The 288,358-nt window shown below is 40.4% G+C and overlaps 14 protein-coding genes and 4 long non-coding RNA genes across 23 annotated transcripts in view; 10 read left to right on the forward strand and 8 right to left on the reverse strand.

Annotated features, from left to right (window-relative positions):
• Positions 1-2,350: 2,350 nt before the first annotated feature.
• LOC145438748 (uncharacterized) lies at positions 2,351-6,662 on the forward strand. The gene is made up of 6 exons (XM_080316101.1): positions 2,351-2,575; positions 4,690-4,893; positions 5,673-5,788; positions 6,038-6,180; positions 6,254-6,479; positions 6,548-6,662. Exons 1-6 carry the CDS (start codon positions 2,480-2,482, stop codon positions 6,600-6,602), a joined length of 840 nt encoding a protein of 279 aa, XP_080172227.1. The 5' UTR covers positions 2,351-2,479; the 3' UTR covers positions 6,603-6,662.
• A 148-nt stretch (positions 6,663-6,810) lies between these two features.
• On the forward strand, positions 6,811-10,313 carry LOC145438749 (uncharacterized). Its single transcript, XM_080316102.1, has 4 exons — positions 6,811-8,529; positions 8,587-8,706; positions 9,858-9,973; positions 10,034-10,313. Exons 1-4 carry the CDS (start codon positions 8,407-8,409, stop codon positions 10,182-10,184), a joined length of 510 nt encoding a protein of 169 aa, XP_080172228.1. The 5' UTR covers positions 6,811-8,406; the 3' UTR covers positions 10,185-10,313.
• A 480-nt stretch (positions 10,314-10,793) lies between these two features.
• LOC145438750 (uncharacterized) lies at positions 10,794-11,163 on the forward strand. The gene is made up of 2 exons (XR_013915013.1): positions 10,794-10,992; positions 11,049-11,163. It is a non-coding gene; the product is annotated as an uncharacterized LOC145438750 (long non-coding RNA).
• Positions 11,164-13,376: 2,213 nt separating this feature from the next.
• On the forward strand, positions 13,377-19,442 carry LOC145439665 (uncharacterized). Its single transcript, XM_080317194.1, has 4 exons — positions 13,377-13,608; positions 14,438-14,743; positions 17,508-17,667; positions 18,072-19,442. Exons 1-4 carry the CDS (start codon positions 13,545-13,547, stop codon positions 18,157-18,159), a joined length of 618 nt encoding a protein of 205 aa, XP_080173320.1. The 5' UTR covers positions 13,377-13,544; the 3' UTR covers positions 18,160-19,442.
• A 5-nt stretch (positions 19,443-19,447) lies between these two features.
• Positions 19,448-191,199, reverse strand: LOC145439649 (meprin A subunit beta-like). Its single transcript, XM_080317170.1, has 18 exons — positions 191,180-191,199; positions 36,623-36,711; positions 34,845-34,896; positions 34,573-34,623; positions 34,362-34,501; positions 28,946-29,055; positions 28,328-28,503; positions 27,605-27,707; positions 26,668-26,783; positions 26,366-26,548; positions 25,145-25,292; positions 24,709-24,875; positions 24,425-24,603; positions 24,112-24,360; positions 23,908-24,013; positions 22,830-22,945; positions 21,887-22,116; positions 19,448-19,665 (listed from the first exon to the last, which is right to left on the reverse strand). The coding sequence occupies exons 2-18, from the start codon at positions 36,665-36,667 to the stop codon at positions 19,602-19,604; spliced, it is 2,235 nt and encodes a 744-aa protein (XP_080173296.1). The 5' UTR covers positions 36,668-36,711; positions 191,180-191,199; the 3' UTR covers positions 19,448-19,601.
• Positions 39,200-57,771, forward strand: LOC145438752 (meprin A subunit beta-like). Its single transcript, XM_080316103.1, has 17 exons — positions 39,200-39,347; positions 39,414-39,492; positions 42,228-42,299; positions 42,960-43,090; positions 43,986-44,095; positions 44,960-45,135; positions 45,668-45,770; positions 46,624-46,739; positions 47,369-47,551; positions 47,775-47,922; positions 50,408-50,574; positions 50,666-50,844; positions 53,201-53,440; positions 53,988-54,093; positions 54,474-54,594; positions 55,460-55,672; positions 57,542-57,771. Exons 1-17 carry the CDS (start codon positions 39,306-39,308, stop codon positions 57,591-57,593), a joined length of 2,238 nt encoding a protein of 745 aa, XP_080172229.1. The 5' UTR covers positions 39,200-39,305; the 3' UTR covers positions 57,594-57,771.
• LOC145438753 (TNF receptor-associated factor 3-like) lies at positions 65,327-73,541 on the reverse strand. Its single transcript, XM_080316104.1, has 8 exons — positions 73,349-73,541; positions 71,996-72,094; positions 71,192-71,350; positions 70,699-70,897; positions 70,516-70,601; positions 68,481-68,655; positions 66,871-66,953; positions 65,327-65,829 (listed from the first exon to the last, which is right to left on the reverse strand). The coding sequence occupies exons 1-8, from the start codon at positions 73,349-73,351 to the stop codon at positions 65,608-65,610; spliced, it is 1,026 nt and encodes a 341-aa protein (XP_080172230.1). The 5' UTR covers positions 73,352-73,541; the 3' UTR covers positions 65,327-65,607.
• On the forward strand, positions 81,478-100,027 carry LOC145438754 (alkaline phosphatase-like). 3 transcript variants are annotated; one of them, XM_080316108.1, is made up of 12 exons: positions 81,479-81,680; positions 84,402-84,515; positions 85,258-85,379; positions 85,809-85,983; positions 86,511-86,686; positions 87,341-87,548; positions 88,410-88,562; positions 88,645-88,824; positions 96,474-96,647; positions 97,820-97,964; positions 98,906-98,984; positions 99,712-99,829. In XM_080316108.1, the coding sequence occupies exons 1-11, from the start codon at positions 81,608-81,610 to the stop codon at positions 98,907-98,909; spliced, it is 1,524 nt and encodes a 507-aa protein (XP_080172234.1). In that variant the 5' UTR covers positions 81,479-81,607; the 3' UTR covers positions 98,910-98,984; positions 99,712-99,829. The 3 variants fall into 3 exon arrangements, with proteins under 3 accessions (XP_080172232.1, XP_080172234.1, XP_080172231.1); XM_080316106.1 differs by lacking the exon at positions 98,906-98,984 and having other exon boundaries at positions 81,478-81,680; positions 88,410-88,550; positions 99,712-100,027; XM_080316105.1 differs by lacking the exon at positions 98,906-98,984 and having other exon boundaries at positions 81,480-81,680; positions 99,712-100,027.
• Positions 91,331-91,948, forward strand: LOC145438755 (uncharacterized). Its single transcript, XR_013915014.1, has 2 exons — positions 91,331-91,688; positions 91,720-91,948. It is a non-coding gene; the product is annotated as an uncharacterized LOC145438755 (long non-coding RNA).
• On the forward strand, positions 102,446-103,938 carry LOC145438756 (uncharacterized). Its single transcript, XM_080316109.1, has one exon. It carries the CDS (start codon positions 102,650-102,652, stop codon positions 103,850-103,852), a length of 1,203 nt encoding a protein of 400 aa, XP_080172235.1. The 5' UTR covers positions 102,446-102,649; the 3' UTR covers positions 103,853-103,938.
• LOC145438757 (gamma-aminobutyric acid receptor subunit rho-2-like) lies at positions 113,513-142,378 on the forward strand. 2 transcript variants are annotated; one of them, XM_080316111.1, is made up of 14 exons: positions 113,513-113,757; positions 113,826-113,983; positions 118,878-118,985; positions 120,741-120,808; positions 121,643-121,760; positions 124,013-124,115; positions 124,476-124,558; positions 124,628-124,780; positions 125,246-125,398; positions 134,727-134,788; positions 135,121-135,288; positions 137,214-137,287; positions 138,630-138,735; positions 142,030-142,378. In XM_080316111.1, the coding sequence occupies exons 2-14, from the start codon at positions 113,851-113,853 to the stop codon at positions 142,210-142,212; spliced, it is 1,512 nt and encodes a 503-aa protein (XP_080172237.1). In that variant the 5' UTR covers positions 113,513-113,757; positions 113,826-113,850; the 3' UTR covers positions 142,213-142,378. The 2 variants fall into 2 exon arrangements, with proteins under 2 accessions (XP_080172237.1, XP_080172236.1); XM_080316110.1 differs by having other exon boundaries at positions 113,514-113,761.
• On the reverse strand, positions 142,476-144,905 carry LOC145438758 (uncharacterized). The gene is made up of 3 exons (XR_013915015.1): positions 144,546-144,905; positions 144,338-144,473; positions 142,476-143,512 (listed from the first exon to the last, which is right to left on the reverse strand). It is a non-coding gene; the product is annotated as an uncharacterized LOC145438758 (long non-coding RNA).
• LOC145439974 (receptor-type tyrosine-protein phosphatase T-like) lies at positions 148,154-157,364 on the forward strand (the record flags this gene model as incomplete). The annotated part of the gene is made up of 12 exons (XM_080317641.1): positions 148,154-148,321; positions 150,621-150,717; positions 150,785-150,849; positions 151,559-151,693; positions 154,656-154,778; positions 154,842-154,999; positions 155,680-155,815; positions 155,950-156,053; positions 156,502-156,626; positions 156,852-156,928; positions 157,093-157,221; positions 157,305-157,364. Coding segments are annotated over exons 2-12 (1,206 nt in total), but the record flags the coding sequence as incomplete, so codon positions are not given.
• LOC145438759 (receptor-type tyrosine-protein phosphatase alpha-like) lies at positions 161,828-163,991 on the reverse strand. Its single transcript, XM_080316112.1, has 3 exons — positions 163,931-163,991; positions 162,060-162,196; positions 161,828-161,996 (listed from the first exon to the last, which is right to left on the reverse strand). Exons 2-3 carry the CDS (start codon positions 162,182-162,184, stop codon positions 161,855-161,857), a joined length of 267 nt encoding a protein of 88 aa, XP_080172238.1. The 5' UTR covers positions 162,185-162,196; positions 163,931-163,991; the 3' UTR covers positions 161,828-161,854.
• LOC145438760 (uncharacterized) lies at positions 165,890-168,719 on the reverse strand. The gene is made up of 4 exons (XR_013915016.1): positions 168,580-168,719; positions 167,867-167,997; positions 166,097-166,179; positions 165,890-166,041 (listed from the first exon to the last, which is right to left on the reverse strand). It is a non-coding gene; the product is annotated as an uncharacterized LOC145438760 (long non-coding RNA).
• Positions 191,200-204,270: 13,071 nt separating the features above from the next.
• Positions 204,271-218,611, reverse strand: LOC145438763 (uncharacterized). Of its 2 annotated transcripts, none has more exons than XM_080316115.1 (10): positions 218,470-218,611; positions 214,875-214,980; positions 214,707-214,781; positions 214,538-214,635; positions 212,614-212,759; positions 208,441-208,544; positions 207,898-207,980; positions 206,019-206,101; positions 205,877-205,966; positions 204,271-204,349 (listed from the first exon to the last, which is right to left on the reverse strand). In XM_080316115.1, exons 2-10 carry the CDS (start codon positions 214,901-214,903, stop codon positions 204,278-204,280), a joined length of 780 nt encoding a protein of 259 aa, XP_080172241.1. In that variant the 5' UTR covers positions 214,904-214,980; positions 218,470-218,611; the 3' UTR covers positions 204,271-204,277. The 2 variants fall into 2 exon arrangements, with proteins under 2 accessions (XP_080172241.1, XP_080172240.1); XM_080316114.1 differs by having other exon boundaries at positions 205,847-205,966.
• Positions 218,612-220,081: 1,470 nt separating this feature from the next.
• Positions 220,082-227,569, reverse strand: LOC145438762 (uncharacterized). The gene is made up of 8 exons (XM_080316113.1): positions 227,367-227,569; positions 224,987-225,164; positions 224,825-224,923; positions 224,673-224,770; positions 223,627-223,896; positions 223,458-223,560; positions 223,271-223,379; positions 220,082-220,495 (listed from the first exon to the last, which is right to left on the reverse strand). Exons 1-8 carry the CDS (start codon positions 227,428-227,430, stop codon positions 220,295-220,297), a joined length of 1,122 nt encoding a protein of 373 aa, XP_080172239.1. The 5' UTR covers positions 227,431-227,569; the 3' UTR covers positions 220,082-220,294.
• Positions 227,570-283,621: 56,052 nt separating this feature from the next.
• Positions 283,622-288,358, reverse strand: part of LOC145439652 (uncharacterized) — an 8,911-nt gene continuing 4,174 nt past the window's right edge. Inside the window, exons 10-14 of one of the 2 annotated variants that reach the window (XM_080317174.1) lie at positions 287,843-287,942; positions 287,250-287,396; positions 285,969-286,130; positions 284,858-284,955; positions 283,622-283,745 (exon numbers count right to left, since the gene is read on the reverse strand). In XM_080317174.1, coding sequence (XP_080173300.1) covers positions 283,639-283,745; positions 284,858-284,955; positions 285,969-286,130; positions 287,250-287,396; positions 287,843-287,942 — 614 coding nt within the window. In that variant the 3' untranslated portion in view covers positions 283,622-283,638. The remainder of the gene's footprint in view (positions 283,746-284,857; positions 284,956-285,968; positions 286,131-287,249; positions 287,397-287,842; positions 287,943-288,358) is intronic. The other variant, XM_080317175.1, reaches the window with a different exon arrangement.

A 288,358-nucleotide genomic window follows, 5' to 3' on the forward strand; every position in this document is an offset into this window, starting at 1 on the left:
AATACATATAGGTTTAATTGTCCATAGGCGCCTAAATGACTGGCGCCGAATGTTCCTGTCTTTGCAATCTGAACCTCACAAGACAAATACCATCCCGCTGGGAAAAATTTTATGCCAGTGAAGAAACACCAATTCGAAATCGGAGGTTTATCTGGGCTCCTCATCGCCGATCTCGCTGTTAACGCAGCGTCTTGAAAAAGCCCAGAGAAAGAGTGAGCCGAGCTCCGAAGTCGGCAGCAGAGACCAGCAAGAGGACGCACGAAAGCGAGAGCGAATGGAAGAGTGGATGTGCGCGAGCATGAAAGTCGTCCTGAGTATACAAAAGCAAAGAAACTGAACTTTCCGAATGCATTGTCGTGGCGCACAAGGCCTAAACAGGCGATAAGCGCCACTGTCGTTGTTGTGTGATTATATAATAATAATAATCCCGCTGGGAAAAATTTTATGCCGGTGAAGAAATACCAATTCGAAATCGTGTGCTTCTCTTAGTTTAGAAGCCTACGTTTGGGCGGTTCTATATTTTTTGATATAGCAGACTGGAAGTCACGAAATAACATCATGTAACGAAGTCATATCGAAATAACATCATGTAACGAAGTCATATCAACGGTTCCGCCGCCCGAAGATGTTTAATCATTATTTAGGGCCCTCCCGTTTTCAAGACACTTCACTCAGCTTTACCGGTAAATCTAATTACGTGAGTAGAGAGGACAATATATTGATAGCATATTATATATGCAGTCACCGATCTGATTGACCGATTTTATCATAAATTATCGAAAATTTTCGCGCTTGGCGCTGGCTCACAATACAGTACGGGTAATTTCGTGACAAACGCGAACAACGTGATGGGGGGGGGGTCGTTTTATCACCCTATGGGAGCCCAAGACCCACGTTTTTGGGGGCCTGACGAGGTGCTGTTTTGTTCCTGCCAACGGGTATACGCCCGAAGATGTTTAATTATTATTGAGTGGTCCTACCTTTTCAAACACACCTCACTCAGCTCTACCGGCAAATCTGATTACGTGAGCAGAGAGAAGATAAAAATTGATAACAATGTATGCAATTCCCGATCATACTGACCGATGAAATCATGAATACTAGAAATTTTGCGCGCTTCGCGCGCTTAGGCGAATAAAGCTGATCTACTAAAGAAACTCCCAATGAAAATGATCAATAGTGGTAAACAGTGTATCGCCGGAGGGGGGTGTGGGTGGCGAAGCCCCCCAGACGTTCGGTCTATAACACTATGGGGGGCCCAAGACCAAAGTTTTTTTGGGGGGGCTGACGAAGTGCTGTTACGGCCCTGACTATCCCCAGTAACGTTTGCACTTTGTACTATATGTTTCGTATGCTACGACACGGTCAATCAAGGTTTCAAGGCTTCAACAGTGAAAATTAGTATCGAAACTATAATTCTCGTTGATAAATTAACTTCCAGTGACGAGGAGCGTATACTTCCATTACTCGAAATAATCGTCTTTTACTATTCGACTCGAATCATTAAAATTAATACTCGATTCAGATTCGAGTACTCGAATCATTGTGCCCAGCCCTAGATATGAGAAGCGAGCCTGCAGTGTCGAAATGTACATGGCTATGCGTGCACGGGGATTCTGTGTGAAGTAAACCCAGATGTGCAACGCCATTTCGAAGTCAAGCATGGATTTAGGGACTGATTCACGCTTCTATCAGAGACTGACCTTATTGAGGTCAATCACACCAACCTTCTTTCTTCTCTCAGGCATCATAAAAACAATATCGACCTGGTCTGAAAACACTGTCACTACGATTACCAATATAACAACAAAAACGGATGTACCATCACCGTGACACTGCCCACCTCCAATCAATCAACCGCCCACTCACATCATGATACGGATGCAAATGCAGGCACCAGGCATTACATGTAATCCAGAAGATACCTTAGACTAGGGGCCCACTTTAGGAACAGCGCGATGTATCCAGAACTCGTTCCGCGTCATGTGGTCCACATCTGGTAATGACTAATTTTTTGTCATGATTCTCATGAAAATTATAAATTTTCGGAAATTCCATGTGTGAATCCAAATCTAGTTTCGGAAAATCGTAAATGGATACGTAGTATCCTAATCCGGTGAAAATCCTCAACTAACGTTTGAACAATCAAGATCCACATTGACGCACATCTCGTGGATTAGCGCTTTCTATTATGCATTCGTTCCCGAGCCGAGCCCTTTTCACTATAGATTATGGCATACTGTCCATCTGCCGAAGTTCCGCTATTCATGCGGTGTCATGTGACCGGCTTATTTTCCTTTATACCTATCAACCGTTTCCTATGCTTCCTGTATATCACTCATAGTTAAGGCGAGGATCATATAGACACCGGGGGCGGGTAGAGTGCGCTTTTGAAGAACCAGTGACACGTAGTGGAAGTTACTGTCGCAATATATCTATCAGTTTTGTAGAGAGATTGATAGATAAAATCGTCCAGGAGATGCGTCTGTACGCCCTGGTCGTGTTTTTCGTGGGGTCTGCGGTAGTAAGAAGCGAATGGGAAGACAATGATTACAATGGAGGCATCGAAGAACAGGTGATTTAGCTAATTTGATTCGATACGGTGGATCACGGTGATTGATGCGTTTAATCCGTGTACTGTCAGATTGACGAGCTGTGCAGTTAGCATTCAGACACGAATGGGGTCAGTTTCTCGTTCAGCGTAAGATTTTTAGCGTTGTGGGTGTTTTATTTATACTACCTTCTTACCCAGCGATTTACAAATTTCTACATAAGACCCATACATTCTTGCAGCTTATATATCGTAACGTTTAGTAGGTTTGTATCGGTCCTAACATGACACAAAATTGCAATTTTCGCGTAATACACTATTACTAGAGTTATTGTTTGATATTCATGGTGTTTCGACTACTATGGTCATTTTACACTAGGCTGATATTCTTTATCTTTGAATCCGTATTTACCGACTCGTAGCACACCCATTTCTAGGCTTTTACAAGACACCGCTTACGCGGATCACGTGGCGAGGAGGAGCCTACATAAACCTCCAACACTTAGGTAGGAATTCTGGAGTCGACCTCGGTCGGACTCGAACCCACAACCCATTGGTGTTGTAGCTGTGGATTATAGTACCACGCTATCTCGCCACCCTACTACAGTTATATGGCAAGCCTGATTAAATTCAACCACCAGTCATAATTTTCCCTCGATCCAAACCTTGCGAACGGAAGACCTAGCATATATTCACAATTTAGTAAACGTTGCACATTGCATAGCTATATTTATATTAACATGCAGAATAGTATCCGCCAGATATTGCATCTGCATACAACACACCCTGCACACGCCGATTTGCGTGTTGGTATACTTTACTCAGCTGTAGTGAATTGCCATCGGCATAATTTGATTTCGTGCGAGCGAATATATCAATATTTTTTGTTGCTTCCGATACATATTATGGATAGAAAATGCATGGATAACTTCATGCTTTACCTGTATTCCGTGACTCCAATTCGCCGAAAATAAATAATATGATAGGTTGCACTAGGAATCACGTAACATTAAGTAGGGTTGCATTCAAAACAAATGGTTGCCTTAAAACACTTCGTTTAATACATATTTTAAACACTGTTTTAAACAAAAGCAATGAATTTTTTCTTATTGTATAATTATGAGATAATTGAATAAATACTTTCCAAAAACATGTTGTATGAGCCTACGGACGACGATTAACACCCGATGTAGTCGACGTATACAATATGGGATAGTTGAAACCCTCAAAGTAGTCGATTCAACAGCTGTAGTACGTAGACATAGATCATTGGTACGAAATGAATGTTCTGATTATGCTGACCGTAAAAACCGTAAAAATGCCGACCGTAAAAATGCGGCATGAAGATGTAGGTTATAAAGATATTTTCGGTCCGTATGTGACAGAAGCTGGAAGCCTATTTCGTCAAAGGAGCTATATTTACCCTAAATAAAATTAAAAAAAACATAAAAACATGTTTTAAACAAGGGCTTTGTTACATGTTTGTTTCAAATTGATTTTTGATTTAAGCGCAACCCCCCATATACGTATAAATACCTATTTAATTTGATAATTTTGATAATTGCGAACATTACTTCAACATTTCGTAGCACTTGAACAACATGCCACATTAATAAATACACGTGGGTAGGTTAAAGTTTCTCGCGAGCCACTTGAGCGACTCTGACATATCGTGGTACGCTTACCAGTGTAGAAACACTGTTCACGCCCGTGTATATCTGGTGGTATATGTTGCCGACTTGCTGGTTTATATGCATTAGCGATCGACTAGTCACTGTCGAAAATAGTATATATCCAAGCTAGGCAACAATAGGCATAGTGGGCACCATTGTAGAAAGAGTAGCTCATGGGCAATAAATCCCACAGGCGGGTTTCTGTGTGTAACGGTGTAATGCTTAAAAACGTTATGCTATTTTACATACGAGAACACGTGACGCAAGAAAATTCAGACATCATATAGCACTTCGCCTCACTATGCATTGAATTTTACACAGAAAAAATGACTCCTTATTGTGTGGACGTCACTCATTAATAAAATGTGTATTTCTGGGTTAGAATTTAGGGTGACGAGTAGAGCATAACGGGTCTCGCGTTGGACACGTTTGACTGAATCGGTATATTTTGTCCAATGCCATTAGGATGAAGAATATCCACTGTTCGACTATGCTGAGGACTACGAGTTGGAACAATTGAGGCAGAGGTTTGCCAGCGAAGGGATAGAGTTTCCTACTGACGCTGCAAAGTCGTTCAACATATTCAGCGCGATTGGGGAGATATTTAAAACGGGAGACGGCCGGCGATACTCTATCCTGAATCTATCGTATCAGCTATCATGTTACCAAGTACGTTTATTCGTCATCTTTTGTCAGTTAATACTACATCATGCAAATACTCTTCAGTACAAGCGTACTGTTTCGTTTTTTTTTTGTATCATGGCTCCGTAATATTATACACAAATTTAGCCGGATATGTATCGTGGGACAACAGCTGCCGATTGATTCCATCGTACTTTTGACGTAACTGTACGTTTTCCAAACATAGGTCAGCTCAGTAATAATTCTCTCGTTTCATAACATCACAAGATCGTGATAAAAGTATGGACCTGAAATGACTTTGACTAGTCTTTCAATCGAACACTCCATGACCTCTAGAGCTAGAGAATGTTCGGAAGAGGCTTGCACACCAAATTCAAATTAACATACGACATCATAAAAAGGACATGCGAAAATGAAGTGGGATGAACCACTGATGAATGGCGACATATTACCAGTAATTACTTCAATGTTTGACGATGAATTTCCAATTATCCGATCGAAAAACAACGGCGGCTTATATCCTCACACTGTGGCTTGATTGGTATCCACTGCGCTTCTACTTGCCGTCTATTTTCATCATATGTCGAACGGTTTCGTATGGCGTCGGCCATATTTAGGACCTGAGTATATTGTATTCCTCAATATCAGTGATTATGGGGAGCATACACTAGCGTCCAATGCTTACCCCGGTATTTGTAGTCGACTTCAGACGAAATTCACATATCAGGGAGACACATGTGAAATGTTATTATAAAGTCGCATCATTATGTTTTCAAGTTATACATGTACGTCTGTTACGTTCGCAGGGCCGAGGTGGCAGCATGGTTCGTGAAGCGCTTTGGGCATTTTCAAGGTACTACGGGTACGGATGCTATTGCGGGGATGCAAAATATACCGGAAAATACCTTGACGAAACCGATCGGTAAATCATGTTAATACAATGTAGTTTTGCGTATAACACAGATACGTATCGCATTCAAAGGCGAGTATAGTATTGATGAACAGGAAATAGGCAATTGAACGGGTAAGGGATAGGGTTTGGATGATCTAACATTGGTCGTTTGATTTGCAGCGGTGGTCACTGTCACTAACGAATTACTTAATGATTAATTTGAACACCTCTGTTGATCACCTATTACATCTCGAAATAATTTATGTTCTATAAATACAGCTGCTGCAAACAACACAACCGATGTTACAACCAGGCGAAACGCAAGTACAATTTGGGAAACACATGCCAAGTATTCACCACTCAATACACCGTGTCGTGCTGCAAAAAGAAGAGGTACACAAAATGCACGGACAGCGGACCAAGTATGTCGATAACGTAGATTGGCATGTCATCATACGCAGGACAACTTTGCAATCACGCATATTCTTGTTTCAGGCGCAGCCCGAGCGCTTTGCGTGTGCGACCAAGCCATGGCAAAGTGTGTGTCTTCTAAACTGGCAGAAAGTTCTTACTCCAAATCCAAAGCGCAGTGTCGTTCCACTACCACACGCACCACTACCACTAGCACAGGCCTACACCTAACTACTGGCCTTGTATCAACGATTCTGAAGCAATGCAACTCGCCATCACCGCCGATCAAGAGATATACAATAAAATATGGGTAAATATTAGCAATCCATCGCGTTATCATTAGGGAGATTTGCTGTTTATCAATATCGTCTTCAACAGATCGCAAGGAAAATGTCCGGCAAAAAAGAGTCACGGATGGTGGATATTTGGATAACCTCATTGAATCTATAGAAATCGAAAATGTATATTAATACAGATCTCCGGAGATATCAGATTACCGTAGTGTACACATATTTACGGCGTGACAAAGAATATTAAATTGTGATGAAAAGTGATTAGTATTATACCAGGGTTGTAATGACTCGAGTCACGATTTTCTGATAACTCAACTTGGCTCGAGTCATTTTCTTTAAATACGGAAATGAATCGACTCGACTCGAGTCAATCTGTGTATTGACTCGACTTGGACTCGAGTCATCGCGCATGACTCGAATCAAGTCATATGACTCGAGACTATAAGACGCCCAAGACCGACATTTCATTGACATTTCGAAGAATTGTAAAGTAACCACACTATTGGATTTTGTTTATTTGGTACTGGTACTTGAAAATGCGATCAGAAATAGCTAAAAGCGAGGAAAATTTGTTAAATATAAAGGCGAACCATTCGATATCACCATACAGAGATATAAAAGTGGATTTAACAAGACTTCAACTGGAAACCGAGCAGTCAGCACAATGACTTGGACTCGGACTCGAATCATAATACCATGACTCGGACTCGACCATCTGCTACATGACTTGGAATGGGATATAAATGCTTCTCCACATGCAGAGAACGAATCTACCTAACACATGAGCGAATCGGTCTTTCCTAGTACATCACTAAAAGTAATAAACTTTGTGGAGTGGCCCATGTAAAATTACACTCGTGATCCGAAAGTCATTCCCGTTTTGACTTTCTGTGGGATACTGTTCCACACGTTAGGTCCGGCATATTTGATAGAGCGATGATCTTTTTAGTCGACCACGTAAACGCGTGTCTGTCGTACTTGTGCGCTTTTGATTTCGAGGCAAAAGAAGCCATTGAAATATTCGGGGCAATGACCGCAGTGGAACTGATACATAAACTTGGCGATTTCTAGTTTCCAAATATCTTTTAGGTTTAGCACACGGAATCTCTTCAGCAGCGACTTGTTGGATGACGACAACCAGGTCACTTTGGGACCCTAGCTATGATACGGAGTACTTTATGTTGTGGTTTTTGCAGTGGCTCGAGTGCGGCCTCACTGGCAGCCCCCCAACAGAGGAGGGCAGTTGAAACTTTTAAAATGCGTGGGCCTTGACGTCGGGCAATCGCTCCAGCAATGAAATAAAAATACACTATAGTTAGAATAACATATAATTATTGTGGTTACCGGAATAAAAAAAAGTTTTATCGAGTCAATGCAGTAATTACATTTTTCTTGAACCTTTTCGCGGGCGCACAAAACGGTGTTGCGGGTCGCATGCGGCCAGGGGGCCGTGGTTTGCCCCCTGCACGAGAGGAAATTCATTGGAATAGTGATACATAGAGGATGCGCTGGACATCAGGCCGTCATATAGTCAACTCGGCCATTCAGCCGGGATGAATTCAGATCCTAATGGTAAACTGCCGTAAGACCGGATTTGTAGGCTAATACGCGTCATATGTTTCCATCGTACTCGACAATACCGATTTCCAGAAATTAACAATGATTAAGATTGCACTGGCCTCTCCTATTGTTGTTTCGCACACGACACACTGCGAGGTTTAGAAACAGCCTCAATTACTGTGCGCTGTGAAATCCATAACACTTGGCACAAGCATACGAGGTCATAGGCCTACGTGTTTAAACAGACTCATAGAGCAAGAAAGAAAGGTTTTAGAGGTATTTCCTAATTCAGAAATACACTACACCTATCGGCAGACGAGTCCCAGATATTTGGAAAAGAAATATCATCTATTACGAAGGGTTCAGCTATATACTATACGTACTATGGGCGCATTCATACTTTTGCTTTCGGTTTCACTGCGCTACATGGTCTTGGCATCTGCTAAACAACTGGAACGGGCAGCCGACGAACCGGAGTGGACGTCTGAACAAGAATCATGGGACGAAGTATATACGGCACCAGAAATATCGGCTGCCAACAGAACTTAATTTAGTAACTTTCAGATGACGGGAGAGCCCGTTGAGATTCGTGAACTTGTATCCAGCTTTTCCAATTGCTTTGAAAACGGAGATGCCAGACGCTTCACAACCCTGAACTTCGTCTATCAGCTTGCATGTTATTCGGTAAATTTCCTTATTCATAAAATTATACTCGGTGTGATACGTTGCCATGAAAGGTGCTAGGCCATGGGTGGGCAGTTATTTTTGTCCGCGCGCCAAATGAGAAGCAGAAAATATATTGGCGGTGAATTACACTAAATAGTTCTAAGTGGGTGTGTTGATATTGGGAAAGGAGAAAGTGACGGTTAATTACCAAAAAAATATTTATTTGCAGTCATACTTCGAAACAATGTTAAACATTTTACATTTTGAACTCTCTTTAAACCCCTTCCGCGTTTTTCCATTAATACATTAAAATGTATTTGCGATGGCCGAAACAGCACTTCGTCAGCTCCCAAAAACGTTGTTCTTGGTCCCCATAGAGTTATAAACCAAGCTTCTGGGGGACAAAGCCAGAATCACATCGGGATATACGTTTTTAACACTACTTCTAAGCGGGATTTCTTGCCTATACTAATTGACAGGGTTGTAACCAAGTCACAATACCCCGCGTCACAAGTCAATTTCACTTTTATAATTTAGACTCGAGTCAGGTCGAGTCATTTTCAATTCTCCACCGAGTCCAAGTCATCGAGCAGAGGGTCGAGTCCGAGTCATGGTATTATGACTCGAGTCCCAGTCCAAGTCACTGTGTTGAAAGCTCAGTTTCCAGTCAAAGTCTTGTTAAACCCACTTTGTATAACTCTGTTTTGTGATTTCGAATAGTTCGCATTTATAACATACTAATTTTCATCACTTTAGCTGTTTGTGGTCGCGTTTTCATGTACCAGTACCAATATACGGAACCTCAGTAGTGTGATTACTTTACTATTCTTCGAAGTTACAATGAAATGTTGGTCTTGGCCGTCTGAGACTCGAGTCATATGACTTGGTTCGAGTCATGCGCAATGACTCGAGTCCAAGTCGAGTCAATACACAGATTGACTTGAGTCGAGTCGAGTCATTTCCCTATTTTGAGCAACATTAAAAAGTCGGTTTTATATTTTGAATTTCAAGCAACCTTTCGCGGGCCGCACAGAATAGCTCCGCGGACCGAATTTGGCCCGTGGGCTGCACTTTGCCCAGGCCTGCACTAGGCCCACGGGGTGTAATGTTTGTGTTTATAGTCTCGATTAGGTGTCATCAGTGCAAATCTGGTGTATTTTCAATTCCAGGGCGTGTCAGGATTTTTAGTTGAGAAGATATTGTGGGTAAAGTTACGGTTTGATGGATATGGTTGTTACTGCGGCCCGGGTAACTACACCGGGGTATATCTGGACGCGACAGATCGGTTAGAAAGTCATTATGACATGGTTGAATGACTTTAACCACGTACCCATGGTGTTTGCAGTTGCTGCAAGGTCCACGACGACTGCTACTATCGAACAAGAAATAAGTATGGTTTGAAGCGTGGATGCCACACGTATGTGGTATCCTATACCGCTTTGTGTTGTCAAGATGAAAAATATACAAAGTGCAATGACAGCGGACCAAGCAAGTGATATCAATTTTGCAACAATTCTTACGTAACCACGACTGATAGTGTTAAAGTCACGTGTTGATCGCATTGTTTCATCACTGACATAATGACGCAATGATCGTAATTACGCATGGCCATTATGTCCATTGGCAATTATGACTAAACTAGGCTTACTTAAACTTACTTAAACTAGTCCTCTTTTTTGACTTTTTTGAAAGTGTCCTCGGAGGACGCCCTTTTGTCCTCTTTTTTGAGATTTTGACCTCTTTTTTGAAAATTTAGGTCAGATTTAGAGCAAATTGCGAGTGATATGCCGCAAATTAGCACAGAAGTGACGCTCCGGCGGATATTTCGGAGTGAAAAAACGGTGAATTTAGCTCTGAGCGAAAAGATGACCTTTTTTTTTAGTCAACCGATCACAAAGTGGGAAAAATTCACCGGTTTTTGAGAATTCTACTCCGGTTTTGCATCTTGCAAATTTCTGAAAAAGTGTCCTCTTTTTACATTTTCAAAATATGGTAAGCATAGACTAAACAAGGATCCCAGCTGGATATTCCACTGGCTGTCTGTGTGTAATAATATAATATAATAACAATTTGATCGCGTAATACTGTTAATACTGCATCAGGTGCGGAAAGGGAGTTGTGCGAATGCGACCAGGAAATGGCTCGATGTGTCGCCGAAGCATCGTCCACCTACAGCGTCGAAAATCGCAAGGGACAGTCCAAATGCAAAGGCTACGAGTCTGACGAACATCTGAGCATGTTTCAAATACTAAAGAGCTGTAAGAGCCTATTCAAACCGATCGCACAGTTTAAGCAGACTTACAGGTAACATGACAAACTACTCTTACTGATCTCCTAGACTGTGAATGTCTATCATGTAGATCACAAGGGACCTGCCCTTCTGCTATATGGAAGAAAATCAAGAGCGTCCTTCATTTGGGGAAATGATTTTGGTGGATGAAATATTACAGTGTATAATAAAAATTCATTACACAATACGTTTTGGATATATTAAAGCTTAATGCGTTAGTTCAGATAATATCTTTGGGGTGTCTACTGTTTACACTCGCACTTGTAGCAATGTTGGGATGACTAGAGTCAACTTTTTTGTATGACTTGACTTCACTCGAGTCACACTGCAAAAAGGACTTGACTTGACTCGGCGCTTCAGAAATGTGGATTAACTCGTAACTCGGAGCAAAATTTACGAGTCAATTTAGAGTCATGGGTGTCGGATTGTTCTCAATACGCCGGTGTGCCTTCAATATTCGTCAGATTATATTTTGATCTGAACAAGACACAATATACAATGCGATAAGACACAATGCGATATAATGAACAGATAGGAGGGTGCCGAACGACCAGTCGCGGTTGCAGTAGCGGTTTCTCAAACTGGCATCTAACTCGGCCCAGTGCTCGACATCACAGTTCGTTTTTTCGATGTTAGTCTATATTCCGGGGCTCTTTCCTGCTCTTTCCATTATTTGTGGGTGCGCTCTTTCATCTAGTGTTTTTCTGGGCTTTATTTGTCGCCGTAAGAACAGCGACGCGGGGGAAGAGGAGCCTAGAATAACCTTCGACGCGGAATCGAACCCGGGCCGCCTGGGCGGTGGACGCTTATCGTCACCACTAGGATATTTCCCCTGCCCTGTGAGAGCAACCGGTCATTCACTGATTGAACCTTTCAGTAATCCTTCATTATTACATCACAGATAAATTGACTGAAAACGAAATGATCACAGCTTACGTCTGTGCACTAGCAGTACAATAATACCAATAGCAACGTATCTGTTTCTTAGACGGCTCAGTGCTTACATCTCGCAGTGCCCACCTTAACCAACCCCCCTGTATTATTTGAACCGAACGAATATCGTTTATGCGTTCATATTCTAAGGATGTGTCGATAGGTAGTGTATTGTACCACACCAATTAGTTTTAACTTCTCGGTTCTTCGTATTCGATCCTCTATTTTGGCTCACGTATTTTATTAGCAACTCCACGTGTGCGTGAGCGATACGGCGCCTTTTTGAACGTATATTCAACTTTATACTCGTTATTTGATTCAGGATACATGACAAATCAATTTATTTCACACACCTAGCAAAATATAATGACTTTGAATCATCACTCATACTTTGAAAATTCAATTTGACTTGTATTGTGACTTGACTCGTCACTTGACTTGACTCTACTTGACTCGAGTCAACTCCAAAAGTGAGTGACTTGACTTGACTCGAGTCCCCTTCGGAAATCGATTGATTTGACTTGACTCGAGTGAAAATGTGCAATGAATCGAGATGACTCGTGACTCGAAGGTATAGTGACTTGATCACGACACTGAATTGCAGTCGTATACACACGAGTATATAGCTTATATACGTTAGGATGCCGTAGGATGAAACAATGAGTCGGTACATTGGAAGAGACAACGTAACAAAGAACATTACAGTTATCCTGAAGAATATTGGCATACGGCTTACCTATAGTAGTTAATTTGTTAAATAAGCAGCTCCACCAATACAATAGAGTTTCGAGTGTGCGTCTTCATACGTAACATGGTGTAATCAATATGGTGCGAGAAAAGGAAGTGTTTTACATACCTCCAGATATGACTCCGTGGTAAAATGCATCAGAAAACAATGTTATCAGATCATTATATACACTTTCACTGACTTTGTCATCACTGCTCTTCCGCCTTTTAAATCCCCCTTTGTACGTCTACTAACGTTATGAAAAAATTATTCAGGTGTTAAGGTCTGCTGAATAGAAGTTTTAGATTCAGATTGCTTGAATATTACTAAACTATTCGTCCGCTCACTAAGTGCGAAATCGTATAAGTTGCCAGTGAGCCTATATAATGTCAACGTAGATCTATACGAGAAGGAGCAAATTCATGTCACAGAAAATTGTGAATTACAAAAGATTCACTATGGTCATTGATTGAGGGATATTTGCTTGAAAAAAAGCCGATGGTAGTGCCATTACACTATTTTGACAGTTGGGAAACTGCAGCGCACTTTTGGGGGGATCACCATTTGTAAATTGTAGAACAGTAACACCTGATGCAATGGCTTCCTATCTGACACACGAACCTTATCCGTCAACCGTTACCCATAGTTGGAGAGAGGGCTAAGTATCAGTAATGACACAAGTTCAGGAGCCTAAAAGTGCTAGGAAGTAGTAGTAACGATACTTCTCGCATATAGACGCAATCAGAATTACTCACTCAACAGAAATGATATTCGGTGTTGGTTGCACAATTACACACTAATTTGCGGTATCAAGAACTTCAGGGAAGCGACGTCTGGTGGACGGCGTCGAAGGGAAAATAAAACTATTTTCAGATTCACAGAGGAATAAGTTAAACATAGCGGATTATGCCTTGCACATACGAAACGTTCACTCTTCTGTTGATATGCTCTTCGGTGCGGTTATGCACAGGTCTGTATATTTAAGCTACCGTTGAAGCGCACACTGCTGAACGTGATACATTTTAGATGCCTGTTGAACCTCCGTTTGAATCGCGTTCCGGTTAAAAATCCACATTCCACATTGTTAAGCCAGCTCGATCAGATATTGGTCAAATTTTCATTTAAGTTCAAGATCGAATGGCACGTGTGTACGTCACCGAGACTTCGGATCATCTGTTTTATTTCTTGTCACAGTATTTAATTTACTCCTAATAAGCAGGATGGGCTCTCACGATAGCAGTGCAGAAAACGAGACAATATATATGATAGTTCGAAGTCGAACCCTAATGAAACTAGCCAAATTAGAGATGTTAACATTTTATTCGATTTCCAAAATGTGGGGGCATCCGAATTTCCGGTTAAACACCATTTTGTTATTGATTTGAGGGAATTTCATATAGTCGCTTTATGTGCAAAGATTTGGAAAATTTGCGAATTACAACTAAGAAATTTGGTCATCACGCAGCTTGCTCCGTTGCTTACAAAATATTTCTGTATAGGGATCATTGAGACACCTTTTTTAAAAATGAATTTGCACGGAGTCCACGATTCCTTCCAACATTGATGTGTTGTAATTTGAAGTTTCATAACACTTTCTAACAGAACTTCTATACGGGTCAACTTGTTATACGGGTCTATTATTAAAGAAGTACTTCTCGAACTTCAGTAGATATTTTCGTCGCTACTTCTACTTCTACTTAATTAGCTTTCTTGACTACGTTGACCACCTCTGGTATTGTTGGTATATTGCACGTTAGTTAATTCAATCGTGTTATAATTATACGCCATCCATGTTCCAGGACAAAATGCAACTACAGCTACAAGCGACGGAGCTTCCACTACAGAGATAGTAACAAAACCTACTTCGACGTACTTCTCCACTATTGGAAATACATCTGCTGTAACTGCACATAATTCTACCTCAGCCCAACCCACTTCACTCAAAAATACGATTACGCCTACACTCGATACGATCGATCCGACAGTAACGGTCACTGCAGAGCGCCACATGTCGAGCGCCACATGGACCTTCAGCATATCAAATTCCACCGCATCTAGTCCCGAATATAGCGGAGATGCCTCGACGACTACCTCCAGCACCACGGGTAAGTGTATACCTGTACAGTACGCTTTACGGAAGGTTTCTTTTAAAACAAAATACGTTTTAAAATACTTCGTCTAAAACAGGGGTACCCAAACTATGGGTCGCGAACCCAATGGGGTCGTTTGCCTACTCTCCGGGGTCGTGGAGACGAAAATTAAATACCAATGACTATAACAGGAATGCCAATTAAACGTATGCAATCGGCGGCTCATTTCTGAATATTTTAGTTGATTTTTAAAAATAGAAGAAAAGACGACATCGGAGGAATGAGTCATTTTAAAGCGTTAACTACTTTAATTTGAAGTTGGTGTCTGGCCATCTCTATGAATTAAGATTCAAATGTCGCGATCGTAATAAAAATTAATAAGACGGTAATTTTTCGATCCGTCTATTTAACTAAAACCATTCTCGACCAAGCAAATTGTCGGGTTTTGTACAATAACGTCTTCTAGTACTTGGATTGCCAGGTCTTAAAATCTGTTCAGCACTCGCATCCAAAATACAGCGTAAATACAGCGCGAGTGAATGCTTGCTGGTAGAAATCGTTTTTGAGAGATGACACAAAGGTCCCGGAGGCTCCAGTTTGTCGAAATGAATGAGTCTCATAGGCCTGAAATCGTTCGTTGCTCACCCCTACACTAGTTTATCCCAACGGTCTTCGACCATGTTTTCCAGAAAAAACAGTCGGACAAATCTTATCATGAATTCCTATGACAAAGTCATGTTTTCTGCGTGTCTCGCTTATTGGCTACAGTACCCATCACAGTGACCTCGGATATGTAAAAACTATAGCAGGATATTTTGCAATAAATTCAACAAATATTATATACATATTAACCAATAGCTCTGGCACCTTGTCGACCCAAAATTATACCCTTGTCGGTCCATACTATAATAAACCTTTATTGGGTAAAATTTGCGTTACAGTAACTTGCAAATGTGAGTCTGTAATGATGGTATTTACTACTATCCTCGTACCTCGCTCTAATTGAACAGTTATTACGAAATATGATGATTGTTTAGCGAAAGAAAGCAGAAAGTCACTTTGACGTCCTTTTCCCAGCCTGTCGCAGGCTCAGACGGGCTGATATAGTGTATGTCTGCCACGACACCAGCTTCCAAACTTTTGGTTACGTAATAATTATAGTGCAAAAATATTAATTCACTACGGCTTGTGAGATCTGCGATTAGTGGTGCGTCATGAGTTAAACAACTTTTTACAATTGCGTCTCAACTACAAAAGTTACACTGCCCGTGAATTTCCTATTGGGTTTATTTGAATTATTCCACGTCAAGAAAATTAACAATTATTCACGATTTTCATTCACACTCCGCACTGCAACTTTTTTTATTCGCACAAGTGCGAACCGTCACAGAGATTGAAAAGCACTAATATACTAACAACTTTTAACTTTTAAGACTCTCATCTGTATTTCGCAAGACGCAGCATTTGACTAAATTACAATCCTTCAATTGAATATTGATAGAAATCGTTTTAAAAGACCTACGTTGCTATAGTCTTCAGTGAATTTCTTAATCCAAGGACGGAGATTGACAAGTTCAGAATTTCTATTACTGCACACATAGTCGCCAGCTTCACACATAGGCCGTGAGTAAGCTTGGCCGAATGGGCTGACCATATTTTTAGTAACCAGCTCGCCTAATTGAGAGGTGCGGCGGCATAAGATTTGCAAGTCGAAATTTGGGGTTGCGGCCATAAAAACTTTGGGAACCCCTCGTCTAAAATATTGTTTAAATAGTGGTTTAAAGAAATGCCATTTCAAAAGTATAATTTTGTCATAATTGTGTAAATACTTTCGAAAAACCATAGAATGAGACATCGGACGACTTGGAACTAGATACAGTCGACGTATACGATATGGAGTGGTTGAAGCCTTCGAAGGCATCGTCGGTTCAACAGTTATGAGACTTTGTTGTATTTGACTGGTGAAATGGATGTTCCGATGATGACGACCGCCGACTGTATAAATGCTGCATGACGATGTAGTCGTGAGCAAAGATTTGTTCCGACTAAGACGGATCGGAAACCTTTCTCGTGAAATTAAGCATATTGACCCTGTATATTTAATTGGAGTTTATATGGATCCATAGGACAATGTCAATCCATATAAAATAAGACACAATCAATACATGTTGCAATCAAAGACATTGTTTTAATAATGTTTGTTTTAAATTGTACGAGTGTACAAGTACACTGCCTCCCTGAACAATGACGGCACACTCAATTCGATATGTGATTCGATTTGTGTCGTCATTAATGTGACAGAACTCGTATCTCTGCCGTTCTGAAGGTTAATGGCTCCGCTTTGTATCCAATTCGGTATATATGGGTGTAATCGCATTCATAGATGATTTGATACAACAGGCTGTAGATGTCGGCAGTTTCTTACTAATACGGGAAATCCTGAGGTAGTACCGGTATAATAATGTGTTGTGGTAGTGGAATGTTTCCGCTCCTACAAACAACATGGACAAATGATGGTCGGCTTGTAGAATCACGTAGAACTGGGAATTTTACTGTTGCTCATGTGGTAGCAAATCTGGTACGTATCGAGTGGTGATCGGTTCAGTTGTATAACGCTGGTCAACTTATAGCTGATAGAAAATATACGGCATACCGACTTTACTGTGAATATGGACGGACATAATCATTAATCAATAACCATGCTTGGTTTCAAAGCCATATCTGAGACATATCTGATAAGTAGCGACAAACACACTCAGAGTGATTCAAACATTTCCAGGTCAATCTACGACCATTGTGACGGTAATACCGACATCTGATACTTCGAGTTTCGTATTCGACGTTCATTCCTTTCTTATTGGCATCGCAGCTTCGGTATGCGTCGTTGTACTCGTTTCGTTGTATATGGTAATGCGGAAGAAAAAGATGCAAGTGACAAAGTTAGTAATGAAGTGCAGGTATCGACTACCGCCATCATATATCCCTTGATTGAATACTTAAAAACCGGATTTTGTCGCTTCAAGAATTCACTAATGCCATTTCCGCCACGCCGTGCACATCTGGACACCTCATTACGATTTGTCCACCTTATCCAAACGAAGTACATCGTCAAGTCGAAGGAATATTTATATCTTGATGTTCATTTGTATAATATTTATTTGACTACAGTATTCATATACATAAATATACGGTCTTTTTGTATCTTCTCCCTACAAAATTTCGGTTGACGGGACTTTTAACCTATTCCTCACTCATTGACGACCCCCGTAGATCAGTGACATAGTAGATATTGCCGCTGAACCGAATTTAATGCACTGTTATATGAAGATATTTTCTGGTTTAGGCAATCAGCTTCACAAGCAAGTTACAAGATCACGCACGCTGACTTCGTACCATCGGCAATTGACGATGTTCCTATGTCAGAAGTGTAGAGCGACAACTCGCTTTAAATGCGGAAATCCATATCACCCACTCTCTCTCTATGACTACTTTGATATACTGCATGAACGTTGGGCAATCGCGATATTTATGATATATGATGCTTCAACTAAAAGGATATACAAATATGCACACATGGTTAAACACGGGGCTGTAATGACTCGAGTCGCGATTTTTGGTGACTGCTTGACTCGAGTCATTTATTCAAATGCGTGAAATGAGTCGACTCGAGTCTGTTTTTGTATTGAGTCGACTTGTACTCGATTCATTGTGCATGACTCGAACCAAGTCATATGAGTCGAGACTATAGAACGGCCAAGACAGACATTTCATTGTAATTCCGAAGAATAGTAAAGTACATGCACTTTTGATATTTCGTTTATTTGTACTGGTAGTTGAAAATGCGATCAGAAACTGTTAAAATTGAGGAAAATTAGTATAGCCTAATATAAACGCGAATAATTCGATATCACCAAACAGTGCTACAAAAAGTGGGTTAACAAAACTGTAACTCGAAACTGAGCAGTCAACGCAATGTCACAAGGTCACAAGGTTCCGAGTCACAAGTAAATTTCACTTTCATCGTGTTGACTCGAGTCATTTTCGATTCACCACCGAGTAAAGTCCTAGTCAAAGTTAGCGAGCAACGGGTTGAGTCCGAGTCATGGCATTATGACTCTAGTCCGAGTCCAAGTCATTGTGGTGACAGCTCAGTTTCCCGGTAAAGTCTTGTTAAACCCACTTTGTATAACTCTGTTTTATGATTTCGAAAGGTTCGCATTTATAATATATTAATTTTCACAACTGTAGCTGTTTGTGGTCGCAGTTTCAAGTGTGGTTACTTTACTATTCTTCAAAATTACAATGAAATGTCTGTCTTCGCCGTCCGAGTCTCGGATCATATGACTTGGTTCGAGTCATGCGCAATGAATCGAGTCTAAGTCGAGTAATTACACAGATTGACTCCAGTCGAGTCGAGTCATTCGATATTTTGCGAAAATGACTCAAGTCAAGTCACCACTCCAGTCATGACAAACCTGATAGCGTAGCTGGACGACGTGAATTTCATAACATATAGATAGTAGGTGCCTGATTCCAAAGACTGTTCTCAGTCTTAGACACCTTCATATATATTGATTGTATCGCCATCTTGTCGGATTTTGATCTGATAAAATTGTTAATAAACTGAATTGAGATAATATATTTTCTTTTTGCTGCTGTGAACCATGATGCCCTGGCTTTTCGTTATTGCTGAATAAAATTCCAATGACGGTCACGGTGTATTTTTTCCATGCTGAAAGTATATTTCCCCTAAAATTACTATACTACTTACAGTCATTATGCATGACACCTTTTACTATATCATGAAGATTATTGCACGCAAAGAAGTCATTCGAACGACGCATATCAGGTACACTTAGTTAGAAGAATGAAATCAAAGAATATCCTTTCGATCTGAATATTTTGCATGGTGTTCTTTGGATAAACCCGGTCCGTATCTGCAAAAAGTAAAACAGAATATGATCATATCACTCAACTTAGGACTAAATTTCTAATCATTGCAGTGATTGTAAAGCATGGCATAAGTTAAATCAGTATATATTGAATCCAGAGGTGGTCAGTAATGAAGTACTTCTACTTTTTCGAAGTACTCAAGTAGTTTTCCTCTACTTCTGGTACTTACTCAAGTAGATCTGATTTTCGCTACTTCTACTTCGTAATATTTTGTGATCTACTTACTTACTTTTCGCTATTTCCAGTCTGTCAAGTAGAAGTAGTGCAATGTTCCAATCAGGAAGTTAGCCTGAGGAATTTTGGGGCTGTTTTCACGGAGTATCAACTTTAAATTTTCATAAAAGTTTAGTAAAGTCCACAATTTTCGTCGCGCTTCGCGCGCAGTGCCGGATGCTGAGTTGCCAGTATGATGTCACGGAAGTATCGGTGAATATAATTTATGTAGAGGGTTGGCGTGGTTCCGTTCACACCACATTGTCGCCCTTCGTTCATATCAAATAATTCATCACAGTATATATGACTCATCATAACGTTTGAAACTGATGTTTCGCAATCTAGCATTTACTTGACATATCGTAATCTAGCATGTCCATGGCGTGTCCAAATCTGGAAAAGTGAACTCATACTTTTTTTTAGCTTTGAAGCTGTTTTAGCATACCACCTTTGAAACTTTCTGGACTAAAAACATGAAATACATGCTCTGATTTTAGAATTAGTATTTATATTTCACTTTCAATTCCCAGTATCATATACTTTGAGTTTTAAATATTATCAGTTCTTTTGTCTGGATAACATACATGTTGAAGTATAAAAGCAAGTGCAGTAATGCCTCGAATTTCTGGAAATAATGCTACACAATATGGCATTTTTACGGTCCACCATATTTTTTATTAACGTTTACTAATCGCGCAAAGTGTTTACACCGTATCCTATAAAACTTCTCCGCATTGCTCTTCGACTAAACTACGGGCCTTATAATATGGGGAATGGCGCCATACCATGCTATTTTCTAAAACTTGCTGTTCGAGAAAACAGAGGATTAGCATCACATTTCCAATCAATACTATCATTTCCATCCTATGTTGTGGACGAATACTTATGTTATCGAAAATTGGATACCTGCTGGTATGCATCAATAGGAATCAAGCTCGTCACCTATCGCATAGCTCAATTTGCACCTTTTTACAATCCATGTGAACGAATTAGGATCGTTTTCATAACTACTTACTTACTTGAGTACTTTTAAAGTCAGTCAATTCTACTTCTACTTCAAGTAGTTTTAGGTTGCTCATGGAAGAAGTACTTCTACTCGTACTTGAGTAGATGTTTTCGTCACTACTTCTACTTCGACTTGAGTAGATTTCTTGACTACTTAGACCACCTCTGATTGAATCAGAATATTGGAAATCCGTGCGTGTGTTGTCGCCTGGTATAAACCATACTTGTATTACAAATAAATAATTTATAAGGATAAAAGTCTTCTGGTAACGAGAGATAATTATAATTGCATTGCGAAATGTTTTGATATTACGTCTGCCAGGGTGATGGATCATTGTCGTTTTTATATGTACTTGGGTAAATAATGCGATGAGACCGTGCAACAATCGTAACATAAATGTAAGTTCAGATAGAACGCCTATACTGTTCAAGCTCATAAGATAGAGTTACCATACGCCCTCATGTTCACAAAAATTGAATGGGCTTCTTGGAGGTACAGAACTTCAATATACAATTGAATAGTATATTCATATTGAAATGAACCCGAATATTTTCGGCTGACATTCGTCAGGGGTAATCGTCAGCAACTAGTAGAGAACTGGAAGGAACATTGTATATCAACAATCGTATCACAAAATATGACGTAGCCAGCATGAAATGTCGAATTGGAGAGCGTTCTGTGTACTATTTTTAGGTGGTACCCGAACTCCTTTTGTTGACAGAGTTTTGGTTGGTGTATTTTGATAAAAGTCGACTCAAAGGCACGCAAATGGAAGTGTAAACGGCCCCTCCCGACGAAGCGAAATCGGCTGTCTCGATAAGTATTCGCACAAATCGGAATATCCAACAGATGTTTGCCGATGGCAGAATTCATTGCATTTGATCGCTCAGTATTAAGCTTGGGCTGATGAGGTGAACTACGGACTCACAATTTTCTGATCTCAAAATGCGGTATCACTACGTAATAGTCACTGAATAACCACAAACCTGACGTCAGTCATGACAGCCGGTGCGGTCTTCTGCTTCACCCGGAACGATTTAGCGACAACGCACGTCAAAAGCGCCATGACTACAAATACTATTGCTGAGGTAATAACGACGACAAGCAATCCCGTTTTTACGGTGATCATTCCTGGTGGAACATCATCTCTTTCCTCGTCTTCTTTCTCGCGCTCTTCATCATAATTATATTCGAAATCTTCTTTAGCCATCAAAGGCTGAAGTAAATGAAAATATTGAATCAAGCATTACTATTGGAGGCATGTGGTTAGTGAAGAAGGATACTTCTACTTTTCGAAGAATTTAGATAAGTTTTTACTACTTAAACCGCTTACTTAAGTGGTTATGTTTTAGACTACTAGCTATGCTATACTTGATAACTTTTAAGAAAAAACAATACTGCAATTTGAAGACTAAAATGCAGTCCTGGGATTATTTTCATCACTTTCATGAGTGGAATAGTAATAAAAATCGCATGAATTAGCTCCTGCATCGCGGTTACTGAATATCTATTTGAAGATAGCATGTATTAGTAGCGTAATATTAGAAGGTATCCGTTAGTCGAGAAAATACACATTGCTATTTCAGAAGTAGCCACCTTTGATTTACTGCTAAATGAACGCGATCCGTCTACTAAGACTACTTTTTTAAACTACTTACTTCAGACCTTTCTTGTTCTACTTGCACTTTAATTAGTTTTCATATGTCCTTAAAACAGCTACTTCCACTTGTAATTGAGTACACATTTACGCCACGTTACTCCACCTCTACTTGAATAGAAACTTTCGACCTACTCTTGTATTGGGAGTGTCATCTGTGAGATGTTCCAATATTGTTTACACATCTGACTCTGGCACCAATGTACCAACTCACTGCAGCTTATTGGTTGAAACTATGAACGAGTTTACTAAAGTCATAGACATTTATGTACCTGCGGCTTCCCCTCCGGCCAATCGACTGGTTCTCCAACCATCGATTCTTGTGAGTTACGTAATACCGGATTTCTCAAACTAGACGAAGATTCGCTTTCGTTGTAGTTTCTCATATCTAAAAACAATTAGGAGTTCCAGTGATATTCAATTTGTTGTATGGACAGGGTTGTATTTAAAGCAAATGGTTGTTTAAAAAACTTTATTTAAAACATGTTTTAAACTGTTTTAAACAAAAGCCTTTAAAAATATTCTGTTTTTTTAAGTTGTAAAATCCTGCCATATTTGCTTAAATACTTGACAAAAACATGTTGTATGAGCCATTAGACAATTACAGCCCGATATAGCCGACGTATACGATATGGGATGGTTGGAAACCTCAATATAGTCGGTTCAACAGCTATAGTACGTAGATATTTTGTCAAAGGAGGTATATTTACCCTATATATTTTCCATTGTCAATGTCAATTATCTATGACGTCACAATTGAATATTCGTGACGGCATGCCTTAAAAACACATAAAAAGACAACAATAATAAAAAACATGTTTTGAACAAGCACCTTATTTTGAACATGTTTGTTTTAAATGTTACCATATGTATATAGAAATCACCTTTTCAGGCATCTCCAAAAGTATTACGGCCAAAATATTTTCACTTATAGGAAAGTTTCGTCGAAGAGTGCTAGAAAGTTGTCTATAGGCCCTATACCTATTGTTACAGAATTGATTACTCATTTTCCGCAACGTATTTTTATTGTCTGTTATAGTAGCCTATCACAATAGCGGCGTTTAGCGTGAAGATGTGGCGAGTCATAGAAACAGCTGCATTTTTCTTTATCTCACGAGTTGAATATGATATTCATGAATCATTTTGCTATGTTATTGCAGTGAGTTGTATATTCAGTTCACTGTACCGAACCTACTGTCATCACTCCAATTATCGTCCGTCGTTGCTAAGTTCACAATTCGTTTTAAACAGTTCATTTGATTGAAGGCAACCGGGGTACACAAGATCATAGTAATAGTTTTAGCTTGTTGCGTCTCATCTTAGTGTGACTGCAATGAGGTGAGAGTATACCTGTCACTTGTACAGAAAAGTACGCAACATCGTTTTTGAGGTAACTCCTAGTACTGAATCTATCGTTGAAGAAGAAGGTCCTGTATCCCACTGCGGTGTTCGTAGACTGGAAAAGAATGCCATGATTAGAGGGAAAGTACAGCGCAGCAAGCTATGCGACAGTGCATTATCATATATACAGGTCATGTTTGCTGTTATCCTCACCCCTAAACCCGCAGGTTTTTGCCATGCGGCGCCTAGTGTGATAGAGGAGGCGTCTGTAAGGAAGTTATAAAAATAGTTCAGTCTCTCCGTTGGGTTTGGTCCTTGATCCGTGATAACAAGTCTGATAAACTGTTGATCAAAAGGCCACACCAACTCATCGTCGTAAGATCCACCAATGAGTCTGAAGTACATTGACATGTACCCTGGAAAGCCCGCGTCGATAGAGGATTGCCAACCGTTGGGATATATCTTTAAAACAATTGTTGAGCAATACGTGTATGTTGATTTTACTATATAATCACATCATCCATACCAGAAGTTGAAACGCGTATCCTGGATTTCCGGTGTACATGACAGGGCTTTGGTAAAACTGGTCCGGCTCGTATGTGGACATGAGATTTGAATATTCAGGTATTGTTAGGTATCCCGTGTCGCACTCCTTGTCGACAACGCTGATATCATCAATCGCAATGACATCGTCGTAGTATTGACCTTATAACATAATAAGTTATAGTGTGGGTAATGCCTTGTCACACGAGTTAGGTGAATACTACATAAGGGTTTTCAAATTATAAGTTATGCTAATGAGCGACGCACCTGTGATTCCGTAGAATACCAGTCGGTATGCACTTGGAGCAGATATTGTCATTCGCTTAACCTTCCAATATTCAGGCCCACCAATTGTTGATGTAGTTTGCGACCATAACGGAGAGTTGAAGTCAATAATTTCGCCGTCAAGAGGATCGATTTCGGCCAGATAAATGCTGTTTTTATAAACGATAAAACTAAACGCTGGAAATAGGCTATCTACACTGGCTATAAGCGAATATAAATTGGAATTGTAGTATTATTCAAGCTACGCCAGGCACATTGTGCATGGAGATGACTTACCAGGAGCTACATAGCTGCATCATGACGGATAAAATCATGAAACAAATTTCCGCCCTCACCAACATGAGACTCATTATACGTAAGATGACTATTGACGATTAAATGGTGAGGTAATAGTAATAATTAGTATTATTGTTCGTACTATAGCTTGAATGTGCTTCCGACATTGATGCGAAGAAAATATGAAAATTCCAAACACTGATGCGCCACGTTGGTGGTGTATCGCATGCTCTTTATGAAAGCACTTTGCCCAGGAAATCCTTTCGAGGTATCCATGTAGAGGAAGCTACCTGTAAAGAAATGATCTCTGGGGTTTCAGTTTAAATAAATAAAATTATCAGGTAACCGTAATTTCTACATGTACATTGTACAATGTATCCGCAACGCATGTATCACTTTGTGACTGGGCATTCAATAATTCGACTACGATATAGCATTTGACTGCAAAGGCGGTATTGGTAGCCCCCCCCCCCCCATCCATCTAATATTTTATGACCGATGTAGGCTACTGTTATACTATTATTCTTGCACAATTGGAAGTGTGCCCGGATTCAGTTCAGTCTGGTCACACAATGAGTATGCTTGGTTGCATGTACGGTTGCATTTAAAACAAAAGTCAATCAAAAACAAACATGTTTAAAACAAGGCCCTAATTTAAACCATGTTTTTTTTCCAAGTCATGACATCACGAATATTCAATTGTAACGTCATTGTGTATTGACATTGACAATTGGAAATACAGGGTAAATATAGGTCCTTTCACCTATTATAACTCTTTTGAGGTTTCCAACCATCCCATATCGTATACGTCGGCTAGGCTCATACAACGTATGTTTTTGAAAGTATTTACACAATTATGGCATGATTTTACAACTTGAAAAAAAAACATTTGTAAAAAAAGGCCTTTGTAAAAAAAGTGTTTGATACACCGTTTGTTATAAATGCAACCCTTGGTACATGGATAGTAATGACGAGATTACAGTACTCAGTTAGTTGTGTAGTATCAGTAGTAGTTGTATAGTTGTGTAGATCATGTTGTTCTGATCATTTTATAGGTAAGTCTGAGGATGGAAAATCTCAATTGCTCAATATGCAATAACCAGAATTGATATATGGAATTCATCGACCAGCATATGCCAGTTCATTTTCATTGGTAGTCCAAGTTATGTGCTGTTTTGTTATTATTTATGTTCATTCATTGTGCATGCCACATACTTTCCTATTTTCTTATTTTTATAGTCAAGACCAGGTGGGTGTTTGATTGCTTGACTATTTTATGACTTCTTCTGATCTTTACATTGCTTTGAAAGACTCAAGTGGCTTATGGGCGCGAATAACGCGAAAATCGGTAAGGATTGGATACCTCGGCCTTCAACACCGTGCGTAGCATCGTATGCAGGAAGGTCTTTTGTCGTTGGCCCAAGTGTAGACGATTCTCCGAGCACATGCCTCAGCCATTTCACATTTGTATTCAATCCAACGTGACTGTAACCTCCAATCAACACGGTTTCGAAATCTTCGTGGTTAGTGACTCTAAGCGGCTGAGCTGCAAATTGGACAGATTGAGAATTAATATATCAAAGGCATAATAATCTCAATTCGAAACACGATTCATCTGGTCCAGTATGTCCGACGAGTATGAGTTATAGCAAAGATGTAACTTACGACAATCGTACATCCTGGCGATCTTTGTGACGTCCCCCGCGCTGAATCCGCTTCTTTGACCAATCACGTCTTGGAATGCGGGATCGCGGGTCACAATTGAGTTGTTTCCGTCGATGCTGCGTGCATGTGAACGATGGCATTCCAGATAGATTACCAAAATTAATTTAAAACCTCCAAAATCTAATATAGACGTTCTATTCACAGATCGTACATCTACAATCAAATAGTATGTTCATATTGAAATGAACCCGAATATTTTCGGCTGACACTCGTCAGGGGTAGTCGTCAGCAAATTGTAGGGAATTGAAAAAAACATTGTATATCAACATTTACCAATCGTATCAGGAAAATTTCGAATAAGAGAAGCCGAAGAGAGCGCCTAAGCTCAATGTTCTATTTTAGATTGTACGCAATCTCCTTTTGTTGGAACATACTTAGTTGGCGTATTTTGACAAATGTCAACTCCAAAGCAAGTCGTATATATGTAAACAATAACGTGACGTCATGGTTGTAAGAAAAAAAAGATCCGAATTTTAAACCAGGCGATAAGAAATCATTATAATTGCCGACTAAATGTAAGAAAAAAGATCCTAATTGGAACGGCAATTAAATTATCGCACTATTAATAAAATATAGGGCAGTGGGATAAAGATTTCTTAAATAATCTCTTGATAGAGACGGATTTACAGATATCCGATATTCGGGTTTATTTCAATATAACTATATGATGTTCAATTGTAAAGCTGTAATAAAAGTATAATTTCTCGGTAGATTCACAGGAATTGTGAAATTAGAGTTAGGAGTCGGAGTGATAGTGTTTTAAGTTTCCGATATTGGAGTCAGTATATTTATAATGCCAGAGTTGAACTTGGTTGTAGAGTGAAACGTCTCTGCAGCATTCGTTTCTACAGAATTATTTACCACCCCAAAATCCCACCTGAACGCAGTTTTGCCGTAGTGCATCACCGAATCGAAGTCGTACGCTACCCGTCGGTCGTCGGTTTCAGAGAAGTCGTAATTGTCGAAGTTGTATGCCAGATCTGTAACATATTACATCTGCAAATTCAATTTGCCCATACGATTCATGGTACAGATCGGCATGATTGGTCAAAGTAGTCAGCGTTGCTAGTTGCTACTCAAATAGACATAGAAGTAATGCCGTATATTTCTATTCAATTTATTTACTCAATTACAAGTAGAAATAGTAATTACCAGGACATGTTAAAATTACTTCTTCAATGCAACTGCTCAAGTATGCATACGTTTCGAAATGTCGATTTAGTTGTGGGGTCGCAAACCTTTAGCAGTTATTCGAGGATGACATCTCGCGACTAACGCAAAATGTCCAATAATACTACAAGAAAGTACAGTCTTTGAAAGTATATTGAGGTACCAGCATGTTAGAATGTTACGGAGTCTATTTCACGTGATTCTTATGACAATATACTACATCAGTCGTACAAGCGATGAAAACTTATCCGAAAACTACTACTTTCCAAGATTCAACTCGTGAAAAGTATGTAGTTTTACCCGAAAGTTGTCAAATAGAAGTTCAAGTTGTACAAAATCCACTTGAGTATATAGCGCAAGCGGGAAAAACCTACTCGAGTACTCCGAAAACGTAGTACTTCGTTGTTAACCACATTAGCGGATAGCATACCTGGGTCAATGGCGTCGTAATTGATAACGATGTAGTCGTCGCGATCAGCCCGCGACTGTTCATGCCAGACTCCGATCGCGTGCATGAACTCGTGCACTACGGTGGACATCTGCTCGCACCCGTTTCCGATAGACAGGATTTGAAGGCCGCCCTGCATGCCCACGCTCGAAAAGCATCTGAAAGAGCAGGGATGCTATCGTGACGAGCACCGGTATGAAAGGGCTTTACGGATCGAATCCATATACACTGGAAATCCATGGGTGGAAAATACGAATAGTTATCAAATTTTCCCCGAGACACTGAAGGTAAATCAGGTAAACAACACTTCAGGTAGCAAATTGTGCTTTCACATCTATCGCAATTGGTGAACATCAGTAAAATACACCAATCCTTATAAAGACAGTCTATATCTCAGGGCTGGAGTGGGCTCCAGTGTTTACCACCGTTTTGTCGTTTCTTGAGCTGGTGCACGAAACAGAGCCGACTATTCTCGTTCACATTGCAGTTCCTTACGAAGGGTGATATTGCATTTGCAATGTGCAGTGTTACAAACGAATTCGGGGACAATGGAACTTCATAGAGCAAGTGAACTCTTTCGACTTTTGAGGTCTATCCTACCCTCCAAGCACGCGAATGGAAACGTAATTTTCTTCATTGGTTCTGATTGGCAGAGAGAGGCAAGTGCGTAATTCGTATTCCCTCCTCGCCTCGTCAACTGCGGCTTTCGTCTGCAATGAAGGATACAGAAGTTGTGAAATTACTCTTGAGTCATTTCAGCACTGCTATATGATATATGCAAGCTTAGTGTCCTATATGGTGTGGACACAAGCAAATCTCACGGTTCAGTGAAATAGGTCTACGTCATACTTTCCATTTGGCTAAAGGCAATTTGACGGTAATTTTTGACCGACTTGCCGAGCGTTTAATTTGATAAAATAGATATAAATTGAAAGTCACGCCATATCGGACACTATGGTGTAAGCCTTTTGATACTTTCATGGTACTGCTTGAATTGTATTGTTTCTTTGGTCATATTATTTCTCAGACTTTTCCTTCAATAGCATAGACTATTTTGATAGAAATGGCTGCGGATTCAAATACTTGGCAATATCTCTTAATTCCACACAGGTAATTATAAAGATCTCGATGTATAAATAAATATTATTTCAGATCACACACACTAAGCAACAATCTTTCAACCTAGTTAAATGACAGAATTATTTCGCACTACAAATACCGGTACAGCTGACTTTGCCTAGTCTTCATTTTTTATTATCGTATTATTACGTCATACTTGCCAATTTGGTTTTCGTTTGAATCTATATTTCTGTATGCCTGTTATTGTGCCGTTAACTCTCGATAAGGGGCACACGAAAAGTCTTCGAGTTAATAAATTCTTTACTCCAATGAATGTAGTGTGAAGGCAATACTCAAGTTCAGTACCGCCAACCATATTTTCAAATAATATTTTCTTCAAATCCAAATTTTTGGCTATAATAACTTCGCCCTGCCATACTGCTAACCGAGGCAGAGGAGCTTGATTAGATAGGGGACATCTGACCAAATCCATGTCCAAAATGGTCTCCTAAAGGCTGCTAGCCTGCTACACACTGGCTCTCGCGAGACAACAAAACGAGAGAATCGCACCTGTATGTGACAAAACCATGCACAGTAGGGCTCTTCAAAAATGACTTTTTTTCTCAAATCAAACTGGCTACTTGATGAAATTGTTAGGTTACGTAATTTAAGCCTACACACAAAATTTGAGTCAATTCCAGCCAGTAACCGCTTTGCTACAGGAGAAGAAAGTTTCTATTTATCATATAAAAATAAACAACGAAAAATTTGAAAATTTTCTGTTCACCCCATGAAAGTGTTAGGCTGTCTATAGAAACGATCCTCACCAAATTTGGTTCAATTCCAACCAGTGGAAGCGGAGTTATTGCCGTCGAAAAATTTGGATTTGAATAAAATAGTATTTACGGTGACTGATTCTTTGTTTATTTATTATAGTTGTGCTCACCGTAAATATTATTTTATTAAAATCAACATTTTTCGAAGGCAATAACTCCGCTTCCACTGGTTGGAATTGAACCAAATTTGGTGAGGATCGTTTCTATAGACAGCCTAACACTTTCATGGGGTGAACAGAAAATTTTTAAATTTTTTATTATTTATTATTTTATGATAAATTGAAACTTTCTACTCCTGTAGCAAAGCGGTTACTGGCTGGAATTGAACCAAATTTTGTGTGTAGGCCTAAATTAGGTAACCTAACAATTCTATCAAGTAGCCAGTACGATTTGAGAAAAAAAGTCATTTTTGAAGAGCCCTAATGCACAGTGCACACCGCGTCGTCGGACTACGCAACAGAGCGTCGCCGAGTTGCGGTCTCAGTCGAAGTAGCAAATAAGCAAGCGCTCTTATTTCGACGGTGCTATTGCGATCTTTTCTAATCGTTCAACTTCCTAATGAAACATTCTCGTGTACCAGATGCGTAATTTGTCTTGGGGTACACTGTGAAGGCTCTGCGGGATTGAGGCAGTCCGCTGTATGGTATCCAAGAATGCCAGAAATAGAATGATTCAACCTCAAGTTGATAACTTGAAGTTGAAAGAATGAAATGAAGATATATTTGATAATTAGATTACCATATGTTCACAATACAAGATGAACAGCAGAGAACATGACCGCTAGCCCGCCAATGCCACTGATATGCTTTACATTACGAAAGTACTGGTAGGCCAAGAAGAGTAGGCCTATATATTGTAGAGATATCTGATTGATGGACTTTGTCAGGGCGTTTCAACTATTAGCCACCTTCTTGTTTATATTCTTTGTATCTTGGGTACTGTATATTATGCATCTGCGTCTTGAGTAGAAATAATAAACTGAGTTTTCAAATTTGAAACTATCTTACTACCGTTACGGTATAGTACTTACCAAAATTCCGCAAAATGCTGTCAGTACACAAACTACATAGTAAACATATATATAAGAAGTATCTTGATGTGTATAACCAAGAACCTACACTGTTACGGAATTATCAAGTTGGTACAAACGGATACGTTACGACCAGGGCTTTGGAGCCGGATCCGGAGCCCGGATCCGGAGCCCCGGAGCCGTGCATTTTTACCGGAGCTGGAGCCGGAGCCGGAGCTCTACATAAAATTCAGCCGGAGCCGGAGCCGGAGCTGGAGCCAGTTATTTGAGGGGTAGCTCCGGCTCCGACGTATTTCATAAGATGCTATTATATATGCAACAACCATATCTGCCGAGTTCACATGATTCAACAGCAGGCCTTCGCGAAATTAAGAATCTTTTCCGCTTTGGCGCTACCTTTTCCGACTAACCATGTTCCTGGGGATTTAACAGCAGAGCAGTCGTATGTTCAATGTTCAATTTTCATACATTAGTGCCGAACCTCGGTATGCGAAATATGCCTGTGAATATTGTGGGTACTCGGCATACCCGCAATTTCATCATCAGCACAACCTTGTTGGCCAATTGTATACGGTTAGAAAATAATGATCACTATGTATTACGCGAAATGGAAGAGAGGATAAAAACGTGATTTCGTTGCACATGTCGATATGACGAGCACGAGCCGAGAAATTCCATCTCATCGTTGTTATGAATCGGATGAGCAAATACTCGTTCTTTCGTGATAGTGCTATAATCGGGCTGCGAAATTGGACAGTGTTATTGAGTATGCAATTATGCATGCTAATTGGAATTCATAACTGCGCATCATCGTCATTCACTCCAGTAAGGATTTTCGAGCGTAAATAGGGGATGGCAGAAGAGTAGCCCAAAACCCCATGGTATTTTATGTTGGAGACAAATTACTTATTTGATACGCGATTTCCAATTTGTAATCATCTGTTTCGTAAACTTGTAAATGTGCAATGCGCATACTGCATAGTTTAATTCGTTATCGCCGGCATGGCGCAATGTGCATGGCACAGTGTTTAATTCGATTATTCGATTCATTTCGACGGGAAAATATTATATTCCGATAAACTTGATCGACACCGGATGGACTGGTAACGAGTGCAGCAATATCGAACGTCAAACCATTGGCCATTTGGTACAAATCGAATTTCTATTGATTACGTCGTTATATCCGCCCATATTTTAATATTCGCACATTTAAAGATTGAATTGAGCTGTATGGCCGTTAACGAGTACAGTGCCAGTGTTAAAACGCCGCATCAGAATTTTAATGCTGTACACAGCAAGGGCACGGAGTATAGTGCGTTCTAGTGCAACTATGATGTTATCGACAATTGACAAGTAATCATTATGTCGTCACAAGCCGGTACGGCGGCACCTATGTCTTCGTTGCTGCATCAGATGTTACTGACGGCTGACAGACTCTAGATTACCATAGATAGCTAACCTACGGGTAAATTAGGAATCTATATAGACCAGAGGTGGACAACCTTTTCGGATAAAGGGCCACATGAAATGGACGAACGAGTGCGATGCCCACTAGCCGCGCCAGGCGCGTAAAATTTTCAAAGTTTATATTATTATTATTTGGGTATATTGCGGGTCGACTGTATAGTATACCGCCCGCTGGGCTCAGCTTGCAAGGATAGGACTATTCGGCATCTGGACATATCGATATCGAAGATTTCCGCTGATATACGACAATCATTTTGTGCCTACGTTTCATCGTCGACGATCATTCTGCGAGCGCAAACGCGAACATACTATCTCTCGTAATTGCTAATATAGTTAGACTCAATCGGCTACATCAGGCGTTTTTTTCATTTTCAGGTGGGGGTAGGCTACAGATAAAGAAATCGCGTGACAATTAAACATGATAAGCGTGAAGAAAAATTTTACCACTTTTTTAGTTTATTGTAATGTACGACGATTTACTAAAAATGTGACTGCTGGACCCTGGATCTGCCAATGCGTCGGAACTGACATTTTAGTCATCAACATCTCAAGTGTGCCGTACTAATTATAATTTTGGTTGGCCTTGCAAGTTCACAATCTGAGCAATTCAATTTCGATAATATAACAGAATTTCGATAATATAATGGGAAATTAGCTTGCGGGCAACTCAAAACCTTCTCGCGGGCCACATATGACCCGCAGGCCGCGGGTTGCCCACCCCTGATATAGACAGACACCTTCGATAGTTTTCAGGGCCGGAGCCGGAGCTGGAGCCGGAGCAGTGGTAATAATGCGGCTCCGGAGCTGGAGCCGGAGCTAATGTATGAGAGAAGAAAGCTCCGGAGCCGGAGCTGGAGCTAATGTATGAGAGAAGAAAGCTCCGGAGCCGGAGCTGGAGCAATGCAAATTTACGGCTGCTCCAAAGCCCTGGTTACGACTCGATGTCCCAGTGTGCAGCAGAACGCAACTACCCACCGCCGGCACCGCGACATGATCGGGGAATTACCTGTTTTAGTCGTGTCGCAAAGCCAGTGTGCATTAGCCTCAAGTCAAGCCATAACATGTGTTGCACGTTCAGCAGGGGCGTTCAAAAATTACTTTTTTTCTTAAATTCTACTGGCTACTTGAGAGAATTGTTAGGCCACCTAATTGAAGGCTGCACACCAAATTTGGTTCAATTCCAACCAGTAGCCAGAAGAAAATAGTATTTACGGTTGGCACAACTATAATAAATAATTGAAGAATTGGTCACCGTAAATACTATTTTATTGAAATCCAAAATTTTTCGACGGCAATAACTCCGCTTCCACTGGTTTGATTTGAGCCAAATTTTGTGAGCATTGATTCTATAGACAACCTAACAATTTCATGGGGTGAACAGAAAATTTTTTAAAAAATTATTCATTTTGTTATAACAAATAAAAAGAATTCTTATCCTGTAGCAATTCGGCTACTGGTTCGAACTGAACCAAATTTGGTATGCAGGCTTCAATTAGGTAACCTAACAAGTTTATCAAGTAGCCAGTAGAATTTGAGAAAAAAAGTCATTTTTGAACACCCCTAATGTTCAGTGCGTATTTGCATTCCTTGAGTCATTATACTTTACTAGTACAACGTTTCTCACTAGCGCCGTTGTCTCCATCCCGTACACAATCGGGATTTTTTTGTCTGGCCATATATATTCTGGGAACTGATTGGTTTCGATAGTGTTGCGGGTGTTCTCGTTCTTCTGTTGTATGTCCCCTTCTTTTAAACCTTTGATATCTAAAAATCGAGCATGTAACATTCCGTGTGTATTGGGGAACTATATCAAACTGCCAATATATATTCCGTACCTTTGTTGGCTTCTGGAATTGTGGGCATCTCGTCTATATCTATTACTTGCGCTGTGAAAATGATTTACATCAATGATGTTCCAATATAAATGTGGAATATGAAATCTTGGTAGCAATTTCAGAGTGAATTAGGCTGTTATGTCTGTTAAACAATGATGTGTTATGTCATATAATTTTCCGTATAGTTCCGTCCGATGAGACTATGCATTATGCACCACATTGTTTGGTTATTTATGTCAATCATCCAGAATTCCACATCTACATATACATACCTGCTGTCTGGATTCGAGCAGCTTCCACCCGGGGCACATGCCTTACTGCTCCCTGTAAAAGCAGCATGATGTATATCAATATTTAATGGATTGTTCAAAATCTCGTTTTTTGCACTTTGGATTTTGTAAAGTCATATAGCTTGGTGAAATCGCCGAGTATATCAGGGTAACAGTTACTGAATGTCTGAGTTATAGTTAGATTCGTCGATTTCCTGCTCCGTAAGAAAGCCCCGTACCGAATCGCAGTTATCAGCAGAATTATACTGTTATACTATATTAGCAGCATTACTTTCTGCCTATACTCGGTTATAGTGGAGAGTTCGCTAGCCGCTTATACTTTATTACAAAGGTATTGGGCGTAAAAGGGTTTCGGGATTGCAGCTTTTCGTCATGCTTTGCTACATGATCACTTTCAATTGCAACAAGTGTTACACGGAAATTTGAATAAATACGAATATTGGCATGCCTTATAATTGACAACTTATTCGGCGCTATTTTGTAAATATCTTGTCCTGGAACATACAGTTGATGTAGTGTTAGGCCAGGGGTGGGCAAACTTTTGAGCTCGCGGGCCGCATTCAACATATGAATTCATTCGCGGGCCGCACTATATAAAATTGGAATTATAAACCAAAACGCAATATTGATATTTGATTATATAGTTAGGACATGGAGACAATATATGTGCTTATTTAAATCAAGCCAAATATTGCTTTGATTATATCGTACACGCGTCAGAAACATATATTGGCGAGATTTCATAGGCAGGCGGACCTCAATAACCAATTTGTAAAAACTATAGAGATGAAGGTCGGTTAGCCCGATTCTTAGAACAGGATTGAAATATAAATCTGTGAGCAGTGATCTGTTCATAGATTTAGTAATTCCACTTTTGGCTCAGTTCCAGGACACACGATGCTGACAGCATCATAACCATGTTAGCTTCAAACATGCTTCTACCAGTTATAGATAAAATATAAATACCCCCATTCTACGCATACAGACAGCGAATGTACCCAAGACACGCCAGAATCGTTTTTTATAAGCACATCACTGAAATAATTAAAAATGAAGTGGACAATCTGAAATCCCACTGGTGATTCAAATTATGTCAATCTCGTCGCAGCTATTCCGCTGTGATATCAAGTATTTACTTTAGATCAGAGGTTCTCAAGTTTTTTAAGACACGCCCCGCCTCCTTATGATGGTCAAAGATTTCGCGCCCCCTTATCGTCATATCACAAAACGCAACCAGGATGCTAGCAAACCTAACGGGTAGTTTGATGGCGTGGAAGGTTACGACTGTGAGTTACATATTTAAAAAACTCTCATCCAGACTAAATACATGGCAATAACTATGGATTGGATTAAAATCGCGCGGAGCGCGAAAGTTTTTTTTCAGTCGAGCTCAGCTTCGCGCCCCCTTCAGATGCTTTCACGCCCTTAAGGGGGCGCGCCCCCCCAGTTTGAAAACCACTGTCTTAGAATTCTCATGGTGAAATATACTAAGAAAAAGTTAATCAAGTCCCTGCATTAATTCGATTTTTAGTACGCATTTTATCAGAATTTTTTAAAAGTTTCTCTAGACTCTCGCGGGCCGCACAGAACGGCGTGGCGGGCCGCATGCGGCCCGCGGGCCGTAGTTTGCCCACCCCTGTGTTAGGCTATACCCCCAACTGTTTTTGGTCGATAAAAAGGATAGTCATTGTACCGGTTATGCAGGTTACACAATAGTATACATGCAATCATATTTCAAGCATATGTGAAAAGCAACCTACCTGCGTAATCAGGACTACTGCAAGGAAGATGGACCCCTTCATCATTTATATGCCCGAAAATACTGGGGGCGACAGAAAACTTACGATTCTATGAAATAAATCGGTAAATAACCATCAAACGCTGCACACAATATGCATGTAATAAAGTAAAGATATTTGAAATTCTAAGTTTGAGGATGATTTGCAATATAGACTCAACCCTTTTGCCATAATTCTTTTAATCTCTCTCTCTATCTCTCTCTCTTCGCTGCGCTTTCTCTCACAGATGGTTTAAATGAATTCTGAACAGACCTAACCCTTAGTAATATTACTTTGTCATATATGTATACTGCCGTGGTTGAGTTAGCTGTATATATAACCCACGTTTACGGTTATCTGGAAATCTCCAGGAGTTTAGGTCCACAACGTATAAGCCTATAGCTAATAGCAATGTCTTCGAGTTTTGATCAATTATTTTAACTGGAGCCCGAGCGATCATCGGTTCACCGATAATATCGAGTCGATATCACACTTTGAAAGCAATATCGTTATCGGTCATTGGAGGTAAAAATATTAGCAATTTTCGTGTCTTTTCAGGATGGCAGTAAGAAATCAGAGAACTATAATCTGCGTCTGCTAAGCTGGGATTATTGGTCTTTATTATAGCCAACAGATGTCCTGATGCAGCTGCAGTCTATCTAGTTTATGTATGTCCAAGTGCAGCAATAGATGTAAAGCTGTTCAGATAAATTAAATGCTCTGAAGGTTTGTAGATGTGGCTTGAGCTAAATGCCAGATCCTTTGAATATCTGCTGAATAATTGTACTGTTAAAAGTTCTAGTTATCGTTTATATCGGTATAGGTCCGAGATATTTCAACTCTATTTATTACTGTTCCGCAAATCCAGCACCTATACTACTGATCAACTTGTTATTTCCAACGTATTGCTGTAACTACTGTAGTAATGCAAATGGCATCGATGAAAACTTTGCTAAATCACGGAAATTATACCACTGCCTGTAAGCTAGACTATACAGCTCATTGCTAATATCCTATCACGATATTTATTAGCGCCCTGTAAAAATATTAACATTAGTGAAATCCATACGCTCGTGATTTAGGCGAGTAAACGCACAGTAATTAGCCTAGGAATGTAGATCAGATGTTGGTAATGTCAAAAAGCAAATAAAGATACTATTTGGCGAATCGTTGTACTTTGCACCGAGCGTTAAATAACTGTTTTCTGAAGAAAAACAAACAAAAATGATTCCGTTACATGTAACGCCTTAAAGTGTGACGCGATTGACGCATGAAAATTCGGAAGTTTACTTAACGTCGTTAAGTTGTGTAAAAATAAATGTAACGAAGATGAATGTGCTCATGATGGTAACGAATACAAAACGAATACCGAATACGATCCCTCTTTTAGTGCATAAGTCATACGAGGTTTTGGATTGGCAATTTTCACGAGGGTAGACGTCCCGCCATCCTCTAGAGACCAGAACAAAGATCTTGTATATTTTGCGAAGTTACTTTTATGATAATCCGTCAATGAATAGACGAATATCTAGTAAACAAAAGAAGAGATCAAAATGAAAAATGCTGGAGGAATATTGAAAAAGTCCCAAAAATTGTGAATAAGTAAAGTTCTATTGTTTGACATTAAGTTTGATTTCGAAGTGCTTGTCACGGGGCGCGGGCAACTCGCTCGAAGTTTAAGCGAACCACGCCGTGGGAGCATTGTACGAGGCGGGTATACCAGCAAAAAAGGATTCACACCACAATAAATCTGTATTACTTCGAATCAGATATTTGTCAAATAAATTTGCTTTTTGCGTATACTTCTCAAAACTGCTGCTTCATTTACAGAAAAGGTTCCGTCGGGTATATAGATTTGGAGATAAACACTGAAATTGCAAAGGAGATTCAAATCACAAACGAAGAGTGGAAGATGTCGATTGGATTGACGCGTGCTCGCATCAAAATCATCTGGTGATGACACTGATGCCATTGAAGCATATCAGAATCACTAAAAAGAGTAGTAACATCGGTAAGGGCGAATTGACCATTTTAAATTCTAATCACAATATTCGATTAGAACATCATATCTAGATAAACGAACTTTGACCCAAGCATCGCATACCGATATTTTGATTGGGCCAGGTTAGACAACACTCGACTTGTATATTATTGGCGATAATGTCACCTGCCCATAGAATCGAGTGCATTATACTGTTCAATCAGGCGTGATGCAACGCTGTGATTTACTGATTCACATTGTTTACCAAATTTGAGTCTATTGGTTCTGCGTTCGGTGGTGCTGAATGTTCTATCCAGCAGTTTCACGTATGGTAGAGCATAGTGAGATGGGGAAAATTTACAAAGATAGCAATAATTTGCTACTAGTTAATTAGAGAGGGTTTACTCCGAATCCTGAGCTCTACTGAGCATGAATTCGTTCCTAGACCGTTATGTACAGCTGGTACTCTTTTATTAGAATTGGAATTTATGCAATCTGTTATGCGGACGACATCGTCACCGTTGTGTATGTTCATATATTACATAAAACGTGATGAAGAGACAGCGATTGTGATCTTGATAGGGTTTATAATGATAACCAATGCAAAGCGTAGGCCTATATAACATCAAACCACTCTTACTCCCATTTACAGATTGTCGATTGCTGCATATTTGATATTCTATTATGAAAATATTACTTTTATTTTTAATATGTGTAGCTGCGAAGGTATGTACAAAGCAACACTCAATGTATTTCAATTGAACATATGGACATGTACTTTCCGTATTACAGAGTGGGTCGTCGCTCCGACATCGAGGTGGATTTCACCCTCTTGATAGGAGAGGTCCAGTTGCCCGGCAGCAATTAGGAAGTAGGTGGTGCATGCGATGAGACGCATTCAATTTGCAGTCTTATTAACACTATACATACACTTCAGTTATGTGTATATCTTGTACGACTCGTTGGTGATCTAGTCTCTTGGCGGCGGATGTTTATCTAAAAGACGATCTCTACCCAATCCGCATATGTAGCCGCTTAACATCGCCTAGCTAGAACGTGGATTCTTAACGAGGCGTCCCTGAAGCTGGGGTTAACCAAATCCGGGGTTCCCATGCAAATCCTCGTCGAAATTGTTGGCAAAGCGACGGAAGAGATTGATTTTATGGGATTAATATAACATTTGACTGCCCCAGTTGATACATTTGGCAACGTTTAAAACGTCAACATTTACTTCAGCATTGTAGCATTATGGAGCCCGAGTCGTCGCTAGGTATCGTGAAGGTTATTATAGGCTATCACTTCTCTGAAATGTAGGGTTGGAATCAGCAATATGACGTCACGTGACGTCATGAGGTTCACGTTCGCGTTCACACAGAACCTTTCAAAAAGGTTCGCGTTCACACGAACCTGAGCCTTTCAGAGGTTCACACCATCCCTAAAATAAATATGTATATATTTGGCACGTATGAACCTAAATGAATGATATCGCGTTAATAAATCCTACATTTCTATGTGCAATGTGCATCCGGCATATCTTCCTACGTACTAGAGATGGTGTGACGTCATCTTGCTAATTCCAACCCTACAATTCAGTGAAGGGGTGCCTATATTATTGTACACCAAGGGTCGGCAACCTACGGCCCGCGGGCCGGATCCGTCCCGCCAAGCGAAATCGTCCGACCCGCGACATGATAATTAGTTATCAAGAGAATGCGACCCGCCGTTTCCCGTGGAGTTCCAAACTGCAGTGTTGGTACTGTTTGGAAATAGTGTGGTATTTCTACTATATGAAAACACCCTAATAGACCATTGTTACGCCATAAAACTGTCTCGAAAACGGTAGATTATAGTATCTCGTACCAAGTAATTACGAGATTGTCTGCAGAGTAAACTCGTAGAGTAGACCAGTTCTCTTCATCCAGATGTATCGTAAACCCGAAAGTGGGACTTAATTTTTAAAGGGCGTACCAGCATACGATACACCGCATTACATTAGACCGGGGGTCACGAACACGCTGCCAGGTGTGTTTTTGCGGCCCACGACCTTGTTTCAGATTTCGGAAAATGTATATCAATATTGTATTTCTAAATGCTTGAAATACTACTTGTAAAAATCTTGATCGTTTCCGCAAAGATTTATTCTCTCGCTTTCAACATCACCATTTTTCGCTAAAAATGACTTTGACATTACATATGGCGTACTCGCAAAAGACGACAGGCCGATGAAACTGAATTCACCCCGCCCACCATGCCCTTACTAGCAACTAGATAGCCATGGTCAACACAATGCAGTGGTTATCAACCGGGGGTCCGCGAAGCACTTTCACGGGGCCGGAGAAACCTCTAAATAGCATGATGTATATTCTGTAGTATGCCCCGCACTCTATAGCTGGTCGCGCTTTTGCTGCGACTGGATGCTGATATGTCGTTGATTTGCTGGTTTCAAGACCACTTGGAGATGTTCTGGCAGTCTCGAGCGTAAGGTAGATCCATTATGTCGGTTATTCCCAACCTTTTTGTCTTCACAGAACCCTTTTGAACGATCACGCACCCCGTGGACCCCCCAAGTTCAAATTCAGCTCAATTGTCGTGCCACGGTCTTATGCAAATATTAACTTAAACAGAATATACATCATGCTATGATAAATACCGTCAAGATAGCGTAAAGGTGAAGCGTCCGGCTTCTTGATCGGTAGATCACGGGTTTGGTTCCTGGCCGGGTCAGATCAAGGACCTGATTAGTAACGCTGGATGCAAGACTTGGAAATCCACCTTCCTTGTTCAGCGGCATACGCACATCCACGTACTGATGGTATGCGTATGCAGTATGCACGGATCGCGTGTATGTAGGCCTATATCATGAATGGGTGTATATGCCGCAAAAAAAAAACAATGACAAAAATGGACTGCGTCCTTTCCTTTCAATTCGTATAATTAATAGTGCTGTATTAAGGTAAAGCAGCGATTCTTTTTAACAATATTTTTACCACACGTGAAGACAACAACTCATTACATTGATATAATACCTTTTCACCTTAGCTAAAAGCTTATCAGATGCCAAATATTAGGTGTTGACAATAAAATCGTGCGGCCCGCGACGTCTATCAAGTCGGAAAAGTGATCCTAAGACTACTTTAAGTTGGCGACCCCCTAAACTGAGTGTGAATTAGAGTAAAAATGAAAATTCCGGCCCGCCAAAGAGTTGTACAATCGATGTCTGGCCCGTGACTAGCAAAAGGTTGCCGACCCCTGATCTACATTCTACTTGATAGTCGTTGATTAGATAAATACATGGATTGACCGTAATTCCAGGATACTCGTAGTTTTTGCGTTTAGCCTAACATTTATGGTCCAAAGTGTTCACATCACCCAGTTCAAGAATACATGGTTTAGTGTGACAAGTTTGTGATGTAACCTTGAATATACGTTTACGCACATGTGCACCTCATGCGTATTTTGGTGAATCCCAAGGGCATACACCGGTTTAAGAGTAATGGTATATCGGAAGTAGTTTAGAATGAAGATTATTGGCGTGTGTGCAATCTGCATTTATAAATTATTCGATTGTCATCTCACGTCAGTCATTTACATGTAAATAATTTTCAGCGATCTCCTCAGAGAAACCGTTCAACAAACATGAACTGCCACAGCCGATAGATATACCCGAAGTAAACGAAGGTGGGTAGTCATTGCAGTCTTCGTGAGTTAAGATGTGTATCGTCTTTACTATAATGTTTTGGAGTTTCTGAAATCCAAAACGTCCCGTCATATAAGTACTTATAGATACTTACTCATAACATATCGCTCATGCTAAGCTCAATGGACTATCACTGACTAGCATTCGGATTTCCGTCACTACACGGTCTTGTCCCGTAGTATTTTCCGCTACAATAACGTAATACGGCCTACAGGCACAGGTGGACCATAACGAAGTACTTCTACTATTTGAAGTACTTGAAGTAGATGTTTCCTGCTCGCACTACTTATTAAGTAGTTATGATTTTAGACTACCTCCCTCCACTTCTTCTTGGCAGTTTTCAGTTTCTCAGGCAAACATAAGCATGGGATACCTTACTTACTTACTTACGTGTGAAGCGCCACTTCTACTTCTACTTGAGTAGAAATTCCAGCGTTACTTCTACTTCTACTTGAGTGAAGACGGTGGCTACTTTGACCGCCTCTGCCTTCAGGCCAGTTCAACGAAAATGTCATATCCTATTTCAATAGGCCTCGATTTTGGCTCACTTTGGACGAATAGCGATGTTTATATTGCATGGAATCACTGATGCTGACTCTTGTCGACTAGGTTTACATTTGATTCTACATATTTCGGGACAGGCCTTCATTTGAAGGAAGCGGACTTGATGGAAAATGCAAAGTCGCGAAGTACTATCGAGTCCGAGAAGTACGGCGACTTGTTATGGCCGAAAGAGATTCCGATCGTGTATACCAGCGATATCACCCCGCTTGTAAGTAGGCAATGCATTGATTTGTCGGCCTACTGCTCTAGGTGTTACAAGCGGTGTAAATAACGAAATGATGCCACGAGGGATTGAAACTCTTTCTCATTTTGTGTATAACTATGGGGATTTTGGTGGAGTGGGCCTCGATTCGATGGAATAATGCGACGTCTTTCGCAGATTGTAGTTGGAAAACGTATACGGTAATGTCGTCGACAAATCATTGCGCATACCACACATAATGTTATGGTCCCAATTCGTCACGTTGATAGCACTATAAATCCACAGTCGCTATATCGAAGCACTGTGTTCAACCGTTCATTCATTCCTCACTGCATTGCATTCTTCACAGCGTATACGACGCAGTCCACTGCCATAACTCGGAACAGCTAGGGTGTTTGCTGAATAATCATCACCCATTGAACAACTCATCTGTGGTGTCATGTGTAGCATTGTTAGCTTCGCGCAAACACATAAGATGTACTCCATATTACTGTGCTTGTGCATAACGTCGGTTGTTTGCCATTATGGACTAGTGCAGGCTGTAATAGTCGACGATTACGCTATGTGGGGTGCCACGAATTAGTATGCGACTTTACAAAACTGAACATTATTCCAATTTTCATACGTGTGGCGCCATATTTTGCGATACGACTGTTTAAATCCAATGCTATTTTTACACCTCTACTAGTTGCTGACGATTACCCCTGACGAGTATCACCTGAACAGATTCGACTTGATTTCAATATGAATATATTACTCAGTTGTGCGTTAAAGATTCTATTGTACAGTAACTCAAGCAAGTAGCTGATTTCATCATCCAATATCTATTGCAGCCTTCCGAGGCTATATATAAATCATGCAGCATGTTTTGGCGTGTAAAGTAGCGTTCATGGTGTTGCAGAAACGGGCTGTGATTGACATTGCGAGGGAGGAATACGAATTACGTACTTGCCTTTCGTTGCCGGAAAGAACGGACGAGGAAAACTACATTACTTTTCGATCCCTGGGAGGGTGAGTCGAGTGAGATATCATATCCTACCGGGCCTGATGAAAACAGCCCCATGAGACTCACATAGATTCATACCTGCCTACATTACTACATAAATACATACATTTACATAATGCAGCGAGTTAGAAATAATGGAACATGCCACAGCTGCAGCACATACCTGCTGCGAGTTCGAGTCAAAACAGAGTCTATTCAAGAATTCCTGTAGCTGAATGTTAGAGGTTAACCTATAGGCTTCTCCCCCTAAGTGAGGACTTACGAAAGCATAAAAGGCAACGCGGTCCGGACCTAAAGTCAGCAGATCATGAACCAGTATTTGGTCTGATGTAAAATGGCCAATGTCTTTTAAACTAGGCTTACCATATTTTGGAAGTCTAAAAAGAGGACACTTTTTGAGAAATTTGAGACTTGCAAAACCGGAGAAGAATTGTCAAAAATCGGTGAATTTTTCCCACTTTGTGATCGGTTGACTAAAAAAAGGTCAAATGTCCGCCCAGAGCTCAAAATAACGTTTTTCTCTCCACCTTGTTAGGTGGATGACTAAAAAAAGATCAGCTTTTCGCTCAGAGCTCAAATCACCTGTTTTTCACCCCAAAATACCCACCGGAGCATCACTTCTGTGCTAATTTACGGCATATCACTCGCATTTTGCTTTAAATGTGACCTAAATTTTCAAAAAAGAGGACAAAATCTCAAAAAAGAGGACAAAAGGGCGTCATCCGAGTACACTTTCAAAAAAGTCAAAAAAGAGGACGTATGGTAACCCTATTTTTAACACCATGAATATTACAACAACAACATAATGCATGGATACTATTTCCAATAGACTGATGTTCACTCAGGGCTATATTTCCATTCATTTTCAGATGCTGGTCTTACATTGGACTGGTGGGAGGTCCTCAGAACATCTCCATAGGAGACGGATGCGAAAGAATCGGCACGATAGAGCATGAGGTTATGCACGCTCTCGGGGTCTTCCACGAACAGTCCCGAACCGACAGGGACGATTACGTTGAAATTGTTTTCGAGAAGATTCGCCCAGGTAACTCGATACGATTTGAGAGGAGGTCTAATGATGTCTTTTCATTGCCAGGGGTGATCAATGGAGTCGTTGAGGATGCCCAATTACAAGTAGAAGTGATGGTAATGTAGTGAGCTATCACTGAATTATAAGTGAAATTAGCGATTCTCAAGGCAGGAAAAACTACTCGAAAATAACTAAAAAGTGCAATGTGATTGGTTTCAGAAATAGCCTAAAAATGCAATCACGGGAATGCGTAGCGCAAGTAGCCAAAACTTACTTGAGTACTCTAAAAAGTAGAACTATACTTGGATAAGGATCAATTAATTCCCAATGCTCATAACAACCATTTTACAACTTAATCCACGATATGTTTAATAAATATAAATATAAACATATATATACATACAAAAATTTCGATTCAACCTACTTGAATCATAAATCATCGTACATCTACATACGTGAATGTCTGCCCCATCAACTATATCGTACGATGTGACGTCAATCCGCTTGCGACAGCTATTTAAAACTCGGTAAAACGCTCATCTTCCAGGAACCGAAGGCAACTTCGCAAATTACAACTACGAAGATATCGACGACAGAAGAGTTACTTATGACTACACTTCGATAATGCACTACAGCAAATCAGGATTCACGTATGTAAAGCCGGTTTCGTTTGCATTTATTCACTTTATGGCATCGCAGTATGAGGAAATGAAGGGTAAACATTTTTGTGCAGAATACGAACCCTACAAAATCGTGCGATACGGTTGATCTCATCTATACCTCTATACGCACCAGATTATCACCTTACTATCATAAACATCGAATTCTGCGAGTTGACGAACTATATCCCTTCGAAGTACCAAAAGTTATACACACATTTTTTCCCAATAGTTTGCGTCATGTGTTTGATGAGTTTTCATACCTGCCAAAAATGTACACTCCAATAGCACAATATCTAGTTACCCCCACCCAATAGCATCCTAGACAAGAGATCTATCGCCTACTCGAGACCTATCATCTGGAATGCATAACCACAACATATCCGTGAATTGCCTAGATTTGAAAAAGAGCTACTTAACTACCTCTTGCCGTCGTACTAACACTGTTGTCCTACCTCGCTCAGACATTGCTTCATTGCTTTGCTACCATCTTTTAATTTTTGTTGTTTTAATTACCTTTTTAACTAATATTTGTTACAGCTAGACTGCGAAGAGACTGTGCCATATTGTACCTGTTTGATGTGTGTTCGATCAGACTAGTTGACCTCCAATGTTGTGTCAATCATTCCTATCTAATACCGAATACTGTACATGCCTATTTGCTGTACCCCCATCAATGCTATCTGTTTGTCATGTATTGCGGTTGAATAAAAATAAAGTCCCTTTCTCTCTCTCTCTCTCTCTCTTTCCCTCTCCCTCTCTCTCTCTCTCTTTCTCTCTCTCTCTCTCTCTCTTTCTCTCTCTCTCTCTCTCTCTGACTATTAATCTCATGCCCGCCTTTCAGAACGGACGGAAACATAACGATTCGAACGCGGGATCCTGCCTTCCAAGACACAATCGGCCAAAGGGGAACATTCAGCGAGGGCGATGTGACAAAGCTGTCAAGAATGTACGATTGTAGTAAGTGCCGCATCATAGTGTATTCCGAGGTTGTCAGTAGAGCGAAGAATTACTACCTTTTGGGTGTACTCAAGTAGGGTTTGTCTGCTTTCAATACTTGCTTACTCAAGCGGTTGTGTTGTCAGACTATACTTCCACTGCCATTGTAACAGTTGTTGACGTAAGACTACTTAATTTTAGCGCTTTAGCTATTGTGAGGTGGAGAGTATCTTTGGATTCGTTTGCATCACTTTTATGAGAGAAATTATGACAAAATAGCATATGTATCATGGTAACAGCACAAATTTTCGAAACTTTCTCTATATTAGTAGCGCCATCAATCGTTCTGTGTTGTCGCGATGATTCACATTGCAAATTCGAAAATAATCAACCTCCCATTTATTATTATACTCCTCCAATTCACTACACTTCGACCAAATCTACTCTTCTGTACCACTTGCTTGGGTATACTTCTCAGTCCTTTTAATTTCTAATTGCACTTGAAGTAGTTTTGACAGTCTTGAACTTAACTACTTCTTCTTCTATCGGGTGGCAATGCTGACTACTTTGACCTCCTCTAGGTAGGCCAATATTGATAGAGAGTTTGAAACGCTGTCTAAAGGAAAAGCTACGATTATTTCAATGTTCAGGTGAGAGTATCAGGAAAACCTATGTCGCGAATTTCGAAGACGAATCAGAGGGAGGGTACACGAGTCATCTGACTAACACCGATGTCAACTGGATCCAACACAAAGTGGGAATGTCGAGCGTTACTGGACCGACCTCACAATACCTTCCTAATTTCGACTCCACACTTGGAAGCAACAGTTTGGGTGAATAGATATATTTTATTTCTCTGCATGAAAACGAAAGTTTCCTTGCCTAGTGCGGCTTGATTTATGGAAAGCGATCTCCGGTAATAACTGGTCGAGGCTCATATCGTCAGAAATGAAGTAGTAGGATAGTATTCTTCCTGTGATTAGCATGGGCTTTGAAGAGTCCACCAACAGCTGCATAGGTGTCGCTGGCATAATTGATTTTATCTCGCATTTTCAGGAAGTTTTATGTATCTGGATACGACAGACAGATTTCCGGGTCTGTCCGGCGTCCTCAAGTCCATGAGGTACACCAGCACAGTGGCGCGTCAATGTTTGGAATTCTCTTATTTTATGAAATTCGAAGCCGGATCGTCCGCGGCTCTGTCGTGAGTGCGATAATATTTTAATTTACTTTACTATAGCATGAAGCATCTGTTTTGATTGCGGTCAATTAATTCAAAAAAAAATATTGTAGGAAACGTAGCGTTGACAGTATATACAAGACTATAAATGTGATTTTACAGTTGTTGAGTTCACTACGTTGTTTGTAGTAATAACCCGCACGGAATTATAAACTTCATTAGGTAAGTATGCACAATATAGTTTTGGTTTGATTTTCTTACGTATTAGGTATTACGTGGTACTGAAATACTTGGCATATATATCCCATTTCTTCGACTGATCTCTGATATATCGTATACGGGCTTGTTTTGGTGCTTTACCACGAACACCCAATAGCGACACTTATTTCGGAAGTTCATAATGATATTCATGATACTTTCAGAGAGGTCCTCATTCACATTTTCGTTCGTTCATTGATTTCTTCATACTCCACATTTTGCGTACCCGCTTTTCATTTTGACCCGTATTGCTCTTATCATAGGTGTATGGGAGCAAAAACTTTTAGGGATGCGAAAATAATTTTATCGCGCAAATAGACAATGAATCACAAAAGCAGTTATAATGCATTTGTTTGTTTCGATGTCGCACTGGGAACAACTTTTCACATGTCGCTATCACTACGACATCACTTAGGGTACTACCCACAATGCATCTGTATGTAGCGATGACGTCAATTTACATTGCCGGAGATCGCAGTAGCAAAGCCTTTAGCTATGGCAGTAGTTCGGAGCTTGGTGATATTAGATTGCTTTTTCGATGTGCGAGAGATGATTTTAAAATGTGCCTTATATTTTATTCTGTGCCGGGATTACCTCGTGGTATCGTCTATCAGCCGTGTAGTCTTTCTACTTTCCATGCAGTGTGCAATCTGCACATCCTTATCTTTACATCGCCAAGGCCAAGGTGAGTGTCTGATTTCAAATACTATCCAAGTTGTTTCGATACCTTTCTATCTTTTCATTGTATCGCAATTTTTGTGGTGTATTGCACTGATAAAAGTTGCTGATAAACCGAACCTATGTTAACCTATGACCTCAATGTTTTGTTTCAACCCAGTTACCATGACAAGTTTACTGCGTCTAGCTGCGGACCTGCGGTAGCGTCTAGCACTCTAGCTAGTAGCTAGGGATATACTAGGTAATCCTAGTAGCTTGTGTCGTTCTTGGCGATGGCATATAAAAGTTGATAAGTTATTTATTTAGTCAATGATTTGAATTACTTTGGATTTTTCAAGTTATTGCTTTGCAAGAAAATGTAGGATAATTAACGTAATCTACTGACATACGTTCAGCAGGATAACAAGCTGGGCAAATTCTGAGTGGTTTGATTCCGAATGAGTAAGGTATTAGGTTTCAATTTCAAGCACAGTATAAATCATTAGAATTTCATAACAGTTCAAATGAGTATTTTATGCTATAGAAAAAGAAGAGGCGGAAAATTGGGCAAATGATCTTTTATGTTGGATAGCAACTCTGAAACGTGGAAGAAGCCGAAAATATGGACTTTGCCGCATCGAGAAGATGGCGTATTTGATTCAGATAACGAAATCTGGGATCGAAACAAGATGAAAATATTTCTAAGAGCGGAAAGTCAACCATCCAACTTGGATGACATTACGACATAGCGTTCAGCGAAACGGTCATAATATGCTGAAACCAGGATCTACTATCTACATATATGGAAAATGTTTCTAAAGAGCGCCAGAGCGGAAAAGCCAGCCATGGGTGTTCCAGGCTAATCTGGAGGAAGATTGCCCAATGCCGATTGATGACACAGTGGACACGGACAGCCAATATGGAATCGGTGTCTCGTGCACACCAAAGATTCTACTGAATGCACACAGGTGTGACGCCGAGAACCGCCTTGGCACACCAAAGATATTGCGCTAAGCGTACCGGAATTCCAACCTGGGTGGACAGTAATGTAGTCATAATATACAGAAACCAGGATATAGTTGAGGGGAAAACATTTCCCAGGAACAGAAATGCAAACCATGCATGTCCCAGGCTAATCTGGAGGAAGATGCCAATCAATGACATAATGGACATTTGATAATAATAATATTATGCTAAAACTGGAATTCAAATTAAGACTTCGATTCTCTGTTCGTGCGCTTGTCATGGTGCCGTTAACTCCGTAAGAATCAAACGTCATTGATCTGATAACTCAATACTGCAATGAATGTAGTTTTGACAGAAATATGCCCGTTACGTTAAATATATGCTCCTTGTATATTGTTAAACAAGTTTCTGTCACTGATTTTGTAATATAGTAAGGAAACTAAAAAAGTCAATTCGTGACAATCTCAGATATTTGGATAGGGGATGCGCCCGCATCCGTCGCATACTACTCCCATACACCTATGGCTCTTATATGCGCAGATATCGAATCTCGACAATTTTTTCAGTGTTTGGTGAACATTAAAAATACCAAATACATTGACCAAAACTGGCACTTTTCTTATTCCAGTTTGTACATAGCTTCAATCGATGATTTGACCGGTGAAGTAACGGATTATGGAGATCCGTTGATCACATTCGACTCATCCTCGAATATCCAATCGACGGAGTGGGGTGTGCACAGAATGACAGTCTCCGCACCTCAATTATTCAGGCTCGCATTCTACGCGAAAACAGGTAGGTCTCTGAATACTCCCTTTGGGATACACAACGAGATCAGGCTTATAACCGATTCCTTGAAAAATGCAATACACGACATTACCAACAGATACGTTCGCAAGTGACGTGATAGCAATCGATGACGTCAGCATAACGGACAAGGAATGCGACACGTCGTATTTCATGATTGAAAATTACGCGGAGCAGGCCGAGGGCATGGTGGTGGACGATTTCATTACAAGTCCGTTGATGTACACGGGACACCCGGGCTACGCGTACAAAGTCTTGGTGAGATGAACGTTTTTTTTCGATTTCTATCCCTTCATTCATAGTTGTATATTAGGGTTGTCCATAATTTGGAAAATCTTACAAATCCTCGGTTGTAATGTCTTATTCGATAGATTATTGATAAAAAACGACACTGAGCCTGAAAGAAGCTCACAGAAAGGCCGTTAAGATTTCGTGCGAAGCGTTTGAAAGTAGCTGCCGAAGAATGGGCGTGCCACCGACCATAGAACGGCGAGAAGACTAGTAATCAAGAAACCACGGCTCTTGATTGGATAATCGGCTATGCTTCAATGACCACGTCAGCAGCAGCTTGCTGATTAGGTGAACAAGGAGTCTGCTACTGGCGGCGATTCTGAAAGCGCATTGTATGTAGGTTGACAGATAATGATTTAGGATTGATTAAGGGTATGTTGAGGTACGAAATACATGATGAACAAACAACAGCTGCTTCACAAAAACGTCTAAAGCATGACTGCTTTATTGTGAAAGAAACCGCCGTAGCCTAGATGCCTTGTTTTCAACGAGGGAAAGCATAGGCGCTTATGCAAGTGGCGACGGATTCCTAGTTTCAGAAATAATATATCATTATTGAATACAAAGATAAAGCTTAACAATGACACTATAGTTTGTGTGATCTCATTGGGCTCAGGTTGTAGTGCATAGTTGAAGTTTTGAAAGCTCTAAGGGTCGGCTGAATCAGCGGGTTATGCTTGGCACTTGTCAGATGCTTGCATCAAACTGTATTCACTTGCAAGTGTTGTCAGAGTCCTTGATGATGACGCAGAAAAGAGGCTTAAAAGTAAGCACATAATATGCTGGATATGATATGTCAAATTCCTTGATAATCACGCAGAAAAGGGGTGTAAAGGTAAACACAGACAATGCTGCATAGTGCATAGTATCCAACATAGTTTGCATATCATATCAAGCAGGGCCTGTGCTTGCATATAAACCTCGTTTCTGCGACATCATTAGGGACTTTGAAAACATTTACAAGTGAATTCAATTTGCTGCAAACATCTGATGAGTGCTAAGCCTAACAGTCTGATTCAGCCGATCACTAGAGCATTCAAAACTTCAACTATGTACTGCAACCTGAGCCCAATAAGATCACCCAACTTATAGTGTCATTGTTAAGCTTTATCTTTGTATTCAATAATGATATATTATTTCTGAAACTAGGAATCCGTCGCCACTTGCATAAGCGCCTATGCTTTCCCTCGTTGAAAACAAGGCATATAGGCTACAGCGGTTTCCTTCACAATGAAGCGGTCATGCTTTAGACGTTTTTGTGAAGCAGCTGTTGTTTGTACATCATGTATTTCGTACCTCCAGATACCTTGAATCAATCTCAAATCATTATCTGTCAACCTACATACAATGCGCTTTCAGAATCGTCGCCAGTAGCAGACTCCTTGTTCACCTAATCAGCAAGCTGCTGCTGACGTGGTCATTGAAGCATAGCCGATTATCCAATCAAGAGCCGTGGTTTCTTGATTACTAGTCTTCTCGTCGTTCTATGGTCGGTGGCACGCCCATTCTTCGGCAGCTACTTTCAAACGCTTTGCACGAAATCTTAACGGCCTTTCTTTGAGATTCTTTCAGGCTCAGTGTCGTTTTTTATCAATAATCTATCGAATAAGACATTACAACCGAGGATTTGTAAGATTTTCCAAATTATGGACAACCCTATTGTATATCTATACTAATTGGCAGTGGTGGTCAGTAACGAATAACTTCTACTTTTTCGGAATACTTGGTACGTTTTGCCTACTTGCGCTATCATTTGTCAACTGATTATCTTTCAAGACTATTTCACTTCTACTTAGCTGTCCGTATGCAAACCAACAGACTTTTCACGGTTTGGATTAGTAAAATGTATTTTTGGGTTACATTTGCATCTCTTTTAAGAGTCAAATCGTTACTGTGACTGGGAAAATTATCCCTTGCAACACGGCGACCCGTTTGTAATGCCGTTGAAGGAGTTTTGACTTGTCTTGGAAATCGCTACTTTTATGTCTAACTGAGTAGAAATTTACGGTGTTTCACTAATATACTTGGATACCAAAACTGACTAATTTACCTACCTCTGCTAATTAGGACAGTTATATAGGATGCGTGTGAAGTGCAGAATCTCAGATCTGAACAACATGAGCGTTTCGTATATAGGCTTATACACCCTGAACGAAAAATCAACGAATAATTCATAATCTGAATTAACTGGGAGATCTTTTTTTTTAATTCTGAACATTGATTTCACCAATCAAATAATATGCACAAAACAGCATCCTTCTGCCCCGCACACAGTATAGTTGAGGTCTCCCGTTTCCTAAGTCTGCATCACTATTTCTGCCAGGTCTATCCGAAGGGAACTCAAACTGCCATCGACGACGGTTACGACGACTACATGGGATTGTACTTTCAACTGTGTCCAGGCGATTACGACGACCAGCTGGAATGGCCTTTTGACAAACAGTTTGTGCGTCTATCCATCACCGATCAAGGGCCGAATCCGAATACGAGACTCAATATTTTGTCAAATTTCATCACTTCGAAGGAGTCACTCCGTAATGCTTCCTACGAAAGGCCGACTACGGTAATAATATTTTTTTATTTGATTTTGTAGGCCACTGCATCTGCCTTTAAGACGCCCAAGCAACGAAGGCATAATTGTACTACAATCTAATTGATGATTGTTTCAAGGGACTCTAAGATGTTCACAATATTGAGCTAATTGTCAATTGTAGACTTGATTCAATAACAAAATCGATTGCATGTTAATAAATAATGGTGTTAGTAAATAGGTTATCCAAGCTAAATGAGACATTCTTCCGCTGTACAAGGGTTCTCAATATCTGGCGCTGCTGTTCCGAAGCCGGACAACTCATCATTGGGCGTGTTTACCTCGTGCGATGCTGATTGCATAGTAAAAGTATTTACTGAAAGCGTTTGCAGCTCTGATCGTATCTCGAATCCATACCTAAGTGTTAGAGATTTCTAAGCTCCGACGAAAACCAACTTGGGCCATGTTATGCGTATCCGGTTAAGAAATCATGAAAAAAAACATCGGCCTGGTGTAAAAGGACCACAGATGTCGAAAAACCCCCCATACTAAAACAAGAATATCATCAATCTATTCACAGGACTGCAACGACCCGGTCGGATATTCACGTTTCACGCAGCAAGCGAAGTTAAATAGCAGAATGTATCTAAAGCATGATGTGGCTTACGTCTCCGTCATGGTCAGAGGTAAGGATTCTGTGATCATCTTTCAAATGTGACCAAGTGTTTGTTGCGTTGAGTTTTTCGCCTTGAAAACTGAAGGGAAGCAGATCATCACGACACTGTATCATGCACAACTACAGCTGAATACTCTTGTCATATGCCTGTAGAAAAAACTGTATACCCAACTTATGGATGACGTATACGTAACACAAGCTCTAACTCGAAAATAGGAATTCGTTGTGGACAGAAGTAAACGAAAGTACAGTATTAAATATTCTGAATATTTCTTTGGCTAGTGTAAACACACGGTACGATTGTGTGTATCATATACTATCATTATGTTAGTGATACTTAGTGATAAAATACAGGTACTGTGTACTGTGTGAACATTGCATTGCATTTAGACATGCGGCCGTTCGAAGGTGTAACAGAAGCGCCCTTACCGAATCCATCCCTCCGTGCGCATTTGGAACCTAAATTGTCGTCGGCGGAATTGAATAAAAAGTCAATGGGGTATATGGCAGTGTAAGTGAATTTTCTAGATCAGTCTCGAGTGGGGATTCTAATAGATGTACCCTAACAGTATTGAAAAACTATTGGTACATGGCAGTGGCTTACAAACTTTTCGAGTAATCGACCCTTATCAAGCTCGACACCTATTTTCGCCACCCCCCTACATTTTTCGGACCCGAAAAAGACATATAAGGACATATAAACGGGAACTTCAGTCACCTAACTATGATCGCTGATGAATTCAATAAAAATAGGTCATTTCCCGAGTAGGTGCTCGGAAAACCGGTTTCCACGTTTACTTATCATTAACTTGACCTTCGTCGTCGCATGATATGCAGATTAAACCGTTTTCAGGTGCATTTCTGACCGTGTAAATTAAATATATCTCACTGGAGGTTCTATCATTATCGCCCTCTGTCGCCCTTTTTGGTATTTTCGCCCCCTCGTTTCTCAACATCGTCCACAGGGGGGGGGGGGGTGAGATCGCCAATGTTGGAATCCACTGGTATAGAGGGACTAATTAGGTTGTATATAAGCCTACCTAGATGGTCACTAAAGATTTACCTCTATTTTTATCGATCTAAATATGTCGGTTTTTCCTCCTTGCACTTATTGCTTAGGTGGTTAGGATACTTTTACTTCCGCGTCACATTTTTCAGAATGTTAGCAAAACCAGTCCCAGAATACTCACTTTTTTACCTTCTTGGAAATCGAGACTTTTAAACCTGCATTTGAGTGTAAATTTAAGTAGTTACTTTACTTCTACTAAAGTACCAACGATGACTAGTTTGACCACCTCTGCATGTAGCCTATATATCTTTATTGGAATCCTCCAACCGAAATGAAATATGTTTACAATAACTATTTGTGATTTCAGTGATGATAACAACAAAGAACCGGAGGGAATTGATTATGACGTAATAGAACCGACTGCTACAGAGGGAAACTACATTTCCATCACAACAGCAGCTATGATCCTGCTCGCTACGTCGTTGGGCGTGTTCATGATAATGTCCGTGGTTATATGCTGCGTGGCTTCGAGTTATAAGAAAAAATTGCAGTACCGAATCATGCTTAGTAGAGGAGTAAAGTAAGTATGGCCTTGATTCTACAGAAGGTGGCAAGAGAAATTTAAGTTCCCGATACGTTAATAGTGTAACATATGGCTATGATACGTCCTCTCTTAGGAGGATTTGTCCTTCGTTTTGAAGAAATGTTCTCCCTTCGTCCAAATGTCCTACTTTTTAACAATTTGTCCTATTTTGTAGCCTAAAATACCCCAAAATACGTTAAATTTCGACTTAACCCTTTTGAAATCTGGGGCCTCTGGTGGCTTCAGCCAACTTCATCTGGTCATATCTTGGCTCGTATACGTCCTAGAGGCCTCATATTGGTCTGTACGAAAAGCTAGCAATCTTCTGATTAATATGATACCTAATTCGAAGGTATAAGACATGTCAATTTTCGCGTACCGACGATCTTACATGAGGTGTTCGGCCGAAAATACGCATGCATAAAAAAGTGGTTATCACGCAAAATTTCCAGATATTTTCCGAGTGGAGAATATAGTCAGCAATTCTGCCAGAACATCGGAAGTGGACTTGTAAGGTATTCTGTGTAATTTTTCACCGTTTCAAACATCAAACCTTGTTGTGGGATGTTTTCTGAGGGGGTTTGGTAATTGTGGTCACGCTTCGGTGATTTTCAAGAACATATTCAAGTTCAAGTCCAAGTTTGTGACGGAATATGAGTCATAAACTGGTTTACTATGGATGCAAGTGGTTGGGTATGACAAGAGAAAGTATTCTGCGTTGTTTCAGGCAATAAACTGGACGTTAAGGGTCCGATTTGGTATTTATCTTGAACTTGACCATTATGACCACTCACTGACCACGCCCATATGTAAATTTTTCATGTATTTTGGATTTTCCGATATCTGGAGAGCCGCGCGGTTAACGGCCATGGTTGACGGCTTGTTCGAAACCTGGCAACGGCGGCTACGCACTGAAGCATCATTTTTAACTCTCTGACGCCATCCTGGGGGAATGCATTGGAAAATGAAATAGAGAGAGAGATTTTTTAGAGAAAAGTTTTGTTTATTTAGTCCTATCAAAAAAACTAGACATGTCATGGGGTGCCGATCGATGGCGGAAACGGTAGAGGGCTATACTCCGCCCACTTTTAAACTGGAACAGACCAGATTCGAGTCTCGGTGAGGTCACGGTATGAATTTGAAAAGTGATGGTCAGTTTCGCGAAAACTGACCCGATTTCAAAAGGGTTAAAAGATGGACGGCGGTTACGCCGGAGGCGGGAGTAAAATCTAAAATATGACTTTTTTCAGTCAATGTTTTTAGTAAAAAGTAGGTAGCCTAATTCGAGAGTCGAGCCAAAGTGATGATATTTTTTTAATTAAATATAACAATATCAGCTGTTTTCAATTTCGGTAAACTAACTTTCATGGTTTGATAAAAGTTTCCTACTTTCCCGATTCCAACATATGGTAACCCAAGTGTAGCATAAGTAGAGGTTTTGCAATCTATGATATGAAACACTGTCAAACTGATGAGAATATGTTCACTCCGCACTTCCAGAGGCAGATAGTGACAAAGTAGCATACATCACCTACATCTTTATTCTTTTTCGTAGTACTCAATTTGACTGCACTCGAGAGATTGATTGGTTGAATTGTGAGAATACTTTTAAAAGTAAACACGCCATGTTTCCGTAACGACATTGTTCGTTTGTTGCCTTGTTCAAATCCATGCTCATGTCATCGATATGTGGCTCGGTTAGCAAAGTATTACAACGTCTAGTTCATTACTAAGTTTCGAAAACCATTTTGCAAACCGACTTAAGAAACCGCATCGATTCTACCACACAAAATACTCGTGTGTGGATTATTCTCTTTGTACCAGATCCGCAAGAAATATTCTAATCAATCTCTACTAATTTTTCAGTCCACTCCTTGTCGACTCGCTAAAGTACTCGTCTCTGAAAGGAAAAGTTTGAGAGGAAATGGCATACCTTGGTTGCCTCGGACGTTTACGATTCGTTATTGTTACAATCAACTTGATTTTCATTTTTTTATTTACAGCAGCGCATGTGCAATGTTATTTCGTATGCACTTCGGGTAATTCGTAATAAATTTGGTTCGGAGCAAAATTCCGGTGCCGCAAGTGATGTAAAATGATGTCATTCTTAATCGGAGTGTTGAAAAAGAGAATACGGCAGATATATATTGTGTATGCTGCATAGAAAACAATGCGTACTTTTAATGTCCACATTTTACAAGCAACTGCAACTGTTCTTCACATCATGCATGAGTCTTGTTGCATGTTGTTGACGGCTCGTCGAGTCGTACAAGACACATTTCCTTAGTAAATATAAACGGATTGTTGAATTTGAACAGCCAACGCCAGTTCGAATTTAACGGTTAAATGCTCGGGAAGTTTGGCAATTACATAAAGATTATGGTCTGGGTATTATATACATCGAGTCGGTGCCCGCTACTCCCCTTAAGTCGCTAGGTTAAATCGCTCGTATCTACGACGCATTTTATAAAAATTGTGTCCCGCTGCAAGTAAGTGGAGTTCAGCAAGGTATCGTGCGCGGCGAACATGTGGGAGCCGTGTCCCATATTCCTATCCGTTTGTGGTCTTCTAAATGCGGCAGACGAGGGGACCGGACGGAATGAATGCGTTATATGACGCCGCCCGGGACCTTGATCCAACAACATGAATGTGACCCAAATAGCAATCGTCATTGTTCAAGCCATGACGGAAATTTGCACACTTCTTATGACGTGGATTGGAGCGCTTTCGTATTTGATACAGGTAATCACAGCTTCCGTTACTACGATATGCGGTTAAAACTCCTTCATTGGAAATTCACGCCATGATAATAAACTGAATCTAGAAATTTGTGGAATGCGCAATTATACATTGATAGGTTGCTATATGAGACGTCTCGTTAAATCTGAAGTACATGTTGTAGTGGTGATTTCGAAGTCCAGTAAAACCGCTACTGCGTTTGGCTATATCAAGTCCACCTTTTAATTTATATTCTTCTATGAACAACAAGGTATGGCAATGTCAGTAAATGTTCAAGTATATATAGCCTACCTTTTGTCGTAAAGGAAACTGTAACAGCGTGTCGTATTCTCCTCTCATTAGCACAAAGAATAGTGAGATATGCGTACTTCTTCCTAAAAAAACATCAATGTAAAATTCGATTTCTTGTTTTATGAAACATCTCTAAGACATCAACGTAAAACTCGATTACTTGTTTTGTGAAACCACGGTGTGATCCCCTAGTGCAGCGTTATGGCTCTCTAGCAACACCAACAAAAACAAGTTGGAGTTGAGCAAAGGGGGAAGATTTCCGTTTTGAAAATTTGTTTTCGGATTCTCCAAAAGTTGGGCCCCTCACGTACGAGTTAGTAAGATCGATTCACTGCAATATCATTGTACACATGCTTTTTCGCTTTGGGCCTTTACTCTTACGCACCGCAGGTTTACAACGCTTCGTGTGGGACCGCCTTAGCACGCTTCAAATCAAAGCAACCCATTTGAGTATCTCACATGGCTAATAGTTGATACATTTTCCGGGTACCGCTTCATCCTTCTCCAAAAAAGCTCCAAGAATATTAAAATGCCGAATCGTAATAACCGACCACATATTTTCCAATGTGGTATTGCATTTCATCGATAGGATCAATGTCTCCTTCGGTGTTGGATTACATATCCACATCAGGAGCTCGCCGGTTTGCGAAGAGGCAAAAATCCTAATTGTCAAAGAGAAGGCAAACCTCTCTACGACAGTTCACCTGAATCAATTAGAACCGATGCAACTGCTGGTGATGGTAGCGGAAGTCGTCCAGGTTACGATTTCAGCCTGCCAAACTGGCAACGGAAACGTATTTAACATCATCGACTCGACATTGTTGCAGAAAATGTCGAAAAACGCAAACAATCAAAATTCGGCGGTACGAAATGAAGCCACCGTCCCACAAAATCGCGATGGACAATAAACCGCTAACCATATTGCAATGGAATGGCCGTAGTATATATAAAAAAAATTGCCGGAGTTCAAGCATTTTCTATTGACCCTAGATCACAAACCAGATGTTATTCTTTTGCAAGAGACTCACCTAATCGAGAAATATACTCCGAAATTACGGGGTTATCGGCTTTTCCGAAGGGTGGTCTAGCAGCTTTTGTTGCAGAATCTCTGAGTTGTCGCGAGGACGTTTCCGTGGGATCGAATTGCTTCGAGTTGATGTGCCTGAGACTTGCCAACATAACTATATGCAACGTCTATATACCTCCCGATTGCACTTTGAGCCAAGAAAACCTCTCTGTCTTGTCATCTTTAGAGTCGCGGTCACTCATTTGTGGTGACTTTAATGCTCACCATTGGGCATGAAGCCATCGCTCAAACCGACGGGGTAACCGACTTTATGAGTATATTGACAGGCATAACTTTGTTTTGCTCATGTATGGATTAATATGAAAATTTTACATCCAGAATAAAGTTTCAATTACAATTCCAGGATAAGACAAGATGTTAGCTACCATCATTATTATCCAACGTTTTATGGTGGTTCTGAACTGACAAACTTAACAGTTACGAACAGATACAATGAAGGAAATAGTATACTCGGATAAATTGGCACTTTCCTTCCCTTTGACTTTCGATATTTTACTATTTTTCTGAAAGCAGAAGTGCCAACAGTTTACATAATACTTTGTTGTTTACCTTCAAGCTCTCGGAAGCTCTCGGAGCCCTTATTTTGATGTTTTCTATAGTCCTCCCAACATGCAGTCAACTACATGGCGTCGTTCGCTATCATATATCAAATGTGTCTACTACCTATATGAAATATCCTAAAACACAACAAAATACATAGGGTGAATTTTGCACCGTCTACCACCAATTTCAACTCTATAACGGAAAACAACATTTAAAATGATTTCCAATGACACGTGATCACACCAAAAAAGAATTACCCCTGCTATGAAAATAGCATCTACTAATGAATTAAACCTCCGAATACAGAAATATACCTTGTAGACTTTTGCGATGCTAGTCAAAACTCGCGATTTCGACGCAGATTGCAACATCATTACAGCATTTATGAGTTGACTGAACTTCAGACTTCCTTCACTTCGCATCGTTTAACCTCGAATAGAAGTTGCGGACGATCGCGCACGAATCAGCTTTGGTTTGTCGACGCCCACGTTGTCGGATATTTCGCCATCTATTGTCTTTATAAATACGCGTATACACAATGGCTCACAATGCTAAACTAAACCCAACTTGTAATTCATATATCCGTGCCAGAATGTTCTTGATAAGCGTGCTCTGAATTTTTACAACAATGTTAAACTACACATAAAGTTTTTCGCGTTTCAATTATGAAAATGCATTGGTATACTGTATAGTCGATAGCGTTCGCCCTGTCTTCGCTGCCATTCGCAGGATCCAATACTCACTAGAAAGCCATTGTAAATCGTATCATTCGATATTCAAGTAATCTCTAACGATAGGCACTCTGGTATCGTGTTTGAGCAATGCTTTAGGCTGTATATGATATCACTATCTTTGTCGAATGACTATAGTCACTATAGTCAAATATATCAAGTTAAGCGATCCGTAGACGGCCTTGTTGGTATTGGAGATTGTAGTACGGTGTTGGCTTTATTTACGCTTTAACTATCCTGTCGCTGTAACTGCAGCATGTTATTTCCATCGCCAAAATGACAGCTTTCGGAAAGATAATATACTGTATGTGGTGACGTTTCGAGGAAAGCATAGACAAACCTGCTTGATAGCTTTCTAGGTTTATAATAACTAAAATCCGACTACAAGCAACTTGAAGGAAATAAGTCATGCACTTCCAAGCACAGGCATGAGCAATTGACCTACGAACAGAATCCCCAGAACGGAGTAAACTAATGACAGTAATCAGAGCCATATGAGCAACAATCGTCACACAGTATTTATCTCACATTATTGTCCAGCCCAGGGACTAGCAACTCCGAAAATTTAGAAAAATCTTTTTTTTTCTGGTTGGAAATATTAATATTATATCTCTACTGTCACCTCATGGCCATATTTCAACCAAACAATAACTAAAAACTGCAAAATTTCAATTTTATTTTCATTTGATAGTGGCTGGGATGGGGGGTTCAAGTTCCAACCAAAAGATTGCATGTTTCGTCGGATAACTATATGGTTGGACCTTTAGAATATATACATATATATATGTATATATATATTATCTCCTGGTACAAATTTCTTAGATTGTTGTCAGCTGTCATTCAAGCATTCTGGCACTCATTGTTATCATTACATCCGTAACACTTGTTCATTGACTTTTTACTTTGCTTCTTAATTGTTTTCTCAGTTATAAAATTTTGTTACGTCGCATCACGGTTAACCAAAAATTTGTATGAAATATTTGTCCCAAATGATTCACTCAAGGTTTTTTGGAAAGGTGACATTCAGACCTGTGCTATGCTAAATGTTTTGTGACATAGGTCTACCATGCTCAAAGTTACAGAACTTCAAAGCAAACTTACAGCAAACTTAGAGCAAATTTATGACAAAAATTTGAATTTTTAATTTTGAAATGAATTTTCTCCGAAATGGCTATCACATAATCCTTCATATTTTAGCATGGCAGCACAGTCCTAGTACTTCCTAAAGAAGGTGTTGAATCGGAAAAAAGGGCTTCACAATATCGAGATTTTGTATTCCCCGTGTCGGTGCATGTCCTTCGAATCCACAATATGGCGCAATATACAGAGTAGAACCAAATTTATTGTTTTTTGTATGTAGCATAGCGACATCTAGCGACGGTGAATATTTATTGGTGATTGGAGTGGCCATCCGCGAGTTCGGATTTTGAGTTGCTAGTCCTCTTAACACTGTTGTGCTACCTCGCCCTGACATTGCTTCATTGATCATTTGATCTTTTGCTATCATCGTTTAATTTTTCTTTTTTTCTTTTCCTTTTTTAACTAACATTTTTACAGTCAGACTGTATCGAGACAAGTGTAGGGGAGACTGGGGACAAATGAAACTATAGGAAGGAAAGGAAGGAAAGGACGAATGTCCAAATAGACCTCACCGCTAGTAGAGTGGATAAATGCTCTGATATTTTGTGTGCGCATGTGGTAGTTATCTCTCTTAACATATCTGAAGTTACGTTGAGATACGACGCGAAACCCCGAAATAATTTGAAATAAACGAAATTTTGGACACTGGAGTAAATATTTTCTGATCTGGAATAATTTGTTTAGACGAATAATACCTCAAGTGGTTACAACGTGATATATGTAGCTGGAACAATGTTACCACTAGGACTCGCGTCGCCGTGAAGGTACCGTACTGAGACACTAATCAGGGTCGAGCGTGTCAGGGGCAATTTTAACACTCTGTTACTTTTGCCCCGTTACAATATCTTTTAATGCTGAGTATCTTTGTTCATATGTTGGTATAACCATTTATCTACTGCAGATGAATCTAGCAACAGTCAGAAGTTGAATACCAAAACAGATAATACCTTGCCATACCAATTCTAACATGATCCTCTGTCGGAACGGCCATACAGCAGTGGTGATGTGAATCTTAGGGTCCGATATTTCCGTGATTCTACCGCCCTTTCTCATGTTAATCGGTGTGTCGACCTTCAATGGTCATTTAAGAACTTGTCCATGACTGAATCCTCATCCCCCGACTTTGAGCATGGCCCACTTAGATTTTGTCATTTGTTGTTAAACAATTTATTTTAATTTTGCACAGAACAGAAGAATGCCATTAGCATTGATGCAACAGAATGTTGTGTCCTCGTTTACTACACTATCATCGACCCATTAAACCAAAATATTCTAGCCATGTCGGTTTCACACCTTCGCATGTCACCCAATACCCAACCCATTGTGCATGCGCAACAACAGCACCTTGGTAGAATATGCCTAATATGTGTAGGAAGATGATGGAATGAATGTGGTTCTTGTACACTTTGAGCTCATAAAGAAGGCACGAAGGGTGATATTGTATTCAACTGCCAAAATGCTATGGGGCGTAGCCTGGAAGCGTTCAAACTTCTATTTCTCTAGTTTAATGCAATAATACAAGTTGTGCTCCCGTTTTCGTTGTTCAATTTGTTTGTTTTTACTTATAAATAACACTGTTATAATTACCCCTATGGGTGGTACAATTGCCCATGGGTATTGGGTACGTGGCGATTGTAACATTTGAGCGGCGATTTTCGCCACCAAAAATTTCCCTGATTGAGTGTTGATTGAGTTTCATTTTAGTTTTTATATAAACTATCGAGTTGTTGGCTTCTTGATATTAAACTTCGGAAATGAAAAGTAGGGGAGATAGTGTAGTGGTTACGATAAACGCCCAGCACGCAGGCGAACCGCGTTCGATTCCCGCCGGAGGTTTATCTGGGCTCCTCTTCCCCTGCCGTTGCCGTTCTTACGGCGACAAAAAAGCCCAGAAAAAGACCCGACGAAAGAAAGCACTCACAATGAATGGAAAAAGAACTAGTAGAAAGGGCCGCGGCTTCAAAGAGATCAACATCGAAAAAGAACTGTGACATCGGGCACTCTAGGCCGAGGTGGATGTTAGAGTAAAGGATCGCTACTGATGCGTGTCGTTCTACATCCTCCTATCTGTTCATGACATCGCATTGTGACTTATCGCATTGTACATTGTGTGTGACTTGTTCAGATAAAAATATAACCCAACCATGTTATGTTATGTTATGTTAATGAAATTTCCATGAGAAAAACACGTAATGTTAGAAAATCCAAAAAGTGTTACAATTGTCCCCGGTCCCCCCTACCCCTGTTTGACGCGGGTGTGACCAGACTAGTAGACCATCCCGGTCGTATCGATCATTCCTATCTGATACCAAATACTGTGCATGCATATTTTCTGTAACTACCATCATTGCTGTCTGTTTGTTATGTTTGTTGGTTGGGTGAAAATAAAGACTCTCTCTCTCTCTCTCTTTGTGATGATTGTTCATTGCTATTGTGGTAGTGCTGCTGTTGGTGGACACATGACAGAGAATGCTTCTTCTCGTCTAAGCTGACAGAGAGAGAGAGAGCGAGATAATTCTTTCAAGCTGGGTAGACGTATAATAAAGCTCTCTGAAATCGATTCTTACATCTCAAACATCGAAATTATCAGGAGGTCTTCCAAATTATAACTCAACCTTGCACGGACAACAGACATCATGGAACTCCCCTCGTTTAGTGAACTCGATACCTCAACTCACCATGGGTGCCATTGTTTTGATAATCATGATCGTTTGACTCCAGACTGATATTTCTAATGATTTCTGGTGAGCTGCTGACATTTGGCATCACCCACTGTCGGTCGATTCAGGCGCTTGCAAGACCCCATTATTTGGATCTGATGGCGCCGTGGTACCATCGTTCGTTTCTGATGTATTGCTACGACCAGGGAGTGCACGGTAACGTAGGCCTATTTCTAAAATAGCGACATTCGGAAACTGATCTTAACTTTTCATCGCGTTTGTTTAGAGACGCGAGTGGGGTACTTATATTATAACTTTATGCTGTAATTAGGAGATCATTTGGCCACGAGTGGTTCCTTGAATAATGTAGGAGATAAAACGTACCCTTTCAACATAGACAGCAACACCGCTGCCTCCATGTATAGTGCTGCAATACCTATGCAACGTTTATCAGCGGAAATAATCAGTACATCAATACATTACTAGAATATACGATTATCACGATATATTAGGAAAGTCGCCCGTTAATGTTTCGTGGAGTTTTCCTCCTTCTCTCAAATACATGCTTTCTATGTAAAATATATCTTATTGCTAATACTATAATTACGTATAGCCATGAAATAGAAAGGAGACCGAAATTAGACGTGTATATCCGTAATTCGTAAGTGAGGGCCTTGGTCCGTTTCCGCGTGTATTCTGCACCGAGACGCACACGCCTATTTCCGTCTCGACGCGACATTGCTAGTTTAAATCGCTCGTATCTATTACGCATTTTATAAAAATTGTGTCTTCTTTAGAGTATGGGCTATTTAGAACTGCATCGTGGGGGACGAACATCGGGCAACCGCTGGCGATATTCATATCGGTTTGAGGTCGCCTGAACGAAGAGGACGATGGATCCGGACGGAACACGTCCGTAAGGTGGCGTCGATCGCTACTTTGATCCAACAGCATGAGCGTGACCTGCGCAATAATGGTGAGATCTGACACAAGTAACGAAAAAATCAAGAAAAGGAGAAGCAGATGTGGTCAGTAACGAAGAACTGTAACTGTATATCTTTGCTCATTTACATGACTGATTCTATCACCTCGGTTATGATCCTTGTAGTCTCTATGAAGACTTGGGTAGAGCCTTTTTCGTCGCTGTGGAATCAAGATAGCCTTTGTCCATTTTTCAAATTTTGAGAAAATCAATTCTTTGTAAAATTGTCAATATTTTTCGGCCCTCGCCATGATTATGTTTCTCATATTGTTTCAAATTTAAAGACGGCTTAGATACGACAGAAAGACAATTAGAACTTTACAAAAACTTAATTATCTCAAAATATGTTAGGTAGGCTTAGGCATAAGATACTCTGATACCACAGCGAACTGTGTGCGCGTTCAAAGACTACTTATACTGCTACATTACGGTTTATGATGCGAATTTATTTACTTATAAAGTAGCTCTCAGACACGCTTACATCACGTTTACGAGTGCATTTATCATAATAACCGTGGAAACCACCCAAGTATCCCCGTGGTTCTTGTAATCGGACACTATTTTCGAAAGGTATTCCTACTTTTAGTATCCTTAGTCATTCTGTGTAGGTTGGGAAGATTCATCGGGCAGTTTCGAAAGTAGCCAACATCCACCTGACTGCTAAGAGTATGAGAGGCATCGAGCGATTATAGTTTTGTAATCACGTACTTGAGTATATAGATGAGTGTCTCAGCATTTCATTTACTACTTCTACTGGGAGTAGTTTTAACCTACCTCAAAACTCGCCACATCTACCATGGCCTACTTGATTCTACTTATATTTGAGTTGAAGATTTACCAATGCTTGAGTAGCTACGTTGACAACTTTGACGTCCTCAACCTAACAAAAATTCCATTAACAGACAGTTCTTTGGCTTGTAAATACGAAATACACATAAGCGTTCCATTTAAGAATTAATTCTTCGTTACCGATCACCTTAATCTATGATGATTGCTGATATCGCAAAATATCGTAAAATTACCTTTTGCCGGAAAGGAAATTGTAAAAGAGCATCATATTCTCCCCGCATTAGGACGAAAAATAAGGAGATATGGGTATTTTTTCCTGAAAACATGGATGCAAACTCTTATCGATTAGGCCGCAAAAGTGTGCCGTAACATTCATCAGATGCCGTAGGTGAATTTCAGTGGTGGCACACATCAGATATTCCAGAGGTTGCAATTGTGTCTGTCGATATTGCCAATTATAAACATCATATGATATTTTAAAGAGAAATCGAACACCGAGACGACAATTGATTGAAGATAATATTCGACGGAAAGCTCTACCAGGTAAAGACTGGGAGTTGATCTTTCGTTTCACAGTGATGATTGGTGAGGTCGCCAACAAACTGGTGTGCTAGTAGCTTTTTCCGAAAAGGAAATTGTAAAATGGGGTGTATTCTCCCCGCATTAGGACGAAAAGTAAGGAGATATGAGCAAAAGCATGCCGGAAAATTCATCACAGCCCACAGTCGAATTGCAATCGTGGTACGCCACAAATTGCCGCGGTTGCAATTGCGACTGTCAAAATTGTCATACTCAGGCCGATTTCTTGTTTGTTCTTAATTGTGGCGTCAAGTCATACACTTGTCAAAAGTCTTTCCAAAAATCCACTATTAATTATATATAAACATCATATGATAATGCAAAGAGAAATCGAAATCAAAGACGACTTGGAGTTGATCTCTCGTTGCGCAGTGCTGATTGGTGATTTCGCCAACCTCCCAAACGACCTCTCGCGGGGTGCAAATATATCTCATAGATCAGTGGTTTTTAACCGCCGGTCCGAGGAAAGTTTCCTGCGGGCCCGCCAGATATATATTAGGATTTTATATCTCAATTCCAGAATGCAAGAAGCTGGGCTCTTGTCCATTAACTATAGAGAAATAAAACATCAAATTTTAAACGTATTTAGGAGTTTGGTACGTTTGTCTGTGTTATTCATTCTATCGACTACAATCGACATTTACATCAGGCCGATTGTCTTTTATCTTTATTCACCATCTGTCGATTTGTAGCACGGACCACTTCTAAACTAAAGACACCGCTGGCGCGGATGAGGTGACGAGGAGGAGCCTAGATAAACTCCCAACACTTAGGTAGGAGTTCTTGAACGTATTTGTTGTATGGTGTCTTAAATGAGCGTTCATATTCTACTTTGTGCGTGCGTCACAATGGTGTTAGTGCTACAAGAATTTTTTTAAACTAGCCTACAACTCGTTTCGCTCAAGTTATATGCGAAAGCTACGGAGAATTTTAAACAAACTTCGGTAAATTCTGACAATGCAATTAAGCAACGCCCGGCAGTATAATAGAGGCGATAGTAAATAGCTAAGTCGCATTTCTTTCAAGAATGCCGACCAATCACAATCAGCGAGCTACGCCTTGCCGAAACTTCATGAGAACTACATATAAATATATAGTATCAAAAAGTAAGCATTACCGGTCCGCGAGGTCAAAAAGGTTGAGCGCCACTGCCAGATACACCATTCCACACCATCGGACACGAAATTAGATAAAAAAAGGATACAAAACGATTTGACCATATTCGCAGAGCCCGAATTTACCCAGAATACGTAAGATTACATACCCATTCCATCTCCATTAAGGTACACCCTCAAACACATTTTGTAACCGTATCTGGAAGTGTAGAATGGTTGGCTATAAATGGAAAGTGTCTTTCCGTTTCGCGCGTCGTCTTTCCGCCTAAGGAAATCCGTGATCTTCCAGATCAGAACCCCATTGTAGCTTGTTGATTCTATCACCTTCGTAAATAAGCTCATTTCTACCAAAGGTCTGCGAGTTAGTAATAGCGCATCGTATACCACTCAGGTCTAGATATATCTTCTCAATTGGATTGTTAAATCAAGCAACGCCTGCTCAGACATGATTTGTAGACACTTGGCCGATAATATTAGTCGTCAGTGGTAATGAGTAATGAGTAAGGTGATTGTTTTTGACATGCCAAAAGAAGTCAAAATTGTCAAAATTGCTTACAAAGTGTCAACAAAAAGAGTGCGTGTATCATCTAAAAATAGTACATTGAACGCTCTCGTATTCGACATTTCATGCTGGTGACGTCATATTTTGTGCTACGATTGTTGATATACCCTGTTCTTTTGAATTATCTACTAGTTGCTGACGATTACCCCGGACGAGTGTCAGCCGAAAATATTCGGGTTCATTTCAATATGAATATACTATTCAATTGTATATTGAAGTTCTATACCTCCAAGAAGCTGTTCGTTCAAAGTCAAAAAATGTTGAACTCTGCATTTCGTTTGTATCGTAGGTTTTGCACTATCGGGAACTTATCATTTGATATTTTACAACTTGTAGCGTACTTTATAGGCCTACCCTTGTAAGCGTCCCATTGTCTGCTCATTGTGAATAATAAACGGTCAAATGAAACAAATGCTGTGAAATTGTATTATGGCCAACGTACCGCAATATCCTAACTGAAGCAAGACTGCTTGAGAATTGCATGGTTCTTATATCAAGAAGCGCATGACGAAAAATTGTGATGTAGACAACATTGTCAGAATGAAGCAACACGGTGTGTCACCAGCAGTGTACGCATAACTTCAACTTAATAAGGACATAAACTTTCTACCCGAGAATGTTGGAAAGTATATTTCGTTGTACATCAATAAATTTTAAATATTTCTATGCTATAATAAGTAATGTAACTACTGCAATTCTTCATAGAGCCACATTTCGTTAAAATACACGTTTTTTCAAGTAAAGATTAGTCAGTTTGTAGGTCAAAAACGTTTTTTCAGGTCAAACTACTTCATAAGGTTCCGAGCAGAAATGAAGAGTAGTGATACAATTTTAACATTATGTGCGAAAACACCTAATTCGCATACATGAGGTCAAAATTTGGTCACAATTAAGTTTTTTTTTAGGTCAAAATCTTCCGTTTTTAGGCAATTTTCTACCAAATTCTCCATAATCATTTCTTCCCAGGGGCTGAAATGATTTTATATTCGAATCTTGAACATGATGCCAATAATTTATTATTTTCCTATAACCTTGTTGTATGTTTGGTGGTAAATTGGTACTGATGTCATTGTCGTTTATTACCTTTTTGTATTAATGATGATTCGTCGCAATGTACTGGCGTGAATTGTAAGGTTAGAAACTGCTGTCTACCAGTCTACCTGTTTCTGGTACTGAGGACCGTTCCGTATATTTATGTTGCTGTTGTCTTAACTGTTAGTGTTGCGAGCATCGTATTCGAGGTATTAGTTCATTTAAATCGAATTATTGAACTGCTTACGAGTATGGTTTCGCGCTAACGACAACCCTCAACGACCTCAACCCCTCGTTTACTTGTTTGATGTTTTGTAAAATCGATGGTATTACATCTTCATGAATACTTCTGTATATAAAAGTTGATTTAAACGCGGCAGCAACTCCATTCTTGATGTGGAAATAGATATTGACTTGAAATTCAGCTGCTAATGTCAATAAGGATTTGGAAATAATTTTTGTACGCGGCGATCCCGGCGTATATGCACAAATATATAACACTGTACGTAATTTTCTACGTCTGCATAACACTTGAATAATTCGCTACAGATCCATAATTTGATTCCACACCAGCTAATACGAATTCTCACCTGAAAGCGCACATCCATTTCGGCGAGCCTGGTATCATACACCCCCAGCTGCCGATCCACCGCGTCAAATAACTGCATTACGTTGTCTACAAACAAGGTTCGTCGTGATATCATAAACTAGCGTAATCGACGTAACTCCTCCGATTAGACACAAGATTTTATCCCAATTTCTATTATACTAACCCGGCAAAGAGGTGGCCGCCGCAGCTCCGCCCCTGACGGTCGCAAGCTCTTGTATTGACCTATTCATCGTTTCAATTTGACCTCTCAACTGACCGAGTTCAAGTTCTATCGCTGTGGCGACGGTTTTCGATTCGTTATAATTGTCGGCTACTTGTTTTTTGGTTACGTTTGCGCTGTCCGACTGCGCCGCTACAAATTTCTGTGAATAGTGTTTTAAGACTCGTTCATCACCGCCCACCACGTCTAACAATAGTAGTTATGTTTGTTTCTTCTAATTCTAATCAAATTTGTGATATATTTCTATGCTTTAATTTTAATTCGAATCCAATTTCTGGGTTTCAAAATAACTATGATTTATGCTAATTTACGAAAACATTTTGGCCCCACTTTGAGCCCGGCCACCTCCAATTGGGGTGTTTGGGGTGCGGCGGTTACGGTCCTGCCCTTAATCAAATTCCGCCCTAACATCATAGATATACATATTCGATTTTACCTGTAAATTAGTAAGTCTGAACTCTGTCGATTTCATTGTTTCTTTTGAAGCAGTCATTTGTCGAAATAACTCTTCATATCTCATTCGGTCTTGAGTTGTAGAGTTCTTCAATTCTGCTACCATGCGTTGCAGATGCCGGAGCTGAGATTGCATCTGTGTCTGATAACATAAATCGCTGCGACTAAGAATAAGTCGCCCCGACTAAGAATAAGTCGCTGCTTGCATATAAATTGGAGACGTGGATAGTTAGCAACACTATTTTCGGTACATCCAACTCATGTAAGTCAGTGGTTCAAGCGTGGCTGGAATCGCTCCCCACCCCCACCCCCACCCACGCCAGTGGGCGGCTTTGGAAAACAGGAGCGCGAAAATACCGAAGGGGCAAGTGGGGCGGAAGCGATAAGGGGAAGAATATGTTAGAACGTCCAATGAGATATATTTAATAAACACGGATAAAAATGCACGTGAAGACGGCTTATGCTGCATATGACGCGAAAAATAGGTCAACTCAACGGAAAGAAGTCGCGGAATCCGGTTTTCCAGGCATCGAATGTTTCAAGGCTTCAAGGTTCAATAGGTAAATAAAGATTAAGAAACATAAGCAAGAACGGTTACACAATTGACCGATAGTGGGCCAGAGAATGCAGACTGCGTGCGACGAAGAAATCGACGCATCCAGATATAGTCGGATCATCACCCAAATCTACGTCACAGACCCGATAAAAATCTATCTATAATCTCCATACGTCTATATATTCAATTGTACAGCTGTTGACGAACGAATCATTTCCATAAGGATCATACTTTAATTTCACCCAAGTCCGACATCGATACGGAAGTCTCTGTTGACCATAAATTGCCGGATACGAGAGATTGTCTTTGACTTTCTGGACCTCCTGGATCCTATAAATAGATTCCCCCGTGAATAAAACTCAGATGCTATGAAGCAATGGTTCTCAACCCTTTTTCAGACACGCTCCCCTTTATGATAGTGAAAAATTCTGCTCCCCCCTTATCGTCATTTCACAAGATCCAACCGGGATGCTAGCAACCGCAACAGATTCTTTGATGGCATGGAAGGTTATGACTGTTGATGAGAGAATTCAAAAATATGAAATTCTCTTTATATATGGGGAAACACGCATGAATATTAGAGGTAAATCGCGAATTTTTTTTCAGGTGACCGCCTCTTCACCCCCCTGTCAGATGCTTTCACGCCCCCCCCCCCCCGCAGCCCCAGGTTGAGGGCCACTAAAGGCAGCTCGATGACATGATATACTCGTGGGTGTATACCGACAATAATGTGCTTGTATTTGGCAGGGATATTGCGAAGCGTTGGAGCTAAGATTCTACAGCAGTGATAAGAAAATGTAGTTGATTGAATCGAAACTTGATTGCATGCGAGTCATTGGAGTAACAGTATTTTTTTGAGATCACGGAAGATCATCTTAACTTTATCTTTTGAACATGCCATTGTCAATTAGTGGACGATAAATAAATCCCATTATTAACCGTAACATAGCTGACCGACGCAATATCAGTAGCCTTGCCATTAACTGAGAGACAATCATTCGAGAAGTGTATTATCCGAACCAATACTCTCAAAGAAATAGTGCGACTGTCCCAGCGCACCAGCGTCCGCCGCTGAATGACAAACAATTGCAACCTTCACGTTAAATTTTACATTGTTATGGCGTGTGTTAATCAAGGACGGAGTAGCTCGTAGGCTGCATTTGTTTCAAAATTTCCGGACCGACTTAGTTGCTAATCCGCCACCTTAATAATCCTATATACATTTGGATGAAAATTGAAATTTTCAACAGTTAGTTGGTACGCAATAAAATCATAGAACCTCGAGGTGGTGCGTGGTAACAAAGTTTGAAAACCGCTGGCTGTAAGCAAATAAGTGAGTTGGGCGCGAGGCGCCGTATACGGTTCCTTCGTCCTTACGGAGATGGTGACGCAATATATATTAACGATAACATTTATTTTATCGATGTTACCCGATGGCAGTATGCATCACGACGTAGCCCCTTTATGGCTTAACTCCATAGTCAATCCGAGGATATTAGGACGGATGCCAGAGTTCCTCCGATCAGACGCATTTCTCTTATATCCCTAACAGCGTTCGCAATAGCCGACATGAAATTAACTCACCATGAGTCTGCCAGGAGTTCGATATTACCCATTGGTATGAGATGTATCTAGGTCTTTCACACACGTTTGAGAACTGCTCCCAAACGCTGATATATTAGCAGTGAGCAGTCTTGAAACACTAGCAGCTATATCTACTCGCGGGTAAGTTGCTACCTATTAGGTTACGGGAGGATTAAAAAGGGGAATGTGTGTATATATAGCACGTGGGGAACTGAAACACTGCAATTTGTTCACATTTGTATTTCATTCTCGGTGACTGAAATACCAGCACTTACGAAATCGTCACATGTTTTCGGTGTGAGACATACACACACAGAGATAACAGTATCTGAAATGCGGCGATAACAAAGGTTAAAGATCAAAGTAACTGATTGCACAACACATATATTCTAGATTTGCGAAAGTGACCTACACGAGTGACTTACCAGCGTTCAGTAAGTAAGTCTAAGTATTGTTGTTACTAAATCTGATGTAATAATATTCACCAAGAGGACGCATTCCTTTCGGACAATCTTATTAATAATACACACCTCATAACTCCAAAGAGTACGGAAATCATTTTACACTGATTGATTAAAGCTGACCGAGTCCATAGTTCAAACTATTTACTTGTCAAGCAATCCGTCTGGGTCACCAAGACGATTAATTAAATCAGAATGTTTGCGAAACATTCAACTAAAGAGCTTATGAACTTATGGTATAATGCACGTTTAAGATATCGATTAAATCGAAGTCACATACTGCTAGTTTATGCCATTACGAGGTGTTAACATGGTTAGTACTCGGCGAAGTTGTTGCATTTCCGTGACCGCCACTCTGTTATATAGTTACTATGCCAGTGCAATATCGATCCCGCGAATCGAGTCGCGAACCGGTGTTATGGTATACGAATAGTGAAATCCTGCATCCAATCCAACATGATCGTCGGTATTGTTGACAAATTTTGCAGTTAACGCTAATCTGCCATATTGCTCCTGCAGACCCTGACTAAAACCTGCCTCGTGACGATGCGATTGCATCATAGTGATATCATAGAAGCGCGGTATCGTTGACATTCCTCACGCGTCACACCCCGGGGATTCCCCGTGTGTATTCTCGCTGAAAAAAACCGTCGAGAACACCGGGTAAATGTTGTATCGTATATATATAAGCAAAGAGCTCATTAGAGGTACAGAACTTCGATTCTATATGAAAGTTTGTTCGTTCACTAATTGCATTATGTACAAGCGCAATGCGCATTGCGAATAGTATACTACTTGCTTATACATTATAATGTTCTTGCACACAAATACCCCTGACGAGTGTCAGCCAACGGTAGTCAGGTTTATTTCAATATATTACTTATTACAATTTAAAATATTTCAATATGAATATCTTATTAAATTGTATAAAGTGCTGTTGTACCACCAAGTGGCTCTACGAATACGTTAATGCATCAGACGGGGCAACGTTTTCTCATCTCTAAGCAACGAAGGCGTGTTCTATCGTTACTAACGTGCTAATAATAATACTGCATAATACGTGGTTTAGTGGCCGCGTTTGAAACAAAATACAGTGATTTAATATAAATTCATATATTATCACATAGGTGGACAGTCCTGCTTCATGTGTGATCCGCATATCTGAAATTTGCGGCAAGCGTGTAAATTTGTTCATATTCATGAGTGAATGTCGTCATTCATATTATTGTAGTTTCACATATCACCATCCTTTGGGTGGGTCAATTGTTATAAGTCCCTTCGTTGCATGCTGTTATTTCTTGATATCCCATCAGAATTTTCGGTATTAAGGAAAGATATTATTGGCTTCGCCCAAACGTATAGGCCTACCAGAAACAAATTTACTTCGTAATAAGGGAGCACGGTTACAAAGTGGTATCTCTTTGTTATAGGGCGCATCATTTTCCTCTTTTCCTCTTTTTGCATATGTACTGTGGGGCTCGGATTACAAAGGACGCTACTATAATAAAACCCAAAATCAAGTCGCATAGAACCGCGCGTAGTGCGAAGAAAATTTCAAGAATAATTCAAACTCATTAATTAGGGAGTCTATTCGTAAATTCAATTTGCACATTGACGGCCGTCCACTCATCCTAATCGAATTAAGCGTTGTCGGCCGCATAATTTTGCTGCTATTGCCGTGGATTGACCATCCCTGTATCCTGTCCTGGACCAAAGAATCGATAGTGGGGTTAGCTGGACTAGGTACTTTCTGTAAAACTATATCTCTTCGTAATGACTGGTATTTCGGGGAGCCCGAAGTCGCTTTCTAAGCGTCTCGGTTCTGGCAGTGGTGAACCATTGCAAGTCATGGGAATATGTCCCTGCCCATTCATATCAGCATATTTGTCCTCGCTGGAATGATATTACCATCGCCGAAGCCGTATCTGCTAGTGAGGAATAGCGATATAGGGCACAGGATAATAGCTTACTTTGAACAACAACAACCAAATCTTTAAACTGAAATCAATTTCGGAATTTCAAAATGCTTTACTAACCGTTCTTCTGAAATTTTGAAATCAGGTCGCAGGTCGCCAAATGTGACCTCGCGGGCGGCGTGTTGGTGACCCCTGCTTTACAATATATAACGGAAGAGCCGTATTCCCCATTGTTAGTCCGGAAATGATCGTGCCTCGCGCTACCGCTAATAATTTTTCAAGTGCATATATGCACTCGGTGATATATAATTGATTGATAACCATCCACCGTGATTGCGGGTAAAAAGTTTTATATGAACTTGATTCGAGAGTTCAATGATTCGAGAGTTCAATTGCAAAGTTCTAACCCCGTAGTGCCGCCTTCCTCTAAACCAGTGGTTCCAAACGTGGGCGATATCGCCCCCCAGGGGGCGATTTGGCGGTCTAGGGGGGCAAAAATAACGAAAGGGGTGATAGGGGGGCGAAATAGGATGAAGGGGGCGATAGGGGGCGAAAACAACGAAGGGGGCGATCGGGGGCGATGGCGCATTAAAACGGCTATTTTGGAGTCGGGACTGTAACTGCTGTACCCCAAACCCCTAATTGGGGGTGGGGGTGGGGCCGAACTTGAAGGGGCCAATATTATTTCGTGAATTAACATAAATTATGTAGTAATTTTTTAGAAATTCGTGTAACTTTTTCAAAACTTTTTCGCGCTGCGCGCGATTTAACAATTTCATATATCTTGGTCTTGGGGTACCCGTCACCAAACAAAAATACGCATGATTAATGGAAATGGGAGACTTCGGTGTCGGCCATTACTGCGCCACGGCGCACCAAGACATATGAAGTTAGAGACAATGTAACATGCGACTCCTAGAAGTGTGCCAGAACGATCAGCAGCGAGAAGACCTTGGCCGAAAAGGAATGCCCTTGTGCTGACCGAAAACTTCGATGTATACATATATGTTTAATTGTCCATAGGCACCTCAATGGCTGGCGTAGAATGTTCCTGTCCTGGTGACCTTAACCCTACAGGACAAATGCCATCCCGAAAGGAAAAAATTATTTGCCAGTGAAGAAATACCAATTTGAAATCATTTGCGTCTTTTAGTAATTAGCATCCTAACCTATACCTACGGTTTCGAAGGCACCACCTCCTTCGGCTCTATCGGTAATTTTGATCACTTGGGCTGAGAGAGGATGGTAGCAAATATACATAAAAATATATATAATAAAATAAATAGATATATGCAAATATAAATATTGTAGGGACATGATAAAATTTGAAATTTGAAATTTTTTCGCCCTTGTCGCGACTATACACAATAAATACACACCGACTCTCCATAACACCACATTCTGTGAACAGCAGCGGTGGGTTTGGTGCAAATGGGGTCGGGTTTGATTTATCATGAAATGGGAGCCCAAGACCAGGGCTTTGGGGCGGGCCTCGCGAAGTGCTGTTTCGGCCCTCACCTCGCCTCTCCTTTCGCGCTTTATTTTCTATCAATAAACATGGAAATTGCGTGATTTTGGGAATAAAAATGTTAACAACGAGATTTTACAGAGAGAATATGACGCAAACGACGAATCCCATGTAGTGATTTCGATTTAGTGCTACCATGACGTCACGAATTTTCAACTTTGTCGTAATAATTTATTGAATTGTATGGCTGCTTGGGAGTTACAATGAAAATTATCGGGCCAATATGTCTATTTGGACGAAAAAGGTTCCCGAACCCTGCTCTAAATTATTAAAACGCAAACTACATGGAAAAAAACAACACGAAAACAAAACTCTTATTTTTGATACGTGATAGAATGCATCAATTTATAATCAGGTTAAGCCTCTCTACCAAAATGACCATCATGAAAAAGTCGCAATCAAAGACTCAAAGAGCCGTATGGTTGGCCCACCCCTGGAACATCAAATGTTGACTATGAAACATGTCTTTTGTCTTATGACTATTATTCCAATCACAATTCACTAATTTCTATTGACCAACAGTAATTTGAATCAGCCTTAAGATAATTTGAGATCACGAGTGAACACAAACGCCATCCTTTGCCACTAGCAACCACAAACGTTGTGATGCTGTCATTGCAGAACACGTGGACTTTTATCATAGGAAATGCCAGACCTGGAACCATTTCCTGAATGTCCTTGTTTGATATCCAGTTACCGGCCGCTATATAGAAGTGATTCAGAAGAAAGTCACATTGAAACTCGTTCCAGGTTGCAAACGGCATCTCTCATTTCACATCATTTTCACTCATTTGCGCAAAAGTTACTCAGGGTCGCAGCGATAATATTATTGTAAATATCGCGTTGGAATCGGCAACAATGTAGGCCCTTACTCCGAAATCTGCCCGTTGGCTTCTGATCAGATTCAGGCCTGTCGTAGTTAGGGCTGGGCACAATGATTCGGTTACGCGAATCTGAATCGACTATTAATTTTAATGATTCGAGTCTAGTAGTAAAAGACAGTTTTTTTGAGTACTGAAATTATACGCTCCTCGCAACTGAAAGTTGAATTACTGACGAGTATTATAGTTTTGATACTATTTTCCCCAGAGGAAGCCTTGAAAACTTGATTGGTCGATGTTGCAGCATACGAGACATAGTACAAAGCTACGAACGTTGCTGGAAGTAACACATTTCCGAAATTATGATCATCTCACAACATTGTCAAGAACTGCAATGAAATCGGTATGGTCGAAAAAATACCGGAGTATCTTTTATGTGATGAATAACAGGCATAATGTTCTTTGTGGTGGCAAAAAAAAGGTACGTATTTGAACTTTGACATAGTACATTCTATTGTGACGTCATAATGAGTGATAGTCAAATACTCGACTCGACTCGAAGCGCGATACGTGATTCAGAACCAAATCAATCAGGTACTCGATTTTGCCCAGCCCTAATCGTAGTCAAATCCACCGAGCCCAGGCAGGTTGAAATATTTTTACGTAAGAACACGTTCACGCCGAAGGCCTCACACCGACATTTCAGCAACGTGCAGATGAGCAATTCGGTTTTTAGTCGAGCAGCGTCTGTCAAGTTTAACTGTTCTATTGGGGTACGCATCAGACATATTGACTTACGTAAAACATAGTCTCAGTCTTAAATTATAGGCCAGTATCCCACTGTGTTTGGCAGATCGTTGTTAACTTTAACAGCTGACCAGTCATAGCGATGTTGATCTATGTCGCGTTACCCACTTTCCTACAATAACTGATATTAGAAGTGATCGATTCTGTCCACGACGACCTTGTGGATGTCCTGCCCAGTGGTTCTCTGCTGATTCAGGTAATCACTAGTCTGATATGTGAATAATAACATGCACTTGTGTTGTTACTCACACCACAGTGTTTTCTGCCTAATTTGTTGAAGGAGTGCTGACCGGAAACGGCATTTAAGGTTGTCCTTACGGCCTACTGGTAAACCGTTATGCCGGTGTAGCAAAGCCGATATCTGTTGATATTCGTAGCTAAACCATGATCTACTAAGCTCACTGTCGGTTAACTCACGCTCGACTAAAACAAAGTGTAGTGAAATCCGCGATCGATGTCACACACACAATTAAGTTAAGTTTCAATTCAAACGGCGCTTGGTTAATTGCTTTGTCCGGCTCAAAGGTCTAGCTTGTTGTTACTGGCTATGTATTTTGATGAAATTATAAAAACCTACAATATCAATAGTGCCTTCATTAACTTTCACAAGCAATATGATTACTCGATTAGTACCGGTACCTCACGAAATTACTAACGGGGCACCGCGCTATTAATATGATATGGCAGTCATTTCCCCCAGAAAGTCATCTTCTTATTCGAACAGCACCTAAAATATATTATTGCATGAGTTGTTATATCACACGCATTTCTTCGCCGTTTAAAGTTGCCAACTCAAATAGTCAGTCACCAAGATATAGCTGTCAGCCAATGTTATGAAGGAATTTTAATAAGAGGTCAGTCGATATTATCCAGAATTTGCGCAAGGGGTTGAGAAAGGATGATGCCTAACCTCGATACCACCGAGTTTTCTAAGGCTCTAAAGCTCGTTAAAATCTTTTAGCTGCTGCAGTTCGAATACGGTGGTGCGCCCCATTTTAGCCCGTATGCCTGTTATTTATATTTGTATGTCAGGGTTTGATTTATTTATCGATCAGATCTACTTTTGATGGTCCCCTTGATTTGTAACAACGTTTAATTGTATCGTACTCTTTAGGTCAGTGGTTCTCAACCGGGGGTCCGCGGACCCCTGGGGGTCCGTGAAGCATTTTCAGGGGGTCCGCGAAGCCTCTAAATTTTTAAAATGATCGTCAACCTACTTTTTATTTATTTTAATCAGGAAAGGCATAAGCCAGCTTCGCTTCATAATTGCTCAGAATTTAGGACTCGCATCATCGAAATGGTCGTCTGAGATAAAATAACCGAATGTGCAAATTCATTTTAATTGTCAATTTGTCAATAGCCTGCGGATGCAAACCTATTGCTGTTTAGAGATTTTTGCTGGGGTTTGTGAAAAATGAAATCTTGGAGATAGCAAGGTCAAGCAGGGTGACTTCTAAAAGTTTGCAAAACATTTTGGATTTGGGGTTATCAGTCTCAGCAAATTGGTAATCAGTCGTCTGAAATTTAAATTCCTGATTTTTTTTCCTAATCTGCCCCAATGCAGGAATTGAAACCTCGCCACGAAATCCATTTTCTCCTGTGATATAACCACTAAATAATATATATAAGATGCTAGATAGAAATGACTAGGCTGGACATGATATGTTAACTAAAAACTCACAACAAATGCTGTCGTCGGAGGCGTTACGCGGTAATATTACATTCGCCACCAATATATCTTTGTGGAACTGGAAATGGATTTTGGCACTCATTCATATCAAATCGAAGACGAGGATTTCCAATACAAAAAATACAGCTGGAAAAATTCCTTTCGAAATAATAAAAGCCATGCCAATTTTCACATATAGTATGGAGTTGTTTTCAAGAAAAGTCATTTTGTGGCTATTTCTCACTAGCCTACAATTAATATTTGCACAAGACCGATGACGGTTGCACGATAATTGAGCTAATTTTGAACGAGAACTTGAGGGGGTCCGCGGGATCTGTGACGGTCCAAAAGGGGTCCGCGAACACAAAAAGGTTGAGAACCACTGCTTTAGGTGCTTTGAACTGATAATATTGATAAACGGAATTTCACGACTTGATATAATAACCATTCATTTCGTGTATCAACAAATATTCTACGACATTTTAAAACCTGGAAGTTGATTGCATACTTGTACAAGTGTACAACTAGATAATTAGAGCGAAATGCCGGTAACCTAATTCTAATTTAATTTGTAGAATGTAGCCTTGCTACAATTCTAATGCTAACCTAACATGTGAAATGCTCTAATTTTAATTCTAATCTGATTTCTGGCTATTCAAATTCTTATGTGAATGCGCTCTGATTCGATATGAAGTCTAATAAAGAAAAAAAATGTTCAATTATAATTCTAATTCTCACCTAAATTGGAAGAGTGAAAATTTTTCTAGTAGTCCAAATCTGGTTGGTAGATTATTTGCCAAGACACAAGCAGTAGCAGATTTGCAGTTGCTATGATCTGAACGAATCCAACGCCGATTGTAACGAAATAGCGAGAGAATGTGTCACTATTTCTTCTCTCGAATGTTAGTTGTATAGATGTGAGTTAGCAGGCCACGGATAAATATACCCAGTACCCACTGCTGCTACCGCGCTATGTTGTCGGAGTAAGGATTTCAGCGGCCTAATCGAAACCTCGGTCAGTTCTACAGATAGTACTGCGACTAAAATATAATTCGTGATGACAGGACTAATCATCTGGATACTTCGTATTGCTTTGTTGATCCAAACGAGCAAAGGTCTTCGCGATATTGGTAAGTAAATACCGTTAATGACTAATTACAGATATATCCCTATGGGTAATCCTTTGCGCGTATGACACGGATACATACAGTGCACTCCTATACATCACCTCGTTAGCCGCGCATTGACAAATATATAAATCTCGATTGGTTTTGATCAATAGGCCAGCTCTGATACTGGACTTGATTCGATAAACAGGCTCCTGGCAACATCTCTCTTCACTGGTTTCTCGTATAGATTTAACTAAAACCTACGCAATGTTGTTACGGTCTACTAGGTCTTGTTGTATTATCCGTAATTTGCGTAGCAACTATTGGTTTACTAATGTGAAGTTATATCTATTACATCAATTTTGCAATCATTCTTCGCATCAGACTAAACGACCCGTTTCGTTTTTTTTTCTGTCCGGGCTTCACTATGGTCATCTGTATCGTATTATATCATTCGCTTACAAAATAATATGTTCCTCTATCCTTACCGTCGCAATTGTACCGTAATTGTACTCCGTTGAGGATTGATATGCTATGTGCATTGTGTAGTGTACAGAGACATATACACGTGATGTTTGATCGCTGTTCCCGCAGTCCACGATCCATCTAACTGTTCTCGTTTCATGTCACATGCTTGCTATTCATGAAGTGTCTGATTATATTCTTAGCGTATTTCACTTCATACGACTTCAAAGTACAAGTCGACTGATATTTTCAGCAAATAGCGAGTCTTATGCAGTATTTGGTGAAATAATATCCATGATATTAATGACTTGAATCCCATTGAGCGTTTGGGATCAGTGAATTTTCGTAATGCAAATTCTCCGTTTAGCTCCATCAGTGTATATGTAAACATAACGTCGATTGTTAATCACCGGACGCGCCCGTTCAAACGTTCAGCTAAGTACGACGATTTACTAGAAGATAGTCATAACACCGAGCTAATTACTTGTAGGTGTGAATTTGTGATTTTACATTTTCTGTGAAGCAGTTGCTATTTAAATAGTTATTAGTTTGCTTTGACAATACCAATAGAGTAGCTTGCTCTTGGTTGAATGGAGGTTAAAATCCTTTATGTTGATGATAATCACACCATAGTACTTGTTCGTTTAAGGCGGTGCCAATGTTGTAAATACAGATCAATTTGTTAGCGTCAGTAACTTTATCTCTGATCAATTTGATGCATTTACCACGCACTAACACCAGGTGGTGAAAGTCTCGTCATAAATAATCGTATTCAAACGGAAATCATCGCATTTCCGGTAAATTTCCAAACACCACTTTTGTATGCCTTATGCGCGCATTATGCATACAATTCGATCACATTTCATTTCCGCCATACCTAAGTCAATTACCCCTTGTCATTGACTTATACAAATGTGGATGTCTGCAATACTTATGCTAACTTACATTCACCGATGTGTTGCATACTGTAGTAAAACGTCTTTTTGTCTCTAATGCAAGCCAGACTTTTCTCTCTCTTGCAAAGGTGGGTAAAGCTAAGATAAAAAATGAGATGAACTTCTCATGGTTTTATGTGTAACACGCTAGCTTTTGCTACATATCCTCTATATGAAATACACCAGAATATAGTAACGCTCTAATTGGGATCGGCTCTCGTGATTATGTATGTGCTCTACGCTGAGGGAATGACATCACGTGTATAGAGGCCAGTGTATACTCGGATTCCGACTGATATTTATCGGGCTGTCCAACGGCGCCATCAACCACTGGGGGTTTTCATCATTACGCTTGACTTTGCTACTATATAAAATTTGAATTTCATCTGCATTCTGCTTCGAATCATTATGCGACTGTACTGTCATACCTGTATGTGCACTGTGTAGTGTGCACGTCTGACTAATTCTGGAGGCTAATAAGAGGCTACTCGCTAGGTAACTCCCGTTAAACATAAACATTGCCTTGTTCAAATACATTATAGAATATAGATCAACGAACCTAAGGCTAGCTACTCAGGTAGTTAGTTGCGGTTAGCCAGTCCATGGGTTAGTTATCGATACGCACATATACAGCTGTACTGTAGTGGTAGTGCTTTCGAACGGAGATTAAAGGGGTGGCAGTTATTCTCTGTTTTGAGCTCGGTAGCACTGGTATCTGAATATCACATGAATCCACTTATTGGTGAAAAGGCGGGAAGTGTTTCAGTATGTCGTATATCACAAGCTGTTTGAAACGAGAATGTTATTTTTCAATCTAAATGAAGTTCAAATAAATGAAGTTTATACCGGGTGTATGTGTCAAAATTTTATCACTAATTAGAAAAGCTACCTGAAATAGGACAGATTTTGATAACAGCATAAAATATAGGTGATATCGATATCGGTCTAAAATTCTGATATCGTTCGAGCTCTGCTCGTATGTGTAGTTGTGTACGAAGCACAGCTTCCAATCGTTTGATGTTGTAATTTAGACATTCGCAGCTAATTTGCATTTGCAGAATCGCACGAAACTGACATATTAGTTGCGATAAGTTGAATTCCCTAAACATAGCAATCCGTATGTGCCGGATCACAGGACATTTCGATAGTCAACACGTAGGGAATATGCTAACTTCCTTTTCGAAGTGAATAGTATTTATCTACTAGATATTCTCAAAATGTCAACATATTCGATTCAAAACATGGCGCAGTTAGCCCATAAAGTCATTTCGAAAAGGCACGTTTTCCCACTGAGTCCACAGTGCAATATTCTAACCATTGTCTCCGTTCGATTCCTTCTTAGAAGCCGAAAAGAATGCCGAATTCTGGAATGAAATATCCAGGCAGGAACTGGAAGAGGCTCTGCGGTCACAAAAACTAAACATGAACGTCGCGAAAAATATCATCTTGTTTCTTGGTGAGTGGAAGATATGCTCTATTGCAGAGATACATCCCAAGTCGCTTGCTCAAGACAGCTTTCTTTGCAGCCTATCACCCGAAATAAATAGTTGGGCGATGTATCGGTGTTTCATATAACCGCTGCAGTCTGCACATTCGCATATCATTAGCACGAATCATAGGTAGTTGTAAGGATTTAAAGATAGGAGACCTTTAAAAACTGAATTATTAGTTCCTGTTGTGGGGAAGTAATGATACTGATGGCTATTCAAGCAATTTACAAATGTCGTCTCATCGAATTGGTATGGGGAGACTTCGTTTCGTATCAGCGCTGCAGCAGCTCATTCGGGTATCATGATCAACTGAAAGTCACTACAGGGGTTTTACGGCCGTAGATATTACCCGACCTGTAATTGCACTGACAAGTATATCAACCAAACAATCAACGTAGCTAAAGCACCAGCTGATACCACAATCTGGCTGCTGATGGAACTCTTTCTTGTGGAAAGGCGTCTTGTGGTAGCGGTAGACCAACCGAAACGTAATTTAATAGCTTTAAAGCATGAGTTGAGAGCTTTATAGATCTCATCTTTCATATGATGCTAATTAAACCAAGCAAAAGGCAAGCCTACGAAGCAACAACGAAACATATCCCATTGTAATCACGTGGGAGCGCATCAGAATTGTACTATAACGAGATTGTGGAAAGTAAGCAATGACAAATTCCGCCACAGATAAAATGAAACATATCCCGTCAACAGGCGACGGAATGGGCATACCAACAATAACGGCCGGAAGAATTTACAAAGCTCAAAAACGGGGTACCGGCGCCGAAGAGACCAAACTGGCGATGGATAAGTTCCAGCACACAGCACTCAGCAAAGTACGCACTCCTGGCAAATTACTATACTGTTGAAACACATGATAAAACATTCGACGGGCCCGTTATTTCACTTTACCACGTCAATCCGCACTCATGCAGCTACAGGCTATATATTTTTACGCATTGTTATGTAAATCGATGTCTGCGGGTCTAAACAAACGCCGTTTCTGTCTGTTAACTACGTCACACAGCTACCTTAACGAGCAAGGTTCAACAACCTACGGTTTTATATTATATTGAAAAATTATGCACGATTCACTAATGCGATCTGTAATATTGGATGAAGAAGATGGATACTGGATAGCTTCACATGATGGCCATTTAGGCTCTAATGGGCTAATATAGGCTTATAGTCGTCTTTCCGTTCTAGACACCGTACTTCACTGCTTTGCAGTAGTATATCTTCTCTAAAATATGGGTTCCTTACAGACCTATTCCACCGATTACCAAGTCCCCGATTCGGCCGCCACTGCCTCGGCTTTTTTGTGCGGCGTGAAGACCAACAGTGGTAATCTAGGCGTGACCGCGGCAGTGGCCACCGGAATTTGCCAAAATTCCAGTTCGCACCATGTGCAATCGGTGCTTATCGACGCTGCCAAGGCAGGTGAGACAGACATGCGACTGAATCATAAATTGTGTAGAATTATGTCAATCACCATTGTTTTTAGCAGCATCCTAACTTGTACTTTCACAATTATCGCTAACACTGCTGTTTCGGTATTGTTGTAGGGGGCCATAGAACCATTTCAACTAATTCGAAATTGAATGAATAGAATTAAGTCAATGGTAACTTGGCTATTGCAAATACTATTTAGCGGTAACTTGAACTTGGGATCAGAGAGTAAAAACATAGTATTTCAAACTCACAAGAAGTTACGTTATATATAGACCTAAGGCTAAATACCTGCGAAGCTATATGTCGCCTATGAGAGCTGAGAATCCTACGTAGTTGTCTTATGCGCGCTCATAGAGTTCCAGTAATACCATGAACGCTTTAGAATTGAAATGTCGGCAGATGGTTCCGTAGTGTTCATATTAGTATCTATCTAAATTTTCATAGTTAGTATATGAACCATCAACGATGACCGCATTGCCAAAATAATACCTTATTGCGACTTGCCATTTTTCAAGGAAAGTCGACAGGAATTGTCACAACCACACGAATACAACACGCCACGCCCGCCGCTTCCTACGCACATAGCCCGAGCAGGGAATGGTACGGCGACACGGACCTCCCTGTAGAAGCGGAAATTAACGGATGTAAAGATATCGCGATGCAGTTTTATGACTCATCCGAAATGATCACGGTGAGTTAAGCATTACGGCGTTACACTGAACAGGGTTTCCGCTCCTTATGTAGACAAGGTAACTCTTCCAGCGACTCACGCCAGCGTATCTGAGTTCAGTTACATTGCAGAACTGGGCGCCGGAACGCCAATGCCTGCCTCGAGGCTAGGGTATTTAACTAGATTACCTTCGAACTCCGCGGGGGCGAATACGAGCAACATCCCTGATCGAAAATTGCGTTAGCATGTTCCCAAAGGGTCGACTGACCCGTGTTCAACTGCTTTACACATGTATTCCGTCTCCACGTCGACCTATTTTAGTTTAGTAGGTTTTTAAACATCGTTAGTTCTAATTCTAATTCTAGTTGCAACTTTTGAACATCCAGTATTTTGTGCAAGTCTGCCAAACACAACCTATTGGTAATTGTGTTCCATAGAATTGACTGGATATGATCGTGAAATGGACATTGTTGAAACACCATACGAAGTGACACATGCGATCAAATCTCTTATCATGGGTATATTTATAGTAGCTATCGCCCTATTTACAAGTTGTTCAAGAGACACTGTGACATCTACAAAGCGAATTGTCGACATCAGCGACATGCGTCCACTGTCCATTGATTGCAATTCGCGACTGCCAGAATCCTTATAAGTTATACATGCAATTCACAGGTAGCCTTGGGAGGCGGCCGAGCATACATGATGCCGAATACGACGTCAGACCCTGAATATCAGGAGAGGAACAATTCGCGTCTAGACGGAAATGATCTCATCGATATGTGGAAGAATAAAATCGGCTCGCTCGGAAAATCTCCGCGTTACGTCTGGAACAAGAAACAGTTCGACGACATAGACCCGCAGAACACCGACCACTTACTGGGTATACTGGATTTGCTTGACGTAAAGACACTGTTTCTCTCGTAATATAATCGTCAGTAGAATGAAATCACAACCAAATTTTTGCTGTTGGATATTTTAATGAGTACTCAGATATTACGCCAGTCGTCACGCGATATTTACCTCGTTGCACTAGTGTCGAATTACGTATGTAACCCTAACCCTAATCCTATAGCAATATATCATCTTCTGCACATGCGGAGAAGTGGCTTACCATGCTTATTCATGGCCTATTTGTAGGTGGTGAATTGTGAAGTATTTAGGTACATTTCCGTACCCCAACAGCCAGTTCGATAACGACTCGAAATTCCTGCCAGTCGTGTTGATGTACACCAGTGTACACATCAGGAGCGAGCGTCAATACATTCCAAGCATAGAAATAATTTCGTACTTGTGACGTAATAATAACAAGTTTACAGACTTCATTCTCATAAGCACGATGATGGCAAATGTCGCTACGCCAAGCTTGGCTCGTTTCGCACCATACAATTAATTCTCCTGTAGCATTTTCAGGAAAATCAGAAATTAGAATAGCAATAAAATTAGTGCATAGCAACATTTTACAAATGGAATTACCGGCATTTCGCTCTAAATAGTCTAATTAGTCGATTGGAATTATCTATAGTTGTCCAAATGTGCCACACAAGTGACCGTGTATTTAGGCCTACTGCTAGCCGACCTTCGGTGATTTTCAATTTTAGTGTTGCTATATTGCCTCATGGTGATAATGCATCTACTCACTCGAGTACATTCAAATAAGTTTATAAAACATAGGGCAATTAATTACAGGAAAAGGTATTTCTGCTTATTGCACATTGCACAACCTTCATCCATCACTCAATAGGTCTCTTCGAGCCTAAAGACATGAACTACGAAACCCTGAAATTTCAAGATGGAGCCGGAGAACCGACGTTGGCGGAAATGACCAAGAAAGCCATTGAGATATTAAGCAAGAACAGCGATGGATATTTTCTTCTAGTCGAAGGTGGTCGTATCGGTACGTTACAATATCCTGGAAATGTATCAAGACCGTGGCATGTCGCCTCGGAAAGTCGGTTAGTCATCTCATTTTACATCAGATCACGGACATCACGCAACCAGTGCCTTGTTCGCGTTGAACGAATTCATCGCGTTTGATGACGCAATCGAAGCCGCTGTCGATATGACATCAGACGATGACACGCTTATTATCACGACGGCGGATCACAGCCACGTCATGGCGATGGGTGGTTACTCTGAACGGGGAAACGATATACTTGGTCAGCGATAAGCATTGATTGCTCTACTGTTCTCTCGTTACAGAAGGTTCATTCTGTATATGCAGAAAGGTTGTAGGCGTAGTCATATATCACCAGGACTGACCTATCTTATTTACCTTTGGAATCAGACCTCCAATGACACCATCTCGAACAGTAATGCTATATATTATTGCAAACTCCCTGCAGGAGTTATTTATTTCCCGCAATCCATACGCCGGTGTATATAAGGCTGGCATGTTAAACTGAATTTTGGTCGCTGTCAGATCTGTTGAGGACCGAATCCGTCAAATGATGGCAGAATGTAATCAATATCTCCATATCAATAACTTGGTTTTTCAACTTGGTCTGTAGCCTACTTAATATGTTATATCACGGATTATTAGGGCTTTATTCGAGCAACATTTTTTGTGCACTATGGAATAGGTAGAAGTATAATGCTTGACTGATTGAATACATATTAATACCTTAAACAGTGGCTTCTCCTAACATGGGGGTCACGACTCACGAGGATGTAAGTTTGACATATTGCCATGCTTCCTGTTTTTGGTGAACCGATGTTGGCCCAACGTATGTGTTTTGAGGAATACAAAAGGTCGCACGCTTTCGGATTTAGCTCCTTCTTAATAAATACAATTCGGGTGATTTCCGCGCATACAATTCTGCGTGACCGCAATAAAGATTCACGGAACTACCGCACTGAACCAACTCACCAGTCACCACATTAAAGAGATTGGGAGATGCGGAGTGGTTATATTTACCGCAACTAACAATACTTTGAAATGAACATTGTGAGACCGCAAACCCTTTGAAAGAGCATTTGGTGACATAACGGCATGGTAAGTTTGGGATCTAATGAACAAGAAGTTATGTATCAGTTCGACTACATATGTTTGGATTATATTGTTTGGGCTCTGAAACCTGAAACTGTTCACTGTTCAGACACGCCCTTGGTGTTGTGCCTCGGTGGATAACTGGCCTGCAATTTTGCATTTCGCATGAAGTTTATTCAGTCTCAAAATTTGGTTTAGTATCACCGACCTATTACGGTGTAACTATTCGTGATTATAGTGACAACTCAACATTGATTACCTCAAGTTAATCACGGACCCCAGGTTGGGAACCACTGGCCTAAATCAATCAGGTCTATGAACCAGTCAATCCATCGCCCTGAGTCCAGTTCGCCGATGAATATAATTGAATTAATTTGTCAAATTGGATTGTTACGTCATACTTTGCCGCATTTGTTCTGGTTTGAATATCTCTTCACATACATCAGGGGCGGGCAACTTCTCCAGTCGGCGTGCCGGATATAGGAAAATTAGGAACTCGGCGGGCCGGATTGCTGAATCGATACATTATTCGCCCATTTATCCACATATACAAGGAATAAATCGTATTTAATGAATGTATGTAATGAATGTGTAAATTAAAAGCCATTTCTCGCCAATAATGTCGAAGAAAATGTGGATTTGAGAACAGCATTGTCATACAGGCACCACTATATCTGCTTCTCTCTGATCAATCAAAACACGGTGCAATTCTTAATTGAGGGCCGTATGCACCAACATTGAACACGTTCAAGTCTGATCGTCTGTTCGCTCGAACATAACTCAAACGAAACATCTGTTCAAAATATCTCGCGAAGCACCATCAATATTTAAACGCCGTTCAGACGATCTGATGATCATTGAGACGAGCTAGCGTTCAGTAAATAGATGCTCAATTTGCACCCTGAAAAGCTACTCAAGGCCGACCGAATAGTAAACAAAACAAGTTTTTTGTGGAACTCATCGGTCGCTAGCGCGATGTCTATTTCAATGATGAGCAGCTGAGCACATTCACAAAACCCCGGCCATATTTCTGTAACCATTTTCGAATCAAATACCATTGCTAGCTTTGCCATCATGCTATTCAAGTTCCAAAAGTTAGTCATGGCTTTACTGGCGATGCCCTGCCAGGAGGTAAATTGAAGGACAGAGAGAAAATTTACAATATCCCGGCTTATGAATATATATTTGACGCCCCACTGTCTGTAAAAATCGAGGGCCAATGGCGCTTTTCACCCACTGTCTCTTCACCCCGCACAACTTGTTCTGTGTGTTTACAGTGTTGAATATAACCTTCGTTGTTTTACCCACATTCGAATCCAACCCAAACGGAATGAGTGTCCTGTGCTCCCTTAATTCCTTGGGAGTACCTTACTGTCACCTTGAGAATCATCAGTGCTCCCCAAATCAATCGCACAAAATTTGCCGAGATTCCAATATTACTGTGTTCCCTCCATAGCCCGACAATCCAATCCAACTACCATTTCTGCACAGCATATATTCAACATTCTCAAATGATAAAGTAACACAAATTGACAGACTTATTTCATTGTTCATGATCATGTTGTATACTTGAACAGTTAGTGAAAAGAACTGAAATCCTTCAATTTGCATTTTTGTCGAGTAAATAGGAATCTCCAAGGTATGGTCTTCATCATCACACAATAAATTATCATGATAGCCAAAAACATGAAATGAAAATAGTCTATAAAGACAAACTCATCCAAGTGAAAACGTTTTCATTCAATCATGCACACCTAACATTTTTTGCTAGACATGATAAAATACCATGCTATACATACCGAATTCTTTCAAGCATTATTATAAGCATCTTGCTAGAGATTTGTTATAGAATATGTAAGATTTGCACATCCCTTATCATAGTGCCAACCGAAGCATTTTCAGAGTGGATCTAATCATTCCCTATGTTTCGATTGATGGTATATTCATATTTTTGGCGAGTTGACTCAAGCATCAAACTTCGGAATGACGGTCAGTCAAAATCTAAAGCAATTGACTTTCGGACCAAGGTAGTTAGTCCCATCATCGTACAGTACATCAATATCAGAATGGACAACCTTCAGTTGCATGTTGATGCTATTGTAGAAATTGAGATGAATGTGGTCCATGTTAATGTAGGCTACATTCCCCCAACATGGTGCAATTCCAAATCGGTCATATTTGCACATTTCCACGACTGGTTTCTTGATTTCTTGGTCCTATCACTCGAGTATTCTGGCAGTCATTGACTTTTTTGGAAATTTGACACAGACAGCAAACTTTGTAATGATATTCAGCCCAAATCTCTAGCAATTGACGTTCGACCCAGGGCAGTTAGTCACCTCTTTGAGCAGTTCATCAATATCAGAATGGATGACTTTCAGTTGCATGTTGATGATAGCGTAGAAATCGAGATGAATGTGGTCAATGTCGATGTAGGCTACCTTCCCCCAACATGATTCAATCCCAAATCAGTCATATTATGCACATTTCCATGACTGGCTTCTTGATTTCTCGGTCCTGCCACTAGAGTATTCTTGCAGTCATTGACTTTTTGGGGAATTTGACTCAAGACAGATAACTGTGTAATGATATTCAGCCCCAATCTCTAGCGATTGACATTTGACCCAGGATAGTTAGTCCCCTCTTCTTTGCGAAGTACATCAACATCGGAATCGATAACCTTCAGTTTCATGGTGATTCTTTTGTATATGTAAATGTGTCTTCCTCCAACATAATATTATTGCAAATCATTCATATTATGCACATTTTTGAGGATGGTCTCTTGGCCGACATCACTTGATAATGCCGGTACTCATTGACTGTTACCTAATCCGAGAATCTCCAGATTAGTGAAACGCTTCATCGTTGTTAGAACGTGTATATATTTCACTCATGTAACCTAAAACCTGTAAAATTACTATAATATAGAGATTTGCAAGACATGCAGCTCTAAAACAGCCGACCACGAGAGCAAATCACAGGACCACGATTCCTGACGTCTAGTACAAATCCCTACAACTTCTGCTTCCACTACTCAATTGACAACCTACATCATTAGCAAGCAAATCAACTTTCAGTTTTGTCTTAGGTCCATTTTACTAAATTCCGTACTCATACTTCATACTAAACTTAAAACAGTTACACAAAAGAGGATTCGGCAATTCGCAGAGGATTCGCAGCCATTCCGCCAATGTCATGGAATCGGTGTCTCGTGCACATCAAAGATTCCACTAATACACACAGGTGTGACGCTGAAAACCGTCGTGACACTACGCTAAACGTACCGGGATTCCAACCCAGTCATTTGGGCTATGATGACAATCTACTGTAATATTGGCTGTACTGGCATAGCTTCAATGATGGTGAAATATATCAAACTTTATAGGGAAAACACCTCATCAATTGCACCCCGCAGGGTACTTAAAAAACTGGGCACTTCTTCGATAGTAGGTAGACATCGAAAAGTGTTCACCATGATCACCGATGAATGTTTTCCATGAACACGAAAAAAAATTTATAAACGTCAAAATGTATCGTTTTTGCGTTTGGAGTGGGTTAGGGTCAAAGTTGGGTTTAGGGTATCCCAAGATTAGGGTTGGAGTATTAGGGTGGGAGGGGGAATATTAGGGTTGGAGTTAGGGGGATATTAGGGTTGTGGGAGGGGGGGATATTAGGGTTGGGGTTAGGGGGATATTAGGGTTGCGGGAGGGGGATATTAGGGTTGGGGTTAGGGGTATATTAGGGTTGTGGGAGGGGGGATATTAGGGTTGTGGGAGGGGGATATTAGGGTTGGGGTTAGGGGGATATTAGGGTTGGGTTAGGGGGATATTAGGGTTGTGGGAGGGGGGATATTAGGGTTTGGGTTAGGGGATATTAGGGTTGTGGGAGGGGGATATTAGGGTTGGGGGTATATTAGGGTTGTGGGAGGGGGAATATTAGGGTTGCGGGAGGGGGTATATTAGGGTTGTGGGAGGGGGGATATTAGGGTTTGGGTTAGGGGGATATTAGGGTTGGGGTTAGGGGATATTAGGGTTGCGGGAGGGGGAATATTAGGGTTGCGGGAGGGGGTATATTAGGGTTGTGGGAGGGGGGATATTAGGGTTTGGGTTAGGGGGATATTAGGGTTGGGGTTAGGGGATATTAGGGTTGTGGGAGGGGGAATATTAGGGTTGCGGGAGGGGAGATATTAGGGTTGCGGGAGGGGGTATATTAGGGTTGTGGGAGGGGGGATATTAGGGTTTGGGTTAGGGGGATATTAGGGTTGGGGTTAGGGGATATTAGGGTTGTGGGAGGGGGAATATTAGGGTTGCGGGAGGGGAGATATTAGGGTTGCGGGAGGGGGGATATTAGGGTTGTGGGAGGGGGGATATTAGGGTTGGGTGAAACTGAGATTGGAGGTGGGTTAAACACCGGTTAGGGGTAATCTAACCCCAACGTTGAACCTAACCCACCTCCAACACTAATATCCCCCCTCCCACAACCGTAATATCCCCCCTCCCACTACCCTAATATACCCCTAACCCCAACCCTAATATCTCCCTCCCGCAACCCTAATATCCCCCTAATCCCAATATCCCCCCTCCCACAACCCTAATATCCCCCTCCCACAATCCTAATATCCCCCCTCCCACAACCCTAATATCCCCCTAACCCCAACCCTAATATCCCCCCTCCCACAACCCTATTATCACCCTCCCACAACCCTAATATACCCCTAACCCCAACCCTAATATCCCCCTCCCGCAACCCTAAAATCCCCCTAACCCCAACCCTAATATCCCCCCTCCCACAACCCTAATATTCCCCTAACCCCAATATCTCCCTCCCGCAACCCTAATATCCCCTAACCCCAACCCTAATATCCCCCCTCCCACAACCCTAATATCCCCATCCCGCAACCCTAATATCCCCCTTCCTAATCTTGGGATACCTAACCTCAACTTTGACCCTAACCCACCTCCAATCCCCCTTTTCTCAAACCTTAATATCCCTCTTTCCCAAACCCTAATATCGCCCTTCCCATAACCCTAATTTCCCCCAAGCCTAACATCCCCTCCCAAGCCCTAATATCTCTCTTTCCCCAATCCTAATACCCCCCCCCAACCAGACCCCAATATCGGTCTCTCCAAAGACACAAAGAACAAGAATTCATTTTGACGTTTATAAATTTTTATTCGTGGTCTTGGGAAACACTTATTGGTGATCATCGTAAACACTTTTCGATGTCTACCTACTATCGAAGAAGTGCCAAAAACTGTACACTGTATACAGACGTCAGACTGGGTCATAATTTTCATTCATTTTTGACCCGAAGGTCTTTCATTCAAACCTACAAGGCGCAGTCAAGAATATCGCATCTTCATTACCGGTACCTTGAGGCAGTCATATGGATTTCCTGGTTCACCACTACACTCGCAAATACCGGTATACCGATCAAGGATCAACTAGCCATTAGGCCTCCCATTGGTGAAACTCTAGTTCTGGGTTCGGAAACATATAAAATCTATTCCTACAGCTTAGAAAGTCTGCTAATATACGGAAAGATAGAAAATAGTGCACCTACGTCTTCAACATGAACCTATTTACAGTCAACCAGCCGCGAGAAACAGGAGACCACGATCAGCGACAACCAAGCCAAAGCACTGAACTACATTTTAAACAACCTCCCGCGGTTGTTTACTTTTCGATCAAATTCGGCGCGAGTGAACGCTAGATCATTGACGTTTCGGTGATGGTGCTTTGGAAATATCTCCTGAACCCCTGTTTGAGCTCCAGTTTGGGTTCAAAACATGTTGGTGCATACGGCCCTAAGACTTCAAGCCCGATAAGCCCGGTATACCCCAAGTTTACCAAGATATCAAGTCCTTAGTCATTAGATAGCGTGGTTGTTCACTGTTCAGCTATGCGGCCTATTTTATCTCGATATTGAATTCTTGCGGCCCGCGGCTTCCACGAAATTTAAAAGTGGCCCCCGACCCGTTTTGAGTTGGCGACTCCTGGCATAAGCGGTGTTTTACAGAAGCCTAGAAGTGTGCCGTGCTACAAGTCGACGGTTAGGGAATCAAAAATAAGAAATATCGGCCTCGTGTAAATGACCATTTTAGTCGACAAACACCATCATGATTACCACAAATGACATTAGGGCTGAGTACATCGTAAATGCTGATAATGCAACAAGTCTTCTCGCTTCGACGGATTTACGCATAAGCTCCACCCTCGCTCGCTGCGCAAGTGCGCATACATGTGTATAATGACATACAGTCACTAAAATTTGACGTATGTAAGCAATTAGTGGGGAATCTCGGATGATGACTTGGGCCGCGGGCCACACCATCATGTAAGACGGAAAACTGTCCGCGGGCCGGACAAAATCCCTTCGCGGGCCGGATCCGGCCCGCGGGCCGTATGTTGCCCACCCCTGACATACATGCTTGTTAACGCTCCGTTAAGTCTTGATAAGGGACACTCGAAAGCCTTCAATTTCATTCAATTATTCCGCAATGGATGTAGAACTGAAAGCAATACATGAGTTGAGGACAAAGGTGTTGAAAGTGCGATTTTAGAGCGCTAGACACGTCAAACTGATTAAAATAATCATGACTCGAAGGTAGGTTAATTTTGAACAACCTTAAAGAACGTGGTCGAAATTTGGTGTCTTAAAGGAATATTTCCCTGCATGTTTGTCATACTTTTGATAAAAATGTGTTGAATAACAGAAGCGTTTTTTCAGCTACTGACCATTGCATCGGGAATGCGCCCATGGAAGGTCTATTTAGGATTCCTATTTAGGATTCACTTTATCTTGAAATCACCTTTTAGGATTAGCACCGAGCAATGACAATCCATTGGCGGCGTTAGACGGTAAATACTATACAACCCTATCGTACGGAAACGGCGCTGGATACCAAGGATATTATACGATGCTGGACAACGGATATTTGGCGCCTATGTTGAATTTCACCTCAAGAAAGAACATCACGAAGGAAGACACAAGTACGGCAGTATAGAAGCTACATTCTCAAATCTGTTATTTCGTGTTTTGATGTTAGGTATCGAATAGCGGTACCGCATCGATAGCTGATGGAAAAAAATAGGGCGGTGTTGAAAAAGAAGGCCGTTGGTGGCCATTAGGCATAATGAATGAAGCGGTGCGGTTTGGGAATTGGAGAATGCAAACTATGTGACTTAATTTCATATCATGTTTACGAAACAATGGCATCATATTACCGCCAATAAATCGGTCTAATTGACCCGTTTCTATACAATACAACATGTCAGCGAGTGGCGCAGTGTGCTAACCGGCACCGACACGACACCAATGGTTGCTGGACGCTGGTCCGAGTCTCGGTTCAACTTCATAAAAATGCATTGTCGCAGCGCACAAGGCCTTTACAGGCGATAACCGCCACTGTCGTTGTTACGCTATAATAACAGCATGTCCGCTTTTGCAATGCATAGTACATTATTATCGGAGCAAACCAGTTGTTACCAGCCTTTTTGGATGTCGGAGCCGCATTTCAAACTTCAGAGTACGCATGGAGCCGCATGACAACAATCGTGTAGTCTATACTTATAACGAAAATTTAAGGATATCTAGCCTACCACTGGATCTCGCCACCCAGTTAATTCGAAAGCACACACAATACATAAATTTCTATAGATTCTATATAGGTTATTTTAGCATTGATAGACGCAGATTGGCGAGTGCTTTACATTGAAATAAACTGAAAATGCATATCATTCTTTCGACATGCTATTATATCGTTATGTGATAGCTCTGCATACACTTAATCAACAAGTTTCCGGGAGATTATACGCTGAGTATTATATACTTGATTATGAGCCCTTATTTTGATGTTAGTAAAATTGTGTCGACACAGAGACGATCTATAAAGGTCTATGACCTGCAGAAATCAAGATATATCCCGTGTCTGGCGGGTATTCATCCATGCGTTTGACGCCAGTCTATGTACGAAGCGACCGTCGACGGCTTTAGCCATAACTGATGTCCCTCATTTTAGCTTGCATATACAGAAACTATTCATAGAAACAAACAACAACTGTCGTCTATTTTATTTTGTGGTATAATTAGTGGTAAGTCAGAGCCGCGAGAATGTTACTTTGGAGCCGCGGGTGGAAATCACTGGTGTATTCTCATGTTTTAGGACAAATGACATACCTACAACAGACTGCCGTTCCGCTATCGTCCGAGACGCACGGCGGTGAGGACGTAGCGATCTTCGCGAAAGGGCCTATGGCGCATCTGTTCCACGGTGTTCACGAGCAAAATTACATCGCCTACGCGATGAGGTAACAGCATCGGTCAGAAATATAATTTGATTCACGTCTGGATAAGTCAATGTTTGCGCAGGTGGACTCGAGTATGCTTGTAAGAATTAGGTCAAGAGAACTATCTAGCTATCACACATGATGGAACAAATTGTCAATCTATTCCTTCTTAAAATAGGGTCAAATATTCGGTATGGGAGGAGCGCATGGCACGTAATCAAATTGATGAGCTTGGTGTCCGGGGCAGTAGTGATGTGTTGTATTTTACCGAAGATACCCATTAACACAGGGACGGGCAAGTTCTCCGGTCGGCAGGCCGGATATGGAAAAATGAAGTACTTGGCGGGCCGGATTACAGAATATATACATTAATCCCGCACTTATCCACCTATATACCAGGAATCAGTGGTAATTAATGTAAAGTTGAAGTGTAACGCATATAGAGACCAAAAACAGTATTCAATGAATTTATAAACAACAGCTGTTGAAGTCAATCTGACATCTGTGGTGAGATATAGATACGCTAAAATTGACCTATGCACGACACAAAACATGGTCAAAGGCAGACATGACAGTTTATTGTCATTATTAGTAATGTGGCTTACACTATTGCGTGTGCACTGTGCAGTGTACATGTACATTAGGCGTTCATTAAAGGGACTGTGTTAATATCACTGATAGTGAGTATGATGTGGCTATTGGTATCTGATGGAGTAAATCAAAGAGGAAACTGGTATCCAGTATTGCAGTTATAAGTTTCCGAGAACGATCGTTTCATGGAATGTCATGAAAATAAATATGAGTGTGTGGCGAAAGGGGACTTTATGTGATGCCGCAGATCCATAAGCCTATTTAAGCACGGTTTTGTACTGTACAATGGACATCTCGTATGATATTGTATAATCCATCTCTTCTAAAGCCTGTTTCAATTCCTTAACGCAACGTCATGCTTACTTTTCTAGGTAGTTCAAACGATTATTGGCGTCAGAAACTTTATATCATCGCTACGTCATTTCACACCTCCATTCTACAATCATCGAGGTTAAGATAGGAAGCAATATTCTTTCCGATCAACTTATATATAACCTATTCGACATTCAATGATGTAAAGACGGGCCGGCTCCTGATATCTGGGAGAAAAGTGCCATGTGGTAACTGCTATAGCAACAACAGCGATGCAAATGTAGGATGACCTATACCAAACCTGATGTGTACCTTATTGAATATTGATACGCTCAATTGGAAGGTTATTTATGAAAGCAATGTTGCATTACTATATCAATCAGGGTAAATATACTTTGGTGGCTTTCTCCATGTTCGAGATTACTGTGGTAATTGGATTGCGTAACCCCGGTATTTCAGAGCAATGCCGGATAACAACAGTAATGACTTCTAGAATTCCTACTTAAGTGTTTGAGGTTTATGTAGGCTCCTCCTCGCCGTAAGCGGTGTCTTATGAAAGCTTAGAACTGGTCCGTGCTACAAGCCGGCAGCTATGGAAAAAAATGAAGAAAATTGGCCAGATCGTCTAAATGTCCATAGTAGTCGACAAACACCATGAATACCACATTAAAATAGTATGACTTTGCATCCCATTTTTCTAAAAATCGATGATGATAATTTTCCCTCTGGGGTTTGCAAACCGCGCTACAGGCCACAGGTGAGCGATTTTGCGCGCTACTTGGACTTTTACTACTCTGGTGGCCAGTGATCTTGAGATGTTCCTTTTGTAGCTATACAGAATATATATCACAGTCATTATTTTCAGATACGCATCTTGCCTCGGACCAGATACTACACATTGTAGTCGGGACGAAGCTGACGTCAGCGACCAGCAGGCGCTGTTTCTCGGAACTGCGGTTTCTGGACAGACTGCGACAATTATAATTACTGCGTTTTTTGCTATCATTGTTGTTTTAGCGCTGATTGTAGTCCTCATCATATTTGCTTTCGTGTTCAGACACAGATCGCGGAACCAAACATCGGAGCAATCAAAATTATGATAATTGTATTTAATATCATTGGCTAAATATGTATTGCAATTTATCAAGTTTGTGTTACTGAACAAAATATATAGTCCGAATCAGTGGCGTATCCAGGGGGGGGGGTTTAGGGGGTCGGGACCCCCCCCCCTTTTCAAAATCCTAAAAATTGATGTAAAATATAGCCTCTAATATTTGCTAATTTATTAGTTTAACATATTCGTTTTTACGTATGAGAAGGCGAATATGGCTTGTTAATGTTATTTAAGGGGACTAAAACCCTTACCAAATCTTGGAATCATGCGCCGAATTAGTCGAAAGGATAAAATAGGTCATTATATTTCGCTAATTCCATACGAATTCTGCGCTTGTTCAGCTACATTTCAGCGGTAGTGGCTGACGTTCTCAACTTTCTTCCCTCGATTTCTCTCTCGCCTTGCTAAAACGAGAGACGCATTTTAGGAAAATCTAATCTAATTGGCCGACGCGATACGTAATTGCAAAGACGAAGTTGTCGGCAATCAACATCGCCCGCGAATTCGCTGCGCCTGCTCGCCTTGAAATCCTAATTACGAATTGCACGGCGTGTTGATTGATCAGCGAGACGCAGACACGGCGGCACCAGTACGACAATGCTATTCTCAAATCCACATTGTCTTCGCGATTATTGGCGAGAAATTGTCTAGGATTGACATTCACATTTCAAAATACAAGCGTAGCAATCCACGTTCCCGATTGTTAGGTGGCTTGCTGGCGTCCAAATACAGGCCTGTGTTGTCGCTGAACGGGAGAATTGAGTAGGCCTAGTAGTAAAGTTAACCTAATTATATCGGCTGACAAGTTTCTCTGTCGATCAAGTTATTATCCCAGTGTGTACTCTGTATTAATTGACTGACTTGCGTATTTGCAATTGAAGTCTGATTACCTTCGCGCGTACTAAACGCTCAGCCGTAAGGCTAGTAAAGCCATCGAGACGCACACATTCGTGTACGACGTACACTGTTCACACCACACCTCTCTGTGGCGATTGCGATCGCCCTCGTTTATGCTACCGCCTTATTCCGCGCTTGTTCGTCCGCTGCGATACTACCGACCGTGCGCATAATATCGTCAAAACCCAACAAAATTGCGCATCTCTGGCCGGAACTAGGCGCTTGGAGACGGGCGACGTTTGCTGGCTCATGACTAGGGCTGGGCAAAATCGAGCACCTGAGTGATTCGATTCTGAATCTCGTAATATGACTCGAGTCGAGTCGAGTAATCGAGTATCGCTCATTATGACGTCATAACAAATTGTAATACGTCAAAGTTCAAATATGTACCATTTATGCCACCACAAAGAATATAATGGCTGTTATACATCTCATGAATGATACTTTGGTATTTTTTCGACCATACCGATTTCATTCCACTTGGTGACAATGTTGTGGGATAATCATGACTTCGGAAATGTGCTACGTCCAGTAACCTTCGTAGCTTTGTACTATGTTTCGTATGCTACGATACCGCCAATCAAGGTTTCAAGGCTTCAACAGTAAAAAGTAGTAGCGAAACTATAATTCTGATTGATAAATTAACTTTCAGTGGCGAAAAGCGTATAATTTCAGTACTCGAAAAAATCGTCTTTTACTACTCGACTCGAATCATTAAAATTAATACTCGATTCAGATTCGAGTACTCGAATCATTGTGCCCAGCCCTACTCATGACTAAACGTGAGCAATTACGAATTTCTTTCAATCATACCGTGAAAGAAACGCGATATTCAGGCAATGTCTGTATCGTATTCGTACATCTCCCACTCACCGCAAATCTCTTTTTATTATTAAACTATACAATATCGTAATTATTCGCCATGGCGCGGAGACGAGTAATTGTAATGATGACGTCATAATAGCCAATTTCGTAACCCAAACCCCCCCCCCTTTTTCGCGCTCTGGTTACGGGCCTGGTCCGAATATAAAATTTTCTAAATATAATTCGTTTGACTGAATGATCTATTGAGATGTTTGTAGCGAGGGGTGTACGACTGTGCGTATACTGTACAGTACAAGTACACTGACGAACAGTTGATAATGTGGAAAATTTTCTGCGTGTGCGCTCTCAGTATTTGTGAAACAAGTGACTAAATCCTAACCCCGTATGCGTATCGTTGTACCCCTAATTCTAACGCTGGGTATCCACCCACGCATATGAACGAAATTAGTTTCCGGAAGATGGCGCTGCATGCCTCTTGCTCGTACCGTACCTCCGCAGTTGAGTAATCTATAGTTTTTCAAGCACGCGCTGCTGGAATTCCGTATATATTTTAGTCAGTAAATAAACACCTCAGGACTCGATAAGATTGTCATATATTCCGCTGACTTTCACCACCACATGTGTGTTGTGTTGTGGTTTGTCCATTGAGCTATATATTAACTGTAATCATTCGACTGTAACTTTTCACAAGTCGGCAATCAGCTGATTGACAATGAAATGATTATGACGTCACAATACGAACTAAATATTGCGATTTCTATATGCTGGAGATTTCGGCTTATCTCTAGAAATGGTAGTGTAGCACCACGTTTGGTAGGGATTTTAGGCAATGTTAGGGAAGTAAGAGCCTCACAGATCAAGGGATCGTGCTGTTGAGCAATAATATAGTTTCAGTTGTGGAACTACCCGAAGAAAAGGAAACTGATTTTAGAACTGGATCTTCAATTTAGCAACCTCGGGCTGAGATATGGTGGCTAAGATGACCGCCAGTAGCAGAAGGCAGAGATCAAAGACAAGGATATCCTATCGCAATAAAAAATCAAAGGCTGCAGATATACAGTTATCGCAAACTAAAGATAAAACAAAACAACAGGAAAATAGATTGAAGAAGATGATGCACATGCTAGATGACATTCAGTGGCGAATCAACTCCGCTGAGAAGAAGAATACCGTGAATGCTAATTCATGTCACCAGATATCCAGTACATCGGAGCACAATTGCGAAAACCACCGGGCTTTTCTATCGAATTTACTAAACGGAGCAGCAAGACCTGTTGACAGGACGAGTAAAGTACCGTACGTGAGTGCAGGTAGCAACGGCAATAATAATCACAAGGCTACTGTCAAGCGCAGCTCTAAATCGAGAGCACTCCGCAGCAGGGGCATAGCAAGCAGCAAGTTATCAATCCCGGCTATTTTATTTCCGAGTTGCCGTGGCGAGAAAAAGTCAAAGAAACACAACTCGAGCCAGGCTGAAGACAATCGCAGAAGTAAGGCCGGGGAATATAGCCGCCGTTATCGTACCGAAGACAGCCAAGAAGAGGATTCTTCACCAAGCGAACAGAGCTGGCTTCCGAACGAACTTGTAGAAACAATTCCCGATACCGAAGATGGATTTCCGAGCCCCAGCGCTAAAAAACCGACTTTTGTGGCTATGATCAAAACTGCAATCCGAGACTTGAAGAAATACCGGCAGACCACAGTAGAGGCCATCTCCAAGTACATACTTCTCCGGTACAAGTTCGAAAACGATATCCTTCTCCAGTATCTCCTCGACTGGATGACCGATATGAGAATTTTGGAGAGGCGCGGCGATAATTACGTGTTCAGCAGCCAGCGGCTCGTGAAGAAAACAACAGTGGCTTACATTCAAGACAGAAGGTCTCGCTCGTCGAGACGCAGAAAGAAATCGAAGCGTCGCTCGAGGTCGCGAAAGAGAAAAAGCAGCCGGAGGAAGCGCAAACGTTACGAGCTGCGGGATTACAGCAAGTCACGTAAGCCGCAATGCGTTAGAAAGAAGGCAAAGAAAGCGTGCAGGAGCGAGTTCCCGCAGTGCCGGAAGCCTTGCACTTGCAAAAAGGAGCTGCGCGCTGCCAAAAACAGAGTCAAGGTGAAATCAAGATACGTGCGGCGAGGAGGGAAAATTTACAAGGAAGAGGAGTATATATGAAGTGGCGAGTGTACGTGTAGTTCGTGGCAATAGAAAGCCGTTTCAACGATATGAGCTGGACAATAAACGTGCACAGAAATAACAAACGTATCTACTAGGGTGACGAGGTGCGCATAGTACGCGGCAGGGATGGCGTTAGCAAACATTTCGAAAATTAAATTAGAATTACCGAAATTAGGCTCGAATTAGTCTAATTATTTGTCCAAGTCCGAACCAGGCCATATGCGACGGTTATAGTTAGATTATTATCGGTACCGTGTCCAGTAGGGCTGTTCAAAAATGACTTTTCTCAAATTGTACTGACTACTCGATAAAATTGTTAAGTTACCTAATTGAAGCCTGCACACCAATTTTGGTAAAATTCCAACCAGTAGCGGCATTGCTGCAGGAAAAGAAAGTTTTTTTATTTAATATAAATAACAAAATTTAAAAATTGTATTTATTCATTTAGTTTTATATGATCAATAAAAAACTTCATTCTCCTGTAGCAATGCGGCTACTGGTTGGAATTGAACCACATTAGGTGTGCAGGCTTCAATTAGGTAACCTAACAATTTTATCAGGTAGCCAGTAGAATTTGAGAATAAAAATAGTCATTTTTGAACACCCCTAATGTCCAGTGGTTTCGTCTGAAGGTGGTGGTTTCGGGAAGGAATTAGGGTGTCGTTTGAGTCGGATATAATTTACTATATCTATCCAGTAAAATTTGATTGATCGCGACATCGATTGCAAGAAGGCACTTATTTGAATTCGAAGAGTTCTTTGGTTCTTCTTACAATTATCAGCATGCTAAAGGGATTTTAAATATTCGGAAGTGAAACCAGTATGGCAAAGTACAGCCCAAGAAGAAATATTGCGGATAATGAAATTTGCATCGTAACAAATCAGTGATTCCCAACCGCGGCTCCAAGATACCCTTCCTGCGGCTCTGACCACTGAATATGCCACAAAAATATAATATACAGTTATTGTTTGTTTTTATGAATACTTATAGTCAGTTTCTGTATATGAATGCTATAATAGGGAATATTAGTTATGTCTAAGGACACCCAGGGCCGATTCTAAAAACTGGGAAAGAGAATTCTTGCAGACTAGCGTCAACCCGTCAAACAATGATATATCTTGACTTCTGCTGGTCATAGACCTTTATAGATCGTCTCTGGGAAGAGTAAATTTCAACACAATTTTACTGACATCGAAGGGACGGCTCATAGTATAGATTGCAATATTACCAATGTTACACAGCGTGTAAGCCCTCTCGAGCTTGTGCATTAATTGCGGGATTTATGAAGAGCTATATCACATAACGACATATATAGTATTCTGTAGTAATGATATGCATTTTCAGTTTATTTCACTATATAACACTCGCCAATCTGCGTCTACCAATGCGAAAATAACCGATATAGAATCTCTAGAAGTCTGTGTACAATGTGGGCCCACCGGTACAATGTACATTGTAGAATGTACGTACATGCTTTTGAATTAGCTGGAGGATGACATCCTGAGATATTCTAGCTACTAGGGATGGTGTAAACGTGAGGTTCACGTTCGCGTTCTGTGTGTGAACCTCGGAAATTTTGAGGTTCGCGTTCACAACAGAACCTTGATAGGTTCTGCACTGTGAACCTTTTTCATATATTGCAATTTTCACTTCATTATAACATCTTTGGTTCAAATTTATTGCATTTTAACTGCCGGCCACTCTATGCTGGCAGCATAAACAGTTAACACTAAACGAGCACGCACCTTGACAATCTCAAAAATTTAACTTGCTTTGTTACAAAAGTTTGCTCGAAATATCCAGCTTTCCGTTTGTGAATATTTAGTGACTCTCTGCCTGAACTTGACCCGCAATCACACAACATCAAGAGCCAAATACACTACAGACTACATGGAGTCAGCGAATGATGCTTATTTCACCAATGAATGAGGTTGATATCGTTTTCCATCTAGCTGGCGTATACGGGGTCAATCTTGACTTCATATGTAGGGGAGATGTGGTACCAATGGATCACTGGGACCGAAAATACTTTGAAAATTCTCTATGATAATTCTATGATTACATTCCGTGAACTTGTCTACAATTGCATGTTGGCAACATCTTTCCTCACATACAAAAAAATTCGACGTGCGCGAACTATGGGGTCTCTCACAGATGTTTTTTGTTTTGGGGGGTGTAAACTAAATTTAGATCGACATATACATTTTTCTTTGTAACCTTCAACACGAACAAACCAGCAATCATTTTTATTGTGAAGTCTAGAGCTTGTATCAGGCTATATAATGGAACCTATTATTTTTTTCAGTACTTTCCTTGAGTGGAATTTTTTTCGATTCATGTACAAAATTAGTAGGGTGGGGACCGATGATACAATAGCCAAATCAAACAAAATAAGCAAGCATACTAATCATGAAATAAATGAAACATGACTACGTACAGAAAAACTTTATGTAATAATTGCATATGATGTTTTATCGCTATAACGAGGTATTTGGAAGTCACACCGTCGATTTTCGGGGAATATGTATGTACCCTCAAATTTATAAGTCCGAGCCTAAATCGAAACGTGATTTTATGACAACATTTGAGTTAATATTTAATCTATTTTTTGACGGTTGCGACCGAAAATTCTTCTTTGGCTTGCTGTAGCTCAGATTATAATACTGAGCAAGAAAGGTTGTCACATCTGAGTTTTTTAGGGTATATGTGTCATAGGTCCCCGGGTCGTGTGCCATTGGACCCACCGGGTGGGGACCGATGACACGTTCGAGCAACAAATTTTAAACGTCCATAAATATTTTTCGAAAAGACGGATATTCATGTATATGTGCGCGATAGGTAGAGCTTGTATATCAAAGTGCTGAGCCAGCAAAAGATCTGCTGTTTTCGGCTGAACATTTTGGGGCCAGCGATCATTTTCCAATTTTTGATCCATCGGTACCACATCTCCCCTATACTGTATCATAAAAACCAAATCCGTGAGATTGGGGTGTTGGCTACTGCTGTATAACTTGTTAATGGGTTAGCATCGGTAGCAAGTATAGAAACCCGTTTTACACTCTGCTCAATATCCATGTAGCAATACTCAGACGCCGAATACATTGTCCGGTCCGGCCTAGACCGTTAAGGCGTGAGCTTATATTCCATGGCAAATCCTTGTCGAAATGGTTGGCAAAGCGATGGAAGATATTGATTTTATGGGATTATTTTATCATTTGATTGTATCAGTTGATACATTTGGCGACGTTTAAAACGTCAATATGTACTTCAGCATTGAGGCATTGCTAGGTACCGTGTACAGTACATTAATATAGGCTATCATTTCATTGAAATATAGGGTTGAAATTAGCAATATGACGTCACGTGACATCATGAGGTTCACGTTCGCGTTCACACAGAACCTTTCAAAAAGGTTCGCGTTCACACGAACCTGAACCTTTCAGAGGTTCACACCATCCCTACTAGCTACCTTTAAATTTTTGTTTATAAGTAGCCTATACTCCATTATTTTCATGCGGCTCCCGCTCCATGCATACTTGAAATTTTGAAATGCGGTTCCGACATCCAAAAAGGTTGGGGGAGCCACTGGTAACTATGTGAGCTGCAAACTTAGAGGTAGGCCTACACCACGGCTACTCAACTGTTAGCGGTACAAAGGTGTCCAGTTACAAAAGCTTATAATTTGCTCAGATCCGTAATAACTATCATGAACTAATTTACAGTCATCTAAAATTAATTCGGAGTAACTACATACAAGATCCAGTAAGTCGGTATCTGTACTTATTGTTCTGTTAGCCACTGCTATAATGTAAGAATTGGTACTTTTAATTTCTTGCGCAGGTAAGCGCCTGTCGAAGGCAGTGATGAGGGTTCTCACTTATTGGCAGACCGTGTTATTTTTGACATTTCAGGAGCCAGATGCCAAAACTGCCAAAAATGAAAATTTGAAAATGCCAAAAATAAGCAAGTTTTGGCATATGCCAAAAATACCATGGCCTGCCAAATAGTGTATTTCGTTCATGGTGTTGTGATAACAGGACCGCGTTACAAGCGAGAAGAGCGTTTGTGAAAGGCAGGTTTCTTAATCTGGGTCCAGCCCACCCATTAGGGGTGAAAGCATACTGTCCTTAATGGTGTGGGCACAGCGAGATTGAACGGCTCACTGCATTTGGTTTACGTCATACTTTCCATTTTTCCAACGGCAATTTTACGACCATTTTTGACCGGCTTGTCGAGCGCTAAATTTGATAAAACGGGTATCAATGAGAAGCTGCCTCAGTACTGATTATTAAAATATAAATTATAGGCCTATTCTGCTCATGGAACTGGAACCCCCAAAATCAACCACGATTTTGCATTGTGATCGAGTTGACCATTGTGACGCAACAAACTGTCTGGCTATTTCTGAGCTGCATGATGGTGTGAACCTCTGAAAGGTTCGGGTTCGTGTGAACGCGAACATTTTTGAAAGGTTCTGTGTGAACACGAACGTGAACCTCGTGACGTCATATTGCTAATTCCAACCCTATCTTTCAATGAAATGATAGCCTATATTAATGTACACGATACCTAGCGAAGACTCATAATGCCACATAATGTCGCATTGCTGAAGTACATATTGGCGTTTTAAACGTCGCTAAATGTATCAACCGCGGTTATCAAAGGATATAATAATCTCATAAAATCAATACATTCCGTCGCTTTGCCAACAATTTCGACGAGGACTTGCCAGGGAATATAAGCTTACGCCTTAACGGTCTTAGCCAGACCCGACAATGTGTTCGGTTTTCTATACTCGCTACCGATACCATAAACAACAAGTTAAATAGCAGTAGCCAGCACCTTAATCGCACGGATTTGGTTTTAATGATACAGTAAAGATATGAAGTCGAAATTGACCCCGTACGCCCGCTCGATTTTTTACATCAGAAAACGATATCAATGTCATTGATTGGTTGAATAAGCATCATTCGCTGACTACGTATATCGCTCGTGGTGTTGTGTGATTGCGGGTCAAGCTCACAGCAGAGAGTCACTTAATATTCACAAACGGAAAGCTGGATATTTCGAGAAATTTTTGGTAACAAAAAAGCAAGTAAAGTAAGGTTGTCAGGGTGCATGCTCGTTTAGTGTTGATTTTTTATGCTGTCAGCGCCATGCATAGAGTGACCCGCAGTTGAAATGCAATAAATTTGAACCAAAGATCTTATAATGAAGTGCAAATTACAATTTACCAAAAAGGTTCACAGTGCAGAACCTACCAAGGTTCTGTTGTGAACGCGAACCTCAAAATTTCCGAGGTTCACACACAGAACGCGAACGTGAACCTCACGTTCACACCATCCGTACTGCATAGTCTCGTTTTGCCAGACAGTCTTGTTGCGTCAATGTTCTTAAACAAGCTAACCTTCCCAGGACTCTTACAGGCGAGTTGGTAATAGCCACCTGAAGTGAAAAAAGTCCTCCGAAAATATATGGGTAGACTGAAGGAGAAATGATAGTCGGGCTACTAAATAGAATGTGTTGAGAGACAACACAGGAAACTCATAGAAAAGGATCGAGAAGAAAATTCTTTCCGCGATGAGATCGATGGCACTGGCGAAGTGATCTCTTTTCATGATGCATGGAAGGCGGTTCGGCCCTCCAAAGATTTTGAAGCTCTGAAAACCTTTTGTGGATGACTGGCAACATTCTTTCCCTAAACGGCGAGAAATGAATTTAGGAGGAACTTAGCTGACCTGAGTTTGGAAGCACTGTTACAGTGCAAACGATTTAAGTCTATTCAACAGCTGTAACAATCAGCTGTTGAGCGTGTTTGTTAGGCTTTTCTTTTTTTTTTGCTTATTGGCACCGATTCCGATGGATACTGCATATTTTGTGGTTTCGTTTGATATTATTAGCCTATGAAATCGTTAGGTTTTTTCTTCTTCTTATTGTTTGTTGGCACTGATTATACGTGGATGCTTGTCAAACTAGCCCGAATAAAGTGTTTTTGTGACTAATTCAAGGCTGAAACTATCTATTTAAAGGACGATGCCAAAACTGCCAAAAATAAAAATCGAAAAATGCCAAAAATAAGTTATTTTTATCAGTTTTGGCACATGCCAAAAATAACACGGCCTGCTCATTGGTCAATGGTTATACGTACGCTAAATCCATTCTTTATTATGTCTCTGTCCGAAACCGCTGACTCGCAACTTCAAATCGGTAACGGACTTGGTTAGCCTAAACGCAGAGAGAGATAAGGTTCTGATTCAACAGAGAAAAGGCGTGCATTCGTACCACAGTCCGCCAGTTCAGTAGCCTCGAAGAGTACGGTTTGGTAATATTGACGATAGGGGTAAATTTTCGATCACTTTTCGATTTGATACGCTGCTGTCGTTATTTCTGTAACACGATGGTCTGTAGTTCTCATTGTGGCGTCATATTGGACAAATTGGCTTCACTTTTGTGTGCCAGTAACTCTTGAAAAGAGGCATCCGAAATGGCTTCCAGTTACGGGTGTATCCTTGCAAGTTGCAATAGGTATGTGTTATATTGAAAACAATCTTCAAGCCCTGATCCACGAAACATCTATTCCAGTGAAGTATAGTAGTTACGTTTGAGACGGAAGTTAATTACTAGATGTAGTCAGTAATCTCAGTATATTTAATCATCGACGATTGCCTTTGACTTGCTGAAAACCACGCTGCCTACTGACATTAACTCTCGGCAATTATCAAGAATAACGCACTGCTGTTGTTTTGTCTCAGGAGACAGGAACGGCAAGCGCCGGATTAATTAACATATGAATAATGAAACAGCAGAGTCTTACACACAATAGGGTTGTTAAAAAAAAACTTCTTTTTTTCCAAATCTCACTCGCTTAATGACTATATCGTCAGGTTGTCTAAAAAAACGATGCACACCAAATTTGACTCAATTCAAACCAGTAAAGGCCGTGGGCGTGCAATCTTGAATTTAAATTTTTAATTTATTAGGGAAAATTGAAAAAAAAATCAAATTTTTCTGTCAACCCCATGAAATTGTTGGGTTGTCTTCAAAGACGATGCAAAACAAATTTGACTCAATTCCAACCAGTAGAAGCGGAGTTATTAGAGTTTTTCGTTGATAATTCTCGGATTACCGGTATCCTTGATTGGTGGATATCAACGAAAAACTCAAATAACTTTACTGGCCTTTACTGGTTGGAATTGAGGCAAATTGGCATCGTTTTCTTAGACAACATGACGATTTAGTCATTAAGCGAGTGAGATTTGGAATTTTTTTTGAGCAACCATAACGCACAAGCATTGCCAACAATTAGTGAATGGTAAGGTGTGTGTACGATAAAAATGCAAGCACCAATTTTTGTATTCAACACACCATATTAATTTTATTTCACGGCATGAAGTGCATGATCAAACGAATATTTACGACAGCATATTATAGATCCGCTATGACGCAACATTTTCGATCACACTCACCATCAAATGGATTCCTGTTAGAAGTGCTGGATCTCCAGTGACCACTATTGACCCTATTGCTTTCGAACAAGGGAGACTTTCGCCAAAGTTGGCAATTACCGATCCGCGCAATCGATATTGTTTGTGTAGTATCCGGAACAAAAAGTAGTTATCGATTCAACAACATGGTAATGGCTTTTTACGAACTCCCAACGACTCAGCCCATGGGTGGGCTTCGACTATAGTCCTGCTCTATAATTTATTCGATATCCGTGAAATTGACTGCATAAGACGCAGTCTCTAACAATATTTCCTCTTTCTTTACTTTGTCAGTCACCTTCATTCAGGCATCGAACTCAACCGAGAGACGCGTATGTTCCGAAAGTAATCGTGGATTAGTTACGGGTTGTCTGACCGATACGAAGTTTTTATCTCGTCAGGACTTTATACATGTGCTAATTTTCAGGAGAGAAGCTGTTTCGAAGAAATCTAATTTCAAAATTAATGTATTAAAACCAGTCAAGAAGTACGTATCTTTCATAAACTAAAACGCCGAATTCGTGACGCAACAACACACTAAGGAATTTTGAGGAGATCAAATGAATCAAATGAGCTGTTGCCTTATTGCTTTTCGATAACTTTAAAATTATAATTAATCAGAATTCGGGGTGATTATGAGAAAGCGATTGATTGAAAGGCGCATGGAGATTCTGTACGCTTGTCAGCTAGCCTATATGGGGCATTGTAGAATATTTTCTTCTGCACCAGATTTGAGAAGTTCGCGACCACCCGACAAGATTCCCGCGCTTCCGTCAGCATGAACATTGCCCTTGCAAGTGCCGATATCTTTCGATTTTGTCCGGGCACGTTAAGATTTAACAACGGACATAGATAGATTACTCACTTTCTGAATCGTGAGAAATTCAGATGTGCGAAAGAGTTCCACTTTAGGTTTGACTCAACATAGGAAAGGCATTGAGTGTAGTAAATGTCAGATGCATCAGGCTGAAATGTGTCATGTAAGTCCGTGGCGCATTGTGCAGGTTTATGAAGTGACACAAAGCCAAACGTCGCGTCATAATTACAAGCCCGCATCGCTTCTGATCCTGCATCAAACTCTAATGAGATTCGACCAATATCATAAAGTCTCCGATCGATTTAGTGCGATTAGAATTTTGTAATTTCATCAGGCTATGTCATGTTCGTTCTCCTACATGCCAGGATTACGATGCACCAAATACGCACTATCTTGAATTAACAATTTCGTCACATAGAGGAGGGATTCGATTTGTTGGAAAAATGCTGGTTCACAGGAATTGGATACTAACAATGTAATACGACAGATCTTTCTCACCTGTGTTTAATTAAAACTTCATTAAACTTTTATAGAGCCGCAACCCGGCGGGAATTCGCTGCGAGGTCTTCGGGAGTTAACGACTCCATGAACCTCGGTTTGTGATAGTGGCTAAAATACTATAGATCGGGACCATGAATAGTTAGCAAGAGGTCTTAACCGCTATGTGCATTAGTGGCATTATGATTAACGTCTGTGCTTCACGTTATCAACAGCCCAATACGTTTTCTCGTCCTTTCCGAAGTATCCAATCATTGAGCATAATATAATATTAATTAGCCTGATGGAGACGCTAGTATTGTGTATGTTCAGTGTTCAGTCGTCCGTTCATCATTAGTAAGCCACAGTCCTTGCTGCTATGCAATATGCAATTAACATTGAACTTTATTATTGGACGGCTGGAACGAGAAGGAATTTTTTGACCGTGTTTTATTTGGCCACTATATACTAGCGCAGAACGAAAATTTATAATTATGGGAAAATGCGCGCATCGATCGAGCAATACTATTCGCTAAAATATCTGAGCACAAGAAGTAGTCACGGATATGTAGACACTCGGATATTAACCGAGGAAAATTAGAACTGTTATTAGGATTGAAATGTTCGTTAGAGTCTATTCTAGTATATGAGCGCGTAAAAAGCTTGCTATTTTCAAGACAAGTTAGCTTAATTCAGCTACGTCCACGAGTCGGAATACACAGTTGAACAACTGCAAGGTGCATATGCCAAGCGTACAAATTTTGCAAATATTGAGAGCTGCGAGGTCGTAAACTCCATGATTGCGATACACAGGCACCCCTCTGATCAATGTTGAGTTAATGCATGTAAAATTGATGCAGTAATCTTACCCTGGTTTCATTCGTTTTGATTTTCGAGTATGAAGGTCTGTATACAGCTCATCGAGCAGAAAATTATACCTTTGTCCGACTCATAGTGGGTTCCCAGCACAGTTTCAAATCATCACATGTGTTATAAAGGTAACTAGAATTAAGGTATCCTGATTCGGTTTCTATTCAACATTTCGTCTATTCGTCGGACCGGATTTACTGTAAGATTTGGTTCTGAACGGTATTTGTTCCCGATGAAGTGCGTTCGCGTAAATGTGGGTAATAGCAATCAATTGAAAGTAGAGAAAGTGGTACTATTCTTGTACTGTTTCTTATATTTCAGAGTATTTTCGCGTATAGTTGCTACGATGCGACTACAAATGTTTTGTCTAGTCGTTCTCAGCGCCGAGGCATCAAGGCAAATTCACTCCACTGCTAATACGATAGCGAAGCCTCAATATTCTCACGATGTAGAAGAACTAAGGAGACAGGATCTTCTAGGTGCGCATTCCAGAATACTGATTTTATTTCGTTGCAAGTCATTACAATTTGGTACAATTTACTTGACCAATATGCATGGCGCTGTTTAAAAACATTGCTCACGTCGGAGTATAGCGACACAGAACTCGGATAGCACCGGGGTTGTAATGACTCGAGTCCGACATTAATTGGTAACATTATTAGGGGCCATAATAGGGTTACCATACGTCCTCTTGTAAGAGGATTTGTACTCTTTCTGACCTTTTTGAAAGTGTCCTTGGAGGACGCCCAAATGTCCTCTTTTTAAAGATTTTGTCCTCTTTTTTGGGAATTTTGGAACAACATTTGACTGAGTTACAGTAAATCAGCACTGAAGTAACGCTCCGACATTTTTCGAGTCAACCGACCACGAAGTGCAAACAATTTGCCCATTTTTCAGGATTTGCCTCCGGTATTGCAAGCCTGAAAATTTTGAAAAAGTGTCCTCTTTTCAGATTTCCAAAATATGGTAACCCTAGGCCAGGGGTTCTCAACTTCCCACGTATATCGGGCCGCATTATAACTGCAAAAGACGCTGAGGGCCGCAGAACATAATCACCATGTATTTGTGGGCTACTGTAGCCGATTTACCAGTCTTATACGGGCATTTAGTACATTTTTATGTATTCTAAAGCATTATTGGACAGCGTTCGTAAGTTTGCAGTTGTTCTTTTTTTGATATAAGCTATCTTCCAGCGACGAATGTAAATCCCTTCATGGAGCCTACATTCCATTCGTTGCCAACTCAGTATATGCACCTTCAAACCCTTCCCCAGAAAACCGAACTCTCTGCTTTACTACCAAAATAAGAGATATGGCGCTACATAAGCCTTGGTAGATGCTGTTCACAAATCCCGGGGTTTCATCGGGACCAATCCCGGGATCGGGATTGCTTCAAATCCCGGGATCCCGGGATCGGGATTTCCCGGGGTCCCAACGCTACTACTCAGAGATGGGTCAGGATAATGAAATGTAATTGGTAAGGCGTCAGCGATAAGGATGATACCGATAAGGTGCGTAAAATTAAAATAAATGCAAAAGGAAAGAACCTCCTGATAACTAAGAAGTACAATATTTTGGTTCGCATTTACATTTTCACTTGCTCGGAAACTGTTAGATTGCATTTGGTGAATATTAGGGTGCGAAAAGTTTCTGGCCCCAGTAAATTTGGCCAAGATTGGAGGTAAGATTGGGATAACATCTCTACAAATGCGTGATGAAGTTTGATGAAGCCTTGGTTGGAAACTTGAATTTTTTGCTATTGTTGCAACAAGCCTCGGTACTGGTCAGAGATTAGAAAAAAACTTTGACCGTGGTGTAGGAAATGGTCCAGCACAGGTTTCCGAAGAGTTTATTTGCTGTTCAACCATTTCTGAAACATTAAGATTTAGTTTATCCCTCTGGTTCTCTAACTTTTTTAGACAGGCCCCCCTTTATGACAGTGAATATGTCGTGCCCCCCCCCCCCCTTATCGTCATAGCACACAATGAAACCAGAGAGTTAGCAATCCTTACATATAGTTTGATGGTATGGAAGGTTATGACTGCTGATGAGAGAATTCTCCAATACGATATTCAGACTATACACCAGTGGTTCCCAACGTGGGCGATATCGCCCCCCAGGGAGCGATTTGGCGGCCTAGGGGGGCGAAAATATCGAAGGGGGCGAAAACGGACGAAGGGGGTGATAGAGGGCGAAAACACCGAAGGGGGCGATAGGGGGGCGATGGCGCGTTAAAACGGCTAATTGGAGGCGGGACCGTAACTACCGCACCCCAAACCCCCCGATTGGGAAATGGAAGGAAGCCCAAAATTATTTCGTGAATTAACATGAATGATAGAGTAATTTTTTAGAAATTCATGCGACTTTTTCATAAATTTTTTGCGCGGTGCGCGATTCAATATTTTCATGTATCTTGACGTTGGGGTCCCTGTCACCCAACAAAAATACGCATGATTTATGGAAATGGGAGACTTCGGCGGCGTCGGCCATTCCTGCACCACGACGCACAAAGACATATGAAGCTAGAGGCCATGTAACATCCGACTCCGAGAAGTGTTTCAGAACGATCAGCAGCCAGAAGACCTTGGCCGAAAAGGAATGCCCTTGCGCTGACCGAAAACTTCGATATATATGCATATATGTTTAATTGTCCATAGGCGCCTCAATGGCTGGCATCGAATGTTCCTATCCTGGCGACCTTAACCCTACAGGAAAAATGCCATCCTGCAAGGAAAAAATTATTTGCCAGTAAAGAAATACCAATATGCAATCATGTGCAGCTTTTAGTTTGGTACGTTTTGACGATTTCCATATTTTGTGACATAGCAGATATAGGAGGTCACGAAATAGCATCATGTAAAGAAGTCAATATAACAACGATTCCGCCCGAAGACGTTAAATTATTATTTAGGGGTCCTACCTTATCCAACAAATCACATCGACCATATTGATCGATTCAGACATGAATTATATAAATTTGTTGCGCTTCTCGCGTTTAGGCGGAATACGGTGACTCACCAAACAGTACATGAAATAGGACAGTGGTTCTCAACCGGGGGTCCGCAAAGCATTTTCAGGGGTCCGCGAGACCGCGAAATTTTCAAAATGGTGGAAACATTTTTTTATGATTTGGGAAAACACGAGGCAGTTTAACTTTATTACTTTTAAAACTTCATGACTCACATAACCAGATTGGCCGTCTGAGAACAAATAACATATGTCCAGATTGTCCACGGACCATTGCGGTTGCCCGACATATGAGCATGCGACACAATGGAAAACGACAGTTTAGCATTGAAAACATCAGCATGCGTCACTTCAGCATGTGACTGTATAACCCCAAAACTTACCTTAACCCGAAACATAGCCTAACCTAACCTAACCTAGCCTAACCTAACCTAAAGCCTAACCCCAACCCAACCATAAATCCAACCCTAACCTACCCCTAACCCGTAATTTAACCCACATGCTCATGTGTCGCATGCCGAAGTCTCTGATCATGCTGTAATGTCGCATGCTCATATGTCCACGGACCATTGCAAACTCAATTTACTTGCCAATAGCATAGGCTACTAATACAAACATGTTGCTTCTAAGAGATGTTTTGTGGGGGTTTGTGCAAAAATAGGAAGTTGGAGTAGTAAGGTCCATCAGCAGGGTGACTTCGAAGCATTTGCAACCATTCACATTCTTTTGTGACAGTGGTTCTCAAACTGGGATGAGGTGAAAACGTCTGAAGGAGGGCGCAAAGCCGCAGTCAACGGAAAATTTTTTTTGCGCTTCGCGCGATTACATATCATTAGTACTTATTGCTCTGTGTATAACTTTTCATTTCATATTTGACAATTCTCTCTTCGACAGCCATAACCCTCCATGCCATCAAATTTTCCGCTGGGCTTGTTAGCATTCTGATTGTTTTATCGCTAGCATGAGGTCGACATTGGCACAAGACAGATAACGGTTAGTCGATAATCGAGATAAATTTGATCTGAAACTTGGGGGTCCGCGGGGGTCCGTGAAAGTCCCAAGGGGGTCCGCGAAGACAAAAAGGTTGAGAACCACTGAAATAGGATATAGCTGATATGTAGCGACAAATAGCCCACTGGCTGAGGGGAGTCTGGGGTTTGGCTTATCACCCTATCGGGTAAAGACCAACGTTTTTTGTCGGGGGGGGGGTTGGACTGACGAAGTGCTGTTTTTCGGTTCCCAATATTTGGGGGGCGATGATCGGTGTAGAGCTTCAAAAGGGGGCGATGAGTCGAAAAAGGTTGGAACCACTGCTATACACCGAGCAATAACCATAAAACGGAGGTGAATCGGGCCAAGCGCGGAAAAGATTTTAGTTCACTGGAGCGTCGCGCCCCGTTCAGATGCTTTCACAACGCCCAAGGGGGAACGCCCCCAGTTTCAGAACCACTGGTCTAGCCTGTATTGTAATTCACAAAGTTTTCTGTTGCTACTGAAGTTACTGAAACAGTTTAGCGTGACTGAATTATCTAGTTATAACACAGCACGCATAGAACACCGATGTAAATAGGCTAATTATTTCATGTGGTGACTGTTTACTAAGGACTTAAGGCCCCTCGCCGTCATCCTGGATCGTACCGGATTTTCACCGGTGCGACGAATAAATGATTGATTGATTAAAAAATTATTTAATGTTGTGATTGTCAGGTTTCCAAGAAAATGTAATTGAGATTGTAATTGAGCAAAATTTGGATCAAATTACAATTACATTGACACAAAATAGAAATGCTTCAATCACAATTACAATTACATGAGAAAATGTAATTTTTACATTCAGCTCAATTACAAACTACAATTGATCCAACTCTGGTTCACACAGAACCTTTCAAAAAGGTTCGCGTCCACACGAACCTGAACCTTTTAGAGGTTCACGTCATCCCTAATAATTGAACACGAAGAATCAAAATTACAGAATGTATGCAGTGCGCTGAGCCCAAGTGAATGTTAGTCCAGTGGTGCATTCAAAGTCTTCCGACGAATATGCACGGTTCCCAATAAAGTGATTTTAGGATAATTACGAATCGAACGTTGGTATATGTAATTATTATAGGAAATTGGAGGGTACATATTGCCATTAATGATGTTGTGCACCACGGTCTTTTGATTAGACCGACATGAAATTCTTCTATGTTGTAGTTGTGTATACTGGGTTGTGGAAGAATCTCTGTAATCCGTTCCAAATGCTCCATGCTGGCCAGTACCTAAGTCAAGTGGCATCTATCAATCGTCCATCAAGACGATTTTGAATGAAATCAATAACCGTTTGCTATTTCAATGATGGTTGCGGTACCGGCGATACACCAATCATGTGTTAATCCACATTGCGGTAAACAAATTCTATTTTCAGATAAGGATCATCCAACGCTCGACCCTCACACCAGCTCAATGACGCAGCAAGTTGAACGTCTTTTCCGGACTCACACATATGAAATGAGTGTTTTACCATCCAGAGACGGTAAGGCACGTTGCATAACTTAGCTCAAACACGGCGATAAGTCGACTATCGGACACGTCTTGGGTGTGACAAACTGGTGTTGAAAATCCAGTGGGTATATATTAGTTTGCTGCATGTATGAGATCGTTTAACCTGCTTTGGAATAAACTGCTTGTCACTATGATGACAGAACTTCGAGCCGATACAGGTATTGCCCAAAAACAGTCGAAAATACCAATATTCTCTTCCGATGTCCAAATGTGACTTATTTCTACTTAGCATTTTATTCGCGTCAGTAATCCGAATACTATATCACTGTTTTCCCTTCATTCATTTACTATAAAACTCAACCTGGGTCGGAATTTAGTAACTTCAGCCCAGTGACGTGCGGTGAGATTCATTCATCCTAAACTTTTTCGAGCTACCGCCCCCTGGACAACGAGAACAGTGCCAACGCCCCCGACACCCCTCTTCACGTCAAAATCATAAAACGAAATTTGCTCTGTCTTTATCACGGCTAATAATGACACGGATGAAGCTGGTGTATTATTATCATCATCTTCGTCATATTGGGTTTGAGTTTTGATGAGAGCAATCTCATTCTATAATCTCCAGCCTCCACGTCCCGTACTGTCAAGTCGGTTTCTGCTGTGAGTCAGAAACTTTGTCACGTCACTGAAAACACGCTATTCCATCAAGAGCGGGGAAGGGCAACAGCGAATAAGTCAACCCGACTCCAGTGAGACTATTTTTATTTGATGTAATTGTGTATTCATAAAGATTGATTTGAGTTATTGAACTTTGGATTGAACTCAAAATTGTTTTACACTGCAATATCATCAGCTTCCAATCATTTCATGCACGGAAACTTTACAAAATGGATTGATTATTCGGTACAAAATTTCTAATTGGAATAAATCCTGGAATTAAATCACAATATCCTCGAGCAATTTCTGAGATGATTGATTTATGTTTCTCCATCAAAATCGAGTATGTGAGCTGGACCGGTAGCTCATGCAAGCCTGAGAAGAATTAGAACAGCTCACGTGTTACGGAATTTCCATGACACATCACGGACTTATCACTTAATCCGGAAACTGCCATTTTCACATTTATCGGGTTTCATCATTACTAAGAACCGATATATTCTACGCATAAATTCTGGAAAATATGTCCGTCAAGTATAGCATCGATATCGTTTCTCGCAACCAGAACGTCGTGTAGAAGGCCACGGTCGCAGCACTGTGGAAAATCCACTATCGTTTGAAACAAAGATTAAAATCACGCGAGACGACTTCTCTTAGCTGAGTCAGCTGGCGACTTGTTTGTCATCACATTAGCACTATACACAGGCTACATATCTACAAATTAAGATATAGTTATGGATGGAAAATCCATAACAGCTATATCACTAAGGGAATGTATTTGCTTTGCACTATACAAGTTCGACTCGCAATCACACGATTCATACTTCAACAATAAATATGCGACTTTTCGGCAAATTCACCAAGAAGGGAACTTACGTGGTCCTCAAAAATAAGTCCAACAGTCCCAAGTCCATCTCATATGGATATCGGATATAGTGATTTCTTGAATTTGATACTATTCTATTATTCATTCTCTCTAGTAGTAGATTCCCTTGTCATGAATTTTCCAGAACTTGCTTTCGCTGTAGACTGTAGTCCGTGGCACACAAGACCTTAACAGGTGATAGGTACCACTGAAAACTTTTATTATTAATAGCAATAATAATCATCATCCATTATCCATTTGCAGATGAACCAGTCGCTGTCGGAGTGGCTGTACTTGTTGAGAGCATATCAGATATTTCGGAAGTCAATATGGTAAGTAGATTATAGCGTATATCGTTTATCCAAGTGGGGCCTTGCTGCCCGATTCCAGAGCACCGCATTTACATACAGTTGCGGCGCGCCGGCGAAATTATCCGTGGATAATCACCCAATTATTCCAGCCATCGTGAAATATTCATTAGGAACTTAGCGAGGTGCATAAACTATGCAACACATTCATCACGCCTCATGCAGACAAAACACATCTTGGATTCATTAAAGTTACGCACTGTGTACTCTGAAATATGTCGTTGGGCTTCCCGACAAACGGTTCATATATTCACGATATAATCGCACGTTATCTGCAGGTTTCATCTTGCGGGTAACGCCTCCGTGTATTTACATTATGCAGAGTTGTACTAAAAGCATTGTTACGTAAAATTACATCATGTTAGCCGTCATGCGATGGATGTTTTATCGGCAAAAACATGCACCACACGCGGTTCTCACCTTATTAAAGACCGTTACTTGACGTTATAGAATTATTACTTGTTTTCCGAACCATGATGCTCGACATCCATGATGAGGGATGATTTACACAATACCGACTATATTATTTATGATTCAGAGCTGTCCAATTATAGAACGGCACACTTTCGTGCTAGGCTTTTGTTAGACACCACAGCTAAGATACAGGAGCCTATATAGATAAACTATGAAGACTGCGACCATGTCGGTATCTTAACAGATATTTATGGCAACGTAATTATGATTTTATGTAGGCAAACTTTAATTTGTTGTGAAAATAAGGCGCAAATCGACCGCGGCGTTATTACGAATTAGTTACAACATTCCATTTCGGAGTTAGGCGATATTTTTTATTCACAGGACCTCACGTTTACGCTGCGAATCTGGAAAACATGGACGGACGAAAGACTTATTCTAAACGGCGAGCATGACAGTATCGTACTACCTAGCAGGCTTATTGATAAATTGTGGGTGCCAGGTAAAGCATAGAAATTTTATTTAACAGTACTTGGTAATATGCCGGTTGGATGTTAAAAAAACTTTTTTCTCCGAATTTTTCTTGCTATACGTGCTACAATCGTCAGGTTGCCATAAAAAACGACGCACACCAAATTTGACTCAATTGCAACAACTATATGCCGAGTTCTTGCAAATTGAAATTTCGGCCATTTTCAAATAATAGTACTCACGGTGGCAAATTTCGTCACTCCGACATGAACAGAAATCGTGTTCAACATGCCTGAAGGTGCAGGGATGCTCTTTCCACCCGTTTACATCTTGACAAGGGCCTATGGTAGAGTTTGGATATAGACATCGCTAGTTAACGAAAATAAGATATGATACGGATTAGCTGGAAATTCGTGGACTTCATCGAAATAGTAACGGTCAAAGAATGGTGATATAATTTGCAAATGAAGTACTTTTCACACTAAAATTAACGACCACGATAATGAAATAAACTGACAAGCAGGTAAAATATGAGTTAATATATTACTCAAGTGATAATCAACATTTAGAAGAACTTTTTGTCGGACGAATGTAGATTTCAGAAAATCTAAACGAAGTTTAGGACCGTATTTTTCACATTGCATTGTGATGTTATGATATCATATTATTCGCTTTTCAGCACTCCTATAATCTTCTCGCCAGTGAATTGTGACTTACGGAAAATATTTTCAATTTTCAGTGGAATTAAATTACCCTTCATTATCGTAGTGTGTTCGGCATTGGTGTTGCAGCTATGGAACGTACCACTACACTATCTTGCCACACAATGCACTTCGTACATGTGTAATTGTGCATTGATCAAAAATGAAAGACAGTCGAAAAATCCAATTTTCCTTGCCGTCATGATGCACTTTTAGTAGTCCTACAGTAAAAACCACTGATATAAGGACAGCAAGAGCAAAAAATTTTTATACGATATTTCCCATCAAAACAACGAACAATCCTAGAAGCAAGGACTGAATAGCGTCCTTGATAATAAATAACTTTACTTGTCCGATACCCATCATCCCCCACGCAAAATTCCGTATACTTTACTACATATACAATATCCGTAGATCACGGTAAATGAATTCATGGTTGGGTGGTTTAGGTCATGTGATATATCTTGATAGGAGATATCGCGATTGCCATTGTCGATATTGGGTGAAAATGTTATACCTATCGTCCAATATCAACGACATCTATCCGTTGTAATGTCAATGGCATATGACGGGATTTAACTAATGGCAAGCGAGCTATCCCAAAGGATTCCAATGATCCGCTTGTAAATCTACCGGGAAAGCGGAGGTAATGAAGAAAAAATTCGGTCAGCACGGAGTTGAAACGATAACGTTCGATTTTGACGGGATATCTCCCGTTGGTTTAAATTGGGGAAGGCAGCATACGGCCGGCGAGCCGGATCCGCCCGCGAAAGGATTTTAAGAAGCCCACCGATAGTTTCCAGTCTTACCTGATAATTGGTCCCGCGACCGGAGAAACGTGACCATGAATCTACTTGTTCTGTTCGGGTCTACATGCATGTGCGAGCAAGCATTTTCGACATTGAAAACGAACAGACAAAGATGCGTTTCAGTCTAACTGGTGCTCACGTTCAGTCTTTACCACGGGTTGCTACGTCCGTCATGCAACCAGAGTTCAAAGAACTTGTCGACAACTTTGATCGGCCACAGATCTTATTGAATTTAACAGCTATTGAAGTATATTGTGTTTATAAATTAAATACTGTTTTGGCCTCTATGCTTTCAACTTGAAATACACATTATATCTGATTTTATAGGTGTATAAAATATTGTATGGGCACAGGTAAAACTTGTATGGCTGGATAAATTACTGTATCGATTTAGGAACCGGCCCACCAAGTAGCCTAGCCTACTTCATTTTGCAATTTCCGGCCTACCGACTGCAAAGTTGCCCGCCCCTGGTTTAAAACGTGAAAGTTGAAATGATGTATATGTTGCGAGTACTTATGTCACCATTCAAGTAAGAAAATCGTCCGTAGAAATGACGACGCAATATTTTGCGTACTATCATATGTCATGCTAACGACTGAACCAATTACGTGTTGTTCAGCTGAGCTCAATTGAGTACCGCTTTAGAAAGTGAAGTATATATCCCGAATCACCCATGTGTCTGCACCAAAAATCACGTGTCTTTGATTTCGCTGTTAGTTTACTTAATCCCTCTTACAATATCGTAGATATTCATTAAATCTATTCGATGCAGATCTCTTCATAGTTGGATCTAAAAAAAGCTTCACTCATCGAACTACAGTCGATAATGTCATGCTGAGACTTTACAGGAATGGCACCATAAGCTATCGAGCTAAGTGAGTTTCTAGTTGTATGGTGAATCGTTTCGGAGTCATCCAGTATCGATCATATATTATCCCCGTGAAGATCAAGATTGAAACATTGTCATTTTGACACATTGATACTTCAATGTTGGAATGACAGGGCAAGCAAATGCCGAAAAGTAAAGGGCGTAATGACCCAATGCGGACCAAAGCAATAGCTTACTCTACTACCCAAATCAAGGTAGCATCAGTTTGAAATATAATATTGAGACGGTTTAAGTGCAACTATGTGTAAGAAATAAATCCATAACATACAATTGATGCCGTATAATTCTACTGGAGACGTTACGATCGATACTATTTCCCATCAAACACCCCACATTACTGATTCAGAATCACTACAACAGTCGCGTGCCAAATGAACCTACAAAATTTCCCTCTGGACATCGAGAATTGTTCCCTAGCCGTGCAGAGTCGTGAGTAGCGATTTTCGCACACCAGCGTCCGGCTGTGTGTATTGCTTAATGCGTCGTTCATCCTCCAAGTTGCATACACGGATGACGAAGTGGTCCTGAAATGGATGATGAACGAAGATGACGATATTTTCATGAACCCAAAACTTGTGAGAAGCATGCCGAAATTCATGCTGGTGCATCATCGACTTCACAATCATACCGTATCTGCCAAGCAAGGAGGAGGTTAGTATTCTGACGTCTACGTAATACCCGTATATACCAGGAACTCATGCATCTCCATCCTGCCTACGCCGATAACTATAACTAACTATGTATCCGATTCGAATCCGTACCAAGTCACAATGCCATCTTGACTATATTCTAAATTCAATGTATCTACATTAAAGATATGATTACAGCCTATCACGCGTGATTGCGCACCAGATCTAAATCAGCAACGACACAAAGACACTGATCAGGATCGCGACCTTAATTTAATTTTGGCCATTCATGTGCTTGGGAAGCCGTTAATATTCCAAGCGCGTGTGCCGTACTTATGCACTCCTAGGTGAAGTAGTCATTGAAATTTGAGGGACATTGACCGCAATGGAACTGATACATAAACTTGGAATTCCTAGCTTCCTCATATCTTCTATGTTTAGAACACCAAATCTTTTGATTAGTGATTTAGCAACGTGTCACTTTCAGGAAAAATTTCCAGGCTGAGCGTGAGCTTCGAACTGAAACGATACCTGATATCAGTGTTCTTCCAGTCATATTTCCCAGCAATAATAATGGTAATATTGGCCGGCCTTGGTACGTGGCTCGACCCAAGATCTGTTCCAGCTAGAGTCGCAATGGGTAAGTATTCCGTGTAATGCTGCGCTTCATGACGTCGTTCACATTATGTGGTTTATCGTACTCTATAATCGGAGATTACGTTTAGGGTCAAATTTGTCTTTACAGTCGTGCTTGTATAGTAGGGCTCTTCAAAAATGACTTTTTCTCTAATCGTACTGGCTACTTGATAAAATTGTTAGGTTACCTAATTTAAGCCTATACACAAAATTTGGTTCAATTCTAGCCAGTAACCGCTTTGCTACAGAATAAGAAAATTTCTATTTATTATATAAAATTAAATAATAAATTTTTTTTTAATTTTCTGTTCACCCCATGAAAGTGTTAGGCTGTCTATAGAAACGATCCGCTGCCCTTCTGCGACCCTCTCCTAGGTTAGGGTCGCCTCCGGGTCAGGGTCTTGATTACACATTTTATTTAGTTTTTATTTGATTTTTCTAACTTAAAGGTTTTTTAAACAGGTACATATGAAAGTAACTTTTAACGGTTTCTTCTTGTGTTTTCTCTTGTTTGTTTATTCTTCTTACTAGACTAGAGGGTGTGTACCTTAGTACAACCAACTACTCCAATTTTTCCGATTTTTAATATTTTCGTATTTCCATTGGTGGAGCAAAGGCCAACCGCTGGATGTATGCAGTTGAGGGGTTCTTTGTCGTTACCTCCTCTTTCTCCTGAAGAGTTTTTTGTTGTTTTTATCTCTTCAGTTTCCGTTGGGTTGGCCAAACTTACGTTTGGGCTCTCATTTGGGGGGTAGTTGTGTTTCGTTCTCATTTTTTGTCTTGTTTTAGTGTTTTAAGTCAATTTGTCTATGTTGTCAAGTATATAGTTTGTGTGTGTGTCAGCTGTTATACGGCTGACTCTTCTTTTGATTTTGTTTATTATCTTTTTTGTTATGTTTTCATCCGCAACTTTTCTATTTTCAATATCAAGTGATATTTTGAAGTTGATGATGTTTTTTTTGTAGATGGACAGGATTGTCCAGTCCGTTTTTCGATTTCCGATGTTGAAGAGTATGTTGTTGGTACTTATACTCCTCCCAATTATATTCTCTAGGTGGGTTATGATTTTTTTTGTATATCTGCATGACGTCAGGATGTGCTTTGCGTCATCATTATCCGCGTTACAAAATTTGCACTTTAGGTCTAGCGCTTTTCCAGTTGTTGTGTGGGTTATATTTCGGCTGCGTTTTTTATTGCCGAAAATGTACGCATTGTATGCAGTTTTGTAATTTATGATAAGTTCTTGATTCGTAATAGTTTTTTGGGCTTGATATTGTGTCTGGATGATCTTCTTCCAATTTATATCTTTCCCTTCTTCCGTTTTTATGATTGGTCTATTTTCTTTTAGACTTTTGATTGCTTTATATAAGCATTTATGTGTAGCTTCCTGCCACTCCTCTTCGTCGAATTCTATTTTCTTACTAAGTTCGATATTGTCAATCCATTTTCGGGGTACAGGGTATTTGTGAGGTTCCGTATTTTTATACAGTCGCTCGTTAATTTGTTTTATTCTTGTCCCGATTTCGTATATCGCATATTGATGCCATATTTCATGCGGTTTTTCTATTTTCTTCAGTTCGAGTATTTTCTCTAATTCGCAGGCTTTTATTTTTGATTCGACATCGGGTATTTCAAATCCGCCTCGTTCTTTCTCCGCTATTAATGTTTTCCTCGAAATTGATTCCATTTTTTCCGGATTCCAGATAAAATTAAAATACATCTTTTCTATTTGTTTTTGATATTTTTTTGGCATCTCAATTACTATGGCATTATATATGATGAGGCTGGACGCCATGGAATTGAGGATTGTTTTTTTTCCGACCCATGATAGTCGTCTATGTTTATAGGCGTGGAGGGTCCGCTTTATTTTCATAATGCGCATATTCCACGTTTCTTTTTCTTGGTTTTCGCCATATATTTGGCCGAGTATTTTTATGCTTGGTTTTATTAGGTGTTTGTATTGGAAGCTGTTGCTTAAGATACCGCGTCTTGGTGGGATGTGTAGGATTTCGGTTTTGTTGGCGTTCAATTTTTGGCCTGTTGCTCTTGCATATTGTTCAAATTCTTGGAATATTATTTCGACGTCTTTTTCTTGGGTAAGATAGCAGGTCAAGTCATCAGCATACTGCTGTAGCCTGATCGTGCTTCTCCCTTTACTAAAGGCCTGGATATTTCGGTTGTTTTCAATTTTTCGGGCTAGGGGGTCACTGCAGATGGCGTACAAGGCCATACTTAACGGACACCCCTGCCTTATTCCTCTTTTTAGATGTATTTTGCCTGTAAGGGCTCCGTTAACTAGTATTCTGCTATTTGATGTGCTGTACAGTTTTTTAATTAATTTAATGATGTTCTCAGGGAGGCGGTATCCCTCCAATATTTTATACATGTATTCGTGATTTATTTTGTCAAATGCTTTTTCTTGGTCAAAGTTGACCAAGAATAGCTGTTTGCCTCGTTCTTTTGCATAATCCACTGCGGCTTGGGTGTTTCTGAGTACATCAGTGATCTTTCTACCTTTTATGCCACATTTTTGTGTATTATGTATCACGTCAGGTAATGTTTCTTTCAATCTGGCTGATATTATTGCCGTTAAGATTTTATAGTCCGTGTTAAGTAATGTAATGGGCCTCCAGTTATTGAGGTTTGCGGGGTTCCCTTTTTTGTATATTATCGTGGATATCCCGTCCGCCCACGTCTCGCATATGCCTCCAAATATGTACGCGTTATTAATTACGTCTTGGAGGTCTTTTTTTATCACGTTCCAGAAGGTGGCATAAAACTCTTTGGGTAGGCCATCCGACCCAGGAGTTTTGCCACCTTCCATTTTCTGTATTATTGCTTTTATTTCTTCTTGGGTTATTTGGTTTTCTAAGTCTTTTCTTTGCTCTTGGGATATTTCTATCCCTTCCACTTGTTCGAGGTATTTTTCCTGGAGGCCTGTGTTAATGTATTCGGTTTTATTCCACAGTTTTGTGTAATAATCCTCTACAGCAGTGGTTCTCAACCGCCGGTCCGCGACGACATTCCTGCCGGTCCGCCAGGCACATTAGAATTTTATACTTTAATTTCAATATGCAATGTTGATGGCTTGTTCATTGATAAAATAAATGAAACATCAAATTTTAAACTGATTCATAACTTTGTGAGGTAACATTAGGGCTGGAAACATGTTCGATTTGACCTAAAGTTCAAGACGTGTCATTTGACGACAAGCAAGTGACAAGTATACAGAACAGATACGAGCCGACTCATCGCTAAACAGCACAGTTTGATAATTGGTTTTCGATTCATTCATTTTGTGAAGGACCGTAACGGGGGCACCCCAAACCGCCCAATTGGAGAGGGGCCGAGCTTGAATAGGGCTCGAAATTATTTCGCAAATGAACATAAATCATAAATCATAGCATATTTGAAACTTTTTCTAACATTTTTCAATTTCTTTTCGCGCTTTGCACGATTTAGTATCCCTAAATGTCTTGCTTATAGGCTATATTAGGTGCCCTTCTCTGAGAAATACGGAATGATTTATAGGTATTTCGGCGTCAGCCATTACCACGCCACGACGTACCAACGCATAATAAAGCTTAGGTTAACATGGGACTCCGAAAGGTGGGCGAAAAATTCGGGCACGAGAAAACCGCTTCACTCGTGAATGATCGAAAATTTTCGCTATTGGCGCGATTAAGCTACGTAAACTCTCTGCTTACGCTGAGTAGAATGAAAGTGCTCACAAGTACAGGTGACAACATCCACCCCACTGTAGGGTCTTGGGGGTGAAGCCCCCGGAAGTTTGACTTATCGCCCTGTGGGCGCCTCAAGACCAGCGTTTTTGGGTTGGGCTGACGAAGTGCTTTTTCGGCCCGAATTTGTGGATGGCTGTAATGTGTTTTCTTGCGGCACGCATTGTATTCGTACAGGTAGTTGCCAGAGTAACCTGTTTCTGGTAGCAGTGGGCAATGAGCAATGTAGCACGAAAAGGTGCTTGGTTCGACTCCGATACGATTCTTCTCTCGATATTGTCAAAGAGAAGAATATTATTAGAATTGGCGTGGTCGGTTAAGCCCACGGCGTTCGGCGCGAAAAACTGTAAAGGTCTCACGGTGGTAGCACGTTTATCTGGACTAGGCAATTTTACCTCGACTCGGCAGACTCACTGCCATAAAATCACATGGATGCCATCATGAATAATAATTAAATATGATCAAAACCCTCTAAATTTCACTCTCTAGCCCCATATAATTGCAAAAAACGGTTGCATACTCTGCATTTTGCTTCATTTCAATTTTGAAAGTTCACCGGTCCGCCAGACACATTTTTTGAAATGTTACCGGTCCGCGAGGTGAAAAAGGTTGAGAACCACTGCTCTACAGTTTTAATAACCTCTTCTTTGATGGTTATTTCCGTATCATATTCATTGACCACACTATTAAGTACTTTTCTCTCTCTTCTTTGCTCTATTTTTTGGAAGAAGTATTTAGTGGGTCGTTCGCCCTCTTCTAGATCTTTTATTTTGTAGAGCTGGGCTTGGTGTCTAATCTCGTCGTCTTCGAGCCTTTTTATGTGTTTAATGGCTTCGAAGGGGTCCTCGTCCGTGTTTTGGTCGTTTTGGATTCGACCAATTTCTTCTTTCAGTGCTTTTGTTTTTTGGTTTGTTTCAACCCTTTTGGTCCAGCTGTGATGTTTTAGCAGCTTTTTAATTTCTCTTTTAAGGTAATCCCACCATTCGTATACATCATTGTACATTGATTTTCTTTCTGTACATTTTAGGTGGACCTCTTCTATTTCTTTGTAGAGCTCTTCATTGGGGTAATGCCTGGGATCACTTTTCCAGGTTCCATTACCCCATTTTATGTTGTTTGCCGGCTCTGCTATTGTTATTTTTTGAAGAAAGATGTGGTCCGAGATGGTGTTAAGTTGGTATGTTATTCTTTTGACTCTCGTTAGGAGTCTTTCTGAGACGTAGATCCTGTCTATGCGCCTCGATTGTCTTGTCTTCATGATCGTATATAGTTTTTTTGTTGGGTTTTGCCAACGCCATGCGTCTCTGATTTTATAAATTTCCGTAAAGGACTTCCAGATTTTGGCCGCGGGTGTTAACTTAAAGTTCTGGATGTTTTTCGAGTCTATTTTGGCGGTGACTATGTTAAAGTCACCGCAGACTATTGCGGTATCTGGGTATTTTTCCAATTCCGATATTATTTCACTATAGAATGTTGTTTGGTGTCTTCCGGCATCACTTGGTCCGTATATATTATATACAGTAGTGTTCTCGTTCGTTTCTTTATGCGTAAGTTTTAGCGCTTGAGCCCTATGTTCTTTTATAATCTGGTGGACGATTACGAATTTGGTTTCAATTTCTTTTTTAATAAGTATACTCGTTCCTCTAAAATAGAGTTTTTTCCCCTCTTCTGTATCAGTCCAATTTTGTCCTATGGTTATATGATTTGGGTAGTATAGGTATCCGTTTTGTTCTGTCCATTTTATTATTTTATTTGTATCTATACCCTGTGAGTCTCCTGAAAGCATGCTATATTCCAGTTTTTTTCTTTTTTAAGGAAGTTTTTAACTTTAAACCAGTGGGTGTTGAGCCCATTGGCGTTCAGGGATAGTATGTTTAGGCCAAAATCCATTTTCATTGGGATGAGGGAAGACTTGTTCGTTTTAGGTTATGTTCCTATTTCTTTTCGCTTCGGTCTGGCTTGGCCAGCTTTCGTCTGGCTCCGCCTGCCGTTGGCGATGTCGGACTACGCGCGTCCTTAGTTCTTTTGTTTGGCGAGCATTGTGTACTGCCGAAGAATTCGTTGGGTGTAGAGCTGCTAATCTCAAACTTCTGTCGAAGTATTGTGGTTTGGTTCATTCTGTCCTTGTTTAGTATGCGTTTTGGTTGGTTGCTACTTTGTCTTTCGTTTAGCTCTGCTTGCGTTTCCTCTTCACTTGTGTTAATTTGTAGTTCTGCGTCCGTTTGGCTTTCATTGTCTGATTCTTGTATTATTGTCTTGTCTTGTTGGCTATCTGCTTGTGATTGCTGTTCTAGTTCGCTGTCTGGTTGTGTTTGCTGTTCTAAGTTGAAGAAGTCTTCGATCAGTTCTTCTTCTTGTTCCTCTTCATGTTTGTGTTCTTCTTCGTCTGTATTCTCAACCTCTGCCTCTGCCTCACTCGCCAAAGGTGTTGGTTTTTTTTTAATCACTTCAGGTTGGTATTGCTCCTCCATGTCAGTAGGTGTTAGGTTTTCATCAACCCTTAGTATTCTTCTCTGGTTTAGAGGTATTGGTTCGTCTTTTTTTGTTGGGCATTGGTCGCGTCTATGTCCTGTCTGTTTACAGAGAAAGCACGCTGTTTGGTTTGGGCATTGGTTCGCAGTGTGCCCTCTCTGCAGGCATTTATAGCATGTCGCGTTCCCTTCGTTGGTTGGTGTGTAGACCTTGCACGGGGCTTGGCCTAGGTACAAGAAAGGCGGAAGTTTTCCGGGTATGTAACCTTGTATATGGTTATTTGTCGGTACCCATTCTGTAATGCTGTGCCTTTATGATATATAAGTTTAAAGTCTTGTACCGTGCCGCATTTGTACTGATCTATTTTGTTGCGTACTTCCTCTTCTCCCACTTCTGTGGGCACGGCTCTGACGTTGATCTGTGCTGCAGGCGGTCTCGGTATTCGGAAGTAAATTAGTCCAGCTGCTGTTTTTATTCCTAAGTGCGTTTGATTCAAGAACCTTTCGCGTATTGCTTCTGTTTCCTCATGTTGGTTGAATGTTAGGTTGTAGGTTGTTCTCCCGATTTGGTAAATTGATGTTATGTGTTCCTTGTACTGTTTAAGGCTCGGCTCTGTGATGATAGCATCGATTATCTCGGCTGTTTCGCAGCCCAATGGCGTCAATATATCAAGCGATCTTGGCCTATTCCCGTAGGTTATGCGCTGGTATTCTCTGCCTGCTAATGCGTTAGCATAAGCCATATTATCGCGTTTTTGTTCTGTTCTTTCTATGGAACGTAGCGCAAGGTGTTTCCAAACAGTCGAGAAGTCTATACAGCGGTTTGCAAGGCGTTCTGGAACGTTTTGAAGGCGTTTCTGCTCGCTTCGCATAGACCGATACTGTAGTTTCACGCTGTTTAGCCGATCGTACGATCACCGTCTAGACCAGTGGTTCTCAACCTTTTTCACCTCGCGGACCGGTAAAATTTCAAAAAATGTGTCTGGCGGACCGGTGAACTTTCAAAATTGAAATGAAGCAAAATGCAGAGTATGCAACCGTTTTTTGCAATTATATGGGGCTAGAGAGTGAAATTTAGAGGGTTTTGATCATATTTAATTATTATTCATGATGGCATCCATGTGATTTTATGGCAGTGAGTCTGCCGAGTCGAGGTAAAATTGCCTAGTCCAGATAAACGTGCTACCACCGTGAGACCTTTACAGTTTTTCGCGCCGAACGCCGTGGGCTTAACCGACCACGCCAATTCTAATAATATTCTTCTCTTTGACAATATCGAGAGAAGAATCGTATCGGAGTCGAACCAAGCACCTTTTCGTGCTACATTGCTCATTGCCCACTGCTACCAGAAACAGGTTACTCTGGCAACTACCTGTACGAATACAATGCGTGCCGCAAGAAAACACATTACAGCCATCCACAAAGTCGGGCCGAAAAAGCACTTCGTCAGCCCAACCCAAAAACGCTGGTCTTGAGGCGCCCACAGGGCGATAAGTCAAACTTCCGGGGGCTTCACCCCCAAGACCCTACAGTGGGGTGGATGTTTTCACCTGTACTTGTGAGCACTTTCATTCTACTCATCGTAAGCAGAGAGTTTACGTAGCTTAATCGCGCCAATAGCGAAAATTTTCGATCATTCACGAGTGAAGCGGTTTTCTCGTGCCCGAATTTTTGGCCCACCTTTCGGAGTCCCATGTTAACCTAAGCTTCATTATGCGTTGGTACGTCGTGGCGTGGTAATGGCTGACGCCGAAATACCTATAAATAATTCCGTATTTCTCAGAGAAGGGCACCTAATATAGCCTATAAGCAAGACATTTAGGGATACTAAATCGTGCAAAGCGCGAAAAGAAATTGAAAAATGTTGGAAAAAGTTTCAAATATGCTATGATTTATGATTTATGTTCATTTGCGAAATAATTTCGAGCCCTATTCAAGCTCGGCCCCTCTCCAATTGGGCGGTTTGGGGTGCCCCCGTTACGGTCCTTCACAAAATGAATGAATCGAAAACCAATTATCAAACTGTGCTGTTTAGCGATGAGTCGGCTCGTATCTGTTCTGTATACTTGTCACTTGCTTGTCGTCAAATGACACGTCTTGAACTTTAGGTCAAATCGAACATGTTTCCAGCCCTAATGTTACCTCACAAAGTTATGAATCAGTTTAAAATTTGATGTTTCATTTATTTTATCAATGAACAAGCCATCAACATTGCATATTGAAATTAAAGTATAAAATTCTAATGTGCCTGGCGGACCGGCAGGAATGTCGTCGCGGACCGGCACCGGTCCGCGGACCGGCGGTTGAGAACCACTGGTCTAGACGGTGTCGTAGCGTGTTACTAATTAAGGCTTGAAGCTAGACAGTCTCTCGTCGCCTCGAGGGAGAGGCGCGAGAGAAAGGAGAAAGTAGAGGCTTGACTCAAGAGAGAGACAAGTCTCCAAAAAAAAAAAAGACTCAACAAGTCCTGACTCGAGAGAGAGAGTCAGGACTCGAAGAGAATAGACTCACCAAGACTCGACCCACGAAGAGGAGTCGAGTCTTGGGGAGGTAGAGCTGAAGAGTCTGGTGACTATCTATGCTTCAGCGGCTCCGGTTCGTTCCTCGTATCTTAATACAGCCAAATACTCCAAACGATCCTCACCAAATTTGGTTTAATTCTAACCAGTGGAAGTGAAGTTATTGCCGTCGAAAATTTTTGATTTGAATAAAATAGTATTTACGGTGAGCACAACTATAATAAATAAAGAAAGAAAGAATCGGTCACCGTAAATACTATTTTATTCAAATCAAAATTTTCGACGGCAATAACTCAGCGTCCACTGGTTGGAATTGAACCAAATTCGGTGAGGATCGTTTCTATAGACAGCGTAACACTTTCATGGGGTGAACAGAAAATTTTTAATTTTTTTATTATTTAATTTTATATAATAAATAGAAACTTTCTTATTCTGTAGCAAAGCGGTTACTGGCTAGAATTGAACCAAATTTTGTGTGTAGGCCTAAATTAGGTAACCTAACAATTTTATCAAGTAGCCAGTACGATTTGAGAAAAAAGTCATTTTTGAAGAGCCCTATTGTATAGGTACAATATCCATAAACGAGATCGATTGTTTTACAGGAATCACGTCAGTTCTAACCATATCCACGGTTATAACCGGTCTCAAGTCGTCGCTTCCCAAGGTAAAATACGGTAATAACAAACATGACTTATATTACCATTCGAAATGCTAGTTCGTATAGATATAGGCTTCTCCAGATATCTGCGAGAGGGAATGTACTAAGGTGATAGGCAATATCATGTGGTAGGTCAATTTGAATGTTGTGAACATAGTTGCGCTAAACTTCTCTACCAACTGATTTCTATTCAATTCATTTACGTTGCACGGAAATACCACCTGCTGGTCTCTGCTCAAATAATTGCGTACCAGTGTACTGTTGTATTATGTTTCTGTTGAAGCTTTCGCAACTACAACTGAATCAACTTCCACACACATAACGATGTTTACATCTAGGTGTCATATTTGACGGCAATGGACTTTTACTTGTGGCTGAGCTTCCTATTCGTATTCTCGACTGTGCTGGAATACTGCTGGGTAAACTACTCAATGATGGCCGCGTCCAGGACAGAAATCAGTCTTCGCAAGAATAAGTTATCAAAAGCCGCCCGCGAGCACACAAAAGTAGGATGTCCCGTAATTATACTATACAGCAGGGGTCACCAACACGCGGCCCGCGGGCCGCATGCGGCCCGCCAGGTCATATTTTGCGGCACGCGACATGATTTGAGATTTCGGAAGAAAGCGAAGAAAACATTTTGAAATTCTGAAATTGACGTGCAATGGCCCAAACTCTTCCAATACCGAGACGCCTAGAAAACTGCTTAGGGAAGTGGTTTTAAAACTGAGGGTGCGTCCCCCATATGGGGTCGTGAAAGCATCTGAAGGGGCCGTGGAGTTGCGTTCAACTAAAAATTTTTTCGCGCTCGGCGCGATTTTCCTCGAATTTATAGTTATAGCTAGTGCTCTGTGTATAATCCGGAATTCATATTATAGAATTCTCTTGTCAACATTCATAACCTTCCATACCAGCTAACTATCCGTTCGGTAGTCAGCATTATGGATGCATTTTGTGATATGACGATAAGGGGGCGCGAAATGTTTCAGTATCATATAAGGGGACATATCAAAAAAGGTTTGAGAACCACTGGCTTAGGGCTTTCCCACAAGATTAAGCTTCAAGTGAGGATGGTCTTTCAGCTAGTTACGTATCTCGCTAGTCCCAAAAAGCATTTCTAGGTATCGCGCACAGCTCGCACTTTGAAATAAAATGAAATTGATGACAGTGATACTTTGTTGTATTTTTATTCCTTTAATAAAATATTACTTTTTTGTGGCCACTATACCCATTGCCTATGTTAGGTAGAACAGCGTTGTACTGACGTAGAGTTTTAAAACGTGGTTTCCCCCTTTACATCGATATTGAATTTATGCGGCCCGCGGCCGCTACGAAATTTGAAAAGTGGCCCGCGACCCGTTTTGAGTTGGCGACCCCTGCTATACAGCAATATATGCGGATAGAAGACGACTGTTGCTACTATTATACGAGCATCATGTGCATCAGAATATCATGCGTATAAGGTTTTGTACCTGAGACGAAGGATAGTCTATCGCTGCTGACCAATCCCACGTTCTATGGGTGGCTCTTATTGAGCTAGTCGTATATGTCACGAGAGACCAGAACAAGGTTAAACACTGGTTCTGCAAGGCTGATCAGATGATAATTATTTTTGTGCCGTATAGTTACAAATGCTCAACGAAGAAGACATAACCCTAATAGGCTACAGGCCACATCATTTTTCTCGTGTTAGTCCTTAAAGTGGATGTAATAAAATTCGTCAACTGCATACGAGTATTTCTGCAGTATACGTTCTCATTTATAGTTGTATTCACCTCCCGAACCTCGAGCCACTTCATTAACGCCATATAGTGGTTTTGCGTTATGATATCCATTGCGATTTACCATAATAATTATTAAAATAGTTGGCTGTAACATAATAATATGAAGGTCCGGTAAAACAAAAGATATTTCATTTTATCCTGATATCTTTAAAATATATCTTTGGGTACATGAGTAGCCTATACTGCATATAGTTCATATCAAATGAAGATATAATTTAGAGGTGGCGAATCGTCGTGGTACCTACGTCGTGGTTTGCGAATACTAATCCGACAGAGTGTGCTATCAAAATTCCTACCTAGGTGTTGAAGGTTTCATTATAGGAGCCTCGTTGCCATCCGATCTCCGTATAAGCTGTGTGTCACAAAAACCGGGAGTGACGACAGCGGGCTAGAAGTAGGATGAGCAGGAATCAACACAAAGAATATCGACTTTGTGTACAATGACGAATGCCGTCGAAATTCCACGAATAGTAAAACCGCAACAGATGGGTTGCAATAGAGAGGCATGGCTAATCCCCTAATCTAGCGAGCGTGCGAAAATATTAATATTCAACGAAGTATGCCGACGTCTAACCCCCGTAAAAGTGCGCTTTCGCATGATGTACGTATAATGGAGGTGTACAGTAAACATCTTCTTATTACAACAGTTCTCCGTTGAAAATGGCAGAAGATCTAGTCAGTTCTCGACGGACTCCGGGATAGAGGTTGGAAAATGTCATCGGTAAGTGAAGTGTAAACATGCAAATGTCGATGATACCTTCCTGACCGAGCAATACACACATGTTTTAACACACACGAAATCCCACATTTTGAAATTAACAGCATTTTACACCGATTGGCGTGCATTGTAATCGTACCACGAATCGTTATATATGTTTTCCTACATTACACGCCGACAAACATTTTATATTGGCAAGGAGCACTGAACACTTTACAGCTGATGTTAGCGGATTGCTGGAACAAATAGATGCACGTAATCAGACAGCCGCCGCCGTCGCAATCATTGAGGCATAGGCGATTAGCCAATCAAGACTAGTGATTTCGTGATAGTTACTGTTATCATTCTATGGTCGGTGGCAAGTTCACTCTTCGGCAGCTACTTTCAAAGGCTTTGCACGAAACATTAACCGGGTGTCAAACATACGGCCCACCATAGGTGATATTATTCGGCCTGCGAAGCAATTCCAAGTAGATTGCAAAACGCGAGTATTAACCAGCACATTTATAACAAATCTTAAAATTTTCAGTACGAAATATGTCCATCAAATATAAATAACCCCTCAAGACAGCGAATGTCGAGAGTGCTCGATGGCGACATTATTACCCGACAGCGGTGTTATAGTTTCTAGTCACAATTAGGAGCAAGAGGCTAGAATTGACACCTAATGCTGAGAAGGCAAGAATGCCAATTCCATAGTTTGCTTATAAATGAGAAGCTAGAATAAACCCCCGTCTTCCATAATACGATGTAATATACCACTGTGTTTATGGTCTTGATGATAAAGTATTCAGAATGAAAAACAAGGGCATGGATTTTGAGTAAATATTTCGGAATCACTTGACTGGTGTGGCCCGCGAGCGATATGAAATTGTGAATCCGTCCCGCGACGTCAGTTGAGTTTGACATCCTATATAATAGAATGAGACATGATAAGATTACAACGGTAGTGAACGCCAACTAACATAACGAACGCCTCCGGGTGAAAGCCGGAAACTTAAATCGATACAATACCGGCGTCCCATTATTTGCCGCGTTTACGGCGACGTGATTGCACAGAGCCCGTCGAGTAATTACTGCAGTTCTGGGGATAGAAACGTGAAATGCTGCTTCACGAGCAGATTTTAAATTTTAATGAGCATCGGCGATGGCAATGTACTTTTGTGCACGGATAATACCACAGGTGGCGTCGTCTTTCGACGAATATTGACAATACAAACGAGCCGGAAAATCTCATTTACGAGCTGTCTAGGATGCATCGATTGCTGCGGTTTACTTTGTATAAATGACCAACAACTCGTAAAGTTCAGATCAGTTTTCTTTTTCACGCCGAGACAATTTTCAGGAGCGACATCTACAAGGCGGGAATCGACGCGGGCTTACATAACTACAGGAAGAATACTTCACCCCCGAAACTGCCGCATGTACCCGTATCATGTCGCCGACCGGAGGTAGAGTTCGTGCACTCTTACACACCTTCTTGGCTAAGAGTGTGCGTTTTGAAGGATAGTATCGTCGTATGAAGTGGTTCTCAACCTTTTATCTTACTGCGTGCCACCTCGAGGTTCCATGATTGTGCTGCGTTGCGTACAAGCATACTAGCGGAATACTCAGTACTCAATATACCATTGTTAACATGGGTGGATTAGCAAATATGTCCGCAGTGAAATGTCAAAAAATGCGGTACACGAGACAATCCGTCTATGATTATCAATTACACACACTGAGAAGGAAATGAATGTGATGGTTGCAATTGTCTCTTATCCACAATCTGATCTAGGTAGGGCCCGGCTGATTTGAAAGACACATGAAGTTTTCCCTATGAGTTCGATGAAGACATTTTCTAATGAGCTCATTAGAAAAAAAAAACATGTGAACGTTCCTTTGTAATGCACATTGCACTGATTGTTCAGTTTTCGAACATTGCATGAGCATTCAACACATATATCATAAAGGTATTTTCGCAAGTGTGGCGGTTTATCGGTGTCCGGTCAATACCGAGAAAACTATTACCGAGTGTACACCACCGAGAATGGACATTTCCGAGAATGGATGTCACCAAGAATGGATATTACCGAGAATATATATTTACGAGTATGGACAATGGACATATGTCGAGAACCTAACGTCCATCACGGCCTTGCCGCATTCGCTCGTAATTCTTGGGTATAAATTTCTCGACAGCGTCCGTCTCAGTAAGTTAGATTCTCAGCATTAGCTATTCTCGGTAATGCTCATCATCATAATGTCCATTCTCGGTTAGAGCATTCTCGGTAATAGCATTCTCGGCAATGTCCATTCTCGTAATGTCCATTCTCGGTAATAGCATTCTCACTAATGTCCATTCTCGGTAATGGTTTTCTCGATATTGGTTTAAAACCGGGTTTATCTAGGCTGCCACTCGCCATATGATCCGCGTAAGCGGTGTTCAATAAGCCTAGAAGTGGGCCGTGCTACAAGTAGGCAAATAGGAATATAATGAATATTATCGGCCTGGTGTATAACCATTGCTGTTGTAAGACACCATGAATACCACGAACAAATATGAAGGTCTTCTTCACTCTGTTGCAAAGAGTAGAATGGTAAAATATTGCTGTCAGACAATTACCTGTCTGAAAATACGCCGAACTGTGTATATAGTCCCACAGTCATTTGTATATATTGGCTAATTGATTTGCTATAATCTCTTAATTTTTAACTCTTTTGATTTCCTTTTTAACTACTTTTGTTACGGTCAGACCGTGTAGAGATAAGTGTTCCTGATTGATGCCGGTGTGATCAGACTATAGTTGACCTCGAAGGTCGTATCGATCATTCCTATCTAATACCGAATGCAGTGGATGGATGCGTATTTTCTGCACCACCACTATACCATTATATGTGTCTGCTCGTTATGTATATGGCTAATTCCATTATAATTTAGCAAATTTTTTGAGATTTGTAATGCATACTCTCAGAATTGTCCAATATTTATATATGTTGTTCTTTTTTGAATTCCAAGTTTATTAAAAAAAAAAAAATTGAAAAATGTTCAGCGGTTCAAAAGATATTGCGATTTAAAATCCTCTCGTCACTAGGTGGCGCTACTTTCAAAAATCTTTGAAATCGATATTTTTCGCTTAAATGATGGTAGAGAACCAATTAAAATGTCCAATTAACCAATTCTGGGGCCAAGGAATTCAATAAAACCAACTGTTTCGCCCTAAACTCAATGAAAAAAAAGTTACGGATGAAAAAAAAAATGGGGGGGACGGGCTTGAAAATGTCTGTGGGATACGGCCTACACAAAAAAAAATTATTGTGAAATGTGCTTTCAAGGAGTATGGTTGATAAAAAGCTTGATTTTAAATTCCCCAGTTATTCCACCGTGAAATATGCATTACATAAAAATTTCATGGTCCCAACCCATATCCCTGCTCACCGTAAATACTATTATCACCAGTCAAATATATGAATAAATTTATTAGTTCCGGTTTTTGAAATTTTTCAAGTAGAATCCGTGCTGAACCACCGCATCAACAATAATAGAAGCAAGTAACAAAAGACATATTTACAATTGATCTTGAAATGTGGCAAGTCGACGATCCAAAAATGCATGCCAAACACGAAACAATAAATATGTTGAAATTGCATTTTGTCTCTTAGTATAGTCAAAAGTCAAAAATCCGAACATATTTATTGTTTCGTGTTTGGCATGCATTTTGGATCGTCGACTTGCCACATTTCAAGATCAATTGTAAATATGTCTTTTGTTACTTGCTTCTATTATTGTTGATGCGGTGGTTCAGCACGGATTCTACTTGAAAAATTTCAGAAACCAAAACTAATAAATTTATTCATATATTTGACTGGTGATAATAGTATTTACGGTGAGCAGGGATATGGGTTGGGACCATGAAATTTTTATGTAATGCATATTTCACGGTGGAATAACTGGGGAATTTAAAATCAAGCTTTTTATCAACCATACTCCTTGAAAGCACATTTCACAATAATTTTTTTTTGTGTAGGCCGTATCCCACAGACATTTTCAAGCCCGTCCCCCCCATTTTTTTTTTCATCCGTAACTTTTTTTTCATTGAGTTTAGGGCGAAACAGTTGGTTTTATTGAATTCCTTGGCCCCAGAATTGGTTAATTGGACATTTTAATTGGTTCTCTACCATCATTTAAGCGAAAAATATCGATTTCAAAGATTTTTGAAAGTAGCGCCACCTAGTGACGAGAGGATTTTAAATCGCAATATCTTTTGAACTGCTGAACATTTTTCAATTTTTTTTTTTTTAATAAACTTGGAATTCAAAAAAGAATAACATTTGTAAATATTGGACAATTCTGAGGGTATGCATTACAGCCCCTGTTAAATTATAATGGAATTAGCCATATCGGTTTTACGAAAAAATATAGACCCTCTTCCTCTCTCTCCCCCTCTTTCTCTCTCTCTCTCTCTCTCTCTCTCCATCTCCATCTATCTTGGTTATACTTCAGGAAAAATAACACTTTCACCGCTTAGTCTTCTTGGCATGTATATAGTCCATTAATTCATTATTTTTATGCTCCTAACCACCCACGCCGCATCTCTCTATGGATTGGCATTAGCGCGGCACGTTTTAGCCCGGAACATGGAATGAAATCACAACCACATGCATAAAAAGCTGTCTAATTCGAGTTTGAATCATTGAAATATAGTGGTTATTTACGTTTTTGTATTTTAAAAGACATTATAATGAAGTATTGACTTTTCCAGCGCTCTAAAATGAGCTCCGTGAAGAAGACCATTTACATCGCAATAAAACACGACTTCGATCCCGTGAGGACAGACGTCGTGTTCAGACGACTGTATTTCATCACGTTTTTTATGTTTAATATCGCGTACTGGATATATTACGTCGTATCCACTCAGCACGGGAAGAACGACGATGACGAATGACACATTTTGGACTTTTTGCGTCACAATGGAACCGTGCTAGATTCTGTCAACGCTGCCACCATCGTTGAAATCTCATTCCTCTCCGCACTCTACGCAATATTCAACGTTACTCTACTGTACGAAACTGTCACTAGTGAAATAAATTTCTTTGCAAATGATTTATCAAGATGATCAGATAGCTCGACTGCGACTTTCATCAACAGATCGACGAATAGAACATGACATCGTAAGGGCTATATTTGCGAAAATGGAGACTTTCACTAAATTTCCTGAATACACCCGAGTATTGCATATTTATAAACGTTAGACGTTTACCGGCATATAAGTGCAAAAAAGAAATAGCATTACAATCCCGGCGATCAGCATCAACAATGATGGACGCCGTTTTTTAAACAAAATCAGTAGCTTGTCATAGCAGGAGGTTTACGCGGACTTGGGCTAGGTTGATGTATTAGGATGCGAAATACTGTATATATAGTCTCATTAATAACAGCTGTCGTTTCTTACTTACTTACTTATATGTATCTAAAAATATAAATGCAGTAGATCGTGTAACATATTTTGTTTCAAATTAGAAATTATCGCAGTAGGGAAAAGAAGATGATTTCGTAATATTAATGGGGAATACCTGCGCGGGATGGATAACTAGAATTAGAGAACTAGAAGGAATTATATATACATTCCAAATGAGGCTGTAATTAGATTTATAGCTACACATTTTTTCCAAATTAGATAAGAATTAGAATTACTGAATTCGCGAAAACTTGCAAATTGAATCAATGTCAGTTCATATCAACTCAAAGTTCATTCCCGTAAGCATGAGAGTGACAAATGTCTACGCAGCAAGCTTGGCTCCTTCCGCGCTATTTATAGTTCTTTCAATTCACGAACTATGGCTTAGATTTGGGATTGGAGCAAATCAACAATTTTACAAATTTTATTAGATTTAGATTACCGGTATTTCGCTTTAATTAGTATGATTAGACAACTAGAATTATCTAATTGTTCAAGTGTAGCCGCTACATAAAACACAATATATATACACACATAAAGGCAGCATGACGCTGTACTGAAAAGCATCTGGAATGTACTTCGTGCGATAAATTATTGTACATATCATTTGTTGGCGGTGCATTTCAATCGCTGTTTTTAAATCAGACATTGAGCAAGATGCACACTTGCAAAGTTGTTGTCCGTTTCGTAGAGATTGGTTCGATCTTCGTCGCTATTCTACGAGAGAATACAACTGCACGGAATCCAAATAAGTCAACAGAACACGGTGGCAGAAAACGTAGTCGTCCTGTGAACACAACGAGCGGGAGTTTGATAGAGTTTGTCATTATATATATACTTCATTTGATATATGATTTTCATGCGCAATCTGAATTCATGTCATTGACATATCAATTTATGTGGATAGAGTTTCGGGCGGGTGGCAGCAAATGAATATTCGTTGGACTTAATAGCTGCATATAGGGAGTCATTGCAGCAACAAATGCCGTTATACACAAGCTGGAGAGTTCGTCGCAGCACAAACTACACGCCGTGTTAGATGGGGTTGTTCAAAACTTTTTTCTCCAAAGTTTTCTGGCTATTCGATAAAATTTTTTGCTTGGTTAGAAAAAATGCTCCACACTAAACTTGGCTCAATTCCAACCCGTATAGAAGCGAACCTATTAGAGATAAAAATTACCGTATTTTTCAAATTTTACTGGAAATGTTCAGTTGCCTAAAAAAGCGGTGGATAAAAAAGTTGGCTCAATTCCAACAACCAGAAGCGAAGTTATTGGAACGGAAAGTGTAGGACTTGAAATATTTGTGGTTGGTGAGGGGTTCTAAAATATATAATTGAAATTTTCACCAAATTCGAAATTTGTACACCAATATATTTGCTTCTACGGGTTGAAATAGAGCTAAATTTACAATGCATCGTTTTTAGAGGCAACTTAGCAATACCTTGGCGTAATCAATAAAATTCCAAAAAGTGATTTAGAGCAACCCTATACTGTTCAACGTACAATAACTCAGGGTCGACTCCCATCACGTATTTACTTCATCATTGACAAGCCATAGTTTTCAATATTTATCTTGGGCCGGAAAGTAGGTGCAGATAGATACACTGTACCTCGTTCCTGATCATTCCTGGTCTCGCATCCCTTATATCTTTAACTGCTCTGAATATATCGATTCTGCCGTCGTGCCGTGCACGGTCCAGGATATTCAGCACAACGCAGAATATTGCCACGCGCCCGACTAAATCACTATTGCAGGAGAATATAACGTTAGCGGCTATCACAAGGTTTAATTGACGATTCGCTTGAATGTCATAGTACGATGAATGAACAAGCACGGACTTGAATTCCGAGCGCTTTGTGGTATCCTTGACCTGGTCGGCCAGGGAAATAATATTGCCTTCGCAAGGGTAGGTTGTCTGATTCCAAGCTTTGAATTGTATCACGCTTACAGAATGCTGAAGAACCAAATGTTATTTGGAGCATTAGCCAATTTGGGAACTAGACTACAGAGTAGTCTACAGATGTTCTCAGAAATTCTTACTGAAAACTCTTAAATCTACAAGATGAAAGATAAAAGAAAATGTTAGTTTTACCTCGTGTATACGCAATTTAAAAGAAACTTTGAAAAATATCGAAGCACCGTCTTAGATAATTGTGCTGGATTTCCAACCCAAGGACTATACATTAGGGCTGTTCAAAAAAACTTTTTTTCCTGAATCTTGCTGGTTACGTGATTAAATCGTTAGGTTGCCTTAAAAAACGACGCACACCAAATTTTAATTCATTCCCACCAATAATCGCTGATTTTGTACAGTTTGAAAATTTTGAATTTACCCAAAGATGCAAAAAAAATTTTTGTCAGATTTTTCTGTTAACCCCATGAAATCGTTGCGCTGTCTTCAAAGACGATGCAAAACAAATTTGACTCAATTCCAACCAGTAGAAGCGGAGCTATTTGAGATTTTCTTCGATAATTCGGCGATTATCCTAGATCGGTGGATAATCCAAGAATTATCATCGAAAAACTCAAATAACTCCGCTTCTACTGGTTGGAATTGAGTCAAATTTGTTTTGCATCGTCTTTGAAGACAGCGCAACAATTTCATGGGGTTGACAGAAAATTTTGACAAAAACTTTTTTGCATCTTTGGGTAAATTCAAAATTTTCAAACTGTACGAAATCAGCGATTATTGGTTGGAATGAATTAAAATTTGGTGTGCGTCGTTTTTTAAAAGTATTCGACCCAATGCAATTGTTGCTCTAGGTCTCACGTCAATGCCTCAAGCATTGCCGTTGGCTCTGGGCGGAGCAAGTTTATTTCTCGTGGTCGTGACGGCGATTATAGTGATTGTAACGATAAGAAGGTGAGTTGAATCAATTGCACACTTGGAATGTTTCGTCATGCGCATTTCAGTACGTTAACTAAAATATATCTCCGAACAAAATAGCCCACATTTTTGTATCATATTTGTTTGTTTGAGGTATTCATGGTGTTTGACGACTACTATTGTCATTTTCACCAGGCCCATACTCTGCACACGGCTCACTTCCAGGCTTTTCTTGTAAGATACCGCCTACGCGGATGATATGGCGAGGAGGAGCCTATTTGTACCATATTCATAGCATGAATGTTCCCATGCGACAGTAAAAAAAGTTGCACCTAAAGTACATTATGAGTTTAAGATCTCCTTTCGCATCGACCTATGTCCAGTTGTCCACCCTTTGGACTTACCCGCAGTAGGCTACTCAATAGGAATCAATACAGGAAATAAAAGTATGCGAAATAAGTTGCATGATGCTGTCGAGAGTAACTCTCTGAGGAAATATAGTTGCGATGCTGCATTCCTCCAGAGCCGTGAACTTTTGGGCTTGAGGCGTCCTACAATAACTTTAGGTATATTGCAAAAATAAAAATACATTTTACACAGACATGTTAGAAATAACGGTCCTGTTTGATACATTCTATCTTTATGTTGATCTGTTTTTATCCATGACCACCTATTTATGAAGCATAATTTTAGAATGACTTTTGTTCAAAACATGTTTCAAACAGGTGTGATTTAAAACCCGATTGGTTTTAAATGTAACTATAATAAGCGCGTATCTTGCTAAATGCAATTAATGAGCTTGGACTATTTTTAGAAAGAGAAACGCGAAAAGGATAAGTGATCAAATGGGCTTCGCAGAACGCAACGCGACTTTCGAAATTCCCGAAGAGTTAGTAATCGTTTTCGAATAACCCTGGGTTGTCATACCAACGCAATTGCCTTTCAGAATGCCAGCGCCAATCTGCGATAGCGTTGATTCAATGAATCAAAGGGATTATGACTGTGGGAACGGTAATGAAAACGATTCAACGATTCGAGGTTTGATTTGTGACCTAAATAAGCAAACCAACATTTCATCAACACAGAGCTAAAATGTTTACCTAAATCCTCGCTTATGCATTTTTTATACCGTGACGAGCTGACGTGCATTAATATACGAATGAGTAAAGAATATGGAGGCCTCATGACTATTCAACTAAAATGCATTGACCAATAACACTATCACTATCAATTAATCTGGTCAATACATATTTTTAGGCAGACATAGTAAGTGTGGATTTGGGGCTTCTGAAGGGCACTGATTCCGAATATGACCTTTTTTAATTGGCTCTTGTTTTGGAGATAACCCATGGGGCTATTTTTGACTAAAATCTCATATTTTCGCCGTATATGGGCTGATGTACGAACAGCTCAGTCGCTTTATAAAGGGCAGACTTTCACGGATATCATGCACACAAATAAACTCGAATTTATTTATGAACCTATCTCCCTCAATAATCAATTAAAATTGAACTAATTCAATCAGTTTTATGTCAACCATCTATTGCAAATCAAAAATAATCAGTGGCAATAAAATATTAATAATTTATCTTAAAATTAAATTGTTTTTGATATGATTTTCGCTTATAAGCAATTTAGTGTAGTCTTTCGAAAGGTTCCAGCAATAATCTGCCATAATATGTCCATCTCAATGGCCCAAATGTATTTCTTTTGGTGTTTTGATATCTTGGTGGAACCTTTCCTCTTACTCTCAACTCTAATCATGAAGATGATCAGGAAATATATCAAGATGACTGAACAGAAGGAGAACTCTATTGCTCATGTTTGCTCCAAGTTTTCCATATATGCAAATACCAATTTTCAGACCAACTGTTAGTAGTTGGGTGCTTTGTGATCTTTCACCAGTTATTTTCCTACACCCTTGATGGAATTCCATACACTGAGCTCTTTTGTTACCATGAAATTAGAATCTTTCATTCATATTCGAATATCTGAGGTCCATCAAAGATAAGATACCATCCGCTTTTCGCTTCCCGTTTAATACGAATACTAGATGTGCCCACTCTGTTGGCCCAGAAGGAATTTGTACATTTACAAGTCATAAGAGATGGGACGCATATGAGTATTGTAGTTGAGCTCTTCAAGGATAAATTTGAGAGCGTTATACCCCTCTTTTATCCTGGTAGATCCCTTGTGCAAAATTACAATTTTTAGGCTTGACAAACTGCTTTTTTGACAAACAAAGATTTCGAATCAGGTCATGTTCAATGTTTATATTGATTGAATGACTGAGGACGAAATGAGAGTTATTTGTATAGTCAATTATCTATTTATGCGCATAGGTTAAAAGCTACTATTTATCTCCTACCAAGTGAAATATTTAGGGGTAAATACAGTAATTTGGGCTTTTAGGGGTATACGTATCTTCTAAAGCAAAGCCAATCTGGCAAAACTAATGTGATGTTCATAATCAACAACTTTGAAAACCCCCGAAAAGACTCGTAGATGTTTTGCCAAAAAGAAAATTATTTTGATGGAGGCCGTTGCACAAGCATCACAATACAGAAAATAATCCAGTAGTGTTATCGCCAAGTTCTTCTTAAAGAGCGAAAATAGTACTTCTCAGAAACCGTAACTTACGAAAACTACGTGGTTGGTGACAACGACGAGACGTTAGAGAACACTCGAATCAAAATCGGCAATCTGGAAGCAATCTACGCAAATGGGAGGGAAAATAAGAACGAGATATTCCCGGCGGAATTCAAGGTCAATATGATTAGTTTGTAGTCCTATATTCATATGACCGATACAATACATGCGAGAGTTACCAGAACGAGACGTAATTTTGAACATAACTCACGATGAGGGCTATACAAATGGCGTACCAAAGTGATTCGATAGATACCTTTTATGCGACCATAAAGAATATAATACCAGTTCTATATCACATCATTTGGTATTTTTCGACCATGCCTATTTCATTGCATTGTGCGACAATGATGTGGTTTAATCACGACTTCAAAGATTTTTCATTCAACTAATTTGCGTACCTCTGTACTACATATTTATCGTGACGAGATAGCGTAGCGGTTTAATCCACAGCTGGGGCAACAAATATGGCTTGCGGGTTCGAGTCCGACCCAGTTTGACACCAGAATTCCTACCCAAGTTTGTTTGTTTGTTGTATTCATGGTGTTTGTCGGCTACTATATGGTAATTTTCACCAGGCCGATATTCTTTATTTTTATTTCGTAGTTGCCGACTTGTAGCACGGCCCACTTCTAGTCCTTTATAAGACTCCGCTTACACGGATGAGATAGCGAGGAGATGCCTATAGATCAGAGGTCTCAAACTCAAATGTGCTCGCGGGCCAGTTTTCCAGTTTTGACGACGCCGCGGGCCGCAGAATTTATAGAGGTATTCTATGTCTTTCCAAGTAGGCCTTATTTGATGGGAATGAATTGTCCTATTGAAAGTGAGCCGATCCAGCAGACTGGCAGTAAACACACATCGTCAAAATGTGATTTACTCTTGTATCAATTTAGGCCTGGCACGAAAAGAATCATCACATTTATGCCTATTTGAATATAATTGTTGTTGTACTTGATATATATTAATTATAAGATATAGACACCATATGGGTGGACAAATGTATGATGCCATCATAAGAAGCTATCGGGTTATTATTTTGCAGCTACTATGAAGATTTTGAATTTAACAGGTTGATAATAGAAACTGATCTCATATCAAAACATTTTTAGGTTGAGCATTGTAATTCCAATCCAGGATTCGGGTATACTTCTGATAAGTAGGCCTAGGCTATTTATTAATTTCATGGCCAAATCTCTTCAAATAATATAAATATATTATTGAATGTGTCCTAGTGATTGAAATGTCGGAACGCCGAACGGCCCATTGTTGTTACATCGTTGGAGCGTACCACTACCTTCAAGTGGTCTTATATAAAAACATGGTTTAGCGACTACAAATGTATAACTAACAGATTGCCAATGGTTGCCATAACTACTTGCTTAGATAGCGAAATACCATGCTGCGACCTTCTGATCTATTACTGTTCCCCTGATACGCGATTAGTTGTGTTGCGTCCGTGGTTCTAACAAATTCATGGCATTCTTGTCACTCCGAGTCCACTCGAGTCATTTTCATTTTGCCATCGAGTGAGCCCGAGTCTGAGTAATTCTAAGAATGCTCGCGTCCGAGTCCAACTCACAAATTTCAGTCACGAATCGTCTGAGGGTCAGGTTTTGTCTTCATGAATTGGAAATGTGACGAAATAGTGAATCTTACACTGCATGGTAGTGCTCGCATTTGATTTGGTAGTGAAGTTTGATGAATAGTTTCAGGCTTTCGGAGCAAATTAGGAGGGAATTTTCACTTTATAACCTGAAAAGATATATGTGACACTTATATATTGTCAAAATAATAAAAATCTAAAATGTCGTCGCGGGTCGCACAAAATGCTCTGGCGGGCCGCGTGTTTGAGACCTCTGCTATAGATAAACCTCCAACACTTAGGTACGAATTTTGGAGCCGACCTCGGTCGGACTCGAATCCAAAACCCATTGGTGTTGCAGCTGTGGATTATATACCACTACATATCTCGCCACGTTCCTATACTTAAGTGTTGGGGATTTATCTTAGCTCGTGCTCGCCATCTCATCCGTGTAATCGGTGTCTTATAAAAGCCTAGAACTGGCCTGGTGTAAATGACCAATGACCATAGTAGTCGACAAACACCAACACCAACAAATAAACTACATATTTTGTACGCTGCGATACTTACAGGTTTACGGCCTCCGTGGTGAAAAATAGTATCGAAAGTGTAATTGCTGTTACGAAATGACGGGGAGAAGATAATTTCAGTACCCTAAAAACTAATCTCAACTCGAATCATCAGAAATAATACTATATTCAGGTTCCAGTACTCGAATCATTGTGACCGGCCCTATAGTCACGATCACGTTGCAAACGCAAAATGCCGAAAAATCTTTCGAAACATGAGCCTGTTGTAGAATTCCTCCTTATTGCCGTTAACTTGCAACAGAGAATGGTTGAGGAGTCGTCTTATCGCGCGCACACAATTGATGCCGGAGCTGACCCGTCTGTCAAGTCGAAGAACCGATACAAAAATATCTTGCCATGTATTATCATGAGATCGGTGCGTCTGAAATTCAACATATAATTAGCCTATGTGCGTTTGGTATACAGATGATTCAAGCCGCGTTATTCTGCGCGACTCGTCGACCGGATATATCAACGCCTGTTACGTGGACGTGAGTAGTTTGTACAGAAATGGGAGTCAATGATCTGGGTCGTAATTCAATGTCGAAATTTTTTGCATTTTGTTCGATTTGTATTCGATGGTGGCGTCGCCTTTTCAACTCGCTAGTTGAGAATTTGGGAGGTAGTTACTGACTAAGAATGTTGGTTAGAAGACGCAGAAAAATTACTCTTATTAGAACACTTTGTTAATCCCGATTGTAAATAAAAATCATTGCTGCATCTCGTATCAGTAAAAACGGTTGCCCGACACATGAGCATGCGACACATTGGAAAACGACAGTTCAGCATGGAACACATCAGCATGCGTCACTTCAGCATGTGACTGTATAACCCAAAAACTTACCCTAACCCGAGACATAGCCTAACCTAACCTAACCTAACCTAACCTAACCTAAACCCTAACCCTAACCCAACCATAAATCCAACCCTAACCTACCCCTAACCCGTAATTTAACCCACATGCTCATGTGTCGCATGCCAAATTGTCGCATGCCGAAGTCTCGCATGCTGTAATGTCGCATGCTCATATGTCCACGGACCAGTAAAAACAGCGCTTCTTCGCGTGACGCACGCTCAAATTTTCATTTTTTGAGGAGTCAAAATTGGATGCATGTAGGAATACGGGCCGCAACGAGGCAGTTCTAATATATTTGGAGTACTCGTGGAATTACGATACACGCGATTGTCCATCTCCCGCAGGGTTATAACGTGAAAGCGAAATTCATCGCAACGCAAGGTCCATTGAAGGCAACAATAGAAGATTTTTGGTTGATGGTCCTGGAAAATGGCAGTACAATTATTGTGATGTTGACACGGACTGTGGAATCGGGAAAGGTAATTAGGGAGCTCTTTATCGCAATGCTCTCTGTCTAATACGTGGGGTTGCATTTAAGACAAAAATCAATTTAAAACAAACATGTTTAAAACAGGGCCCTTGTTTAAAACACTTTTTTGTTTTGTTTTATTATTAAATCCATGACGTCACGAATATTCAATTGTGACACCATAGTAGATTGACATTGATAATTAAAAATATAGGTCAAAATATAGCTTCTTTGACGAAATATCTGTACCATTGCTGTTGAACCGACTATTTTGAGGGTTCCCACCATCCCATATCAATATACGTCGTCTATATCGGGTGGTAATTGTCCGTATAGGCTCATACAACATGCTTTTTGGAAAGTATTTACACAATTATGGCATAATTTTACAACTTAAAATAAACACAATTTTTTTGAAAAAAAGGGCTTTGTTTAAAACGCTATTTAAAACATGTTTTAAACAAAGTGTTTTAAAACACCATTCGTTTTAAATGCAACCCTACTAATACGGTTGTATGGTTCAACTATATTGAATTTATGCTCGGCTGTCTCTGTGATTCACGAATCTGTACCCAAAGTATCATTTGTTACCGCATGTCAATGTAATATAGTCTTTATTGTAGGTTTAATTTATTTGTCTCTGGCGGCCTCTATAATATAGCGGTATAGCCCCATTATATGAGATTTGTATATGCGAAAAACATATAAGATCCGTTTTTCACTGCGCTTCCACATGATGTGACACCACCGCAGAGATCGCGCGTGTGTGATAAGGATAATTTGGAAAATCATTTATCTGCAGTGATTAGTTGTGTCTCTAATTTGTGAGCGCATCATGTTTAGCGCGCAGTGCCCCTTTTTGCCGCTCGTCACAAAGGCTCAGTACGCAAAACACGAACGACGAGGTTGGGTCAAAATTGAGTTCATCAGTTAAACTTCATATTTCCTTGTTAATTTTGCTCTAGACACTTCTCTTATCACAACTTCCATAATGCTATACGATGAGTGTTCATTTTTACGAGCCCCACGCCGACCATTTCCACCCCAGCCGAGGTAGATTTTTGCGAAAGGAAGTGTGGAATTGACTGATCAGCGAATTTATTTATCTACTTGCTGCGTCTGCCATCCACATGCTGGCATAAAATTGTCACAGGAGCCATAAATAGCCGGATTCAGATGGATCAAAACACGAAGAAAAAGACCAAGTCTATGAGGTTTTCATTCCAAATCTGTGCTATATGCAATAAATTGCTCATGACGACGAGATATTAGCGTCAATCAGCTAATGGATGATAGATGATGATACTATAGGGCAGGGATGGTGTGAACGTGAGGTTCACGTTCGCGTTCTGCGTGTGAACCTTAGAAATTTAGATGTTCAAGTTCACAAACGAACCTTGGTAGGTTCTGCACTGTGAACCTTTCTCATATATTACAATTTTCACTTCATTATAACAGCTTTGGTTGAAATTTATTGCATTTCAACTGCAGGCCACTATATACATGGCGCTGGCAGCATATAAAACAATCAACACTTAACGAGCATGCACCTTGACAATCTTAAAAATTTTACTTGCTTTGTTACAAAATTTTGCTCGAAACATCTAGCTTTCCGGTGGTGAATATTTAGTGACTCTGCATGACCTTGAACCGCAATCACGCTACATCAAGAGCGAAATACACTACATGTAGGTAGTCAGCGAATGAAGCTTATTCAACCAATCAATGAACTTGATATACTTGTCTGATGTAAAAAATCTAGCATGCGCACGGATTCAATCTTAATTTGATATGTTTATTGAATCATACAAACCGAATCCATGCGTCTGAGGTGTTTGTTTGTTTTGGGGTATTCATGGTGTTTGTCGACTATATATGGTCATTTACACCATACCGATATTCTTCTTATTTTCCGTAACTGCCGACTTATAGTACGTCCCACCGCTAGGCTTTTGTAAGACACAGCTGACGCGGATGAGGTGGCGAGGAGGAGCCTAGGTAAACCTCCAACACGTAGGCATCGGAATTCGGAAGTCGACCTCGGTCGGACTCGAACCCGCACCCATTGGTGATGCAGCCGCGGATTATACCACTGCGCTATCTCGCCACTGAGGTGTTGGCTACTGCTGTATAACTTGATAATGGGGTAATATCGGTATCAAGTATAGGAACCCGTTTTACACTCTGCTCAATATCGACGTAGCAATACTCAGACGCCGAATACATTGTCCGGTCTGGCCTAGACCGTTAAGGCGTAAGCTTTCATTCCCTAGCAAGTCATTGTCGAAATTGTTGACAAAGCGACGGAAGATATTGATTTTATGGGATTATTACATCGTTTGATATCCCCAGTTGATACATTTGACGACGTTTAAAACGCCAATCTATACGTCAGCATTATGTCATTATGCGGATCGAGTCGTGGCTAGGCATCGTGTACATTAATATAGGCTATCACTTCACGTGACGTCATGAGGTTCACGTTCGCGTTCACACAGAACCTTACAAAAAGGTTCGCGTTCACACGAACCTAAACATTTCAGAGGTTCACACCATCCCTACTATAGGGGTATGGTTTTCTAGTCAACACCACATCATGCAGTATTATTTTAAAGTGGGTCATTCGGGAATGGAATGATTTTCCGTAAAACCTAAAGAATCAGTAGTTTTCCAGTCCGGGAATACAACTTTTGTGATTATTACAAAGTGTCATTCTTTCCGGATCCCAAAATATGGTAACCCTAGTAATCGTATACCTAACACAGTCTTAGATTACATGGCTGGCAAGAACAGTCCAACTTTTCATTTAAAAATGGCTCACGTGTTTGTTCGGTCTGGGTTAATTTTGACCCCCACCTCAATGATAACGGTTCATGGTAATCATCATTCAGAGTGATCTCGATTAGCGTATTACTCTATTACAAAACGTAATAGTTGCGAAAGTATGGAGTCACCCAACACCATACTTTCAGAACAAATGCGAGCGATACTGGCCTATGGAAAGTGAAAAAATCCTGCTGTCGGGCAGTCTCACTGTTGAAAATCTCCGGGAAACATCGCACGGAGGTTATAAATGTAGACATTTCAAAGTATCGGTATGATATTTGTCGGGTTATTTTCGTCTTGTATTAATATATATGGAAAATTACTGTAATAAGAATGGAGCGCAAGAAGTCATCACAACTCAATATCATTTCATAAGTTGGCCTGACCATGGCGCACCTCAGATGACGTCACATCTTGTACATATGTACCAAGCGATGTCGGTGGACTACCAACAAAATTCTAATCCTGGACCGATTATTGTGCATTGCAGGTACGCTGCCTAATTTTGTCATCAGCATGTAAATATACTTCAGCCTTACAGTCCCCGCTACATATGTACAGTAAATTGTAAGTAAGTAATTGTTATGATAATAATTTGTCAATAGCAAGAAAGAATTGGTATTAATTGCATAAAAACCAGTGGATATCAGGATTGTTCAAAATAACTTTTGTTCTTCAAATTTTTGCGATGATTTAATAAAATTGTTAGGTTTGCGAAAAAAAAACGAGGCAAACCAAATTTGGCTCAATTCCAACTCGTAGAAGTGAAGCTATTGGAGTTTGAAAAATTTGCATTTAATACAAAAAATATAAAAGACTTTTGAAATTTTACTGTCGCCCATATCCCATGAAATTGTTAATTCGTTTAAAAAAAACGATGCACAACAAGTTTCGCTAAATTCCAACCGGCAGAAGCGAAATTATTGCAGTTGTAAGTTCTGGATTCGAAAATATCATCAGCGATGGGTAATCCCAAAATTATTGATGAAAAACTCAAATAGCTTCACTTCCACTGGTTGGCATTGGGGGACATTTAGTGTGCAACGTTTTTTTAGCCAACCTAACAATTTTATGAAACAGCCGCAGAAATTCTAAAACAGATTTTTTTGAAGAACCCTATTGAAGATGTCAGCCTACTAGACGTTGATGACATTCAATACTTGCTTTCAGTGCCGGAGCTGGACGTACCGGTACCTACATAGGATATGATATTTTACTGAAAGAAAAAAATGAACGGAAGAGTGTTGACGTGTTTGAATGCGTAATGAACATGAGGGAACAAAAAATAGATATGGTTCAGAACGCAGTGAGTAAATGTACACTCGATTTATCATCGTGATCTATAATTAAATTATCCTATCAGCTATAAATATGATGGTATCCGAACTAGACTATTCGCAAAATCAAAGTTCTGGAAACTCCTTCTGTGGTCTGTTACAGGATCAATACGTTTATCTCCACAAACTTATTCTCGAGTCGCACGTTTATGGAAACACCGATATGGACGCAACACAATTCCAAAGGGAATATCAAGATTTAACGCGGTGAGGATATTCTTGTAAAACGTCGAAGTAAAATCGAATCATCATCGAAAGTCTGAAATTCAAATGCTTTTATTTGCAGGTAATATGCGGGTACTATGCGTAACCGATAAATACAGTCTCAATAATGGATTACAATTACAAATAATAATTGGCATAATTTATAAAGGCCAGGTCTGAGTCAAGTCACAATTGCATTGATGAGAAAGCCTGGGCCAGGATGAATTGCCATACTGCATTATAGGCTAAGTAATGCATCGGAGCCTGATAATACCAATGTCGGGTTTATGCATGGTCCTGGGGGAAGTCTTGTGGAATATTTGCGACTCCCCAGCCCACAATTTAGGCCAACTAACCTAATGATATTAGTTATATTTGTATAGTTGGACAATCGCTACCGCACATGCGTATTACTCCAGATGCCAATTCGATATACTTTTTGTTGTCGCAGTCCATCAGTAGTGAGAAAACTGCACCGACAGTTTCAAATCATCGGCAAAGTTCTTCCCTTGAACACAACTTCCGTAACAGAACTCGAGACTTCGGATTACACCGAAATAGACGGAATAATGTTATGTAAGTTCTGTTTTATATTTTGATTGATAAATAGTTTGACTGTATTCGTTTGAAACATGACATTATTACAATAACGAATCACTCTTCTATCAGTCGACTTGTTAACCCGGACTACATTAGCAACAACAGTGTTCTACTTTACAAAGCTGACCTTCCCTTTAATCGCGAGGATCGCACATTCAATATTTTTCCTCTCCCTATAACTCACTTATAATATCATCTCAGATGAATTTTCCAAAGTGCTGATTACAATGGATAGTGACGAATGCCGTGCCCCCAACTTCGATGCATCGTGGATTCAGGTAATTATAAGTTATTCAAAATCATCATAACCTAGGGCTAGGCTATTACTTAGCTATATATCAGTTCGTACCAATTACATCAAGTGTACGCCAGACTATTCTAAGACATGGCATAACCTACTATGTGTTAGAAATTACTTGTAGCGTAAGCCTCGTACTTACAGACAGAAGACCCTTTCTTCTCAATAATCGCAGCACGAACGCCTAAGCAGGACAAGGTAGATCTTTTTTGGAGAGCTGTTACGGACAACAACATTACGACAGTTGTAGATCTGGACTGCGATACAAACTCGGTATGCTCCATATAATCACATAATGGCTTGTACTGTCGACAACAAATCATTATATAACGCCATCAATGTTATTATTTCCGTAGACGAATAAATTCATCTATATGCCGACTGATTCCGACACGCTTAGTCTGGACCATTCTTGCGTAACAGAAACACACCTCAAAGTGAAAAGATTAAACGGCGACCCAGTTAGTCCATCGTTATGTAATTTCAGCATGTCAACTTAATTCCATACATAATCAGAGGTGGTCAGTAACGAAGTACTTCTACTTTTTCGAAGTACTCAAGTAGTTTTGCTCTACTTGTACTACTTACTCAAGTAGATCTGATTTTCGCTACTTCTACTTCTACTTCACAAAATGCAGGGACTTACTTACTTACTTTTCGCTATTTATAGTTTGTCAAGTAGAAGTATTATGCTACGGTAAGGTCATTTTCGTTACGTCGAGGTCGTCCTGTCATCACAGAACACGACAGCGCACGCGCTGCGTAATATACATCACACCTGACTAAGCATCCTGATATCGATTATGACGAAATAAAGACCCACGTATCAAACCATCGTGACATTCAGCTTATCTCCACTCCGCTGCTGTTGTGCTTCGCACATGTCGTTTTTTTGGCGGGGTATTGGTCTTTCTAGGTGTGGTTTGAAAAGTTGCTGCTGACTTACAGTTAAGTGTGATAAGCATAACTTGGCACGCATTGGTTTAGGAGCATGGGTTCGCGGGCTGTCATGTTTAATGGGCACTCTTGTGTAGGGTTTCCCATCCCATTTATTGTTCTTACACTGTATGCGATGGATAAAAGTAGCTGTCCGCTTTCACATTCATTGATCGTTCTAACCATATTTGTGAGAGTTGACTAGAAATGTATTAGGTCTAAAAATGATAATCCAATGTATGGAGCTATATTCTGTCAGGCCTGCTCAGCATGGTACGGTATTGTTTCAAATCACGCAAGGCAGTTGACTACCGGTATCCTGTGAAAAATATGCTATACTGTTTAAAGGGGCACTGCGCTTTAAAAATGATGTGGTCTCAAATTGAAGGTAAAAAAGAACAATTTTTTGCCGCGGCCATTTTCTTCAGAACGCCACCGTAATGGAGCTGCAATTTATTGAAATTTCTTCAAGACCAGCTGCCGCGGCTGCTTAACCCGTTACATGGCACAATATCTTCACCGTCGCACTTGCTCGACGCGATTAGGCAGTCACGGCTGACCTTTTTTTTTTTTTTTTTTAGTCATCCACCTAGCAATGCGGAGCGAAAAACGTTATTTTCAGCTCTGAGAGGAGAAAGATGACCTTTTTTTAGTCAACCCGCCGGTCATTACAGTCTGTATGCCCAATTATCGGTGCACAAAATTTGGGGGGCGATGATCGGTGTTGACTTTGAAAATGGGGCGATGGGTCGAAAAAGGTCGGGAACCACTGGTCATTTACTGCTATTTATCACTAGCCTACAGTTAATTATGGCACAAGATAGATGACCGCTGCACAATAATTAAGCTAAATTTGAACTTAAATTTGAGGACGTCCACACGGATCCATGATGGTCCAGAAGTGGTCCGCAAAGACATATAGGTTGAGAACCACTGTAGTAGAAAATTCAAAAGAACATAGTTTATCAACAATCGTATCACAAAATATGACGTCACCAGCATGAAATTTCGAACATGAGAGCGTTAAATGTACTATTTTTAGATAGTACACGAACTCCTCTTGTTAACACAGCCTTGGCTGGTGTAATTAGATAAAAGTCGACTCCTAGGCACAATACTCGCGTTCATTTAAATATGAATATACTATTCAATTGTGTATTGAAGTTCTGTACCTCCAGGAAGCTGTTCAAATAAGTACATCTTCAAATCGAAACAAAGAAGTTGCATTCATTGAACATTGGCGTGGTTGTGTATCAATGATATGACACCTCATTTGAGTGACAGAATCGTCATCTTTAGAGTTAGTTTTATAGACAGTCAACGAGAGCGTATATTTGACTTTTCTGAAACTACTTACTTACTTGAGTAGATTTAAAGTCGGTAAAAAGTACTTCTACTTCAAGTAGTTTTAGGTTGCTTACGGAAGAAGTACTTCTACTTGTACTTGAGTAGATTTTTTCTTCGCTACTTCTACTTCTACTTGAGTAGCTTTCTTGACTACTTTGACCACCTCTGTACATAATAATATTAGTACTTTCTTTCTGTAATGAACAACATTACTGAAAGAGGTCTATCTATTGATGCTAATACGCATGATTAAATTGAAACATTAATATCATGATGAATGTATAGTAGGGCTGTTCAAAAATAGCTTTTTTTCCTGAATCTTGATGGCTACGTGATTAAATCGTTAGGTTGCCTTAACGCTACACTTCTTGCGCTTCATACGACTAGACGTTTCTGCGTCCATGTTCTCCATTTCCTACAAAAGGAATTGGAGAACTACTGACTAGACTACTCTGACTAGTGTATCTATTGGTGATTAACTGATACGGTTAGATAATGAAATGACAAAGCGCCTCTGTCTGAACGACTCGGTGCTTTGATAGAGCTGACAAGAGCTAATCAAGAGACGACCGTACTCGACGACGTCTAGCGATTGAATGGACGAAATACTAGTGCAGTGGTTCTTAACCGGGAGTCCGTGAAGTAGTTTCAGGGGATTCGCGAAACCTCCAATTTTCTAAAATGGTGATTACTGAATTTGTATTTTAATTTTAATTTGACCAACACGAAGCATTTTTGCTGCATAACTGCTAACTATTTCTAAATATTGCTATATTTCCACAGGACTGATAGCCGTTCACTATATTAGAGCTAAATTCACACTAAAACTTGGTGCGTGTGTATGTGCGTGAGAAGGGGGGGTCCGTGAGGGTCCAAAGCGGGTCCGCGAATACAAGAAGGTTTAGAACCATTGAGCTAGTGCGAGTCTAACGAAGCTTAATACCAAAATTCTTACTCATTTGTTAGAGGTTATCCAGGCCCCTCGTCACCATGTGATTAGCGGAACTGGGGTCTAACAAAAAGTCCATCTCGAAAGTATACAGTGCTACAAGTCGGCAGATAAAGAATACCGTTGTGGTGTAAATGACCATTGTAGTCGAGGTAACATGGATAAGTAAATAAGGACAAACATAGCGACGAAGCGAATAGAATGCTGAAAACTCGATAGGTGTGAGATGACGAAACGTTTATTCTATATACTGGGTAGATCTATATGCCTATCCTTGAGTCAACCATTCGCTTCATGTTTAAAATTCACTCAAATATATAAAGCCTTTATTCGTTTGCAGTGTACGTTTCAGCTTCTGATGCGGACGTGATTGTAATGATCAAATCTTGGTGGAATTCAAGTAAGACCAGACTAGTTTGTAGCACAAGTTGTAGGCTGCTGTTCCTGCAATAAAATGAATATATATTGGTCTGAATGTTTTTGATGCTTTCGCTCAATTCATTAGTTCATTTCATTAGGAAAGGGAGTCTTTATTTTAATCCAAACGATATACAGAACAGACAGCCGGCAACAATGGTATTGCAGAAAATATGCACAGTATTCGGGACCGATACGACCTTGGAGGTCAACTAATCTGATCACGACCACACAAAACAGGTAGGCCTACATTGTCGCTACATAATCTGTCTCTAGCGAATGTTGGATAATAAAAACAATTGAAGGAAAATTGAAAGATTGTAGCAAATAAATGAATCACACTGGTCGAGGTGGCACAACTACGAATACAAAAGGTAATCCAGTATCCTATGTCGTTTTAAAAATTTATTATACGGCAATTCGAGAAATATGTTGTGGTAATGCATTCCAGTTGATGGCTCCATGGGTAGTCGATAGATATTTAAGTTGGGTTGCTATTAGGGGGCCTGGAATGTATTTATGTATTTCCCTTGACGAGGATCTTGTGTTATGGCAGTCGACATGCATAGCAGACATGAAAAAGTCATCAAACACATGAGGTAACTTATTGGGAAAATATCTGTGTATAACTCTTGATGCTCCGAAGCGATACAGTTCGACAACTTGCAAGATTCGATGTTTTCGGTAGCAAAGCGATGAATTGATATATGCAGGTTCAAATGAAATCAATCGTATCGCAAAATTTTGCAAGGTTCCGATTGTTGCGTCATAGTTTGCGTTTTTGGTTTTGCTTTTCATTCTGATTAAATCCCTTCAGTGTGCCGTTAACTCTTGAAAAGAGGCACCCGAAAAGTATTCAAGTTGATTAAATATTTTACTGTAATGGATGTTGTATTGAACGCTATCTTCAAGTTCTGTACCACGAACCAACTATTCAAGGTTCCAATTCTGCATGAAAATGTTTTGCAGGAATTTAACACTGATCCGGATTCGGGAATGTATCTCTTCAAATACATCCGGATTTTTACCACAGAGTTGATTTCAAATTGAAAAATATTTTACCATTACTTTCATATAATAAGATCGTAAATTTGTAACAAGGCACCAGTGGACGAGTTGTTGACAGTTACAACCTCGTTTTGTTACCCTGACAATCTCTTCATATTGTTCTTCATGATGGGGATATTAGTTTTAATACCGAGTGGAAATTTCATTCTGGTAAATCACTGTAAATAGTAAATTGCAGATAAATAATCTTCATACTTGATTTTTCACCATCATCGGCCGAGCGTATTTCAAATCTTTGACGGTCCTTACGGCGTCAATTCTTCTCTCCTTGCCAATGTGATCCAATAAATTTACGAGGGTGCAATAAACTCCTGTAGGTCCAATCCCGTCACTGCGTGTATAAATAGGACCATTTGAAGATGGACGTAGTTTAGCTTGGAAAGCAGTTGTTTACCTGCCCTGAACTATGGTGACTTTATGTTCCGCTTGAAGAGCTGTTGTTTTCATGACTTGAATTAAAGAAATTATTTCTTCGCCGACATATCTTCCATCGTCATCCATAAGATTGCATTGCAGCATCGTCACAGCGACCTGTCAACGGATGAACGTAATTGGTGTACTACATAACAAAAACACCACCAAAACTTTTTTTCACGGCACAGCATATTAGGAATAAAACCCCGTAAAAAATGTTGCAATCGATCATTTAAGCCAATGTTTCGTAACAATGTCCCCATCGCCCCCAAAGGGGTGATTTATATTTTAAAGGTCGCGGAAAGGTTCAGGGGTGGAAACGTTCGGAGGTGATATTGGTGGCGCTGGGCTCATGTGGATGGTATGAGCGACGTCGAAGAGAAATGACGTCGCATTAGAGGGTGCAGTAGGGACATATTATTAATGATTATATAGTAGAAGAACAGTTCTATAGCCTATATCCCTGAGTTCTCATCACAAATTATCATTAGACAAAATCTATCAAATCTCGACCTTTTTCGTCGCGCTGCGCGCGAAATACATGTCGGCAGTATTTGCAACATCGTTCCATGTATGCAGTGGTTTATTATAATTCATGTAAAATTACTTGCATATACTTTGTATCGTCACTTCCCCATTAAAATACTCCCATCACGCTGCCTCGGGTTATTTGCCACAAAATGTTCCGAACTAGGTATTTTATCCCGCAGGGAGCAGCCTGTCGAAATCGAAAAAAGAGACACTGTAATTTTAAGAGAGAGAGTGAGAGCCCTTTGTACAAAAAAGATGCTTTGAAGCTTTTTGGTTAAAATGATGAACTAAATATATTTGTATTTGAGAGCTACAAAATTAAATCTCCAGGATATTTTTTCATCGTATCATAATGGATGATACTGTTTAGATTTGTGATCCACAACTTGACATGAACATTATATATTATGGTTGTCTTTGTTTGGAATACATTCATGTTAAAGTTAATCGACCAGATGGTATGAGCCCGTACCCGATGGTTGCTATAACAAACTTGATTTGATCCCGAACATAGCACATGTAATTATCATATAGCGGTAATTAATCGAGTGGTCCTCGGGCGCGATTCAAGCTATTTCCAATAGTGAAGTCTCAACCCCGAAAAAACCGACAGGAATTTGAACCATCAACCCTTGTTTTTACCGCCGTTTTTAAATTTGTGAGGGCGTCAGACCCAGGCTATTTTCGAAAGGGGGCGCTACAGGATAAAAGGTTAAGAACCACCGATTATAGATAACTAACCTACGGATAGATACGCAACACCCGTCGTCACGCTTGCTTGCCCGGAGGCAATTACTGCTCAGCAATCTGAACGCAACAAAATTTCTAATCCCATGGCTGACGACCCGCATGCTTAAATTCAATAAAGTTGATCTTATTTGAAAGCCACTGTTTCACTGACTCCGAAAATATACATTAAAATCTAATCAGGGCAATGGAACCCCTTTGAAATACACCTCAAAGTTTGAAAATCGGCATTGTTCTGAACAATCGCAACCACGCGAGGGCCATTGTTATGGTCATTGTGCTGCGTCGCTGCGATTGTTTGCGATTGTCTTTTAGTTGAGCCTGGGTAGGTATTTTTCTTTCTGTACCACGAACCAGCTATTTAAGTATTTCTCATTGCGAAAGGGCTGCCATTATCAGATTACACACAATGTTAGGATTATCCGATTCGTCGTCGTGGGAAACAATGTCTCTCTTACCAATCAAATTTAGTACAAGTTAAAACCATAAAAAAATACTAGAATGATCAGTACATGGATGGCATTTACATGCAGATCGTCGAAAACTGTATGGAAGGCATATAGCTATTGTAACCTGTCGTTGTGACGTTTCGACAATAAATCTCCTCTCAGTCACACTTTCCGTTTGGCCACGGCTCCCCCTTCCAGCAACAAAGGCTCATCAGCATCGACAGTATAGTATTTTTTCGTGTTAACGAATGGTGATCACTCTTCGTGAAATGCAAACGATCCACAAACTCCATTAGCTATAAGCCTACCGAATGAGCCGGCGATGTGGCTATACGTGTGGCTGCCCTTATTCTACATTGCAAGTAGTTACAAACGGCAGGTTTCCTATACTTATGTATGCAGACAAATCAGATGCAGGGAAAAGACACAGCCGCTTATAAAGCAGAATTCCATCAATGGTCCATCAATGTTCAATCAATTTCATCAATGTCCTACACTGTACATTGTACATCAGGGGCGGGCAACTTCTCCAAGTTGGCGGGCCGGATATAGGAAAATTAAGTACGTGGCGGGCCGGATTGCTGAATCGATACATTATTCGCCCATTTATCCACGTATACAAGGAAGAAATCGTATTTAATGAATGTATTTTAACGACAGCAATGCAACTTCAAAGCCATTTCTCGCCAATAATGACGAAGACAATGTTGATTTGAGAACAGCACTCTCATACAGCAGGGGTGGCCAATCTTTTTGCCAGTCACGGCCGCATTTCGACTACTCATGTAGCATACGGCCGCATTCCAGGGAATAGTCGTAATGAGCTAGCAGGACGCTAAATACTCATGTTAAAGTGTCTATGTCCATTTCCGGCTAACTCCGTACTAATCTATTAAATAATGTAGGCTGTTCATAGTCGCGCCAAGCGCGAAAATTTTTTCAGATTCATTCATGAATTTCGTCATGAAAATTAATAGTTCTACATATTATTTCTCATCCCATGTGATCAGAATCACCGGTAGAGTTGGTGGAGGGTCGGTCAGGGCAGGCCAATTATTATTAGTCACTTTGTTGCATGCTGATCTTTGCATGTCTTGACCTCCCCTTAGTTGTTGTTGTTGTTGTTTATTAACTCATATATAATTGGCGCTTTTCAACTCGTGGTTATGTGCGCCCACACAGTAAATTTCATAAACGCATAATGTCATGTCTTCATGATCTTGAGTCCTTTTTCTGCTCATTTGCTGCCTCCTTTCGTGAGTTCGGCTCTCTCTTTGTCTGGGCTTTTTCAATGCGCTGTATCACAGCGGGATCGGCGATGAGGAGCCCAGATAAACCTCCGACACATAGAAACATGGCAGAGCCGAGACTCGAACCATCAACCATCGATGTCGTGACTACAGTGTTTAACCAACTGCGCCACTCGCTTCCCCAACCTCCCCTTAGGATTGTCGGTATAGTGAGGAGAACACGAGTCCGAGTTGGTATTTCTATAAGTGTGCGCCTTGCTACACGTCGACGGTTACGGAATCAATTATAAGAAATATCGGCCTGGTGTAAATGACCATTGTCGTCGACAAACACCATTATTACCACAAATGACATTAGGGTTCAGTACATCGTAAATGCCGATAATGCAAGTCTTCTTGCTTCGACGAGCTTACGCGTAAGCTCCACCCTCGCTCGCTGTACATACATGTGTATAAAAACATACAATCACTAAAATGTATGTGAGCAAGTAGTGGGGAATCTCGGAAGACTGGGGCCGGCGGGCCACATTATCATGTAAGACGAAAAACTGTCCGCGGGCCGGACAAAATACCTTCGCGGGCCGTATGTTGCCCACCCCTGTTGTACATCATACTATCATTTTTCTAGGGACTGAATAAATTCGTGACAACGTGCGCTCTCGGTTCTCAGTAGGGCAAGAAGAGTGTAAATTTCAAATTGTTTGATAGTTTCAAATCAGCTCAATGATCGCTTGAATCTCATCCACGATATCCTTTAAACTTGATTCGTATATACGAAACTACTATTGCCACGTACCGGCAAATACAGCGTATGTTTTTTAGCAATGATGACCGCAACTTACGTGAAACAGATAATTGCACTCACGACCAGTGATAAACTAACTATTGTCCCCACGCTATTGTCAACTAGTGCTCTCCAATACAGACCAGCGTTTGAATGTGTGGGTGTTCTTGCAGCGATCATTCGTAAAGTCGAATCCTCGGTCTGAAAGATGTTTTCCGGGCTATTGTGGTCAGGCCTTTACCAAATGTCATTTTACCGCTATCCATGATGCTTCAATCATCGCCGATTCGTTTTCTCCATTGTCCATAACCAAATGTAGGCCTACACGGGAATGTGCATCTGTGTGTATAATGTATAAGTTATGAGTTGGGTATCCTTTATTCGTTACCCTCTTTCATTTCGAATTTTAGGAACCCAAATTGCATAAAAATAAGTCCTGGTCTGTTAGATTCTAACCAACAGCTCATATAATGGGTAGTCCATCATAACTTTGGGCACTACGTGGAAAACATATGATGCGTATGCTATGGCTCTACAATAATTTCCCATCAGGTCAGAAGGTACAGCACAGTACCAGTAGCGTACAACGAAACCTCGACCAGTATGGTGATCATATACACATGTGCAGGGCCGAACAGCAGCCTATACTTCGTCAGTCCCCAAAATGGTGGTCTTTCACGACTACCAGATTAGCAGGTCTGTGTGTACCTGTACAGTGTACATGCACGAAGATACGCAATGCGCGAATAAATTTCATATTCATTATTGAATTTTGTCTGTAATATTGGTAATTGCATTCAATGCTATTAAATTTTCATCCTCTCTCAGTTCACGTGATCAGATTTACCGGTAAAGCTGAGGTAGGTGGACACTTAGGATAGGAACTGCAGAACTATTTCGCACCAATGGACACTTGGCAATATGAAGGTTTCGGCCAACATGCGGCGGTCATTTTCGACCAAGTTTTCTTTTATAATGCACCTTGTGAAGTCGCATGGTGGCCGAAACTTAAGAAGTCTTGGTGTGTCTAGTTGTTTTTATGCGTCAAGGATACACATGTTAAAAAGCTGACATCCAACTACATTAACTGGCGTTTAGAGTGCGGCAGTTACGGCCCCTTATATATATAATGCATATATTGCAATTTGCAACGATTGCAGGTGTTCTTGCATCACCATATAAGTGAGTGAACCATCATGTTTTCCTCACATAACATTAAGAAATGGTGGGAATACAGAATATGGAGGTCGCATTGAGAAATTGGGTCGAGCAAATGCAAGTGAAGAACTCGTGCAGCGATTTCACAATAGGTTAGGCAGCGGAGACACGCAGTCACGCAACTATAGCAATGCATATTTTCATTCGGACTGCAATGAGTGCAGTTCCTTTACGGTGGCTTTCTGCCGATAATGGCGGTAGACAAAATTTTTCCCCTGATCACATCTAATTTAGAGCGCAGTGCCCCTTTAACGAGGCACGATTTTCTATATATTATCTATATAATAATATTCTATATATTACCTATATATACACCCATAATCTGGGTGTGCACGTGTCTACCATGTACTGTACAATACCCTGGGATATTTGATGCCTCCGTGTAACCAAATAAGTCAAATGTACTTTGTACACGTTAGAGTGGGTCAAATTCGCCGGTCTCTGTGCAACTGAGCATAATTTCAGCAGGGCGAGAATGCATATAAGTTATTACATCGGATTGTTGAACATTGTAGCGTTATGCGTAATGTAATTCGCAATGAATCAGTATGCCTTGTCGTTGTTAATATTTTTCTAACGTCTGACTCACATTAATCTTGGTATTTCGGATGTGAATTGAAAGGTCACAAAACAGCCGCTCTGGGCCAATGTGTATTTTACTCGTCAATTCACCAACACCAAAATGTAGCCGGGATGGAAATGTGAATATTCACTTCAGTTCATTTCGCTTCGATGACGACTGGTAGTGCTACTTCATTCCATAGGTGCATAGTAAACTAATTGAACCCTCTCCAATTTCCTAATTTACATATCTGCGCGGCATCTCCCGAATTGATATAGACGTAATCTTATTTGCATATCTCCAGTATTTCATCGTCCAACGGCTTCACACGTCCGAATCGTTGAAATTGAGTGTTTAGCTCCGTTGCAGTTCCACCACTAAAATTCAATCGTCATGAAACCAATAATAGAAATTACCCGCAACGTGTAGCTGCGACGCATTTTCAAGGACTGCACAAGAATTGCAGAACATGCTTTACGCGCGTATGAGACCTATTTTATCGTGATTCCTGGTCTATTATTGTTTTAATATCCGTTGCTCAACAAGAATTTTATAGCTTTCTAAATAGATATGGTATTACAATTCTTGTGAGTATTTAGAATTGGTGAAATTGAAATAGAGTTACTCCCAATGGTCTGACTCCGAAAAGAACTGTAATAATACGCCCACGATACAATCAAACGAAAACAATTGGAATCGAACACAATTTGTGTGTCAATTTAATGATTTACTTGACTATGCAAACATCCACAGCGTCGAATAGTACGGATGGAAACCAAGGTCGCAACGACGTATGCAAAATTCGTGGAATGATGTAAAGTCGGAATGATGTACAGTCGGATATTAAACGAAGTTTGTTCCGCCTAACGCCATTGACAATAGCAACGATGGTATGGGAATCTGTGCAATTTTCGAGCTGTTCGGGAAAAATTGGGAACTGATAATGGGTCTACTTTCACCTTGACAAATCCACGTATTTCCTTTTAAACTCATCGACTGTTTAGTCTGTGGCTCCATGGATATACGATTCCAATACCATTTTGTGCATGAAAGTGTAGGACTGTGACCCTGAATATATGCAAGTTGTCTCTTGCTTCATTTAAAATATGGCGCAGTGCATCTCAAATAATATATAGAATGCTGAGGAGGAGCAAGACGTTGCACGTTAGCCAAAGATTGCCGTATTTGCCCATTCATAAAAACGTCCTCCTTAAAAATTCTGAAACCAGCACCACTCTGATATAAATCTCTGCACGTTAACTTATAGTCAAGTCATAGCAGACGAACTCAATACAGAGGAATAAGTATTTTCATTCTTATCTAACAAGCTTATGAAATCAGAAAAATCCAACATCTGGGTAACGAAGCAAAGCATCTACGTCAGGGGTGTTCAACCTTTTTGCTATTCACGGCCGCATTTCGAATACATATATGACTCACGGCCGCATTCCAACGCACAGTCGTAACGGACCACCTGGTCGCAAAAATCCATGTTTAGTTGTTACCAGAGGACGTCGCATCGCGTACAGCCGGTGTAGTGTATTTTGCCACCTCCGATTTCTCGAGAAATTACGTAGCTCATGGCATTTCCCGATTGCAAAAGTGGAACGCTCCAGCAGACTTACCATACGCGCCCAAATTGTTAGCATTAATGGTATGAAAAGTGATTGGAATCCGTTGCCTATAGTCGCGGCAAGCGCAAAAATTTTGTCGACGTTTGTTATCTATACCACAGGGTTAAACCCATGTAAAATTGGAGCGAATTGCATTCCTCGTTTATGAAATGTTCAAACGTGATATCATATCCGATGAAGGCACCGGTTCTACCAGACCCGCACTGAATATCACCGATGATTAGGTAGAATGTTCTTGGTATGGTATGGGAAATGGTGTTTCATAAGGGCTAAAGTGACAGGAAACTAGGAACTTGAAACCGCATGAAGGTTTATCGGATGCGTTATCGGTAGTATTTTGAAACTCCATGTACCATAGAAAGTGTTTGTTGCTTCACCGGAAGACTGGATGAACCATTTTATTCAAGACCCGTCGTCACAGATCTAGATGTCTTTGTGAACCACTCAAATCAGTGTGGGTTAGTAAGATTTTGTTACGTTCTTGATCTTGTTTGAACAATAACTCATACGACGAGGTTGCAATATGAAATCAGTATATTATACAGAATAACTTTAAGACAGGCGACACGATCCATAGTGCAGTTAAACGAAAGACCGCGAGACAACAAAACCCAGGGTATAAATACAAGCACGACACACAAGAAAATAATGATTGGCTGTAATTACTAATCCTATAGAAAGAAAGAGTTGTACGACACTAAAACGTAAATGCACGAACATAACACGATATAATATATAATGGGCACGATTATATTATTATAGCAGTCGAGTTTGACGGTGAGCATTATGGGATAATATACATTTTGATAATAATGGGATAGCCGAGTGCTTTTCAACCTGTGTAACGGTTCGCACTTGTGGGAATGAAAAAAATTGCAGTGCGAATGACGAAGGTGGTGCGAATGGTGCGAATGAAAATCCAGATCAAGTGCGAACGAAAATCGTGATTAATTGTTTATTTTTTCTGGCGTGGAATAATTCAAATAAACCTTATAGGAAATTTAAGGTCACGTAATTTTTGCAGTTGCGACGAAATTGTCAAAACTTAATACGACGCACCACTAATAGTAGCTCTCAAAAGACGTAGTGAATCGATATTCTCGCACTATAATTATTATGTAACCAAAAGTCTAGTTCGGAAGCTGGTGTAGTGGCAGACACACAGTACATCAGTCCGTCTGACCCTGCGACAGGCTGGAAAAATTACGTCAAATTCACTTTCTGCTTTCTTCCGTTAAACAATCATCATATTTTCGTACAAACTGATCAGCACCATGTGATCAGCGGAACTGGGGTCTAACAAAAAGTCCATCTCGAAAGTATACAGTGCTACAAGTCGGCAGATAAAGAATACAAACTGATCGATTAGCGCGGGACACGAGGATAGTAGTGAATACCATCATTACAGACTCACACTTGCAAGTTACTGTAACGGCAATTTATACCCCTTCAAGGGTTATTAAAGTATGGACCGCAACGGCTATAATTTTGGGTCAACACGGTGCCAGAGCTATCTTATGTATGTAATATTTAAGTAAGGTCGTTTTTTAGATGTTTTATTAGGCTACTGATATCACTTACTCATAAGAATGTTCTTCAGATGTTTTGTAGTATACGATTCGTCTGATCTTATTGCTGGATGATCGAGCTTCGAATCTGATAATTTACGAAGCTTAAATCTGAAACGGTTTGTTTAAAATTCCTCGTTCGCTGATAGTAAGCCCTAACTTATCCCGCATTTTACTTTCAGATCACCCTCAATTACGTGGAGGGTGACGTCAAGTCCATTACGGTGAAGTGATTAATTCACTTGTTGTATATTTTTTTATGTTTTAATAGAAAAATCATTCGAAACATTGTGTTTCTCATAACTGAAGCTGGTGTTCCTGAAAACGAAAGTTTAGTATTTATGTGCAAGACAGTACAGTACAGTTCGGTATTCCGGGTGATCCAGTGTTGGGATCAAGTCACTACCTTGGAGTCACGAGTCATTGCAGATTTGGACTCAAGTCAAGTCAATCGACTTTCGAAGGCGACCCGAGTCAAGTCAAGTCACTCGATTTTTGGAGGTGACTCGAATCAAGTCGAGTCAAGTCAAGTCACGAGTCAAGTCACAATTCAAGTAAAATTGAATTTTCGAAGTATGAGTCATAACATTTTGCCAGCTGCGTAAAGGACAGATAAATTGGCCATTTAGCTTGAATCAAATAAGGGATATAAAGTTTAATATACAAGCAAGTCAAGTAATAACTCGAGTCATCCCAACACTGGTGTGATCCCAGAAATGGTTGATCTATTAGTATTGAAGGGATCGGATAGCTGCAGCAACTGCGTGATCACAGAAATGCTGATGCAGAAACACACTAGGTTAAAATTTATGATCTAATAGGGGTCAGGAGGAGTTATTGTTGAGAAGTTCAGTCGGTATATCACCGTATTTCGTGTGATCCCAGAAGTGGTCGATCTAAAACCAGGTTGAAATGCTTCATCTAGTAGGGTAGGTAGGTAGGTAGGTATCATGTGGGTAGAAAAACTGCATGCAGCTGAGCTTCATGTACACACGTAGATGTGTAGCCATAGGTGTAATTATAATCAAATTCATGTAGGCCATCTTTTCATTGTATCTCGTGCCGTATTGATCCGAAAAAATTAATTATTAAACTCCTACAGTGCAGAGATTGCTGTAACCAACATAGTCTAAATTTCAGTGTGAATTAGGCAATTCTAACTACATCTGAACAGGCTAAGGACCCATGCTTTTCTTGTTTCTCTCATTCAATGAACTCATTTGGTCACTTCTGCAGAAATCACTACTAGAAATCACCACTATGAATCAAATATATTTAAACACTGGATGCTTTTCCAAAAGCTCCTGTACTAAATTTGTCCAGCCTACTGCCCACATTGCAACTGCTTCTAGTAATCACGCAAATATCGCCAGTAGCGCACTCCAGTTTTTATATATATTTCTGTGCGTGAAATCATAGAAATTAAACATGGAACGGCAACGACCGATTTTGCAGCTTCGTTTTGCTAAGGCTGGAGTGCAGAATTGTTTTGCCTAAGCGACTGTAGGATTTCCGTAGGATTTCCGGCAATCCAAAAGCTATCTTCCGGAGTGCAGAAATTATTGAATCTGGTCTTGATCGAAAGTTACTGTTGCACCGATTCCCAAAAATATAAATTAAGATATGATCAGGCACTCATCCACCTAGAATACGTCGTCCAAGTCTGAAATATCAGCATTGTTCGAACAATCGGAGAGTCGCAACGGGTCATTGTTATGGCCATTGTGTTGCGGTTACCCGATTGTTCTGAACAATGCCGATATTTCAGACTTGGAGGGCGGATTTACCCACGATCGGTCTCGAATTTTTCATTGTTATGGAGATTGGCATTGGGACGCAATAATGATGTTCGCTCTTTTTCTCTTGAGCATTTCTCTCGTTTCGCCAGACAGCATTGTTGCGTCCCAATGCCAATCTCCATAACAATGAAAAATTCTAGGCTGATTGTGGGGGTTCCAGGGCCGCGAGCGGAATAAAATTTATATTTCCGTAATCAGTGTAGAGTCAGCTTTCGATGATTGATACCCATTTTACCAAATTTAATGCTCGGCAAGCCGGTCAAAAGTGACCGTCAAATTGCCTGTCGCCAAATGAAAATTGTGACGTGAATCAATTTCACTAAGCAGTGAGATTTGCTTGTGTCAACACCTTATAGGACACTATGGTAAAACATATCAACACGATATGAAAAATTAGGACAAAAAAAGTAGTCAAATGGTGTTTCGAATAGCAGATCAGTCAGCTAGCACGCCCACTTGGTATCCAGGTGGAATTTAAGTGGTTAGGTGGGATGGATGATCGGAATGGGTTAGTGACATGTAACCCACATCGAAACCAAGCGGGATTTCCATCCATAAAGATGCGTGGTTATACCATACCAATCCCAGGTAGATTGCAATAAGTCTTTTCTAATTGTACCTATCAATTTGAACTCGGGGAAGGTTTACTTGTTGAGTTTTTGATATCAAATCATCTTGAAACATGAGAAACCCACTTATAGAGGAGCTCAGATTTCCCATATATCACCCACACAGGAACCAACCTTATTTTCCATCAATGTTATTTGGTTTATTTCATCGAATAATAAAGGTGGTTCCGTATGTAGTAAAGTTTTCTAGCTATTATGCTATCCCTGTTTGTTGCTCGAACCTCGAACATTAAAACCCCTACCATGCTTTACCTCGACAATGTGATTTGAACTATTTAAAATTGACCGTTTGTCACACTGAAGTGAACTTAAATTTCCGTTGCTAGAGTACTCAATTCCTCACAGCGTGCGTTATAATTTTCTTGCGTAGATCCCATTACCTTTATCCCCGATCTGTATCTATTATTTTTAACTCAGGATTAATTTTACTCGTAAAATTTCTGTGATCAAATAATTGGAACTTGTTATTTTCGTCAATGAAGAATGGTCGACTTTTCATACGGCTCCCACATGTGACCGAGTAGTTTTCCGAAATAGATGCTTCTTTTATATTTTCCTACAGCAAGGTTTGTTCATCTATATAGTAAAGTCATATTATAATCGGTTTCCAATTTATTCATTTGCGATGCTGGTCGCTGGGACATTTCCAAATTGAATTCCACCTCCATATGAATTGAATTCGGGTACTGGTGACGATAAGCGCCTAAGAATCGGGCGGCCTCGGTTCTACTCCCGTCGGAGGTTTGTCCGGGCTCCTCTTCTTGCGACATGAGACCCGAGAATGACTCGACGAAAGAATGCACTCACACACAAGTTATGGAAATCGCTAGCAAGGGCCCTGGCCTCGGAAATGATCAACATCAAGAGTAACTGTGACGGCGGGCACTCTAAGCCGAGGTAGATGTCAGTCTAAAAGACGGCAACTGCGCGTCGGTCGGCATCCTCCTATCTGTTCATTACATCGCTTTCTATCTTATCGTATTGTACATTGTGTGTGTCTTGTTCAGTTGAAAATATAGCTCAACGATTACACTTGAACAGTGATGACGGCCTCACTCACCCACCGTAAAGGTTATTATATACTCAGATTACCGTATATATTGGTTTGCGTGATTCAAGGTAGCAGGTTCCAGGTATGTACTGTACAGTATACAATGTTAAGTTAACTGACTTGTAGGGTTTAACTAACATCGCCTAGCACATCTCTACGTCGACTTCTCGGCCCACTTACACTGCTACTGCCACTGCTACAAGGACCGGGGTCGTAATATTGTCTTCGCTGCCAGCTAAGTGGGTTACCCACATGGTCCCCCAGAAAATACCTCTGTAATATGGGGCCAAAAATGTACGGTTCCCGCTTGGTTTCCCCAGCTGGTAACCACAATTCATCTCACCTTGATACCTTGTGGTACCCAAGTAGACGTGCTACCTGGGATTACACTGAAACTGCTTATTTGCGTTAGGCTTGTAAAATAGGACTTGATGTAAATGCTGACTTTGACTTTTCCGTGGCCTGAAATGTCACGTTGATGGCAGTGAACAGCGGGATAGGCCTACTTGTCAAGTGCTCTGAACGTAATACGTACTACCGGTCCGTTGATATTTTCATGCTAAACCGCGGAAATGTGTCGTTACCCCTCGCCGAATCTTGACTTGTTATAGTTATGACTTTGATATCATTTGTCAGTGCATTCATTAATGTAGGCTATGTACACTAACGAAACATGGGATATGCTCAAAGTTTCTATTGTCTCTGTCTGCAATCTCTGTGACTGAATTTACAATCGTTGATGTTCGTTACAACAGTTGGCATTTCAACTGTTCAGCCAAATACTATATATTGTAAAAATTTCTGATTAGTATTTGTGATACTCATTTCAATTAACCTACGACTTATTTTGTTGCTACAGTTAGCCTTTATTTTACAACTGGAGACTGAAGCCATGAAGAGATTGCGATATGCCCAAATATCCGGGGGCAGAAGTCTGATGGTGAATTGAAAAGAACGCAGCGTCGGCGAAGACAACAGTTTATAAAATATCGTGCTCTAAGCATTGGGTCAACCAGCAGCGACAATGTCCATGATCAGCTGACTATCACTACTAATGATATCTCGCCGACAGTACATCGCACGAATATGAGGCCAGTGGAATTACCCAGATATCAGAGACCAGGCCAAGCCTATACTTGGGATATATCATTCACAATTGGGCTCTGAATGAAGTTAGCGTGCCACAAAGTGAGCAGGGTGCTCATGGTAGCTCCGCGTTGCCTTGATACTATACCGCCAAGGCACAGACTTGTTTGATAAACCAGATCTTGTCTGTATTTCAATTCAAGAGCAAGAATAGTTGTATCAAACAGAGTTGGATCAATTGTAATTTGTAATTGTAATTGAATGTAATTATTACATTTTTCTATGTAATTGTAATGTAATTGTAATTGAAGCATTTTTATTTTGTGTAATTGTAATTGTAATTGTAATTTGACAAAAATTTTGCTCAATTACAATTTCAATTACATTAAATTGCTATTGAGACCTGACAAGCACAACATAAAACAATTGACTTATAATGCATTCTCTTTAAATGTCGACAAGGAATTTGGTGGATCCATTCGCGGAAGCCCTTGACTGCGCCCTTGCGGTCGAAGTTTTTTTTATTTTTACCGCTATGCTGGCCTCGGCTGCCATTGTATACAATTTTTAGATTAGCCTACTAACCAACGGATGGATTCGCAACACGTGACTCACGATTGAATACGCCGAGAAGCGAACTGCTGAGCCGGCTAAAAGCAGCAGAATTGATATTCCCATAGCTTAGGCTTACCATATTTCGGAAATGAAAAAAGAGGACACTTTTTCAGAAATTTCAGACATGCAAAACTGGAGAAGAATTCTCAAAAACCCGTAAATTTTTCCCACTTCATGATCGGTTGACTAAAAAAAAAAGGTCATCAGCTCCGCTCAGAGCTCAAAATCACGTTTTTCACTCCACATTGCCAGGTGGATGACTAAAAAAAAAAAAAAAAGGTCTTCTTTTCGCTCAGAGCTGAAATCACCACTTTTCCCTCCAAAATACCCGCCGGAGCTTCACTTCTGCGCTAATTTGCGGCATATCACTCGCAATTTCCTCTAAATCTGACCTAAATTTTCAAAAAAGAGGACAAAATCTCAAAAAAGAGGACAAAAGGGCGTCCTCCCAGGACACTTTCAAAAAAGTCAAAAAAGAGGACAAATCCTCTTAAAAGAGGACGTATGCTAAGCCTACCATAGCTGGCGATCCAAGCGTCGAAATTTGATATGTATGGTCCTAATCGAAAGCTAGTGTCGCACTGATTCCGCAATAAAAGTATATTTCCAGGCAATGGTACCATCCCAAAATAGTCGTGAAAGTCTGGGAATCGGCATTGTTCTGAACAATCGCTGGGCGTAATTGGTAATTGTTGTGGTCATGCTGCTGCAGCGCTCTCACTTTTCAGAACAGTCGGCCTTAAACGGCTATTTTGGAGCAGTTACATTGCCCTGACGGGATTATATTTTGTATTTTCGGAATTAGTACATCAATAGCTTACGATAAAGAACAGATGCATCAAATTTGGACGCATGGATCGCCAGCTCTAGGACTACAAAGTTTGCTGCTTTTAGCCGGCTCTGCAGTGTGTGTCGGTGCATTCATGCGTGACTCACATCTTGCGCATCTATCAGTGGGTTGGCAATCTACAATACGATTTCAGATCACGATGCTGCATCGTTATTTCGTCTGGCTAACTAACCAGGCCACTGGATATTATATAACGTCTCATCTGACAAAGTCGGTTTTGTTTTCACTCCTCATCCTAATTCCTACGTCCCTCGATAAAAATAATATTATTTCTTTAATTATATACTATAGACGCAAATCCAACACGTGCATATATTATAATACTTTTTCAACGACATACTGCACCCTATCCTTAATCCTAACCCATAGGAAATTAGGTAAATAACATTTTACATTTCCAGTTACGTGAGCCATAATAACTGAGCATTCAAAACACGCTTATATTACGCCACAATGACATATCTCACATACATACATACATTGATCATTTGCCACCATTGTTTAATTTTTTTTTCTAATTTCCTTTAACTAAACATTTCTTTACAGCCAGACTGTTCAGAGTCAAGTGTACCTGTTTGATGCTGGTGTGATCAGACTAGATGACCTTCACGGTCTTATCGATCATTCCTATCTATTACCGAATACTGTGCACGCATATTTTCTGTACCACCATCACTGCCGTTTGTTATGTATTTTGGTTCGATGAAAATAAAGACTCTCTCTCTCTCTACTATGTACGCACATAAACGCATTTATTACTACACAATCTGAACTAGACTTGAATTGTTGTTAAATACGACGCTACGGTTGTCAAGGAGCACGGTTGAATTTATGATTATTAAATTACATGTTCAACAGCAGCAATTGTAATTGTAATTGTAATGTAATTGTAATGTAATTGAAGCATGCAAGGAGTAATTGTAATTGTAATTTGATATTTTTAGCATCGAGTAATTGTAATTGTAATGTAATTGAAACATTCATGAAAGTAATTGTAATTGTAATTGTAATTGAACTGAAATAATGTAATTGATCCAACTCTGGTATCAAACTATTCCCGGAAAGAAGATCTCTCTGTATCTTGACTGAAATCAATGTGTCGTGTTATGCATTTCATATGACTGCCTGTTTGTATTTGACCGGTCTTTTGAATGTATACTCGTGCTGGATTTTATTATAACTAACACGGCAATGAAAAAATATTGTCAAATGGTGATGTCTTGCAACATAAGGTTAATATATCTGCCAGAAAGCAACAATGATTCAGGAAGCGATAGGGTTACCAGCGGTTGTAAGCTGCAGTAGCGAGAGGGTTAATGAAAGGCAACAAAAAGGTTAATGAGTTTGCAGCTGAAGTGCGAAAATTGTTTCTTTTGAATCATCATTTTGACATTAAATGCGCATAATACGCCGGACGATCGCTTCCCATTTTGTTGACTGGGAGCGCATCCATGTCGGCCACTCTGCGAGACATCTTGGCACGAAATTTTCACAGATTCGATCAAGTTTACCACTTTTAATATGCACACCTAAATATCAAGCATAAGGGGACTTGACATTGCTGTTTGCAGCCCAATTTCCCTTCCGCTGTGGATTGACCTACCGGCAAAAGTTGATACATGCCTTCGAAGTGTGGCTTATCATCATGTTAACTCACCGTTCTGACGTGAGTGTCAAGACTATGTAGAAACCAACTTGGACTTATATTTAAAATATATATACTGATGGCTCCAAAATGAGCAGCGGATGTGATAGTAGTTTTCATGTCAATAATTTGAACACCTCCTCGAAATTTCGAATCCTCAAAACAACAACATCTATATTTACAGCAGAGTTGTTTTCGATCTCCAAAGCTCTGGAACAGGTTTCCGAACAATGCGAGCGGTCAAGTCATAATAGTATAGCCATCCTTTCGGATAGTCTAAGCCAGTGGTTTCCAACGTGGGCGATATCGATAGGGGGCGAAAATAGCGAAGGGGGCGATGACGCGTTAAAACGGCTATATTGGAGTCAAGCAGGAGATATGACCTTATTTTTTTTAGTCAACCCACCCGAAATTTGGTTGCAATAGTGGAAAATTCGACATCGAGCCGAGAAGTTGACCTTTTTTTTAGTCAACCTGCCGGTGATTCCGGTTTGTATGCCCAGTTTTCGGTTCGTAAAATTTGTGGGGCGATGAGTCGAAAAAGATTGGGAACCACTGGTCTAAGCGCTTTGGACGCGATACAGCACCGTTCCTCGACTCATCATTTGATTTCCAAAATATTCGATACATCTCTTAAAAAGAGAAATTAACATTGCTTTTATATGGATTCTAGGTCACGGAGGCGTCGGTTTCAATCTCGGCGCCGACACCCTCGCAAATGAGGCCGCCGTGGACGAAGCGGGAGTCAACGACGAAGAAAGTCAGGAAATAACACTATCGGAATGCAAGACTGTCATAAATGAGCAATTCGGAAGGTGGTGGACCTCCGAGCTCAATGCGGCAGAGACTGGGTTGCACTATCGACGCTTCACTGAAGACAAAAAAAGCACCAAGGAAATTATTAAGCTGGATAAACAATATAGTACAACCAGGGCTTTGGAGCCGGAGCCCGGAGCCGGAGCCCCGGAGCCGTGTATTTTTACCGGAGCTGGAGCCGTAGCCGGAGCTCAACCTAAAATTCAGCTGGAGCCGGAGCTGGATCCAGTTATTTGAGGGGTAGCTCCGGCTCCGACATGTTTCATAAGTCGTTATTATATCCCTTCGTGAAATTAAGAATCTTTTCCTCTTTGGCGCTACTTTTTCCGACTAACCATTTTTCCTGGGGATTTAACAGCATAGCAGTTCAATGTTCAATTTTCATACATGAATGCCGAACCTCGGTATGCTAGATATGCCGGTGAATATTGTGGGTATTCGGCATACCCGCGATTTCATCATCAGCACAACCTTGTTGGCCAATTGTATACGGTTCGAAAATAATGATCACAATGTATTTTCGTCGCACATGTCGATATGACGGGCGCGAGCCGAGAAATTCCATCTCATCGTTGCTATGAATCGGATGAGCGAATACTCGTTTTATCGTGATAATTCTTTAATTGGGCCGCGAAATTGGAGTGTGTTATTGAGTATGCAATTATGTATGCTAATTGGAATTCATTACTGCGCATCATCGTCATTCACTCCAGTAAGGATAGCCGAGCGTAAATAGGGGATGCCAGAAGAGTAGCTCAAAACCCCATGGTATTTTATGTTGGAGACAAATTACTGATTTGATACGCGATTTCCGATTTGTAGGCTAATCACCTGTTTCGTAAAAATGTGCATTTGTGCAATGTGCATTAGGGCTCTTCAAAAATGACTTTTTTTCTCAAATCGTACTGGCTACTTGATAAAATTGTTAGGTTACCTAATTTAAGCCTACACACAAAATTTGGTCCAATTCCAGCCAGTAACCGCTTTGCTACAGGTGAAGAAAGTTTCTATTTATTATGTAAAAATAAATGATAAAAAATTTGAAAATTTTCTGTTCATTCCATCAAAGTGTTAGGCTGTCTATAGAAACGATGCTCACCAAATTTGGTTCAATTCCAACCAGCGGAAGCGGAGTTATTGCTGTCGAAAAATTTAGATTTGAATAAAATAGTATTTACGGTGACCGATTCTTTGTTTATTTATTATAATTGTGCTCACCGTAAATACTATTTTATTCAAATCCAAATTTTTCGACGGCAATAACTCCACTTCCACTGGTTGGAATTGAACTAAATTTGGTGAGCATCGTTTCTACAGACAGCCTAACACTTTCATGGGGTGAACAGCAAATTTTCAAATTTTTATCATTTATTTTTATATAATAAATGGAAACTTACTTCTCCTGTAGCAAAGCGGTTACTGGCTGGAATTGAACCAAATTTTGTGTGTAGGCTTAAATTAGGCACCCTAACAATTTTATCAAGTAGCAAGTACGATTTGAGAAAAAAAATCATTTTTGAAGAGCGTAATGTGCATACTGCATAGTTTAATTCGTAATGGGCATGGCGCAATGTCCATGTCACGGTGTTTAATTCGATTATTCGATTCGTTTCAACGGGAATATATTATATTCCGATAAACTTGATCGACACCGGATGGACTGGTAACGAGTGCACCAATATCGAACGTCAAACCATTGGCCATTTGGTACAAATTGAATTTCTATTGATCAATTCGTTATATCCGCCCATATTGCTCTCACTATAGTTACAGTTGAATAATAATCGCACTATTAAAGATTGAATTGAGCTGCTGGCTTAATGTTAACGAGTACAGGGCCAGTGTTAAAACGCCGCATCAGAATTTTAATGCTGTACACATCAATGGCACGGAGTAAGTGCGTTCTAGTGCAACTATGATGTTATCGACAATTGACAAGTATTCATTATGTCGTCACAAGCTGGCACGGCGGCACCTATGTCTTCGTTGCTCCATCCGATGTTACTGACGGCTGAGTGGACAAACTCTAGATTACTATAGATAGCTAACATACGGGTAAATTAGTCATATATATAGACCAGGGGTGGCCAACCTCTTCGGCTAAAGGGCCACGTGAAATTGACGAATGAGTGCGCTGCCCACTAGCTGTGCCAGGCGCGTAAAATTTTCAAAGTTAATATCAATATTAATTGGGTATATTGCGGGTCGACTGTATACCGCCCAGTGGGCTCAGTTTGCAAGGACAGGACTATTAGGCATCTGGACATATAGATATCGAAGATTTTCGATAACATACGACAATCATTTTGTGCCTACATTTCACCGTCGACGATCTTTCTGCGAGCGCAAACGCGAAAATACTTTCTCTCGTAATTGCGAATAATCTGTAGTTAGACTCAATCGGCTAAATCAGGCGTTTTTTCATTTTCAGGTGGGGGTAGGCTACAAAAGAATTAAATCGTGTGACAATTAAACACACGAAGCGTGAAAAAAATTTTACTACTTTTTTAGTGTAATGTACGGCGATTTACTAAAAATGTGACTGGGCCCTGGATTTGCCAATGCGTCGGAACTGATATTTTAGTCATCAACATCCCAAGTGTCGCGGCCAGATTAATCATATTTTTGGTTTGCCCTGCAAGTTCACAACCGGAGCAATTCAATTTCGATAATATAATGCGATATTAGCTCCCGGGCCGCCAAAAATCTTCTCGTAGGTCACACATGGCCCGCAGGCAGCGGGTTGCCCACCCCTGATATAGACAGACACCTTCGATAGTTTTCAGGGCCGGAGCCGGAGCTGGAGACGGAGCAGTGGTAATAATGCGGCTCCGGAGCGGGAGCCGGAGCTAATGCATGATAGAAAAAAGCTCCGGAGCCGGAGCTGGAGCAATGCAAATTTACGGCTGCTCCAAAGCCCTGAGTACAACGCTATTCAGACTCGAGACAAGCCATTGCAAATTCAACGAACCCCTGTACCGTATTGGGTGGCATGATGATGGACTATGTGAAATCTGTTACGCGGAGGAATCAGTCGAACACTTCTTGATCCAGTGCAGCAGATACGACGACCACCGAACTTCACTTAAAGGAGCCGCCGACCAATTAGGCATATGTTTTGTACTGGACAATTTATTATCTGACCCCAGAATGTTTATAAAAGTAGTGGAATTTGTAAACGCCACCGGGTGAGTCATCTGATTGATTGACAATTAGGACTTTATTATGGGCCCTTGAGTCATCGTGCGTAGTCGGTGCACCCATTTCCCCTTACTCAACCAACCAACCACCATCTTTATTTTCATCCAACCAAAATACATCAAAACAACAGACGGCGATGATGGTGGTACAGCAAAAATGCATGCACAGTATTCGGTATCATATAGGAATTATCGATACGACCGTGAAGGTCAACTAGTCCGATCACACCAGCATCAAGCAGGTACACTTGACTCTACACCATTGGTCCTCAACCTTTTTTGTCTTCGCGGACCCCTTTTAGACGATCACGGACCCCCTCATCTTTTAGTTCAATTTTAGCTCAATTATCGTGCAATCGTCATTGGTCTCGTGGAAATATTTACTGCAGGCTAGCGATAAACAGCAACGAAATTACTTTTCTTGAAAATAACATCATAGTATTTATGTAGCAATTGGGTAGACTTTTATATTACAAAATAAATCCCGTAACTGCATTTCTTAGAATACGCGGTCGTCCGGTCGTGTTGTTGTTGTTGTTCTTTGAAGTATCCATGGTTTTTATCAACTACAATGGAAGTTGTTCTTGATGTACCCAGTTTAACAAATTGTTTATGGTTTGCCAGGTAGCTTTCGGGTAGAGTTGCTGCAGTACTTCTGATTCCATAGTACTCTAGCTTGTATCTTAAGATTCTGTAGTTAACTGTGTCGAAAACTTTGCGGAGGTCGATAAAAATGCTGCAGCCACTCTTCGTTTGCTTGATGGTTGTTGTAGTAGTCCGAGTCCGTTACAATTGATAGTATTGCGTGGTTGGTGTTTCGGTTTGATCTGAATCCATGCTAAGTCGGAGACAGTCCTGCAATCAATTCGAAAAATCTTTTTTTGAGCCGGCAGTCAACCAGTTTCTCGAAAACCGTAGCAAGATTTGGCAAAACAGATATTGGTCGATAGTTGTATATTATATTTTTACAGCCTTTCTTGAACACTGGCAGTTTTAAGTGCATATGGAAAAACATTGAATACTAGCTTCAGAAATTGAGTTGGGATGAGATAAGGTCCTACAGCTTCGTTATTTTTCATTTCAGATAATGTGATCGCAACTTCTTTAATTATCGGCTCAAGACAATTGGATTTCTGTGGGCCAGGATTCAGGTATGAGAGAAAATCATTGGAGGAGTTTGGTATTGAAGCTGCAAGATCCGGACCAATGTTGCAGAAATACTGATTGTACTTTTCTGCTACTGCAAGCTGGTCCTTGATCATGCTGCCATTTTCGAGTAGCTCGATGTCTTCAGCACTCTTGGGAGCATTACCATTAGTTAGGTTGATAATTTCTCAAATGGTTTTCCATGTGTTATTTGGATCTTTGGAGCACTCTTCGAATCCATTTTGGAAGTATTATTTTTTGGCATTTTCTTTCATACGTGTCACTTGGTTTGCATATGTTTTGTACACTTTTTCGCCTTCCCTTGTGCCTTGCGGATAGTAGTGCTTATGCCTCCAATCCCTAGTTTTGATCGTTACTAATATGACATGACTAATCCAAGGCTTCAAATTCGAGCGCCTTGCATTGCGGTTGACTGTCCTAATTGTGAAAGACGTGTCAAGGGCTGTCCGCAGTTCCTTAATAATTTTTTCAAAGTTGCTATTATAGCTGTCATTTGTGAATGAAGGGATTTTGTAGTTGTTGAAGGTATTGCTGACAATTTCAGTATACTCTTCAAGGCCGCGTTGATTTAGGGGTGTTCGAGATTCGAGTTCTTTAGCACATTGTGGTAGGGTCAATTTCATGTGGTAGATTATGGGATAGTGATCAGTCATTTTGTGTTGGAGCACAAAAGGGGACAGGTGATATTGATGGGTGTTGCAGAAGAAGTTTATCTAGTAAAGTTTTGGGATGGTCAATTATTCTTGTGGGTTCAGTAATCATCTGAGCTAGGCCTATTCAATAAAAATCAAGCATGTCACGTTACTTTGTGTTGAAGTTGGAGGTCTTCAGCAAATCAAGATTTATGTCTTCCATGATGAATATTTGTTCGTTAGCTGCTCTTAGAGTTTCCAATATAATCGGGAATTCGTCAAGAAAAGAATATTGGTCTGTTCCTGGGTGTCTGTAGATGACTGGCACCGTGAGAGCTTTTTGTACATGTACTCCGACTAATATATATTCTACGCCTTTGATTTTAACTTTTACGTCGGGCATCATTTCGTCTCAGACCTTCGTTGATGTAGGCTATAATCCAACGCCTCCAGCGTTCGTTTTAGAGGAAGAGTGTAAAATGTTGACACCTGTCAGGTTACCATTAGCTGTCGGATGTTCATTAAGCTTGGCTTCAGAGATTCCGTTGATGCTAGGTGAGCAATTGAGCAATTGTACATTTCAAACGGTGAATTTCATCCAGATGAGCTTGGAGGGATCTTGTGTTTATGTGGGTAAGTAGAAGTCCTTGAATTGACGGGATATCACTCCTACTCGTTGAATTGATGGACCTGCAGTTGGTCATGTCAAAAAAGTTTTGGGACATTTTTTAGGGTTTGTTGATTGTGCAGTGAGAGAGCAGTGTCGCGACTTCTATTCGATTTTATCGAGATCTTCCTTTGATTCAATTTGAATTCATTCTTTTTCATGAAGATATTCCCATTTGCAGTCCTTTTTTCGCAGTCCGTGCTTCAAAGAAAACGTCTCTTCTGTAATTAGTTAGATTTTCGTTTAGGAAGAGTTTCTTCATTCCTTCTACACCAAAGTCATTGATATCACTGTTGGCCCTCTTCACTTGGAGGAATTCTTTTTTTGTTATATCTGCAGAGAATTTACCTATAATGGGTCTTGTTTTGTGCGGATTTTTGAAGCGCACTCTATAACATTGCACAATCTGTGGCGCAGTTATGGCAACGTTCAGGGCGTTAGCTATTTTCATGATAGTTGCAGGCAGATTTTCTTTATTGAAGTAGGGAACACCATAAAATTCCAGGTTGTTGTTTTGACATTGCTGCTCCAGCTTGTCGTTGGTGCGTTCTAGGCTGGATAAAGTTTTTGTTTAGGAAACTCATAGTCGACTCAAATCTGTTGCGTTCCTTGAGCATGTTTCGTGGGAGGCGAGAGCAGGTTTTAGATTTTTTGTTGTCCTCAAATTCTTCATTCATGAAGTCCATACCAGTCTTGCAAGTTTCTTTCTCTTTCCGGAGTTCTTCTACAGCAGTACTAGATTTTTGGGTGTCTTCAACTGCAGTCTGCAGTTCTGAGACGATGTCCCGCAATTCTTCGTTTTCTTTCTTTAGTTTACCAACGTCTTGGTTTGTCGTGTCAAGATCAGATTTCAAATGATGATATTGCTTTTGCAATGTAAATTTAGTCGTGTAAAACCTTTGGCTTCAGTGAGTGCATCTTCTAGTTCACTGTCCATCTCAGTCAGTTTCAGCAAAATGGCATCTCCTGTTGTTGCAGGCTTCATTCTGCTTCTTGGATGGGTCTATAGCCTAGATAAGTGGTTCCCAGCCTTTTTCGACCCATCGCCCCCTTTTCAAGCTCAACACAGTGTTGGGATCAAGTGACTACCTTCGAGTCACGAGTCATCTCGAGTCATTACAGATTTTGACTCGAGTCAAGTCAAGTCAATCGGTTTTCGAAGGTGAATCGAGTCAAGTCAAGTCACTCGATTTTTGGAGGTGGCTCGAGTCAAGTCGAGTAAAGTCAAGTCAAGTCACGAGTCAAGTCCCAATTCAAGTCAAATTGAATTTCCTAATATGAGTGATGATTCAAAGTCATAAGATTTTGCCAGCTGTGTGAAAGACAGATTAATTAGCCATTTATCTTGAATCAAATACCGGATATAAAGTTAAATATACATGCAAAATTGCGTTATATCACACACTCACACGTGAAACTGGTATTGAAATAGTAACTGTATAGTTACCAGTGTTGGGATCAAGTCACTACCTTCGAGTCACGAGTCATTTCGAGTCATTGCACATTTTGACTCGAGTCAAGTCAAGTCAATCGATTTTCGAAGGTGACTCGAGTCAAGTCAAGTCACTCGATTTTTGGAGGTGACTCGAGTCATGTCGAGTCAAGTCAAGTCAAGTCACGAGTCAAGTCACGATTCAAGTCAAATTGTCTTTTCGAAAGTATGAGGCATGATTTCGTCATTGCATTTTGCTAGCTGTCTGATTACCAGATTAATGTGGTCATTGATTCTGAACCGATGAACGAATATAAAGTTAAATATACACGCAAGAAGGCACTGTATCGCTCCCATATAGGCATATACGTAGAACTGTTCAACTACGTAAGTAATTGCATAGCCTCAGTTTATAGTTACCAGCCAAACTTGAAAAACGAATTGATAAGATGCAATACATTACTCATTTACATGTTGATATGATACCATTCGAGCCTACACTAATGGTTGAGGATTATATAAACTATTATATTCGAATTCAATTTCAATAAAACAAGAGGTTTGGTTAAGGTATAACAACAGAAAACAGAAATGAATATTATGCTATTAAAATACCTCACTACTAGTTTACGACAACCTAAGCTGTACGCTTCAATTACTACGTGTGTGGTTATTTTATTTATGTGAGACAATGGTGGCTCAGTGACACACACGATCATTGAGTGATTTGTCGCTCTCACGAGTTACACCAGCGTTTCGCGAACAATCCGAACATATGGAAGATACAGTGATTTTTATCGACACCGATTACTTGATGACTTGAAATTGACTCGTGAATTTTGCTCCGAGTCACGAGTCAATTCACATTTTTGATGCGCCGAGTCAAGTCAAGTCAAGTCATTTTTGCAAAGTGACTCGAGTCAAGTCAAGTCATACGAAAAAGGTGACTCGAGTCTGACTCGAGTCAAGTCATGACTCGAGTCATCCCAACACTGATAGTTACATGCTACAGTCTGTTATTATCAGCCAAAATAGAGGATCGAATACGAAGCCTAGAGAAGTTTGAACAAATTGATATGGTACAAGACACTACCCATCTATCCATATATATCCAATATAAACGCATAAACTATATTCATTCATTCAATTAAATCATACAAGATGGTTGGTGTTGGTGATCACTGCCTATTGAGCAGTGTAGGAACTGGCCAGTCTAGGGAACGAAGCTACGCTGCAAATAATCTACTACTACTATGGCAAGGGAAGCTATGCTTTGATGTAACAATAGACCTTTTGCAGGACTTCGATCACGTGACTAGATACGCATAGCAACAACAAATTGGTTAGCAAGCTACTTTCTCGCGCACCTGCTTCAGTGCTAAATATCGCATAGTGTACTGTTGATTTCTGGTTGTAAACGTTTCGTAAATTTGTTGTAGTAGTCATCAGAGATTTACCTATGCCAGATGTCGATCCTGTACAAAGCACATAGAATGATATCGTCAGAATTACGCAGAAATCCGTCGTTAACGTAGCCGTATTTCGGATACAGTACAGTATATTATCGTTTTCGGGCTGTAAACGTTCTCAAGTGTCATGGAGATGCGCAAGGATTCAAATATGTTGGATGTCTTTGATTCATGAACTATGTAAACTCCTTGCGTCAAAATGATCGACATTGTAGCCGTTATTTGGTAGTCAACTATGATTTTATGACACAAAATTCGACATTGCAGGACATTGACTGCATGATATTTATTGCAGCATTAAGTTAGGTGTGGATAGTATACTATAGTTGTATTGTAGCGCTAGTTGGTAATCATTGCAGCATTTTGATGATTGATATCAATTGCAATATATATAGGATACTGCTATTTTTAAGCCTAAGAGACAATGACTGCCAGTGCAAGTACGTTGATGTGTTATGAATTCATGCAATGTGCTACATACCATATATATATTAAATATCCTAAGCTATTGTATGACTTCTCAGTTAAACAATTCAAAATATTTAGACCTCTACACCTATATTACAAGTTATTGATCATTCTGTCATGCTGCCAAGTGCCACTACCCGAAGGAAAATGATCATCAGCTCCAATTGAGGGTGAAACAAACTGTCCCGGGGCCTGGATTACTTGATTGATTGCCTGGATTGGATTACTTCACTCTATGCCACAGTGCAAATATCTTGAGTTTCAAGACATATGGCTATACCACATGCATACGGATTAATGATCTGATGGATTATCCCAAGAGAGCCGAACATAGGCAACTAAGAAATTGATGATGCCCTCGTCAAGAATTCAGCCTGGAGCCAATTATTATCACCACTTAAAATTTGGTCATGCGGTGGAAGGCAGCGTGGTTTCATGCCAACAGAAAATGTCAGCAGATGATCTGACCACTGACTAACTGTCCTGAACTTCTTTCCCGATGTTGATGTCTGCTTTGAAAATGATATTTCATTTGTGTACAGCAAGACAAGCGCTCTTCCGTGGATGCTATGAATATGTCTAGACAAGTGGCTATGGAGGTAGAGGAAAATACATAGGCATAACAGTCTCGGCAGTTATTGAACTTGATAAGGTTAACATCCATTTTTCTTCAACTATTTCTTATGCTCTGGGTATCGAATGCACAAAAATTAATAAATCGATCTTCTTTGCAAGTTTATTTGTAAATTCAATGAATCAAAGAATATCATAAGTTCAGAATATTACGGAGTCAATGCGAAAGAAACAATGTTAGTCGTCTTTAGAGGATGTTTCTGAGTTGGTTGAGCCAATACACAGAGGGGGTCAGCAACTAAGTACTATTTTACTAGCGTACTAGCGTCATTATGAGTTTAGGCTACTTCCACTTCTACTTGACACTTTTTAGGTAGTACTTTTTTGTCAGGTTTGGGATTATGTCAACTAGAAAGTAGCTTTGGCGCATGATTGCATCCCCTTGAAGCATGAGGTTGTCATAACAACTGGGCAAAATAGCCCCAGTACCACGGTAACTAAATTAATTTTTGAAAATTGCACTTATTTGTGGTGTCATCACCCTTTTGCGTTGATCAAGAAGATGCAACATGCAATGTTTACAGCAGTTGTCACATGGCATCAATTTCTAAAACTAAGTGACCCTCAACCAAATCTACTTCATGTAACGAATTTCTTGACCGCTTTTCAGAAATTCATTTCTACTTCCACTTGAAGTACTTTGGACATGTCCTGGAAGTAATTATAATTAGTGCTAGTGCTACTTGTACTGGAGTATAAATTAAGGCATTACTTCTACTCGGTTCCCAACAATGACCACGTTGACCACGTCTGGGTATAGGATGACCGATCTTGTCACTGCGTTTGAGCTGCTCTAAGAGTTATATGATAGTTACTTCCCTTAGTTCGCTAAATATCGCACATATGTGACATCAACTATTTATCAAAATCGAGTGTGATTTGCCAAATCCACTTCAATCGCAGTTGCGAAGTAGTGGTAATAAAATTGGCATTGTATAATGTAGGCCTATAAGGCAACAATAAAGTGCACTGATTTGCTTAGTCTTGACGGCAGGTTCTCCCAAAAGATACTTCCGATATGTTCAGCGACATTTGTTTTATAGCAGCACGCCAGCACCCAAACCAGCAGACAGTATATCCTGATCCTTCTTGCGGGTCCCGGCTGCTTCAGCCATATCTTCCATCCAAAATCAGGCTCAACAACAGACACATAGTACTGCTTGAACTAACAAATACTCTTACCAGAATATAAGCCAATCGCTTTACTTCAAATGCATAAATTTAAGTACATATATGATCAGAGTTGAGTACCGTAATACGACTACGTTACCGGTGGATTTCTGCGTAATTCTGACGATATCATTCTAAATGCTTTGTACAGGATTGACATCTAGCATAGGTGAATCTCTGATGACTTCTCCAACAAATTTCCGAAACGCTTACAACCAGAAATCAACAGTACAATATGCTATATTTAGCACTGAAGCAGGTGCGCGAGAAAGTAGCTTGCTAACCAATTTGTTTGTTGCTATGCGTATCTAGTCACGTGATCGAAGTCCTGCAAAAGGCCTATTGAGGACCAGTGAAACGTACAATGAGTGAATGACTGGTTGCTCTCACAAGTGTCACCGGCGTATCGCGAATAATTCGAACATACACACGATGAGGTGATTTAGTCAACAATATTTAATTAATATCGATGACTTGAAATTGACTCGTGAATTTTGCTCCGAGTCACGAGTCAATCCACATTTCTGAAGCGCCGAGTCAAGTCAAGTCAAGTGATTTTTCCAAAGTGACTCGAGTCAAGTCATACGAAAAATGTGACTCGAGACATCCCATCACTGGCTCAACACCGATCATCGCCCCCCAAACTTTGTGTACCGAAAATTGGGCCTACAAACTATATTCACCGGCGGGTTGACTAAAAAAAAGGTCAACTTTCCGGCCCGAAGCCTCATTTGACACTTTTGTAACAAACAAAAAAGGTCAACTTTCCGCCTCGTAGCCTAAATTGACACTTTTGTAACTAAATTTCCGTGGGTTCACTACCAAAAAAAGGTCAGCTGATTTGACGCGTCATCGCCCCCCTATCGCCCCCTTCGCTATTTTCGCCCCCGTCGCCCCCTTTGTCCATTTTCGCCCCCATATCGCCCCTCGTCATTTTCGCCCCCCTAGACCGCCAAATCGCCCCCTGGGGGGCGATATCGCCCACGTTGGAAACCACTGGCCTAGATTATAGCGTAGATTACTTAAATTTAATACAACCAAATACTCCAATGCAAAATGGAAGGCTGATTTTGAGGGGTTCCAGGAACACCTGTATAATAAAATTTATATTATCGTAATCAACCCCCTGGTAGCTTTCGATTGGTACCAATTTTATAAATTATCGCGCTCGGCAAGTCGGTCACAAATTACAGTCAGCATCTAGCCAAATGGAAAGTGTGACGTATCCAATCGACGTGAGCCGTGAGATTTGCTTGTTTCCACACCTTTGTAGAACACTATGGTTGAGCTATATAATACTAACTTCTAGATCAGTGGTTCTCAACCTTTTTCACCTCGCGGACCGGTAAAATTTTAAGTAATGTCTGGCGGACCGGTGAGCTTTCAAAATTGAAATGAAGCCAAAATGTAAAGTATGCAACCGTTTTTTTGCAATTATATGGTGCTAGAGAGTGACATTTAGTTGGTTTTGATCGTAATTAATTATCTCCATGCGATTTTATGGTAGCGAGTCTGCTGAGTCGAGGTACAATTGCCTTGTCTAGATAAGCGTGCTACCTCCGAGAGTCATTGACAGTCTTTCGCGCTGAAGGCCGCGGGTTTACCCGACCACGCCAACTAAAATAATATTATTGTATTTGACAATATCGAGAGAAGAAGCCTTTCGGAGTCGAACCAAGCACCTTGCTCAATCTCCACTGCCACCAGACGCAGGCTACTCTGGCAACTACGAACACAATGCGAGCCGCAAGAAAACACCTTACAGCAGCTATACGGGTCATTCGCAAATCCGGACCGAAAAAGCACTTCGTCAGCCCACCCCAAAAAACGTTCGTCTTAGGCCCACACACGGCGATAGGCCAAACTTCCGGGGGCTTCGCCCCCTGACCCTATACATGCAGTTGGGTGGATGTTTCACCTGTACTTGTGAGGAAATTCATTCTACTGAGTGTAAGCAGAGAGTGTATATATATAGCTTAATCGCGCCAATAGCAAAAATGTTCGATCATTCATGACTGAATGGGTTTTATCGCAGTCGAATTCTTGGCACACCTTTCGTTGTCCCATGTTAGCCTAAACTTCATTATGTGTTGGTACGTCGTCGCGCGGTAATGGCTGACGCCGAAATCCCAATTTCAATAAATCATGCGTATTTCTCGGAGAAGGGGACCTAATAATCAAGACATTTAGTGACGTTAAATCACGCGAAGCGCGAAAAGAAATTGGAAAAATGTTGGAAAAAGTTTTTTTTTAAATGCTATGATTTATGTTCATTCGCAAAATAATTTTGGGCCCGTTTCAAGCTTGGCCCCTCTCCAATTCGGCGGTTTTGAGTGCCCCAGTTACGGTCCTGCACAAAATGAATGAATCGAAAACGAATGATCGCGCAAACTGTGCTCTTTAGCGATGAGTCAGCTCGTATCTGTTCTGTACTTGTCGCTCGCATGTCGTCAAATGACACGTCTTGAACTTCAAGTCAAATCGAACATGTTTCCCGCCCTGATGTTACCTCACAAACTTCAGTTTAATCAGTTTAAAATTTGATGTTATGTTTATTTTATCAATGGACAAGCCTTCAACATTGCATCTTGAAATTAAGGTATAAAACTGCAATATACCTGGCGGACCGGCAGGAATGTCGTCGCGGACCGGCGGTTGAGAACCACTGTTCTAGATAGATACGCAGCACGTGACTGCACGATCGGGCAGCCAGACAACTCTGGAAATCGGTATTGTTACGAGTAGGGCTGGGCACAATGATTCGAGTACTCGAATCTGAATCGAGTAATAATTTTAATGATTCGAGTCGAGTAACAAAATACGATTTTTTCGAGTAATAAAATTATACTCTCCTCGCAACTGAAAGTTATTTTATCACCGAGAGATATTGTTGGGATGCTATTTTCCACTGTGGGACCCTTGAAACCTTGATTGGGCATATCGCAGCATATGAAACATATAATACAAAGCTACGACCGTTACTGGAAAAAACATTTCGGAAGTCATGACCTTCCTACAACATGTCACAAAGTGCAATGAAATCGCTAGGGTCAAAGAAATACCAAAAGTATCTTCAAATTGCTAGGTAACAGGCATTATATCCTTTGTGGTGGCGCGAAAGGCACATATTGGAACTTTGACATATTACATTATGTTGTGACGTCATAATGAGTGATACTCGATTACTCGACTCGACTCGAAGCATATTACGTGATTCAGAATCGAATCACTCAGGTACTCGATTTTGCCCAGCCCTAGTTACGAGCAATCTGAGCGACGCAATCGGTCATTGTTATACTCCGCTGTTACTATGCGAAGCGATGCCAAATTTCGACTCGTTATTACAATTTTAGTGTAAATGCATTGCTCTGTCGAGATTATAATATATATTTTCTAAATAAGTGGGGCAGTTGCATTCGGTCAATATCACTTTTAATAAATTTGATTATCGGTCGCAAGCTATAACACTACCATATTTGTTTATGAATCTACCAGAAATTGCTTGCCCTCGCTCACTTCATCCGTGCGGTAGCGTGTTTCGCATCCGTAGTTATGCGTAAAGTAGCATGAAATCACATGACTAATTCCAGCGTCTCCTACTTACAGGCTGCCTTGACAGTTGCGGTAAAGCGGAAACTTGAATTAATACAATGTCCACACACCAATGTCATGATAACATAAACACCCTTATGATAGACGCACACATTTAACAGGCGTCTGCTGCAACTATGAATGCGTGGTACAGGGCATTTACCAACTGAGACAATAAAGGTAAATCGATTTGTTGTATACCAGAATTCTTAGATCATCAATAATTGTCTGACGTATCATTCACTGACGTATCTAGAACAAGAGCGGTCCGTCCTTGATCTCCCGCGTTTCTAAACCTAAACTAACGAAGACAATATTTCGATTGTAGAGGACAATGGAGCCGGAAGAACATGGCGAATAAAAAATAGTCATTATACCAACGCACACATGCACAATTGCACCTATGACGATGGGATTGTTGCGATACAGATATGCAGTCCGACAGATGTAACACTACGGTTATTCCTTACCTTATCATTATGGCAAGTTTTTTGTTGCAGTTGCAGTATAAAGGTCCATTTATATTTTTTCCAATAATAAGGTATGAGTTAATCAAAAAATCCCGTTGTATAATCTAACAGTTTAAGATTTGCAGGGTGTATGTTTGCTCGCTTTCTTTTCTCTCTATTCAATCGATCACGATCATGCATACACTTTTATGTTCTTTAGGTTTAGGCTAGTTCCTGCAGATCTGTGATATTTTTTACTTTCCTATTTCACGGAAGGTCCGGCGAGACCAGCGAAAATTACATTTTTTTCGGTACGCAGCCATCAAATATGGCAATGCGGGAATGATTTTCCACAAAAAGTCAAACAGCGTAACGATAATCCGTCCCTCCCATCCGCATAAAACAAGCCAAATGCCACACCCCAAAACCCCCAGTCTGCAAATTTGATCCAATGCATTGCAGAAAAACTCGGGTGTTCTCGATTTTAACAAAATCAACAGCCTGAAAAAGGTGACCCAGTGAAAATGTAATTTTCGACAGTCTCACCTCGGTGTCCGTGGAATAGGAAACTACCTCAATTTCAACGACAGAATTAATGAAGCGATCTATTTCCATATTGTCCCGACACGGTCGTGCTTATCTGGCGTTGTTGTTGTTGTTGTTGTTTATTAAAAGGAAAATTTGGCGCTTATCACCTGTTGTACTTTTGCGCAACGGAATTGCGTAATAAATGAAAAGCAGTCACTGATGGCGTGCGTATCGGACAGACAAAGCTTGTCTGAGGTGACTGAACTTCTATCTCTCAGGCCATTACGTCATGTATAATATTGAGCAGCAGTTAATCCACCACATAGGGCTGTGTTATGTAAATACTAAAAATAGTTTATAGCACGTTTGTTAAATCACTCCTTTACATTTCGCGCAAAATTTGACGCAGGTTGCAGTAAAAAAATGATTGAAAAAAAAGAGAAAAGTTGCACTATAAAATTCGTACAAACAGCATAAAACATCACGGTACACAGATACTGAGTAGGCCTATCTAGGAAACTGTCGGAATACTTATCATATACCGCCTATGATTTATGTCGACCTATATCATATGTGTCAAGAGAAGAGCAAGCTTCGCTACATTGCACAGTAGCTGAAATAGCTGAAGAGCATTTGCTCATATATACGATCGAAATTAATTCGGAAGATTCAAGTAAATCAACTTACCATCTTTTCATTATCACGACAATGATAGTTACAATCGCGACAAGTATGATTCTAAAGTCTCAAGAGCGATTTCTTAGTCTAATACATATGCAAATACGGCTAGGCATCTCATATGTTGCTAAATGTTTATCAAAATTTCTTATTTTTTATTTTCTTGTCTCAGGAAGCTATAGTAGGTAATTGTTTACACCGCTGATCTCTCAGAACAGACATCGCAGGGTTGCGTCCCGCTGCCCGTCCTCCGAAACTCAACCTAGGGAGTGGGGAAAACACATCTCACTCCCGAACCCTGAAGATGGTCACAGTCGCTGTACGACGGTCATATATGGCGTCAATCTCCAGCCTTAGTGATGATACTGATCAATGAACGATGGCAACGCCGTGCATACGAGCGGTTGTACGGTTATCGCTCTACACATATCCTGAAATGTAACCGTGATTCGATACATACATGACTGTAACAGCCGCACCCCGAACCTCTCTATAAGATCGAATGGGACCGAAAATTATCCGAGAGATGTGCCAAATTGAAATACTCCCTCGTGCTCCGCGCCTTTTGTTATGATAATAATACAATACGTTGTCGCAGGCCACGCGCAAGATTTTTTTTTAGATTTTAATATATCTATCGGCTCCTGCTGCATTCGAAAGTTTTAAAAATGGTTAATTCCAAATAAAAGTTTCTGGTAGTTGGGATAGTCTGGTCTAAGTGCGTGCAACCATGCGGTGTATATGACTGACAGACTCACGCAGTCCGGCGACTGCCATTTCAATCCTCCACATATCAAGACATAAGAAGATTCGGCCAACATGCGTTTTCATGAAATGTGCTGATAAAAAGATCGACGGCCAGGAAAACCTATGCCGCATATGATTGCCTCATGCTGATAGAAATCTCATATTTACAGTAGACTCCTGCTTAATTCGGACAGTTTAGTTACCTTCGCCTTTGACGTAATTAAACGAAGAAATGACTTTGTCCGATTTAAGCACAAAATCAATAGTTCCCTTCATGGCCGTGCGTACGTAATAAATTAATTACAGCTGCGCCATATCGCCGTAATTAGCACAGACCGCATACATTGGACATTAGTTATAAGTTCAGGTTCGGTGTATTTTACAGTATTTTCGATACCAAACCATTCGAAAAATACTGTATTCTATATTAATGCGTAACAAACGCATAAAGGGTTAGGGTTAGGATACTTATGATATCCCCACCAACGCAACTGAGTGCCGAACTGTCAAGGAAGTGTCTTTATTGTTTCCTTCGGTTAGTGAAATATTTCAGTTTTTCTGATCAACTTTCCTGTACCAATCTGTTCTATAAGATGCACGCAATTGTACCAACTTAAAATCGACAAGGAAGCTGACACGGCCTTGTATAAGCTCATTGTCGATTGGTACAGCATGGATCGTCGTTGTTTCACTATAATCATAAATCACCATCTTGTGTTAAAGCGAACGAAATACTGTTTGTTGTGTAATAACCTAACGATGGGTATTCCGAGCCTGTGTCCGAATAACCGGAGCTTTTTACGTGCAATTTTTACTTCTCTTCCGTTCTTGAGCAATGTGGCCGAATAAAGCCTGGATTAATTGGTCCCAAGAACAAATGTGAACGCAGAGTAAACTGATGCGCCCCATGAAGCATTGCCATTTCAGATTCCTGCGGATAAGTTTGAACTATTCTAATATCTTTTGACTATAGCGACAATCCTGAGAGTAGGTCACGAAAAAACAGCTCGCAAAAATGTAATAATAAAAATGTACCCGCAAAAAACGTGCAGATATTATTGACGTGCCCGTACATTTCGAACACACCAACTTATACATCAGTTCAATTGGTAATTCTTATCACGTGTGCTGAGAGAGGATCAAAAAGTGATCGTAATTGTACCAATATGTTTGTCGAATTTGACTCATGAATTTGAATTTTATTCGCGCTGGGCGCAACTAAACAGCGACGACAAACCAAATTTGCATGAGCTTATAAGATAAAGGCGTTGCCTTGCAATTCATCCATCTTATAAAGAGAGTCTGCGGCGATAAGTTTTTGAGGGACCCAGGACCAATGTTGCTGAGTTGTCGAAGTGCTGTTTTTGTAGTGATTTTATAAGGGATAATTTATTGGTGCTGATTGAGACGACATTATCTATGTCAGTCATTGGCTATTAAACTATCTTTGCGAAGATCAATGTACATATACATGATAGACCGCGACATGGATTATAATAATAATCCATACTTTATTTATTTGTTTTGCTTTTATAAGGAATAATCAATTGGTGCTGTTCGATGTTATGAGATTATCCATGTCGGTCATTGACTATTAAACTATGTTAGCGCAGACTAATGTAGGCCTACGTGATAGACCGCGACATGAAGTATAATGATAGTCCGTACTTTATTTCTTCATTCGAAAGTTCAATGTATAAATGGTGTTCGGTAATTCTCTGCTCAGCATCCTACGCTTATAAGCCAATGTGGGCAGAACATATATGCAATGGAAATCAAGACTTAGGAATGTTGCAGCGTGAATAATCAAACCCACGACATATTTGAATAGGTTGTAATTACTTGCACACAAGTATAGGCAGTACCCGACGGGTAAAGGGTCATAGTTTGAAATGGACGTATCGGTTTTCTATAGTACCTGCTTTGTCTTTGTCGGGACTCGTCGCAAAAACCACAATCTTGCTTCTTTGCACGGATACATGTGTCTTGTTGACCGGAACTAACACCACGTCGTAAGTTCTTTAACCACATGAGAGTAAATATTGGAGAGAATTATTCACAGTAGCAATATAGGTTCGGGAATATTGCAACTTGTGTCATCATAGGACCATATATGTTCGAGGGATTAATGACTACGAGCGACATTCAAAGTCCTGCATCACAGATCGAGAAACTAGGGAACGCGTCCGAGATTTCGCCATCAAAAGCTATTTAACACTAGATTGCATCGTCAAACTTTACTAAGCTGAACAATAGTATAGGTAATAATGGATTAGCCGTGTGGATAGCGGAAATCCCTATTGTAAACAATTGTAGTATAAAATGCAAATAAAAGGCAACAAATAATAGCACTTTCTATATACGAATCTGGAAATCAAAATATGCAAGGGAGTACGTACCCTAATAGAAATTATACTACTTTTCTATTCTTCATAAATCTTAGACAAAAGCATGATTGATAGATAATAATCAGTACTTATACGACAATTTTCGTTTGTTCGTCGTGATTGTAGACATAGCTGCGGGGAGCCAAGGAATTTATATGGAATATACTTATAGGGGGGAGGAGATAAGATATTTGGGTCGTTTGAATTCATTATACTTTATTTCGTGAGATAACTATTCATGTACATAACTGTGTCGCGTTAGATTTCGCAGTGGTTTGTTTATACCAGAGATGAGCGGATTTGGGATTTCTATGTCCTAATCCAATCTAAATCCGAACCTTCAAATCCAAATTCAAATCCTAATCCATAACTTTTACATATTCAAGTCCATGTCCAATCCTAATCCGATTCCAACTGGAAATTCAGAAAAAATGCTAATTTATGGAAGGGAGGGATTTGAAATTTTTCTTTCACTACCAACGATCCCCTCGATTCAAGATAACTTATTAACCAGGAGTCAATTATTAGCTGATTTAAATAAAGTTTGTCGCCATTCGCCACACGACAAATCAATCTACCAGAAAATCGGTAAATCCAATCCTAATCCTAATCAGTTCAGAAAAAAATCTCTAATCCTAATCCAATCCAAATCCTGTTTTTTCAAATCCTAATCCTAATCCATGCTCATCTCTGGTTTATACCACAGGCAATGTCTTTCAGTATTTCGGTTGTAGATGTATCCTACACATTGCAAACTGATCCATAATCCTCTTCAACCACAAATTGTAGGTTTTCCTTACTTACGAAGCTGTGAATGTTACAAAACAGGGGAGGATAAAGGCAAGAATTTCCGAAAGTCTACAATTATATATTTACTTTTCCAAGTCGCACAAACTTCTTTCTCGTGATGTATGGAGTAGCAGAGTGTTAATCTATCAGTATGTTGAAGTACTTGGACAACGATGCTGACTTATGGCATATATCCAATGGCCAGTAACTTAAAACGATGAGTCCTATACACTACTACACTAATTTCCCGACCATGTGGAATACACGATAATCTGCAAGCCATCGTGAGAACCAAATTTTTCTCTGTGTCATGAAAACCACTATACACATCTCACTAAACATCTTGTAGGCCTATAGGCTACTACAATAGTTCACTGGTGCTCAAAATGAGCTGTGCATAAACAGAGTGTAAAAATAACGAAAACTAAAAAATATAATTTTCACACCACACGAAGACATTTTAATTGATATTTATTGCAAATTCACGTGGCTTCTGTTTTTCCATATTAGATACCAGTTCAGAAATAAGAGGTTTCAGATTGGAAATTGCCATCGTATAGTTCGGTCGAACTGCAACAGCGTCATGCCAATTGCTTGATTACAGATAAGCTTATAAATATTGGAGATATGTAATTGGTATTTCAGAAGCACTGGGCTACGATTTCAAACCCCAGCTGCCTCTGCGCCCGCCACTGCATACGACGTGCCACCGCGCCAATCACAATTCGACGAGTGATCGCGCCTAATAACCCGAAACTAGTGATGGACAACGTAGTCGTATAATCCACAGCCGCAACATCAATGGGTTGACCGAGGTCGACTCCAGAATTCCTACCTAGAAGTGTTGGAGGTTTATCTAGGCTCCCCCTCGCCATCTCATCCGTGTAAGCGGTGTCATATAACAGCCTATAAATTGGGCTGGCTACAAGTCGGCAGCTACGAAACAAAAAGGAAAGAATCTATGGCCTGGTGTGTCATTCACTGAATGACCATAGTAGTCTACAAACACCAAACAATGAAGACGCTTTTATCATTGGCGTTTGTACATGATGTTGATTATAGGTCTAGTTCTTGTAAAGTCACCGGGGCAAACCTCTGAGGATCGCGACTGTTGTAGATTACCTGTGGTTTTCGTTCCGGTATCGTCACATGCTACAAGAATTATTTATATAGAAACATTCAAAGTTATCAAACCTTAACAAACCAGCAGATTCATTTGCAGTGAAAATCGTCATTATGGGACCGGTTTTTGTTATCACGTGCGCTGGAACGGATTCCGGTGCTCCAACAGAGGAAGATGAGCAAGTCACCGTGAAATGATTGAATTTGTCTTTACAAACTGAAGGAAGCGAACTATTGCGGTGACAGCAGCACTTTGCCCGCTTCCACCGAAATTGACTGCACTTATGGATACAGGATATTTCGTGTTTGGTCTCCGTTTGGATTTTATCAGCGGTATTTCCACTTCCTTATTCGAGGATAGATTGAAGGGAGGATTGGAACGATAAATTATAGCCGAACCTGTTGTTTGTATCTGTGGGAAAACATATTATTATTGAGTTATGAATAAATATTCATTATACCTCACGCAGTTGATGTCCATGACCATGACCATGCCCATGTAATCGAACATTCCGCAGAATCTACAATATCACTATGAATGCGTTCTATACTCTATTTGGCTTTCCGTTCTTGATAAAATTTATGGTTGATGGAGAAAATAATGAAAAGCATGTCTTCAGCGAATATACACTCTTATCGTTTCAAACATGTTCTAAATTTTGCAATATCGACCAATATATAAGGAATTTATCTACGAGGCCAGCTCCACTAATTTATGTATCCAAAATGAAGTGTTGTATTATTGTTCATGAAATAAGAATGATATTATTACCCGTAACGGAACCAACATTTTCGTCAAATACTGTTCGGTCGGTGTATAGTTTTGTGGTTGTGTGTGCAGCTGTTTGTCAGCCCCTCAAAACGCTAGTCGTAGGACCCTGATAGGCTGATCAACGAAACTTCTAGGGCAGTGGTTCTCAACCTTTTTGCCTTCGCGGACCCCTTTCGGACCGTCACGGACCCCGCGGACCCCCATGAAGTTTCAGTTCAAATTTAGCTGAATTATCTTGCAATCGTCATATGTCATGTGCAAATGACAACTGTAGGCTTAGTGACTTTAAACAGCAAAAAAATGACATCTCTTGAAAATATAATCATACTATTTCATGTAGAAATTGGGGAGACTTCTATTATTTTAAAGCGAATTCTGCAACTGCATCTCCTAAAATACGTCGTCGTGTCTTGAAAATTCGCGCCGTCGATTTGATGTGAACGAGTGCCAAAAATCCATTTCCACAAATATAGGTGGTGGCGAATGTAATAATAACGTGTAACGCTTCCGGAAACACATTTGGGTATGATCGCAACAAATATGGCACCAAAATTGATAAAAAGAATGACTGAACATATAACGTCAAGCCTGGTCATTTCTATCTGGCACAGGGGTGGGCAATCTGCGATGGTAGATGGGAATTTGTGCGGCCATCGACACGTAATTCAATTAGTATGTGTATGCGGCCGTCTACATGCAAGTTGAAATTACGAATTCACTCCCGAACTTTCGAGAGATTGTAATTAATCTTGAAATTTTCTTCGCGCATGGCGCGATTCAATGCGACTTCATTTTTCGATTTTAATATAGTGGCGCTCTCCGCAATCTGAACCGGAATCGGAATCGTGTGCTCCTCACGGCAGAAATTTGTTTCTGGTACATTTGGACGATACCAATATATTCCCACTATGCAAAGAATCCTGATTGGGGATCAAGAAATAACAGCATTTAACAAAGTTACTAATAACAATTGGCCCACCCGAAGATGCATTTATCATTTATAACTTGCCCTAATTTTTTGAAAACACTTCGTCTATCAACTTTACCGGGGGATCTGATAAGATGGGCTGAGAAAGGATAAATATTTGACAGTAATATGTTATACTGCTACTATAAATGACGGAATCCATTCGTGAATCAGACTAATTTCCGCGCGATCATACCCAATCTCGGTACCTATTCATAATATTACCACTCGCATTTTGCTGCGTATAATAGGCCGATATGAAACGTAAAATAGCCAAGAGTTCAATGGAAATGGACAGTTTATAGGTATTTTGCGTCCCGCTAGTTCATTACGGCTATGCCCTGGAATGCGGCAGAGTAGCCTAATCGAAATGCAGCCGTGATTAGCAAAAAGGTTGCCCACCTCCGATCTAGCACCTTATCACGAAGTTGTTCTGGAAAATGGTTGAGTATATCACAGTAGAAAATGGATTTTTGTAAACATTTCGATTTTATCGTTATTGACCTCACTCATCCAACTTTTTTCCACAATCTCCAACAAAACATCTCTAAACAGCAAAATGTTTGTATCAGTAGGCTATTGGGAATTTAGCAATTAAAATTAATCTGCACAGTTGGATATTTCATCTAAGATGGCCATTCTAATGATGTGAGCTCTGGGGTTTTACTATTGATGAAGCGAAACTGCCTTTTGCTTTTCCGAATTAAAAAAAATACAAATTAGGTTATCAACTATTTTGAGGCTTCGCGGACCCCCTGAAAATGCTTCGCGGACCCCCAGGGGTCCGCGGACCCCCGGTTGAGAACCACTGTTCTAGGGAGCTTGATCCTCCTGTTCCCTTTTATCCTGCGGCGCATATATGATCACTGCACTTTAAAAATAACATCCAGAAAAGGGAAATCTTTCCATACCCCAAAAGGTCTAATATTTGGCGATTCACAAACAAGCAAACATAAAGCGAACGCCAGATTTATCCATTCATTTTAACCGCTCATTATATGAGTATTTGGTTTCTAGTATCGAAAATATTTTTTTAGTTCATGAATGAATTCCGTCAATATAGTATTAGTTCCAATGGTGGCTTTTAGGGTAGGAGAGGTAGGCGGTCGCCTGAGGCCTCCCTGGTTGATCTACTCTCTATAGCACTCTCTTCTGAAACTGCGGTAGGGCTCATATAAACGTTGCCGTATGTGGCCGATAGACATACATAACACCGCAGTATGGGGTGTCAAAAGTTCTCCGTCCCGGGAGGAATTCTCGCACAAAAATGGCCAGACCAACGGAATGAAGTGAGTTGTCTTTACGAAAGACCGGAAAACGATATAATTCGGAGAAATGCTTGTCGATGAGATGAGTCTCTTGCAGCAATATCATGTCAGGGGGATTTGTTAGGTTGTGGATAAATTGTTTCAGCTGAGATAGTTTACGACAAATACCTCTACAATTCCATTGGATGAAACGAAGAGCATGATTAGATATTTACTTTTCAAGCGCATTGCATTGACCAGATTTGACAGCTTCCATCGCAAATTCAACGATTCATACAAGTAGGGAAAGTAACTGCGACAGATCTTGGGAGGATTAGTAAGACGGTTGACACGAAGACATAGTGGTATTTTCCTTCAATTTGGTATGACTAGCAACATGGCTAACAGCATTTTCCTTCGATTGGGTTTGACTGAGATGTCGCAAATCACCCTGGTTGGTAGCAGGAGCGGAAATGGTATGTTTGCTGCTGATCGAGATGATTTTGGTGCGACGATGATGTGGTTGTCTGGGAGATGTGGAGGAGTCGCAAGCGAGGACTTCACTATAGAAGTACTTTGAATGTGTGATTCCGGCAAAGAGGTATCGACGGTGGCCGAGTTCAACATAACCTTTGCTTCGAAATAACTAATTTGACTGCGTTCTGCGATTCAGTATAGTTCCTGTTTGGCAGGATATGAACTCACAGGGATGACCATCAATTGTTCTTATATACTTTGAAGATATAATTCGATAAATACAATTGGCTACAGAAAAGTTCACTTTGTAAGATATACATGATCTCTTAGTGTAAATACGCAAATATGATAGAACGGCTAGAGATTTTTCATTCACAAATTGCAAATAATGTCAAACGAATTCCAATCTTTGAGAAGTGTTTCATAGCACACGCTGTACTGCTTCTGAAAAAATATAAAATAATCGATGTGCGGATACATTGAAAACGTGAAACTTGACGATCTGCGGATACATTGAAAACGTGAAACTTGACCTGAATTTCAACACAAAGTTTTTCGTTGAATAAGTATAACTGAACAATATATATTCTCTTCTAAATGTTTAACAGTGCTCTAAAAACGTAGAATCGTCCTTCAGTAGGAAAAATCCGTGATCAAACTACCTGCGAGTGGCATTTACCGAAATTCTTCGCATGTTGTCCAAATGTTGCAACGGCCAAACCTCAGTCAGTTGCAATAGTTCTTGGAGGTTCTATTATGTTGACCAATGGCATTGGACGTGTTGAGTTGAATAAACATTATTATCTCGAATTGCTAAAGTATGTTCGTCTGTAGGTGAAGATGCAGCGTATATGGATAATGTAGTCACAGTCGAGACCGTAACTTCCACACCATAAACACCCTAATTGGGGGCTAGAGCTCGAAGGGATCCCGAAATCATTTCGGAAATAAACATAATATATATAGTATTCTGGGGAAGATTTCGTACAAATTCAAAATTTTCTATGCGCTTCACGCGATTTGTGGCGCTTCACGCGATTTAATGTCACTATATGTCTAGTTTAATAGGATTGTTCAAAAATAACTTTTCTCCGGATTCCGAGGATTCACTGACTAAATTGTTAGGTTGCCTAAAAATACGCTGCACACCAAATTTGGCTCAATTACAACCAGTACAAGAGGCTGCAGATCTACTTGATTTTTTTTTAAATTTAATATGTAAAAGAAAATTCCAATTTTACTGTCAACCCCATAAATAACCCGACTCGGGGCCTGGGGCCAAAGACAAACGTTTTGAGGGGGCTGACCAACTACTGTTTTGACCATGGTCAACTTTATTACTACAGGTAGAAGCAATGCCAAAAATCCCTACTTAACTCGAAGTAGAAGCTTAGCAGCGTTAAATTGCACTGCTCCAATATGTGTTGAACCCGATCGTGTGAGAAGTACTCAAGCTATTTGATGAAAGAGGTAGATTGAGACGAGGCGTCGAAGACTTTGCTATTCAATTGCCAGGCCATTTCACAAAATTGCTACACGGAAATTCTTCATCAATACATAACAACCAATCGCAATGGAAACAAGCGGAATTTTGACATTGCATCAGTTTTCTCATCGCCCATGACCTGGGTCGCACAGTGGCAATTTCAGTCATCAAACCTATTTCAATCCACCCATATACTACTGTCAATTTAGCCAAATCCAAAACTTCGAAAGTAATTTGACTTGTAAATTGTTGTAGAAATGGCAGTCTAATCACGTAACTTTGAGTAAGTCGTCGCGATATACATGAACCCCTTCAGTTCTTAAAAATTAAAGCTAGTTCGTTACTATTCACCTAAATAAAGCACTATAAGGAAGTATGGTACCTTATCGTTTTGAATCAGGTTAAGTGTAATGCGATTCACAGTCAATTTACGTTTGAACATTAACTCAACTCACCTGTCGTAAAAGGCTAACGATTGTTCCCACTTTCTCGTTCACCATAGCTCTCCGAAACTTGCTGGTGAACGACTGACCAGTGGTAGCAGCGTCAATCACCGGCAACGTTGAATCTCCGCTCTGAACAAAACTCGAAACAAATCGTTTTCAGAGCTCCCAACGACCTTGTTACCTGTATCAACAAAGCGTCCGTGGCGAGTGGTTGGTGTTTGTCTTCCATGACAGCCGTACTTCGACGTGAGTCCGAACACGCATCTGAGTATATAGGTATGTCAAGCGTATGGAATGAGTAGGATGTTATGGGTAAAGGGTATTGCGCTATACCTTGTTGTATCAATTCGCAGCATTATATCTCTCCAAGTCACGGCCGCAACTGCCGCACCCAAAATCCCCAATTGGGGGGGGGGGCGAGCTCGAAGGGGGCCCAAGATTTTTTCGTGAATTAGAAGATATCTTGATTATTGGGTACTCTTCCCTCAAGAAAAAAATATGCAAGATTTATAGAGATGGGTGTATCGGCGTCGGCCATTACCGCGCCACGACGCACCAAGAAATATGAAGTTTAAGGCGATGTAACATGCGACTCCAGGAAGTGTGGCAGAACGATCGGCAGCGAGAAAACCTTGGCCGAAAAGGACTGTCCTTATGCTGACCGAAAACTTCGTTATATATACAAAATACATATCGGCTTAATTGTCCGTAGGCACCTAAATGACTGGCACCAAATGTTTCCGTCTTGGCAATTTGACCCTCACCAGGCAAATACCATCCCACAGTGAAAAACTATATGCCAGTGAAGAAATACCAATTTGAAATCGTGTCATCTTTTAGTTTAGTACGTTTGAGCGATTCTATATTTTTTGACATAGTAGACAGGGGTCACGAAATAACATTATGTCACGAAGTCGTACCAACGCGTCCGCCCGTCCGAAGATGTTTAATTAATATTTAAGGGCGCTGCAGTTTCCAAGACACCTCACTCAGCTCTAACGGTAAATCAGATTGCGTGAGCAGAAAGAGGATAAAAATTGATAGCAATATATATGCAAGTCCTGATCATATTGCCCTATTCAATCATGAATTATAGAAATTTCTCGCGCTGGCGCGCTTAAACGAGAGCAGCTAACTCACTAAACGGACGCCCAATGTAGATGATAGGTAGCGGTGAACAGCGTATAGCCTGAGGGGATTCACCACCCTATTGCGTCTAAGTTCGGTTTATCCCCCTATGTGGTACCCAAGACCAACGTTTTAGGGGGGCCTGACATAGTGCTGTTATGGCCCTGCTCCCAGTATGGGATTGAATATTTATATTGCGCCAATACCAATACATGCATACACACTATCATAATATACTTCTACTTTTTCGGACTAGTCAAGTAGTTTTGGCATAGAAAATAGTACTTACTTTTTGAACTTTGGATTCCGTATGTATGAAAGTATTTATCTCCTTGTATACTACTTACTCAAATGATTATTGTTTTGTACTAGTTCCACTTCTTCTCATGCAGGCCAAACTACTTACCATTTACTCTTTAGATCTTGTAATAAGTAAAAATAGTTTTGAGATATGCGTGCATTACTATTATCAGTGAAGATGCCATGATAATTGGGCGAACAACTGATTATACTTTTGAAGATTGCAGTAATTACATTGGCTAATTTGCCCTAATCGGGAAGCTGCGACCTGCAATTTGGAAAAGGACCCCTCTGATTAACTAACATTAGGCCATCAATCGACCTAATCTACTACTTGAAACTACTTATACGAGTAGACTACTTGTCATATCTTTATTGTCTATACTACCACTCGAATTAGTTCTGTCTTTTGACATTGACGCGTCTTTGAATGTTGCTAGTTCGACTTGTAATTCAGTAGAAATGTACGGCATTTCTGTTAGAAGTAGCCCCACTATATACTTGAGTCGCAGCGTCGATCACTTTAACCACTACCGTACATTATACACATCACATGCGTATCATATATTTGCCACGCTTTACAATTTATGCGTGTGGATTCAGGTCCGTCGATATCCAAGACATTAGCCTACCTCTCATTGGCTTCAAATGTTCGAAATGTTCGAATTGATTTCCAATCTCCTCCAAGATTTTAGGACCGCAGAAAGAGGGCAGGCTTAAAATAAAAACAGAAAGCGACTAATGAACACCTTGCAAATCACCAAGTTCATGCATAACAATGATCCCTCATTATTTTTTTTGAGAGAGAGAGAGAGAGAGAGAGAGAGAGTTATGAAACGAGATAATATGCAGATTTACTACCAAACTATTACTAGATGGTATCGGCAGGGAGACCCGATATGACTGAAGTCTCTAAGGCCGAGTCATCCGTACATATTGGGATGCAGAAGTCAATTTCTTAACAAGCAAAGAAACGAATACCAAAACATGAATCCATTATAATCAGCAATAAAATGACTTAAAGAGCATCCGTTGTCGACAATGTTTTGTGTGCTGTAGACAATAACAATTTGATCAAGTACCAAGTATACAGCATTACATAATTTCGGGGTAAGTATAACGGGTATGAAATGCTTCAGCTATGAATGGAATCAATATTAAAATAGACTCCTTACTTCAAAAGCTCTTTATTTCTCTTCTGGAATTCACCGCCCAGGTAGTCCATGATCTCATGCAAGCATTTTTCTAGAATCAATTTATGAAGGAAGGTGTATTGTCCCTGAACGTAAGTGCATTCGAAAGTTAGTTCATCATTACGGGCACGCCACGACTTGCGGAGTCTGTGTACTGCAGTGGTTCTTAACCTTTTTTCCTCTAGCGCCCTCTTTCCAAACTTTCCGTGTTCCAGCGCCCCCCAACCCATATTTCACGGACAGTAATCAAAACAATGGATACGAGGACGGGTGGTAACAGCACTTCCTCATCCTCCTCGAAAAACGTTGGTCCTTGGCCTCGATAGGGTGATCAAACTTCTGTGGGGCTTCCCCAAGACCCCGCGTCGCGTGATTTCTATGTTGTACAAAGTTATAAGTGGCCTGGTCGCCTAGGCGCGAAGGCTTTTGATAATCGATGAACGAATCGGTCAAGAATATTGGTAATTGCATTTGGATACATATATCGCTATAATTTGTTTTATCCTCTCAGCCCTCGTAACAGGATTCATCGGTAGCGTTGAATGAGCTGTTGTCTTGGAAAATGTAGGGCACGTAAGTAATAATTAAGCATATTCAGGCTGGCCCGTTATAACAATTACTTCGTTGAATGTTATCATTTTGTGACCTTCTATCCGCGGGCTATAAAGTATAAAGATACTGGAATCGCATAAACGTATCTAAACTAAAATTGGTATTACTTCAATGGCAAATAATTTTTATTTGATGGATGTTATTTGTACTGAGGGGTTCAGATTGTCAATACCTGATAATTCGGCACGAGCTATTTATGTTCATATGGACAATTAGACATATTTATATCTAAATTTACGGTCAACATGGGGGGAATTGTTTTCAGCTAAGGTTTTCTCACTGATGATGTTTTGGCACACTCCAGGAGTCCCATATTGGCCGAAACTTCATATGTCTTCGTGTATCGCGGCGTGGTAATGGCCGACGCCGAAATGCTAATTTCAATTTTCGATAAATAGTGCGTATTTTTTCATGGGGGAAAGGTAACCAATAATCAAAAATTTGGCAACTGTAATTCGCGCGTAGTGCGAAAAATTGTAAATAACTGGTATAAATCGTCAAAAATTGTAGTGTTATTTTTGAGAGAACATATGTAGCAACCATCGCCGAAAAATTTCGAGATTTGACATGTTTTGTCGAATGTTAATTTGTTCTGAAAACTCGGTATTGATATGCTTTGCTATATACTACACCATCTACTACGAAGCCATTTTGCTTCAGCGCCCCCTTACCGCCCCCATGAGCCCAGCACCCCCCTATCGCCCCCTGAGCGTTTCCGCCCCTTCAAAATCCAAATCGCCCCTTGGGGAGCGCTGGAGGCAAGGATAAGAACCACTGGTGTACTGTATGCGTACATGGCACATGCCTACATTCTACATATACCATCATACCCATAATGTCGTATTTTATGAGTTGTTGTGAAAGCAAAAGATTTAATTACGTCAACATAACAAGCGGTCATTGTGGTTAGAAATGTCACGCAACTTGAATCATCCGACAAGAGATCGGTTAAGAAAACAATATATTGCGTCTTTTTCGCAGCAGATACTTAGAGCACAGTATGCTTCTGTGTAGATTTCGCGATTTTAGCAACATCTCGGACGCTATACTAGCCTGAATTATACACGTTTCTGCAACTGTCGCAGAATCTCATGTTATAGGATGAAAATATACTGTGCGTGTTTTCAATATGGAGTTGTAAGATACAAACCCTTTAACAGTATGTTGGTATGCAGTCTATTGACGCTTGAAGTTTTTAATTTGTTGCTATACCGGTGTCGCAAAACTGAGGACCGCCATTCTAACATGCGGTTCTAGAATCCGCTATTCGAAGCCCGAGCCATATTTATATTTAAAAGAGACTTCATTTGTTTGCAAACGGTTTTAACAGCAATTCAGAGTGATTTGGTATGTTTCTCAGTTATAAGAATAATCCTTACACGATTTTGACATGGCACCCGCTAGGGTTGTTAAAAAAATTGTTTTTTTTTTTCCAAATCTCACTCGCTTAGTGACTAAATCGTCAGGTTGTCTAAAAAAAACGATGTACACCAAATTTGACTCAATTCCAACCAGTAAAAGCCGTGCAATACTGAATTGAAATTTTTAATTCAATAGGGAAAATTAAAAACAAAATTTTCAAATATTTCTGTCAACCCGGTCAAATTGTTGAGCTGTCTTCAAAGACAAATCCAGTTTGGGAACCACTACCCTATACCGTTTACTGAGCGTCGCGCTCTTGGCAGTGTTTGGCGCATTGAAAGTCAAGACAGTATGCCTAATGCCCATTGGTATCAGCTGATTCTCCCTCGATGGAATGTTGTTGCCAGCCCCACAGCCGTTTTACCTAGTGACGAATAGTAATATTGGGCACAAGATAATAGCTTATTTTGAGAGAACAACATGTTGAAACTGTATTCAATTTCAGCATTTCAAATTGGTTTTCTTAGCTTTCTTACGAAATCTCAAATCAGGTCGCGGGCCGCAGAATATGACTTGGCGGGCCGCATGCGGCCCGCGGGCCGCGTGTTGGTGACCCCTGATTTAGATTATTCCATTCCTACAATAAGATAATTAATGACTAGTTTTTTTTAAAACTGTCAAAAAAGTCAAAATTAGGTCAAAATTGTAGCCTTAGGTCAAAAATGTCAACATTGTAACAAAGTAAAAATCTTTTCACAACCTGCATTTCGTTTGTACCGTAGATTTTGCACTGTCGGGGAACTTATCATTTATCATTTGACATTTTACAGCTTGTAGCCTACTTTATAGGCCTACCGTTGTAGACGGCCTATTGTCTTCTCATTGTGAATCATAAACATTCCTATAAAACAAATAGGTTGATATGGTGTTATGCTCAACGTTCCGCAATATTCTAACTGAAGAAAGACGGCGTGGGCATTGCATGGTTCTTATAGAAATAAGCGCATTATGTAAAATTGTGATGATGACAACATTGTCAGAATGAAGCAACGTGGTGTGTCACCAGCAGTGTACGCACGCACAACTTTTGTGTTGTCAGCCAACAGCTGCCACGGTTGAACGTTGTTTCTACATTCTTGGCAAGATACTTAGTAACGACAGACACTTTCTACCCGAGAATGCAGGAAAGTATCTTTCGTTGTACTACAACATATTCTTCATAGGGCCAGATTTCATTACAATCAAGTTTTTACATGAAACAATTTGGCAGTTTTTGAGTCAAAAACGTTTTTTTTCTGACCGAACTACTTCGTGAGGGCATACAGTTCGAACCAGAAATGATGATAAGTAGGAAAATTCTAACATTATGTGGGAAATCAGCTAATTTGCATACGTTATGTCAAATTTGGTCAAAAATAAATTTTTATGGTCAAAAAATGTCATAATTTTGATTTTTTAGGTCAAATTATTTCGTTTTTAGGTAAAAAAAACTGCCCTACTAATTACAAGGTAGTCACACTCCCACTCAGAACATCATTTTCAAAGGTCAATCTGGTTTTGCATTTTTTCTGTAACATATTGTCATTTACCGGACACCCTAAATCTAGTTAGCGGACCCCTAAGGGGTCCGTGATCCCCAGTAGAAGAACCCCTCTTTTATGAATTATTTCTTGAATATTGAGTTGATTACAAAATGAGGGTATTGTTTGTCATCAATTCACCCTATTTTATGCTGTATATGTTCTTCTAATACAGACAGAAAACGTTTGAGAGCCACTGCCCCAGTGCGATATAAAATCAAATACAGACTTACAGCTGTAAGTCCGCAGAACATGGATTAGCTGAACTGTGAACTCGCATGGTATAAATGACCTCAGTCACTGGAAGAACAAGAAACATAAACAACAAAAATGAAGCTACACCGGATAGTCTGATGAAACGCCTCCACAAATATCATAGTGTGCAAACAATTTTTACTGAAACATTTGTGAAATCTCACAAATTCTGCCAAAATATTTCATGAATGCTTCACAAACATGCAATAGAGTATATCCATATGTTTTGGAATACGGCTGCGCCCTCTGTATACCCGATGCTACATACATGTTATTTGGAGTCATAGCAGCTGAATGGTCATCTTGCACAGCAAATACCGCATCAATCTCAAATCACAAACGTAACCTGATATTCATTGAAAAATTCATCGGTTTTGCTCTCCGAATTGCGGTTGTCAAGCGATTGCAGTTTCTCCAATCGTGTGATTTTCACGCATTGCATTTTTCTTGATTTGAACTGACTTGTGTTTTGGTTCTTTGTACTGGGATAAGCTGCATGAACAATCAAAACATTTACAAGATGAAACCGATATTTGCTTATTTTGCGAGCCGCTCGCATCATACCATAGTTATTAGGGATGTTGTCAACGCGAGGTTCAAGTTCGCGTTCTGTGAGTGAACCTTTCAATAATTTTATTTGCTTTGTTAGAAAGGTTTTCTCAAAATAACAAGCTTCACATTTGTGTTGTGAGCTTGCCCCGCAATAATAATCATTATCAATGACATCAATTGAAATAATATAAACAATTCATCGTTGTCTAATGTAACAAGCAGGGCAAGCTTAGGGTATATTTATCTTGATTTGATACGTGTATTTTATCATAAAAATCAAATACGCCCGATCGTGGTGTTGGCTAATGTACAACTTCATTTTTTTTATTCTGCTAATCTGCAGCAAGTATAGAAACCGCCATTTTACTCCGATCATATCAAGGTAGCACCTTGAGAATAGGCCTAGATCGTCCGGTTTAGCCATGTGTTGTCTATGGTAGAGAGGCGATATGATCCAAAACATATATGCTTTACAGATCACATGATAAATGACCATATGGTATTATCACTGTTTGTGTGACTTTGTCTTGAGCTGTTCGTTTACGATTTCATACTTCAAACTGCGTCTTTACTTATTCAGGAGTTATTTGAACGAGTCTATAATCCATTAAATCAGGGCCGGCCAACCCGTGGCCCGCGGGCCACATGTGGCCCGCGAGAAGGTTTTGAGTGGCCCGCGAGGTAATTTCCTGAATTTCTAATATAATCAAAAATGGATTGCGCAGATTGTGAACTTGTAATACCAACAAAAAATTTGATTAGTCTGGCCGCAACACTTGAGATGTGATGACTAAAATATCACTGCCGACGCATTGACAGATCCAACAGCCATTCTGCTATTGGTATATCTTCGTACACTACGATAAAGCGTGGCGAGATAGCGTAGTGGTCTAATCCGCGGCTGCAACACCAATGGGTTGCGGGCTCGAGTCCGACCGAGGTCGACTTCCGATTTCCTATACAGAAGTGTTGGAGCTTTATCTAGGCTCCTTCTCGCCACCTCATCCGCGTAAGCGGTGTCTTACAAAAAGCCTAGAAGTAGGCCGTGCTATAAGTCGACAGTTACGGAATAAAAAAAAATAAAAAAATATCGGCCTGGTGTAAATGACCAAAGTAGTCGACAAACACCATGAATACCACAAACGACAACAACTACTACGATAAAGCAGAATAATTTGCGATAGATTTATTAATATCAAAAATTTAAGCTTAGCGCAACATGTTGTCACTCGATTTTTTGATTTTAATATTGTTGCCCTTTTGTGAAAATGGAAGAATACGTAATGTATCAGATTGAGTCTAATTATATTCGCGACTACGGGAAAAAGTGTCATTCAACATATGCGACCTTGCGTTTCCGCTTGCAGTAAGACGCATGTTGGTCACAGCTTTCGATATCGATATATCCATGCGCCGAATAGCCCAGTCCTCGCAAACTTAAACAAGCGATATACAGCAGGCCCGCAATATAGTCAAGTGACAATATTATTGACCAATGAACTTCAAAAAAATTTCGCGCTTCGCGCGGTTAGTGGCCCGCGCAATAGTTCGTCAATCGAATGTGGCCCTTTGGCTGAAAAGGTTGGCCAGCCCTGCATTAAATCTTACATTTCAATAATTTCTGTCATTTCAACGGAAACACGTAAGCATTAAATAATATGCCTGTCTAGACAGCGGGATGAGTCTTAAGCATATACAAATATCATCATTATATTCACCTGTAGGGGTTTCGTAATGGGACTCTGCCATCATGTTTTCATAGGTTGCTAATGGAAGTGACGGAGGAGGCATAGGCGGAGCGTTACTTGATGATATCCTAGGGAAATATCGGAAAGTATAGTTAAGCTTTTAAATTACCAAGTAAGTAGGCTTATATACGTATCGTACCCGGCATCAGGCTCTGGTGGACTGTCGCGATGGCCTGTTCTAGACCTGTCGTGAGAAGTCAGACTCGACAGTGACCTAATAAATATATATTTAGTCGACGCCAAATAATTGTGTTCGGAAATTTATAAGCATTAAAATTCCACGGATATCATACACAGCAACACCAACCTCAATTTGCGGCGTAACCACAACACCATTATGGCCAGTACCAGAATCACCACTGCTTCCAGCGCACTAACTATAATTATAGCATGAAGTTCCGTGTCTCCTGTTTCTGTTGTATAAAATATAAAGGTATTTGGCGCGCGAATGCGCGCTTTTGCAGTTCGAATAATTATAATTATCAATTGGATTTTTACATTGACGTAGTGTTAGGTTCTTGGCGTGACTGACAACGCGATACGTTGTACGAGTTGACTTCCATGCATTTGTAGAAAAGTAAACACATAAGGTGAACGTATAATACGAAACCCATAAAATAATCTTCAACAACAGAATCATTAACACAGAAGAGGACTTCGCCATTACTTATTTGGAGAGCAGATAGAATAGATACGACTGCAGTCCGCCAGATCACGGACATATGATGTAGATAAGAAAGTGAGGCATACGTGGAAATATAATGATTGGCACTGATCGCTAGTCCTATACAAATCAAAGACAGCGGATACCAACGACCAGCGTAGATGCATGAACGTAATATGGCGTATGAAAGTTAAACACGTATTTCAATATGCTTGCCTGTTTCAATAGGCCCACCCGTTTCAAAATTCACATATTCACTTCTTGTCACTGATAGCATGGAACTCTGAGACGGGACTACAGCAGACATGTAAACACTGAAATAAATATATTGTTTTTATTGTAATAAAATTATATTTGGTGTTTCCGCAATATTTGTCATTCAGTTACACCAGTCCAACTTCGCTATCTTTTGTAAGATTTTGCAGTCGATATATATCTAGTTCAGCATGTTCACAGATACAAGGGATGAGTTACAGAAACAGTTGCTAGAATATTTTCAAGCGATAAAAGACGTGGGAAACTTATTGAAAACCACGGCGTTTCGTAAGTAGGTCATTTCTGAACAACCGTGAATGCGCATTGGGCAAACTATGTCTGAAATGATTTTTGAAACAGTAATCAATTTATTTGAGCCGTGGGAGCCACCGTGTATATAATGATTTCCATATTGATAGAATACACAGCGTCATATACCATTCTACACAATACGGAGGTGTATACTTCATGCGTCGAAACACAGTATGTCTCGATCATGCGGTATATGCGTATACGATGCTGTATAAAATTTTATGTTTTACCATATTTCATGAGATATAAGACTGAGGTCTCAAACGCGCTACCCGCGGGCTGCATGCTGCCCGCAACGGCATTTTGGATTTTTAAGTATTCGACAATTTGCTCAACTGCCACATATCTTTGATCGATTTGAGAACTAAGAATTCACTCTAAAACTACTCCAAAAACCGGAAATCTCATCAGACTTCACTATCACATCACTCTCAAAAGCTATTATGATGTGGAAGATCAGCTTTTATCTCATGATGATAAGACACGAGACACGACCCGTTGATAACTTGTGACTGAAAATTGGGATGTGGAATCACGTAAAATTAATCGAATTCGGACCGACTTGATTATTAAATATAAATAAGTCAAGTTCAGTTAAACGCTAAACGTTGAAATCAGAGAAGGACTTGTGACTCAGAACGCCTAATATATCAAAAGGTCGTTGCTCGCGTATATATATAGCTATCTAATCAAGTCAACATGAAATTCATTGTCATTCAATTGCCCCCGTTATGTATGTTTGTGGAATGCCCGAGTGGAAGGTCCCGTCAAATAAAGCTTACTTTTTCATTATTAGGGCACGTTTTTGTTGCATTAAAATCGCGAGAAAGTTGCATTTAATTTTAACAAAAGTTGCAGTAAAAAGTTGCATTTATAATTTTGTTGAATTAATAGGGTATGAGATACTCGAAAGGTTCCGTTGTACAACTTAGTTCCTGCAGAGCTTTCAAAGTTGTTACTTCGCCATTTAACGGTCTGACGAAACGGCCAAAAATTACATTATTCCCGGCACACAGCAAGAAAATAACACGATGCGGGAATAATTTTCTCCAAAAAGCCCAACAGCATAGCGACAGCTCCCTCCCCCTAAAACAAGTCCAGCCCAAACCCCCAGGTCTGCAAACTTGACCCAAGGCATTACAAAAAAACTCACTCCTTCTGACTTTAAGAAAATCAATAGCCTGAAAAAGGTAACCCAGTGAAAATATGATTTTCGGCGATCTCGATGGGCGTTCGTGAAATGGGAAACTATATCAAATTATTTAAAAGACAAAATTAATAAAGCGATTTCGGGCACGGTCGTGCTTGGCAGGGGTATTTGAACTTCTTGCTTACAAGCCAATGCGTCATAGATAACAGTGAGATGCAGCTAACCCATCATATAGCTCTTTGTTATACAAATCAAAGAGAATACAATCATACAAAAAGTAGTTTATAACAGGGGTCACCGCGACCTGATTTGAAATTTCGGAAGAACGCTTAGTAAAGCATATTGAAATGCTGTAATTGATTTCATTTTGAACATATTGTTGTTGTCGTTCGAAGTAAGCTATTCTCCTGTGCCCAATATCACTATTCCTCACTAGCTGATACAGCTTCGGCGATTGTAATATCAATCCATGGAGGAAGAATTTGCTGATATTTCCTTGGCATGAATGGCCCGCACCACTGCCAAGACCGAGACGCTTAGAAAACGACCTCGGCTTCCCGAAAGACACTCATGAATATAGGAAATTTTCCGTGCTTTGCGCAAATAGAATTCGAATCCCCATGGCTATTCATAACATGACTGTTTTCGATTTCGTTGCGCATAGTATAAGCCGATATGAGTAAATATTTCAGTCCGGAGTTCACCGACAATGAGCATGGACAGTTTAACGTAGATATTTGGCCAGTTAGTTCATTAGGACTATATTTACTGGAATGCAGCCGTAGGCTACATTAGTAGCCTAATCGAAATAGAGAGCACAGCGTTGTACTGACGACGAGTTATCAAAACCTGTTTGTTAAACTGCTCTGCCTATTTTTATCTCGATATTGAAGTCATGCGGCCCAAGCCCTCTACGAATTTTGAAAAGTGGCCCGCGACCCATTTCGAGTTGGCCACCCCTGGTTTATAGCATGTTTTCAAATCAATCCTTTACATTTTTACTCAATATTTGATAAAAGTTGCAATAAAAATGGCATGCAAAATAGAGAAAAGTGGCACTATAAAATCCTGCCAAACAGCTTAAAACATCATAGTAGCCTACATATATTCTGAGTATCTATAGGATGCTGTAGGATGCTGTAAAAAATGTTGCAAAAGTTGCAAAAACTTTCCATAGTAATTATACATTGAATATCTCTATAAAATTGATGGTGCGGCCCGCGGCGTCAGCAAAGACTAGGAAATTGGCCGCGAGCACATTTGAGTTTGAGACCTCTGATATAAGAGAAATTAGCGCAACTTACTGAGCCTATTTGATCGTTTTAAGACTTATTAAATCTAACGTTGTACGCAAACCTCTACACTTCATGTCGCTTTATGACTTCATTCCAATATTGAATTTGATTTTTTCGTTTATTGATTTTTTATCCGCTCTATAGCTCCCGACATATCGAAGTCATAATTGGGTGTTTATAGTGATTTACGGACTTACGCACACTTCAACATATAGCCGTTGCCAACCTGTATCGTGTGAGATTTTGGAGTTTTTTGTTTGTTCCACACATAACGTGACCTTGACAGGTAGTTTCCGGCAGAGCGGTTGTGGATGTATCCGTCAAATTGCACGCCGACGTGGACCCTTCGCCGACAACGAATTTGAAATGTGGTTCAGAGTTTACGAACCTATGAACAAAATATCGCGAATCCTCTTCTAGATATCATAAGGTGTGATGCAGTCGGCATAGGCTACTATAACAGACTTTGACCATTGCGATATGGCCCACCCATAAAAGCTTGTAAAATGAGAAACCCACCTGGATGGTGATAACGCCATTGTCACATACTCTTTCGATGCGGAATTCGACGAAAAAAGTGATTTAAATTCGTCAATCGAGTACTTATTGCTTGTATCAGACGCCGCTGGCGAATCACCTGTGACCATTGTGACTATGACCATGATGCAGCTGCAAAAATGGAATGAAGTCAATAGCTTAGGAGCAGACATACGATCTGTAATAGTATCCCTGATGAAATTATCGTCTACTTTTCTTCGATCAATCATTTTTATTCGTTTAGTTTCCGCGTCTTTGTTTACATACACATTTACTTTCCCAAATATAATTTTATACGAAACTCGAAAATTAGAAAGAAAACGCGACATGAATTATGGTGAGTACGTCAATTTCAAACGAAATTCAATGGACCTACTGAACGTGTACTCGAAAAGTTCACATACGCGCGCATAAGTGATTGTCAGTATTCCGAATCGGGGCAGTCGGAGCTGCGAACATTAACAATTGCCTGATCTTTCCCGGTTTCAATTTATTACTATACATGCAGTATTTATTAGTTAGAACTGCTGAATTTCGTCTTCATTATTTCCAATGGAGTAATCAGAGCTGCGTAACCCTAAGCCATCCCCATTTTCCTAAATCTGGGGTTCTCTAACTGGGATGCGAAAGGTAAATGTTTGACTACATCATCAGTACAATACCAAACCAGATTATCGTCCTTCTACAATGAAGATGTGACTTTAACTGTAAGTACATGATTTTTAGGAATGGAATAGCCCCGTGGAGTTGAGCTTGATATAATGACTTGTTTCCATTATTTTATGGGTACACGCAACCGCCCACAAAACTCGACGGGGTTTTCAGTCAGAAAAGTTTAAGGACTCCTGCCCTAAATGAATCTGACGACTCGGTCATTGTGAGGCAACCTCATCTGCGCTATTATTATGCGCTATCCAAATAAATCCACGCCGTTGCAGAGATCTAATGAAACGTTAACCCGGCGATCTGTCCCGCCAGATTGTTGATTCACTCATATCAAGTTTCAGGTGGATAAACTCCCCACCCCGGATGGATTGATTGATATATTACCAGAGTAATATAACCTGCTGAACCAGAACGTATGAAGTACCTCACCGTAAGAAGTCTCTTTTTATTAGCCAAACCTTATCAAGCCAGCACTCTCGCTGGGCAAAGACACTCTCATTTCGGGAAACCCGATAAATTGACCTTTTAAGACCTCAGGGGACGATACGTTTTCTGGTGCTGAAACAAAAATATACATTCCCCTCGTCACCACGACAGCATGATAATTCATATCATAGCAGATATAGCCTACCTGCTGAAGGAATAGTGCAGTTGGCGACGATTTCAGTAAAATGCCCTGTGCCAAAGCAATCTACCGCTGCTATGGATACACTATATTTCGTGTTCGATTTCACTTTGAATATGAATGGTGGTGCTTGTACTTCTTGATCCCACGAGCGATCGTACCGTAAAGCGGTGCGAAATGTTATACGTGATTCTGTTGTTTTTATCTGTAGTAGTATACAAAATTATTGCGGCTCTGGTATTGAATACGATGTTTCACGTGCTTTATATTTTGAGACGTAAGTCGATGTCCATGTGATGGAGCATTCCGTAACATTCTCGAGATTACTACGAATACTTTGTATTCGATTTGGTGTTCCATTCGTAGAGAAAGTCATGGTTGCTGGAGAAAATTGTGAAACGCACGTTCCATTGCACGTTGAGATCTTAAAAACAAACTGATACGTGCAGTATAGCGTTGAAATAGTTTGGTTCCTCACCGTAGGAATTCCCACAAAGAAGACCATCGAAAATTCACGAGTAAAACTACACTATGGTCGCACACTCTACATATGAATTTGCTTAAAAGCTTTTGAACGTAGCAAAATCATTTTCAAATGACATTTTTAACGCAATAACGCAAACAGTGTGCTCTTCCTACTCCTAGTTTGAAGGCAGCTACAGAAATACAAGATTTGCCTAGTAGTTGGACAAGTTGATCACAGATATGCAGATAAGAGTTATGCCTATGCGACAATGTGTAAGTAGCCTAATTGCATTGTTGGCGATCAAATACATTGTATTCATATGAAACGTGCGCCATATATGTTTACTGTTCAGTTGAACAGTCCAATGTATTTAATCTTCAGCAATACAATCAATGGCGCAGAATACCATTATACGATTACCCTACTTATGCGAAGATCAGGCACATTAGTAGGGCATGGGCAATCTGGAGTATCTGGGGGATTGTATTGTTAAAGATTAAATACATTGGATTAATATGAGACGTTCGTCATATATGTGTCATATGTGTCACATAAGTGTTCAACTAAAGCAGTAGACAGTGTTTCCAGAAATTTTTGGTGCCGCATGTAGGTTAAGGTGGTGCACAATGCATACAGGCGCACAATGGTACATGGTGAATAATTTTATAAACCGACAGGAAAAATATCCATCGCTTCGATGATTTAGTAGTTTCATATCAGTCGCAGGCCTAATCCTGATGTGGTCTGATGTGGGTTGTTGTCTTTGTGAGAAAATAATGGGTATATCTCGTTTGTTGTGCTTGTGCTAGAAATTAGAACACAGCTTAGTCAAAGCCGTTATTAGTCGCCCTATATGCTAATTTAGGCGCAGAGTTCCAAGTTAAATTTTTGCGGGGTGGTTTTGCAATGAAAAAACTCGTAGGGAACATTGGGACAAAAAGATACGTTTTTCAAGTGGCTGTGCTGTCGTTATTTCTTCGTATTTTCACATCATTTTTCTTTGGAGATATGCGCTCATTGGTATTTCTGGATTCGAAATACAATTATGACTAAAAATGCGATTTTCGACCCATTGTGCCCCTCCTTTCCCTACTAATAGCAACAGTAGGAAGGAAAATAACACAATGAATTCGATTTGGCATTAGCTTTGAGGACAGCCAGAGGATGCAGTTTGAAGTATTTGCCTACGATGAACATCGGTCGACAGATTGCTATAGCTATTTATAGATTCTAATAATTTTACTGATAAGTGCTTCAAACATGCCTACTTAAGTTAGGAATTATTCATGGAAACAAACTACAACTGTCTACGAATTTTCAGGGGTCATTGACAGTTGGGAATGGGGTAGCTTACATAATTTTCTTTCAAACATTCTTCAGAGCATATAATCATGTTGGGTGCTAATTAGGCTTTTCATCTCTTTTACATCTCTTTTTTGTTGCGAAGCATATAGCAATGATCATCGAGCTCATTCATACCCTCACGTAATTCACGTCATGTGTACGGGGCCGTAATAAAACTTCGTCAGCCCCCCTAAATATGTTGGTCTTGGTCCTCCATGGGGTGCTGAACCGCATTGCTGGGTGATAAATTACTTTATGCGCATAAAACCCGCGAAGCGCGAAAATTATCCTCAATTCAAGATTGAATCGGATAATAATGCGGTTAATTGCGTATATATTGCTATAGATTTACTATCCCCTCTAATCCAACGTAATCAAATTTTCCGGTAGAACTGAGTGAGGTGTTCTCTTGAAGAATTTAAGGCACGTAGTCAATAATTAAACAATTTCGAGAGGGCCCGTTGATAGAATACTTAGTTATATGGTGTTATTTCGTGACTTTCAGTCTGCTATATATTCGAAAGACATTGAAATCGCCAAACCGCATAATTCCAAATTTGTATTTCTTCATTAGTAAAGAATTTTTCTCTGCGGAATGGTATTCGTCCTGTAACTTTCAGGACAGAAAGATTCGGCACCAGCTATTTAGGCGCCAGGACAAATAGACATCTATATCGAAGTTTTCGGTTAACATATGGGCACTAGGCAGTCTTTTTCGGCCAATGTTTACCCACTGCCGATATTCTTGACATACTTCTGGGACTCCAACGTCGGCCTAAACTTCATTTGTCGTGGTGCATCGAGGCTCGGTATTGGCCAATGCCGATTTCTATAAATCATGCTTATTTTTTCTTTGCGGAGGGGTACCCAATAATGAATAATTTTTGAAAAATACTTTATAATTCATTTTCATTCTCGAAATAATATTGGGCCCCGCCGCGCTCGACTATTCCCAAAATTTGAGGTTGGGGTGCGATAGTTACGGTCCTGGATGTGGACACAACATATTGTCAGGTCCACAGCATGTGTTTAATACATTGCGTCTACATTTTTTAACATATTCCCGTTTTAAACATATTCCAACTATAACATATTTATGGATCGCTGATTATTATTTGTTTTGCGGGCCACGAAGAGACTTTGTTTTTGTGAGTATAGCTTATCGACTTTGATTAGGATTCTAATACCATGTGAATGAGTTGGTAGCGAATTCAGTTTTAAAGACAGAGGGGGATTTACATTGACTATTGACCAATGGGTAAAACAGCATGAGAACAACTACTATAAGCATTTACTGATTCCTATAAGATGCAGGATACTGTCAACAAAACACGGATTGAAGATTGCTAACATGATTTCAGAATCCTCGCGAATATTCAAGTTTCTTACGTTGAGGGTATACTGGGTCGATGCTAGGAGGGTTGTCATGATGAAACTCTGCTCGGTATTGTAATCTCCGGGTACTGTCTTAAAACTTTGACCATCCGACAAGGTGATTCTGTAATGCGTGAGTAGATGGAGAAACGTCTCATTAAATAAAAACGAATAGATTACTGAACAATAGCCAATAGCCTACATGTGAGTGTAGTTGACGGCGTATCGACTTGGGGTCCACTTCAGCGTTGCAGTCGACGAGCATAAGGATGTTACGATGTTCCTGACTTTTGGTTTTCCATGAACTAAGATACATTATGACGACAGTGAAATGATCAGCACTGGTACATTTATGCGTGTTTCACTTATACTTTTCACGTCTACCGTCTGGAAAGAGGATGGATCGGTTTGAGTTTTGCAGTGATAGTTGCCTGAATCACTCTCCAATGCGCCATTGAAGTACAAACGAGATTCTGATGATGATACAGACTGGCAGACCCGAGTTGTCTGTTCGCATGAAGCAATCTCTTCGCGATCCTTTGATATCCATGTAGGCGAACACCGCTCGGTTTCACACGTGATCGAATCGTGCGAACTAGTGATGATTTTGGTTCCGTCTTTTATTGTGGGGAGCGATTTTTCTGAAATTGAAACGCCTGTTCTTTCTTCGCACTAGTCATACGAAACTCCCCTTGTACGCGTCATCGGCTAGGACAGTGGTTCCCAACGTGGGCGATATCGCCCCCAGGGACCGATTTGGCGACCTAGGGGGGCGAAAATGACGAGGGGGCGATAGGGCGGCGAAAATGGACAAAGGGGGCGACAGGGGGCGAAAATAGCGAAGGAGGCGATAGGGGGCGATGACGCGTTAAAACGGCTATATTGGAGTCAAGTCGGAGAAATGACCTATTTTTATTCAACCCATGGAAATTTGGTTGCCAAAGTGTAAAATTCGACAACTAGCCGAAAAGTTAACCATTTTTAGTCAACCCGCCGATGATTACAGGTTGTATACCAATTGTTCGGTTCACAGCATTTGGGGGGCGATGATCGGCGTTGAGCTTGAAAAGGGGGCGATGAGTCGGAAAAGGTTTGGAACCACTGGGCTAAGAGATATATTTATAATTGACAATTTTTTAACAAGACATAGTGGGTAGATCAAAATGCTACAGTCTGTCCCACATCGCATCGATGGTACATACGCCTGTATTCGAGATAGTTAGAGAAATAAGCACCAGGCAATCACTTGTAGGAAGCCTCACAAACGCCTAGAAGTGGGTTGTGCTACAGGTCAGCTTAGGAACTATAATACGGATTATATCGATCAAGTACTAATGACTATTGTAGTCAAAACACCACGAGCACAAAAATCCACAACAACAACGACCAATTTTTACAATTCTCAATACTTTCTTACCTCTTTCACAAATATATGGATAGGAAGTGTCGATGCATGAATTAGACTCAAATTGCGGAATATCGATGAGATTGATTATCAGGCATCTCAAGTTTTCCCTGAAAAATATCATCGTTATTCCGATTCAATTGATTGTGGTCAGCTGACATCACAGAGGTTCTGTTAAGTTGAAATCTCCTGAAATGTCCGTCCCATCCACCCAACGAAAGTCACCAATAAACTCGCTCCTGTTCGCACCTACATGTATTCTCCTGTATAAATGACCACTGAAAGGTATATGCGGCTGTATTGTGTATATCAGATATGATACAAACCGTGAAGCCTGCACGAGATTTGGCATCATCTCAAGTATCTTTTTCGCATGATCCGTTGAATTCACTTTGGCAAGGCTACCGCTAAAGGTGTCTCGACAATTCAACATAGCTGGCCACCACAGCAGGGGTGAGGTGTAGCTTTTGAACTCCGAATCTCCGTAACAAAACGTTTCCGTGCCTATATCATTGTGAGTAAGATAGGGTTACCATACGTCCTCTTTTTTACTTTTTTGAAAGTGTCCTCGGAGGACGCTCAAATGTCCTCTTTTTTGAGAATTGTGGTTAAATATAGGGGAAAATACGACTGAGATACAGTAAATCAGTACTGAAGTAACGCCCCGGCGGCTATTTCGGGAGCAGAGCCGGAAAGTCGACCTTAATGTTTTTAGTCAACCGAACGAGAATTCAAGAAAAGTGTCATTTTCTGGAGCTGTGACGGAAAAATGACTTTTTTTGTAAGTCTGAAAATTTTTAACAAGTGTCCTCTTTTCAGATTTCCGAAATATACTAACCCTAGAGCAGTGGTTCTTAACCTTTTTTCCTCAAGCGCCCCCTTTCAAAAATTGCCTAGGTCTGGCGCCCCCTATTTTAAAGACCGCAGTAACACAAAGTGGGTATGTGGTCGAAGTCCGGTTTCGGGTTGGGACTTCACTGTTAGAAATATTGCGCGCTTGGATTGCGCCCGAGTACCACTCGACTAATTTAAGATATAATAATTGTATGAGCTATATTCAAATCAAGGTTGTTATAACAACCATCGGTTAGGCCTACGGGCCCGTACCGTTTGGTTCGAGCTTGATGTACACATCCCGAATTCACCTCCGCGATTGGCAATACGGGAAAGTTAATTGTATTCGGTTTTGTTTTATTGCTTTGTGTGACTACTAAATCAAATGAGAATGTAGCAGAGATCTTTGCTCACATTAAATTTAGTACCGCACCAAGCTCTTAACTTAAACCTGGATGTATTCCAAACAAAGCAACCCATGTTATAAAGTATGGGTCGTGACCCAAACATGTTTCATACAGCTGCTGTCTGCGTGTTCTATATGCCAGTAAAATGTAGCGAAGTACTATTACAAATGTTGGGTTCGGGTAGCGAGATGCCACTAACACTCATATTCGGGTTGCGGTCCAAAACGTTCATGAACCATGTTATATAAAGTTTCTGTGTGTTGTGTGCGTTACTCACAGGACTAAGCAGTATCATCCTTTATGATACGATGAAGAAACATTCTGATGATTTTATTTAGTAGCTTTCAAATACAAGTATATTAGGTTAATCATTTTGGCCAAAAAAAGCTTCAAAGCATATTTAATGTACAAAGGGCATCATACTCAAAAGCGGTACAGTGCCTTTTCGATTACAACAAGCTGTGTACTGCAGCATACAATACGTAGTTCGAAACATCTTGTGGACAATAACACGAGCTAGCATGACGGTAGTGTTTTAACGGGGGATTGAAATGAATTAGTGAATTTAAATAATACACTGCATTCGTGAAAGCACCGCTGGTGTATATTTCGCGTATAGCGCAACGAAAAAATTCGGCATTTGACATATTTTGTAGAATGCGAGGCCATTTTTATTCAGCGCCCCCATACCGCCCCCCTGAGCCCAGCGCCCCCATATCGCCCCTCGGGCGTTTCCGCCACCTTCAAAATCCAAATCGCCCCGGGGGGGCGCTGGAAACAAGGTTAGAACTATAGAAATTAAACATGGAACGGCAACGACCGATTTTGCAGCTTCGTTCCGCTTCGCCGGGGCTGGAGTGGAGAATTGTTTTGCGTAAGCGACTGCAGGATTTCTGGCAGTCCAAAAGCTATCTTCCCGAGCGCATAAATTATTGAATCTGGTCTTGATCGAAAGCTACTGTTGCACCGATTCCGAAAAGATATATTAGAATAATGATCATCCACTGATCCACCTAGAATCCGTCCTCCATGTCTGAAATATCGGCATTGTTTGAACAATCGAAGAGTCGCAACGGGTCATTGTTATGGCCATTGTGTTGCGGTGGCCATTGTGTTGCGGTTACCCGATTGTTCTGAACAATGCCGATATTTCAGACTTGGAGGACAGATTCTAGGTGGATCTGTGCCTGATCAATATTTTAATTTATATTTTCGGAATCGGTGCAACAGTAGCTTTCGATCAAGACCAGATTCAATAATTTATGCGCTCGGGAAGATAGCTTTTGGATTGCCAGAAATCCTACAGTCGCTTACGCAATACAATTCTCCACTCCAGCCACGGCGAAGCGGAACGAAGCTGCAAAATCGGTCGTTGCCGTTCCATGTTTAATTTCTATATTAGAACCACTGCCCTAGAGTAAGATGATAGCAGTTGATGAAAGTATACTATAGATGGCTACCTCACCTGCCGTAAATTGGATGAAGAAATCAAACATCATGAGAGGATACCAACCAAGTAGAAGCTTCATGGGAAAGCTGTGCCCTCCAGTAGCAGCGAATAGGACGAGCCACAGAAAAATTATAACGCCGACAAAGGTTCTATGCAAGCCTCTATACGCATTCACAGGAGGTCCAGAACGGATAACTTCGATGAATGATCGAGGTGGTTGCCGAAGACTTCTTTATATATATCAGAGTCGGATATACGTGTCAGATAAAGCATACGTGGTGCTACTTCCGGTAATGCAACACCTGCGGTCAGGAATTAGGCTGATCGCGCGCAGATTCATTCTCAAAATGTGTTCGCGCTAATGTGGCACGGGCGTGGTGTTAGTCAACGAGGTCTAATGTACAAATGACAGTGAGGCTTTACGACCGTGGATGTACACTGTACAGTAGGGTTGTTAAAAAAAAACCTTTTTTTTCAAATTTCACTCGCTCAGTGATAAAATCGTCAGGCTGCCTAAAAAAACGCTACACACCAAATTGGGGCCAATTCCGGCCAGTAAAGGCCGTGCAATCTTAAATTGAAATTGCGACCATTTTTGAATTTATGGTATTTACGGTGGCTAATTTCGACACTTCGATATGACGAAATATCGTATAACAGGCATGCCTGAGGGGAAAGTGAAGTTTTTTTCACGGGTTTGGGCTACATCTTGATACTGGGGCTGTGATAGAGTTGAGTTATTGAAATTGCTTGAAAATTAATTTGACACTGATTTGCTGGCGAATGAGTCAACGAAATCGAAGCAGTGTCGTCAAAACGATAGTGATATAGATTAACAGATAAAATGCTTTTAAGGCTGAATTGGGCACCATGAAGAGAAAATGGACTGACGCACAGGTAAAATACAGCAAAATATATTTCCCATGTTAATATCGATGCCCGAAAGTATCTTTTGTCGTGCCGATGTAGATATGACGACGCTGTGGCTGTTTTCTTCGCAATGCGTTATGATATCTGCTTTTCACGACTCCTATATACCTCTACAAGGCGAATTACGAATGCTGAGGCATTATTTTCGACTTTTAGCGGATCCGCATCATCCTAGGCCATAAATATGTACCGTAGTGAACTCGCGCCAAGGAACAATGGGATGTTTGAGGTATGCCATGTTACCAGTTGGCAGAAAGTAAGGAAGAATGGTTCCGTGCCTGTTCTTCTGCAGTCAGAGAGTTTGCGAGGCGATACAGTCCAATCAGCACCGTAACTGCCGCACCCCAAGCCGAGCTCGAATGGGGCCCAAAATTATTTCGTGAATTAGCATAAATCATAGAGTATTTTTTGAAAATTTATACAATTTTTTCAACATTTTTTTCGCGCCGCGCGCGAATTCAAGTAGCCTTTTATCTGTATTATTGAGTATTGGGCCATTACCGCGCCACCACCCACCAAGGCATACAATCAAGTTTTAGGCCATATAACATGAGACTCCAAGAAGTGTGCCAGACCGATCGGCAGCGAGAAAAGCTTGGCCGAAAAGGTCTATGCCCTTATGCAGACCGAAGACTTCGTTATATATACAAAATACACATAGGTTTAATTGTCCATAGGCTCCTAAATGACTGGCGCCGAATGTTTCTGTCTTCGCAATCTGAACCTCTCAAGACAAATACCATCTCGCTGGGAAAAAATTAATGCCAGTGAATAAATACCAATTTGAAAACGTGTGCGTCTCTTAGTTTAGAAGCCTACGTTTGGACGATTCTATATTTATTGATATACCAGACTGGAAGTCACGAAATAACATCATGTAACGAAGTCATATCAACGGGTCCGCCCGCCCGAAGATGTTTAATCATTATTCACGGGCCCTCCCGTTTTCATGACACTTCACTCAGCTCTACCGGTAAATCTAATTACGTGAGTAGAGAGGACAATAAATTGATAGCATAATATATATGCAATCGCCGATCTGATTGACCGATTTTATCATAAATCATCGAAAATTTTCGCGCTTCGCGCTGGCTCACAATACAGTACCGATAATTTCGTGACAAACGCGAACAACGTGATGGGGGGGGGTCGTTTTATCACCCTATGGGAGCCCAAGACCCACGTTTTGGGGGGCCTGACGAGGTGCTGTTTTGTTCCTGCCAACGGGTATACTCCCGAAGATGTTTAATTAATATTGAGTGGTCCTACCGTTTCAAACACACCTCACTCAGCTCTACCGGCAATCTGATTACGTGAGCATAGAGAAGATAAAAATTGATAACAATATATGCAATTCCCGATCATACTGACCGATGAAATCATGAATTCTAGAAATTTTCCGCGCTACGCGCGCTTAGGCGACAGAAGCTGATTCACTAAACAAACTCCCAATGAATATGATGGATAGCGGTAAAAGTGTATCGCCGAAGGGGGGTCTGGGGGGCTTCGCCCCCCAGAAGTTCAGTCTATAAATCTATGGGGGGCCCAAGACCAAAGTTTTTTGGGGGGGCTGGCGAAGTGCTGTTACGGCCCTGAGTCCAATACACCACAAGATTGTGATCCAATGAAAAGATAGGGGATAAGCAAACATTGCACCAGGGCTGTGGAGTCGGAGTCGTGAAAACTGTGGTGGCTGGAGTCGGAGTCGGAGTTTCTGAAAATGACCCCGACTTCGACTCCGATTCCAATTTCTGTATCATGTTAACAATTTCTTTTCAAATATATCTTTTAAATTACTAATAATAAACATAATAGGATTTTTATGTACTATCAATCACTGTTATTAGTAACGATACAGATCATTTGCGGCAAGACCGTGTCCCGGAGGCCAAGTGTGGGCCACGATAAGGTTTTGTATGGCCTGCGAGGTAATTCTCGGAACATCAGGTAAAATTGCAAGGCCAATGAAAATTTGATTAGCCTGACCGCGAAATTTGATGATGACTAAAACATCAGTTTCAACTCATTGGCGTAACCAGGGGCCATGCAGCCACATTCAGCACAAATCTTCGTATATGACCATAAAGTAGAATATTCCGTAGCAGATTTATTTGACTTGAAATTTTTCTTAGCACTTCGCATGATTTATTGTCACATTTCTTGCATTGACTATCGGAAACCTTCCTAGAAATTATAAATATGCGTAATTCACAGAATTGAGTCTAACTATACTCGCAGTTAGGAGATAACGTGTCGTCCAACACGGGACTTCGCTTGTGCGCTCGAGGCGAGATCGTCAGCGATTAAACATTTGCGCAAAATGACAGAGCCATGTTCACCGAAACCGTCGATATTGCTATGTCTAAAACGCCAAATAATCCTGTCCTAGCCAAATGAACCCATTGCTATACAGAAGTGACCCCCAATATGTGCAAGTAATATATTTATTGATCGAATTCATTCATTAACTTTGAAAAAGTTTCGTGCTTCGCGCGACCAGGGCATGACTGTGGGCTCTTCAAAAATGACTTTTTTCTCAAATCGTACTGGCTACTTGATAAAATTGTTAGGCTACCTAATTTGAGCCTACACACAAAATTTGGTTCAATCCCAGCCAGTAACCGCTTTGCTACCGGAGAAGTAAATTTCTATTCATTATATAAAAATAAATAATAAAAAATTCGAAACTTTTCTGTTCACCCCATGAAAGTGTTAGGCTGTCTATAGAAACGATGCGCACCAAATTTGGTTCAATTCCAACCAGTGGAAGCGGAGTTATTGCCGTCGAAAAATTTGGATTTTAATAAAATAGTATTTACGATGACCGATTCTTTGTTTATTTATTAAAGTTCTGCGCAAACTTAGCAAATTGCGCGGCTGTCGACCATGTAAAATCTCGGCAGGCGTTTTCCAGTCTATGCCCGGGTGCGGTGCACATCGGTACGTAGCGAGAAGTGTTTGGAGCGCGAAGTTGGGATCTTTTCCCCCGTCGCAATTTTTTATTAATCAAGCTTTCAAAGTCTGGACGAAACGCTCCGCTTACCCGTTCGAGGCAGGGTGAAAAGACGGTGATACGATATGGCTGATTGCCAAATTAGAGCAAAACGTATCGAATTCATTCGATGTGAATTGCGGCCCGCCATCCGTGGCAATTGTTATGGGCAAGCCTTCGACAAAGATGACTTCCCTCAAAGCGTTCACCACACACAAAGTTGTGGTAGAACCGATATTCATTACTTTAACGAAAGGATATTTCGAATGCGCATCGACGATGACAAGAAACATTTTATTGTTTATTGGACCTGCGAAATCCAAGTGAATTCGTTCAAAGCTTTCAAAAGTTTTTGGCCATTCGCGATACTGACGATCAGGCGCTTTCATTACCTTACGGCAAGCGTCGCAACTCTTAACGAGATTTTCAATGTCGCGATTAATGGAAGGCCATGCGATGTAACGTCGAGCCATCTGCTTCATTGTCGCGATACCCCAATGTCCTTCGTGCAACAATGATAAGACTCGCGAGCGAAGTGACTGCGGAATTACTACGCGCTGAAAACCATCAATGTTGAGCATGACTATGTCTTCGTGCAGAGAAAGCGAATGTTTGCGAGTCGAAAACCAAGAAAAATCATCAATGTGCGTCTTTGGATTCCAATTACCATAAGCGACAGATAATTTTACTAGTTTCATGGTTTTGTCCTTCAGCGTCGCGTCGCGAATTTCATTGCGAGTTAACGGTAAGCCATCGAATGCCATATTAATAGCGTGAACGATCTCCGCGTTTTCACGAGTTTCCAGTTCGTCAAACTCAGGGTCTGGACCCTTTGGTAGGCGAGATAAACCGTCGGCGTCTCCGTGCTGATTAGTCGGTTTATAGCGAATATCGTATTGGTAAGCCATGAGCGTGAGTGCCCATCGCTGTAAGCGTTGCGCTGTAATCACGGGAATTTTCTTGTCCGGCGAGAAAATAGCTAAAAGCGGTTTGTGGTCCGTTACGAGCGTACATTTTCTACCATACAAGAATTGACGAAATTTAGTGACTCGGTAAATGATTGACAGAGCTTCCTTCTCGATTTGAGAGTAGGATTTTTGCGAATCCAAAAGCGTTTTCGATGCGTGTGCGATCGGTCTCTCTTCGCCACTGTGCTCGATTGAGAGGACAGCGCCGATTCCGAATTGAGAAGCATCAGTTGACAAAATGAGATGCTTGTTTACATCATAATGTGCTAACTGCGTAGCGTCGATTACGTCGTTTTTGAGAATGCGAAAAGCTGCGTCACAGTCCGTATTCCAAATGAATTCCGCGTCGTTTTGAAGAAGGCGATACAAGGCTGCGGCTTTATTCGTGAAATTAGGAATAAACGCACGATAATAATTGACTTTGCCCAGGAATGCCTGTAGCTGGCGAACATCCTGAGGTTTAGGCAACTGTTTAATTGCTTCAACGGATTTGTTAGACGGGCGTTTGCCGTCCTTGTCGATTATGTGACCAAGATACTCGATACTACTTTTGAAAAATTCACATTTAGCGAAGTTAAGTGAAACCGTATTCGATGAGGCGCTCAAAGAGTAGCGATAAGTTGCGAAAATGATCGCGTTCATCAATGCCAGTAACGATTATGTCAATGATAAAACTAGCAACACCGGATAAGCCGGCGATCATGGCATCAATACAGCATTGAAAATTTGCGGGACTAGATGCGACTCCGAAACACATGCGTCGATAACGGAATAGACCGAATTGCGTGTTGATGACACACAAATTCTTCGCATCATCATCTAATTCTAGCTGAAAATAAGCATCGGCAAGATCAATTTTCGTGAAAATACAACCACCCTGTAACTTGTGAAGAACTTCATCCAAGGAGGGCAGGGGATGTTGATCTATCTGAATTTATTTATTCAATGCTTTGAAGTCACCACAAATGCGTACTGATCCATTAGACTTAGTGACGGCAACAATTGGTGCTGCCCAATCACTGTAATTGATTGGTTCGAGAATACCTTGATTGACTAATCTATTCAATTCGGTTTGAACAGCGATTTGCCTTGCAAACGGCAAAGGACGTGGCTTGTTAAATACGGGCTTGGTATCAGGTTTCAGGTGAATGGTCACCTTCGTCTTGGTGCATCGTCCTGATACATTAGAGAAGACGGGAGGGAAATTTGGACTGAAAAGATACCAAGTTGTCGTTCGAATCAGAAATGTCAATAGTATTACATGATTCCGATTTGACCATCTGCGAGGAAATTGCGGTCATGGAGAAAGCATCGCTCCAACCGAGACTAAAAATGTTTTTCCCACGGTGTTCAATTTTAAACCAACTCGAACTTCAGAACCCACCTGCACGGTTACAGTGCAAATACCTTTCACTTTCAATGGCTTGTCGCCGTACGCTACGAAAGAGCAATGGTATGCTGAGAGTTTCGGAGAGCCCAAAGTTTTGTACCCAGTCAATCCCACCATGGCGGAGGGTGCACCAGTGTACCACTGTGTCGGCAACGGAATGCCGTTGATGCTGGAGTTGATCCAGAGCTGGTTTCCTACGCATCGATATAGTTGATCGATGTCGAAGGAGAGGAGCGGCACTGAGCCGAAATTGACGGATGTGACCTGTTGCGTGATACTAGGTTTGGTAGACATGCACACAGGTTTGATATGACCTTTACGACCACATTTCTGACATACTGCATGTCGATATTGACAGTCTTTTCTCTGGTGATCGATGAAACAGCGGCTGCAGGATTTCATTCTTTCCGGTAAGCTGCCCTGGATGGATTTGGAAGGTTTTCACCCCTTCTGATAACTTCCCGTCATTTTGTTGACGATGGAAGTATCTTTACCGTTACTCTCGCTCTGGATAACCCTATCGGTTTCCAGCGTTCTCACGTGTGTTGCGGCTACTTTGAGACAGTGTTGGGGTGACTCGAGTCATGACTTGACTCGAGTCACTTTGGAAAAATGACTTGACTTGACTTGACTCGAAGCTTTAAAAATGCGCATTGACTCGTGACTCGGAGCAAAATTTACGAGTCAATTTCAAGTCATCAAGTAAACGGTGTCGAATAAATCACTGTATCTTGTGTATGTTCGGATTGTTCGAGATACGCCGGTGTCACTTGTGAGAGCAGCCAGTCATTTACTGATCGTACGATGCACTGATCCTCGATTGTTAGATCACAAATAAATAGACCGCAAACTAAAGTATCACAGCTTGCGTTGTCGTAGTAGTAGTAGTAGTAGAAGATTACTCTAAATAGCAATGTGTCTCTGTTTCTTAGACGGATCAATGCTTACGTTGCGCAGTGCTCACCTTTACCAACCTTTATGTATGATTTAAATCAAACAAATATAGTTTTGGCGTTTATTGACTCACGGATGTATAGATGTTGATTATGTCCTATATTTTGGCTGATAATAACTGACTGTAGCATGTGACTGTACAGTTACTCACGTATTTTATTAACAGTTCTACGTGTGCGAGGGTGATACAAAGTCTTTTCGCAGGTATATTTAACTAGATATTCGTTATTTGATTCAAGATAAATGATCAGCATTGATCAATTAATCTGTCTTTCATACAGCTAGCAAAGTGTAATGACTTTGAATCATCACTCATACATCGAAAATTCAATTTGACTTGAATTGTGACTTGACTCGTGACTTGACTTGACTTGACTCGACTTGACTCGAGTCACCTCCAAAAAACGAGTGACTTGACTTGACTCGAGTCACCTTTGAAAATCGATTGACTTGACTTGACTCGAGTCAAAATCTGCAATGACTCGAGATGACTCGTGACTCGAAGTTAGTGACTTGATCCCAACACTGCTTTGAGAACGTCGTCGAGGGGTGGATTGGTTTGTGTTAGACAATGCCGTCTCACATCCGCGTGCGGTGTTTCTTTAATGATGAGATCGCGCATTAGCTCATCAACGTAGCTCTGATCACAGCCGTCTCTTGAGCATATGAAGTTGCAATCCTTGGAGATTCCGCGTAGAGTAGCGATCCAATCGGCGTATGACTGCCCTGGCTGCATTTTGCAATTGTAAAATTCGTGCCTGATGGCTGCTTGCACATGAATTGAGTCCCTGAAGTGTGTAGACAACTTCTCAGTCAACGCGTCGAAGGTTTTCACACTGACATCAGCAGCACCAAACAAATTACGTAGGAGCGAGTACGTTTCAGGACCGGCCCATGAGAGTAGACACGCTCTTCTTTTCTCCAAGTTGGAAATGCCGTAAATTGCTAGGTGATGGTTGAATCGTTGCAGATACTGGTCCCATTTCTCCTTTGATGTTACGAACGAGCGAACTTGGGAGCGGTAGCTTCAGATGTTGACGCACCGGGATTCAACCTCTGCACTAATTGCGATATGGCTTCCTCATGCTGCAGCTTTTTCTGTGCCATATCTTCTTTGTGCTGTGCGCGTTGTTGGTCCAAATCTTCTCTGTGCCGAGCATTTTGCTGCTCCAGCTGAGCTTTTTGATTTGCCATTGTTTCATGTAGACTCGCCATCATTGCCTGCTGCTTCAGTATACCTGAATCCAGGCTTTATCTTCGTCGCAGAAATAACTATGAATCCGACTTCTGACACCAATTGTTATGTTCTTGATTTTGTTTGAACAATAACACAATGCGACGAGGTTGCAATACGGAATGAGTATATTATCAGCAGTATAACTTTACGGCAGCGACACGATTCAGAGTGCAGTTAAATGAAAGACCACGAGACAACAGAACACAGGGTATAAATACGAAGCACGACAGACGAGGAAATAATGATTCGCAGTAATTACTAATCCTAGACAAATGAGACAAACTATACCAACGTAAAATGCATGAACATAACACATATATCACTATCGTGTTACGGGGCTCTTTCAATGCAGTTCCAGCTTATCAGTATCATATTCATTTTTCATATATTAGCAATTTCATCATCCAATCTCGATCACATGCCCTTATCAAGATGTAAACGCGTGAAAAAAAGCATAATTTTCATTTCATACATGCCTCGAACAAGAAGTTTGATCATACCGACTTGTCGAAATTGACTGAAATTTGGTGTGTAGCGTTTTGTTAGGCAACCTGACGATTTTGTCTGTAAGCGAGTGAAATTTGGAAAACAAAGTTATTTCTGATCAACCCTAATATACAGTGTACACCCGCGACTTTCTTGGGATGTAATGGCGTAATAAGAGACTATACGAAATGTCTGTCATTATGAAAAAACGGGCGTTAATTGGTCCTATTTCCATGTTCTAGTACAGTGGTTCCCAACGTGAGCGATATCGCCCTCCAGGGGGCGATTTGGCGGTCTAGGGGGGCGAAAATGACGAAGGGGGCGAAAATGGACAAAGGCGGCGACAGAGGGCGAAAATAGCGAAGGGGGGCGATGACACAATAAAACGGCTATATTGGAATCAAGTCGGAGAAAGACCTTTTTTTATTTTAGTTAACCCACGAAAATTTTGTTGCAAAAGTGGAAAATTCGATAATGAGCCGAAAAGTTGACTTTTTTTTAGTCATCATCCCACCGGTGATTACAGTTTGTATGCCCATTTTTCGGTTCACAAAATTTGGGGGGCGATGATCGGTGTTGAGCTTGAAAAGGGGGCGATGAGTCGATAAAGGTTGGTAACCACTGCTCCAGTATTTTTATTTTAGCTATTTGGGAATATGCGATATTTTCGTTGAATTGATATATAGTAGAAGAGCTTCTTGGAGGTACAGAATTCAATATACAATTGAATAGTATAGGTAGAAGTAACTATAAGTATAAGTATACCATAAGGAAAATGTTGCGGATGTGAACAAGCTCTAAACTTAGTTTGTTACCCGAACATAACAAACTGAGTTTGAGCTGAAAACTGAACTGAACTGAGCTTGATAACATCCGCAAGATCTTACTTGAAAACGGTTTACCTAGATAATAGATCCGTCGTCAACCGCTCCATTGAGAGGAAATTACCGCAATTCAATACAAAAACGTCCTGAAGCCAACTGAACGAACAACCCTAGTATTATATCCATCTACCATGGATTTGTCTTATATTCACTCGCTTTGAAATATTATTGATTTCTGCGGCCAGTAATTGTTACGACGCAGTGCAGTATGGTTGCATTTAAAATAAAAATTATTAAAAAACAAACATGTTTAAAACAAGTCCCCAATTTAAAACACGTTTTTACTATTTTTATTTTTTTAAGCCATGGCGTCAGTCAGTCCAGTCAGTATGCTTTTATTCATCTCACCAATAAACACATAATGTAAATTGGTATGGATTGGGAGACGACGGGGGACCGGAAGGTCTTAGATTCAGTCGCCAACTTGCGTAGTTATAAATGAGTAAATATGACAAGATGTAAGTCTATCAAAACTAACGATTATGGCGGTTATCTACTAACCAGTGGTCATAAATATAACAAAAGATAAAAATCATGGAAAATCAGCAGTAAACATCCAAGCATAGTACCGGTATACAATACACAGTGTACACAGTGTGCACAGCAAAAATATGCATCATAGCAAGAGCAATGAAGACTTACCAAGTGGAACACTATTACATCACAGTCATTGCAAATAATGAACAATGTCAGTATATTTCAACAACAACAACAACAGAGGAAGGTGTAGCAAGTGGAACTGTATTACATCACAGTCATTACAAATTATTACTAGTTCAGTATTTTTCAACAAGAAAATTGCGGTATTTGATCTTGGTCACGAATATTCAGTTGTGACATCATAATGGACTAACATTGACAATTGAAAATATGGGGTGAATATATCTCCTTTCACAAAATATCTGTACTACAACTGTTGAACCGACTATTTTGAGGGTTCCCACAGTCCCATATAGATATACGTTGGCTAAATCGGGTGGCAATTGTCCGTAGGCTGATACAACATGTGTTTTGGAAAGTATTTACACAATTATGGCATAATTTTACAACTTGAAAAAACACATTTTTTAAAAGGCCTGTTTACTGTTTACTGTTTAACAAAGTGTTTTAAAACACCTTTTGTTTTAAATCAGTGGTTCTTAATCTTTTTTTCTCCAGCGACACCACTGACGCAAATGACGTCAGTTAATCCATCAAAGCATCTTCTGATGGCGGGGACGGGGAAGTTCTAGACTTCTGAAAGTGTGTTGCTGCTCGGACACCACGTCAGGGGTATGCTCGGACTACGTTGACACTATAGGACATCATGTCTGGCGTATGTCTGGGGTATGTTCGGACTGTGTTGACAATCAGACATCATATCTGGGCTATGCTCGAACTGCGTTGACACCAGGACATCATGTCTGGGGTATGATCAGACTGCGTTGACACTCGAACATCATGTCTGTCGTATGTCTGGGGTATGTTCGGACTGTGATGACACTCGGAAATCATGTATTGAGTATGCTCGGACTGCGCTGACACTCGGACATCATGTGTGGCGTATGTCTGGGGAATGTTCGGACTGTGTTGACACTCGGACATCATGTCTGGGGTATGATCGGACTGCGCTGACACTAGGACATCATGTCTGGCGTATGTCTGGGGTATGTTCGGACTGTGTTGACACTCGGACTTCATGTCTGGCGTATGTCTAGGGTATGCTCGGACTGCGGTGACACTCGGACATATTGTCTGGCGTACGTGAGGACGGTGTTTCTACTGCCGATCAACTCCTTGAACCACCTCGCGAGGTGGATCAAATTTAGCCGATCAAATGTCACCGATAATGGCCTGATCGACATCTATGCCGTGAAACGCTGATGATCCATATTATATGATCCCATTGTGGCCGTTCTGTCTTTTGTTCCTCTAATAATCTATATACCTCACAGAAGATGATGCCTCTGTCTTTCAGGTTCGAGACTGAAATGAGAGGTTCCACCGAATGCGAATTCACAGTAGGTATTGGAGTATTACTCAAAAGCAGCAGTCAAGCACACAAGCCAGCGCAGCAGAATACCAATAATCATAGTTCCTCATTTTCCCGCCGGCGTGCTCTCCTCACCGCAGATCACCCAGCCTCCGGATCCGAGCGGTTACACCTCTCCCCTCCCTAATTGAGTGAGCTAGGAGGAAAAAGATCACTCACAAGCGGCAAGGCCGTGCAAAAATAAATAAAAATGGCAATACGTACAAAAAAAAAGCAATCACATGAAGTAACAAGATCAATTGAAGTCAGTTACATAGTCGTTTAAATATGCAGGTCGAATACGATTACGTCTGGGCATGACATTCATTTCACAGTTTGAAGGTATGACAACAGTTTCATGAGGGTCAGAGTCACGGAGGTTCGAATCATCCCTTTTACAATCGAATTTGTGTTATCCTGCAACCGTAATTTGTGAATAGCCGTGAATGTGTCCTTTTCAACTGCTTTGTAAATCCCCTTTTCTCGCCTTGACATTCTTTCGTATCACTGAAATGCTACTTTTTTTTAAATCTCTATTCAATACGTACTCCATCATAGACTGATTTTCATTTATTACGCAATTCTTGGTCGTGGTGCAAAAGACCAACAGGTGATAAGGGCCAAATCTTTCTTTTTAATAAACAACAACAACAACAATATGATCTACGATCAAGCATCGATCGCGATCTATGCAACCGGCCCTTCGACTTATATACATTGAAGTTTACTAGGCTAAGTTTTTCTCGCTGACGATCTTTTTTGCACATTTCTGGGAGTCCCATATTGTCCGGAGCTTTATATCTCTTCGTGAATCGTGGCGTGGTAATGGCCGACGCCAGAATGCCTCTTTCTATTTTCTATAACTATGCGCATTTTTCGTGGGGGAATCGTTAAAACATGATGTAATTTATGTTCCTTCACCGAAATAATTTAGGGCAGCCTTCGAGCTCACCCCCGCGATTGACGGTTTGGGTTGCATCAGTTACGGTTCTGGTAAGAGGCGAAAGTCCAGTCGGTCTTTTCGGGACTTTGGTATTGGAAATATTTCACGATTTAATCGCGCTCGAGGACCATTCGATTACAATAAACCATATAATAATTGTATGTGGTATATTTAAGGACAAATCAAGGTTGTCATAACAACAATCGGGTACGGTCTCATACCATGTGGTTCGATCCCGATGTACACATCCCGAAATTCACATCTGCGATTAGCAATACCGGGGAATTAATGGTAGGCCCTAATAAATTTTGTTTTGGTGCTTTGTGTGACTAAGTAAGTCAACTGCGAAAGGGATACATATGCTGCTTACATTGAATTTAGCACTGAACCCGGTTATTAATTTTACCATGAATGTAATACAAACAAATCAACTCGTATTATATGACGTTCATGTGAGGTTGTGGACCACAACACTAGATAGTACCATCTTTTATGATACGATGAAGAAATATTCTGACAATTCAATTTTGTAACTCTCCAATACAAGTATGGTATTACTTTCACACGCTGCGTGCGCTGCAGGATATATTACATAGTTCGAAACATTTTGTTGAAAATAGCCCTAGAAAGCGTGACGGTAGTGTTTTAACGGGAAATTGACGGTCCAAAAGTACGCGCCATTAATTTTACATGAATTACAATAACCAACTACATTTATGAAAACATATGTAGCAAACGTCGCCGCGTAGCGCGACCAAAAATTTCGAGATTTGACGTGTTTGGCGAAATGTTAATTGGCTCTGGATACTCATTAAGGATATGTTCTACTACTACTGCATCATCTACTGCGGAGCCATTTTTCTTCAGCGCCCCCCCCCCAAATCGCCCCCTGAGCGTTTCCGCCCCCTTCAAATTCGCCAACGTCCCTCGGGGGAGGAAGGCGCTGGAGGCGAGGTTAAGAAACACTGTTTTAAATGCAACCCCAAGTGCAGACCAACGTGATTTAGGACCAGGGCATGTGGAATCGGTAAATTTTACCACCGACTCCATCTCCGACTCCGACTCCACACATTTTCAATATACCGACTCCGACTCCTGAGTCCTTAAACGTACCGACTCCGAATCCTGGGTCTTTAAATGTACCGACTCCGACTCCAGCATTATTACCAATTTACTTCGAAAATTATATGCCACATTGTCTGTTGAATGACTCTCATACAACCATTGAACATATTCAAACATATGATTTAACGTGGCATGCTAAATTGTTTCATTGTGGCACAGCTCGAATTATCCACTATGCAATTAACATGAAACAAAGATTTGCTAATATCCTTCATTTTTCAAGTTTTTACTACATGGACTCTCTAATATCCTGAAATGTATGAATCATTCAAATATGGCAGATATCCATTCCTGTATAATAAAAATGCAGATAAAAAATCTAAGTGTAGCTCTTGTGTATGAGTCAGCAACTAATAAAGAGATTGAACTTACTAGTTTTGTCAGCGCACACTATCCTGATTACAAGCACACACACCCTTCCTACTAACAGACATTGGTCATAAATGGAATTTAGTCAAGTAGTCAAAGACCATAGCCGTCTAGTCTACATGTACTTAATCAAGTATTCAAGGATTGGGACTTGCAGTCTTTCTTAATCATTTGTTCGACCAAAACAGCTAAGCTACGCCACAAACATTTTTAATTTTGTCAAGTGGGAAGCATCGTTTAGACATATTTACATTGTACATTGAGTTGTAATTTGCAAGTAATGTCTAATTTTATCTATATCAAGGGTGGGCAAATATTTCGGTCAAAGGGACATATGAGATTTACGAACCATTGCGCAGGCAACTGGAATGTTGATAACCTATTTTTAGTCGTCCGATAGAAGCGAACCGAATTAGGTAACATTGCAAACAATACTTATATTAATACGCTCTAAAATTGATAACAATATGTCATGCAACCGTGCAGTGCGCAATCAGGCCCTGGTCGCGCGAAGCGCGTAACTTTTTGCAAGACAATGACTGAATTATATCAATGAATATGTTGCTAATATACATTGGGAGTCGCATCTGTATACCACTGGGCTCATTTGGCAAGGACAGGATTATTCGACGTTTAGACATCGCAAAACCGACGGTATCAGTTGTTGTTGTTGTTGTTTATTAGAAAGAAAGATTTGGCGCTTATCACCTGTTGGTCTTTTGCGCCACGACCAAGAATTGCGTAATAAATGAAAATCAGTCTATAATGGAGTACGTATTGAATAGACATTTAAAAATAAAGTAGCATTTCAGTGATACGAAAGAATATCAAGGCACGAAAGGACGGTATCAGTGAACATACCTCTATCATTTTGTGCAAAGGTTTTGTCGACGATCTCACTGTGAGTGCACAAGCGAAGCCGCATGTTGGACGAGACGTTATCTCGTAATTGCAAATATAGTTAGACTCAATTCTGTGAATAATATGTATTTATAATTCTCAGAAGGGGGCTCAAATACTGAATGCAAGAAATCTAGTGAAAATGAATCATGAGAAGTAGGGCCTACCTAGAAAAATTTCAAGTCAAATAAATTTGCTATGAAATATGGTCATATACGAAGATCTGGGATAAATGCGGCTGGCCCCCGGATACGTAATGCGTCAGATCTGTTGTTTTAGTCATCATTAAATTTCGCGGTCATGCTAATCAAATTTTGGTTGGCCTTACAATTGTACCTGATGTCATAAATAATTTCGAGAATTACCTCGAAGGCCACACCTAGCCTTCTCGTGTGCCAAATTTGGCCTGCGTGTCACGGGCTGGCCGCACCTGATCTGTATATGGTTATTAATAACAGTGATTGGTGGTACATGAAATTCTATTGAAAGCTCTTTGAAAGCAAATGTTTTTATGATAGAGAAGTTGAAGTCGGAGTCGAAGTCAGGGTCATTCTCACAAACTCCGACTCCAGTCAGTATTTTCCCCATGACTCTGACTCCATCAAGTGAAAATTACCCATACTCCGACTCCGACTCCACAACCCTGTTTAGGACAACCCAACTGCTCCTTGCAACACGTAAAGGCGTTCTTCCTGCACTTCAGCAAATCCATGTACTTTATGAATATAAGTGCCACTGTGATTGTGGATAAGTTGGCAAAACGAAACTAACGTTGCAGGACCGCATAAATCAGCATAGCATGTCCCAAGATATATTCGAACACACGCATCACTCTCGGTGAAAGGCTCAGCTTGATTCATCCCCTGAAGCTTGATTCAGAGCAGGCGAAGGCCGTAAATTCTGCCATTGGCAAACATTTGGTGGTTAATCCTGTTTGCGCGAAAAATTATCGGGATGACAGATTTCGTGTTGTCGGAAGAGGCCGTTAACAATTTTATTTGGGTGCTTTGGAATCGACTTTTGTAAAAATATGGCAACCAAGCCTCTGCCTACAGCAGGATGTTTCTGTTGTATCTAAAAATAGTACATTGAGCTTGAGTGCTCTTTCCGTCCCGATTATTCGAAATTTCATGCCTGTGACGTCATAATTTGTGAGACGATTGTTATGCAATGTTTTCTATAATTCCATACTACCATTGCTGACGACTACCCCTGACGGGTGTCAGCCGAAAATATTCGGGTTCATTTTAATATGAATGTGTTATTCAATTGTATATAGGCCTACATACTAATTGTTAAATCCGAGAACTCAGGTCCCTAAAATCGACAACATCTGTACAGTGGATTTCATTCCTTTGGACGGGTTCATTCTCAAAACTGCCGGAAGATACCGAAGATTTACATAACTTTACATGTATTTCCATGTTAACCGTTGATATAACAAATGTGGTGTATTATGTGTAATCGTTGTATATCCGTGGTTGCGTTCTGCACATTCTCATATTAACCTGAATATCTTATTTTATGAGTTACTGTGTAAGCAAAATATTTACTTATATAAACGGTACGTATATATAACAGGTTGGTGTTGCGGAAAGTAGGCCCAACATGCGGCTTGAATCATATGACAAGAAATCACTTCTTAAGATAACAGTATTCTGCGTTAATTTCGCAGAAGACACTTATGCAGCAGCATGTTCTCATGCCAATGCTGGTGCGATCGTGTAATGTGGACTGGAGCATATGGTATCATGCTCAAGAGTCCGTGTTACACACTTTTCCAGCCCAGTGAAGTGATTTTTGTACCGCAGTGACTGATATAAACCTGATCAGCCACCAACCTCGCAACCACTTCTCAAGTCCCAAGATTCTACCACTAACCCAAATCTAACATAATGCCGCGCACAAATTCGAGTGAGCGAATATATGTGAAGTGCGGAGATGCTCCAGTAAATTTACTGCAGGAATCAGTATTCGATAATACCCAGAGCTGTAGCTCCGACGTGTAAGGAAGATGTGGTACCGATGGATCAAAAATTGCAAAATGATCTCTGGCCCTCAAATCTTCAGCCGAGAATAGCAGATCTTTTGCTGTCTCAACACTTTGATACAAGGTCTAACTATCGCGGACATTTACATGAATATCCGCCTTTTCAAAAAATATTTATGAACGTTTAAAATTTGTTGCTCGAACGTGTCATCGGTCCCCACCCGGTGGGTCTAAAGGCACACAACCATGGGACCTATGAGACATACGCTCAAAACCTCAAATTTCTTAACTTGTTTTTTTTGTGTACTATAAACTAAGCTACAGCAAGCCAATGAATAATTTTTCGTCGCGACCTTCAAGAATAAAATAGATTATATCAACCCAAATGTTGGCATACAATCATGTTTTGATTTACGCCTAAACTTACAAAATTAATGCCACATACATATTACCCGCAAATCGACATTTTGACTTTCAAATACCTCGTAACATCGATAAAACACCACATGTAACTATGATTCACAGCCTATATATATGCAGGCGAGTTTCTGTTGTTAAGTGATTAGTTGAATCATCTATTTTGCTTGATTTGGCTATGGTACCATAGGTCCCCCACCCCATAAACATTGTAATTGATTTGAAAATAGTCCACTCGAGGATGGTATTGATTCAAAACATATGTGGCATTATATACCCTGATACAAGCCCTATACTTCACACCAAAACTTATGGCGGATTTGTTGGTCTGAAAGGTGATATAGAAAAATGCAAATGTCGATCCAAATTTACTTTACACCCCCTAAAACGTAAATCATTCGTCACGGACCCCATAACTCACGCAGGTCGAATTTGTTTGCATGTGAGGAAAGATTCTGTCAGCATGTAATTGCAGACGAATTCACGGAGTGCAATCATGGAATTATAATGGAAAATTTTTTAAGTATTTTCGGTCCCAGTGATCCATCGGTACCACATCTCCCCTACAGTTTTACATATCCCTGGTGCTGTCAGGATATATTTTGTTGGGTCTACATTTTTAGATAATGATGTGACGTCACGAATATGCAGCTAAATTCAAAATTTGCCGGCGGTGCTTTTAATTCATGATTTGTTATTGTATTTTTAGCTCACGCAGAACAGAACACATGACACACTGTGTAATAATACAGTTTGAAAACCTCCAATTAATAACGCACTATAGTGGTTTCCAACTTGGTGTCGATAAAGAGACTCAGTTCCCCGCATAATTGGCAATAATTGTCAATATTTAAACTTATTTCATGTGGATGGTAAGCTGCTGCACCCAGAATCCCACAATTTTAGAATGACAATATCGAGCGAACAAGCGTTTTGGAGTCGATAACCAAGCACCCTGTTGTGCTACCTTGCTCATTGTCCACTACCACCAGACGTAGGCGACTCTGGCTACTATGAATACAATGCGCCGCACAAAAACACCAGATACCAGCTATACTTGGCCATCCACAAAATCAGGGCTGATCGTCAGCATACCTGCTCAAAAACGTTCGTCTTGGGCCCCCACAGGGTGATAAACGAGACTTATGGGGATTTCATGTAACATATTCGCGCGAAGCGCGAAATTTTTCTATTATTCATGACTCAATCAGTCAATAATATTGGTAATTGTATATATATTGCTGTGAACTTTTTATGCTGTCAGAATTATCAAATTTTCCGATAGAGTAGATTGAGGTGTCGTCTTGGAAAATTTAGGCCTCGTAATAAATAATAATTAAACATATTCATGTCAATATCTCGTCTGTTATGTGGTGAGTAGATATTGTAATCACCTAAGCGTACTAAACTAAACGACGCACACGATTCCAAATTGCTATTTCTTCACTAGCAAATAACTTTTGTATGAGGTCTGGCATTTGTCGTGTGGGGTACAGATTGCCAGGACAGGGACAGTCGGCCCCAGCCATTTTGGAGCGTATGAACAATTGGACCTATATATATCGAAGTTTTCGGTGAGCAAAGGGCAGTCCTTTTCGGCCAAGGTTATCTCGCTGGCGAGTTTTTAGCACTTTTCGGGGTACTATGTTCGCTCAAACTTCATTATGTGTTGGCATGTCGTGGCTCGGTAATTGCTGACGCCGAAATGCCTATTTCTAATAATCATGAGTATATTTCCTGGAGGAAGGATACCCAATAATGAAGACATGTAATGACACTAAACCACGCCAAGCGCGAAAAAAATTTCAAAAAAGTTGGATAAAGTTTCAAAAAATGCTAAATAATTTATGTTCCTTCACGCTTTGGGTCCCGCTCCAATTCGAGGGTTTGGGGTGTGGAAGTTACGGTCCTTATCCAAATGAATGAATCGAAAACGAATGATCGTCCGAACTGCGCGGTTTATCGAGTAAGCTCGTACTTGTCGCTCACATGCCGTCAAATGACACGGCTTAAGCTACAAGTCAAATAGAACATGTTTCCAGACCTAATGTTACTTCACGAAATTCTGAATGAGTTTAAAATTTGATGTTTAATTTATTTTATCAATGGACAAGCCTTCAACATATTGAATCTTGAAATTAAGATATTAAATTGTAATTTACCTCGCGGACAGGCTGGAAAGTCGTCGTGGACCGGCGGTTGAGAACCACTGGCCTAAATGACTGGCGCCGAATGTTCCAGTCTTTGCAATCTGAACCTCACAAGACAAATACCATCCCGCTGGGAAAAATTTTATGCCAGTGAAGAAAAATACCAATTTGAGATCGTGTGCGTCTCTTAGTTTAGAAGCCTACGTTAGGGCGATTCTATATTTTTTGATATTGCAGACTGGAAGTCACGAAATAACATCATGTAACGAAGTCATATCAACGGGTCCGCCCGCCCGAAGATGTTTAGGCCTAATTATTATTTACGCGCCCTCCCGTTTTCAAGACACTTCACTCAGCTGTACCGGTAAATCTAATTACGTGAGTAGAGAGGACAATAAATTGATAGCATAATATATATGCAATCGCCGATCTGATTGACCGATTTTATCATAAATTATGGAAAATTTTCGCGCTTCGCGTTGGCTCACAATACAGTACAGATGATTTCGTGACAAACGCGAACAACGTGATGGAAGGGTCGTTTCATCACCCTATGGGAGCCCAAGAGCCACGTTTTTGGGGGCCTGGCGAGGTGCTGTTTCGTTCCTGCCAACGGCTATATGCCCGAAGATGTTTAATTATTATTGAGTGGTCCTACCTTTTCAAACACACGTAACCCAGTTCTACCGGCAAATCTGATTACGTGAGCAGAGAGAAGATAAAAATTGATAACAATATATATGCAATTCCCGATCATACTGACCGATTCAGTCATGAATTCTAGAAATTTCCCGCGCTTCGCGCGCTTAGGCGACAAAATCTGATTCACTAAACAAACTCCCAGAGGTGGTCAAAGTAGTCAAGAAAGCTACTCAAGTAGAAGTAGAAGTAGCGACGAAAAAATCTACTCAAGTACGAGTAGAAGTACTTCTTCCACAAGCAACTTGAAACTACTTGAAGTAAAAGTAGAATTGACTGACTTCAAATCTACTCAAGTAAGTAAGTAGTTGTAAAAACGATCGTAATTCGTTCGCAGGGATTGTCAAACGGTGCAAATTAGCTATGCGAAAGGTATCGAGCTTGATTCATATTGATGCATACCAGGAGGTATTCAATCAGCATTCGTCCGCATCATGGGATGAAAATGATATTATTGATATGGAAATGCGATACTTATCCTCTGTTTAATCAAGCAGCACGTTTTAGAAAATATCATGGTATAGCGCACTCCCCCATAACACAGGGCCCCGTAGTTTAGTCGAAGAGCAATACGGAGAAGTTGTATAGGATACGGTGTAAACACTTCGCGCGATTAGTAAACGTGAATAAATAATGAAAAAAATGGTGAAAAACGTGAAAAATATGGTGGATCGTAAAAATGCCATATTGTGTAGCTTTATTTTCGGAAATTAAAGGCATTACTACACTTGCTTTTATACTTCAACGTGTATGTTATCAGACAAAAGAACTGATAATATCAGTCTGATATTAATCAAAACTCAAAGTATATGATACTGGGAAGTGAAAGAAAGTGAAATATAAATACTACTTCTCAAAGCGGAAAATGTATTTCATGTCTTTAGTTCAGAAATTTTCAATGGTGGTATGCTAAAACAGCTCTAAATCTAAAAAAGTAAGAGTCCACTTTTCCAGATTAGGACACGCCATGGACTGCTAGATTACGATATGATAAGTAAATGATAGATTGCGTAACATCAGTTTCAAACGTTATGATGAGCCATATATACGGTTATGAAATATTTCATATGTGCGAAGGGAGACAATGTGGTGTGAACGGAACCACACCAACCAGCTACCGAAATTATATTCAACGATACTTTCGTGAAATCATACCGGTTACTCTGTATCCACTGAGCGCGCGAAGCGCAAATAAAATTTTGGGCTTTACTCAACTTTTATGAAAATTCAATGTTGATATTCCTTGATAACGACCCCGAAATTTCTCAGGCTGTCTTTCTGTTTCGTGGATTAAACTACTTCTACTTGACAAACTGAAAATAGCGAGAAGTAAGTAAGTAGATCACAAAAATTACGAAGTAGAAGTAGCGAAAATCAGATCTATTCGAGTAAGTACCAGAAGTAGAGGAAAACTACTTGAGTACTTCGAAAAAGTAGAAGTACTTCGTTACAGACCACCTCTGCAAACTCCCAACGAATATGATAAATAGCGGTAAACAGGGTATCGCCGGAGGAGGAAGTTCGGTCTATATAACCCAATGGGGGGGCCCAAGATCAAAGTTTGTTGGGGGTCTGACGAAGTGCTGCTACGGCCCTGACTACATAATATAGTTTTATTTCATTGCTGGCGGTATACCTCAAGGTTTCACCTGCTAAACATGATAGAAAGTCACAACGGGTAATGTAATTTGACATTGGCCACTCCCGCCAGTTTCTTGCTTTGTTTATTGCCTTGACAATAATAAAAATGGCCTGGTCGGTTTGCACGAGACAATAAGAAAGTTCACATTCTCTCGTGGTTTAGGTGGTTCAAACCAAGGTCAACGCAAAAAATAATAATAAACCCGCATCTGCTCGCGGCGGAAAGTGATGTACCGAACGATTTAATAGGTTATAGAGCAGTGGTCGAGAACCTTTTTTGTTCGAAGAGCCATATTGACCAAATATTTTCCATTTGAACTCCCAAAGAGCCATACATGTAAATCAACTAATACGTCACAATTGAAAAATCGTGACGTCATGGCAGCGCGAATTCGAAATCACTACATGGAATTCGTCGTTTGCACCGTATTTCCTCAGTAAAAGCTAGTAGTAGTATAGATCGCTCGTGGTGTGCCATTGGTTCTTATGGGCGCGCTGGTGATGTGCCTGGAAACTCGTGTTGATGATGGTACCCTTTTGACCCCCCTTCCGCTCGTGATGTGCCATGTGTTCTTATGGGATCTCTGGTGATGGTACCCTTTCGGGTATAGGCTGCGTCGGTGATGTGCCATGAAAACTCGTGTTGGTGATGGTACCCTTTCAGACCACCTATCGCTCATGATGTGCCATGTATTTTCACGGGATCTCTGGTGATGTGCCATTGTTTCTTAAGGGATCTCTGGTGATGTGCCATTGGTTCTTACGGGATCTCTGGTGATGTGCCATTGGTTCTTATGGGATCTCTGGTGATGTGCCATTGTTTCTTATGGTATCTCTGGTGACGGCACCCTTTCAGGTACAGGCTGTGGCGATGATGTGCCCGCGGATTCTTGGGTGATAGTGTACTACCGTTATAGGTATAGGGATCTCTGGTGAAGTGGTGTTGAATATCAAGTATAGTAAACAGTGACGCCATTACTTAGTATATATATTCAAAAATATTATATATGACCAATTTGAGGTAATCCCAACGTTTACGGTGAGTGCGACTTCGATATATCGTTATTCTTATGGCCGCGGCGGTGAATCGTACTTTCGGGTATAGACTGCGAGCGGCATGTCGTACTTTCACCAAAAAGGGTGTGAAATAGTTTGCTAAATCTAGGAATCAGTCGCTTGGTAATTAGTTTACCACGGAGCCGGCGTAGACGGCGATTCCAATACCAAAAATAGCCGCGTTCACATATTAACACTCCAAATAGGTGTGAAATAGTTTGCAAACCCTGCGTTCGCTGACAAGATAATGTCTCAGACATACGCGACTTGATGTTACAGGCATATCGATCGCTCACGCGGTGAAATTTTCGTAAGCAGTTTGACACAGAGCTTGATTTCACTCGTACGATTTAATAAGTAACGAATAACAGACCGCCAGTGTCGGTAACTTGAATAGCGACAAATTGTCACTTATTTCCGCTCTAACCCTAATCCTTTGTGAAGTGAACGCTTATTCAAAAGGGTGTGATATCATTTTAAAATCCTACGACACTCACAGGGTAATGCTTCAGACAAAGCGATCCCTCATGCCCGCTCACAAGGTAATATTTCCGTAATTAGTTTGTCGCAGAGTCGTCGCAGACGGTGATTCGTAAACCAACAATTTGACACTTTCTGGTATGGTCGCTATATGTTTTTGACACTTTGTCCGTGTTTGACTTTAGTTGTATGATAAGAATCATGCGAATATTCAAGCAATGTATCAATTGAATGAAATGAAACTTACTACACAGCTCAAGTTGATTCGTATTTGAATGTGTTGATCCGGTACAATTCTAATTAATTTGAGAAATCTTTTTAACGTGATCTTTTGATTCGACCGTAACCTGAATATTACTGACGCCGACTTTCAGTCACATTGAATTATTCACACATTCCACGCCGCTGTTTTAACAGTTATAGAATCAATACCAACTATCTCTAACCCGATAATATTCAATCATTTTGGTAATTTACCAACTTTAAATCCATTCGCGGATGTACTAAAGGTAAATCCAAATAATCCAAAATGAAATATTTGGACTTTGACATAGTCTGAATTGAAATAGATTGACAAACATGACTAGCAACTTTCCCGCAGTCCCATTTCGATATTATATGCACATTGATTTGAAACAAGTAATGAAACATTGCAACTCTATTCGCGATCCCGCTTTCCGTTTGTCAAAGAGATATTTTAACATCTTACCATACTCAAAAGAATTCTTCACAACATTAACAATTGTTAAAAATCTAGTTTTCACTTACTTGATTATATCACTACAACTCACAAACTCGAATTAATTCATCCTGGCTGTATTCGTATGATCGGTCTTTTTTATTCGATTGTAAAGGCCGTTACTATTCTGAAGACAAAGTATTTACTAATCGGTACATATACGATTTGACTTGGACATATTATATTTTGAGTATACGAGATTTGAATGTCCAAACAATAACTGAGAATTAATTTATCACAATTAAATCCGTATATTACAGCGTAAAAGATATTGGGGTGTCAGCAACTCTGTACGGTCGTAGTTACAACCACATTAACTAATCTACCCAGGCAACTCGTCATGATCATTCCTGAAATCAACACAAACACGACCACTGACTTGAGTTAACCGCGAAACAGCATCAAGTTTTAAATCCGCTTGCAGCTGACGGATTATTCGAATGCATCGATGGAGAATATTATTGAACTCGTCGGTATTGTTACTTCAACAAATTACACCGACTGCGAAAGTTAATATCGAATGGTAAGACTTGATCACATATTTGTTGATCACAGACATGACAAAAAAACATTACCGAGATTTTATAAACTAGTCATATTACTCTACACATCTATCAATATCAAAATGCGAGTCATCCAATTTTTCTACTAAAGTAACATTGCACTTTCGGATTCGGTATAGTCATACAAATTGTATTAAATCCAACATCAAAACAAAAGGATTTTTTTTTTTAGTTTATTGAAATCAAATCATTCGTCTTCGACTTGTGCTTTTCTAGATTGCACGCAACAATTCGTTACGAATGAGCTGTAACCAAAGTTAAGAATTCTTTGTGTCCACAGATATAGAAGATGAATATAGCTAACACAATCACGAATCGACGTTTCAGAGTATTTCACGGATGTAATAAACTTGTTAGTGTCGCCTATCTAAAAGTATGCATGCGTTCGATTTCCATACCGACTGTTGCGATGTTTAGGATTCGCTTACAATGACCAAGAGTGAGGATTTAACATCAATGTCGTTACTGGAGGTATTCACAACAGAGAATCGAAACATTACACAGTGTGAAAATATATCTTTGATATCAAAGCACTATCCCAAGTACACGATTAATACTCAACTCCGTTCACACTTTCTATAGATCGTGCTAAATGTAAAATATCACGAGGTTGCACTCTAAGACTTTGATCATTACAAAAGTAAATTGAATATGTTTGCTCGACGCATTCATTTCAACTAGAAATGTCTAGTGCACAACAATCGTAATATTAAGGAAGTACTTGCTACACTGTAATTCACTAAACGTGTTTTGTATTGTTGTTCATTTGTAGCATTGATTGAAATTGTTTTTTGAACCCTCAAATAATAATTCCCGACATGAAACCAAACCGCTGAAAGTCGTTACCAACACAAAGAAACACTTTGTACGATGTTTGCCAAATGTACCCTATGGTTAGGTGTACTAGAATTATTTGTGTAACACATACACCGACAATGTAATCGAAAATTTTTCCGTTGTCATTCGCTAAAGTAAATGTCATCACAATACTCTGTCACTAAAGATCTTACTTGTATCTGATTGAATCACCGATAATTAACTCGCTAAATCAAACCATAAGGAAATTTCACTCACTCATCAGATATGAAACAGCGTCGCTTAATCGGTGTAGATCGTTTTTCTAAATGCAAATCATACCTGACCAACAGAAAACAATTTTCACTCACCTTGTAATGAAACCAAGTGGTGGACCTTCGTTCAATATTTTGTTTGTGTCAAATACTTTGCAATAAACACAGTGGAGTGGTCGAGCTTTACATCAGCAGACTGTAATCTGTAAATCAAGCTTACATCCGACTTGTAACTGTATCGTTTACCTAACCGAGTTGTATGCACAGTTTGATATTTTTTGTTATTTGGTAATTGCTGAATATACTACTTCGAAATACTCCCTTGAACGTAATTTCCATCATCGTAATAATCGAAGTACATTTGTGTCGAATTCGTAACAGCCGACTATGACATGATAAATTTTTGACAAGTTATGCTTGGAAGATTGGTTGTATATCACGAAAAATAATTACCGCTCATATTGATACTGTTATCCATTGTTCGGTATTTTCAAACGAGTAAAATTTATTACTTGAGTTACTCCGCTTAATGCAAATGTAAACACAGCCGTCTTTCAACATCGCAAAGACATCGATACAAAGTATACATTATACAATCAAACGCAACAAGTTTTACTTTTGTAGGTTGTGTATGGTTATCCTGCATAACTCATTTCTTACCAAAGCCATATGAAATATATTCATGTTACACGAAAATATTCACTCATGCTACAAACCTGTACAATGATTGGTGGTGCTTTCAAACTGTTTCGATACCTCAAGAACTTTATTGTCTGAATGGTTGTTCATGTATCGTAATAATCAAGTAGTTCAACACAGAACTAGTATTAACAGAAACACCAGAGTTGTTTACACAAAAGTTTGTATGTGTACAGTATACGAATACCATGTGTAAGTCCAGCGCAATTGTGGTATCCATACGAGTTTAGTTAACACAATTTACGACACCGAGGCCGCGTCATCTTTCGTAAGACAACAAACCAAGGCTTCAGGATATGTCCATGTCATAGCAATGAATCGGCTACTCCAACAACAGAGTGCATATGTTTTCTAGTTACGGTGCTTACATCTTACACACAAATCAATCTACTTTGCTAACGAAAAGTGGTGAGTCATCATATGGTTATCCTCACTAGTAAAACATACTATCATACAAAATGGTCGTTATAGTTTGCACACCAACGGTACATCGTACAAGTAACAAGTCTCGAGAATCCAGTTATTCAAAAAACGTGAAAGTATTTCTACACCAAGTCGTTATGTTGACGAAAGCGTATATTGTAATATCATGATCGATTTGCATTCGTTGGTCACAAACTGTCACTACTCTAAATAATTCTTTTTCACTCAAACACAAACGCATACTTGTCACCATTCGTTTTCATCAAGTACGAGTTCAAGAAACTTACTACGACATGAATTTTTATTTTTATGTTGTGTAAATAGGTAATGATTAATTCAAGTAACACTATATCAACATCATCGACTTGTGCTAATAGATTTACATGTGGTCTTGTGGTTTTCATCGGGACATACAGCACGAACTAACTGTAGACTCCTCTCTGTTGTACAGCTACTCGGTAATCGAAATGCATTAACATGTAAACAACGATCTTGTTTCGTCACACCAAAAATATGTTCACTGTCGCGATACTCCGCACAAGACATGCATAGCCTTTTCACACTCGTAATAGTATACCAACGTCAAGCGATAACGTTTAACAAGACCAACGACACTGAACCCACGACGTTTACCTATGTAAAATTACCACTTTCACTTGCCAGTCCATCGTTTACCTGACTAAACATATTATTTTCCTTTGGAGATCTGATGTTTACCCAGAGTAAGAAACCATTTTCACTTGGAAATCTATTTTTTCCTTGGCTAACAAACCTTTTTTCACTTGTAAATATGTTTTTTCCTTGGCTAACAAACCTTTTTTCACTTGGAAATCTATTTTTTCTCTGGTTAACAAACCTTTTCCCCGGGTAATAAACCTTTTTCCCTGAGCAACAAGCCATTTTCACTTGGTGGTCCGTCGTTTACCTGAGTAAAAATATCATTTTCCTTTGGGGATCTGGCGTTTACCCAGTGTAACAATACATTTTCGCTTGGAAAAATACTTTTACCTAGAGTAACTAATCATTTTCTCCTGGGTAACAATCCCTTTTCGTCTGGAAACTATCATTTAACTGAGTACCAATACCGTTTTCACTTGGAAATACATTTTTTCCCTGGGTAACAATACCATTTTCGTTTTGAAAACTGACAACCACACCGGTCAATTTGATATTTTTGTATATTGTTACAACAAACAGTGACGGAAATATACACAGACAACCGGTTTCAGAGTATACCCCATCGGTCGTATCACATCAATATCATCGGTTAACCACATACAATATGCTCTTGTACACCGAAATGCATGTTTTGGAAAATTGGACAATAGGCCTCGATAGTTCTGTGATGTCCAGGTTCGTGCTTTGGATTTTCCAGAGTCAAAATGTCTGAATAAAACACCTCCTCGACGACGGTTGGTATGTGGATAACGGTGTTCGGAAAACGGTTGGATTTATGTCACCCATCGCGATAACAATTCCTGGTCGAGTTTTCCTCCGGCATGTTTGCTATATTGTGTCTTTATTGGTCAATGTATGTCTCGACATTCAGTTTGAAATCGGAAACCCTGATAAAGTATGTAACCGGATCCGGATATCAACTCTGAATCGATAAACCAATGAACAATATTCAAAGTAAACATGTTACATTCCACGAAAACATACCATCCAGACATACGTCGCGCTTGTTTGCCCACAACAGTATACGCGTAAATGGAGGTGTGTGACATTGCATGCAATGTGTTGGTATGCAAACATCGGGGAGTAAGCCTTCGATCCACAGACATTATCATAGCCGGTAATTTTGATGCAGATCGAATGTCATCACACCCGATAACAATACCAATAAGCCACATTGCAATGACTCTGAGTCCGCGCTATTACATCGATATTTCGGCACCGTTCACTGATTTACTCGATGGTGTTATCGTGTTGTAACATTACAAGATAGTCATGACCCTATCTCCAGACAGACCACCCAGATCAATTGGATACATCGGTCAATATCCGCCGTGTTGTCCGAAGTTTTCTGCTGAGGCTACAGCGTTTGACCAAGGTGAACTATCGAATCACGGGTGCTCGAAATGATTGCGATCAGTCTTTCAGTCACGAAGAATGGATGCCACTACTCCCACATAACGACTCCAGATAAATATCGTGAACTTCTGCAAATCTCGGACTGATACTGTGATCCAATAAGGTGTGTTTCTGTGGAATGAAGACTGCAATCGTACACCACAATAGAACACTACCTCGCGATTTCACACGCAATCATAAAACACATCATCGTAAGGGTCCAGTTCGTCCGGTGACATTTCGAAACGGTCATCGCCACAAGAGCTCGGTATCATTTTGACCACAAGGCTATTGACGTCGATTCTGTTGGTCATGTCAATCCGTTTTAGAATGTACCGTTTTTCAACTCCCCACACTATAGTGTTACGACACAGACAAGAAGCGTCGGTGGAACTGATAAAACACGGAAGGCACACTTTGGTGTTATTTGATATGGATTTTACACCAGACGAACCTCACATTCGAGTGATGCATTTGAATGGCGATTGTATTATTGATGTCCAGGGAAAAGAAATGTATCGATTTATTGGATTTGTACATATCTGACAAAAACCTGGTTATATGATTGTACACGGTTTGCATATTTGACTGTGAACGCTCTATTCGTATGTACTGTACAGTTCACTTTCACCGCCATGCGAATAACCCATGTTACGGTTCCATGTTTGTGTGTCTGTATGTCATGCTTCAGATTGACTCAGAGTCATTGCAATGTGGCTTATTGGTATTGTTATCGGGTGTGATGACATTCGATCTGCATCAAAATTACCGGCTATGATAATGTCTGTGGATCGAAGGCTTACTCCCCGATGTTTGCATACCAACACATTGCATGCAATGTCACACACCTCCATTTACGCGTATACTGTTGTGGGCAAACAAGCGCGACGTATGTCTGGATGGTATGTTTTCGTGGAATGTAACATGTTTACTTTGAATATTGTTCATTGGTTTATCGATTCAGAGTTGATATCCGGATCCGGTTACATACTTTATCAGGGTTTCCGATTTCAAACTGAATGTCGAGACATACATTGACCAATAAAGACACAATATAGCAAACATGCCGGAGGAAAACTCGACCAGGAATTGTTATCGCGATGGGTGACATAAATCCAACCGTTTTCCGAACACCGTTATCCACATACCAACCGTCGTCGAGGAGGTGTTTTATTCAGACATTTTGACTCTGGAAAATCCAAAGCACGAACCTGGACATCACAGAACTATCGAGGCCTATTGTCCAATTTTCCAAAACATGCATTTCGGTGTACAAGAGCATATTGTATGTGGTTAACCGATGATATTGATGTGATACGACCGATGGGGTATACTCTGAAACCGGTTGTCTGTGTATATTTCCGTCACTGTTTGTTGTAACAATATACAAAAATATCAAATTGACCGGTGTGGTTGTCAGTTTTCAAAACGAAAATGGTATTGTTACCCAGGGAAAAAATGTATTTCCAAGTGAAAACGGTATTGGTACTCAGTTAAATGATAGTTTCCAGACGAAAAGGGATTGTTACCCAGGAGAAAATGATTAGTTACTCTAGGTAAAAGTATTTTTCCAAGCGAAAATGTATTGTTACACTGGGTAAACGCCAGATCCCCAAAGGAAAATGATATTTTTACTCAGGTAAACGACGGACCACCAAGTGAAAATGGCTTGTTGCTCAGGGAAAAAGGTTTATTACCCGGGGAAAAGGTTTGTTAACCAGAGAAAAAATAGATTTCCAAGTGAAAAAAGGTTTGTTAGCCAAGGAAAAAACATATTTACAAGTGAAAAAAGGTTTGTTAGCCAAGGAAAAAATAGATTTCCAAGTGAAAATGGTTTCTTACTCTGGGTAAACATCAGATCTCCAAAGGAAAATAATATGTTTAGTCAGGTAAACGATGGACTGGCAAGTGAAAGTGGTAATTTTACATAGGTAAACGTCGTGGGTTCAGTGTCGTTGGTCTTGTTAAACGTTATCGCTTGACGTTGGTATACTATTACGAGTGTGAAAAGGCTATGCATGTCTTGTGCGGAGTATCGCGACAGTGAACATATTTTTGGTGTGACGAAACAAGATCGTTGTTTACATGTTAATGCATTTCGATTACCGAGTAGCTGTACAACAGAGAGGAGTCTACAGTTAGTTCGTGCTGTATGTCCCGATGAAAACCACAAGACCACATGTAAATCTATTAGCACAAGTCGATGATGTTGATATAGTGTTACTTGAATTAATCATTACCTATTTACACAACATAAAAATAAAAATTCATGGCGTAGTAAGTTTCTTGAACTCGTACTTGATGAAAACGAATGGTGACAAGTATGCGTTTGTGTTTGAGTGAAAAAGAATTATTTAGAGTAGTGACAGTTTGTGACCAACGAATGCAAATCGATCATGATATTACAATATACGCTTTCGTCAACATAACGACTTGGTGTAGAAATACTTTCACGTTTTTTGAATAACTGGATTCTCGAGACTTGTTACTTGTACGATGTACCGTTGGTGTGCAAACTATAACGACCATTTTGTATGATAGTACGTTTTAGTTGTGAGGACAACCCTAGGATGACTCGCCACTTTTCGTTAGCAAAGTAGATTGATTTGTGTGTAAGATGTAAGCACCGTAACTAGAAAACATATGCACTCTGTTGTTGGAGTAGCTGATTTATTGCTATGACATGGACATACCCTGAAGCCTTGGTTTGTTGTCTTACGAAAGATGACGCAACCTCGGTGTCGTAAATTGTGTTTACTAAACTCGGGTGGATACCACAATTGTGCTGGGCTTACACACGGTATTCGCATACTGTACACATACAAACTTTTGTGTAAACAACTCTGATGTTTCTGTTCGTATTAGTTCTGTGTTGAACTATTTGATTATTACGATACATGAACATCCATTGAGACAATAAAGTTCTTGAGGTATCGTAACATTTTGAAAGCAACACCAATCATTGTATAGGTTTGTAGCATGGGAATATTTTCGTGTAACATGAATATATTTCATATGGCTTTGGTAAGAAATGAGTTATGCAGGATAATCATACACAACCTACAAAAGTAAACTTGTTGCGTTTGATTGTATACTTTGTATCGATGTCTTTGTGATGTTGAAAGACGGTTGTGTTTACATTTGCATAAAGCGGAGTAACTCAAGTAATAAATTTTACTCGTTTGAAAATACCGAACAATGGATAACAGTATCAATATGAGCGGTAATTATTTTTCGTGATATACAACCAATCTTCCAAGCATACCTTGTCAAAAATTTATCACGTCATAGTCGGCTGTTACGAATTCGACACAAATATACTTCGATTATTACGATGATGGAAATTACGTTCAAGGGAGTATTTCGAAGTAGTATATTCAGCAATTACCAAATAACAAAAAACATCAAACTGTGCATACAACTCGGTTAGGTAAACGATACAGTTACAAGTAGGATGTAAGCTTGATCTACAGATTACAGTCTGCTGATGTAAAGCTCGACCACTCCAGTGTGTTTATTGCAAAGTATTTGACACAAACAAAATATTGAATGGAGACTTCGGTTTCATTACCAAGCTAGTGAAAATTGTTTTCTATTGGATGGATATGATTTACCTTTAGAAAAACGATATAGACCGATTAAGCGACGCTGTTTCATAGCCGTCGAGTGAGTAAAATTTCTTTGGAGTTCGGTTTAGTGAGTTAATTATCGGTGATTCAATCACATACAAGTAACGTCTTTAGTGACAGAGTATTGCGATGACATTTACTTTAGCGAATGACAACGGAAAAATTTTCGATTACATTGTCGGTGTATGTGTTACACAAATAATTCTAGTACACCTAACCATATAGGATACATTTGGCAAACATCGTACAAAGTGTTTCTTTGTGTTGGTAACGACTTTCAGCGGCTTGGTTTCATGTCGGGAATTATTATTTGAGGGTTCAAAAACAATCAATGCTACAAATGAACAACAATGCAAAAACACGTTTAGTGAATTAGAGTGTAGCAAGTACTTCCTTAATATTACGATTGTTGTGCACTACACATTTCTAGTTGAATTGAATGCATCGAGCAAACATATTCAATTTACTTTTGTAATGATCAAAGTCTTGCTACCTCGTGATATTTTACATTTAGCACGTTCTATAGAAAGTGTGAACGGAGTTGAGTATTAATCGTGTACTTGGGATAGTGCTTTGATATCAAAGATATATTTTCACACTGTGTAATGTTTCGATTCTCTGTTGTGAATACCACCAGTAACGACATTGATGTTAAATCCTCACTCTTGGTCATTGTAAGCGAATCCTAAACATCGCAACAGTCGGTATGGAAATCGAACGCATGCATACTTTTAGATAGGCGACACTAACAATTTTATTACATCCGTGAAATACTCTGAAACGTCGAGTCGTGATTTTGTTAGCTATATTCATCTTCTATATCTGTGGACACAAAGAATTCTTAACTTTGGTTACAGCTCATTCGTAACGAATTGTTGCGTGCAATCTAATAAAGCGCAAGTCGAAGACGAATGATTTGATTTCAATGAACTTAAAAGTCCTTTTGTTTTGGTGTTGGGTTTAATACAATTTGTATGACTATAACGAATCCGATTCCAAAAGTGTTATGTTACATTTAACAAAAAGTTTGATGACTTGTATTCTGATATTGATAGATGTGAAAAGTAATATGACTAGTTTATAAAATCTCGGTAATGTTCTTTGTCATGTCTGTGTTCAACAAATATGCGGTCAAGACTTACCATTCGATATTAACTTTCGCAGTCGGTGTAAGCGAAAATTTGTTGTAGTAACAATACCGACGAGTTCAATAATATTCTCTATCGATGCAATCAAATAATCCGTCAGCTACAAGTGGATTTAAAACTTGATGCTGTTTTGTGGTAACTGAAGGCAGGGGCATGTTTGTGTTGCTTTCAGGAATGATCATGACGAGTTGATCGGGTAAATTAGTTAATGTGGTAGTAACTACGACCGTAAAGAGTTGCTGACATTCCAATATCTTTTACGCTGTCGTATATGGATTCACTTGTGATAATTATTTCTCAGATATTGTTCAGACATTCAAATATCGTATATTCAAAATGTAATAGGTTTATGTCAAGTCGTATATGGACCGATTAGTAAATACTTTGTTTTACAGAATAGTAACGACCTTTACAGTTGAATAAAAATTATCGGTCATATGAATACAACCAGGATGAATTAATTCAAGTTTGTGAGTTGTAGTGATATAATCAAGTAAGTGAAAACTAGATTTTTAACACTTGTTAATGTTGTGAATAATTCTTTTGAGTATGGTAAGATGTTAAAATGTCGCTTTGACAATTGAAAAGTCGGATCGCGAATAGAGTTGTAATGTTTCATTACTTGTTTCGAATCAATGTGCGTATAATCTCTAAATATGACTGGGTTGAAAGTTGTTAGTCATGTTTGTCAATCTATTTCAATTCAGACTATGTCAAAGTCCAAATATTTCATTTTGGATTATCTGGATTTACCTTTAGTACATCCGCGAATGGATTTAAAGTTGGTAAATTACCAAAATGATTGAATATTATCGGGTTAGAGATAGTTGGTATTGATTCTATAACTGTTAAAACAGCGGCGTGGAATGTGTGAATGATCCGATGTGGGTGAATGTTGGCGTCAGTAATATTCAGGTTTCGTTCGATTCAACAGATTGCGTTAATAGGATTTGTCAAAGGATTTGAGCTGGGTCGAGTCAATACATTCAAATACGATTCAACTTGATTTGTGTAGTGAGTTACATTTCAAGTTGACAAACTAACACATTGATTGAATATTTTCATGGATCTTATCACGCAACTAAAGTCAGCCACTATTCGGGAGGCGTGAAACATATAGCGATCGCGGGCAAGTGTCAAATTGTTGGTTTTCGAATCACGGTGTGCGCTGGTACTGTTATTCATTATTACTTGATAGTAACAACCATAGACACATTACACTGTAGCGATTGGGATGTATGTAATAACAAGACGCGAGAAATGGCTATGTCTTTGGTGTTATCTTGTGAGCGATCGTGGGATTTGTAACCTATTTCACACGTTTTTGAAGTGTTGGTTTGTGAACGCGGCTATTGTTGATATTCGAAACACCGTCTACGCCGGCTCTGTGGCAAACCAATTACCAAAATATTACATTGTCAACGATCGGCATGTATGTAACAGCGAGTCGCGAGCGATGGTTATGTCTTAGGTATTATCTTGTGAGCGATCGCGGGATTTTACCAATATTTCACACCTTTTTGGAGTGTTAGTTTGTGAACGCGGATATTGTGCGACGGCTCTGTGACAAACTTATTGCGGAAATATTACCTTGTGCGTAATTCCTACCTTTGTAACATCAAACCATGAGAGATGGCTATGTCTGGCGTGTTATCTTGTGAGCGCTCGTAGGATTTTACAAATATTTCACACCTTTTTGGAGTGTTAGTTTGAACAGCAGACTATTCTGCAGATGTGAAACAGCTGAAGGTGTGAATAATCCGATCTGAAAGTACTATTCAGGTTACGTAGGAATCAATAGGCACAGCGCGAAAAGACTTGAGTTAGAACACGATCGGTCATTTGTCACGACTAAACTATGACATCATATATAATAATTTACGATATACATATTAACAAAGGTTCATTCACATGACTATTTACTTGATACATATTCAACACGAAGTATGACATGTCAACGCAACCATAAGCCACCGCACGATAGATACCCTATACCCGAAAGTACGATATGCCGACGCATCCATAAGAACACACAGCGAATTCACCACCACTGCCTATACGCGAAATACGACATGCGAAAGTACGACGTGCGACAGATGCCTATACCTAAAAGTACGATGTGCCAACACGAGTTTTCAATACGATATGCGACAGATGCCTATACCTGAAAGTACGATGTGCGAGCGCACCCATAAGAACGCATTACGATGTGCGACCGAGAGGGGGGGTCTGAAAGTACGATGTGCCACCACGAGTTTTCCATACGATGTGCGACCGCACCCATAAGCCACAATGGCCGTTCGCGAGCGATCATACTAACTACTAAAGCTCGTACCAATCATGCTGGTTGCCTTTATTTGAGTAATGAGTATGCAAAACTTGAGTTACATAGATGTTTTGCAGGTTAGATGTTTTTAATTGTATTGCACTGAGAGGCATATGATATATTTTGAAGCTTACGACAATGCCATTTAGATTTCCAACAGACGTAGACAACAGTAAAAGTATGAATCTACTTTTTACACGGTTTTACATTTAATGCGTTTTTGGTGTTGCATGGCATTCCTGATGACTTCTAGTCTGGTTGATAATTGTTGAGGTTAATCTTCACTCAAAATTTCAGACTTTCTTCAGTCATACGAGATCGCAGGTTCGTCTTGATGCCAATCTTAAATGCAAGGACCCATGATTCGTAACTGAGGCCAAACGTGGTCACTATGCAGCACATACCCACTGTAATGTGTTATGTGTCAGTGACGTGGGGTCAGGGGAGGCAGGTGACGCATTGCCTCATCTGTCTACTAGATTTTGAGCATTTTTACTACCAAAATCACGCAACATGCCTATTTATTGTTCGAAAATAAAGAAGAGGTAAGGCATGGTGAGGCTCGGCAGGGCGATACCCTACCTGCAATAGCGCAATTCATCGTAAATACCATAGAATTTATAATAACTGATATTAACCAAATGTAATTGTCGCACGGATTATTATTCGACTATCAATTCTCAAAGGACTCGGCGGTAAAATAACGTTGCGCCACACGCCTACATTTGAACAGCGACTACAAAGCTACGTTATAAATCAAGAAAGTGGATAGCTATGGCGTTGTTTGTGATTTGAATTTGCGTTAGTTCATTTCTCGCCGTAGATCAGGATGACAATGTGTATTTGAAAACTGCATTGTGATACAGGTGCCGCCACGTATCCTACTCTCGTTGATCAATCAATCCAAGATTTCGTTGCGGGTACATAGAATTCGGGAATGATATTGGTCGCCGGCGCGACAGCAAATTAAATTTGAGGATTTGGAAAAGGGGGTCCAAGCCCCTAACCCCGAATACGTCACTGTATTAACATCTCGAAGTCATGTTTATACTTCCACAAGAATAATTATACTGGCCGTGCTGAAGATTTAATAATAAGTTGCTACAATATGGATAAATTAGGCACAAAAATAAAAATTTCAAAAAGAGTCATATCTTGTGCCCAAAAGAGCCATATATGGCTCGCGTGCCATAGGTTCCCGACCACTGTTATAGAGCATCAGGAAATAAAGGTAAGTGTAATTCAGAAGCTCTGTAATGTCGAACGTGATTCAAATATGTCGGCATAATATTGTCTACCGGTACTGTACAGCAGAGCCCGTGACCGAAATATCTCTAATTTTTCCAATGGGCAGGTAGGCTATACGATATATATTGACTGGAGATGAATATGCCACGTTTGGCAAATTTCCTTACGGGAGAAAAAGAGACCTTGGTATATACGTAGGCTATATATTGATAGATGTCGTCCCAAAACTAAGAAAGCCGTTGCTAAAAAAGCCGTTGCAGCACTTGCAACAAGGCAACAAGTACTTGCCAAACGCTTCTGCGACGATGTTAAATATGTTTCCGTTGCCAGCTTGGCAAGCTGAGATCGTAACCTGGACGATTTCTGCTACCATAACGAACAGTTGTATCGGATCTAATTGATTCAAGTGAACTGCCGTGTTGCCAGTGGTATCTTCAGTCTGTGTTGCGGTGGGGTTTCGTAACGCAGATTGTTGCGATGGGGTTTCGTTACGCAGATTGGTGTGATTGATTGATCGGTAGATGGCTAAGTGCCCTTTATTGGGTGATGGCGCGGTTGGTATATTGTTGTTCAAGGGATTTCTGGTTTTCAATGATTTGCTTTTGGCCGTGACTTTATGTGAGCATGACTATTTTGACATTGTCGAAGAAGCAGAAGTGGAATCCTGAGGCGCTGTCAGAGAGTCAGATACGAAGTCCTGTGTTCGTACGTGACGCCTCGCCTCAGGGAAGGAGAGTTTGCCCTCTCTTTGACGATTTGAATTTTGGCCTCTTTTTTATATTAAAATCATAGTGCCGCCAGTTGCAGTTGATACATTTGTTATTTTGGGATTCCTTATAGACATGGTCCATGGCGCCACATTTTGTGCAGCTCGGTTTTCCGCGGCAAGATTTGGGAGGTGTGGTCTAATTTGTTACATTTGAAGCAACGAGTTGGCGGCAAATGTTTTAAGTGTTTGTACGAGTTGGCGGCAAATGTAAGTGTTTGTACGGAAGCGTAGGTAACCGAACGCAATGTATTCATGTGGAGCTGAAGTTTAGCAAGAGGGACAGACTTGGCTCAAACCCCTTCTCTGCCCTCCGTTTCAGGCGTTGCAGGTGCGACACGCTCTTGACAGACAGATCTTCTAACAATTCACTCTCCGGTATTTCAAAAGTGTCGTGACCTTTCGAGAAAAAAACCTCTCGATATACACACGGTTTTCTAAGCTTTTATTGACTAAAAGTGTAGACTAAGCTACAAAGAATAGAAACGTTTAAATACAAGTAATTCAGGAAACACATGCTACTCTCGAAACGCCTTAAACCAGAATGATCAACTAACTGAAGGACAAACAGACGAAATAATTACAAAAGGAAATGACGCAAAGATAGACACCTAGTGGATGCATAAAACACCACAATCTCCCCGGCCAAAAGAATTAACCCCATGTAAAGCAGTCAAGTTCTGCGATCTCCGTACCAGTCCGGCGTACGTCTTATTCTTGAAGACCTCCTGACAGGTGGCTCTTCAGCAGATATATGAGAATCGTTGTCATATCCACCGATAGACGTATCGAAAGAGTCCTTTCGAACAGCGGCTGGAGAACTAGAATGCTGATCTGAGGGTGCCCGAGCTGAACGATTCTGATCACTGAATTCTTCAGGGCTCATGCCGACCACAGGTTCGTCAGAGGAGAAATCAGACGTATTCGTGTCCACTTTAGGTGGACAAGGGGCCAGGTCCTTGACCGATACCGTTGATTCCGTCCCGTTCCTGTGACGAATCAAAGCATATTTGGTGTTAGCATCTAGAAGTTCTACTCTGACGACTTCAGGATCACTCTTGTTGGCGAACGAAGTTCCGTAGCAGCACAGTGCCACCGCCCAGGAGCCAATCAGGTATCGACACACCTATAACATGGATCTCCGTTCAAAGCTGAAAAATCTGTCATGAGGACAACAGTTAGTAGAGGTGCAGAGTAACGATCTTATCGAATGCAAAGCATCAGGAAGGACTTGTTCCCCCAAACGTTCAGGTAATTTTTGAGTTGCTAAACGGTGATTAAGCGAAACTTGTTTCTAATCAAAAGATATCCCCATTTTCTGACAGATTCTATAATTGCCAGCGCCTCTTTCTCTACAGCTGGATAATTCATCTCGCTTTTAGGCAATGTTCGGGACATGAAAGCGACAGGTCTGCCCCGCTGGCTTAAGATAGCTCCGATCGCGAGATCTGACGCATCACATTCCACTTGGAAAGGTTCATCGTCATTAATACAACTTGGACAGGCTCGTAATAAGTCACCTTTCAGTTTACTGATGGCTTCAAGCTGAACACCAATCAACGGAAATTCGCAATTTTGACATAGTGGTTTGATTTTACTGGAGAAAGAGGGAATCCACTTTGAATAGTATGCCAACATTCCCATGAAGCGTTTCAAACTGCGATTATCATTAGGAACTGGCATTTCAAGTAATGGTTTCAGATGTTCAGGATCTGACTGAATTCGATTATGTGATATCAAATGTCCAAGTAACGAAAGTTTTGAAACAGAGAACAGACATTTAATACGATTGAGTGTTAATTCGCAATTCGTCGTAGCCAACATGAAAGCCTGAAGCCTTTCATCATGCTCTTTTTGATTTTCTCCGTAAATCGTGACGTTATCAAGATAAGCAACGGTACCTTTTAGGTCGTGTTCAGCAATGAAATTGTCAATGAAACGCTGAAACGCAGCTACACCATTGGTTATTCCGAAGGGCAAACGGCAAAATTGATACAATGATCCATCAGCTTCAAAAGCAGTATATGGCCTATTGGATACAGATAGTGGCACCTGGTGGTAAGCAGACTTTAGATCAATAGTGCTATATACCGTCCCTTTCGCCACTTCATTCACTATATTCTCTATTTTTGGCAACGGGTACGCATCAAGAGGAGTAAACCTATTGATTGTTTGCGAATAATCGATTACCAACCTCTTCTTGTGCCGAAAATCTTTAGTTACCAAGACTTGAGCTCGCCAGGGAGACACGGAGTGTTCTACCACACCATCGCACAGCAGCTTCGATAACTCACTCGCAATGAATTTGCGGTCATCTGAACTCTAATTTCTTGATCTGACAGCCACGGGTCGCACTTTGGGGTCGATGAATTCGAATATTTGAGGAGGTGCAGATATTTTCGCAGCTGCTACGGCGCAATGTGAAGCATTAGAAATGACGAGATCCTTCGATGGTCACCCAAATTCAAATACTACTTTCCCATGCTGCTTCATGAATTCCAATCCCAGGATCACATCAGCAATACGATCTTTAACGACTCTGAATTTGACTTTGCCGTAATTACACCCCGGTATCTCGAGTGAAGAAGCTTCAATGCACCCGAGAACAGTTATTACGGAATTTTTCTCTGCGAGTGTGATGGTGGCGAAGGCCGAGGTGTTTCGATAGAGATTCACTGATATAGCATTCATAAGCACCGGAATCTATCAAAGCTTCCACGTTGTATTGTGCAACGGAGACGTCGAGGCAAGAATACCAAAGAGAGTCGGGTATTCCAGCAAGTACCGAGCCAGAGACTAACGAGTTCAACGAGGCAGCAGGTCTCCTCTGATACGCAATCTGCATACTTTCGCATAGTCTCCTCGCACCCCACAATGAAAGCATGAAGCATCCTTCGCCGGACAGGATTTCCGTGTTCTTTCGTGAATTTCTCCGCAGAAAATGCACTTCTTCTTCAATGTCTTCGCGGCAGGCACATCGCTCTTGAACGCCGATAAATTGGAACCGTTGGCGGATTGATCGCTGTTGACATTCAGAACAGGTTGACTCTGCGGCTCAAAGGAACTAGAAAACTTCTGCGCCTGTTACAGAGACTCAGCTATCTTTATCGCCTTTTCAAGGGTCAAATCGTCATGTTCGAGTAAGCGCAGACGAATGGCCGATGATTGAATACCAGTAATTAACGAATCTCGTACCGCTTCTTGTCTGTGCTTGTCAGCAGTTACAGCGTCAAACGAGCAATCACGTGCAAGCATGAGCAATTCCTGTGAGAACTCGGTGATCGATTTACCAGGGTCTTGTTTTGCAATGGCCAGCAGATGCCTAGCATAAATTACATTCTTCTTCTCCGATACAGAGACTTGAGCACATCAATGGCCGCAGTGAAGGTGTCCAGATGTTGGAATAATGCATAGACGTCAGAAGAAACATACCCTGTAAGGATCGCCAATTTATCGAGAACCAAGGCGGGAGGGTTTACGTCGGAGTTAGAAGGAGCCTGCGTCGTCGAAGCCTCAACTACATTGATGAAATTGTTGAGCATCTTTTCCCAGTGATTGAAGACCTTTAGCGAATCTTGAGCACTTGGAAGGATTTCAAGTATTGGCACTCGAATGTAGGCCTATTTCTCTTGAGAACCAGCCATGATCTCCGGTTTTAGTCAATAAAATTGTCGTGACCTTTCGAGAAAAACCCTCTTGATATACACACGGTTTTCTAGGCTTTTATTGACTGAAAGTGTAGACTAAGCTTCAAAGAATAGAAACGTTTAAATACAAGTACATCAGGAAACACATGCTACTCTCGAAACGCCTTAAACCAGAATGATCAACTAACTGAAGGACAAATAGACGAAATAATTACAAAAGGAAATGACGCAAAGATAGACACCTAGTGGATGCATAAAACACCACAAAAAGGTACCCCTTTGATGACTGTGCGGCTCGTGTATGGCTTCAGTGCGGTGTGAGGTGTAACTGTGATTGCAATTTTGGGATTTGTGATCGTGTCACTTAACGAAACGTAGCATAACATTTTAGTCACTTGTTTGTGATTATGACACGCAAGGAGAAGATCTCCCGTAGGGGGTGGCTTGATACTAGCGTAGCTGTCGATAATAGCGTAAAGAGCTCTGCTAACTTTCCCAGAGTGATATCGCGTCATCGCCCTATCTTTGCCCGATATTATAACGGTCATACTATTGACGGGATCCGACACGAATGCGGACCTCCCACTTGACACCAGTGTTGCTAATGAAGCACTCGGGATGATGCTCGGTTCCGAAGAGCTAACAAAGTTCTGACTAAGCGATGGCTGAGAAGTCGTCGTAGCGTTGAGATTATCTACGACCGCGAATTTTCTGGCAGGAATTTTGGTATTCCCGGAAGATCCAACAGCTCCCTCGTCACTATCTGAAGATATGGCTTCCATGCTACGTTTGAGATTAGATGATACTCCCTCAATCACCTACCCTTCTCAAGGCGGTGACGGGATACACTCTGCTAACTACATTACAAAGATCCCAAGAGACACTCAAAATGCACTACGTAAAGACATAACTTCGCGAGTATCGAAACCTGAGGAGGCAAACGAAGACCAACGATAATTACTCTTTCGCAAGAGACCTCCGCACTCGACGACGGTCAGACGGGAATGATTTACCGTTCATATGTCCTCTTTTCGTGGTTGCCCGACTTATAAGCATGCGACACAATGGAAAACGACACTTCAGCATGGGACACCTCAGCATGAGTTAATCCATCATGGGATTTAATAACCCAAAAACTTAGCCTAACCCGAAACATACCCCAAGCCTAACCATAACCCAACCATAAATCCATCCCTAACCCGTCATTTAACCCACAGGCTCAGGTGTCACGTCACTTTTAAAAGCTGCCATGCCCTAGAACAGTGGTTCCCAACCTTTTTGTCTTCATTCCCCACCATAGATTTATTCCGAGCCTTCATTCCCCACCAGGACCGCACTTCGTCAGCCCCCCCAAAAAAACGTTGGTCGTTGGCCCCTCACAGGGTGATAAACCCCCTCAGCCCCCTGAGTCTGTACGCTTTCCCCCGTTATTTATCAGCTACATTGCGTCTACTGTTTAGTGCGTCGCCTTATTTCAACTAAACGCGCAGGACACGAAAAATTTATGCAACCCATGTTTGACTTCATATGTCTTGGTGCGTCGAGGCGCAGTAATTGCCGACGCCGAAATCTCCATTTTTATAAAATCTACGTATTTTCGTGTAGGAAGGGTAGCCAATATAATCAATATATTCGACAAAATTAAATCGCGCTTCCAGCGCGAAAGAAATTTGAAAAGTGGCTAACATTTCCAAAAAAAATACTCTATAATTTATATTAATTCAGGAAATAATTTTGTGCCCCTCCGAGCTCGCCCCCGATATGGATGGGTTCGGGGTGCGGCAGTTACGGTCCTGTTCCCCATTACCCAACACTTTTGTCATCACAGAGTATCTATTTGCTGATTTGACTATACAAAGCATACAGCCATACCAGTACACAAGACAATCGCCTATAACTCCAACATAAAACATATTGTGAACCGATAGCAGTAACGGTCAAAATTTCGCGAAAGCGTTATTACACGTTATTACACCAGTCGTCCTGGATGCGTTTGTGACGCCATGATTGGCCGTCCAGAGTTAAAAATGAGGTTTTGTGAACAACGCTCAATATAATTTTCGATACATACATTACAGAGCAGTTAACTGGTAATCGAAAATTGTGCATGTGTCTCCGTGAATATGTAGACTGTCCTGTATAAAATTTTCAACAAAAGCGTCTATTCCCCACCAGAAACCATTGAATTCCCCACCTGTGGGGAATCCCCCACCGTTTGGGAACCACTGCCCTAGAAGAACACCTGTTGGGTCACATTTCTAGTTCATGATGATAAAACATGACCCTTTGATGACACATGACTGAAAATTGTGATTTTGTTTGATGTGGCCTTTCGTAAAATAACTCGATTGCGGATTGACTGGGTGAATAAATAAAAATGACTCGAGTCGAGTCAAACGTTAAAATCAGAGATAGACTTTGCGACTCGGAATGGTGACTTGGTAATCCTACGCTCGCCACAATCTATGAAACTGTCATAGGAAATAGTAATATACCAAAAGGCCGTACCTTGCATTGCCTCGGGCATATGGCTATCTAATCAGGTCAGTATGGGAACCATCGGCATTATGTGACACCTGTGACGTATAGTTGGTTACATGCTGGGTGTTGTTTGTTCTCTTTATCCGTGTTATTATCGGTGGCGAGTAAGGTAGTAGTACGCTCCACAGCTGTAACACCAATGAATTAATCGGCGATTGGACATTTCTATGACAGGGATCTTAACCAGGGTCCATAGGCTACACCCCTATGTGGTACGACGCACCACACCAGGGGGTACGAGATGCACTGCGGAATTAGGCCTGTATGCTGTGGAATATTTCATTGGCAAATTTATTCAACTGCATAGCTAAATCACGAAATATTACGAAGAAGCAGTAGCGGAATATTTACTTGAGCAAGTATCAGACGTTGTGGGAAACTACGTCGGTACGTCGTAAAACTAGAAGTTGTTTGTTACTGACCACCTCTGTAAACAAATCTGTAGCCTAATGTATGTAGCTTGTAGAATGTGGAACTGCCAAGGAATATTGTCAGGTGTACCAAAAATCGTTTTGCAACTTCAGAGAAAAGCTTCATAATTTTCTAAATCGGGGCATGCATGCTAGCATTTGCGACTTGAAAACGCCCTGACTACTTCATAGTTGATAAATAAGCACCTGTTACCATTACAATTTAATCTTCTGAATCCTTGACCAATCACCATGGATGAAAAAGCAATCAAGATTTTATGACCATGTGCAATGTGCATTGTGCTTCTCCGTGACTGTGTGCACACTGAACATCCATTATTTTGCTGAGACCGATTATATAAGCTGTGCACGAGAGAGACTGCAGTGGTATATATGTTCGCATAAATTAGCATGGCAATCGCATTATCACGTAACTATTTTTCAAAAAGCTACTTTCTCGTAGGTGTGCCGCAAGTGTATTAAAATTCTTATAGTGTGCCACAAGCCAAAAAAAGTTTAGGATCCACTGATGTAGGCCGTAGAATACGCCCGTGATTGGTAACCAGTTCCTATATTTTAATGTTATCTCAAGGGTTCAACGACTAGCACTAGAAATATATCGAAGTAGGCCTACTCCCACATTCTTTAAGAATTGTATACTTCTATTTATAATAGCACGATTTACGGATCCAATGTTCTCGACATGCGTAGGTATGTTATACCGGGGGCTCTCCACTTTTTCGACCTCGCGGAAATCTCCGAAATTAGGATAAACTTTTATTGATAGTCATCAGATTCTCAAAAGCTAGTCAGAATTTGGATGCCCTGTCAACAGAAAGTCTCTATACATCTTTTCAAGAGATATCAGTCAATCCGGCCTTCTCATTTAAAACCATTGTGCTGTGCCAGACGAGGTCAACAAGAAACTGGTCAGCTTCTCCAAAATAGATTAGAATAAGATTTAATTAGAATAAAGCAACCCATTGTTGTCCAAATTAGATTAGAATTGGAATTACTGAATTCGCGAGAACTTGGACATGGAATCAAGTTCCGTGGTTCATTCCTATCAAATGGCTGCTGTACAGCAATCTTGGCTCGTTTCGCACTATAATGCAACACGTTGTTTCTCAGCCTTTTGGACCCCGCGGCACCCCATCCAAAGGATTGCATAGTGCACGCGCGACACTATTGTCATTCGAGTACCATGAGATGCGAGTAGCGTAGCGGTGCGTTGCACCGGTGCAGCACCAATGGGTCAGGGGTTCGCATCCGACAGAGTTCGACTTAAGAATTTTTCCCAGAGTGTTGTAGGTTTAGATAGACTCCTCAACGCCATTCGCCTGTTTAATCGGTGTCTTACAAAAAGAAATTATCGGACAGGTGTGGAATGACCAATTGTCATTGATCATTGACCATAGATGTTGAAACGCTGTCAACACTAAATAAACAGGGAGTACACCCTGAGTGCAAAATATGTCACGTGATGACTAAAACAATAATCGATAAAAGGTCGTCAAACTTCATCATGTCATTTTTCAGCCCCGGATTTGATTCTCGGCAATTGCAAGTTCCGAATCGTCAGAGGTTTATCTTATACTACTGCTACCAGCGTCCCAAGAAAATAAAATCCCCGAGAAAGATCCGAACAGAGAGTTATTCATGAAATAGAAAAAAGGAGAGAGAAAATCAAAGAGACGAATAATAAAGATCGGTCATTGTGCGCCGTGGCACGCCGGTTGATAATCATTGCTGTAGTATTTACATGAACGGCAGAAATTAGCTTAGAATTAGAATTGTAGCATAGAATATAATTAAATTACTGGCATTTCGCTCCAATTCGGTAAATTAGACAACCAGAAGTATCTTACTTTGAACGTTGGTACATTCGTATTCGTTGTCTCGTTGGAGATGGCTGTCGGGTATGTTCTCGTAACTGTTCGAGTGTTCGTATTCATAGAACGTCTAAGGAGAGGGAGTATGTTATCGATCGTAAATGTATTTCAAAGTCAACTGACATAAACTCACGGCGATGGCTGCTCGTAAAACGAATGCCCACCAGGACTATAACCGTGTTTTGATGCAGGAGCCACTGATCGAGTCGGTCTTGAAACAAAGATAAAATATATGAGCACACGTTGGACGCGTGCCATGGTAATAGCATGCGGGTAATAGTACGTTTAGGCATTATCTCAGAGAGCAATGCATAAACATCCAACACCCAGTGTTGGCATGACTAAACACTCAGAATCGAGTAAATTTTATCGTATGGCTTTACTTAACTCAAGTCACCTTTCACAAGTGACTTGACTTGTCTGGACTCGGCGTTTCAGAAATGTGGATTGACACGTGTCTCGAAGCAAAATTTCAGAGGTGGTCAGTAACGAAGTACTTCTAGTTTTTCGAAGTACTCAAGTAACTTTCCTCTACTTCTGGTACTTACTCAATTAGATCTGATTTTCGCTACTTTTACTTCTACTTCGTAATATTTTGTTATCTACTTAGTTACTTTTCGCTTTTTTTAGTTTGTCAAGTAGCAGTAGTTTCATCTTCCAATCAGGAAGACAGCCTGAGGAATTTCGTGGTTGTTTTCGTGGAGTATCAACATTTAATTTTCATGAAAGTTGAGTTACGCCCATAAGTTTTGTCGCTCGCAGTGGATACGGAGTAACCAGTATGATTTCACGAAAGTATCGGTGAACATAATTTAGGTAGCGGGTTGGCGTGGTTCCGTTTACCTCGCGTTGTTGCCCTTCACCCATATGAAATATTTCATCACAGTATATGGCTCATCATAACGTTCGAAACAGATGTTTCGCAATCTAGCATTTACTTATCGTATCGTAATCTAGCGGTGCATGCCGTGTCCTAATCTGGAAAAGTGGACTCTGACCTTTTTTCTAATTTTAGAGCTGTTTTAGCATGCCAACCTTCGAAACTTTCTGAACTAAAGACATGAAATACATGTTCTGCTTTTAGAAGTAGCACTTATAATTCATCTTGAATTCCCAGTATCCTATACTTTGAGTTATAACTAATATCAGTTCTTTTGTCTGGACAACATACATGTTGAAGTATAAAAGCAAGTGTTTTAATGCCTTAAATTTCCGGAAATAAAGCTACACAATATGGCATTTTTACGATCCATCATATTTTTTAATAACGTTTATGAATCGCACAAAGTGTTTACTGTTTACACCGTATCCTATACAACTTCTCCGTATTGCTCTTCGACTAAACTACGGGCCTTATGATATGGGGAAGGGCGCCATACCATGATCTTTTCTAACCCTTGCTGTTCGAGTTAAGATACGATTAGTAAAGCATTTCCATATCAATACTATCCTTTTCACCCCATGATGCGGAAGAATGCTTACGCTGTCGAAAATTGGATACCTCCTGAGTCCTGATATGCATCAATATAAATCAAGCTCGGTGCCTTTCGCACAGCTCAATTTGCACCTTTTGACGATCCAGGTGAACGAATTACGATCGTTTTCGCAACTACTTACTTACTTGAGTAGATTTAAGGTCGGTCAATTCTACTTCTACTTCAAGTAGTTTTAGGTTGCTTATGAAAGAAGTACTTCTATTCGTACTAGAGTAAATTTTTTCGTCGCTACTTCTACTTCTACTTGAGTAGCTTTCTTGACTACTTTGACGACCTCTGCAAAATTGACTGGTCAATGTCAAGTCATCAAGTAATCGGTGTCGACTATAAATCGTTGTTTTTTTGTGTATGATCGGATCGATACCTCCCATTGTTACGTCACAAATAAATTGACCGCTAGCGAAATGATCATAGCTTACACTGCTTACAGCATGGGTGTCAAACATCCGGCCCTCGAAGCCATTTTGATTTATTGAAACATGCTTATATCATCCAGCACACTTGTAAAAATGTTGCGATTTTTTGTAGGAAATACTATCAATAAATAATCCCTCAAGACAGCAAATATCCAGAGTGTCCACAGGTAAGGCTAAAACCACCCGACTGCGGTGTTGTGGTTTCACCGCAGTTACCGCTAGGAACAATTCCCAAACATTGACACCCCAAATGTAGTTTATTCACAGAAGCGAAAACGCCAATGCAGAACTGAAATATGCGGTTTACTTCGAGAATATATTACTTTCACAATATATATAATTCAAATATCTGTGGCCGCACTTTGGTGTCACTTCCGACTCAAAAAGCCCCCGGCTACAGTTAAATCTCTTGTAGTCCTCACTCATACACAGTGCTTACTTCAGATTACGACTAAAGCAAAGGGAGCAAAGCATTACCAATTGCATCGTTCGCGAATAAAGGTGTTGCTACTTGCTAGATTAAAGCCCCTAGTCTCCGAGGTATTATGTAATATACTATTATCTATCTACATTTGACAATAAAGTATTTAGGTGAATAGATGCGGCATGATTTTGGAATCAGCTGACTGGCGCAGCCCGCGAGCGATTTGAAGGTTTGAATCCGGCCCGCGACGTAATTTGAATATGACACCCCTGGCTCACAGCTTACGTTGTGGTTCTAGTAGTATATTAATCTACTAATAATGTGCCTCTGTTCTTTAGACTGTTCAGTGCTCAGCGAGTGCTGACATTGCGCAGTGGTCACGCTCACCACCCCTCCTGTATGATTTGAATCGAGCGAATGCAGTTTATGCCTTTATATTAGTCATTAACGGATATATCCGGATATTTGAAATTTAGCTAACCGGTTAACCGGATAATGAAAGCTAAGTGAGATAATCGATTTCACGAGGTCTGCATGAAAAATGGATCGCAAAATCATTACACAGTGTTATGGCAGATTTATACGCACTCGCGCAGTACGAGCGAACACGAGAAAAATCACGCAAATTTCATGTTCACTGCTTCTGCAACTCACCTTCTTATAAAGTACACTACATCAATAGTGGTATCCTGTAGCCGAGACCGGAGATTTGTAACAAAGAGTCCACACGTATTAAATGCCCTTTCTGCTTCTACAAAATGGGCTGAATATAGTAAGCAGCGCTTCCTTTTTGCCCATTCTTCTGTTTAGGTGTCCAGTACTGCAAGGACGAGTAGCTGATACTGGAATTGAGGCCGACATAATAGCTCGCTCTAATTCCTCCATGGGGAATTCACATGATCAGGCCCGTAGCCAGCCGAAAAATAAGGGGGGTGGGTGTTTGAAATAAAACGAGAGGTGCTTTAAATTAAACGAGGGGGGTTTGATTTTTTTTTTTGAATTTAGTATCAGCGGAAATCAATTACGCTTGCACGCACGAACATGTTTGCGAAATGCGAACATTCGATGTCATTCAGTTTCGCGATGTCACTCATTAATCACAATCGCGGATCATAATAGTCTTAGCGGCATATTGTCTCAAAGCCACCAAGAGATAGGAGCCAACGCATGCCAGACCCGAGACTCGATGGTTACGCCAGCGATGATATCGTTCGTACCATGCCTATTGCAGATGCGATTGTGTAGGCCAGCGATAATATCGTGCGTACCAAGCCAATGCGATTATGTGGACCAGTGATAATATAAAGTCCACAGAGCCTATTGCAGATGTGATTCTGCCAGCGGAACTATAGGCTTGTTGAAGACACGAAAAATCAGGCCAGCAACGATAGCCGAGTTCGCAGCAATCAATGACCTAATTTGGCGATCTTAGTGGGAAATTGCGTCGCGTTACACACTGCATTGACGTATCTCGCTAATTGGCGACACGCTTCTCGCTGATTGGCCCCGCGCAACACTGATAATTAGGGCGATTTTTTTTTGACATGTCAAAAAAAGTCAAAATTAGGTCAAAATTGTAGCGTTAGGTCAAAATTTGTCAAAATTGTTTACAAAATCTAACATTTTTTGACCTCTACATTTCGTTTGTATCGTAGAATTTGCGCTGTCTGTGAACTTATCATTTGATAATTTACAGCCTGTAGCCTACTTTATAGGCCTACCGTTGCAAACGGCACATCGTCTGCTCATTGTGAATCATAAACGGTGAAATGAAACAAATAGTGACATGGTTTTATGGTCAACGTACCGCAATATCCTAACTGAAGCAAGACTGCTTGGGCATTGCATGGTTCTTACATCAAGAAGCGCAAGCTGAAAAATTGTGATATAGACAACATTGTCAGAATGAAGCAACACGGTGCATCACCAGCAAGCAGTGTGCACACAACTTCAGTGTTGTCAGCTAACAACTGCTGCTGTTGGACGTTCTTTATCCATTCTTGGCAAGCTACTTAGTAAGAACAGACGCTTTCTACCCGAGATAGCGCAGTGGTATACTCCGCGGCTGCAACACCAATGGGCGTGGGTTCGATTCCGACCGAGGTCGACTTCATAATTCCGATAGCTAAGTGTTGGAGGTTTACCTAGGCTCCTCCTCGCCACCTCATCCGCGTAAGCGGTGTCTTACAAAAAAGCCTAGAGGTGGGCCGTGCTATATGTTGGCAGTTACGGAAAATAATGAAGAATATCGGGCTGGTGTAAATGACCATAGTAGTCGACAAACACCATGAATACCACAAAACAAACACTTTCTACCCGAGAATGTAGGAACGCATCTTTCGTTGTACTACAACAAATTTTAATTATTCCACCGTAATACGTAATGTAACTACTGCAATTCTTCATATGGCCAGATTTCGTTAAAATACTAGTTTTTTCATGTAAAAATTTGTCAGTTTTTGAGCCAAAAACGTTCTTTCAGGCCAATCTACTCTGTAAGGACAGACAGTTCCAACCAGAAATGAAGATAAGTAGTACAATTTCAACATTATGTGCGAAAACACCTAATTTGCATACGTGAGGTCAAAATTTGGTCAAATTTCAGTTTTTTTAGGTCAAAAAAAGTCAAAATTTAGATTTTTTAGGTCAAAATCTTCCTTTTTTTAGGTCAAAAAAAAATCGCCCTACTGATAATACGATGTAAAACGCAATATTAACGATACTATTTTATCCGGTTAACCGGCAGATTTATATCCGGATATCGGATAACAACAAAACCTGCGGTTAACCGGTTAACCGTTATCCGGATAATACAACCCTAGTCCGTATATATGACAGGGATGGGAAGCCTAGTTCGTCAAAAGAGATATAATTTACCCTATATTTTCAATTGTAAAAGTCAGTCGACTATGACGTCACAATTATATATTCTTGACTTCATGGCTTAAAAATGACTATAAAGACACGTTTTAAAGAAGGGCATTGTCTTATACATGTTTTTTAATAGAGACAATAGACTATTAATTAACTCTCCTGAAGCGAGGGGCAGTTACAGAACCACTAAAATACTGAGTAAGTGTAGATCGCTGCGTCATGAACATCGGCAACTTTCAACGTGATACCAAATGTCATAAACCAGGGGTCTCCAACACGCGGCCCGCGGGCCGCATGCGGCCCGCGAGGTCATATTTTGCGGCCCGCGACCTGATTTGGAGAAATTTCGGAATAACGCTTGCTGAAGCATTTTGAAATGCTGAAATTGATTCAGTTTAAACATATTGTTGTTTGTGTTCAAAGTAAGCCTCTACTGTGCCCAATATCACTATTCCTCACTATCTGATACGGCTTCGGCATGGAAATATCATTCCATGGAGGAAGAATTTGCAGATATGAGTGGGCATATTGCCTTGATGTGTGATGGCCCACCATTGCCAAGACTGAGAGGCTTGAAAAACGACTTCGGGCTCTCCAAAAGACCATGCTTTACGATGAGATCGTTTTCCAGCTAGTAGGCTACCGTGTCTAGCTAACTCCAATATCGATTCTTCAATCCAGGGGTGCCCAATCTGCTGCAGTAGAAGGAAATTATGCGACCGTTGACACTTCATTCATTTAGGATGTGTGGGCGGCCGTCAATATGCAACTTGAATTTGCTAATTGACTCCCTAATTAATGAGAGTTTGAATTATTCTTGAAATTTTCTTCGCGCTACGCTCGGTTCAATGCGAGTAGATTTTCGATTTTAAGTGTCCTTTGTAATCTGAGTCCCACAGTACAGATGCAAACAGCAGTTGAAAATGATGCATGCGCCCCATAAAGAAATATATACAATTTTTACTCGTATTCTCCTCACATCCCGTGCATCAACTCTACCGGTAAATATGATCACATAGGCCAAGAAATGATAAATATTTGATAGAAATATGTGAAACTATACTAATAATCAATGGCGAAATTCACTCATGTAAATGAAAAAATTTTCGCGCTTCGCGCGACTACTGCACTGCACCGGACTGCAGCCGCAAGCTACATGAGTAATTGAAATGCGGCCGTGAATACCAAAAAGGTTGGCAACCCGCAGCTCATAGTTCAAAATGGAATGAAATTGATGATCATGATATTTTTTGTTGTATTTGTGTTTGTTCAATAAAATATTATTCCTTTTGTGGTGACTATACCCGTCGCCCATGTTAGAGAGCACAGATTTGTATTAACGTATAGTTATGAAACGTGGTTGTTAAACTACGTTGCCTATTTTATTCTCGATGTTGAAGTCGTGCGGCCCGCGGCCTCTAGGAATTTTAAAAAGTGGCCCGCGACCCATTTTGAGTTGGCGACCCCTGTCATAAACCATCCATCACAATTCACAATTTTGGCTATATCATCGTCAGGAAAGCACGCTCCTTTATACTAATCACTGATATAAACGGAATCGTCTATCTAAGAAATACATTTAACGAATAACGAAACCATCCGACGTTATAAAGATAGCTGACATTTAATTGAAATTATCTCAAGTTACACCTCTTCCAGAAGAACGCAAATTATTTATTCATCAGGGCTATTTATTACTTCGAACATAGTCTTATTCCATCACCGCATATGCCCATTACGATTGCTCAAAATTTTGAACAATTCCAAAATGTTGCGCTGTAAAGGCCCATTCTGTCGATCGTTGATGAAAAAACAAGCAAACATCAATGGACCCATAAGAAGCTCACCGGAAAGTCGGTAACATCCCACGCAATGCATTTGAAAGTAACCTTTGGCAAGTGAACCATAAGGATCGCGGACCATAGGATGACGATGGGCTGGAGCCTAAAATTATTCGCTTCTGATTGGCGCACAGACTGGCATTGTGATCATTGCGATAAATGATTGTTTTCTGCTGTGCTGTGTGGCGTTGGTGCAGCCATTTCAGTTGATAGCATTCCATATATTACAAATTATAATTATCGTTGTTAATGATACTCCCGAAAGTATACAATGCAAACTAAAAACCTGGCAGCTGCAGAACGTGCATATCACTGTTGCTATGTAGCAGCATCTGGGTAGGTCTAACTATAAGATGGCCGCAGAGTACGATAGTATCACCCTGTAGCTATCCGTAAATATATGGCCAGATCATGAATAACTCCGGTGTCTTCTATACTGCCCTGAAAGCTGTGGGTAGAGCGGAAACAAGTATACACACATCAACGTAATGACAACATAAAAATTGTTATTACTACATTGACAAGCATGAGCTGCGACAATTAACATGAAATGTGCGAGGCACGTAGGCTATTCACTCGCTGAGACATTAATGTAAATCGGTGAGTAATACCCAAATTCTTGCATAATCATTATGTAGCAAGCATAAGTGTTACAGCGTCTTGTCTAGATCTGTGAGAACAGGCCCGATCGAGGTCGATCACCTTCCCAGGACATATATTGTAGGGTTATCAAGAGCATTCCGACACCCTCAATTGAAGCTACGCTAGGATTAACGCACATATATACCCAGAACAATGAAAGGCCTTCATACTGATCTCCAGTACATCTACAGACTAAGAAAGACGACTTTACAGATCCCGACGACCATGGATTCGACAGACCATTACTAATAGACAATTATAATTCTACAATGCACACTTAAAAATGATGATGCGATTGTTGCGGTGCGATAATACAGTAATAGTACGACGACACGTGATTTATTTGGCCCAGGGGTTCTCAGCTCTTTTTTGCCCGTGGCCCATTTTCTGGTTTGAGTATGTGCTGTGGCCCACCTCCAATCTCACAGTCATAATCCTGTTCAATGCGTGGGTATCGAAGGCGCTGATATGTCAATTTCTCTAAAATATGCGCATTTCTCTCCTAATTTACTGATGAAATTGCAATATAAACACCTGGGGGCATGGAGTCGCGCGAAGCACGACGAAAATTTTCAATTGAATGAATATCTTCCAACGAACGACCAACGAAATAATCTTGAGCCCCTTCTAGCTCCCCAATTGGGGGTTTGGGTGCGGCAGTCACGGCTCTGGTAGATCATATGCTAAAACTTCTGAGTATTTTATGATCGTCCGCTGCTCCATTCGTTTCGCGAAACACATTGATCGCATTCGTGCATACACTGTGTGATTGGGATTTTAGTTCCACCATTGAGGGGAACAGTATAATCATTCTGGTCCAGCTTCAAACAATTCACTTGTGAATTGGGTACCACAGAAAAGTGGAGAATGATTTTCTTATTATGCATGCTGTACAATGTACATTGTATGTAACGTACTGAACCAACTGAAGATGCGATGTTGGAATATTCAATCCAGTGATCCTATCAATTCATGTGACTCTTACATTATCCATATTGATTTCCAGGCATGGCATTTTAAAGAGACTCCAAATATTAATGCGCTCCGCTGAATCCTCAATCCATTACTATTCGTTGCGGTGATGCAGTATACCTCCACCAGAAGTTGCTAATAATTTGCAATTATGGCCATTTTCAACTTACAATAATACGATCCGCCGAAGTACAGTAAATCTATACATCAATTTCACTTCCTTCCGAGTTTATTACACAGCACCTCTTTCAACGGCATACGACATTGTGACCCTGGCGGAATACTTGTCTACTCCAACATAACCTTCCAGGTATTATATACGCAAAATTATTTTATTCGATGTTGGCCATAGGTAGTCATAGCCAGTGGGAAAGCCGCCAGCCATAGGTAGTCATAGCCAGTGGAAAAGGCCGCCGTTTCTGCCTCCCATTTTCGACTTGAAATGCTGACTTCATACGTACCACTACGTCTCATCAGAGTCGGATGAAAAACGTTATGTAGCCTACTTATAATCAACTAATATGAATTTATTTTTTAGCGATTAACACCACAAATATTACTAAACTTACATTATTTCTAAAATTTTCAAAGTAGCTCTGTGGCCCACCTCAAATGCTCTTGTGGCCCACCAGTGGGCCATGGCCACCCCTTTGAGAACCCCTGGATAGCCGATGAATTACGAATTATGTGTATCTATTGATCTATTTCACGTGTCTCAACAGACCTGAAAGCTTTGTGACTTTACAAAGTGTAGCATAGAGGGTTCCAAAGCACTTTACTCTCATGTATGATCAAGATCCTATCGGACCAATTCACGTAAATCAACTTACCTTCTTTTCGTGATCAATACAAGGACAGTTACAGTCACGACAAGTGTGATTACTCCCACAAGAGTCCCTATCAAGGTTGTCGTGTCAATGGCGTCATTGCTATCTAAAGTCAGGTGAGCGATTTTTTAAATTAATATTCTTACACAAATATGGCTAAGCCTCTAATATATTGCAGGACGTTTCCCCCAAATTTCATATTTATATATTTATCGCATGAAGGTAAAGTAGTTAATTGGTTACACAGTTCTCTTAGATCAGATTTCACAGGTTTTCTACCCTACTCGCCCAATTGCGAGGGAAAACACGTGTCAGCCCCAAACCCTGGAAAGGGGTAGAGTTGCTGTACGAAGGGCATCTGGCTTCAATCTTAAGCCTTTTGACGATACTGATCAATCAGAACTCACAACAACCACTTTTAGGAGAGGTTGCAAGGCTTTCACTGTGTACATGCAATGAAATATAACTGTGAGTTCATATATAATGGATAATTGAATGGTGTTATTCGAGTTTATGTAAATATCCATGTATATAGATCATAGCTAGGGCTGATGTTCGCGTTTTACCCCAGTTGATACGTTTGGCGACGTTTAAAACGTCAATATGTACTTCACCATTGTGGCATTTTGTAACCTGATTCGTCGCTAGGTATCGTGTACATTAATATAGGGCTATGACTTCAGTGATACGTAGGGTTGGAATTAGCAACATGACGTCACGTGACGCCATGAGGTTTACGTTCGCGTTCACATTGAACCTTTCGAAAAGGTTCGCGTTCACACGAACCTGAACCTTTCAGAGGCTCACACCATCCCTAGTCATTTCGTACTAAACTATCTTAGCGGCAACACAAACCAGACCCTGTAAGTGACACGCCTCGGAATAAAGTGTAATCCCTGCTTTATACCTTCCCTCGAGAGAGTTATAAATTGTGTTCGGCAAATATTATTTGCCTTGTATCGCACGCTCAGTGTAATATGGGCAAAACATATGCACTGGAGACCAGGAATTTAGAATACTGCGATGTGGAGCATCAAAGCCATGAATAGCACTGAAGAGTAATATTGTGTATAACCGCGAGAAAAGATTGACGCACTTTATTGGTATAGCTTGCAATAACTTAAGCGCATACACAGGCAATATCATAAAGACGAATGGGCCATAGTTGGCAACCCTAATATGAGAGAATATCACGTTGACGAATCTTTCATCTAATACCTGTATGATCTTTCTCAGGAATCGTCTCAAAAAAGACGTCCTGGCTTCTTCTCACTGATACATATGTCTCGACCGGAACTGCCACTATGACGTAAGCCCTTTAAAGAACACGAGAGTAAATAATAGAGAAAGTTCTCGTAAGGCAGCAATAGAGTTTTGAAAATATTCCAACTTTTGTCATGATACGACCAAATGTTTTAGAGGGATTAATTCCTCCGTGTGCAGCTGTTGTAGCTATTCGAAAAACTTGGATAATGAGATTGGAATGAACGATATTGGGATAAAACAGCGTTGCGATATATTTGAGAGATATTAAATTCGTTAGATCGAGAAACTATGGGATGTCTCCGAGCTTTTACCATCAAAAGCCTAAATGAAATATTTTCGCGCTTGGTTCGAATAGCCTCTAAATTTCTTGCCTCTAGTAACCCTTCTGAAATATTAAACGACACGCCTAATATACAGAATTTTGTCTAACTGTATTCGTAATTACGAGAGAATGAAATATACCCTGTATCACTTGACACCGTTGGGATGGTTCAATCAGATGATGGACGCGGGTTGGACGAATCCTGTCCTGGCGCCGAATACGCCTGTCATTGCAATCTGGGTCTCGCGATATATAATTGTGACCGACCATGCATCCAAATATATGCAACCACAGATATTAATATTCGAATTCATTTGTTCCTTCTGCGATATTTTTTTATGCTTCGCGCGTCTATCCCATGAGTGCACACATGACATAAATATCAGCGATTTTGGCGCGCAGTAACAGAAGTCGTGCGTTTACCGTTAACTAATCTATAGCTATAAACAAAAGTTCTCCAAAACCAGAATGACTTCCTTTGAAAACCGGATGTGGCCCTTTGCTCAAAAGAATTGACCACCGATGATTTAAAAGAATCGGGAAATAAAAAAATATGCCTAGGTAAACAACGCTAATAGAAATTATATTACTGTTCTATTATCCTTAAATTTTTGGCAAAAGCATGATTGATATATAATAATATGAGCTCGTACCATATTCGGCGTTTGTCAGTCGCGACTGAAGCTGCTGGTATATAGCAGTATACTTATAGGAGAGAAGATATTGGGCTCTTAGACATACCGGTATCGGGTTAGATTCCGCAGGGGTTTGTTTCTTCCACAGATGACGTCTCCACCACAGGTAGTAATTTTCGGTATATCGGTTGTAGATGTGTCCGAGATATTGCAGACTGATTCATAGTTCTCGCCAACCACAAATTGTATGTTTTTCGTACTTGCGAAGCTGTGAAAGTTACGTAATGGAAGGATTGAGGTAAAGGTAATACCTTTTGGAAGTCGACAATATTGTTTCCAGTCGTACAAGATTTAATCTCGTGATGTATGAAATAGAAAAGTGTTAATTTATCATTACGATTAATATCTTGGGCATCCGTGCTGACTATAGGGCCATTTTTTCAATGACGGGGAACTTAAAACGACGAATCCTATACTATACTCTGATATTAACATACGGCTTCTATAGACCAGTTGTTATAAACAATTACCAAGCTTCGGAACACTTACGCTAATATGCAAGGCTGTGCGGAATCCCAAAATTTCGCTGATCCATAAAAAATATTCTACCACACTCCACATCTAGTACAATATTATAGAAGACTGGTACACCAAGTAAACTGTGCACCAACGAAGTGTTAAAATAATAAACCCATTAAAATATGATTTTCGTACATTTATTTTAATTAATATTTGTTGCGAATCGATATGACTTCTGTTGTTCCTCCCTTCGAGATACCAGATGAGAAATGCGAGGCTAGACTTTGGAAAGTGTCGTCGTATTGACATTTCAGAAGGACGTGGTCTCGATTTCAAACCGCAAACCCCTATCATGTGTACACAACTGCACAGTGCACACGGCGTACCACCACAGCAGTCCCAATTCGACTAATGATCGACCGCGTGGCGAGGTAACGTAGTGGTATAATCCACAGCTGCAATACCTATGAATTGCTGGTTCGAGTCCGACCGAGGTCGACTTCAGAATTTTTACTTTAGTGTTCGAGGTTTCTCTAAGCTCCTCTTTGCCATTTCATCCGTGTAACCGGTGTCTTGTAAAAGCCTAAAAGTGGGCCGTGCTGCAAGTCGAACCAACAACCCATTGGTGTTGCAGCTGTGGATATACCAACGCTATCTCGCTATACATGAATACCTCAAAACAAACAAACTAATGACCGGGCCTAACTACCTGCAACCAATGATGGCCAGGATAGGCGTATCACCACGAATCATACGTATGAGTTTATTTTGTGTCTTGGCTTCTAGGGGACCGCGGAGACTGGCCCAGATACCCGGTAAAAGAACCACTGAACTAGACAAATCTGGATTGGTCTCGGCAACAACCCACCTATTTGGTGATATTGTCATTGCAACGTACTCCTTTGATGTAGTATTTGACGAAAACAGAGAACCAAATTCATCGCTTCCGTATGTACCGTCTGGTATAGATCTAGCCGATTCATTCGAGAGTTCAGCGACAATCACCAACATGCAGCTGCAAAGAAAGGATCGGAAAGAGACGCAAATATTTTTATTGCTACCGATCAAATCAATTAAAAGTCGACGATTTACATCTTAGCATGTCAGCATGTCTTATCGATTTATTTGAATATGAAGGAAATAAAAATGATCGATTCATATGAGTCTGATATACATATATTCGAATTCATCTAAACAGGATGTCATATTAGCTAAGTCGTGTACTACGTTATCAAATTACCATGAGTGCGGAATGACTATATGCCTGGTGATTAAACCTTCTTACTCCTCCAACAATGACGATGATTTATCATACAGGTATTTGCATATGATGTTCTAGCAGATGTCTAGTAGTTCTAGTGGCTATTCGTCGACCATCATGACTGTTATAGATTAAATATGGTTCAGGAATCGTCATATGCTGCAAGAACTTTCATATATAAGCAATAAAATTCATCAGACCTTATCAGCCCAGCAGATTCATTTGGAGAGAGAATCGTCATTCTGGGTGACAAAAGGGAACCGGTTCTTATTATCGCGGGTACTGGAACGGATTGTGGTGCTGAAACAGACGTGAATGATCAGGTGGTCATCAAATAATGATCGAACTAATGGGGAGATTAGACGGTATCGAAATTCACTCGCTGATTCGTTTCTTCTTTCACCCCGCTCTTTCGCTAGTGAGGAACGCTCGCGATGCCTTTCACTAGCGACCTCGCTATTGAACTTGGGCACGACGGTATTTCAAGAATTCAGTGCATAATGAATGTTATGTGAGTTATGATATTCAATTGGTGGCTAATATATATAATATATTGGCTCTATCAACCATGTGAATTCAAATTTTTAGAATATCACACCAGGTCAAAATTCCTACCGAAGTGTTTGAGGTTTATCTAAGCTCCTCCTCGCAATATCATCCGCGTAAGCGGTGTCTTACAGAAACTCTAGAAGTGGGCCGTGCTAGGTGCTACAAGT

This window comes from Botryllus schlosseri, chromosome 5 (assembly GCF_051294905.1).
Source record: "Botryllus schlosseri isolate E-star chromosome 5, Bs_hap1, whole genome shotgun sequence".
Classification (NCBI taxonomy): domain Eukaryota; kingdom Metazoa; phylum Chordata; class Ascidiacea; order Stolidobranchia; family Styelidae; genus Botryllus; species Botryllus schlosseri.

Bases quoted from the DNA above. Each gene is read 5' to 3' on its own strand.
- LOC145438748 (XM_080316101.1), top strand. From the start codon at position 2,480: ATGCGTCTGTACGCCCTGGTCGTGTTTTTCGTGGGGTCTGCGGTAGTA. The intron at 5,789-6,037 runs GTAAATCATGTT...CTATAAATACAG, and splicing joins TACCTTGACGAAACCGATCG to CTGCTGCAAACAACACAACC. The intron at 6,480-6,547 runs GTAAATATTAGC...CGTCTTCAACAG, and splicing joins AGATATACAATAAAATATGG to ATCGCAAGGAAAATGTCCGG.
- LOC145438749 (XM_080316102.1), top strand. From the start codon at position 8,407: ATGGGCGCATTCATACTTTTGCTTTCGGTTTCACTGCGCTACATGGTC. The intron at 8,530-8,586 runs GTATATACGGCA...AGTAACTTTCAG, and splicing joins AACAAGAATCATGGGACGAA to ATGACGGGAGAGCCCGTTGA. The intron at 9,974-10,033 runs GTTAGAAAGTCA...TGGTGTTTGCAG, and splicing joins TATCTGGACGCGACAGATCG to TTGCTGCAAGGTCCACGACG.
- LOC145439665 (XM_080317194.1), top strand. From the start codon at position 13,545: ATGCCTTGCACATACGAAACGTTCACTCTTCTGTTGATATGCTCTTCG. The intron at 13,609-14,437 runs GTCTGTATATTT...TCCATGTTCCAG, and splicing joins TTCGGTGCGGTTATGCACAG to GACAAAATGCAACTACAGCT. The intron at 17,668-18,071 runs GTTAGTAATGAA...TTTCTGGTTTAG, and splicing joins AAAAAGATGCAAGTGACAAA to GCAATCAGCTTCACAAGCAA.
- LOC145439649 (XM_080317170.1), bottom strand. From the start codon at position 36,667: ATGATGAAGGGGTCCATCTTCCTTGCAGTAGTCCTGATTACGCAG. The intron at 34,897-36,622 runs GTAGGTTGCTTT...CTGCTTTTACAG, and splicing joins CAGTAGTCCTGATTACGCAG to GGAGCAGTAAGGCATGTGCC. The intron at 27,708-28,327 runs GTATGCTATCCG...AATATGTTACAG, and splicing joins TTACGACGCCATTGACCCAG to ATCTGGCATACAACTTCGAC.
- LOC145438752 (XM_080316103.1), top strand. From the start codon at position 39,306: ATGAAAATATTACTTTTATTTTTAATATGTGTAGCTGCGAAG. The intron at 39,348-39,413 runs GTATGTACAAAG...TCCGTATTACAG, and splicing joins TAATATGTGTAGCTGCGAAG to AGTGGGTCGTCGCTCCGACA. The intron at 45,771-46,623 runs GTATGTAAAGCC...CCCGCCTTTCAG, and splicing joins TACAGCAAATCAGGATTCAC to AACGGACGGAAACATAACGA.
- LOC145438753 (XM_080316104.1), bottom strand. The intron at 70,602-70,698 runs GTTAGTATAATA...CCTTGTTTGTAG, and splicing joins GGCGGCCACCTCTTTGCCGG to ACAACGTAATGCAGTTATTT. The intron at 65,830-66,870 runs GTAATTTTACGA...ATTATTGCGCAG, and splicing joins AATTTCCTTTCCGGCAAAAG to GTCACGCTCATGCTGTTGGA.
- LOC145438754 (XM_080316105.1), top strand. From the start codon at position 81,608: ATGACAGGACTAATCATCTGGATACTTCGTATTGCTTTGTTGATCCAA. The intron at 87,549-88,409 runs GTATACTGGATT...ATCACTCAATAG, and splicing joins GAACACCGACCACTTACTGG to GTCTCTTCGAGCCTAAAGAC. The intron at 88,563-88,644 runs GTACGTTACAAT...ATTTTACATCAG, and splicing joins AGTCGAAGGTGGTCGTATCG to ATCACGGACATCACGCAACC.
- LOC145438756 (XM_080316109.1), top strand. From the start codon at position 102,650: ATGGTGGCTAAGATGACCGCCAGTAGCAGAAGGCAGAGATCAAAGACA.
- LOC145438757 (XM_080316111.1), top strand. From the start codon at position 113,851: ATGCGACTACAAATGTTTTGTCTAGTCGTTCTCAGCGCCGAGGCATCA. The intron at 113,984-118,877 runs GTGCGCATTCCA...TTCTATTTTCAG, and splicing joins AAGGAGACAGGATCTTCTAG to ATAAGGATCATCCAACGCTC. The intron at 137,288-138,629 runs GTAAGTGAAGTG...GACAATTTTCAG, and splicing joins GAGGTTGGAAAATGTCATCG to GAGCGACATCTACAAGGCGG.
- LOC145438759 (XM_080316112.1), bottom strand. From the start codon at position 162,184: ATGCTGCAATGCAATCTTATGGATGACGATGGAAGATATGTCGGCGAA. The intron at 161,997-162,059 runs GTAAACAACTGC...TTATACACGCAG, and splicing joins GTCACCATAGTTCAGGGCAG to TGACGGGATTGGACCTACAG.
- LOC145438763 (XM_080316114.1), bottom strand. From the start codon at position 214,903: ATGGTGTTGTGGTTACGCCGCAAATTGAG. The intron at 214,636-214,706 runs GTACGATACGTA...ATATTTCCCTAG, and splicing joins CCACCAGAGCCTGATGCCGG to GATATCATCAAGTAACGCTC. The intron at 207,981-208,440 runs GTAAGGAGTCTA...TTTTATTTTAAG, and splicing joins AGAAATAAAGAGCTTTTGAA to CCTGCCCTCTTTCTGCGGTC.
- LOC145438762 (XM_080316113.1), bottom strand. From the start codon at position 227,430: ATGAAGCTTCTACTTGGTTGGTATCCTCTCATGATGTTTGATTTCTTC. The intron at 224,924-224,986 runs GTTTGTATCATA...TCATTTATACAG, and splicing joins AATCTCGTGCAGGCTTCACG to GAGAATACATGTAGGTGCGA. The intron at 223,380-223,457 runs GTAGGCTATTGG...CACGCATTACAG, and splicing joins GCCGTCAACTACACTCACAT to AATCACCTTGTCGGATGGTC.